The sequence below is a fragment of the Lynx canadensis genome, chromosome A2, assembly GCF_007474595.2.
Source record: "Lynx canadensis isolate LIC74 chromosome A2, mLynCan4.pri.v2, whole genome shotgun sequence".
Taxonomy (NCBI): domain Eukaryota; kingdom Metazoa; phylum Chordata; class Mammalia; order Carnivora; family Felidae; genus Lynx; species Lynx canadensis.
In genome coordinates, this window is record NC_044304.2 from 95047204 (window position 1) to 95249418 (window position 202215).

Below are 202215 nucleotides of genomic sequence, written 5' to 3' on the forward strand. Positions count from 1 at the left end.
GCTCATAAGAAATTTGACAAGATTTGATAAGTGGAATGTCGAGGGTAATAAAGGGGAGAGAAGTTGAAGACCACTCCAAGATTTCCAGGATAAGCAACCGGCTGCAATTTGATGGTGCCACTAACCAAACAGAATACAAGTGGAAGGATAGAATTGAGCAAGTAAACAAATTTGGTTTCCAGCTGTGATGAAATAGACGTTCTTTTTGTAGGCCATTTAGGTGGAGCTAGAACAGCAAGAAATCGGAAATTAAGATCCAGAGTTCAGAAGAGAATCTGAGGCTGAAATATTAGGTTTGGGAGTCAACAGTTGAGGCCACTGGAAGGTATGAAACTGAACAGAGCACTGTCTATGTAGAATCAAAAGTATTTAGCATAGAATTAGAGATAAAGCAGGCTTTCTCATTCAATTTACTTAATCATATATAATTTTAATAAGGCTCAGACAGAGCACCATTAGAAATAAACAGAAATTAATGTGAAGGTTAAATTCTGATATATAAAACTTATCTGCAATCTTTAGGACAGCTTCAAATATGACTATTGTATCTCTGAACTTACCTACAACATATCAGTCTAGGGGCGCCTGGGTGGCCCATCAGTTGAGTGTCTGACTTCAGCTCAGGTCATGATCTCATGGTTCAGTTCATATGTTCAAGCCCTGCATTGGGCCCTGTGCAGACATCTCAGAGCCTGGAGCCTGCTTCGAATTCTGTCTCTCTCTCTCTCTGCCCCTCCCCTGCTTGCACTTTGTCTCTCTCTCAAAAATGAACATTAAAAAATTTAAAAAAAAATTTAAGAACATATCCATCTACTGGCTCGGAAAGACCAGTTTCTAAGGTTATTAAATAGCATCATAATTCAGTTAGCTCCTCATCTATGATATCAGTACTCCCCTAAATGAAACAGATACTTGGTGATCTACTTTGACAAAGGCAATATAATTCATCAGGCTAAATCATAAAAATACAACATGTACATAATAAATGCAACTACTGATATCCAGAGACTGTCACTTACTCTGTGTGTCTCTGTATGAGTGTACTTATGTGCCAGACACTTTTGTGTAATTTACTTTAATAATCCAAATTCATTACTGCATCTGGAATCATTTCAACAGAAAAAAACCCCAAAACTTAAGATTCCTAGGCCCTGTTACTTCTAGAGAGTGAATGAACTTGTATATACTGAGTCCCAGCAATCTTTGTTTAAAGAAGCATCAGGTTAATTTTGATGCAGGGGATTCAAGAACTATACTTTGAGAAATACTAGCTTATACTAGTTACACATTTTAACTAAGAATTTTAAAAATATACTGAGAGATGTTCATAGATTACAGAAAAATGTTTGAAATAACAGTGTTATGTGGTTTAAGTAGAAAATATATTTTCTTTATTCAAATATGTTGAGTTTCAGTATATTCTGAAATGACACACAAAGTTATACCAAAGCTATATTTTAATTTCATTACATCCCACTCCAAATTCTTTACCATTTACCAAAAATAACTTTTTATAAAGCTTACTATTTTGTCCATTATTATACAGATGATCAATCTACATATTTTTATGTGTTTCTCTCAAAAATTAGAATAGCTTATGAGGATATTATACAAAACTAATTGGTATATTACACACCAAACGTAAGTACAGATTCTGTACAATGTAGTAGTATACATTCATATATTACAAGAGACTAAGTGCCTTGTTAAAAGTGATAGTTTAAGAAATCTTTCATGGAAAAAAATCTGCATTACAAAATGTGGTAGTTTAAGTATCAGCTGCTTTCCTCTCATGAATTTCTTTCGGTGGGCATTAACTGTCCATTTAGCTTCATTAATAGTTTTACCACAAGGCCAGCCTATAAAGTAAAATATATGTCAACAGTAAATGTGAAACATGTAAGGATGTGTAAATGACATACATGGCAGCGAGCAGTTCCCTATCTATCTGAAAAGAAACTTTCTTATTAGAGGAAGTTTATCAAGAATAGAGGGGGTACTAAGGCTTTGAAGGGATGCAACTAGTGGCTCAGATAGAATACTTATCAAAAGGGAAGGATTACCTGACAGACACCTGGATAAAAGAGATAGGGAATACTAACTAGAATTAAAAGAAATGCCAGAAAACAGAGTTTCATTGTTATAAAACTAAATAAATTATTCAGATAAGTTTCTGGCTTATTTGCTTAGGAAAGGCCTGCCTTTTATCCTTGGTCTTAAATATCTTAATTTCACATAATATCAAAGGTTTTCCTTGAAGTAAAATGGATTGTCACTTAAAAAAAAGAATCTTTACTAATACAATAGTTCATTATTAGAAGTCCAGAGCAACTGATAAGTACTTACCTGTTTTGTGTGTACTATAAAGCTCATTTTATTTTCCATACTATGGATCTGAAAACATGCATCAGCATCTCCCAATTGCCACATAAAACAACCATACTTAAGACTGATAAGTAAGGCCTGCAATATAATTAGAAATTGTTATATTGAAATGTATGTTAAAAACAACACCTATCTTCTCTTACTATCTACAGTGATCTAGTCATGTCCAAACATAATGGTTTTGAATGTTACAATAAATTGTTTTCAAAGTTCCCTCAATAACCTTACAGAGCCTCAAGTACAGAACCACATAGATGGTAGACTCTTAGGAGACTGCCTTCAGCAATGGTATCTTTTGTATCACACTGACAAACATTTTAAAGATGCCCATTCTGTGGTATGTATACCCATACATATAAACACACACACACACACACACACACACACACACACACACACACACAAGAATAATATTCAGCCATCAGAAAGAAGAAAATAATGCCATTTTTAACAACATGGATAGACCTTGAGGGCATTATGTTAAGTGAAATAAGTCAGAAAAAGACTAAACAGGATATTGCTTACGTGTGGAGTCTAAAGAAGCTGAACTCGTAGAAACAGAGAGAAACAGAATGGTGGCTACCAGAGGCTGGGGGACAGGCAACATGAGATGTCGGCCATGAAGTACAAACTTTCAGGTATAAGATGAGTAATTTCTGGGGATCTAATGTACACCATGGTGACTATAGTTAATAATACTATATTATATAGTTCATGTTACTGAGAGAGTAGATCTTAAGTGTTCTCATCACAAAAAGAAAATGGTAATTATGTAACATGGTGGAGGTATTAGCTAATGCTATGGTACTAATCATTTTGCAATACATATCAAATCAACCCATTGTACACCTTAAACTTACACAATGTTATGTCAATTATGTCTCAGTAAAGTTGAGAAGATGCCTATTCTCTCAGTGACTTTCAAGAAAATTAAATGTACAAGTTTTTACTTTCCACACATTAAAAAAAAATCCCTTTCACTTTATTCAGTACCTTTTGAATATTCACATAGTACTTTCAGATCTGAAATTTATGTAATGAGGTAACAGGTTGACTTAAGCAATTCCATCTCACTGAAAATAAGTATAGTGATATATTTATGGTAAAAATAAGCATAATTTTAATAATTAATATAGCCTTCATAAATTCATCAAATTATTTAAAACCAGTATTAGAACAACCTATTTCTGGGGTGCCTGGGTGGCTCAGTCAGTTAAGTATCCAGCTCTTGGTTTTGGCTCCGGTCATGATCTCAGAGTTTGTGGCTTCAAGCCCCAGTGGGGCTCGCACTGACAGTGTGGAGCCTGCCTGAAATTCTGTCTCTCTCTGCCCCCCACTCAAAATAAATAAATAAATTTTCAAAAAAAAAAAAACTATTAAAAAAAAACCTATTCCTACACTTTCCTAACAAAAAACTTAAATTTAAATAAGCATTCAATATACTTTTTTGATTATTTTAAAATGAATCTCTCCTAGCAACTTGCATTTTCTTGCCCTAAAAATATATTATTTATATACACATATACAAAGAAAGTGTTTGTGCATCCTTTAAAATACACGTTTAAAAACATTTGCTTTCAGGAGCACTTGGGTGGCTCAGTTGGATAAGCGTCAGACTTGAGCTCAGGTTTGTGAGTTTGAACCCTGGCATCAGGTTTGATGCTGTCAGCGCAGAACCTGCTTTGATCTTCTGTCCCCATCTCTCTCTGCCCCTCCCTCCCTCTCTCTCTCTCTGCTCCTTCCCTGCTCACATTCTTTCTCTCAAAAATAAATAAAGCATAAAAAAATTGCTTTCTATGACTAGCAGTTCTTAAAATGTTGATAAAATGTTTATTTTTATTTATTCTGAGAGAGAGAGAAAGTGTATGCACAAGCAGGGGAGGGGCAGAGAGTGAGAGAGAGAAAGACTCCCAAGCTGGTTGGGTGCTCAGCACAGAGCCTGAGGTGGGGCTTGATCTTACAACCATAAGATCATGACCTGAACTGAAACCCAGAGTAAGATGCTCAAATGACTGAGCCACCCTGGCCCCCTTATTACAGGTAATTAATGTTATGTGAAAAGGATATGGTTTTAGGGCATTTTAAAAAATAATTTTCATACTTCTTGAAGTTTATTTATTAATTATGAGAGAGAGAGAGACAGAGAGCAAATGTGGGGTGGGGGGCAGAGAAAGGGAGAAGCATAATCCCAAGCAGGCTCTGTGCTGTCAGCGCCGAGCTTGACATGGGGCTTGGACTCACAAACCATGAGATCAGGACCTGAGCCAAAATCAAGAATCTGGTGCTGGGATGCCTAGGTGGCTTGGTCGGTTGAGCATCCAACTTCAGCTCAGGTCATGATCTCGCAGTTCACAAGTCTGAGCTCCTCACGGGGCTCTGTGCTAACAGCTCAGAGCTTGGAACCTGCTTCAGATCCTGTGTCTCCCTCTTTCTCTGCCCTCCCCCCTACCCCACCTTGCTCGTGCTGTCTCTCTAAAATAAACATTAACAAAAACTAAAAAAAAAAAAAAAAAAAAAAAAGAGTCCAGTGCTTAACAGACTGAGCTACCCAGGCACACCAAGAACCTCACTTTAAAAATGCCCTAAACTGGGGCACTGGGTGGCTCAGTTGGTTAAGTGTCTGACTCCTGGTTTTGACTAGGATCATGATCTCCCATGCGTGGGTTTGAGCCCCCGCCCCACATAGGGGTCTGTGCCGATAGTGCAGAGCCTGCTTGGGATTCTCTCTCTCCCCCTCTCTCTGCCCCTCCCCTGCTTGTGTTCTCTCTTTCTCTCTCTCTCAAAATAAATAAATAAGCTTAAAAAAAAAGTGAGGTTCTTAAATGAAACAGTACAATTAATTTACATGAGTGTATATTATGTATAATGGGAAACTAAGAACATCTTCTTTAAAATTAGCCACCTGTATTTATATTGTAAAATATAACTTTATGGATATGATATGCTAAAATAGCTATTTACCAAGGAACACGTTGAAACATTTGAGTCAAGATATCGTAATACCTTACATTGTCTATTTTTTAGATCAGATGCTTGAAATTTGTTTAATCAAGAAGCAAAAAATAGTCCATTAATATGGTCTCAAAACAGTTTAATATATAGAAAAAAATACATCTGTAGTATAAGTCCTCAATTATACGGGGGGCTAAATTACAAAAATACTGGGGTTGTAAATTAAAAATAAAGGTTTTGTTGCTATGCACAAAGGAAGAGATTGAGAAACCCACAATAATGAAAGCAGCTCAATGGAACTGAAAAGTCAGAGTCCATATGGTAGCTTTGAGAGATACAGTGTATTCTAGAAGGAAAAAGTAGTTCTCTTTACGAGATAAAACCTACAAAGGGTCAAGTTGTTTAGTGAGGGAAATCAAAAGGCACAAGAGAAAATGTCAGGAATAGTTGAGAGCAGAAAAGGGAAAACCACAGAAGTGACAAGTAGCAAATAGCCAGCCAGTGGACAGGAGAAACAGTGATGTTGATAACTGATCAGGAAGAATGACACTATGTGGATATCTAAATAACCAGTTTTATTTCAGAAGGGCATTCATTATGGCCAACATAAACTGACATCAGCAAAGGGTATCTATTGCTTGGGTGTGGCAATAGTACTATTATGGTTAAAGATATATCAACAAGCACAGTTAGTTATGAAACAGAAATACATTCACTATAGTAAAACAATGATTCACAACACAGTGCGTTATATACTCAATAGTGTCTACATTTTATGTAAGTATGCTCTGATGAGCATATGAAATTGGCTGAGTTATACTCCCTAATGGGAAACTCTCTTATTTCAAAGAGAAACAAGATATAGAAGGTAGAAGTAATTGATATAAAAAACACAGCTGTATTCTATGGGTTTTCATGAGAATTAATCTCTGAAGCTACTGTATCCCAAGCAGAGTTTTAATGTAAATGAAGGTATTTTTGCAAATGAAGTTGTTTATTCTAAATTTGTCAAATTCAACCCTAGCATATCCTGATGACTCTAACACAACTAAGGACAAGCTGCCTGTTCCCACCTTTGATGATTAGAAAATATAATCATCTTAAAGCTTTCATAGGTGCAGTAAATTTATCAGTGGTTTACAGAACACAAGGTAATGATCAGGTGGACAGAAAACATCATTACTCTTTGGGTTAATCACCCAAGGACAGCATTTTAATTTATATTTCTAGAAATCGAACATCTTATCCTAAAAAAAGCAGACTATTCACTAATAACATTGTTATCATCCTCTGCCTGCAATTGCTATTTCACTTACTCAATTCCTGGACCATAGTATTATTCATGTGAAATGTTATAATGCTGAACCATCATTTAGGAACTAAATAAAACATTTTATTGTTGCCTAAACCTGGAATGCTGCCAAGGCAAATATAAACTATAGCTTAGAGAAAAGGCTCAGCATCACACCCACCATTCAGTTTGGTAAAGGATTTGTAAATGTTGTATAAAATGCTCTGAAATAGCAGAGGAGAAATTTATTGAAATGGTGAGGGGAGTTTCTCCTTTGATTTCCTTTAATAAACTTAGTACAAAAGAAATAGAAAACTGGTTACAAACTAATTAGAAGCAGCCTATTTTTTGTGAGTAAAGTAGCTTAAAAAGAAAATGATAATAAGCAAATGATCCAAAAGCAAGCTGACATCAGAGGCTTCAAAAAAAATCAAGTTCTAGATAAACTACTGAATTCAGTCCCTATTCAGCCCTATGTCTGTACATATTCTCTACCTCCATTCACGGGCATATCTAACAGCATGGTAAAAATAGCTGTTGCCCATAAGGATGATCCTGAGTTATCATGAAGTGACTAAACTACTTTCAGAAGTTATGTGATTACAAAGTAAGGGTTATAAAAATGATGAAAATAAAAATTAGGTTTATGATAAAATTTCCTAATCTAAAATGATTTTTCTAATTTTTTTTAAAATGTATGTTTATTTTTGAGAGAGAGAAAGAGAGAGAGACCAAGTGCAAGCAGGGGAGAAAGGGAGGCAGAGAGAGAGGGAGACACAGAATCCGAAGCAGGATCTGGGCTCCGAGCTCCCAGCTATCAGCTCAGAGCCCAATGTGGGGCTCAAATTCATGAACCGTGAGATCATGACTTGAGCTGAAGTCGGACGCTTACCCAACTGAACCACCCAGGTACCCCTAAAATACCTTTTCTAATGTATAAGCTTAGTTATTACTTTAACAGACCTGAAATGGTCTATTCTTAAACAAATCTGAATGAACAAAATAAATTTGATTTTTATTAGCTATTAAAGCTAGAAAGCTGTTCATCCAGATAAATGTGTGAAATATGCTAAAAATGATTGATAATTCCATATTTTATATATAATGACTTTGATTAGAAAAAGGAATATAATAGAGTAACAAGCCTCTGATGGGAAAGGTCTGAATCCCTTCCATACTTCACCTTGCCTATTCCCCAAAAGGCTCTTATAACTAATTCTGCTTTTCAAAGTGAATCCCTTGTGACAGGCATTACATTTTTCTTTTTTCTAATGTTTATTTATTTATTTTGAGAGACAAAGAGCGTGTGCAAACACAGGGGAGGGGCAGAGAGAGAGGGAGACAGGAAATCCGAAGCAGGTTCCGTGCTGTCAGTGCAGAGTCCAACACCAGCCCAATTTCACAAAACATGAGATCATGACCTGAGCCAAAATCAAGAGTCATATGCTTAACCGACTGAGCACCCCAATATATTTTTCTTTTTTTAACCTGTATTTTTTCATTTAAACTTAATTGATTTTTAAAATAGGTAATATAATCACAGTTAAAAAATTTTTAAGTTGCAAAATGGTACTTAGTAAAGTTTCCCTCCTACTCTTGTTTCCAGTTACCTGGTTGCCTTCTCTAAAGGCTTCATGAAACTTTTTATTCATACACAAGCAATATGTATTCATGTAAATATGGTCTTGACTTCCCCTCATTTTTACACAAATAATAGCATATTACATATGGTCCACCACTGTACTTTTTCACTAAATATATCTTGGAAATCATTCTCTACATTCTTCATTCTTTTATATGGCTGCACAGTATTTCAATGTAGAAATGTACTATGATTAATACATTACATAATTATAGAATACAATTAATGTTAATAATTAACACTTTGTTGACAATCATTTACTTTTCATCCCTCTTCCTTTGCTATTATAAATAAAATTGCAATGAATACTTTTATATATATGTCATTTCTAGATTTTTCAGGTATGCTGGTACAATTTTTTTAAGACATTGGTCAAAAACAGCTGTAAAGCTGAAAATCTACCTTAGTTTCCATGTTGAGAAGATGAAGTCCTTTTATATTCACTCCTACATACACAGGGATGACTTTATGATTGCTGGGGCTTGCCTTTGTAAATATCTGTCCTGTGAAAAAAGCTGCTCCATATGTAGGAATTTCCCAACAATTCTGTAAGAACATGCGCTGAAGGTGATGCATTTCTTTACTGACACCCTCACTTGTACTAAGATTCTAAAAACAAATAAGGTAAAATAAAAGAGATGTGAAAACAGAACACACTTTTGATAATCCAAGTAGGTCAACTAAGCAGTTTCTAAAATCGTGGCTGCCCCCAGAGAAGAATAAAATTGTGTGAACTATCCCAAGAGCAGTTCTTAATACTTCAAAAAAGAAAGAAATATCAAAGTATAAAAATAGTGCTTGTCTATTCTATTAGGTTTTAAGTGTCTCATGGACAAGGATAGTGTATAATTTCATGGTGTGTGAGGTGTGTGTTTAATCTCTAGTTCTTACCACAGTATCCAGCATATAGAACATGGTGTGTGAGGTGTGTGTGTGTGTGTGTGTGTGTGTGTGTGTATGTGTGTGTGTGTGTGTTTAATCTCTATTCCTTACCACAGTATCCAGCATATAGAAGGTATTCAGTAAAAGATTCCATTATAATAATAAAAGATTTTATTATTAAAAATAAAAATATGCTACTTTCAGTTTCATGTGAACTAGAAGATGAATTTTTAATTTCAGTACTATAAATTTAATGTACCTACATTTAAAACATATTACACGATTTAATTTACAAAATTTCAACTAGGGTATAAAATGTCTTTTTATTTCTGTTAAACAGCTTACCTTATATTCATGAAGTATTCGGTTTGTCCAGTGAGGTGCCTTACTTTTCAATTTGGTAATAGGTACAATGGATTTTAGGTTTTCTTCACTGTAAGCAAACAGGCCAACATGCTTTAAATAAATCATCTTTAGTAGCTAAAGTACATAAATCACTCAGAAACAAATTGCTTTAAATAACATGATTTTTTTTAAGTAACATGATTTTTGAGCTGAAAAATATATATTGTAAAATATTAGAGAACTCTAAAGATTTTAAGCAAAAGCCACAATCCTAACATTCTCATTTAAGAGAATGTTTCTTCTTTCAATAACCACAAAATACTTTTGAAAACTGAAAACTACAATAAACAAACTTCAGTGTTTAAAACCTCAGTGTTTTTTCTCAAAAACTGAAATCTGCCTTATGACATTTTCTACTACTTATCAAGTCAGGTTTTAATGAACTTATATTTAAACATATAATAAAGATAAAGAAAAAATATAAGGTATATCAAGGGGTGCCCGTCAGTAGAGCATGTGACTCTTGATGTCAGAGTTGTGGGTTTGAGCCCCATGTTGGGTGTAGAGATTACTTAAAAAAAATAAATCTTAAAAAAAAAAAAAAGGTGTATCAAACCAGAGTCAAATGTAAGAAAAATAATTTTGGAGAGAATATAACTTTAAGAATGCTTTACCGTTTTTTCCCTTCATTTCATGCCTCCTCATATCCTCTAGTTCCAAACCAAAGTATAAATATTTCTTAACAACATTTTTAAACTTTCTTGGTTAAATAGAATCTTGAACATAGCACAAGACCACATACTGTATTAAATACTTACTTTAGGAAACCTTGCTTGTGTTTCTTACTCTCATAATTTCCATAAACTATTTGCAACAGTAGACTTGCCAATGTTATCAGTTTAGTGTCAGGAGCTGTATAAAAGCCCTTTAATAAATTATATCTGGCTTCATCAAAGAGGATAAGAATAGCTAGTGGGTCTTCAATCTTAAAAGAAAAAGCAGAATTTGGTTATTGGGCTACAATTTCCTGTTAGAAATATACAACTTGTCACTGTCTAATATGGAAAAGCAAACGCTACATATTTGTATATAAATGAGCTGTTATTTAGAACAGGGGTTGACAAATTTTTCCTGTTAAGGGCCAGAGAGTAATATTTGAAGCTTTATGAGTCACATAGTCTCTCTGAGCACAAAAGCATCCATAGACAATACAGTAACAAACAGGTCTGTGATGGTGTTCTAATAACACTTTACATATGGGTACCAAAATTTGGTACCCATAAAATTTTCACATGACATGATATATTATCCTTTTGAATTTTTTCAAACTTTAATAGCTTACCGAGTATATAAAAATAAACAGCAGGTCAGATACAGCAATAGGCTATAGTTTGTTAACCTCTGATTTACAGTCTAATAAAAGATTATTATTAGTTTATGGATATGGATAATTTCTACCACAATTTTACCTAAATCAATTATATTCCTCAAACATTATTCTACATGTTTCATATGATATAGTAGTGAACGTCAAGGAAAATACAAGAAAGTGTATTAATTCCTAGAAGTGTACATGTAGTTTTAAAAAATTTTATTTTAAAACATTTTTTATTTCATTTGACTAAAACTACTTGGTACTTCAAATAACACTAAAGGGGAGCAGAAGATTTTTCCCTAAATTTCAAAAACGTTATGAAGTTTCACTTTATCAAGTAGGATTAACAAAGATTGAAAAAAGCTAGCCTACAGAATATACCTATGCTTAGAAATAGTCACCAATTATAGTTTCTGAATGAATACTTAAAGGATTTCCAAATATAATTCAAAGTGATCTCAATTCTCTGTGGTAAAAGTTACTTTTGTCTTACTAACTAAAATAATATCCTATAATGCTCTATATAATATTAAAAACCTAAAAGAGAATTTCACGGGGAAAAAAGGTGGGAGGAGTGTTCTAGATTAAAAGTGACTAAAGAGATAACAACCAAATAGAAATTATGAACCTTGACTAGATCCTACATATGGGGGCTATAAAAAAAAGACTTTTAAACAATTGGGGAAATCTGAATATGGATCACATATCAGACATTATTATGGAAATATTAATTTTTCTAGGCTGAAAATGGTTGAAAAAGGTTCATATGTCCTTTTTCTTAGGAGATATATGTAAAATATGTAGGGATTAAGTGCTATGATGTCTGCAACACACTTTTAAATGGTTCATAAAGAAAAAATAGAGAAGATGAAGGAAATAAAGCAAAATATTAGCCATTAGTGAATTTAATGAATTTTATTACCTTCTCAACTTTCCTATGGGCTTTAATTTCTCAAAATTAACAGTGAATTTAAAGAGTTTGAGTAGTTAAGCGTTATAATTCCTAATATATTTAGTGAGCATTAGTCAACAATTATTCTTTACTAATGAAATCAGGCCATTCTCATCCTAAAGGAATAATGCAACCAATAAATGTAATTCTTCCATTTTTCAGACGGTACAAATTGGAATTTCTTAATTACATAATGAAAGAACACAACTATCTTATCAGATGATCATTATATTCTGATTTGTCTTAAGGTACTTACTAAACTTTGCTTCTTTTTCACCTGAGTTCACTTTATATTCTTTATAATAATGCAATTAATTTATCATCCAAGTTTTATCGTTATTGCTCTTTTTCTCCACCAATCAACTTTTAAAATATTACTTAGGTGGAGAAGGAAGATAGACTGAGTATACTTAAATTACTTGCAGACTTTATGGACCTAATATTTTTTTTAACTGTGCTAAAATACACATAACAAAAAATATTTTAACCATTTTAAGTGTATAATTCAGTGACATTAATTACATTCACAATGTTGTACAAATATCACTATTTACACAACTTTTTCATCATTCAGAAACTTACCACTAAGCAGTAACTCCACACTCTCTAACACCTGTAGTGACCACTAATTTACTTCATGAATTTTCCTATTCTAGATACTTAGTGTAAGTAGAATCATACAATATTTGTGCTCTTCTTGCATCTGGTTTGGCTTATTTCACTTAGCATAATGTTCTCAAGGTTTATCCATGTCATGGCATGTATCAGAACTTCATTTCTTTTTGTGGCTGAATAATATTCCATTTTATGTGTATACCACGTTTTGTTTATCCATTCATCTCTTGATGGAAACTTAGTTTGTTTCCACCATTTCGGTTATTGTGACTAATGCTGCTTTGAACACTGGCATATAGATATGTTTAAGTTCCTATTTTTAATTCTTCAGGTATATATCAAAGAGTGGAACTACTGGATCATATGGTAATCGTGTTTAGTTTTTCTGAGAACCGCTATTGTTTTCCACAGCAGCTATACCATTTTACATTCCTACCTGCAATGTATAAGGATGACATTCTTTGTAACTTTACCAACATTCATTATTTTTTTTTTTTAATTAAAATAGCCATCCTAGGAGGTGTGAAGTAGATTCTCATTGTGTTTTGATGTACATTTCCCTAATGACCATTGATGTTGAGCATCTTTTCACAAGTTTCTTGGTCATTTGTGTATCTTCACTGGAGAAATCAAGTCTTTTGCCCATTTTAACTGGGTTGTCTTTTTGTTGTTGGGTTGTAGCTCCCATTCTGTAAATCGTCTTTTCACTTTCTTGATAATATCCTTTGATGCACAAATGTTTTTAATTTTGAAGTCCAATTTATGTATACTTTCTTTTGTTGCTCACAGTTTTGGTGTCCTATTTAAAACTCCATTGCCAGGGGCACCTGAGTAGCTCAGTCAGTTGAGTGTCCAACCCTTGGTTTCGACTGAGGTCATGATCTCACAATTTTTGAGTTCAAGCCCCATATCAGGCCCACACCGTGGAGCTTGCTTGGGATTCTCTCTCCCTCTCTCTGTCACCCTCCCCCTGCACATTCTCTCTCACTCTCAAAATAAATGAGTAAGCTTAAAAAAAAAATCCATTGCCAAATCTAAGGTCATGAAGATTTATCTGTTGGTTTGCTTCTAAGAGCTTTATGGTTTTTAGCTCTTATATTTAAGTTGTTGATCCAGTGAGTTAATTTTTATATATGGTGTGATTCAGGGTCCAATTTCATACTTTTGCACCATCTGTTGAAAAGACCACTCTTTTTTCATTGGCACCCTTGTCAAAAATCAGCTGACTATAGATTTTGGTTATAGATGTATTGGGTTTATTTCTGTACTCTCATTTCTAATCCATTGGTCTATATAATTGTCCTTAATTACTGTGGCTTTTGTAGTAAGTTTTGAAATTGGAAGTGTGAATCCCTCGACTCTATTCTTTTTTCAAGGTTGCTTTAGCTATTCAAGGCCCTGTGTAATTACATATGAATTTAAGGATTGCCTTTTCCACTTCTACAAAAAGGCTTTTGGAATTTTTTTTAGATAATGTGGTAAATCAGTACATGCTTGGCTAGTGTGGACATCTTAACAATATTAAATCTTCCTACCCTTAACACAGATGTCTTTCCAGTTACACAGATCTTTAGTTTTTTTCAGTAATGTTTTATAGTTCTGAGTGTACAAGTCTTGCACCTCTTTTGTTAAATTTATTCCTAGCATTTTCTTTAAGATGCTATTTTGATTAATTTCTTAATTTCCTTTTTTGGTTGTTCATTGATGTATGTAGAAACCACTGATTCTTGTGTGTTAAGCTTGTAACTTGCACATTGTTGAATCTATTTATTACCCCTAATAGCTTTTTTGTGGATCCTCTATATAGGATCATGTCATTTGTGAATAGAGTTTTATTTTTTCCTTTCCAGTATGGATGCTTTTTATTTTTTTCCTCCTTCCTTCCTTCCTTCCTTCCTTCCTTCCTTCCTTCCTTCCTTCCTTCCTTCATCTAATTGCTCTGGTTAGTGTTAAATAGCATTGGTGAAAGCTGCATCCTTGTCTTTTTCATGATCTTAGCTTTCAGCCTTTCATCGAGTATGCTAGCTGTAGGTTTTTCATAAATGCCATTTATCATGTTGAGGAAGTTCCCATCTATTCCTATTATAAGAGTTTTATCATGAAATTGGATTTTGTCAACTATCTTTTCTGTGTCAATTGAGATGATAAATTGTTTTTTTTCCCCTTTGTTCTACTTATGAAAATCTAACACATTTTTTAATGAATAATTAAGATCTTTGTTTTTGGTAAGTTTCATACACTCTTTATGTAACTGCCGGTATATTTCAGGGAGAGGATCAAGTTTATCTTTGGTTTGATAATATAAAAGGGACAATATGAATAGTTAGATACAAAACATTTATCAAGTTTGTACATGGCCACTGAACTTTTCATATAACTTTGCTTAACCTTGTCTGTTTAATATTCCCTTGGATAACAATCAGGAAATGCACTGTATATTTTTTCTTCACCAAAGTTATGAGACCTTGAAACTTTTTTTCTTCAATTTCAAAGCTACTCTTGTAATTAGCCTTCACACTTAGTTTAACTTGTGATATCTACCTTAAATTTCTTTGTTGTCCATTCATCTTTCAGATAGCATTATCCCACATCCTCTAAAATTTACAGAAATTCAAATCCAAGTGTACTTGTATGGAACAGATCTTTTTATCAAATGTAAATTCTATTCTCATTTTTTACTATCTATATAATTTCTGCTTGATTTGAAAATAGCCACTTACTGACTTTTGAGAATAACTTTTTTATATCCCCTTTGCAAATATAATCTTCTCCATTCAGAATATATTTTCTGTTCTCCTCCCACATCAACATATCTCTTTGCTCGTCTGAAATTTACCACTGATTAGCCCTTTATTAAATTTATCTTTGATACTGTACTTCCTAACTATACTAAAAACATTTTTTTTGTATAATCCATCTTCCATCTGGTTGCTAATTCTCTTTACAATAGTTCAATAATTCTCTTTACAATAGATTCTCTATTTCTTTTGTTTCTACAACAATGAAGGTAGAAATAGGAAAACCAACCAGGGGCTTTGTAAGTAGACTAACTCAAACTCTACCACTTACCCCAGGGATGTGAGGATTGAACAGAAAAACAGAAAATCTCCTCGTCCTCATACAGGAAAAGCACAATTTTTATTTCTAGTGCCTACCACAGGAACTCAATAGATTCTGTGTATTTAAATGACTAAAATAAGATTTCCACACAAACCTTTTTTTCAACTTCCAAAGGAAGTCTCACATCTCTTCTTAGGAAAAGCTGTGGTGTTTCTCTTTGGGGATCCAAATTAGTTAATTCAGCAAGTATTTCTGGCCAGTCACGAACATGTTGCAATGGTTTATGATAAGGCTTGAGTTGAAGGCCTGAAAAACATCTTTCCTTTTATAAATGATAATGTAAAAATAAATTATATCAACACATGGAAAATTTGTATTAAATTATCTGTACTTAAGTGCTGAATACACACAAAGTAAAGGTCTAAATTCTAATCAACGCTGACTTTAACCAATAATGTTACTACCCAATTTTAGGTGAAGAGCTTTTGTTTTTAAGAATATAAGAATTATCGGGGCGCCTGGGTGGCACAGTCGGTTAAGCGTCCGACTTCAGCCAGGTCACAATCTCGCGGTCCGTGAATTCGAGCCCCGCGTCAGGCTCTGGGCTGATGGCTCAGAGCCTGGAGCCTGTTTCCGATTCTGTGTCTCCCTCTCTCTCTGCCCCTCCCCCGTTCATGCTCTGTCTCTCTCTGTCCCAAAAATAAATAAACGTTTAAAAAAAAAAATATAAGAATTATGGAGGTGCCCGGGTGGCTCAGTTGATTGGGCACCCAACTCTTGATTTCAGCTCAGGTCATGGTCTCATGGATCCTGGGATAGGCCCCACGCAAGGCTCTGTGCTAACAGGGCAGAGCACACTTGGGATGGGATTCTCTGGTTCTCTCCTCTCTCCCTACCTCCTCCCCAGCCCCCTGACTCCTGCACACACATGCACTCACTCACTCTCAAAATAAATAAATAAACATTAAAAAAAAAAGAATTTAAGAATTATGAGGGGTGCCTAGGTGGCCCAGTTTCTAGAGAATATGACTCTTGATCTTAGGGTTTTAAGTTTGAGCCCCATGTCGGGTATAGAAATTACTTAGAAATAAAATTTTTTTTCTTTTTTAATTAGAGCATGCGTGGGGCAAAGGGGAGAGAGGCAGAGGGAGAAGAGGAAGAATCTTAAGCAGGCCCCATGCTCAGCATGGAGCCCAACATGGGGCTTGATCCCACAATCCTGGGATCATGACATGAACTGACATCAAGAGTCAGACACTAAACCGACATAGCCACTCAGGCCATTCGACTTAGCCACCCAGGTGCCCCTTAAAAATAAAATCTTAAAAGGGTGCCTGAGTAATTCAGTCAGTTAAGCCTCCAACTCTTGCTTTCAGCTCAAGTCTTGATCTCAGGGTCATGAGTTCAAGCCTGGCATTGGGCTCTGTGCTGAGCAAGGAGCCTACTTATAAAGAAAGAAAGAAACAAACAAAATCTGTAAAAAATTAAAGAATATAAGAATTATGATAATTCCTAAAACAAAATGTATCAAATGTATATAAGATCTTTAATTCCATGATAGCCTATTTATGATACAATCAGTAGAATCTAGAGTTAAAAAAAAAAGACAAATCATTAAATAACCAATCATAATAACCTCAATTAATTCCTTTATGTATTTGCAATATTTGCTTGAAAGACAATTCTATAGTGACATCAGGATAATTTTAAATGAAAATATTTGATAGAGGGGCGCCTGATGGCTCAGTCGTGGTTAAGCATCTGACTTCAGCTCAGGTCATGATCTCACGGTCTGAGTTTGAGTCCCACGTTGGGCACTGGGATGACAGCTCAGAGCCTGGAGCCTGCTTCAGATTCTATATCTCCCTCTCTCTCTGCTCCTTTCCCACTCATGCTCTGTCTCTCCCTGTGTCTCAAAAATGAATAAATGTTAAAAAAAAATTAAAAAAAAAGATTTGATAGAAAACTTATACAAAAAAAATTTGCATTATTTCAGGTGAAATGAGCACTGACAATAAAGGCAAGTTGGATGAGCAATACATTTAATGGCATTCAAGTTAAATTCCATGGTTAAAGAAGAAGTTTTAAAATGATTAAAAATTGCTTTGAATGAAGCAAGGGATGCAGGGCCCAGAGGCTTACCTATTTCAGCAGTTGGAATGCTAGTAATTTATATAAAAGAGAAGATCACTGTATCATTTGAAAATGTGAAAGTCATTAAAAAACTGACGCTATACTTAAGTTTGCCAACCTACTCTCAAAAATAGTGAGGTTTACACAACAGAATAACAACTTTCTTACTGAGGTTTTCTGAACAGATCCAAATAGTGAAATATTGCTGTGTTTCTTGAGAGAGACGCATTCCTTCCATTATCTGCTGCACTGTGGTATTATTTCCATGCTTCAGTTCAACAGAACGGTATGATCCATCCATTCTGTATATCCGAACTTTTTCATACTAGGATAAAAGACAATAACAAATTATGCAATCTAGTTAAAAATTATATATCCCAACCTAACAAAATGCTTCAGTTTCAACTTCATGTGCTTTATTATAGATTTCTAAAATGGAAAATAACAGGAAACTACTTCAAGTGAGTATCTGTTGGCATTATTTAAAAAAGTTTTATTTCCATTATGTATATTTTCCATTTTTTTTTCCTCTGGATGATTCATGATCATGTAAGCTTGAGAGACTAAGGTGAATGATTCCTAAAAAATATTCAACTTTGGATTCTTCTAGGAAATGTTTTAAAGCTCTTCATGTACAAAGTAGGTATCCTATGGGGGATATACAGACTTGGTTACTAAATCTAGTGTTAGTCAACTATCTTGTGAGTCTAGTGGGCTAAAGATTATATGGTAGAAATGTGTACTAGCAGTAATTTGTCCTAAGAGGAATCTGTGATGGAAGACCGTACACATGAAAGTTATGGAACAACGGACCTTGAGCCATTTTCTTTCCTCCTCTTCAGAAAAATCTCAGAGAGTAATAATATTTTCAATACATTAAAAAAAAAAATTCCTGTCACCTATTTTGCCCTTCTCTCACCCACCTCCCCTCTAGCAACCACCACTCTGTTCTCTATATTTAAGAGTCTGTTTTTTTGTTTTTGTTTTGTTGATTCCACATATATGTGAAGTCATACAGCATTTGTCTTTCTGTCTGACTTATTGCACTTAGCGTAATACCCTCTAGGTCCATCCATGTTGGTGCAAATGGTGAGATTTCATTCTTTTTTATGGTTAATATTCTACTGTATATATGTACTACATCTTGTTTATCCATTCATCTATTGATGTACACTTAGTTTGCTTCCATAACTTGGCTACTATAAATAATGTTGTGATAAACATAGGAGTACCTGTATCTTTTTATATTTGATTTTAGCCAAAAGGTCGAGAAGCGATTTCATGTATCTTTTTAATTTAGTGTTTTCATTTTCTTTGTGTAAATACTCAGTAGTGGAATTACCAGATCATATGGTATCTCTATTTTTAATTTCTTAAGGAACCTCCATACTGTTTTCCACAGTGACTGCACCAATTTACATTCTAAGACTGCACAAGGGTTCCACCATTTTCTCCAAATCCTCACCAACACTTCTTATTTCTTATCTTTTTGAAACTAGCCATTCTGATTGGTGTGAGGTAATAGCTAATTGTGGTTTCTCAATATATCCTCAATACGTTTTTATTGTCACTGGAAGTAACTCAATATGTTCTCAACACATTTTACTATATTGGAAGCCCCCAAATAACTTCCAGGCCAGTTCATTTTAGATAAAAGTACCTAATTCCTCTTATCGTGTTCATTTAGAATATAAAAATTATGCCAGGAATAATAATGTTTTCTATATAATTAGAAAATAAATTGAGGGCACCTGGGTGGCTCAGTCGGTTAAGAGTCTGACTTCGGCTCAGGTCATGATCTTGTGGTTCATGAGTTCGAGCCCCACATCAGGCTCTGTGCTGACAGCTCAGAGCCTGGAGCCTGCTTCAGATTCTGTGTCTGCCTCTCTCTCTACCCCTCGCCTGCACACACACACTCTCTCTCTCTCAAAAATATATAAACATTAAAAAAATTTCAAAAAAATTGTAATGAAGTATAATAGAAGGGTGCCTGTACTGTTACCTACTTCCTTGACTTTGTCTTGTGCTCATGGAACAGTATTTTGACAAAATCTGTTGTGTGGTGAGTTTGTGTGTTTATATTCTTAAAGGCAGAGATCATATGTTTACTCTTTATCATTTGTCACTTTCAGCATTTCAAGGTGTTAAATTCACAGAAATACTCCACAAATACTTATTGCCTAACTGATGGAAAGGTCTGGAAAGGCTCAGAGATTATATTTGTTGAGATCAAACTTTTACACTTTATCTGTTGATATAAATCCTTTTATCTGGTTTGCAAGTTTTCACAGTTTTTAAATTAATCATAATTTTATCATAACTGTAACTATTAGGCAAACTGAGTTTTTCTAATTCTTAATTCTTCTCTATCTTAATGTTATTGCTAATTATTTCAGACATTATCAAGTATTGAGATTATACTGGAAATTAGGTTAATTTTAAGTGCTTGAAAGATTTATCATGCAATTTTATTTTGTTATTCAAGAATAAATGTCTTAATGTTAGGGATGATAACAAATTTAATACTTAAGAGATCTAACTATGAGGTTTTCTAAAAGCAATAAAGAAACCATCCATCCATTCCACTCTTGCCACAGATCCTCAAATTACTTATTAATTTAAACAGTTGGTGTGGCTCTATTTCTGAAAGTAATTCTTACTGGTTTGTTAATGGCTTCCTTCAACAGTTTTGCAGCTTCTTCCCAGTTATTTTGTTTGTTTTCTTCACAAATATTTAAGGGGGATCTTCCTTGTTGGTCCGTTATGTGCTAGAAACATTGGAAAAAATAAAAATATAAAGAAAAAAGTATTACAGATAAATGGTATTGTAAGTGAAAATGTCAGTTTCACAAAAAACAGACTTTTGTCAAGTATTAAATATTAACCACACTTAGCACATACAATACTTAAAATAAACATGAATTGATAAAGATGAAAGACTCAAAGCACTAATCAATGTGATTATTGTTTTTTTAAAGTTCTGATTATAAGATCCAACAAAGGTTTTGTTTAAAGCGATTATTTTCCCCTTTAAAATACTTATTAACACAAATTCTGAAAAATGGGTGGAAATTCTTTTTCTTTCTTATTTTTTTGAGGAAATACCACGTAACACAAAAAGAGGTTAAATTTTATGTATATGCAGGAGATTGATGGTGGTGACGATTGCACCACAATATGAATGTAATTAAAAAAAAGAGGTTAGAGTGGAAGAGAGCCAAAGCATAAGAGACTCTTAAAAACTGAGAACAAACTGAGGGTTGATGGGGGTGGGAGGGAGGGGAGGGTGGGTGATGGGTATTGAGGAGGGCACCTTTTGGGATGAGCACTGGGTATTGTATGGAAACCAATTTGACAATAAACTTCATATATTGAAAAAAGAAAAAAATAAAGAAAAAAATAATAAAATAAATAAATTTAAAAAAAAGAATGTAATTAATGCCACTGAACTATACATCTAAAAATGGCTATAATGGTAAATTTTATGTGGGGCATATTTTATCACAATAAAAACATGTATAAAATCAAAGCTTATACATAGATATTATGTATACTACATACTAAGTAAAATTTATTTTTTTCAGTTGGTTTCTCAAGTATACAATTGAACATTTTAGTGTCATTACTGGTTATTCATTGCTTAGACATTTAAAAAAACCCTGGAAAATAACTTACTCTGTCAATTTCTGGATGGTTTAGGAGAATCTGTACTATTTCAGCATGTCCTCCTCCAGCAGCAAAATGAAGAGGAGAACTAAGCTGTCCATTTAAAAGGTTTGGGTTGCACTTTCCTTTCTCTAACAATATGCGAGTGGCCTCAACTTTTCCATACCTGTAAAAAAAAAAAAAAAATGAAACTTACCCCCCAAAATAATCTGAAACATTAAAAAAAATTATTATTATCTTTAATATTTATTTACTTATTTTGAGAGAGAGAGAGAGAATGTGCGTGTGAGCAGGAGAAGGGCAGAGACAGGAGAGAGAGAATCCCAAGCAGGCTCCACACTGTCAGCACAGAGCTCAACACAGGGCTTGATCTGATCAACTGCAAGATCATGACCTAGAGCTGAAAACAAGGGTTGGATGCTTAAACTACTGAGCCATCCAGATGCCCCCAAGATGTTTTAAAAAGTTAAATCTCAGACACTATCTCAAAGAAATTTAAGATCTTTTTTTAGTAAGATACTGACATAAATGTTTTTCAGTGTCTAAGCATTTCTTATGAATTCTTCTGGTTCAATTCAACTGTTTCTGTTTCTGATCAACTAGGAGGGACTATAATCTCAAATACAAGATGAGAAAGAACTACCACATGCAAGGTACAAAAATTATAAATTAAGGAAATAAAATTTTTAGTCAAAAATAGGTTCAGAATCAGAATGTAACTCATAAATAAACTTCATAATGCTTTTCACTTAGGTCTGATTGTGATTTGTAAAATAAGCCCAAAGATATAATTTGATATGTAGCTGTTGTATTAGGCAATGTGGGAGACATAAAGATGGAGAAGATACATGGTCTCTGCTTGGATAAAGGCTTACCGTGTAATCACAGAGGTAAAACAAAAACATTGGATAAGTTACATTATGCTGTAAAACTTAAGAAACAGCTTAGAATAACAACAAAATAAGCATTGTTTATTTCTCAAGTCAAAATGATATATAACTAACACTTTAAAAAAATGTCAGAAAAGGCAAGACTTCAGTCTAAGACTTCCTGAAATGTTTTGATAGAAGAATTAGAACTGGACTTTAAATAGGAAGGAACTGAAGAGATGCTGAAGAGAGGTAAAAATATTTTAGGTAGGGGGAAAAAGAGTAAGTAAACAAAGACCCAGAGGAGTACAAAGCATGGTGGGTGTCTGGATTGCTTAGTTGGTTAAGCACCCAGCTATTGATCTCAGCTCAGGTCTTGATCTCATGACCGTGAGTTCAAGCCCTGCAATGGGCTCTGCACTGGATGTGAAGCCTACTTTAAAAACAAAAACAAAAACAAAAACAAAAACAAAAGAGTACAAAGGCTTGTGTCAGACACAGTTGAGTCCACAATTTGGTCAGAGCCAAAGACTTCTATAAGGCTACAATCTGAAGCAATATTGGAAAAGTATATTCATTGTTTGTAAATAAATGGGTGGGAGGGGGAAGGGGAAAGGGAAAGGAAATTTGGTACATTTGAGGGAAAATTACACATCTTTAAAAGTGATTTGATTTGCCATCCACTTTCCTTTCTTCTCCTTTCACATATCCTTCTTATACCCTAAACCTGCCACTTGTATGCTACTCTTTTTTATTCATTTCACTTTTTGCTTATGTTCTTTGCTATTCTTGAGATGTCCTTTCCCTCCTCCTCATTTTGTTTAGGTTAAATTCTGTTATTTCTCAGAAACAGTTTAAAATCTTCCCCTTCTATAATCTCACTACCTGCAGCATTTCATTTTTCATTCTTTTGTGGGACTTATTTTATGTACTTTCCCCCTTATTATTCTGGAACAATGGGTAGAAAACCTTTTTCCTTCTTAAATATATTTTTTGAGGAAATACAATATAACACACAAAGAGGTAGCCTAGAAATTCCTGGAGGGTAGGTACACTGGCTCTGCATTCTATAAACTGCCTTACACACAAAAAATGAGTGAACTGTTCAGTAGGCATTTGAAAATGCATGCTTAGTACTCAGGAGGAAGGCAAAGGCTTGGCATATCTATCTGAGAATAGGCAAATTCATCTAACTGAAAAGAATTACCATTAAGGCTGGGAGAATGGATGAAATCCTTCTGAGAGAGAATTTAGAGAAAAATTATCTTAGACCAATGAAATGCATCTTGAAAAACAATCTTTCAGGACAGGAAAAGACACGTCTAAGACAGCAATTCAAGAAGTAATACAAATAATTAATATAAACATACATTCTGTATGATGCTTTAAAGTTTTCAAGGTACTTTCATATATAATTACTTAATATAATCTTCAAAACAACTTATGAGGCAGGCAGAAGTATTTTTATTGCTCAGTTAAGAAAAATGAAACTCGAACCAGGTAAGTAGCTTTCTGAAGGTCCCATGGTTACTAGCCAGTGTTAGAATCCAGTTTTCTGAATCTTAGTATAGCAGTTTCCATACGATAACACACGCTTAGGTCACAGAATGGAAGCGAGTATTTCAAGAATACTAATAATGTAACAATAATAATTTGCATTTGTATTGACCTTCATTATAGCTCCATTATGCCCCTTCAACTCCAATTTGTTCTTAGAATGAAGGGATGGTCAACAGTATTTAATGCTGGAGAGCAGGGAAAGAGACTAAAATCTCAGAAAAGTTTAAGAAGGTTCATGAACAGTAAAAAAAGAGACAACAGTGAGTGTGACCCACTCACCTTTGAGATGTAGCAGTGAAAGGAAGGACAGAAACGGGATAGTGGCCAGAAAAGGCAGCAGGGCCAAATTAATGTTCTTTTCAACGTTATTTATTTATTTTTGGGACAGAGAGAGACAGAGCATGAACGGGGGGGGGGGGGCAGAGAGAGAGGGAGACACAGAATCGGAAACAGGCTCCAGGCTCTGAGCCATCAGCCCAGAGCCCGACGCGGGGCTCGAACTCCCGGACCGCGAGATCGTGACCTGGCTGAAGTCGGACGCTTAACCGACTGCGCCACCCAGGCGCCCCTTAATGTTCTTTTCAAGAGGGAGAGACCACACATGTTTGAAGGCAATAAAAAAGAAAATGCAGAAAAGGAGAGAGTGAATTTAATGGCAAACAAGGACTTTTACTTGCATACTGAATGACACAGGAGAGAGATGAGAACAAAAACTATACAGAAGGACATTTCTGATGGCTTCAATTTTCTTTGAAAATAGGGGGGTAAAACTACCTGATAAGAGGAGAGAAAGGAAGTAGTGGGAGTTTAAGTGCTTATGACTACAAAGGTTTAGAACAGCTCATAAGGGAGGACTAAATGGCTGACAGGATAAATGAGACCAAAAGGATAGACAGCTAAGCTACTGTGAAGATGGGGTAATTTGAAGGGAATAAAATACTCATAGTTCAAAAATACTCTCTAGCAATAACATGAAACCTAAAAATAGGATCAGAGAAAAAAGACATTGATTTGAGAAAGGTCATAGATTATGTGATGTCGGTGAAACATTTACTGAGTGGTTGATAAGTTACCCATATGGGAAGAAAGGCAACTTAAACAGTTTTGGAAAATAGTACAGAATAGTTTTCAGGTAGATGGTCACCAATATGAGAATTTTAAAAGCTTGGAGTAATCTTAGGGGTGGTCCTTAAAGAGTGATCTGGGAACCCCTGAGAATCCCTGAAATCTTTTCAAGGTATCCTCTAGGTCAAACATACGTTAATAATAATACTAAAATGCTACTGATCCTTTAAACTTTCACTTTCTCTTAAGTGTACAGTGGGATTTTCAGGAAGCCATGTGACATATAATACTGCAACAAATGTAGAACAATTCTACTCTTCTCATTAATTTTTTTTAATTTTGAAAAATATGGCATATTTCATAAACATTTTTAAATGAATTAATAAATACTTAAAATATTTTTCAGGTTTAACTTCTAATATGATAAGCAACACTAGATATAATTTACATAAACAAAAGCTCTTTGGGATTCTGTAACTTTTTTTTTAATAATTTTTAAAAAGTTTCTGTTTATTTATTTTGAAACAGAGACAGTGCAAGTGTGGAGGGGCAGAGAGAGGAAGAGAAAATCCCAACCAGGCTCTGCACTGCCAGCACAGAGCCCAAGTGGGGGTCCAACCCACAAACCACGAGATCATGACCTGAGCTAAAACCAATGAGCCAGCCAGGCATCCCGGGATCCTGTAACTTCTGAGAGTGAAAAGGGAGTCCTGCCACCAAAATGTTTGAGAACCATCAATCTAATAAAAACCCTCACTTTAAGATGAGAAAATAGACCAAGAGGGGTAAAACATCTTGTCTAAGCTTATAAAGTTAGGCCTCAAATCCAACTTTTAATGAGATAACCTAGTATTCCCCTCCTCGATCCTTATACTAATTAGGGAATAAAAGTACATTTCCAAGATAAAGTAATTTAAGTTCTTACTAAATGGTCGAATCTACCTTCATTCAAATTCACATTAATTAAATGATTCATCTGATGAAAGTATTGCAAGGTGGCCCATACTACTCCTGATATATTAAATATGGTTATTATTTCTAACTGACAGAAAATGTTATCTAAGGATAAAACTCTTTTCCTTGGTATACTGTAGTAGTAAGATTTTCCAATTAAAAATACTATGGGTTAGGGGCGCCTGACTGGCTCAGTTGGTTAAGACTCTTGATTTTGGCTCAGGTCATGATCCCAGAGTCATGGGATTGAGCCCCATGTCAGGCTCCACACTGAGCATGGAGCCTGCTTGAGATTCCCTCCCTCCCTCCCTTTCTCCTTCCCTCCCTCCCTGTCTCTCTCTCTCAACCTCTGCCCCTTTCCCCAGCTGGCAAGCACACACTCTCTCTCTCTCTAAAAAAAAATAAATAAACAAAATAAATAAACTACAGATTTATAAATTTCAGATTTAGATATTAAAATCTTTAAATTTTTACAATATTTTAATAACAGCCAACATTTATTGAATACTTATTATGTGCAAGGTACCCTCAAAGCATTTATTTGCATTTTCTCCTTTAATCTTAAGAAATATATTAAGTTCATCTTGTAGATAAAGACACAGGTCCTTAGAGACATTAAGTAACTTCCCAAAGGTCATACTTTTAGGAAATAAGAATTATTACAACTAAAACCTAAGTACATTCCAAAGAACATTAAATACTATACCATACTTCTGTTTTTATGTAATACTTAAAAATATTACCATTCTTTTATTAGAAAATAACCCATGCCACAAAAAAGGACAATATTAACCAAATATAAATTTGGGATTTCTCAACTAAAATTCTCTGCCTCCATCCTTCCCAATTCCACAGTGTACTTTCTTGTGATTTGAAGTATATTCTCTACCTCTTTTCGTTTAGTTCCATATAAGGCACGTGATTTCTTTTTGTACTGCTGCTGCTACCAATATTTATTAGTAATCTGAAGAAACAAACAGAAGTTCAGTTAAAAAATATTTAGGGTAGGGATGCCTGGGTGGCTCAGTCGGTTGAGCGTCTGACTTCTGATTTCTACTCAGGTCATGATCCTAGGGTATTGGGATTGAGCCCTACTTTGGGCTCCGTGCTGAGTGTGGAACCTGCTTAAGGTTTTCTGTCTCTCTCCCTTTGCCCCTCTCCTCAGCTCAAGCTCTCTAATAAAAAAATTAAAATATATACGTGTGTGTGTGTGTATAGATATATATACACATATACATACATATGTATACAAATATACGTATATGTACATATATATATTTAAGGTAACTCCAAATATGAATAGAAGATTCCCTGTAATGGGAAAACAATTAAGAACACACAGAATAAAGAAGCCTAGTTTTGAGGAAATAGAAAAAAAATTAAGAGCATATTTCTTGAATAAACTAGCATAGTTTTAGGGAAACAGCATATTTTTTAAGAGAGAAAAGATGTATATTAAAAGCAACTATATTTAGCTACTGGATCACAAATTTTGGAATCAGTGAAATCAAAATAAGTTTGAGCAATGATCGAATTAATGCCTTTACATATAGATAAACAGACACGGAGAGGTGAAATATCTTGTTAAATGTGGCTCAGATAAGACGTAGTGCACATTTGGGGCGCCTGGGTGGTTCAGCTGGTTAAGTGTCTGACTCCTGATTTTGGCTCAGGTCATGATCTCACAGTTCATGAGTTCCAGCTCCACGTTGGGCTCTATACCAACAGCTCGGAGCCTACTTGTGATTTTCTCTCTCTCTCTCTCTCTCCCTCTACCCCTCTCAAAATAAAGAAATAAACCTTCAAAAAGAAAAAGTGGACATTTAACAGGCAGTGAATAATGTAGGCACTTCTTAAACTAGCCAAGGAAGTTCACTTTCAACAGTAACTCAAAAGCAGCTTACCCATAAGAAATAATGGTAAATCACTTCATTACATCCTTTTTAGAGAATAAACTATAGCTAACGCTTAAATACTGTAATGAACACAAGTTCACAGTGAGTAGAAAGAGTTAATAACCCCAATCTTGTGAGTTAATTCCACTTAAAAAAAAATAAAGAATGGAAGGCTTTGATTCTAATGAAGGCTTTTGGGAGTTTCTCGATGCCACAGTTTTCCAAAGTACTAAATGGATACTTATCTAATATGATCAACATCAAAACATAAGTAGTTACCTCATGTAAGTTTTATAGCAAGAGAAGAGTAAAACAAACATTTATCTAATACAAAACAATAGAAATTACAAGGGTGAATAAAGGACCTACTGCTATATAATGACACTTGCTAGTGATTAGCTATTACACAGGATGACCTGGTAATGCATAAGAACACCAATGATACTTTTCTCATGGGGCAGACCTTGTAATTCTGAACAGTGGTATGTATATATAGTAATCAGATATCTAAATAGAAAGCTCATAAGGCAAACGTGGTAGAGAAAAAGGAGCTGGAATGAGAATAGTTCTGAAAAGAAGCACTAACGTTTATAACTAAAGATTCATTCCTTCTAAGAAAAAAAAAAAAGTAATCCATTTACCAGCATGCATAATGAATGGGCGCCCAGTGGTCACTATCTAATTGGTTGACTGAAAATCTTTCATTGAGAAGACGGTTTAGTAATTCTGAATCTCCTTCACAGGCACTTCGATGGAGAGGAAAGTCATCTACCCACTGTCGTTCCCTAATTATTAAAAACAAATAATTTTTTTTTTAAAAGCACTTTTGAAATTCAAACTGTTTCAAAACAAACATGATATATATATGAAAGCTTTGGTCACTTAGCAGCTGCAAACTAAATCATCTATGCAATGATTACATTGCATACTAATTGCATATATCATTTTAAACAATATTTTAACATTAGAATATAAGTTTTAAAAAAGCAATGTGGAGTAAAACCAAAACAGTACTTGTCTTCTGTGACACTGCTCATGCTTCTCTGCCATTTTTCTTGTTTGGGAATTTGGATTTTTGAGTAGTCTGGAGCTCCTAGACCAAAGTATGGATTTATTACCACTTTATCTACCTAAAACGGGAAAATAGAAAAAACAAAAACCCCTTAAGAGCTTCAGATACTTGGCTTTAATAGACATATATACAACTAACTGTATATGTCATCTTATGGTTACAATTAGTAACAGGTATATTTACCTTAGGAAAAAATTACATTTGACATAAAATGTCTTTTGAAATCAGAGCCAAAATTCATTCAACTCTTACCCGGTTCGTATATTGAAGATCTGATCCAAACAAAGGGTTGTAAATACAGGTATCTGCTTTCTCTAGGGCTAACATTTTACTCTTTATTTCTAGTGCACTGTAGCCCATATGTAATGAGTTTTCCATTTGACCTGATTCAGTAGCATATGCAGGGTTTATGACATTAGTTTTTATCCGCTCAAGAGGAGAAGGCCGGAATAAAGCTGGAATAAAGTGAGATTGTGCATGGCGTTCATCTAACCACCTGGCAAAATAAAGAAGAGGTAGTAGAAGTATTTGTTCAAAAGTGAAGATGAAGAAAGTAGACCATCCAACTCTGATGTGTGATACATTCTTTTTTTTTTTTTAATTTATTTATTTTTGAGAGATAAAAACAGAGCATGAGCAGGGGAGGGACAGAGAGAAAGAGACACAGCGTATGAAACAGGCTCCAGGCTCTGAACTGTCAGCACAGAGCCCAAAGTGGGGCTTGAACCCACAAACTGTGAGATCATGACCTGAGCCAAAGTTCAGTAACTAACTGAACCACCCAGGTGCCCCTTTAAAAAAATTTTTTCTTGTATTTATTTTTGAGACAGAGAGAAAGCACAAGTTAGGGAGGGGCAGAGTGAGGAGACAGTATCTGAAACGGGCTCCACACTGACAGGAGAGAGCCCAATGTGGGGCTTGAAATCACAAACTGTAAGATCGTGGCCTGAGTCGAACTCAGATGCTTAGCTGAGCCACCCAGGTGCCCCCTATTGTGTGATACATTCTAATATCACATTCAGATTTTTATATTTTTAGCTAGTGTTAAATACTTCATTTAGTATTAATCAAAGTTTTTGTTAATAGACACAGCAAACTATTTTTAAAGATGTTTATACCAGGGTACCTGGGTGATTCAGTTGGTTGAGCATCTGACTCTTGATTTCAGTTCAGGTCATGATCTCACAGTTCGTAGGTTCAGTCCCCGCATGGGGCTCTGCGCTGATAGCATGGAGCCTACTTGGGATTCTCCCTCTCTCTCTGCCCTTCCCCCACTTGTGCTCTGTCTCTCTCAAAATAAATTTTAAAAAATGCATATACCATTATAATAAAACGCCTTTCAAAAAACATGAAGTACTTTTAAGATCTGAACCATTGAGATGTAGGTGACATTTGCTCTGTTGTTACAGAAAGACAAAGGCATGATAGGTTTAAACAACTTGTCTAACTTACTCTTGTCTACTCTCACTCAGAGTAACTCAATACTAAATCTGTCAGAACAACTAGAGGAGCCATTTGGCCCAGCATTAGGGAAAACAGAAAGAGAACTTCAGTCTATTGCTTATTTAACTGTTTAAAAAAACAACTTTTTTTTAATGTTTATTTTTGAGAGAGACACAGAGCACGAGCAAGGGAGAGACAGAGAGAGGGAGACACGGACTCCAAAGCTGGCTCCAGGTTCCCAGCTGTCAGCACAGAGCCTGACACGGGGCTCGAACCCATGAACTGTGAAATTATGATTTGAGCTGAAGTCAGATACTTAACCAACTGAGCCACCCAGGCACTCCTAATTATTTTTAAAGACATAATTAGTTCTATTGAACTACTGCAGTGGAGGAAAGATGGAAATAAGAGATCTCGTATAAAAGTAGGAGGGAAAACAAAGGCAGTGGTTAACTCAACTTGAAGATTAAAACAAAAAAACAAACAAAAAAATCCCCCAAATCTAGTTTTATATCAAGGAATCTTAATCCTTCATCCAGGGCAGTCTTTGTCATTTTTGAAAAAAAAATTAGCCCATTGTAAGCAAACCAGGAAAATCCTGTCTTTGGAGCTTTTCATTTTTATATTTTACTTCAAAAACTTACCATTGTGTTACATACATATTATTTGCTTCTGTTCTAACAGAGCTAATTTCTACTATGAAGCTGTATTTGGCTTATTAAAAAATATTTTTAGTGGTATTTCTTACTTATCCAAGGCTATTAACATCCTTGCTGTAAGTGTAGCAAAGTGACTGCTGGATTCACTACAGACTCGCATAATATCTTGTAAGCAGTAAAAAATTGGGCATCCTGGAGTATATGTATATTTAGTATTATCTGAAAAAGAAAAATGAATAATGTCATCACGTATAAGGTTTACAATAACATATTTTTCATTAAAAAAACAGTTAAGTGTAACATGAATTGTTTTAGATTTGGATTTAGAAGACCTTGATTAAACTGATGACCAGTTCTGTGACCTTATCCACTTGGAATTAGAAGACCTATATTCTTAGAGGATTACAGAAGTTGTTTCCTTGTTTTCTTCCTTAACAATGTAGCAAAATTCTGATTAATAACATTTCCAACACCATTTAAAATACTGCACTTCTTAGTCTAAGTATGACTGGGAAAAAAATATATATAATTGGAATGCCAGAGCTGGCTAATAAAATATGTGTAAGTACTATGTTAGCAGCAGGCTGATGGCATATCCCCACTGGGTCATTAATTTATCGTCAGTATTATTACTGCCTTATAGGAGAGTAGTACTCTAAAGTTTCCAAAGTGATCTTCACACCTAATACCTTAATTAATTCTTCCAGCACAATGAACTTGGGTAGGAGCAGATACCCATCTTACAAACAGAGCTGAGGCTTAAAGAGGTGATTTGCCCAAGAGCACAAAATTAGTAGGCTACATGTTCTGCACTGAAATTTAGTAATTTTTCAATTATTCCAGGATGTCAAGGGCTCAAATTTTTACATTTGATCTAAAGTCTTTAAATAATACCGATACTGTTTGTTGGGCAGAGTATTTTAGAACTGTTATTAACACCTTCTTATACCAGATAGGTCCTGATGATAGTCTGTTAATTTTCCAAAATAATGAAATATCTATTTCTAGTCATATCCTTTGAAAAATCCCTTATAACCTGAAAACTTTTTATTTCAATTATGGCTTCCTTCCTCACTTCTGTATTCTATTTTTAAAACTAGAAACAAAAACATTACTGTTTAGTCCAGAAGGCTGAATATTACTTTGAAATCAAAACATCTTTTTTTAAGTAACAAATTTCCCCACCTTCTACTAATTTAAAAATACGTATTTTACAACAATATTAGAATAGTAACTATGAATATAAATTCCTAAATTCCTCAGGAGATTTTAACTTAGTGTCTAAAATATATAAAGATCCATAAGGTAAATCTTAGACTTTACCTTTGACAACTGATGGAACAATAAATAATGCCGCTTCTCTGCCGATCTTCTCTCCATCCAGAGGAAATTTCTTCATTAGGACCACTCGTTTTCCTAACCATTTGATTAAAAAAAAAAAAAAAAAAAAAAAAAAGGTCTTTTAAATTTTATAAATTACCTTGAGAATTAGAAAAAAATACTTTAATTCCAATGTAGTTAACATCTAGTGTTGTAGTAGTTTCAGGTATATAATATAGGAATTCAACAATATCATATATTACTTAATGCTCATCAGGATAAGTGCTCTTAATCCCCTTCACCTATTTCACCCATACCCCCTAGCTACCTCCCCTCTGGTAACAACTAATTTGTTCTCTATATGTTAAGATTTGTTTTTTTTAGTTTATCCCATTTTTTATTTTTTTTAATTTTTTTTAACGTTTTTTATTTATTTTTGAGACAGAGAGAGACAGAGCATGAACGGGGGAGGGGCAGAGAGAGAGGGAGACACAGAATCGGAAGCAGGCTCCCAGCTCTGAGCCATCAGCCCAGAGCCCGACGCGGGGCTCGAACTCACGGACCGTGAGATCGTGACCTGAGCCGAAGTCGGACGCTTAACAGACTGAGCCACCCAGGCGCTCCCCCATTTTTTATTTTTTGAGAACTAGAAAATTTTTTAAAAGGCAGCATTAAGAGGAGTTAAAATAGGGGCGCCTGGGTGGCGCAGTCGGTTAAGCGTCCGACTTCAGCCAGGTCACGATCTCGCGGTCCGTGAGTTCGAGCCCCGCGTCGGGCTCTGGGCTGATGGCTCAGAGCCTGGAGCCTGTTTCTGATTCTGTGTCTCCCTCTCTTTCTGCCCCTCCCCCGTTCATGCTCTGTCTCTCTCTGTCCCAAAAATAAATAAACGTTGAAAAAAAAAATTAAAAAAAAAATAAATAAATAAATAAAAGAGGAGTTAAAATATAAAAACAGCCAATTTTATTATATGCCCTAATGAAAACTCTTAATCCTGATAATAATGCAAATTATTCTGTGCACAATCAACCAAGTAGATTCATGGTCCTGGTCTTGACTAAAAGAGAAGCTTCCTATGTATAGCAAAGAAAACTGTCCTGCTAAAGACTGACAGAGCAGCTGAATAGCAAGGCACCCTGCAGTCAAGAGCCATATACAGTACTTCCTCATTCAGCTGAGATACAGATGGGAAGAATTTTACTATGATCTCAGGTAGATAAGGAGGGTGGTATATGTAAGTTGCAAAGTCTTAAAGTTAACACTCAACCTCCACCCTCAATGTCAGTGTTTATTAAAATCTGATTGGGCTACAAACTACTACTGTATTCTGAATTGTAACCTCCATTCTTAGTGTTTTTCCAGATTTGGCCACAAGGGGGCTACAAATAATAACCTACAAATCGTGCCCTCTAAAACCTCTCATCTGGACACCTTTGCCATGATTTTTGTCAACTCTTCCAGTTTCCCCACTCCAAGATACAGAAACTTGTTCCTGACCCAAGTAGGAAGACTGACTGGATACCTTCTATGGACAGGTAGATAATCTAAGAGTTCAAGCAGCTTCATTTATTCACAAAATACTGGAGTCAATATATGTGATTATTATAGCCCCCAATTATTTTACAAATTGGACATGTGTACAAAATATAAGTGTTACATAGAGGATAACATCTAATAAATTTCAGAGGCAATTTCTTTTGTCTAGCTTGAGGTCCTGTCCCACTTTATCTTTCCTGTTTTGCTGCATCCCTAAACCCAGTTCTGATCCATTGTTTAATTGCGTACTTTGCAAATGACAGATGTAATGAGATCTGTTGTGGGGAAAAAATAAAAGCACTGACTACAAGTTGGGAAATGAAGGTTCTAGTCCTAACTCCTCCACTAATGGGAGTATGACCTTAACGAGTAATATCCTGTCTGCATTTCCATTTTACAGATGTGAAGATGACCATATACCAACTCACAGGACCAATTTAAGAATTTCATTAAAGGCCACCTGGGTGGCCCAGTGAGTTAGGCATCCAGCTTCAGCTCAGGTCATGATCTCTCCATTCCCGAATTTGAGCCCTGCATCGGGCTCTGTGCTGATAGCTCAGAGCCTGGAGCCTGTTTCAGATTCTGTGTCTCCCTCTCTGTCTCTGCCCCGACCTTGCTCATGCTCTGTCTCTTTCTGTCTCAAAAATAAATAAACGTTAAAAAAAATTTTTTTTAAGAATTTCATTAATAAGTAGGGGTGATAGTGCTTTTATAAACAATATATAGCACTGCACAAAAAATTAAGGTATAACCACTGCTATTATAAAGTCTTTGTGATTTACATGTGATGCTTGTATAAGGAATCCTCTTACTCTACAAAAATATTTCATATATTTAGAAAACTCAATACAAAAAGTATAGTCAGGATGTGGTATGGCTTATTATAACTAATATAACTAGTTAGGTTAAAGTTCGCCATTTTAATTTCTCTTATTAAAAGCTCCTAGAGGTGCCTGGGTGGTTCAGTTGGTTAAGCGTCCAACTTCAGCTCAGGTCATGATTTCACAGCTTGTGGGTTCAAACCCCGCATCGGGCTCTGTGCTGACAGCTCAGAGCCTGGAATCTGCTTTGGATTCAGTCTCCCTCTCTCTCTGCCCCTCCCCCGCTCATGCTCTGTTTCTCTCTCTCCATTTCTCTCTCAAAAAATAAACATTAAAAAAATTTTTTACATCTCCTGGAAAATCTTCTAAAAGCACTACCCATTTCTCTGGGCCAGAGGACATCTTTGTTAACAATGACATCACTCCATCCCCCTTCTGGGTGAATGGACTGAGTGGCAGAGTATGGCTAATTCACATAACAAATTATGACTCGTCTGTCTTAGCTCAAATATGTGATCTGGATATATGTCTCAGGAATTTGATCTCAGGATCAATCCTGATAACTACAACAATTTGGCAACAGTAGAACAAGTCTAGATGAAAATTTATCAGAGAAGTTCAAGACTAAGGTAGAAAAGACTGACAAATTTGTGGTGTCCAAAAAGAGCCTTTTATGTGCCTTGATCACCAACAAGGATAGTCCCCTTTTTAGCTAAGATCAATTTCTAGATCATTTTATTAAAAAATCAATCTGATGATTAGGGAAAGGAGATCTCTTTAAGGGACTTAGAATATGTATCAGAGATCTATAAATTTATGCAGTAACTTATTATAACTGAGTTGTAAGGCCTTAGAGCCTCTACCCTTCAGGCCCTCTTAGGGAGATTACCTATTAGAAAGGTAAAAAAAATATGGGAGCACCTGGGTGGCTCAGTTGGTTGAGTGCCTAACTTTGGCTCAGGTCACAACCTCATGGTTCACAAGTTCAAGCCCTCTGTCGGGCTCTGTGGAGACAGCTCAAAGCCTAGAGCTTGCTTCAAATTCTGTGTCTCCCTCTCTGCACCTCTCCCACTCATGCTCTGTCTCTGTCTCTCAAAAATAAACATTAAAAAAAAGGTAAAATATGGTGAATGATACTCTAAAAATTATGAATCAGAGGCTTACAGTTCAACTGTCTCTAGACAACAAATACCCAAAATAACTAATAACTGAAACCACAGGATTCAACCCTATCTCTGCAACATAAATAGTCTCTTTACTGAAAACAGATGAATTAGACAATTTCTAGACAGAGTAACAGAAAAAAAAAAACACCGCATAAGCTTTAAAAAAAAAAAAGTAGGCACAGACAGGTATGCCTTACCTCATCAACAACTGTTTTCAGCAGCTATTTGACTGAAATTGGCTTTAGCTTCTTAATAATAATGCCTGAATCTTGGACATAGTTTATAATTTTTGTAACTTTTTTTTTTTTAAACATTTATTCATTTTTGAGAGACAGACAGAAACAGAGCGTGAGTGAAGGAGAGGCAGAGAGAGACACACACACAGAATCTGAAGCAGGCTCCAGGTTCTAACCTGTCAGCACAGAGCCCAACACGGGGTTCCAATTCACTAACCACGAGATCATGACCTGTGCTGAAGTTGGACACTTAACCGAATGAGCCACCCAGATACCCCAATTGGTTAATTTTTAAACAGCTTCCTTATAAATAAAAATTGTAGTTCAAAGACACTTAAATTGAAAACTATATTTCTCGTAAAAGTGATTTGAATTTTCTCTTAGTTTTCAAGACACCCCTTAGTTTCCTATCTCTACTGAACAAATCATTAACACTGCAACTTATTTAAATATTTTTCAACTTAAAAGAACATTACAGTCAAGTTATTTCTTGAAGGGCTTTGCTACACCTTAAAAAAAAGTTTTCTGAGTCTTTTTCAAGCTTTTTTCTTTTTTTTAATGGAAAGGAACATAAAAAGAAATTGATTTTTTTTTTTTTAAAGATTTTATTTTTGGGCGCTTGGGTAGCTCAGTCAGTTAAGTGTCCAACTTCAGCTAAGGTCATGATCTCACAGTTCACGGGTTCAAGCCCCACATCAGGCTCTGTGCTGACAGCTCATAGCCTGGAGCCTGCTTCAAATTCGGTTGTCTACCTCTCTCTCTGCCCTTCCCCCGCTCCTACCCTGTCTCTCTGTCTTTCAAAAATAATAAACATTTTTTTAAAAAATAAAAAATTTATTTTTAAGTAATCTTTAAACCCAATGTGGGACTCGAACTTACAACCCTGAGATTAAGAGTCACACACTCTAAAACTGAGCTATCCAGGCTACCCAAAGAAATTGATCTTAATATATTTTTAAAAATATCTTTCTCCACAATCAGTTGAAGGAAACTGTATTAAAAAAAAAAAAAAAAGAAAAAGAAAAGAAAAAGTTTCCTACCTCTGATACCCTGGTTTGCAGGAGAAATTGGTTTGGTAGTTTCTACTACATAATCCAATATGCCTTGTGTTACTTCACTGTTGCCTTGAAGTTTAGTTTCCAATAAAACTTTCTTTCTCTTTTTTTTCTGTCCTTCAATGGGAACTTCATGCAACAAAATCTTAGATGAGAAAAATATTAAAATTTAAAATAAAATTTACTTGCCCTAGATTATAATAAGCCAGCAGTCTTTCTTAACCCTAGCTTCATATTAGAATATCCTGGGAAGCTTTTAAAACAATAGCAATGCCTAGCTTCATCCCAGACCTGTTAAATCAGCATGTGTGGGGAGTGGGGCCCTGGTAGTGAAAGTTTTAAAGTTCCCCAGGTGATTCAACAGTACATTCAGGATTGAGAACTGGTAAGCCAGAGCATTACTGAAGCAGCAACCTCCTGAGAACCTCTGCAATATCCTTTAATAGGTTTCAGATAACTAACCTTAAGAAAGCAATTTAAGCTAGAGAAATTAGCTGGAGTTAGAAGTATTTTGTGATGCCTAGAATCTGTCGCATAGAAGAGATAATTCTGTTTTAGGTTTTGTTGTTGTTGGGTTTTTTTTGGCCTCAATCACGTTTATTAGTATATGTAATACAATTCCGGACTACAGAGAAGTAACTTAATTGCTTAAAACTTTAACTAAAGTTAAAAAGATATTTTAAAATGAACTGTTAAAAAAGAGTTCTTTGGGGAAATAACCAAGAACAATATTTACATTGGAACTTGGAATAAGCTGACTTTTGCAATGTTTTTTTTTAATTTTTGAGAGTCATTTCATAAATTGTACTTTTTAAAAATTAAATTTATACATTATAAAGAAAACACAAATGACTGCCTTTAATATCCAATAATTTACACCTATCAATTAAATAATGGTCACAAGGCATGCAACAGATAAGCAGACGGTGAGGAGCAGAGATTTTAGAAGCATCAGTTCTACTTTTCCAAGATCTAGGTTGTCAACCAAAATTCACAGGATATGAGAAGACTATATATGTAAATGAAAATAACCAAAAATGACATTCAATGGTAGCAAATCAAATGTTAGTAAATTGTTCTCACTTCATAGGACTTAGCTCTGTATTCCCGAGAATTGAGACTGGCAGTATTCTTTGGACGAATAACAGCAACATATGCATCTTCTATGTTTTCTGGATTTCCCATTGCTTTATAAAACAAACAAACAGAAATCCTCTGAAATACTAAAAAACACATAATCAACATAATCAGTTTGAAAAACAATTTCAAAAATAACATGTTTATTTTTCTATCTTAGAATATATATACTACCTAAAAGGCAAGCCAGAGATGACGATCTTACCACTGAACTATTCAAAATCTTAGCTTATAATTTTAAGATTTTTCTCATGTTCCTTTTTTCCTTTTCTGTGAAAAAATTTAATGGAGATAATAATTTTGTATGTCTAAACTGTGTAAGAATCTGCCTTTTGGACCTAAAAAAAAAAAAAAAAGATTATAAAATGTCTTATAAATACTAAGCAAATAATGACCTGAGATAATAATTCAGAATTCTACACACTTATTTTCCATAAATTACACCAGTAAATGCCATATTGTTAAAAGCTTGGAAGCTGGAAATAGGCAGCTGCCATTGACATTCTCTCCAAAATCTTTAGAAAGAACTTCGATATTTGACATTTGGATTAGCTAAAATATACCTTACAAATTTTCTTTGGAGATGCCTATTGCAGAATCAAAAACACTTGGTCAGTTGATAAAATCTTTCTGATGATGATTTAAGAATCTTTTCCACTTCCATTATCAATTCCCTAGATAACTCCAACTTTTTCTTCCAAATATGTATTTTACACATGCACATGCACACGCTTGTGTGCACACACACACCTTTTCCCCAGACTAATTTAAGTATCCACTGGTGAATTTCCAAAAAGTATTTGAATTTCAAGCACTTTCTTGGTTGTTTAAAAAAAAAAAAAAAGACACTGTGTTGTGAATACATTGTATAACATATGTAGCATAATTACACAAACCTTTTTTTCTGTTAAGCACCTAAAAGAGAAATCAAGTAATCCTTTATCTTCTAGACACAATATAAAATAATCAATTCCTGTGCTGATAAACTTCCATTAAAAAAAATGGGGAGGGGTGCACCTGGGTGGCTCAGTCGGTTAAGCATCTGACTTTGGCTCAGGTCATGATCTCAAGTTCGTGGGTTCAAGCCCCACGTTGGGCTCTGTGCTGACAGCTCAGAGCCTGAAGCCTGTTTCGGATTCTGTGTCTCCCTCTCTCTCTGCCCCTCCCTCATGCATACTCTATGTCTGTCTCTCTCTCTCTCTCTCTCCCTCAAAAATAAATAAACATTTTTAAAAATCTAGGAAAATACTTTATTAATACTCATAATTTCTCTGGAATATATAGTACTACACAGTCCACTCACCTTTTAAAACATAAACAAATGTGATGTAATAGAAAAAAGGCACAACCATGAGGGTTACGGTATTTTGTTTTTATATCATTTAATGTTAACATATCCTCCAAAGATTCTAAAAATTGATTTTCAAGAAATATTCATACTTGAATATTTTAAATACACACATTTTCAGTGACATGAAACAAGAAAACAAAGGCTTAATTAAGTTAGGAAAAGAACAAAAGTTGTTAACATATCAAGGCAGAAACACATGCAGAGGGATTGGAAAAGAATAACTTGAGCTAAAAAATAATAGAGAAAGGTATAACTACAGTTAGCAATATGTTTAGACTGAGTTTTAGATAAAAGTTCAAGTGACTAAGTATAGGAAATAGGTGACATTTTGTTATGGCTCATTCTATTCTGAAAAATGCTTAGGTATAACTGGTAATGTTCCAAGCGATAAGGTCCTACAAATATATAGAAGTGGTTCTCAACTAAGGGTGGTACCCTACCTGGGATCATTTGAAAGCATTTCTGGGTTTCACTTTGGAAAAGTAGGGGCATTTCTGGTTTTCACTTTGGAAAAGGGGAGGTGTACAAATGCCATTTAGTCCCCATGGGCAGGCTTGTTACATTTCTTTGCTATTCCAGAAAGTTTAACAAAACATCAAAAATACTTTTTTTTTCCCCAAAGGAATGATTTTCTTTTAGGTTTATTTATGGGAGAGAGAGAGAGAGAGAGAGAGAGAGAGAGAGAGAGAGAGAGAGAGAGAGAGAGAGAGAGGTTTATTTATGAGTGAGAGAGAGAGAGAGAGAGAGAGAACAAGCTGGAGAGGGGCAGAGAGAGAAAGGGGACAGACGATCCAAAGCACAAAGCCTGCTTGGGATTCTGTCTCTCCCTCTCTCTGCCCCTCCCCGACTCTCTCTCTCAAAATAAATAAACTTAAAAAAAAAAAAATTTGCTATATTGAGTACAGATGAACAAACTAGAGCCTTTTACACAGGAGAAGAAGAGAAGATTCAGTATGTGAATATGGGTATTGCAAATTTAGTAAGCAGAAGTCAAAGTTGACAAGATGACTTACCAGTTTACAAAGTACACGCTAGTAGAAATTACCAGCAGTGGAAAGAAAAGCAAAAATGAACTGCTGGGACCTCATCAACATAAAAAGCTTCTGCAGAGTGAAGGAAACAATCAGCAAAACTAAAAGGCAACCGACAGAATGGGAGAAGATATTTGCAAATGACATATCAGATAAAGGGTTAGTATCCAAAATCTATAAAGAACTTTGCAAACTCAACACCCAAATAACAAATAATCCAGTGAAGAAATGGGCAAAAGACATGAACTTTTCCAAAGAAGACATCCAGATGGCCAAATGGCACATGAAAAAATGCTCAACATCACTCATCATCAGGGAAATACAAATCAAAACCACAATGAGATACCACCTGACACCTGTCAGAATGGCTAACATTAACAACTCAGGCAACAACAGGTGTTGGTGAGGATGCGGAGAAAGAGGATCTCTTTTGCATTGCTGGTAAGAATGCAAACTGGTGCAGCCACTCTGGAAAACAGTATGGAGGTTCCTCAAAAAATTAAAAATAGAACTACCCTACAAACCAGCAATAGTACTACTAGGTATTTATCCAAGGGATACAGGTATGCTGTTTCAAAGGGGCACATGCACCCCAATGTTTATAGCAACACTATCAACAATAGCCAAAGTATGGAAAGAACCCAAATGTCCATCAATGGATGAATAGATAAAAAAGATGTGGTATATAGATACAATGGGGTATTACTCAGTAATCAAAAAGAATGAAATCTTGCCATTTGCAACTATGTGGATGGAACTGGAGGGTATTATGCTAAGTGAAATTAGTCAGAGAAAGACAAAAATCATATGACTTCACTCATATGCGAACTTTAAGAGACAAAACAGATGAACATAAGGGAAGGGAAGCAAAAATAATATAAAAAACAGGGAGGGAGACAAAACATAAGAGACTTCAAAATATGAACAAACAGAGGGTTACTGGAGGAGTTATGGGAGGGGGGGATGGGCTAAATGCATAAGGGGCATTAAGGAATCTACTCCTGAAATCATTGTTGCACTATATGCTAACTAACTTGGATGTAAATTTAAAAAGAAAATTAAATTAAAATAAGTAAATAAATAAAATATTTCACTTATAAAAAAAAAAAAGGAAATTACCAGCAGTGATCAGAAAGTATATCTTCGTAAGTAAAAACCAAAAATTGGGATGTTATGTTAGGTCTCTGTAAAATGTTCCTGAGACAGAAAATGATCCCCTTTCTTCATCCTTAAACAATGTTTCTCAATCTTTTGTTTAACTCCCGTCAACTTGAAATAACCAAACCAAGCCAAACCCACAAAATGTTTCTATTCACATAGTTGAAAATCACTGAGAAAGCATATTTTTTATCCCCACCAGCCAAAGTGATTTTATCAAGTTGTCCTTGGGTTTTGTTGCTTTCATTTTCTCAATATAACACTTAATATGTTTTAAAAATAATGTGAATAACGCTTACAATGCTTACTATGTACTAGACACTATGTTAAGTGCTTTACATACATTAATTCATTGTTCCCCCCTAAACCTGATGAAATAGGTATTATTACTGTTATCCCCATGTTACAGGAAAAAAGCTGAGGTAGAGTAGCTAAGTTATTTGACCCTTCCCTATTCCCTTGGAACAATTCACTATTTTATAGCATTAAAACGTTAAAGAGAAGAGATGGCAACTAAATTATCAGTAAGAATTCCTCCATAGGGATTTATTGACCATAGAAATCTCATCCTTTTGCTAAAAAGAGAGGAATTATTAATAAAGTAGAACAGAAAATAGCCATTGGTGCTACTTCTAAGTAAGCTTGCTTCCTCCTTGTCCCTCCCACCAATTCTAATCATCACTTATCATCAAGGTCAACAAGTGTCACTGATAATTTTCAAAGGCTTTCTTTCTGTTAAGTGACATTCCGTTCTGTAACTTAAGATATTTAATAATCTTCAAATTGCTTTTGAAGGCAATTACACTAAATATGGCTAATACAGAAGGAACTAAGTAATACTGACATCGGGAATCAAATGAAATCCTACAGTGAACACCAATGTTACTTAAGGTTATTTGGGGGAGCATAATTTCATACATAGTGTACTAAATATGCTGTGTATCAGCTGCCACTATAGTTCTGCAACCCAATATTTAGGTGAACCAACTAACAGTAAAGCATGGTGTGAGGGCTGGAGAAGATCATGGAATGAATCGTTTTTATACTTTTTTGAAAACATATTTGAATTTTTGTCATTTCCCCCAAATAAGATGAGGCCACCAAGGCAGTTAAGAGACTATAGATTCAAAGAGAAAGAAGCATTTGCAAACAAATTGTGAAGGCGCACAAGTTCTCTAAGCGAGTCAGAAGGGAATGGGAGTGAGATCCTGAGTTAGGCCATCTAGATCAATGATTTCTTTTGAAGATAAATACACCATAAATAAAAAGCAGAGAAACCCCAAAGCCTCAAAAGATAGAAGTGTTAAGAGGTTAGATGAGCTGGAATGACAAGTTGTGAATCGCCTTCGCCGAAATGACAAAAACAAAAACAACAAAAAAATCTCCAACATTCTGCCAGATTTTTCCTCCGCCACCACCCAACGTCCACTACCGGGAAAGGACGTGCACGTCTCTTTGCTCAAAGAGCTGCCACCCCAGAAGTGGCTCTGGCCTCTGTTACTACTTTTAAGAAATAAATTCCTTGCCTGGAGAAACTAGATGTGGAGGTAGTTCAGCCTCCCACCTCTGTTTTCCCTCGCGGGAATCTGGTTCTCGCTCCTCCTCGTCTCACCCGTGCGGGCGGCCGAGCACTTCCAGGACCGCTACATTCAACTCACTGGGTGGGACAGTCACCTGCGGGGCGGGGTGCTGTCACCGCTTTCTCATTCCTCCTTCCTTCTCTTTCCCAGCAGCCAGGCCTAACTTCCTGTGACAGGAAAACCCTCCGTAGCCACCAGAAGCCTCCTGGAGTGTTCGGCCGCTCTTCCCAAAATGCGCCTCAAGCGCTCGAGTCTCTGGACTCGGAGAAACTCTTGCCGCCTAGTTCTTTATTGGCCTTCCCTCTACTCGCACCTCAGCACCATATCACACTCTCCCGAAAGTAAGGGTTTCCAGGTCTTCAAAAACCTTTGATTTCCATATCGCCGCTACCGGGGCGAGGAAATCACTTCCGGGTTTATGCGCCTTGCAGCGTCGCGGTTGGCGACGGAAAAGCTTCCGGGTCGACGGGTTAGCTGCTGCCGTTCCTGCTGCTTCCCGCTGGGGCTGCGGGCTGTCTGGTGCTGGTGGTGCCGGCGGCTCGAGGACGGGGGTGGCAGCGGCCGGCACGCTAGCGGCTGAGCCGGAGGCGGGGGTGGGGAGGAGGGCGGCCCAGGCTGCGTGCGCGCGTGCAAGGCTGGAGCATGAGCCGGACTTGACCGCGAGGCGGAGGCAAAAGCCACCGCCCCCTCTTCCCCTCTCTTGAGTGAGGCGGCGCGGCGGCCAGAGAGGGATGGGGGGCGCCCGCCCAGTCTGAGCCTCGTCGCGGGTGCCTCCGTCTCACGCAGCGTTCCTCGCGGGCCTCTAGTGCGCACCCTCGGCCCCAGCAGCCTCTGCCCGGCGCACTCCGGCCGGCGAGGAGGGGGCACCCGCCTGGGTGGGTGGGGCGGGAGGGTACCTGAGGTCACCTGCTCGGCGCGAGAGGCTGAGGCGGCCACGGCGTTGGCAGAACTGCAGAGCTTCGGGGTCCACCTGACCCTTATCCTCAGCCCGGGAAGTAACCGTAAGTCTCAGCTTCACCATACGAATGTGTTTGAGATTATCTCAACCCTTTTTGGGCTCTGAGTTCGGCGCTGCCTAGTCCACGCCCTCCCGGGTCTCTTACAAATGTGTCTCCTTCCTCTTGTGGAGGATTGTACCTCTGCCTGTCCCCATCCTTGAATAGGCAACAGCCTCTGTTGGTCCCATGGGGCTTTTCTCCCAGTGAATTTCCAAGTCTCCGTGGCACGTCCCATCCTCGTCCAGATGCAGTTCCTTGTCCCTCTGTCCTCAAAGATCTGTGTTCTCCCCCTTTTTTATCTGTATCCCAGACCTCGCAGCCTCTCCCGCCCATCCTTTAAGACGTGGAAAGCCACGGGTTGGGCAGATCTCGTGAACTAGAGGGTCTTGAGTGGATGGGTGAAAGTGCTCTGTAGGGTTGTGATGGGTGGGGATAGGTGCAGATAGCTCTACTGGACCTTTATTTTTGCAGCGTCTGCCACCAAAACAAAAGGATGGGTCTCTCCTGGACCTTCATTCCTCACCGTAACTGTGTATAGGCTCTTTTCTGTGCATTGCTGTTTGAGTCGCAGGAGATTGGAACTACAGCTGTAATTAAGCATCTCCTAAGGAGGTTTTAAGAATTAGTCTCAAAAGCTCTATTCACACGGAATTTGCATATTAAACAATCTTGTATTGGAATGAAGACCCTTTCCAGAAGAGCTTTGCTAGTAGATCTAAGAAATGAACGTAAAAACAAAAGTCTGATGTTTCAAATATGTTTTTTCATGTCTTTAAGTAATTTTTAGTGTTTTGGATTTACATTTAGTTCTTAATTTATGAAGTATGTGTTTGTGTTTGTTGAAATAAATTTTGTATTGGAAAGTTTTGCATTGTCAGTGATTAAAAAAAGTGATTTTTAAAGATCATGTCAGATTGTATTGGTAAGATATTATTTTAAGTCCTTAATTCTAGAGAGACCCATTTTTACTGATTTGGATCAGCCACCTACAGATATTACACATTTTGGCCCCTATGACCTTACTGCTTCTTAGTTAAAAAATAAACGAAATGTTTATTTCCAGATTTCCGGCTAAGCATTTTTTCTCTTCAAAATTTAGTTTGCTTTCTAAACTGCCACTGCAGAACTTTCCAGAAATTAGATTAAAAAATAATTGTAATATTGTCAGTGGCCTTCATGCTTTTGACACTTTACAGGGCACTGCAGGAAGCAAATAATAATTTAAGAATAATTTTTCTCTGCATATTGCAGGTTCCTTGTTACTATTCTGTAAACTGTTCTGTAATGTAAACTGGTAGCTTTGTCATTTTTTTTTTCCTGAAGACATAGTAATTTTGTTAGGAAAGGTAGATGTGTTTAATGATGATTTTTATTGTTGTTTTCAAAACCTTCTTCCAGCAATTGATTTTGGATTATTATTTGATTTGTAACTTCACATTGTTCACAGATTTTAGTTTGAAGTAGGCTCAGGAGATGTAGCTCCAGCTGTCTGTCTAGAAGTGTACTTTACTGGCTTGTTTCAGAATCAAGCACTGAGTGTATTATTAAAGACGTGATTTGCTTTGCATAAAATTGATCAGTTTCCAATAAAAGTGAGGTGATGGGCCATAACTTAGAAAAGCCTTTTTTTTTTTTTAAAGTCTATTGATCCCTATTATCTTTGGAAATAGAGTGGGGAAGATAGGACTGTATTTTCGTATTATACTTTTCTCCTTGCCAGCTGCACTGAGAATTTAGAGTTTTCAGTATGAAAATGTTGCAAAACCTTGCAGATTGTGCCATAAGGATGAGCTCTAACAGGTGGCTGCTGAGACAAGGGAGAAAAGTTCGTTAGCTACTCTTTTGTATTCCGGTAGCACTGCTCACTTTTGAGAGTTGATTTTCAAGATGAACTTGTGAAAGTGAAATATGTATATTTACAATGTACTTGTAAGTAAAAGTTCCGAGGTAATTTTTCTGTATAAATAGATGGAAAAACTTGAATTAAGCGTATCTGATTCTCCTTGAATGGAATTTAGAAAATATTCCTCAGTGCCTTGGGTGCTTTTTCACTCTTTGAGGATGGATACAACAGTTATTTAGATGAAATTTAAAAATACTTTTCTTTTTTTATTTATTTTTATTAAAAAAATTTTTTTTAATGTTTACTATTTTTGTGAGGGAGACAGAGACAGAGAGCAAGCAGGGAAGGGGCAGAGAGAGAGGGAGACACAGAATTGGAAGCAGGCTCCAGGCTCTGAGCTCATGGCATAGAGCCCAATGCGGGGCTCAAACTCACAGACGGTGAGTTCATGACCTGAGCTGTAGTCGGCTGCCCAACTGACTGAGCAAACTAGGCGCCCCTAAAAGTACTTTTCTATAATATTAGACTTCATATGTGACACATTTGCCAAAACAGACTTGAGAGTGACTCTGTTATTATTTAAAAAGCCAGTCAGAGGAGTTTCTATGCATGGTTCTAAAAATGTTTCTGTATTTTCTTTACTTTCTCAAAGTGACTTGCTTAGGGAATAGTAATTCTTGGACTGTAAGCTTATTTTTCAGACAATCTCAGGCTACCTCTTTTTTTCTTTTACAGATAACTTCCTTTCATATTCACTTCATGTCAGTAAACCTTTATTGAATGCCTACTTTGTGTGCCAGGCACTATGTTAGATTCTGGGACTACAAGTTTAAGTAAGAATTCCTTTCCTTATCGAATTTGTCAGTCTAGATTCTATCCATCTGCCTTTATAGACATCTCTAATAGGTTTTGAAGTCACTTCACCATATTTCAGGGTTGTTTCACATCATTTCTATGAGAATAAACACATTTAATGCCATTTACTGAGTGCTTGACTCACACTAGCCACCATGCTAAATGCTCTATATACATAATTTCATTCAATTCGTATAATAGTCATAAGAAGTGTTTTATCTCCATTTAAAAACCATACAGATTCTGATTTATAGTAATACTGAATGTTGTTTTACTTGTAATACGCTAGATTCCTCCATCAGGGAAAGAAGTTGTAATATAGATATAGCAATTTTTAATTCTCTAATGCTTTGAATAGAAAAATTCTCATTTCATAAAGTATTAATATCTTTTATTTTCTAAAGCAGATGAGTTATGGACTATAAATATAATTTTCAGTAGTTATTGAAACCGTCAAAAAGATAATTTGGAAGTTCATTATGGTTAATTGTATTATAGATTTTCAGGTACATAACTTCTTTTTTCTTCTAGTTTAGCAATGGGATCAATAGCTTATAAAATGTACCAAAAAAATTCTCCAGGAAAGATAGGATGTTGAGCTATATGAAATCTATTCAGCTTTTTAAGTTTTGAGTTTAACTTTGACAACTGTCTGATGTCTTGAAGGTTTGAATACATTTCAGTGAAAATGTATTCCTTCAGGTTTAAAAATCTTTAAATATATATGGTTTATCCTAATGATTTAATATAGTTCTATCTAATCATTTTCCAAAGTCTCACTTTTTTTTAATGTTTATTTATTTATTTTGAGAAAGGAGAAATGGGCCAGAGAGAGAGGGAGAAAGAGAATACCAAGCAAGTTCTGCATGGTCAGTGCAGAACCCAACACGGTACACGGGGCTCAGTCTCTTGAATTGTGAGACCGTGTGACCTGAGCTGAAATCAAGAATCTGATGCTTAACATACTGAGCCACCAAGACTCTCCTAACATTTAAAAAAAAAGGGTTTGTTTTAATGTTTTTATTTTTGTGAGAGAAAGAGTGTGCACACAAGCAGGGAGGGGCAGAGAGAGAGAGAGAGATGTAGAGGATCTGAAGCAGCTTCTGTGCTGGCAGCACAGAGCCTGATACAGGGCTCAAACTCATCAACCATGAGATCATGACCTGAGCTGAAGTCAGATGCTTAATCAGCTGAGCCACCCACACGTCCCACCCTCACATTTTTTTTTTTTTTAAAGATGATCTTCCACTGTCCATTGTTTTCTCCAAAAACCTCACTTCTATTCTAAACATTTTATTCTGATTTTGTTTGCATGTTTGGTTTGGTTTGTTTTTACCATAAACTCCCAACAGTTTGCCATTCTTTAAGTTAAGGCCTTTGCTACTGGTTACACATTCTTCTGTTTTTAGGACTATAGAGCAGATAATCCTCCTTCAAGTTCCTAAGAAAGATAATCCTTGCTGTTTTCCTGTTCTCAGACGTATTTTCACTTGACATAGACAGTTTTTCCCTTTCAGTGTAGCAGAATTCTTGTTACTCAGGTCACTGTTTTCTGATTAGAACAATGTTGAGAATTCCTGTCCCAGTATATAATAGTGACTAAATTATAAATGCATTAGGTGTTAGGACCATAAAGATGAGTAAGTCAAGATTCCTTTCCTCATTGAACTGTAAAATGCCTGTTGAAAATCCACAAAGAGAGGAAACTTCATTTAAAAACTCAATGATGCTCTTTTCCAAATAAGCCTAAAAACATTGTCCTCCTTCTTAACCTATCCCCTCAGAGTATTATAAAGGAAAGTATGTAAATAAACATATTAGGCCAGGGTTTTTATTCTGTTTTCTGGCCTCTGGCAGAAAAAAGTGATTTACAGAAAAGGTAACTTTCTCTGACTTGCAGAAAGATGCCAGAAGATAGCAAAGAACTCCTATATTCCCTTCCCTCAGATTTCACCATTGTTATTATTTTACTGCATTTCTTTTATTGCCGGTCCTCTGTTTCCATACATAATGCTACATACGTGTGTATATATGTGTGTAAATATATATATATATATGTATATATATATATATGTATATTTATCCTGTATAGTCTTTTTCTAAACATTTTGGAGCAAGCAGCAGATATGGTGTCCCAGCACCTGTAAACACTATAGTGTCTATTTTCCAAAAACAAGTTACTCTGTTATATAACCAACATATAACCCTCTAAATCAGAAAATAAGCATTGGTACAACACTACCATCTAGTGCAAAGAACCAATTTATATTTCATTGACAATCCGAGCAATAGCTCATTCTTTTCTGGTCCAGGATTCTGTTCAGGAATACATTTTACATTTAGTTGTCATGTTTCTTCAGACTTCTTCAGCCTCATTTTTCCCTGTCTTTCCTGTCCTTGACAGTTTTAGGAAGCACAGGCCCTACATTCTGTATGACCCTCAGCTTAGGTTCATGTAATATTTCCTCATGACTCCAATCAGTTCATGCATTCCTGGCCAGGAATACCACAGAAATAGGTCTGTCCCCTTCTTAGTGCATTGCATCCAGAGGCATATGATGTCAAACCTTGCCACTGTTGGTGATTAAAACCTTGATCATATTGAAATCCTTTTGCATTTGATCAGTATTTGTGGAGAGGTATTCCAAAATTATGCCAGCATCTTGTTTCTCATCAGACATCTGTACTACTAGCCTTAATGTGGGTATCAGTGAAGGCTCTCACCTTAATTAACCACTTACATGATGATTGCCAAATGATATTCCTCTATTATTCCTTCTACTTGTATTAGTTGGTATTTTTTTGTAAGGTGGAACATTCCTTTCTCCCCCAGTTGTGTATTAAATCAGTAAGGACTCATGGATTTCAATTTTATTTAATTTGTTGTGATTTGTTACTATTATTACTTACTTTGCTGTTTAAATTGTTCCTGACTTAACCCATGGGAGCCCCTTCAAGCTGGCTTATTTGCCTATTTATCATTCTCCCATCTCATTCATTCTGCATTTCTGGCAGAACATGCTGTTCCTTGTTCATTCTGTACTTTGCCTGGTCTAGCCCTGGAATCAGCCATATCTCCAAGGAGCCCTGTTTGGTCTTTGTCATTGTTGTTTGTTTTTGTAAAAGACGGTATTTAAAAAAATTTTTTTTTTCAACGTTTATTTATTTTTGGGACAGAGAGAGACAGAGCATGAACGGGGGAGGGGCAGAGAGAGAGGGAGACACAGAATCGGAAACAGGCTCCAGGCTCTGAGCCATCAGCCCAGAGCCCGATGCGGGGCTCGAACTCACGGACCGCGAGATCGTGACCTGGCTGAAGTCGGACTCTTAACCGACTGCGCCACCCAGGCGCCCCGTAAAAGACGGTATTTAAAAACAAAGATTTAGGGGCTTAGGGGCACGTGGGTGGCTCAGTCGGTTAAGCGTCCGACTTCAGCTCAGGTCATGATCTCACAGTCCGTGAGTTCGAGCCCTGTTTCAGGCTATGTGCTGACAGCTCAGAGCCTGGAGCCTGCTTCGAATTCTGTGTCTCCCTCTCTCTCTGCCCCTCCCCTGCTCATACTCTGTCTCTCTCTGTCTCAAAAATAAATAAAAACATTAAAGAAAATTAAAAAAAAAAGATTTAGGGGCTTAGTGTGCTCTTGCTTTCTGGGGTGTCATTACTTATAGGGACTAGGAAATGTGTGACTACGCAAGTATGGTTTGCATACATGCACACATATGTAATACATACATACATATCCATAATTTTTTCTGTATCTAGGTGTATATTTTATAAAACCATAAGTTCGTCCCTGTACTTCCAATTCCAGTCTAATACTCCAGGATTTTTTCTCACCTTCTTTCTTTCCATGTTTATAAATGCCTTCTCGGGGCGCCTGGGTGGCTCAGTCGGTTAAGCGGCTGACTTCGGCTCAGGTCATGATCTCATGGTCCGTGAGTTCGAGCCCCGCGTTGGGCTCTGTGCTGGCAGCTCAGAGCCTGAAGCCTGCTTCTGTTTCTGTGTCTCCCTCTCTCTCTGCCCCTCCCCCATTTGCGCTCTCTCTCTGCCTTTCAAAAATGAATAAATGTTAAAAAAAAAAAAGTAAATAAATAAATGCCTTCTCCGGCAGTAAGAAACTTGGCTTTACATTAGCTTCAATATAGTTATCATTTGCCCAGTTGTTTGACTTGCTCAGTGTGTTACCATTCTCCCTGCCATGTAGATCATCTTCTACCACCCTCCATCATTGACCACTGGGCCTGCTGGCCTGTGCTTTTTTTGTGGATCTGCAACCACTAACTGGGCCCACAATTCTGTGCAGCTCCGTGTCTCCATACAACACCCATTTTATCCTTGCCTCCAGCCTGTTGACTCACACCTCTGCTGGCCTTCCTAACATGCCCTCAGTGCCCTTTATCTTCAGGCAGCATGCAGACTACTTTGCATGGCCCAGTTTTTCATTTGTTAATTTTTAAGTATATTTCCAGGATATCTGAACATACATATATATCATGAAATATATATATATATAGTTTTCCCACATAGAAATGATAACATACTATATTAAATGTTCTATGCTTTGTTTTTAACGATTATATGGTATTCCATTGTGTGTGTGTGTGTGTGTACATCCAGACACACATGCGCACATACGCACACGCGCGCACACACACACACACACACACACACACACACCCCTACCTACCTATGGCAGAATGATTAATGACCATAAATTCCTTCCATCCTGGCATGCATTCCCCTTTGCATGTGGCTTTGCTGCTTCTCCTGTCTGGAAGCAGAATCTGTTTCTCCATCTCTTGAGTCTTGCTGACCTTGTGATTTGCTTTGAACGATGAATATGGTGGAAGTGATGTGTAAGAGCTGGAGCTTAGTCCTTAGGAGGCCTTCAAGAGATGATTTCCTGCAACTGCCATATAAGGAAGCTGGGCTAGCCTACTGGAGGATGAGAGGTCTCTTGGAAGAGAACCTAGACTCCCTAGTGGACAGCATTACCAGCAAACATGAAAGTGGACTCTCTTGGATCTGCTTGCTCAGCTGACATTTTAGCTGAATGCACTCAGAGAAGAACCCACAGAAGACCCAGAGGTGAAACCAGCAAAAAAAACAAAAAACAAAAAACAACAAAAAACTGCCCAGCCAAACTACATAATTGTGAGATAAAACATAATTGTTTTGAGGCATTAAGTTTAAGGTGTAGTAATAGATGTCTGAAACCATATCTGTGTTCATTTTGGACATCTAGGTTGTCTCTAGTCTTCTATTATGAACAGTATTGCAGTGAGTATCTTATACCTAGTACGTGTCATTTTAATTTTAACAAATAATGCCAAGGGTGCCTGACTGGCTTAGTCAGTAGAGCATGTAGCTCTTGATCTTGGGATTGTAAGTTCAAGCCCCATGTTGGGTGTAGAGATTGCTTAAATAAATAAACAAGAAAGAAAGAAAGAAAGGAAGGAACAGGAAGGGAGGGAAAGAGACAGAGAGAGAAAGAAAAGGAAAGTCAGATTATTTTTCAGTAATATTGATGCAGTTCTTATTGCCATCATTAATGACAGAATATTTCCCCTACAAACTAAACATTGCTGATTTTTGTTTTTGGCAATAAAATTAGTAAAAAAAAAAAAGTTTCTTGTGGTACTTAATTCTGTATTTGATTAACTATTTGTGAAGCTGACCATCCTTTGTTCTATTTGTCGGTCCTTCTGATTTTTCAGTTCTATGAATTCCTTATTCATATCTTTACTCATTTTTTCCTATTGGATTTTTTTCTTACCATTTTTTTTTTGTTTTCTTTGATATGTTATGAATGTAATCCTTTAGCTTTGTTTGCAAATATGTTTTGTCAGTCTGTCTTTTGTTTTTAGTCTTAGTTTATGGCATCATTTGCCATACATTTGTTTTTTTGTATTTCATATAATCATTGATGTCTGTCTTTTTCCTCTATGGCTTCTGCTGTTCCTGTCTTGAGACTATCTCTCTCCTATCCTAAGTAATTTAAGCTTTTTCCTAAATTAAATTTTCTCCTAACTTTATATTGTCTTTCCTATCAATTAAGAATCATGTTCAATTGCTCTAAAAATCTTATAAAAAGAGTGGTATAAATAAATTAGGGGTATCATTTTCCTTAAGTAATGAGAAATTAGAAACAGGCTGTCCAGAGCTGTTATGGTGGTTCCATAATGCTATCAGGAATTCAGGCTCATTTGTCTTTCTGGTTCAGTCATCTGTAGCAGGTGCATGTCAACTTTTGGTCCCAAGATGGCATTCCAGGCTGAGAAGCAACTTTTTTGTGTTTCTTCTCTTATCATTCATTGCTCTGCTTATTTTTACCTAGGATGAAATCCAGTTTGGTGACTATAATTTCTGGGGATGAGGCCAGCACAAAGCAGGTCCCCTGATAATAACAAGTTCTTGTGAAATATTTTCTCTGTTCTTTGAAAGTAATAATGCTCATTTTGTCTTCTTTGTCATAATAAATGTATGTACAGAATAAGGCACCAGAATCTTTTTCTTTAACCTACTAGACAGCTATGGTTTTTTCCCCCCAAAATTATTTATAGACAGACAGGGAAATAAACATGATTATATTATCAAATTGGAAACTAATGATTTTGAGAACATTGGACTTTATCATTATGTTCAATAAATAATATTAATTAAAGGTGTTTTATGTGTCAGTAACTATGATAAACAGTACATATAAAACTCAGTACAGTGTGACCCTTGTCCCCAAAAAGTTTACAGATAATTGGAGAAGCAGAATAAACATTTCTAGTATTAGTAGATACTAGATAGTAGATAGTAGATACATTTCTAGTACATATTCAGTATTAGATGGTAAGTTGGGTGTATTATCAAGTTAGGGAGGCAGGACATCTAACTATGTTAGTTAAGAGTTGAGGAACTGTGGCTTTTGAGACCTGAATGACTGGTAGAAGTTAGCCTATTAAAGAGGAGCATGTTAGGGTCATGGGAAGAACATTCCAGGAGCTTCAGTAATTCAGAAGTGGGCCTGAGTTATAAGAGATAGGGTAGAATGAGATAAATTCTGGTTTGGGCAGAGACTTTCCCTTAATTCCTTAAAGGCTATGAGCCTTGGGAAAGTTTTAAAATGGAATTGGACAAGATCAGATTTGTCTTTTGATAGAGGTAAGCTAGTTGTAGTTGAGGGGGAGGGTGCTTTAGGGAGTGGAATCTGGAAGCAAGGGCACTTATTAGGAGTTTTATCTGATATATTAAAATCTATTCCATATTAGGGCTATCTGGCTGGCTCCGTCAGTAGAACATGTAACTCTCAGCGTCGTGAGTTTGAGCCCCATGTTGGGCAGGGAGCTTACTATAAAAAATAATAATAAAATCTATTCCATATTAGTTAAATATCTGTTGAACACCTATGTGGATATGATGTGAGTGATACAGAGATATATAAAATGTACTTCCTGTTCTCAAGATGTTTATATTTTAAAATAACTAAAAACTTGGGGCTCCTGGGTCGCGCAGTCGGTTAAGTGTCCGACTTCAGCCAGGTCACGATCTCGCGGTCCGTGAGTTCGAGCCCCGTCTCAGGCTCTGGGCTGATGGCTCAGAGCCTGGAGCCTGTTTCCGATTCTGTGTCTCCCTCTCTCTCTGCCCCTCCCCCGTTCATGCTCTGTCTCTCTCTGTCCCAAAAATAAATAAACGTTGGGAAAAAAAAATTAAAATAACTAAAAACTTAAATATATCAACAATGTAAGGCAGAATACTAATATTATGGCTTCTGTCCTTTTTTTTTTTTTAATTTTTTTTTAACGTTTTATTTATTTTTGAGACAGAGAGAGACAGAGCATGAACGGGGGAGGGGCAGAGAGAGGGGGAGACACAGAATGGAAGCAGGCTCCAGGCTCTGAGCCATCAGCCCAGAGCCTGACGCGGGGCTCGAACTCACGGACCGCGAGATCGTGACCTGGCTGAAGTCGTACGCTTAACCGACTGCGCCACCCAGGCGCCCCGGCTTCTGTCCTTTAAAATGAGGGCAACTAAGGACTAGAAATAAAACGTGAACCCAGTAGATCTTCATGGCTCCAAAGCTCATATTCTTTCCACATGGAAGGCTGTGCTACCTTCCACAACACTTATTTCCCCTTAACTTATTTATCAGAATGTTGCTTGTAAGTTACTGCAGAACCCTTGTGAAATAAGATTAGAGTACAATTAAAATGGTTTTCAGCTTGGGGCGCCTGGGTGGCCCAGTTGGTTAAGTGTCCATCTATTGATTTCAGCTCAGGTCATGATCTCGTAGTTTGTGAGTTACAGCCCCACCGTCAGGCTCCTCGATGGCAGTGCAGAGCCTGTTTAGGATTCTCTCTCTCCCTCTCTCTGCCCTTCCCCAGTTCATGCACTCTCTGTGTATCTCAAAATAAATAAATAAAACTTTAAACAAATTTTTTTCAATTTTATTTTTTTTAAATCTACATCCAAATTAGCGTATAGTGCAACAATGATTTCAGGAGTAGATTCCTTAGTGCCCCTTACCCATTTAGCCCATCCCCCCTCCCACAACCCCTCCAGTAACCCTCTGTTTGTTCTCCATATTAAGAGTCTCTTATGTTTTGTCCCCTTTCTTGTTTTTATATTATTTTTGTTTCTCTTCCCTTATGTTCATCTGTTTCGTCTCTTAAACAAAATTTTTAAAATAAATTTAAAAAATGGTTTTCAGCTTGGGGCACAGAATATCAAAGGAGCTACACTCTAGTTTTCTCCAGGCAGTCTCTGTGTTGAATGGGGTATAACCAGGAAGGTAAGTGTTGGTCAGAAAAATTGCCACATTACCTGAATAAAATAGTGTAAACAGTCTTGAGATTCATTTCTGGGAAATTTAGTATTGAACTGATAGGACAGTGGAGGACAAGATTCTGGTGCGTGCGGCATGCCACCTCACTAGATAGCTGCAGAGTGTTCCTGTTAATGTTAAGGGTCCTTTTCTCCAGTTAGTATATAGAGCACAAAATGAGAAAAAGGCATCACTATTGCAAGGAAATAAAGCAGTGATGGGTTTCTTTGTTTCAAGTTTATTTATTTATTTTGAGAGAGAGAGCAATGTGCGCAAGCGGGGAGGGGCAAAGAGGGAAGGGGAGTTGAAAAATCCCAAGCAGGCCCTTGCTGTCGCTGTCAGCATGGAGCCCGGTTCAGGGCTGGAATTCACAAACCTTGAGATCATGACCTGAGCCAAAACCCAAGAGTTGGATGCTTAACCAGCTTAATCAGCCAGGTGCCCCATCAATGATGGTTTTTGATGATGTATTTATTTGTATTTCCAGAAAACAGTTGGAAAAGTAAAGATTATCTTGTATTTTCTTTCAGTCTTTCTAATGCCTTACTTTATTTAAATCTGTTAGAGGAGCTATTTTGACTCAGTCCAGGTAGAGATGACTGGAGACGATAATTTTATCCTTTGGTGTCTGTCCACCTCTGTTAGGATGTACTTGCCATGTAATGTCTGTAGGCCCCAATTTTCTTACTTGTAAGTTGATACACTTGGATAAATACAGTTGATACTTGAATAACATGGATCTGAACACAGGCCCACTTATATGTGGATTTTTTGGGATAAATACAGTAAAGTTCTATAAATGTGTTTTTCTTATGATTTTCTTAATAGCATTCTCTTTTCTCTAGCTTACTGTATGGCAAGAATACAGTATATAATACACATAACGTATGAAATATGTGTTAATCAGGGTGCCTGGGTGGCTCAGTCTGTTAAGCTTTGGACTTCAGCTCAGGTCATGATCTCACGGTTCATGAGTTCAAGCCTCGCTTTTGGGCTCTCTGCTGTCAGCGCAGAGCCTGCTTCAGATCCTGTGTCCCCCCCGTCTCTCTTTGCCCCTCCCCTGCTCTCTCTCAAAAAAAAAATAAACATTTAAAAAATACATTATTTTTAAAAATATGTGTTAATCAACTTTATATTGAGGCTTTCAGTCAACAGAAGGTTATTAGTAATGTTTTGGGAGAATCAAAAGTTATATGTAGATTTTTGACTGTAGGGTCAGCACCCCAACTTCCATGTTGCTTAAGGGTCAACTGTAATCTTAGAGTATTTCTTGCTCTGAAATGTGACTTGACATGACATCTACAGAATTACTTTAAAAGTTAGTGTATGATATTCTGATTGAAAAAAAATTACCTTTTCTATAGAGTAAGGAGGACTAGGAAGGAAAGATAGAAGTTGTACTGAGAACTTGGTATCCTAGGATGGAGAAAAACAAATTCAGAGGGAGGTGTTACTTCTGATTTTTTAACTATTCACAATCTTTGAATGTGGCTTAAATGCCAGATTCATGCAGTGAAAGTGCAAAGTAGTAAGATTCTTATGCTCAAGGATTATAGCATAGCAGGCTTTTCAGTTGATATTCATTGAGAGAATTGATCCCTAATGTTCTGAGCTAGAAGTTCACAAAGTTTAAAATGTTTTGGAATCACTGGGAGGGCTTGTTAATGCACAGATCGCTGGCCCCACCCCCAAAGTTTCTGATTCAGTCAATTTGGGGTGGAACCTGAGAGTTTTCACTTCCAGTAATGTCTCAGGTGCTGCTGATGTTCCTGGCATCTATTGTATGAAATTAATTTATGTCTCTCTTAGGCCCTTAAAATAGTACTAGTTGTATAGAAGCAGTGGAAGAATTTTAAAAACTGTTCCTCAAATCATTTTTCTGTGTCCAGAGCTCCTTATTTTTTTAATGTTTATTTATTTTTGAGAGAGAAAGAGAGAGCAGGGAGGGGCAGGGAGAGAGGAAGACACAGACTCCCGAGCAGGCACAAAGCCCAACATGGGGCTCGAACTCAATGAACCATGAACATGACCTGAGTCAAAATCAGGAGTCGGACGCTTAACCAACAAAACCACACAGGCGCCCTGTCTCCAAAGTTCTTTAGATGAGGAACTCTGATGGGAGAGATAAAATGAAGGAAATTTACTATAATTCCAAATCTTATCTTAGAAGGTAAACACATAGCTGTATGAACATAAGATTAAGAGGTGCAGGAAGGATCGGAGTGGGGAAAAAGCAGGTTTCAAGTCCATTTACTTAGGAACTTCTCTTATCCACCTGCTATTTAGAATATGATTTAAAGAGACCTCTCTTCATTTGGAGTTTTGTGCCCTTAAACCTAGGTCATATCAACTACATGTCAAGGACCAGTTTTAAATAGAGTATGTACCATAATGTCAGTGTGCCAATGCATAACCTAAAAGTCATATAGCCTAAAGGTCTGAATGATTCCTTTCACTACCTTCCTTTTTCATACCCTTTACTTCTTGATGTTGTTTGTTTTCTCCCTAATTGGATTTCTGGCTTCTATTTTTGAATCATTTTTAACATGTATATGCTAAATAACTTATAAGTCATTAGTTTCTATTAGATTGGCAGGAGAAAAATCTCAGTATTTTAAAGTTGGGAAAATATGTATAGAAAATGTCAGTGGGTTTATATTTAATATTAAATTACTTACACAAATAGTATACAATCTATACATTGTTAACTTCCAAACTGTATCTTTAGCCCAGACCTCTCTCCTGAGGTTCACATTTGTATATCCTCTTGCCTACCTGACATCTTGTAGGCCTCTCAAATGTAGTATGCTCAATTTTAAGCAGATTCCCCACCTTCCCACTCACATTTTCACCTCCTGCAATCATCCCTTCTCACTAATGGTAATTCCAGCCTTCTAGGTGTTCAGGCCAAGAACCGTGGAGTCATTCTTATCTTCCTCTTCTCCCTCACTCCTACTTCCCATCTGTCAGCAAATTCCATCCTTACCTTCAGAGTACATCCAAAATCTGATCAAATATTCACACCACCTCCACTGCTACCTCCCAGGTCCAAGCTACCATCAACTTTTACATGGATTACTGCAGCTACTTCCTAAGTAGTCTCCCTGCTTCTAGCATTGCTGCCTCTCCCCTTAGTCTTGTAGATAGCCAGCCAGGGTGATCCTGTTAAATCTAAGTCAAATCTTTCATTCCTCTCCTAAAAACCCTCTAGTGGTTTTTCTTTTCTTTTTTCTTTTTACCTAGCAATTTACGATGACCCTTTAAGACCCTCAAAAGTCTGTCTGCCCTATTACTTTTCTTGACTTCATATCCTACTCCTTTCTTCCTCAGTGTACACTACAATAATACTGGCCTCTTTTCTGTTCCTTGAATGTATTGAGCACGCTCCTTTCACTGCCTATTTCCTCTGCCTGGAATATTATAATTGGAATTAATAAAATATTACCTATTTTACTCAAATGTTACATTCCCTAATCGTCCTTTGAATAATTACAGCATCCCAAAACCCCATCCCCTTCTTGGCTTTGTTGTTGTTGTTGTTGTTGTTGTTATTAAAATAACATCTTACATGAATATGTTATAAACTCCATGGGGACAGGGATTTTAGTTTATTTTGTTTTGTTGTATTTCCCTACTTGTCTGGCAAATGGTAGGTGCTCAGTAAATATCTGTGGCATGAATTATGATTTTATCTGCCTGAGGAGTGTGCCTTTCCTTTGAAAAATGCACCTGATAATCATGTGCTTCTAGCATAGACTACGAATCATTGACTTCCAATACTTATTATTCGGCTTGTCCCATTTCTAAAAATGACATATCCTATGCTTCTCTTGTTCAATTTGAAATTACTGTTTGTTTTTTATTGCAACATACAATTTGCATAAATTGTAGTTCCTAAATTCATGTATTATCTTGGGGAATAATTAAGTATTCTTTAATCCTTTGTAAAGTATATGAATTATTCATTGTTCTTGGATATGGTGTTTCTTAACAGTCATAGTGGTATTTTGGTATGCATCTTGCTTTTACATGACTATCATGATTTATAACTGTATACCATAGCTTCTTTCGTATTATTTAAGAAAGGTCAATACCTGTTCCCTTGTAAATCTGGATTGAGAGTACTTGGTCCTTTTTTGATTTTTGAGAGAGTTTTGTAGGTCTTAATGTTGTTTGTGTAGCCAGTGCTTAATAACTATTGGATCAGTTAGGTCCCACAGACATACTTCGTTCTCTTACTCATTTTCTCGTGGCTCAAAAAGACTTGAATTTTATGTACCTGCTATGGAGGTCATACATGTTAGATTTTTCATTTCAGGTATTGTGCCTTATTATCAGGTCATGTTTTGAATCATGTCCTCTAACTTTTCAGTCTGAAAGGATCATTGAAGCACTTATGTTCATTCAGTTTTCCATTTCTTCAGGATGCAGGAAAGCATGGCTCAAATCTCAATTCTTCATGTCTTTTTTAGGTGTTAAATTCTTTTAGGTGTTAAAGACTTATATTCTTATGTCCTTCATTATTTCATTAAGATATGTGGAATATAAAATGAATTAGAAAACATTAAGTCAAATACATAGGACTCAGTTTCTTATTTTCTGATGTTGGAGAGTTTCCAGTCTCAGGCTGGGGCTGTGATTTGGACAGCAGGAACAAACATGAGGAAGCCCTTAGCCTTAATTATATTTCATTGCTATGGCAATAGAATGTGATAGAATCTTAATGCTAAGATTCACTATCAGTAGTAAAAATATATAAAGTATAAATGAATTCTTTCAGATGCAAACCAATACTTGAAGGTTAACGTGTAGTCGCTGGAGCTTTGCTAAAAACAGAGATATTGCTAGTTGGCTTAAGACATTCTTTGGGGGAGAGGGGCGCCTGGGTGGCGCAGTCGGTTAAGTGTCCGACTTCAGCCAGGTCACGATCTCGCGGTCTGCGAGTTCGAGCCCCGCGTCGGGCTCTGGGCTGATGGCTCAGAGCCTGAGCCTGTTTCCGATGCTGTGTCTCCCTCTCTCTCTGCCCCTCCCCCGTTCATGCTCTGTCTCTCTCTGTCCCAAAAATAAATAAACGTTGGAAAAAAAAAAAAAATTAAAAAAAAAAAAAAAAGACATTCTTTGGGGGAAAAAAAGCATAGGTTCAAAGATACACATAAGTTTACTTATTATAGTGGATACATTAGAACCTGCTTAATGTAAAGTTATAGAGAGGAGACTAATGATAAAACCTAAATATAAAAGAAAAAAATTGCAACTTAATTATACAGCACAATCCAGTTCTTCACTTAAAAGAAGGCTCTCTCACTGGGTGTTGTATGGAAACCAATTTGACAATAAATTTCATATATTAAAAAAAAAAAAAGAAGGCTCTCTCTATATAAAAGACATGCCAATGTGTTAATAGTCATTATTATAGGGTTTGAGGATTATAGTGATCTTTTTATTTTATTCTTTATATTTTTCTATATACGTTCCAATTTTATACTCTGTATTACCTTATTAAGTGTTCTTATTTTATTTTATTTTTAAACATGACTTTTAGAGAGCATGTGAGCAGCAGGGGAGGGAGAAAGAGAGAATCTCAAGCAGGCTACGTGCTCAACATGAAGCCCTGCGTGGAGCTTGATACCATGACCCTGGGATCATGACCTGAGCCGAATTCAAAAATCAAATGCGTAAACACTGAGCTACCCAGGCACCCTTTTTATTAAGTATTTTTAAAAGAAGGAAAAAGGTTTTTGGAACTAGATACAGCTATGTGATTCTAGGCAAGTTACTAATAACAGTGACGATGACTACATTATATTGATTACCTACTATTTGGCAAATATTGAATGTATTTTATATATTTCGTTACCCTATTTTATAATTGCCCAGCAACAGAGGCTTAATTATTTACTTTTACATATTAGGAAAAAGTCTCAAAACTTTTAAGTGGCTTGTACGCTAGTAAATGTTGCAGCCAGGATTAATACTACAGTTTGCAGAATTTTCTGTATATACCATAAGGCCATTCCAAACTAATTTAACTCCCAAAGTTTGTGTTTCTTTACTGTAAAATGTTGGTGGTGGAATTGTTGTGCATATTAAATGGCACAAGGAACATAAAGCATAGGACAAGTTTTTTTCCCATGAGATTTTTTTTTTTAGATTTATTTTTAATGTTTTTTATTTATTTTTGAGAAAGAATGTGCAAGCAGGTGGGGGCAGAGAGGGAGTGACAGAATCAGAAGCAGGCCTCTACACTTACAGCAGCAAGCTCAATGTGGGCCTTGAACTCATGAACCGTGAGATCATGACCTGAGCCAAAGTCGGTGCTCAACCAACTGAGCCATCCAGGCGCCCCTTCATGAGATCTTGTTATAGTTACAGCCTTCTGGCTTTTTTTTTTTTCCAGTCTAATTCTGCACATATATATATATATATATATATATATATATATATATTTTTTTTTTTTTTTTTTTTAATGTTTATTCTTGAGACAGAGAGCATGAACAGGGGAGGGGCAGAGAGAGGGAGACACAGAATCCGAAACAGGCTCCACACAGAGCCTGGGCTCGAACTCACAAACTGTGAGATCGTGACCTGAGCCGAAGTTGGACACCCAACCAACTGAGCCACCCAGGCGCCCCAGATTCTGCACATGTATTATTCAAACTGTTGTTGAATATTTCCATTGACAACATTATCTGAAATTTACTATAATAGTAAACCTGTAAATTGCATTTCTTTAAAGAACAAAATCAATTGATTGGCATTTCGCTTTTTATAGTTTTTATGTTTATATAGTGCATTTTTGCAGTCATTTTTGGAAGTTTCATTTTCATGAGAATCAATGATACTTTGTTAAAAGGAGCAAAGCTTATGTTTCTCAGCTTCCTTAAAAGATGTTTTAAGAAACTTAGTATTTTGTTAAATTTGCAAGGGCTTCTATTCCTCCCCTGAGCTCTGAACTAGTTGAGAGGTCAAAACAGTAAGCATATCCAGTTTTTTTTTTCCTCTCCAGATATGCTAAAATCCCTGAGGTAGATAAGGGTCAAGAATATTACACCATTTGGGCTCCTTGCAAATGGAGGAAATCATTAGGAATGGGGGAAAGTGTTACTGTCAACATCTTTTTCAAGTTTTGTACTTTTGTTTAGAAGTTAGTGTAAAAGGCTGCTGAAACACCTAAGTATGGTGAATTGAGTCTAGCTGATGATAACTATTATAGGCAATATAATGTGTAGGTAGGTAGGTAGGTAAATATACATTGCTTACTTTGATGTTCAGAGTACACTGTTGCTTATGGGTACATGAAACACCACCTTCCAGAAAGTCCAGGACAACTATGATATCAATTATTACATTTGGGCTGTATATTTTTCTATTCAAGTGTCTTAATTTTGGATTTGGAAAATATGGACACTCTTCTCTATGGGAAATAGAAATAGGAAACTATATTTAACTATAAGTTTACATTTTGACTGGTTAAAAAACATTCCATTAGACAGTGATCATGTAGACTTTTTGGTATATTTGAGCTATTACATAGTTTTCTATTACATGATTAACCACCATTTGTTTTTCTGTTCTCCTACTGATAAATAACAAGATTATTCCAGTTTTAAAAAACCAAGTTCAAAGTGATTGTTCTTTTTCTTTTTTTAATGTGTATTTATTTTTGAGAGAGAGGGGGCGATAGAGGATCCAAAGTGGGCTGTGCACTGACAGAAGCGGGCCCAGTGTGGGGCTCAAACCCATGAACTGGAAACCATGACCTGAGCCAAAGTCGGACACTCAACCGACTGAGCCACCTAGGTGCCCCTCAAGTAGTTTTTCTGAGAGAGAGGAAGGGAAAGAATTGTGGCAGAAGGAAAATCTAATTATATGTTATATCTTTGAAAAATAAAGAGATTTGAAACAATTACAGAGGAAAAGACAGTGACATTCTGAACATGAAATAAATTAACATTAACAATGTCTTTTTTTTTTTTTTTCAACGTTTGTTTTTTATTTTTGGGACAGAGAGAGACAGAGCATGAACGGGGGAGGGGCAGAGAGAGAGGGAGACACAGAATCGGAAACAGGCTCCAGGCTCTGAGCCATCAGCCCAGAGCCTGACGCGGGGCTCGAACTCACGGACCGCGAGATCGTGACCTGGCTGAAGTCGGACGCTTAACCGACTGCGCCACCCAGGCGCCCCAACAATGTCTTAAGATATCTTTGTTTACCCTGCAGCTATGAAGATGCCCCTCCATATTTTCTTTTGAAAGCATTATTATGGGATGCCTGGGTGGCTCAGTCAGTTGAGCGTCCTACTCTTGATTTTAGCTCAGGTCATGATCCCAGGGTAATGGGATCAAGTCCTGCGTTGGGCTCTGCGCTGGGCATGGAGCCTGCTTAAGATTCTCTCTCTCTCCCTCTCTCTCTCTCTCTTTCTCTCTCTCTCTCTCTCTCTCTTCCTCCCTCCCTTCCTCTCTCCCTTCCCCCCTCCCCCCCGCCCCTTTTTCCCCTGAGCATGCTTGTGCGCATGCTCTCTCTCTCTCTAAGAAAAGAGAAGAAAGAAAAAGCATTATTGGTTTTACCTTCCCCAGTTTAGATCTGCAATTCATATAGAATTTTACTTTTGTGTGGAGCTGTAGGTAGGGTTCAAGATTCTTTTTTTTCCATGTGGATACAGATGACCAAGCGTTTGTTGAGAAGAACATTCTTTAAAGAAGGAGATTTTTTAATGATGGAAAATAATAGAACATGTTTGCTTGTTGAAAGGTCATCTAGGCCTAGATCATTTTCTATATTCTAGGGAACTGATAGCATAGGAATGGGATAAGGTAAATGAAAGGACATAGTTTCTGAAGAGGAAAGAAACATTTTTGCGAAGGAAGGGATCCATAGCATATTTGTCTTTGCTTTGAAAGGGATGCACTTTAATTCTAAGAAGAGAAAAATGAATGCAAATGCAAGTTGGTTTATAAGCTTGGCTATGAGAAGACAAATGGAATTCTCTGTGTGGTCTGCTCTGTTCATGAAATAAGGGTGGGTCTTGAGAAGGTAGGTATAGGAGGGAAGGGCTGTGGAGGATTGAGGAGAAATGATAAAGCGTGAATGCCCAGTTCATTCATGTTCTTTCTTCCTCATACCTTCAGATTCTCTGAGAGAGAATTTGATTGGTTAAGTCAGTCACTATCCAGTATAGAGCCCCTTTTTTGGGGTAAAACCCTGAATTAAACCTTGTAATAGGTGACTAACTTGCCTGAAACGTTCATTTTGGATCAGATGTCCATCCTTAGTCCAAGTAGCTATGGGCCAGTGGTAATGCAGGGAACACATGGTATAAAACATGGCAACTTACACATGTCTGTCTTTTGTTTAAAAGGAAACACTTCTTTCTTGGTTCCTCCAACAAAAGTCGTAGAATTAAGTCAGTGGTCCAGTTTGGATGACATGAACCAATTGCTGTGGTTAGGTGAATAGAAAACCGATTAGCCAAATTTGTGCCTTAACCCCTACCCCCTGGAGGAGCCAGCCCCATCAAAACCATTTCTTGACTGTGATGGAAGGGGGTTTCTCCAGAAAAATTGGATTGCTTTTACCAGAAAAGGAAGGAGCAGCTGTTAAGGAGATGAAAATATGTTGGAATATAATGGAGAAAAGCATTCCTTGACCCTTTATCTTCAAAGGAGTATGATAGTCTCTTTTATAAAATCAGTGAATTAAAAACTGAAGCAATTATGTTTTAAAAGGTTTTAATCTTATTTTAGAATTTGTCTTTACTGTTAGTGTCTTTTGACTTAAAAACAAAACAAAACAAAAAAACAATGGACTATAGGTATTTCCTTTCAGCTTGCATTTCTTTCTTTACCAGTTTGCAGTAAGGTATTTGGGAGAGGGTATTACTCCAAAGTATAAATTATTCATCACAAGAAGATAACTTTTGCAGACCTGGCAATGGACCACACAGTGTTTGCCAGACTTTTCTTAAAATGTTTGACTTTAAACACAAAGAACATTGGAAATGGTTATCTTTCATCTTAAAATTGAAATACAATACCATTGCCTGTAAGATAGCTTCACTTTCTTCTGAAATCTCTTTCAGAATAGCATGTTTTTCAGATTGAATCAGTAGGATAGCTTTGAAGGACAGGAAAATAATAAAATGTCCCCAGATTCTAAACTAGTTTTCTTAGGTTGAGGGCTATAGCTGTTTAGCAATAGAAGAGTTTGGCTTTCATCAGGTAAATCTGTGATCCTGGAATGATTTTTCATATAAAAAAGGGAAGTAGAACCAGATAGAAAAACAAATGTTTTTGTATTTTGATAACCACATAGAAAAGTTCTTTTGTTATTTTATGCTTTGCTCAACACATAGTGATTGCTCAGTAACAGCATCTGAATTTGTGAAGAATGGCTGAATATGTGATTTTTTTTTTTTTGAAAATTCTTTTCCTATCAAGATTTTATTTGGTGGGATCCTGTAGTCCTAGTATGGACAAGAATATTTCTAACTTTACATAAACCTAAGGCAACTAGATTCATTGGTACTTCCAAGGAGTTAGCCAGCATCGCCCAAAATATATTGGTTAATCAGCATCGTATTCTCTTCCTTTCCCACAACTGAAAGCATTCCACTATCTTTCTTGCCTAACTATAATTTCCACTCTTAACTGTGAATAGTGAGCTAAAAAGACATTTGAGGAACATGTGTACCATGATAGAGGCTGAAACAAACAAATAAAAAGAGTAGAGAAGTCCATATGACTTTTCCATAATTTGGAGAACAGAAGAAATCTTTTACATTTAATTTTAAATTTTATAGTAATACTGACTTTTTTGGGTATACAGTTCTAACGTTATATAGATTGGTGTGACCACCATCATAATCAGGATACAGAACAGTTCTGTCACCCCCAAAAAACTCCTTTGTCCTGTCCCTTTATAGTCTTACCCTCTTTCACCCATAGCCCCTGGCTGTTACTGATCTGTTGCCCATAACTATAGTTTGGTCTTTTCGAGAGTGTTGTATAAATGGAATCATACTGTACGTAATCCTTTTAGCTTGGCTTCTTAAACTCAGCAGAATGCCTTTGAGAGTTATGCACTTTGGCATTTTGTTTGTCGGATAGGTGATTTGTGAATATTTTTTCCCATTCTGCAGTTTGTCTTTTCAGTCTCTTAACAGCTGTCTTTGTATATCAAAGGTTTTTAATTTTAATAAAGTCTTAATTTATCTTTTTATTTTCTTTTTGGGTTAAGCTTTTGGTATCATGTTAAGAACTCTACTTAATACAGGGTGCCTGGGTAGCTCGGTTGAGTGTCCAACTTCAGCTCAGGTCATGATCTCACAGTTTGAGCCCCACATCAGGCTTTGCGCTGAAAGCGTGGAGCCTGCTTCAAATTCTCTGTCTCCCTCTCTTTCTGCCCCACTCCTACTCATATGCATGCTCTCTCTCAAAAATGAGTAAACATTTAAAAATTGTTTAAATAAGAACTGTACATAATCTCAGGTCATGAAGACTTTCTCCTATGTTTTCTTCTTAAAGTTTTATAGTTTTACATTTAAATCTATGAACTGTTTTTAGATAATTTTGTGTAAGCTGTTCTTACTCTTTAGGTTATGGTTCTGTTCTTTTTTTTTTTTTTTTTTTTTGCATGTGGATATCTAGTTGTTTGAACAACATTATTTAAATAAAAACCTCTTTTCTCTATCGAACTGCTTTTGCACTCTTGTCAAAAATGATTTGACCATATTTATATGGGTGTATCTCTGGACTCTTGTTTTCTGTTTCACGAATCTTTAGTTTAGTTTGTTTGTTTTTAATGTTTCTTTATTTTTGAGAGAGAGAGCCCGCATGTGCATGCACAAGTGGAGGAGGGGCAGAGAGAGAGAGAGGGAGACAGAATCTGAAGCAGGCTCCAGGTGCTGAGCTGTCAGCGCAGAGCCCCATGCGAGGCTCAGACTCAGGAATGGTGAGACGCTTGAACTCAGGATCAGGTGAGACCTGAGCCAAAGTCAGACACTCAACAAATTGAGCCACTCAGGAGCCCTGTGTTTTTGTTTTTTTGTTTGTTTGGTTTGTTTTGTTTTTTTATGTTTATTTATTTTGAGAGAGAGTGAGAGTATGTGTACATGTGAGCAGGGGGAGGGGCAGAGAGGAGAGAGGGAATCCCAAGCAGGCTCTGTTCTGTCAGCACAGAGCACAACATAGAAAGAAAAGCAATCCCTAGATGTAGGTACACTTTTGGAGTTTTTTTGTTTGTTTTTTTTAACATGTATTCATTTTTGAGAGACAGAGCACAAGAGGGAGGGAGGCACAGAAGCTGAAGCAGGTTCCAGGCTCTGAGCTGTCAGCACAGAACCTGATGTGGGGCTCGAACCCACAAACTGTGAGATCATGACCTGAGCTGAAGTCGGACACTCAACTGACTGAGCCACCCAGGTGCCCCTGGAGGTTTTTTTTTTTTTTTTAAATGTTTGTTTATTTTGAGAGAGAGAAAGCAAATGCACGCACACATGTGGGGGAGGAGCAAAGAGAGAGGGAGAAAGAGAGAGAATCCCAAGCAGGTTCCACCCTGCCAGCGCAGAGCCTGATGTGGGGCTCAATCTCACAGTTTGTGAGATCATGACCTGAGCCAGAATTGAGAGTCAGACACTTAACCCATTGAGCCATCCAGGCGCCCCTGTTCCATGAGTCTTTGTGTATATATCTCTGCCAGTAGCACACTGTCTTAATTATTTTAGTGTTAGGGTAAGTTTTGAATTAGTATTTTTTCCTACAGCTTTATTCTTCTTTTAAGAACTGTTTTTAATCTAGTTCCTTTGCCCTTCCATATAAATTTTAGGATTAGCTTGTTTATATCTATAAAAAGTCCTACTGTGATTTTGATTGTAATTTCATTAACTCTGTAGGTCAGTTTATGGAGAATTGATATCTCTAACTCTGTCAAGTCTACAAACCTTTTTAAAAAGATTACTATCTTCATAGAGATGAGATATTATTACCTCAATGACCCCAAAATAGAATACTATAGGAAAAGGAACAACCAAATGACAAGAAAGAACTATGGAGTTTAAAACATGATACAGCTGGAAGTTAATTCCGTAGGATAGCTAGAAAATAAAGTTAAGGAAATCTCCCTGAAAGTAGAACAAAAAGGCAGAGGTAAAGAAGAAGAGAAAGATTAAAAAATTAGACAATATAGCTAGGAAATCCATTATCCAAATAATAGTTGTTCCAGAAAGGGAGAATACAAATGGAGAGGCAGAGATGATCAAAGAATTTGTCCTAGAACTGAATTAAGGAAATAGAGCTCCGTTTTGGAAAAGTGAATTTAAAAAAGAACCACACAACTTTATAGAAACAGAAAATAGAACGGTGGAAACTGGGAAGAGTTATCATTTAATGGGAACAGACTTTCAGTTTGAAGTGAAAAAGTTCTGGAGATTCGTGTTGGTGATGGTTACACACCAATGTGAATGTACGTAATGCCTCTGAACAGTACACCTACAAATAGTTAAAATGGTAAATTTTATGTTAACGTCAAAAAGAACAAGAGAGGAAATAGTAGCCGAAGAAAGACTTCAAAAAAGTTTTGAAAGCCTGACAGCAGTTGCACAAAAGACAACTGATTTATTTAGCAAAACTAAACTGATGAATCAGAGGTCAAATCAACAATTGTGAAAGAAAAAAAGGCAGGAATTGAAGGCACAGGTCTCTCTAAATGAAGAAGGGACATGGCTAAAAACAGAGATTTAAAAATCTTGATGAGAAGTAAAAGATCAGCCAGATCACCTGTATCCATTCTGTGCAGCTGAGCTATTGCTCCATTTCTGTGCTGGAAGAAGACAGGAGATAATATCATGTGCACAAAGTTTGACAGAAGCACAAGGACAGACAGCAGAGAGTGATGCACCATTCTGGAAATGACTTTAGGTGGAAATATACATACTATGTAGTGAGACCTACCCCAGCTGCTTCTTTCCTCCATTTAGCCTGAGGGAATAGGTGTAAACATTCTGCAGCTGGTCTGCCCAGCCAGTTTCATGCTACAGTGCAACCTGCTTGTTGCCAAGCTTTGTTATTATAAATAATGACAAAATAAGCATTAGTATACAGGTCTCTTTGTGTACCTGTCAGGGGTTACCTAGGACAATATCTGCTAATTTTTTGTAACCATAACCCACCGTAAGAAGTAATTTTATTTATCATAACCTGGGTATACACATATACATACATGCTATATGTATCTTTGTGTGTGTGTGTGTATTTATTTATTTGAAACAAAAGTTTCACAGAACTACCCTTACTACACAAATATGCTCTGATATTTTTAGCTTATTAAAAGAAATAGTTTGGCCCCAATGTACCTCATTTAAATATATAAGCAAATTGTGTGTGTGTGTGTGTGTGTGTGTGTGTGTGACACGTATAAGAACATATACACATGAACTGTCTATAGAAGTAGAATTCCTAGGCCTACTATATATTCATCTTCAACATGAACACATATTAGAAAATTACAAAATCATTGCTCCAAATTATACTTCACCAGCAGTGTTTAAGCATGTCAACTAGTGTTTCCAGACTCTTCTACTAATCCCACATTCCCAGTGTGACAGACACTGTATGTATGCTGACCAATCTTTATTTTTAAATCTTTTCATTCTTCCTCTGTAAACTATGGAAACCTTAAAAGGTCAAAACTCTATTCCCTAGCTCTCCTTGCAGTTAGAAGTAGCCATATGGTCCAATTCTGACTAATGTAGCACACAAAGCTTGTAGTCTGGAGCTGTAGCAGCCATTTTATGACCACATGGGTGAAAACAGCATGCTAAGAATAATAGAGTATGACAACAGGGGGGTGCTCAGGACCTTGATGACATTGTGTAGCTTATATAAGAACTCTGGGTTATTTCCTTCTGGATTTATAGTTACATGAAAAGAATAAACCCTTCTGTTTAAGCCACACTTACAGGATTTTGAGTATTCACTCTAATGTCAATTGCTTGTTAGTTCCTGTAGTAATTAGCTTAAACTAAATTATGCCATAGAGACAAATAACCACAAAATTTAAGTGGCTTATAATAAGAAGCATTTCTTGGGGCGCCTGGGTGGCTCAGTCGGTTAAGCATCTGACTTCGGCTCAGGTCATGATCTCGCAGTTTGTGAGTTCAAGCCCCGCGTCGGGCTCTGTGCTGACAGCTCAGAGCCTGGAGCCTGTTTCAGATTCTGTGTCTCCCTCTCTCTCTCTCTCTGACCCTCTCCCATTTATGCTCTGTCTCTCTCTCTGTCTCAAAAATAAATACAAACGTTTAAAAAAAAAAAGCATTTCTTTTTTCATTCACTTAAACATGTCAGCTGCAGATCTGCTTGAGGTATGCTCCTATGTCTTCATTCTGGGACCCAAGGTGAAGGATAGATTGCTGCCAGGGTCTTGTTGACAATGAGAAAAAGAGTGATGGTAGAACCACATGAGGGCTTTTAAAACTTTGGTTCAGAAATGTCATTTTTCATTTCTATATACATTTCATTGGCCAAAGCAAGACAAATGGCCAGAAGTGGCATAAATGGGTAGGGAAGTATAATCTTTTTTTTTTAACATATTTTTTAAAACTTTTTTTTTAATGTTTATTATTTATTTTTGAGATAGGGAGAGAGAGAGAGACTGACAGAACATGAGCAGGGAAGGGGCAGAGAGTGAGGGAGACACAGAATTCAAAGCAGACTCCAGGCTCTGAGCTGTCAACACAGAGCCAACATGAGGCTTGAACTCACAAACTGTGAGATCATGACCTGAGCTGAAGTCGGGTGCTTAACTGAGTGAGCTACCCAGGTGCCCCAGAAGTACAATCTTTCTATAAAGGAGGGGAGTGAATAATTGGAAACAATAATACTACTGTCACTGTATCCTTTTGCATTTTTGTTCTTACTAGTTTATTAAAGCTCTTTATACGTTCCAGATACTAAACTTGTGAGTTTAGCTTTTACACTTAGGTCTGAGATCCAGTCTTTTTTTTTTTTTTTTTAATGTTTATTTATTTTGAGAGAGACAGGCAGAGAGAGGATCCGAAGCGGGCTCTGTGCTGACAGCAGACAGCCTGATGCAGGTCTTGAACTCAGAAACCATGAGACCATGACCTGAGCTGAAGTGGATGCTTAACCGACTGAGCTACCCAGACACCCCTGGGATCTAAGTTTTCCATATGACTAAACATTTATTCCAGCATCATTTGATAAAAGGACTTAATTTCCTCCCATTGGATTGCCTTGGCACCTTTGTTGAAAGTCATAGTGCTATTTAAGTTTAAGTCTATTTGTGAGCACTTTATTTTTTGACATTAATCTATCTATTGAAACTTATGACAGTACCACACCATCTTAATATTGAAATCAGGTGATAAAATTTTCTGATCTGTCCCCTTTTTCAAGATTGCTTAGGATTTTCTGGGATTTTGCAATTCTATATTTAGTCTTCCAATCTATGAATAAGGTTTATCTCTCCATATTTTTAGGTCTTTAATCCCAACAATACTTGTTTAAGCACAGAAGTCTTTCACTTCTTGTGTTAAATTTATTTTTAAATATGTTTTTGATGCTAAATAGAAATTGAATTTAAAATTCTCATTTTCCAATTGCATGCTGCTACATTTGGTTTTATTTTTTTTTTTTTTTCAAATTTAATATTGGTGATTTTTATTGTGTGAAGTAAATTCCTAAGATTGTATCAAGGGAAAAATGTGACTATCATATTTACCAAATAACTACCTCAATTTGGTACATTTCTCTTCTTTTTCTCCCTCTACCCATGGCATTTATTTATTTATTTATTTATTTATGAATAAATTTGATACATTAACATTATATATGTTTAAGAGTTTAAGATGTACAACATGTTATTTTTTTTTTTTAATTTTTTTTTTCAACGTTTATTTATTTTTGGGACAGAGAGAGACAGAGCATGAACGGGGGAGGGGCAGAGAGAGAGGGAGACACAGAATCGGAAACAGGCTCCAGGCTCTGAGCCATCAGCCCAGAGCCTGACGCGGGGCTCGAACTCACGGACCGCGAGATCGTGACCTGGCTGAAGTCGGATGCTTAACCGACTGCGCCACCCAGGCGCCCCCACAACATGTTATTTTGATACATGTATATGCTGTAATGTGATTGCCAATATGGCGATATTTATCACCTTACATGATTACAATATAATCATTATTGTCTGTATTCATTATACTGTGCCTTAGATCTCTGTGTCTTATTTATTTCTCATTACAGGTTTATACCCTTAAACACCATTACTCTTATCTCTCACCCTCGTAACCACTATTTTACTCTCTGGTTTTTTTGTTTTTGTTTTTGTTTTTTAAGACAGTGCACGAGCAGGGAAGAGGGGCAGAGGGAGAGAGAGAATCTTTTTTAAAATTATTTTTTTTTAGTGTTTATTTGTTTTTGAGACAGAGACAGAGCATGAGCTGGGAGGAAGAGAGAGAGAGGGAGACACAGAATCTGAAGCAGGCTCCTGGCTCTGAGCTGTCAGCACAGAGCCTGACGTGGGGCTCGAACTCCCAGACTGTGAGATCATGACCAGAGCCGAAGTTGGTCGCTCAAGCGACTGAGCCACCCAGGTGCCCCGCGCGAGAGAGAATCTTAAGTAAGCTTCATGCTCAGCATGAGTCGTGTCCATATCTTGACTATTGTGAATAATGCTGTGGTAAAAATGGAAGTACATATACCTAGTAAAAATCCTGTTTTCATTTCCTTTAAATACATACTCACAAGTAGAATTGCTGGATTGTATAGTTCCACGGATCGATTTTTAATTTTTTGAGCAACCTCCATGTTGTTTTCCTTACTGGCTGGACTAATTTACATTCCCACTAGCTGTGTATAAGGGTTCCCTTTTCACCACATCCTTGCCAGCACCAGTTGTCTTTTGTCTTCTTGGTTGATGGTAGCCATTCTTAACAGGTGTGAGATATCTCATTGTGGTTTTGATTTGTATCTCCCTGATGATTAGTGATATTTGAGCATCTTTCAAGTGTCTGTTGGCCATTTTGATGTCCTCTTTGGAGAAGTGTCTATTTAGTTCCTCTGCCCATATTTTTAATTGGATTGTTTAGCTTTTTGTTATTGAGTTGACTGAGTTCTTTGTGTATTCTAGATATTAACCACTAATCCAATCTATAGGTTGCAAAAATGTTCTCCCATTCTGTAGGTTGTCTTTTCGTTTTGGTAATTGCGTCTGTTTTTGTGCAGAAACTTTGAGTTTGACATAGTTCTATTGGCTAATTTCTCCTTTGGTTGTTTCTGCCTTCAGCATCATAACAAAAAATTATTGCCAAGACCAATACCAGTGAGCTTTTTTCCTACATTTTTTTCTAGGAGTTTTATGGTCTCAGGTCTTTTTTTTTTTTTTTTTTTGGTTTTTTTTTTTGTTTTTTTTTTCAACGTTTATTTATTTTTGGGACAGAGAGAGACAGAGGTTGAACGGGGGAGGGGCAGAGAGAGAGGGAGACACAGAATCGGAAACAAGCTCCAGGCTCTGAGCCATCAGCCCAGAGCCTGACGCGGGGCTCGAACTCACGGACCGCGAGATCGTGACCTGGCTGAAGTCAGACGCTTAACCGACTGCGCCACCCAGGCGCCCCATCAGGTCTTATGTTTTAAGTCATTGATCTATTTCAAATTAATTTTTCTGAATGGTGTGAGATAGGGGTCCAATTTCATTATTCTGCATGTTTCTCCAGTTTTCCCTGCACTATTTGTTGAAGAGCCTGTCCTTTCTCCATTCCCATTGAGTATTCCTTGATTCCTTGTTAAATATTAATTAACCATATATGTCAGGGTTTAATTCTGGGCTCTTTATTTTGTTCTTTTGGTCAGTGTGTCTATTTTTGTGCCGGTACCATACTGTAGTTATTACTGTGGCTTTGTAGAGTAGTTTGAAATCTGGAAGTCCTTGATACCTGTGCTTCTAAGATGTTCAGCGTTTAGGGGGAGCCTCGGTGGCTTGGTCATTTAAGCCACTGATTCTTGGTTTCAGCTCAGGTCATGATCTCATGGTTCGTGAGTTCAAGTCCCATGTCGGTCTCTGCAGCTGGCAGCATGTAGCCTGCTTGGGGTTCTCTCTCTCTTCCTCTGTGTCCCTCTCCTGCTCATGCTGTCTCTGTCTCTCTCAAAATAAATAAATAAACTTAAAAAAGATGTTCAGAGTTTAGGCTGAACCTCTAAATGGTTAAATTTAATTAATCATAAAGGTCTATCTTAGAAAGCCAGGTGGCTTCTCTTTAAGTTTTTGTATTTAAGTTTCTTTTTTTATCTAGCCAAAGGCATCAATTAAGACACAGCACAAATCTGACTGATAAGTTGAAAGTGACCTAAATGCCTTTTAGGGCTGAAGCAGTGTCCTCAAGAGTCAGCATACACACAAAGAAGTATAGTTCTAAAGGCCATATGTAATACCCCTGGAAACAAAGAATTCACAATTGTTAGGAAACCCCCAGCAGGACATATATTAGGCAGTACAGGTAACAGGGCCCCTAATGTGACCACCTACTGTGCGGTGTTCCACCCTAAGGTTCCCCATCCAGTCCCAAATAATTCAGTCCATTATTTGGCCTCAGGACTGCCTGAAGGCAGACAGTTCCAAACAGATTTGCTTGACCATGATTTTCTTGATAAGTATGGACCACATCTAGAGATGTTCTGCATGGAGAGTACAAGAAGTAGGACACACTTTGTTGTCTTGTAGTCAGGACTGTCAGGTGTGATCATAGCTCAGCAGTCAGTATGAACTTGGAATGCTCATAGCCTCTTGGAAAGGCAGCCTCCTTCAGGAAGAAAAGAACACCTCCAAGAATAGTTCTTTGTTTCTGGGAGAAACAAAGATCATTATTAATACTCTTTCACATGCCTCCCCAATTGCCAGATTTTTTATTTGGTCTATGTTGTTACAAAATCATTGTGTCTCATTTAACAATCTTAACTTTACATTTTTTCAATCATTCCCTGTTCTTACCCAGACCTTTTATCCACAAGGATTGACTACAAGAAGGACAAAAGCATTTTCATAGAAAAGCATTTTTATGTAATTTGACCAGAAAGACATATTATGTTAAGGAATTGGTCAGGATTAAATACTGACAATTCAAAATTTTTCAAAATCAGTTAACATAACTTCTCTCTTTTGTCCTGGTTAATTAATTATCTAGTGAGCAGCCTAGAAAAGATCAGTTCCTTTTTAGGGACAGCTGTATTAAATAATCAGAGTGCCTCACTGAGGCATATCTACCAGGAGAAAGGTGATGGAATTAGAGTAAGGCTATTAGTCCATTGTTGTAAATTGTAACTAATCTGGAAACCTGAACACAAGTCAACAGGAGTGGGCCATCCCCGGGAGGAAGTCCAGAATCCATTCTGCCAGTACTGAGTGGTGGGGTCACACTCCTTATGATGTGCCCTCTTCCAACTTGCACCTTTTGGTAAGAATCACAAGTTAGGAATGCAATTGGCCTCTGCATCAGAAATATAGAGCCTATTAGTAGCCTAATTTTAGATGGTCCCATCAGAGAATAAGATATTTATTGTGGGCATGTGGATGTGACCCAGACAATCCAGCTAGCATCCATTGATGTTTTCATAGTTTAGGGCCCCACAGGGAGTGTCCTAAATATACAACGCTTCCAGAGTCTGAGTTCTGTTCACTGAGCCTCTGCTTACTTTCAGTTCAGTGGAGCTTGTGCTGGGACTAAAACAGCCAATATCAGACAGCTGCAGGTTTTAGCTTAGAGTCAGGATCAAGCAACTAGGCCCCATGAATTCAGAATTCCAAAAAAGCTAGTCTTTTGCAAAGCTGAGACTCTACAAGGCCCAACAACTGTGTTCCAAATCCAAGTAATAAGCAAAGCTTTGTTATTAGCCTTTGTGTCTTATCCATCATAGAGTCCAAATCGACCCACTCAAAAATATATACATTGGGCTGAAAAATCATCAGCCTCTAAGGATCAGAAATTTCATTTCACACAAGCTCATTAGCGAGTAAAAACTGCTTATTAAAACTCCAGAAGTGGGGGCACCTGGGTGGCTCAGTCAGTTGAGCATGTAGCTCTTAGTTTTTGGCTCAGGTCATGATCCCAGGGTTGTGGGATCAAGCTCTGCATCAGGCTCTGCACTAAGTGTGGAGCCTGCTTAAGATTCTCTCTATCCCTCTGCCTTTCTCCCCCACTAGCACTCTCTGTCTCTCTATATATATAATAAAAAAATAAAAATATATGTTAAAAAAAACCCAAACCTCCAGGGGTGCCTAGTTGGCTCAGTCTGCTAAGCCAGTCAGTTAAGATTCTTGATTACAGCTCAGTTCATGATCTCACAGTTTGTGAGTTTGAGCCCTGTGTTGGGCTCTGCACTGACAGCAGAGAGCCTGCTTGGGATTCTCTTCTCCCTCTATTAAAAAAAAAAAAGCCCAAATGTAAAAAAAAAAAAAAAAAAAAGAGAGAGAGAGATCACCTGGGATATACTCTTCTTCCTCCCTTTCCATGTCCCCACCCCCCACCCCCTGCCCTCTTTAGCCAGTATAGCCAGAAGCACCAAGAGGATCTGTGAGCCAGCTTTCATGGGGATGGGTCTATCATTTTCAAATTTCCTAGGCAACCTTCATCTCTTATACTGCTCAATAGTCAGAGATGCCAAAGTTGTTGAAATTAAGCTATTTACCGACAGCAATTAGAGACCAAAATGTTAAATTTTCAGCACCAAATGAAATTCTGAATTCAAAGTATGAAAAGTAGTTGTGAAGGGCAAGTTAGAGTATAATACATTAACATTTTGAGTAGTTGGAAAGTCAAATATATGAAAGCTGAATATTGCCTAAGAAAAATTGCAGCTATCTAAAAAATACAGAGAACAAACTGAGGGTTGATGGGGGGGAGCAGGGGAGAGGGGAAAATGAGTGATGGGCATTGAGGACGGCACTTGTTGGGATGAGCACTGGGTGTTGTATGTGAGCAATGAATCACAGGAATCTACCCCCAAAACCAAGAGCACACTGTATACACTGTATGTTAACCAACTTGACAGTAAATTATATTCAAAAAAAAAAAAAAAAAAGAAAGAAAAATAAGTAAATATTTGTGTGGTGAGTTCTGAGGTCTGTGATCATTCCAAATACTTATGTTTTAGTAGGAAACAGAAAAGTAAGAGTGGTGTTTTATATAGTGGTTGTATCCCCAGTTTGGACAGTTTTCTACTTGTGGACCTCATGCTAGCTATTTTCAGTGTTCATTTGCTGGTTTGGCTAAAAGAGACAGCTGCTGCCCTTTGCAGCTGTTTATTTTTTTTCTTTTCTAACTGCAGCATCCTTTTCTACACTGAAAGCTGTGTAAATATAAAAGACAGCCAAGAACAGCCAGAATATGTTGGATTATCTCCTTTACCTTGGTTGCTGAGAAACCTCAGGCAGCCAAACTGCCAGAGTTTTTTAGTACTATCATGATAATGCTTTTGTGTTTGTGTAGTTGTATTTTGAATACTATCATATTAAGATACTGTTATAACAGCAAAGTAATTTTTAAATCAGGAATGCCTATGACTGAGAAGTTGCATTCTTTGTTAAAAGATTTTTCTGAGCTCAGGTCATTTTCATAAAGTTTTCCTGTAAACTGGAGATATTCGTGAACTTCTGGGAAGCCACCAAAGGTAAAGCCACATTTGACTTTAACTTAATATGCAATTAGGCAAGCTAAACCCAAAGCTCTTAAACCATACTTCATTTTTAGCAACATTTTAAGACTAAGACCTCTTGCTTCCTGCCAAAGGTGGGTATTTTTGTGTGTATATGTGTTTGCATTTATTTCCAGTGTGAGATTCTGTCTCCTTACTTTGTATTCAATTCTATATCCATTTTACTTGGAATTTTAAGTGCAGTTACATAGGAGAGACCTTTATGAATATTGGCAGTGACCTAGAAATAAAGTGAAAATGGAGTTAACCTTGGTTCAGAAGACAGTGGAAAAAACTATGTTTTTTAACTTGCCAACAGCCAGACACCTGATAAATGATAAAGTCTAGACTACCAGTTATATATCATTCCTGATATAGAACATAGAGTTGGTGACATTTTTCTTAAGGTTTCACTGTCTTTTAAAAAGAATGAGTATTGAGTTCTTTAAAGGCAACAACTGAATCTTTACCAGTTGCTTTACAGATCCTGAAAGAGGAAGGGAGATAAAATTTATTGAGTAACTAGTATCTGATAGGCACCATATTACATACTTTACCTAGATAATCATGACAGTCCTGCAAGATAGGTGGTCTTAACCTTATTTTACAGATGAGGAAATTAAGGTACAGAGAGGTTAAGGAATTTGTGCTAGAACTAGGAAATAGTAAATATGGGATTCCAACCCAAATTGTTCTATGCTATACTCCTTCCATCAAATCAGGAGTTGACAAACTACAATCCATGGGCCCAACCTCCCTGCCTATTTTTGTAAGTGAAGTTTTATTGGAACACAGCCACACCCATTCTGTTACATATTGCCTGTGGCTTTCAAGCTACAGCAGTGGAATTGACTAGTTGCAACAGAGATCAGTATGATTCACAGAGCCTAAAATATCTATTTGGCCTTTTATAGAAGAAGTTTGCTGTGGGTAGAAATATTAAGGGAACCAACTTTTAACAGTATGAAGGAGAAACTACCTGATGAAGACTGCCGGTAAACGTTAGAAAGCGTTCTTAGTTGTGATTCTATGTTAACATCCAATCTGATAAACATTTGTGCCAGGCACACATAGGTCCTTAGCAATAAGGAGAAGGCAGACACATGGTCGAGGCCTTTGAAGCCCATAGGTGATTGAAGAGGACAAGCAAGTAAGTAGACTGCAATGATGATCACTATGATGGAAGCATATGGAGTGGACACTAATTCCCTGAGAGATGAAGGAAGCTCCACAGAAGAGGTGATATTTGAGTTGGACTTCAAAGATGTAAGAGACATTGACAGTTGTAAAAGATGAGGGGTTTGGCAATTGTGAAGGGAATCTGTACCTTCCAGCAAACAGGCCAGTGAGAACTAAGGCATAGAAGCTTACATGTGTGTCTCAGAGAAGGATAAATAGTCCACTATAGCCAAGGTATAGAATTTCTGGAAAGGAGTTTGGTTAGAATTGAAGCTATTAAAGCAATAGTATTAAACTTTATGAGGACTAATATTCCAGGCTAAGGAAATATTGTATGTGTATTGTGTTTCACACAGCATACAATAATGATTCCTAAATTAAGGGATATTTATCTTTGTACATGTGTGTAGCTCTGTGTTAGCATGTGTGTGTTATATTTGGAGATGGTTTTTAAAGATCCACTAAGGCAAAGCAGTTGTCAAAAATTGGAGCCAAAAGGGACACCTCGCTGGCTAATTTGGTGGAGTATGTGTCTCTTAGTCTCAGTAATGAATTTGAGCCTCAAGTTGAGCATAGAAATTCTTTTTAAAAAGTTGGAGCCAGGGGCGCCTGGGTGGCGCAGTCGGTTAAGCGTCCGACTTCAGCCAGGTCATGATCTCGCGGTCCGTGAGTTCGAGCCCCGCGTCAGGCTCTGGGCTGATGGCTCAGACCTGGAGCCTGTTTCCAATTCTGTGTCTCCCTCTCTCTCTGCCCCTCCCCCGTTCATGCTCTGTCTCTCTCTGTCCCCAAAAAAATAAATAAACGTTGGAAAAAAAAAAGTTGGAGCCAAAAGGACAGTTTAGATCTAAGGCTCAGGCTTGAACTTCTGAGATGTTCTCCAATTTCACAAGCCCATGAGTTAATCATAGCATACCAGAATTGGAAAGAGACCTTAGGCACCACATATACATACATACATACACTTCAGTTATCCATTCAACGAATGTCTGATATATACTCTTGGGACTGGGATATGGTAGTAAAGCAAACAAAGACTGCCTTCATGGAACTTGCTTTAGTGGAGAAGACACAAAACAAGTTAAATCACTAGTTATATGATTTCATATGTGTTCTGAAGAAAAGATGAGCAGGGATAAAGTGTTAAAAAGTATCCAGGGAAGGCTTCTCTGAGGAAGATCATTCCAAACTGGGAGAAGAGCAGGTGAGAAGGTGTCAAGAGCATATATGTAGAAAAACTAGAAGGCAGACAGTGCGACTAGAGCAACACCGTAAGGGGAAAAGCAGGAGATAAGGTAAGAGAGGGGATAGCTAAGGCCAGAACATACCAGGGCCCTAAGATCCATTTGGTCAGTGAGAAAATGAGGCTGACTGATAGCCAGGGGCGCATAGCCAGTTAATAGCAAGGCCAGGATTGGTACCATCCTGATTCACCCTCCCTTTTCTTCCCTGCTTGTTAAGGTCGTTGGAAAGATCACCTAAGCTTGGTATGTATACACGTCAAGCATTCTGTAGAGAGGCTCTTCCTTCCTCAAAGGCCCATCCTGAATGCCTTCTTCCTTTTTTCTAATTATCTAATAGCTAACATTTCCTGGGAGAGTTTCTGTGTGCCAGGTACTGTGCTAATAAGCGCTTTTCAAAAGTACTTATTATTGCATGTGAATGTACAATTATCTCTAAATAAAAGGTTAAGAAAACGAAAAGGAAAGTTTGCTGACACCTGCACCACCCCATACATTGCTTAGAGGTGAATTTGAACTGAGTGTGCATTCAGTAATATACATTTCAATCTTACTGAAACATTAGACTGAGACAAGAACAATAAAGTAGTTTCCCCATAATCTAATGAGGAAGACAGATAAACTGTTGGCTGTCCTTTCTATATCTATGATTCTATGTATTATAATTCATTAAAAATCAACACTTGTAAACATTTAAGTTTTCTTGTGATGGCAAGCCTAAATTGCTTTCCTTATTTTTTGTTTTATTTTTGGTGAATATGAGTTAACATTTCAGTAGTATATTTATGAATTTAAGCTGTACCTTCAGTTGTGTTAATTAATGATTGCACTCAAATACAGGTTTTTTTGTAATAAAGTATAATATACCTTAAATTTTTTGAATCTGTGATAGTAATAGAATTAAGATCAAGGGATATATGTTGGGGGGTGAAAGGTGCATAGACACCAGCTGCTACAGTATGTAACCTTACAGGAGGTTTTAAGATTTCTCAGTAGAGTTTCACTGGCTTGACATCATATTGCTGAAGGCGTTCTTTATTGCCCTTTGGTCTATCAGACTCAGACTTTTTATCTCAAGTCATTTTCATAAGGAACTATGCCAGTTTCATTTTACTGCAGTACTTTCTATTGTTATTGTTACTAGTTGCTAAATCTGCATGGGACTTTAAAAAAAAAATGGCAGTTCTCTAATCTTTGACATTCCACTTCTTAAAAGAATACAAGGTGGGGGGAAAGTGAACCTTAAGTCGTGTTAATTTTTAATCATGTTTTCTTGGCATTATCTTTTGGGGCAACTTGTATCTCACTAAATGCCCATGGTTTTCTAAAATCTATATGAAGTATTAAAGAGTACCAAATACATTTCATACAAGATTTCAGTGATCATCTTATGGTCAATTTCAGGATACACTTTTTCGATTGTCTAATGTGGAAAGCAGTTAGTTACTTACAAGCCATTAAAGCTTTTATGGGTAAGTCTTGGGAATATACGCTGATAGCATTTAAATGTAGCCCTTTCTATTTCTGTGATTTTGTGAGTTTAATTAGTAAAAATTCAATACTACAAATTTTCTTCATACAGGAAAATAAAAGGTATTTATTGTATCGGTGTACATTATAGTCTTTAGGGGAATACAAGATATGTTGTATCAGTTATTATAAGCTGTGGAATGTTATGTATATTATTACATTTAATATTTACAGGGGCCCTCAGAAATAAGTATTACTTTCTTCATGAGAAAATGGATGTTGTCATTAAGAGACTTGCCAGGATTCTAGGTCTACCTAGCTTAAAAGCTCTTTCCAGGGGCACATGGGTGGCTCAGTCAGTTGGGCATCCGGGTTTGGCTCAGGTCATGATCTCATGGTTCGTGAGTTTGAGCCCTGCATCAGGCTTGCAGCTCTCAGAGCAGAGTCTGCTTCGGTCTTCCGTCTCCCTCTCTTTGTCCCTCCCCTGCTCACATGCTCTCAAAAATAAATAAAACATTAAAAAAAATTTTTTAAAACAGCTCTTTCAACTCATTACACCCCATTTCATTAATTAATCTGTCAGAGCAAACAGTATATACATAACACCAAATTACACTGGCCAAGTTTAAAGTCAAAATAATTATATAAATATCATAATAATCCTATCGTTTCAGAAATAGGAAATATCATTAAGAACTGTGATGATCTGAAATTAAGTTGAAAGCTGAAGCCAAACTTAGGACAGGAATCTAAGGGTCCAGTCCTACCTAACTATTCAGCCTTACCTCTGCTTAGTCCTCTATGCAAATCCCCAACTCATTTAAAAACACTTTTATGGTACAGTCTTAGTTATGCATTTCCTAAGAATTTGACTATAATCTGTCATCGTAAGCCATTGAATATTTTATAGAAAGTAAATCCAAAAGACTACCACTACCCCCTCACCTGCACACTTCTGTGAACACATCCTAAACCCTTTGTCACTGAAGCTAACTCTACACCTTAGGCTCTAGAAGAGGGCAAGATATGACTTTTTCCTTATTCCACTCTAAAGGAAATGTTTTAACATCATGAATCTTTAGGTATATGGTCAGACCTGACTACTAGGGTTTGTACCTTTTGTTACAAGAAGCAGGAATGTAGATGGATTCAGGCAGCTAGTCTTAACCTTTCCCCCTGTCTTTCTTTGTCTCTTCTCACCATCAGAGAAACCTAGGCTAGAAGGGCCAGTGGACCTTGTGACTTACACATGGCACAGCTAAATACTCTGGGTTAAGAGATTGTGTAGGGGTTAGAAGTTTGGTACCAAAATTAGTAATAAATAGCATTGATTTTTCTTGGAGTGTCCATTCTACTCAATTCTCAGTGGGAACAGTTCTTCAAAGATTTGGGAACTTAAGACATTGTTCCCATTTTATTCCTTTTGTTATTCTATCAGATAACGCAGACTGCTCCTTTTCTACACTCTTTAGGTTTCTTTCAGGAGATACTATTCAAAATATATCTACAATGCAAATATTTTTCATCACCTCAATTTGTACCATCCTGATCTATAAAACTGTCATCTGTTGACTGGGTTACCCTAGTATCCTCCAGATAGTCTCCCTGTTTCTGTCTGTGCCTTCCTATGGTCTTTTCTTAACACAGAAGCTAGCAATTTTTTTTCCACCTTTTTATTTTGAAGGAATTTTAGACATACAGAAAAGTTGCAAAAATAGGACAGAGAAGACAGAGAAGACCTACCTTTCACTCAGCTTGCCCTAATGTAAACATCATACGTAATTATAGTACAGTTATCAAAACTAAGAAATTAACATGGGTACAACATTAACTAAACAATATGCTTTATTTGAATTTCATCAGTTTTCTATTAATGACTTTTTTTCTGTTCTAGAATTTAATCTAGGATTCCACATGACATTAGTTCTCACATGGCCTTAGTCTCCCCTAATCTGTGAACAGTTGTAGTCTTTTCTTGTCTTTAATGGCTTTGACACTTTTTTGAAGAGTACTGGCCAGTTATTTTGTAGAATGTCACTCAATTTGAGTTTATGTAATGTTTTTGTATATTCAGATTGATGTTATGCATTTTTCACAAGAATATTACAGAAGTAATGTGCTTTTTTTTTTTTAGCGTATTAATTCAGGGAACATGTTACTGGTGGTGTTACTGGTGTCAATATGTTACTAGTGGTATTAACTTAATCCCTTGGTTAAAGTGATATTTCCCATATTTCTTCATTGTAAAATTGCCATTTTTCACTTTGTGATTATTAAATATCTGAGGGGAGATACTTTAACTCTATACAGATAATCCTATTTTTCCTCAAACTTTTGCTGACTAATTAAAAAATCAGTCTAGGGGCACCTGGGTGGCTCAGTCGGTTGTGCGTCTGACTTCAGCTCAGGTCATGATCTCACAGCTCGTGAGTTCGAGCCCTGCGTTGGGCTCTGTGCCAACAACTCAGAGCCTGGAGCCTGCTTCAGATTCTGTGTCTCCCTCTCTCTCTGCCCCTCCCCTGCTCATGCTCTGTCTCTCTCTGTCTCAAAAATAAATAAAAACATAAAAAAAAAAAATCAGTCTAGCCAGTGTAATAAAGCAAGAAAAAGAAAAGGCATGTAGATTTTAAAGGAAGAAATAAAATTGCTTCTTTTCATAGAAGACATGAGCTTTCTTTAGACAATCCCAAAATATCTACCAAAAACTCCTAGAATAAGTGAATTTAACAAACTTCTAGATTGCAAGGTCTAATATATGAATTCAGTTGTATTACTGTATACTGGAAATGAACAATGAGAACTTAAAATTTTTTATAGTACCATTTATAATGGCACCCCAAAAATAAATACTTAGGTATAAATCTAACAGGATATGTATACCATTTGTATGATGCAACTTATAAATCACTCACTGAAAAATCAAAGTAGACATAAATAAATTGACAGAAATACCATGTGCATGGCTTGGGCCACTCAATATCGTTAAGATGTCAGTTCTCACAGTAATCAAGACAAGGTAGTATTGCTGAAAGAATAGACACACAGAAAAATGGAACAGAATAGAGTCCAGATTTGGATGCATACAAATATAGTCAATTGCTTTTTAATTTAATTTTTTTAATGTTTATTTATTTTTGAGAGAGAGAGAGAGAGAGCGCACGGGCATGAATGGGGGAGGGGCAGATAGAGGGAAACACAGAATCTGAAGCAGGCTGCAGGTTCCGAGCTGTCAGCACAGAGCCCAACACGGAGCTCAAACCCACAAACTGTGAGATTATGACCTGAGCCGAAGTTAGACACTTAACCAACTGAGCCACCCAGGTGCCCCTAGTTAATTGTTTTTTTTTAATTGAGGTATTATTGATATACAATTTTAAGTTAGTTTCAGGTGTACTACATAATGAATAAGTAATTGTATGTATTGTGAAATGATCACCACAGTAAGTCTAGTTAACATCCATCAGCACATATATAAAATTTCTTGTGATGAGAACTTTTAAGGTCTACTCTCATATCAAGTTTCAGTACAGTATTGTTAACTTAGTGACCATGCGGTACATTACATCCCCATGACTTACTTATTTTAAAACTGGAAGTTTGTGCCTTTTGACTCCCTGTCTATGTCTGTGAGCTTGCTGTTTTTGTTTGGTTGGTTGATTTTTAAGATTTCAAATATAAATGAGATCATAACACTGTCTTTCTCTGTGTGACTTGTTAAACTTACCAGAATGTCCTCAAGGTCCAACCATTTGTCACAAATGGCAAGATTTCATTTTTTAAATGACTGAATAATATTCCATTATATATATATATATTTTTTTTTCTTTATGTATTTATCCATTGAAGGACATTTAGTTTGTCTCCATATTTTGGCTATTGTAAGTAGTGCTGCATGAGGGTGCGTGTATCTTTTCAGGTTAGTGTTTTTGTTTTCTTTGGATAAACACCCAGAATTATTGAATCCATATGGTAGTTCTGTTTTTAATTTTTTGAGAAGCCACCACAGTGATTTCCATAGTGGATGCATCAATTTACATTCCTACCAACAGTGTACAAGGGCTCCCTTTTCTTCACATCCTTGCCAACATTTATTATTTCCTGTATTTTTGATAATAGCCATTCTAACAGATACGAGTTGATGTCTCTATGGCTTTTACTTGCACTTCCCTGATGATTAATGGTGTTGACCATCTTATATACCTGTTGGCCATATATCTATAGGTCTTCTTTGGAAAAATGTCTATCCAGATTCTCTGTCCAAATTTGATTGGATGTTTTTGTTATTAAGTTAACTGAATTCTTCATGTGTTTCGATATTAGCCCCTTTACCAGATAAATGATTTGCAAATATTTTCTTCCGTTATGTAGCTTGCCTTTTCATTTTGTTGATGGTTTCCTTTGCTGTGCAGAAGCTATTTAGTTTGATATGGTCCCACTTGTTTATTTTTGCTTTTGTTGCCTTTCCTTTTGGTATCAGTGCCAAAAAATCATAAAGAGTGATGTCAAGGAGCTTACCACCTGTTTTCTTCTAGGAGTTTTACGGTTTTCAGTTTTACATTCACGTCTTTAATCCATTTTGAGTTAACTTTTATGTAGAGTGTAAGATAGTGTTCCAATTTCATTCTTTTGCATGTGGCTGTCCAGTGTTCCCAACACCATTTAGTAAAGAGACTGTTTTCCCCATGGTTTATTCTTGGATCTTTTGTCATAAATTCATTGACCATATTTGCATGGGTTCATTTCTGGGCTCTATATTCTGTTCCATTGAACCATGTGTCTATTTTTTGTTTTTGTTTTTAAGTTTATTTATTTTTTTTGAGAGAGAGAGAGAGAGAGAGCAAGGGAGGGCCAGAGAGAGAATCCCAACCAGGCTCCACACCGTCAGCACAGAGCCTGATGCAGGGCTTAAACTCACAAATTGTGGGATCATGACCTGAGCCGAAATGAAGAGTCAGATGCTTAACCAACTGAGCCACCCAGGTGCCCCAGTCTATGTGTCTGTTTTTAATACCAATACTATACTGTTTTGATTACTGTAGCTTTGTAATATTGTTTGAAATCAAGGCATGTGATGCCTCCAGTTTTGCTGTTTTTTCTCAAGATGGTTTTATCTATTTGGGGTCTTTTCTTGTTCTGTACAATGTCTAGGATGTTCTATTTCTGTGAAAAATGCCATTGGAATTTTGATAGAGATTGCATTGAATCTATAGATTATTGCTTTGGGTAGAATGGACATTTTAACAATTTTAATTCTTATCCATGACCATAGAATATCTTTGCATTTATTTGTGTCATCTTCAGTTTCTTTCGACGGTGTCTTGTAAGTTTTGCTGAATAGGTCTTTTACCTCCTTGGTTAAACTTATTCCTAAGGTATTTTTTTTTGATGCAGTCATGAATGGAATTATTCTTAGTTTTTCCTTCTGATAGTTCATTTATTAGCATATAGAAACAGAATATATTTTTGTGTATTGATTTTGTATCCTGCTATTTTACTGAATTCATTTATTCTAAATGTTTTGGGCAGAATCTTTAGGGTTTTCTATATATAGTATCAACATATGCAAGTAGTGACAATTTTACTCTTTTCTTTTTAATTTGGATGCCTTTTATTTCTTTATCGTCCCTAATTTTTTTGGCTAGGACTTCCAATACAATGTTGAGTAAAAGTGGCCAAGAGTATACATCCTTGTCTTGTTCCTGAATCTAGAGGAAAAGCTTTCAGCTTTTCATCACTGAGTATGATTTAGCTGTGGGTGTTTCATATATGGCCTTAGGTTGAGGTATGTTCCTTCTTTACCTACTTTGTTGAAGGTTTTTTATCATGAACTGATGTTGAATTTTATCAGATACTTTTTCTTTTTTTTTCCCCATATATGAAGTTTCTTGTCAAATTGGTTTCCATACAACACCCAGTGCTCATCCCAAAAGGTGCCCTCCTCAATACACATCACCCACCCTCTCCTCCCTCCCACCCCCCCATCAACCCTCAGTTTGTTCTCAGTTTTTAAGAGTCTCTTATGCTTTGGCTCTCTCCCACTCTAACCTCTTTTTTTTTTTTTCCTTCCCCTCCCCCATGGGTTTCTGTTAAGTTTCGCAGGATCCACATAAGAGTGAAACCATATGGCATCTGTCTTTCTCTGTATGGCTTATTTCACTTTGCATCACACTCTCCAGTTCCATCCACGTTGCTGCAAAGGGCCATATTTCATTCTTTCTCATTGCCACGTAGTACTCCATTGTGTATATAAACCACAATTTCTTTATCCATTCATCAGTTGATGGACATTTAGGCTCTTTCCATAATTTGGCTATTGAGAGTGCTGCTATAAACATTGGGGTACAAGTGCCCCTATGCATCAGTACTCCTGTATCCCTTGGGTAAATTCCTAGCAGTGCTACTGCTCGGTCATAGGGTAGGTCTTTTTTTAATTTTCTGAGGAACCTCCACACTGTTTTCCAGAGAGGCTGCACCAATTTGCATTCCCACCAACAGTGCAAGAGGGTTCCCGTTTCTCCACATCCTCTCCAGCATCTATAGTCTCCTGATTTGTTCATTTTGGCCAGTCTGACTGGCGTGAGGTGATATCTGAGTGTGGTTTTGATTTGTATTTCCCTGATGAGGAGCGACGTTGAGCATCTTTTCATGTGCCTGTTGGCCATCTGGATGTCTTCTTTAGAGAAGTGTCTATTCATGTTTTCTGCCCATTTCTTCACTGGGTTATTTGTTTTTCGGGTATGGAGTTTGGTGAGCTCTTTATAGATTTTGGATACTAGCCCTTTGTCCGATATGTCATTTGCAAATATCTTTTCCCATTCCGTTGGTTGCCTTTTCATTTTCTTGGTGGTTTCCTTTGCTGTGCAGAAGCTTTTTATCTTCATAAGGTCCCAGTAGTTCATTTTTGCTTTTAATTCCCTTGCCTTTGGGGATGTGTCAAGTAAGAAATTGCTACGGCTGAGGTCAGAGAGGTCTTTTCCTGCTTTCTCCTCTAGGGCTTTGATGGTTTCCTGTCTCACATTCAGGTCCTTTATCCATTTTGAGTTTATTTTTGTGAATGGTTTGAGAAAGTGGTCTAGTTTCAATCTTCTGCATGTTGCTGTCCAGTTCTCCCAGCACCATTTGTTAAAGAGACTGTCTTTTTTCCATTGGATGTTCTTTCCTGCTTTGTCAAAGTTGAGTTGGCCATACGTTTGTGGGTCTAGTTCTGGGGTTTCTATTCTATTCCATTGGTCTATGTGTCTGTTTTTGTGCCAATACCATGCTGTCTTGATGGTTACAGCTTTGTAGTAGAGGCTAAAGTCTGGGATCGTGATGCCTTCTGCTTTGGTCTTCTTCTTCAAAATTCCTTTGGCTATTCGGGGCCTTTTGTGGTTCCATATGAATTTTAGGATTGCTTGTTCTAGTTTCGAGAAGAATGCTGGTGCAATTTTGATTGGGATTGCATTGAATGTGTAGATAGCTTTGGGTAGTATTGACATTTTGACAATATTTATTCTTCCAATCCATGAGCACAGAATGTTTTTCCATTTCTTTATATCTTCTTCAATTTCCTTCATAAGCTTTCTATAGTTTTCAGCATACAGATCTGTGACATCTTTGGTTAGCTTTATTCCTAGGTATTTTATGCTTCTTGGTGCAGTTGTGAATGGGATCAGTTTCTTTATTTGTCTTTCTGTTGCTTCATTGTTAGTGTATAAGAATGCAACTGATTTCTGTACATTGATTTTGTATCCTGCAACTTTGCTAAATTCATGTACCAGTTCTAGCAGACTTCTGGTGGAGTCTATCGGATTTTCCATGTATAATATCATGTCATCTGCAAAAAGTGAAAGCTTAACTTCATCTTTGCCAATTTTCATGCCTTTGATTTCCTTTTGTTGTCTGATTGCTGATGCTAGAACTTCCAACACTATGTTGAACAACAGCAGTGAGAGTGGGCATCCCTGTCGTATTCCTGATCTCAGGGAAAAAGCTCTCAATTTTTCCCCATTGAGGATGATGTTAGCTGTGGGCTTTTCATAAATGGCTTTTATGATGTTTAAGTATGTTCCTTCTATCCCGACTTTCTCGAGGGTTTTTATTAAGAAAGGATGCTGAATTTTGTCAAAGGCCTTTTCTGCCTCGATTGACAGGATCATATGGTTCTTATCTTTTCTTTTATTAATTTGATGTATCACATTGATTGATTTGCAAATGTTGAACTAGCCCTGCATCCCAGGAATGAATCCCACTTGATCATGGTGAATAGTTCTTTTTATATGCCGTTGAATTCCATTTGCTAGTATCTTATTGAGAATTTTTGCATCCATATTCATCAGGGATATTGGCCTGTAGTTCTCTTTTTTTACTGGGTCCCTGTCTGGTTTAGGAATCAAAGTAATACTGGCTTCATAGAATGAGTCTGGAAGTCTTCCTTCCCTTTCTATTTTTTGGAATAGCTTGAGAAGGATGGGTATTATCTCTGCTTTAAACGTCTGGTAGAACTCCCCTGGGAAACCATCTGGTCCTGGACTCTTATTTGTTGGGAGATTTTTGATGACTGATTCAATTTCTTTGCTGGTTCTGGGTCTGTTCAAGCTTTCTGTTTCCTCCTGATTGAGTTTTGGAAGCATGTCGGTGTTAGGAATTTGTCCATATCTTCCAGGTTGTCCAGTTTGTTGGCATATAATTTTTCATAATATTCCCTGATAATTGTTTGTATCTCTGAGGGATTGGTTGTAATAATTCCATTTTCATTCATGATTTTATCTATTTGGGTCATCTCCCTTTTCTTTTTGAGAAGCCTGGCTAGAGGTTTGTCAATTTTATTTTTTCAAAAAACCAACTCTTGGTTTCGTTGATCTGCTCTACAGTTTTTTTAGATTCTATATTGTTTACTTCTGCTCTGATCTTTATTATTTCTCTTCTTCTGCTGGATTTAGGCTGTCTTTGCTGTTCTTCCATTTCCTTTAGTTGTGCTGTTAGATTTTGTATTTGGGGTTTTTCTCGTTTCTTGAGATAGGCCTGGATTGCAATGTATTTTCCTCTCAGGACTGTCTTCGCTGCATCCCAAAGCGTTTGGATTGTTGAATTTTCATTTTCATTTGTTTCCATATATTTTTAAATTTCTTCTCGAATTGCCTGGTTGACCCATTCATTCTTTAGTAGGGTGTTCTTTAACCTCCATGCTTTTGGAGGTTTTCCAGACTTTTTCCTGTGGTTGATTTCAAGCTTCATAGCACTGTGGTCTGAAAGTATGCATGGTATGATCTCAATTCTTTTGTACTTACGAAGGGCTGTTTTGTGACCCAGTATATGATCTATCTTGGAGAATGTTCCATGTGCACTCGAGAAGAAAGTATATTCTGTTGCTTTGGGATGCAGAGTTCTAAATATATCTGTCAAGTCCATCTGATCCAATGTCTCATTCAGGGCCCTTGTTTCTTTATTGACCATGTGTCTAGATGATCTATCCATTTCTGTAAGTGGAGTGTTAAAGTTCCCTGCAATTACCATATTCTTATCAATAAGGTTGCTTATGTTTGTGAGGGGGGCTCCTTGTATTCGGCGCATAGACATTTATAATTGTTAGCTCTTCCTGATGGATAGACCCTGTGATTATTATATAATGCCCTTCTTCATCTCTTGTTACAGCCTTTAATTTAAAGTGTAGTTTGTCTGATAAAGTGTGGCTACTCCAGCTTTCTTTTGACTTCCAGTGGCATGATAAATAGTTCTCCATCCCCTCACTCTCAATCTGAAGGTGTCCTCAGGTCTAAAATGAGTCTCTTGTAGACAGCAAATAGATGGGTCTTGTTTTTTTATCCATTCTGATACCCTATGTCTTTTGGTTGGCGCATTTAGTCCATTTACAGTCAGTGTTATTATAGAAAGATATGGGTCTAGAGTCATTGTGATGTCCATAGGTTTCATGCTTGTAGCGATGTCTCTGGTACTTTGTCTCACAGGATCCCCCTTAGGATCTCTTGTAGGGCTGGTTTAGTGGTGACGAATTCCTTCAGTTTTTGTTTGTTTGGGAAGACCTTTATCTCTCCTTCTAATCTAAATGACAGACCTGCTGGATAAAGGATTCTCAGCTGCATATTTTTTTTCTGTTCATCACATTGAAGATCTCCTGCCATTCCTTTCTGGCCTGCCAAGTTTCAGTAGAGAGATTGGTCACGAGTCTTATAGGTCTCCCTTTATATGTAAGAGCACGTTTATCTCTAGCTGCTTTCAGAATTTTCTCTTTATCCTTGTATTTTGCCAGTTTCACTATGATATGTCCTGCAGAAGATCGATTCAAGTTATGTCTGAAGGGAGTTCTCTGTGTCTCTTGGATTTCAGTGCCTTTTTCCTTCCCCAGATCCAGGAAGTTCTCAGCTATTATTTCTTCAAGTACCCCTTCAGCACCTTTCCCTCTCTCTTTCTCCTCTGGAATACCAATTATGCATAGATTATTTCTCTTTAGTGCATCACTTAGTTCTCTAATTTTCCCCTCATACTCTGGATTTTTTTATCTCTCTTTTTCTCAGCTTCTTCTTTTTCCATAATTTTATCTTCTAGTTCACCTATTCTCTCCTCTGCCTCTTCAGTCCGAGCCGTAGTTGTCTCCATTTTATTTTGCAGCTCATTGATAGCATTTTTTAGCTCCTCTTGGCTATTCCTTAGTCCCTTGATCTCTGTAGCAAGAGATTCTCTGCTGTCCTTTATACTGTTTTCAAGCCCATCAATTAATTTTATGACTATTATTCTAAATTCACTTTCCGTTATATTGTTTAAATCATTTTTGATCAGTTCGTTAGCTGTTGTTATTTCTTGGACATTTTTCTGAGGGGAATTCTTCCGTTTGGTCATTTTGGATAGTCCCTGGATTGGTGCGGGACTGCGGGGCACTTCCCCTGTGCTGTCTTGAATAACTTGCGTTGGTGGGCGTGGCCTCAGTCAGACCTGCTGTCTGCCCCCAGCCCACCGCTGGGGCCACAGTCAGACTGATGTGTGCCTTCTCTTCCCCTCTCCTAGGGGCGGGATTCACTGTGGGGTGGTGTGGCCTGTCTGGGCTACTTGCACACTGCCAGTCTTGTGGTGCTGGGGATTTGGCGTATTAGCTGGGGTGGATCAGCAAGGTGCACAGGGGCGGGAGGGGTGGGAGGGGCAGGCTCAGCTGGCTTTTCCTTAGGAGATCCTCTTTGGGAGGGGCCCTGTGACACCGGGAGGGGGTCAGACCCGCCAGAGGGATGGATCCGCAGAAGCACAGCGTTGGGCGTTTGCGCGGTGCAAGAAAGTTCCCTGGCAGGAACCGTTTCCCTTTGGGATTTTGGCTGGGGGATGGGCGAGGAAGATGGCGCTGGCGAGCGCCTTTGTTCCCTGCCAAGCTGCGCTCTGTCATCCAGGGCTCAATAACTCTCCCTCCCGTTGTTGTCCTCCAGCCCTCCCGTTCTCCTAGCAGAGCTGTTAGCTTATAACCTTCCAGATGTCAAGTCCCGCTTGCTGTCGGAACACATTCCATCCGGCCCCTCCACTTTTGCCAGCCAGACTTGGGGGCTCTGCTTGACCGGCAGGCTGCCCCTCCACCCCGGCTCCCTCCCGCCAGTCCGTGGAGCGCACACCGCCTCTCAGCCCTTCCTACCCTCTTCAGTGGGCCTCTTGTCTGCGCTTGGCTGCGGAGACTCCATTCTGCTAGTCTTCTGGCGGTTTTCTGGGTTATTTAGGCAGGTGTAGGTGGAATCTAAGTGATCAGCAGGACGCGCGGTGAGCCCAGCATCCTCCTACGCCGCCATCTTCCCAGGGTCCTATCAGATACTTTTTCTACATCTATTGAGTAATCATACGATTTTTTAATCTTTCATTTTGTTAATGTGGTGTATCACATTGATTGATTGGCAGGTGTTGAACCATTGCAGTTACTACAGAACCACCATTGCATCTCTGGAGTAAATCCCATTGGATCGTGGTGGTATATGAGCCTTTTAATGTATTGTTGAATTCACTTTGCTGGTCATTTGGTTTTTGGTAGAGGTAAAAAGGCAATTAATTCAGTGGAGGAAGGATACTCTTTTCAATAAAGAAAGCTGTCCATACATAAAACATAATGAATCTCAATCCACACCTCAACCTTATATAGAAATGATTTCACAATGATCATGGACTTAAATATAAACGTAAAATTAAAGAACTCCTAAAAGAAAATATCGGAGAAATTGGGCCTAACTCTGTGACCTCAGTTAGGCAAGTTTTATATATGACTTCAAAAGCACAGTCCAAAGGAAAAAAAATTATAAATTTGATTTCTTCAAAATTTAAAACTTGTGGCCTATGGACACCGTTAAGAGACTTTTCAGAGAAGCTGCTGACAAGAAGAAATATTTGCAAATCACATTTCTAATGGAGGACTTATTTTTTTACAGACTGTATAAGGAACTCAAATTCAACAGTAATCCGCCTTAAAAATTGTCAAAATATCTAAACAGACATTTTAGGTATACAGTCAAGATATAGTTGTGGCAGTAAGCATATCAAAGCATGTTCTATATCATTAATCATTAGGAAAATAGAAATTAAAACCATTGTGAGGTACCACAATACATCCTTTAGAATGGCTATCAAAAACAAAAACAAACAAACAAAAAAAAAAACAACAGTAACAACAACAGCAACAACAAAAGCTTACCAAAAAACTGATAATTCAAAATGCTGACTGAGATACAGAGCCAACTGTACCTCTCATACATGGCTGATAGGAATGAATTGGCCGGAACTCCAATTAAACAGTTTAATGGTTTCTTATGAAGTTAAACAAATGACTTAGCACATGTCCCAGCAATTCCATTCCTGGATATTTGCCCAAGAGACATTAAAGTATACATTCACACAAAACTTGTATGTGAATGTTATGATAGCTTTATTAACAATTGCCCAAAACTGGAAACAATCAACATGTCCTTTAATATGTGAATATTAGTGGTACATCCTTGCAATTGAATACTACTCAGCAATAATAATGATTGAACTATTGATTAATTTGTCAACGTGGATAAACCATGATTGCATTTTTCTAAAAATGCTAAACCCTGAGAAAGATGTAGCTCAAAACCTGTAATGGCTTCCTGTTGGACACAGAATAAAATCAAAGCCTTACAATGTTTATCTCCTCTACTCCCACTAGAATATAAATTCCATAGGTACAATGATGCTTATGTTTGGTCATTTATTTTAGTTGGCTGAAGAAAGTAGATGTTAATACTACTGGTTTATGGATGAAGAAACAACTCAAAAGTTAAGTTAGTTGGTAGTATAAAAATAGAATTTGAACACAAGTCTTTCTAACTCCTACACTTTCCATGCCATCACACTGCTTTCTAGTACCTATGGTTTGGCATGATTTCAGAATGAGTCCATGGTCCTCAGCTCTGACCTGCAGGGTTTGATCAACTAGGAAGCTTTTAAAATTCTGTTCTGGCCTTGTGCTCCCTAGACCACTTGAAATCACTTCTTGAGGTGATTCTGATGCATAGTGACAAATGAAAATAACTACAGTTTAATAGTGCTTGTTGAATGGTGAATGAACAGAGTTGATAGCTTAATATATTATTTGTCCACGTGGTTTTTGTCTGCTGTAGTATATTGACTTTTCCTGGCTTTTTTTCTCCTATCCTTATTTCTTTTTTCTTTTTCTTTTTTACCTTGTCCTTTGAAAGTTCTCTTAGGAGTCAGTTCTTAAACCATCCTCTCCTTCTCTGTAAGTATTATTGCAATGACAATCCATTTCTCTGGGTGTAGAGCTTTCTCGAATCTTCTTTGAGGTACATCTCTCAACCTAGAGTGGAATGAGGTTGGGACTTACTGTTTGAATAAACTTTCTATTTGTTTCTATTCTGGCTAAAGAGACATTTAGTTGTAGATTTACAATTGTTATTCTTATCAATATGGCAGACAGTTGAAGAAAGATGAATTGGGGGTAGATGGTGAATGAGTGTGTTTGTGTGTGTATGTATGTAATGGGTTTTCTTCTAGGTAAGTGAAGAATGGAAGCCAATTACTTCATTTAGGTCAACAATTTTAATCTGTAATTATGACTTTAAAAATAATTTACTTGTGTGGAAACAGATAAGAGAAAGTTATTTCTGAAGAACTTCATATTCTATAAAAGACTTCTGGTAATAGTTTATTAATTTAAGTGCCCTTGAATTTTTGTTGCAGATTATTAACCTATGAAAACAGAAGTTGAGAGGCAAAGATTTAAAGCAAGAGTTATAGAGCTCCTCACGGTTAAATTAATCAGGAATTGGAGAAAGCTTTCTAGAGTCCATTGATAGTCTATATTTTTCTTACTTTTTTCATTAAATACTTATCAGATGCTGTATTCTACCACTGACAGTTGAAACTTTGTATAGATTTTCCTGTAAAACTTAAAACCCCCAAATAAGGAATTATTTTCACCTCTTTGGTAATCTATCACCTGCTTCATGAAACTCTATACATAAATTTATCTTGGAGTTGGGAACATTTATTTAAGAGTTTGATTCAGAGGAAACAGTCACTTCAGGTTATACTAGCTGTGGCTATGAAAAAGTTAAAGGACACATCTGGTAAATTTCTAGGTAAGACATGAGAATAATCTGAGCTAATGGAGCTATGAATTTTAAGTGACGCATTTCCTGCTGACTTTCAGGTTTATTGAACTCAAATTAAAAAAATGAAACAGACCTTAAAATAACTGAGAACCACAAAAAGATTTAGAGATGCCATTATGCTTTTCACCATGAGTGACAGTAATGTTCAGTGCACATTTAGAGAATTATTGTTTTTTTTTAAGTATCCTGTTATTTCAAATAATTACTCCAAGATAATATTGCTTTCTTAGATATTTCTTTTTTTCACATCTTGGATAGAAGTTACTTTTCTTATAGAATATTAGCTAAAGTATAATGTAAATCAAAGAAAATATGTTGTTTATTAATCTAATCCAAACTCCAAAAATGTTTATAATTTGAGCTACATTCTAACAGGGAAGAAAGGTAAGACTAAACAACTGTATGTTTTCAAATCCTTTAGGTAAGACGCTTAGAATCTACATAATATATTTTATATTTGGTTATAGATTGAAATATACAGTAAACTGAATGGTGTTCTCATTAAAAATAATAAATCCTTAAAGTGCTTGAAGCAATACAACAAAACACAAATTATTTCACTGAGAATAAACACATGGCTCCTAGATTTTATGAAAAACAAGAGAAAAAAATACTAGGTGTCCCTGAAAAATCTCCAAAGTGTCTATAGTATATTACGATAAGTAGAAGACTGTCTTTGGGAGGGATTTTCTTTATTCTAGATGAAATGATAAAAGAGTAGTACGTTAGTCTAAAGTTAGTTCATCAACCCTCTGGAAAATTAAATGAAAATTTTTTAATTATGTAGTGTGATCCAGTTTATGTATATAAATATTTATAGTGTATATGTTATGCATAAGACACATTTGCATACATTATAAATAGGGTAGTTATATATCAAAATGCTAATTGTGGTTATCTTCCAGTTATCTTTTGGTTTTCTTTATTCATCCTACTATGCGTATGTATTTGCATATTTAAAGTAAAAATGTCAATAACAAAGAGCCCTTAAAAGACTCAAATGGTGACTTCATTAAGTACAGATGTGTGCCAATGCTGCTATAGTCAGTAGTCAACACCTGTCTCTAAAATAGGTTTAGTACATGTCTTATCCTGCCTGTTCACCTTCATCTACATTCTCAGATGTAACCATTTGCCTAGACGGAGTTAGGAGTTTTTTTTTTTTTTTTAAATTTTTTTTTTTTTTTTCAACGTTTTTATTTATTTTTGGGACAGACAGAGACAGAGCATGAACGGGGGAGGGGCAGAGAGAGAGGGAGACACAGAATGGGAAACAGGCTCCAGGCTCCGAGCCATCAGCCCAGAGCCTGACGCGGGGCTCGAACTCACGGACCGTGAGATCGTGACCTGGCTGAAGTCGGACGCTTAACCGACTGCGCCACCCAGGCGCCCCAGGAGTTTTTTTTACAGTAGTGTGTGCACATTGAAGTCACCCAAGGAAGCTGAAATACCAGTGCCTGTGTGCCACCCCCTAGAAACTGATTTAATTAGTCTGGAGTGTAGCTTGGCTGTTGGGACCCTGAGGTTCTCCATGTTATTCAATGTATAGCCAAGGTGGAGAGCCTCTGTTTTGTAGCAAGCTTTTAAAATAACTCATTTGTTTTTTAGTCTGTTAATTTGTATTATGTTGAAACTGTTACTACCCTATATAAAACTTGTATTGAACAAGTACATATTGTTTTCAAATTTTTTTAAAAGCTATGTTTTAATGTCCAGCCTACCGCTCACTGAGTTAATGGGTAACATGATGGACTCTGTATTCTGCCTCTAATTTTTCTCCTTCCAGTCTATCTTCTATGCTGTCCCAATGGTTAATTTTCTAAAGCATAAAATAATTGTATCACTGCCATGCATAAAAGCCTTTAATTACCCATTATTTACAGATTAAAGTATGAGTTTCTTAGTTGGCCCCAACCTATTTTCATTTTTTATCTTCTGTGAATTCAATACTAGATACCCTCAACTCCATCTATACTGATCGTTCTTTGAAGAGTCCTTTTATTTCATACCTGCCTTCACATAGCTATTTCCTTTATCACTAATTTTGATCATAGTTCAAGAATAGATTCAGAAACATTTGTTGGAGGAGCTCCTGGTTGGCTCAGTCCGTTAAGCATCCAACTCTTGATTTTAGGTCAGGTTATGATCTCTCACACATTGTGTGTTTGCACCAGTCTCTGTCCTGATAGCACGGAGCCTGCTTGGGATTTTCTCTCCTCTCTTCTCTCCTCCTCTCCTCTCCTCTCCTCTCCTCTCCTCTCCTCTCCTCCTCCCCTCCCCTCCCCTCCCCTCCCCTCCCCTCCCCTCCTTTCCCCTCCTCTTCTCTCTCTCTCTCAAAATAAATAACTGAAAGAAAGGAAGGATGGAAGGAAGGAAGATTTATTGGAATGGAGCAAAACTAGCATTTATTGAGCATGCTAGCCAAGTACTGTGTGCTTTTTTATTATAACTTAACACCTATTCTGAAGTTCATGTATGAGCAAAATTTCCTACATTTTTTTACTCTCCCAAAAATTGGCCGAGTCATCTTATACATAATTTATACAGAGATTTAAGTGTATGCAATCATAAAATTCAGTCAAGTTATTTCCTGCCTATGTGAAGAGGAAAATTGAAAGTCTCATATATGTAGATAACCTTCATAGTACAATAACCTTCATAGTACAAAGTGCAGCCTTAAAGTTTTTGTGCGGGTAAATGGTACAGTTTAACAAGAAGTTAATTTGAGCAATGTTAAAAATTTGAGTTTTTTTGGCCGTTAAGATGAATTTGGCAAAATGTAATTTATTTTGTTCTCTTGTATATGCTTCCTATGTTTTATTAGTGTTCCTAATTGTGTTATTGTTTCTTTAGGGTACTGCTTCACAATCTAATTTGATAATTTTTTCTTCCATTAGAATGTGAAACATGTTGCAGAAACATTTAAGAAGTGGCTGAACGGGGAAGGAAAAAAGTGCCACTGCCTCTCAAAAAAAAAAACAAAAGAAAACATGGGAAATACAACCACCAAATTCCGTAAAGCACTTATCAATGGTGATGAAAACCTGGCCTGCCAAATATATGAAAACAACCCTCAGCTAAAAGAATCTCTTGATCCAAATATATCTTATGGAGAGCCCTACCAGCACAATACTCCGTTACACTATGCTGCTAGACATGGAATGAATAGAATACTAGGGTAAGTAATACTGTAAACCAATTAATAATAAATTAGTGAAAGGGAAAAAAAATCCTTGATCTTTGAAAATATATATGTGCATATGTGCATGTTTTATGGTATTCTAATAAACTTTTAAAACTGATAATGCTAAAGTTATTATGATTTTTTTATCATGCCTAAATTAGACCAGAAGTTCTAATAGTGAGGTTGGTTCACATATTCTTGTGGCTGTAAATTTATTTAGATCCTCCGTATGTTTCATGGCATCATATCTTGGTAATAATTTAGTGTTTAATTTATAGCATTTCAATTCTAGAAAAGTACTTACCAGCTGTCAAAAAATGGTGCCTACGGCAAAGTTACAAGCTCTGATTAGCTAGTTTAAGGTGACAGAACAGATGCATTTGCCTCATCCAGTCATGATCGTATTTGAGTACGATCGTATTTTATATGTGGTAGCTTATAAAATGAAAGACGCAGAGGATGGTAGTTTAAAACAAATTTAGTGTTTTTAGAAGTAGATATGTAGCTAGAGAAGTCTGATGCTAGAAAACTAAAGAGACGCTTCTTTGCTTACATAGTGAAATACAGTCCATAAAGCAGTATTCAAAGCTCTTGAGAACTTGATAAAAAAAACTTTCAACCTTTTTAATGTATCTTTTAATGCAAATTGTTGTTCACATTAAGCTGCTCCTTTTGGTTTCTCTGAAACATGTCATGTGAGCTGTTTGCCCTGTGCATGCTGCTCTCCTGACAGATCTCCTTCCTTACTCTTCTCAGCTTTCTCTTTCTTATCTAAGTCTTATCCTTCCTCCAAGGTCCTGTGCAGGCTTTATCTATCTTAGCCTGTCAAGCGAACCGCAATCTTTTTTTTTTTTTTTTTTTTTTAACTTCTGGGGCTTTTTTTGTTTGTATGTATTGCTTATTTGGTATATAGTGTATCATTGTACTTTATAATTTGTCTATCTTCTCTCTACCTAAATTACCCTTTTATCTACCTTCCTTCTTTGTACTTTTAGCATCTAGCATAGTATCTTATACAAAGTAAACAACAGTTTTATAAAATCACACAAGAAAATATTTTTATGGGGCTCCAGGGTGGCTCTGACTTCAGCTCAGGTCATGATCTCATGGTTTCTGAGTTTGAGTCCTGCATAGGGTGAGCTCGAGCCCCGCATGGGGTGAATTCAAGCCCTGCTTCAGGCTCCACACTGATAGTGCATAGGATTCTCTCTCTCTCTCTCCCTCTGTCTCTGCCCCTTGCTCACTTGCACCCCCTCTCTCAAAAAAAAAAAAAAAAAAAAAAAGAAAAGAAAAGAAAAGAAAATATTAACTTTAAAGAAGCCACCTCCAACTCATCTTGTTTGGAATTTTATGTTTTTCCTTCCCAAACTGGGTTTTCTCTCTGTTAATGACACTAGTATATTGTGCTGATATGATAATAGCAAATGTATTGAGTGCTTACTATTTTCTAGGCACTATTAACAGTGTCTCCATGCATTATCTCATTTAATCTTTATTACACCTCTGTGAAGTAGTTTGCTGTCTGTATTTTAGAGGTGAGAAAACAGGAACAGAAAGATTAAGAAACTTGTCAGGTCTCTAGCAGCTTGTAAGTGACAAAGCTAATTGCCTAGGCAAATGACTTGTAGGCTTCAGGCTGTTTAACCATTGTGATAGCCTTTTATCTCTCCAGTTAGATAAACCTATGTGTCAGGGCTACCTAAGCCACTTATTAGCAAGGCAAGTTACTTCATCACTCTGGGCTTTAGTTCCCTTATCTGTAAAATAGATTGCTATTACATACAGCTGTGGGACAATTTAATTAATGTGTTATACGTCTATCATGCTGCCTAGGATACAATATGTATTCAGTAATGTTATTACTTCTCATCTCTGTAACCCTAAATATCTTCAAATCATCCTTGACTTACTCTTCTCCTTTACCTAACCTGCTGCTGATATGAAGTTCACAAAGTCTTATCTCTGGAATTCATTTCTTTCTATTCCCATTGCCCCAAACTTAGCTCACTCTTATCAACTAGTGCTCCCAATATTGAAATTACCTGATTCCTAAATGTTCTTTTTGCAAATCTTTTCTTGTCGTAAACTCGTGGCCAGATTAATCTTGCTCAATTGTATCCTTTTTAATATTTTTCTGTCATGACAAAACTGTAACAATACCCTATTGTCTGCATTATTCTCTTTAGCTTCCAAAGCTCTTTTGACTCTGCCCTCATTCTACCCAATCTCATTACTCTCTAGCATGCTCTCATCATTGGGACTAGTTGATTGACTTCCTTTGTACTCTCTCTCCCCACCTTTAGAAATGCTACCCCCTTCACTTTATTCCTGTCGTTCCTTGATTCTCCAATGTTTTCTTTCTTCTCTAATTCCCTCTCCTTTAAGTCCTAACTTGGTTTCTGCCTTTTTCATTAATTTATCTACAACTACTCTGACCTGCAGTATTTTTTGTTTTCTGAAATTCCTACAACTTAGATTTTAAACCATCTTATTATTAAACTCATTTTCTCCACTTCATTTTAAAGATTGTAAATACAGTGCTAGACACTTGGTAATGTTCTCAGTAGATTAGCTATTGAATGCTTAATCTATTAAAGCTTTCTTTTTTTGAAGTTAAATATTTATATTGAGATTACAGAACTGTTGTATTGCATTAGCTTCCTAACATTGAACACTACAATAATATTTAGTATCAAGTCTTGTTACATGATTAATTAAAACTTGCTTGGAATACTAAGCTAAAATATATTTACATATTATTACTAAAATAATGTGTATATTTTAACATAAAAAACAAGTAGCAAAATGTTTTTTAACCGTTTATAGTGTAATTTACAAATATACGTTCTAAAATTGGAAAACACTATTAAGAAAATTATCTAATGTAGTAATTCTTAAGTGTGTTCTGAGGACTCCTGGATCTTGAGACTCTTAGGAGGTACATGTGGTCAAATCTATTTTTGTACTAATGCTAAAGTGTTATTTGCCCTTTTCACCGTGTTGACGTTTGCAGTGAAAGCGCAAAAACTAGAGGCTAAAACTGCTGATGCCTGTAGATGAATTAAAACAGTGGCACCCAACCTTAACTAGCAATCATTGTATTCATTACTGCTAGCCACTTGCTGTTTTTAGAAAAGAAAGGCCAAGCATTTCCCTTAGAAGTGTCCTTGATGAAGCAGTAAAAATTATTATTTTTAATTAATCTCCATCCTTCAGTACACATCTTAATATTCCATGTGGCAGATGGGAAGAGTGCCTGAAGCAGCTCTGCGTACTGAAGTATCATGATAGCTTTGAATAAGAACACTTGTACTGTTGTTTGAGTTGCAAGCTGCAACCACAGCTTTTTTCATGAAACGCTATTTTAAACTAACCACAACAAAAATGATGGTTATTCAGACTGAGATACTTGGTTCACATTTTCTTGAAAATGAATTATGTGAGCCTATCAGTTCAAAGAGAAGCTGACAGTATTTGTTGAAAATTATAAAATTTGAGCTTTCAGGTGAATATTCAAATTTAAAAAACTTGTATCACTGTCTTTAGCTTGGCAGCTTCCCAGTACTTAAAGACTTTTATTATAAGATTGGCAGTGTGATAATGTGATTTTCCTTAGTATTGTATGGTGAAAAGTGACAATATCTAGAAGATCTGTATAACTCAGTGAATCAGTATTTTTCAAAAGATAGTATATGATTTTTTTAAATTATGCATGGGTAAAAGATTTATTCAAAGTGCAAGGTAGACCAATAACTTTTAATGTAACAGAGTACAAAAAGTCATTGATATGATTTCAGGTTTTACATTACAAATAACCTAAGAAGTGGCCACTTGTTAAATTTCTGGTATTGTATCAAATATGAAGATTCACGTTATCTGAAAAGGCATTTAGAATACTACTTTTCTAACTATATAAAGGCTAGATTTTCTTCATATGCTTTGAACCAAAGTAACGTATCACAACAGATAGAATACTATGAGTTTGTCTTCTGTTAGCTAGACATTAAAAAAAATTTATAAACATGTAAAACAATGCCATTCCTCTTGCTTAATTTTTTAAATATTTTTTTTTCATTTTAGGATGTTAAGAATGTTTACTGTGTAATGGTTTTTTATGAATAAATATTTTTAAATATCTTTCTTTTTTTTTTTAATTTTTAAATATTTATTTATTTTGAGAGAGAGAGCGAGAGAGAGAATCCCAAACAGGCTTAGCGCTGTCAGCGTGGAGCCAAATGCATGGCTTGATCCCATGAACTGTGAGATTGTGACCTGAGCTGAAATTAAGAGTCCAGCGCTTGACACTTGGGCATCTGGGTGGCTCAGTCATTAAGCATCTGACCTCATTTCAGGTCATGGTATCACAGTTCGTGAGTTCCAGTCCCACATCAGGTGAGCACAAGCCCTACTTCGGGTAAAGCACAAGCCCTGCTTCTCTCTCTGTCTCTGTCTCTTTCTTTCTCTACCACTCTCTGCCCTTTGTGGGACTGCCCCTCATGGGATTCTGTCTCTCTGCCCCTTGCTCACTTGTGCCCTCTCTCTCTCTCTCTCTCAAAAAAAAAGAAAAAAAGTTAGACACTCAACCAACTGAGCCACCCAGGTGCCCCAAGAAATTATTCTTCTTAGCACTGTCATATAGAATAAAGATAAATAGCATTTACTCATCAATATTAAATAAAATAGCAAGTCTGTTTCAATTATTTGTGGTTAAAAAGCTTCAAATATTTCACTGTATTTAACCTTGTAGACTTTCTGACAAATTGATGGCCATTATTTTCTCATGATGCCTCATTTAATCTGGAGTACCTGTCTGCTGGCTTCAGTATATACCCTAGGCTCAGCTTGGCTAGATTCCTAACCCATAAAATATATATGGATAGACAAAGGTAGATATATTTAGTCAAGGACCTAGCAGCCAGAAAGTAAATAAAGCCTCTATGTGGAATAAGACTTTGGTTTTATCACCATTTCCTTTAGTTTTATGGTACCTGCAACAGCAGGCATAAATTTCCTCTCTTCTTAGGCAGAATAATAAGGTTAAAGAAGGGTAGTTTACAGTTTAGGAGCTCCATATCTCTCTGAACCCAAATTCTCTGTATTTACCTTATACCATACCACATTGCCTTCTTCATGAGAAACTAAATCCATATTCATAAATAGCTACTACTTAATATAGCAAAAAGACTGTTAGACTTTGCAGTCAGTGTGTCAGTGTGTCCTAGTTGGGATATATAACTTTTTAGTTCTATCTTCTGGAAAGTCATGTATAAAATGGGAATTATGCTGTTCCTTAGATTTTAGAGAGTAGCCTCTTTTGCTTCTTTGGAAATAAAAGGGGACTATCTTATGGTGTAAATAAAATCTAAGACCTTTATTAGAACATACAATATCAAGCTTTGAGAATGAAAATAGTTTCTAATTGTTGATTTCTATTTTTTGACTCCTGTATTTTAGGAGTCAAGTTCTTTTAATGAATTAAATGGATTGAAGTTCTCCTCTCCTACCCCTCCTTGCCTGCAAACCCCATAAGGACAGGGACTTAATTTGTGTTCTTCACAATATGCCTAAGTTTTAGAATAATACCTGCCAAGTTACAACTGCTCAATAAATACTTGTTGCATGAAAGAGAAGGTTTAAAAGGAACTGAAGGGAATATATACATGTTAGCGACTGGAAGAATAAGAATGTTAATGGCAAGAAATTGAGGCCCTGGCAGGGCTGACTATTATTTTGGAGGGAGATCAGTTGAATATGAGATGATAGTGGAATATGCAGAAGAAAGGAGCCTATAAAGAGTTAGAATATGGTCTAGAGGTCAGACAAGAAATCAGACAGGATGATAGAGCATTAACAAATATCACAAAAGTAATAATAGAAGCCCTTTAAGAGAACCATGATTCCAGGGCACCTGGGTGGCTCAGTTGGTTAAGCGTTCAGCTCTTGATTTCGGCTCCAGTCATGATCTCACGGTTCCTGAGATCAAGCCCAGTATTGGGCTCCATGGAGCCTGCTTGGGATTCTCTCCTTCTCTCTCTGTCTCCCCTCCTTGCACTATGTCTGTCTCAAAATAAATAAATTAATTAAAAAAAAAAAAAACTGTGATTCCACCACCATTGTCTATCATTTGGGTTCTGATAATACTTTACCATTTCAAAACACATTCACAGAAACCATTGAAAAATAGATGGCTTTGAGAACAGATTTGCTCTCTGAAGGAAGGAGGTTATATGAAGAAGAAAATGGATTCAAGAACTGAATTTGCTTCCAATAAGGGGTTAGGAAGTAGAGCTATCATCATGGGTAAAGAGAAGTGCTAAAAAAATGTTTAAGAAAAATTTGATAAAAATAGAGAGGGAAGCAAAGCATAAGAGACTCTTAAAGACAGAGAACAAAATGAGGGTTACTGGAAGAGAGTTGAGTTGGGATGGGCATTAAGGAAAACACTTGTTGGGATGAGCACTGAGTGTTATATGTAAGTGATGAATTCCTGGGTTCTACTCCTGAAACCAGTATTACACTGTATGATAACTAACTTGAGTTTAAATAAATAAATTTAAAAGAAAAAAGAAAAAAGAGATATTTGAGAAGGACAATGATGATGAATTTAGTTCTTAGGAAATTCCTGGTGATGTGACGAGGGCCATTTCAACGCATTGATAAGATTACAGTCATATTGAAGTGGGGATTCTAAGGCAGGGTCTATATCCTGTTCTTCCTGAAATCCTCAGTACAGTGTCACAGCAGTTTCTTGCTATAATTTTGACAGATGAATTGAATATATATTACTCTTACGATCTAGACTGGTGACACAGCATTGGGGATCTCTCAAGACAGCACCGTAGATCTCTCAAGCCAGCAGTGTAATAGACTGGTCAAGAACATGACATGTAATATAGACTGCCAGGCTCTAATCCCAATTCTGTCATTTTTAAGCTATGTGATCTTGGGCAAGTTACATAATAAATAGCTCATTAACAACTAATACATGGTTCATATCTTCTGACTAGGTAAATCTACTTCTGAAAATTTATCCTAAAGGAAATTACTTATAAGAAATAAATATCTATAGGAACAATGACATTCAACACAGTGTTACTTTAAATAGAAAAACTTTGGCATCACTTAAATGTCTGGTTATAGGAGAAATGGGAAACATAAATCTTAGTATTCTATACAATAAAAAATTATGAAGTCTAGCTATGAATGTTTATACCTCAAACTAGTGCTCGCTTTGGCAGCACATATACTATACCTCAAACTAGAAGAGAATACAGAATTCTTTAAAAAAATCTTTTTTTAGGTTTATTTTTGAGAGAGACAGAGCACAAGTGGGGGAAGGGTAGAGACAGAGGGAGACACAGAGTCTGAAGCAGGCTCCAGGCTGTAAGCTGTCGGCACAGAGCCTGATGAGGGGCTTGAACCCACAAACTGTGAGATAATGACCTGAGCCAAAGTCGGATGCCACCAACTGAGCCACCCAGGTGCCCCAAGTATACAGAATAATTCTAACAGTTGTTTTAGGGAGGCAGGAACATGGGTAGTTTTGTTTGTATATATGACCATAATATTGCTTATAAGTTTAAAAAAAAAAAAGGAAAACATAACAATATTTTCCCCATGTCAACAATTGATGATAATATGTATTTATAATGGTTGAATTATATAGTGTGATTCTAGTGGATAACTAAAATTAAAATGATATTCTAAAAGTATATTCAAAATTAAAACCTTTTCTAAGAAGCATTTAATTCACAACAAAAAATTCATTTCTTAAAAATTTATTTAGAAAATAAAATTCAGATTCTGTAGGTTCTGTGTAAGCCACATTTTATCTAGCCTTTCCTATCCCCATTTATAGTTTTAGCACAGAATGTTTATAGAGGTGTGGTACTATGTCTAATAAATTTAAGAACCTTTCCTGAGTAAATACGTATAAAGAAGCTATTTTAATATTTTAACTTCAGAATAATAAACTTTTTTGTTTGATTAATCAGAGTCTGGCAGATTGGATATGAGAACATTTACAAAATGGTCTGTCTCTTCTCTATATTGGGGAGGACCTAGAGATTTTTAATAAGAGAAAGAGATCTCTCTGTATCAACTGACCTCCTTCCAACCTGCATTAAATTTTCCGTGTTGATGAGGACCTGAGGTCTCCTGAATAAACTGAAAGAGAGACTAAATGATATATAGGACCTCTTCTTACTCAGCCTTTTTCTCATAAGAGCTTCCCAGCTTGGCTAACTCATTCAAATTGAAGAGTCCATCCTAGTTCCTTCATGGTCAGTTTTTTCTATCAGACCCATATGTCTAAGCTGAAACTAACCTAAAAGCAACCCAACTGTAACTAGGGGTTAGAGTTTGGCTCTGCTACCCTCCCATTGCTATTCTAGACTTGGGCATAGAAATGCAAATGATATCAGCCCTCCACAGTAAATGTAGGCATTCATCATCAGTTATGGGACTTATATGCCCATTTCATAATGTATTTGTGTGTTTTCTCTTATAGGCTGACTATATTGCAGCTGTTTTTCCCACCCTATTTTCCAATATCCTATTATAGCCACTAAATTGGCTCAATTATTAATCCTATGATCCTAGTACAAAGATGTATCAGGGAAATAGGCATAACTGTCAGGTCTAGGTTTGGCATTAGTTAAGGGAGCTCACCTAGACCTGTCATTGGTAAAGGCTATCACTGTGGAATTAGATCTTGGTCTTCTAGGACTAACCACAACTTATTCTCCTCAAACAGTATTACACTGCACAAATATATATCTTATTCTTTCAAAGGCTAGCCAATGACTATCAAGTAGAAAAATTTTTCCTAGGTCTAAAAATTAGACTTATGCACTACTCGCTGTACTTATATTCATTGCCACCATCCTTACTAAGTAAAGATGTACCTGAGAGAAATAGGGAAGAATAATAAAGAAAAAAAAGTTGCTGTGAAATGTGTAAGAATGTACCCTAAAGCATCTATGTAATTGACATATTAGTCTATACATGGCCCTTTCTGTTGCTTTCTTTCCTCCTGCCCTTCCTTTTTTCTTGTCTTCCCTTTTTTCTTCACTTCTTCATTTTTCGTTCCTTTTCCTCTTCCTATCCCTCTTCTTTTATTAGCCAATACCATAAAGATATTCAGCTTGCTTTCTTTTAGTATTTTGTTCTAGAATGGAGTTTTTATAACTGTAAGAATTAGTCATTTAGCTTATTGTAAAACAGTACTTCAATAGACATTTTATTAACATCTTAGGAATAGAGTTTATCTTTTAAATTTATCTTCTGTGTGTTCTTATTTCAAGATAGAAAGAAACTGGTTTTCATTTTTTCTTTACCATTTTAGGACTTTTCTTTTTGGTAGAGATGGAAATCCAAATAAACGGAATGTGCACAATGAAACATCTATGCATTTGTTGTGTATGGGACCTCAAATTATGATATCTGAAGGAGCCCTTCATCCTCGCTTAGCACGCCCGGCAGAAGATGATTTCAGAAGAGCAGATTGTCTGCAGATGATCTTAAGATGGAAAGGAGCAAAACTTGACCAAGGCGAATATGAGAGAGCAGCTATTGATGCTGTTGATAACAAAAAAAACACACCCCTACACTATGCTGCTGCCTCAGGGATGAAAACCTGTGTAGAGGTAAAACTTTGTTTTCTAATACTCTAAAAGTTGTGTATTTGGTAATACGTAATAATCAGAGCTTGTTTTGCTTAACAGTTACTTTAACTAGTCCTTTTTGTCTGCTTTGTGGTTCTACAAGAATCTGGACCCATTTTAAATAAACTCATTCCCTTATTTTAGGGAAAGATTAAAAACAAATCCATAAACAAGTCTACCTTGGGAATAAAATGGAATCAAGAGCAGTTAAAAATTGGCTAACATCCCAAAAGATAACAGTCATCAATTAAACCCTGTCACTGAGAGCAACGGCTTTAGTAGAGATATGTTCTACTTTTGCGTTGATTTTTAGAAACCAGTTTATACATATTAGATGTGGCACATCTTAGCAAGTGTCACTTACAGCTGTATTATCTAGAATTGATCAGTTCCCTAAGCAAGGGATAAATATTAATGAATATATTTATTTCAGTCTTTTAAAAAAACATTTGTAATTTATTTTTTTATTTTTTAAATGTTTATTTTGGGGGGTGTGCAGTATGTAAGCTGGGGAGGAGCAGAGAGAATCCCCCTCTCTCAAGCAGGCTCTGTGCCCCAAAACATTTGTAATTTAGAATGTGCTGATTTTCTGTTTAATCTTCATTAATGTTAATGTGCTCCTGAAGACTATGTTGCATTTGAATTTTTCCATATATATATTTCATATATAACAACAGGCTTAGGTAAAATCAGCCATATAATACAGAATCTTAGCTAAGAAATCATTACTCTTTACAGTATCATCACTACTATACATACAACAGAATGGGTTTTTCTCAGCTACATTCATGTCAATCTGTACATAACTCATAAAAGTTCTTTTGTAGATATATTCAAGTGTGAGTGGGGATCATTATAGATTGGATCACAGAATATCTATGTTACCAAAAATGTAGATCTTTGATGGAAAAGCAATGATCCTAATCAGACTGAAATACATATCTGGGGGGCGCCTGGGTGGCGCAGTCAGTTAAGCGTCCGACTTCAGCCAGGTCACGATCTCGCGGTCCGTGAGTTCGAGCACTGCATCAGGCTCTGGGCTGATGGCTCAGAGCCTGGAGCCTGTTTCCGATTCTGTATCTCCCTCTCTCTCTGCCTCTCCCCCGTTCATGCTCTGTCTCTCTCTGTCCCAAAAATAAATAAACGTTGGAAAAAAAAAAAAAAAAGAAATACATATCAAAATTTAGTGTTTCTTTAAATATATATATATATTTGTATATATATAAGTATGTAAGTATATACTTACATATATAAATATATATATTTAAATAGATATAAATATAAATATATAAAATATAAATATATATAAATTTGTATATTTAAATATATATTCGTATCTATTTAAATATGTATTTTTATATACACTTTATATACTTCTGATCTTGTGTTTTATTTATTGGTATTATTTGTGATACCGGTTAATTTTTTAGAATCTTTGGGGCGCCTTGGTTTAGTTGGTTAAGCATCTGACTCTTTTTTTTTTTTTTTTTAATTTTTTTCAACGTTTTTTTTTATTTATTTTTGGGACAGAGAGAGAGCATGAACAGGGGAGGGGCAGAGAGAGAGGGAGACACAGAATCGGAAACAGGCTCCAAGCTCCGAGCCATCAGCCCAGAGCCCGACGCGGGGCTCGAACTCACGGACCGCGAGATCGTGACCTGGCTGAAGTCGGACGCCCAACCGACCGCGCCACCCAGGCGCCCCTAGCATCTGACTCTTGATTTCAGCTCAGGTCATCATCTCACGGTTCATGAGGTTGAGCCCAGCACTGGGCTCCATGCTGACAGCACAGAGGCTGCTTGGGGTTCTCTCTTTCCCTCTTTCTCTCTGCCCCTTCCCCACTCACACTCTCTCTCAAAACAAACAAACAAACAAACTTAAAAAAAATCTTTTAGTTAGGAGTGCTGGGTGGCTCAGTCGGTTAAGCATCTGACTTTGGCTCAGGTCATGATCTCCCAGCTTGTGGGTTTGAGCCCCACATCGGATTCTATGGTGACAGCTTGGAGCTTGGAGCCTTCTTTGAATTCTGTATGTGTGTGTGTGTGTGTGTGTGTGTGTGTGTGTGTGTGTGTGTCTCTCTCTGAAAAATAAAACATTTAAAAACATCAAAAATAAATATAAATAAATAAATCAATAAATCTTTTAGAATCTTTGCTATTTTGTCTCTTAAGATTGTGTCACCTTTGCCCACTAGCAAGTTAGTGACAGTCATTTAACCTGAGACTATTTTTTTAAGCAGTGCTTTCTAACACTGATTTATAGCGTGGTGGAAGGATGTCCTAGGATTTGGGGATGGTGGTGCTATCAGTAGAATTCCTGAGACTTGACTTTTTTTTAGTTTATTTAATTTATTTTGAGACAGAGAGCAGAGAGAGAAGAGATAGAGAATCCCAAGCAGCTCCACACTTTCCACGCAGAGCGCAACATGGGACTCAAACCCACGAACTGTGAGATCATGGCCTGAGCCAAAACCAAGAGTGTGATGCTTAACTAACTGAGCCATGCAGGTGCCCTGAATTCCTTTTTATACAAACCTTTTTGACTTTTTATACAAACCTTTTTGTGTATTGTTCTGTGCCCACCTCCTATGAAAGAATCTCTGCTATAGTGACTCATCATTATTGATGAGATTGCATATTTCTCAAGTGGGTTAGAGTAGATAATAGCATATTCTTGATAGTAGTAATAATTCTCTTATTTTGCTGCTTTAATATCTTGCCTCCAAAAATTCCCTAGAAGCATTGCTTTAGTACTTGTTGATTTTGAAGTATGTTTACAATGACATGCTTATTAAATTGTTCTCCAAAATTGAGTACAGTGTTTTTACCAGTTTTATTTTTTGCTCAGTGAAGGAGATTAGTGCTAGGTTTATTCTGGATTAACAGGCCTGATGATTTGCTTTGTGTGAATGAATGTGTGTGTATGTTTCAACTGTTTGATCTGTCAGCAAATCACATTCATAAACCACACCGTTTGGGGACTATTTTCATTTTTCTGTATTCAGAGGAACTCTTTGCCCAAATGTAAAAATCCAAAAAGAGTCCTATAAATACCTTGGTTGTATTTATTCTTGTTTTCCTCAACATCCAGCGTATCATTTTACCTATATAAAGTTATCTTTAATCTTGTATATATACATGAGTGTACACTTGTCCGGCCTTAGGCCTTGAATGACTTTTGGTAATGCTTACTACTAATTAAACTAGAAGAGTTTCCATGGGAAGTGTAATTAATTTCCAGATGTCTTACTGTGTTTTCTAATAATACTAGTACATAAAACAAATACATTGAAATAAAGAACCTAATAACAATACTTCTTACAGTATTAGTCTATAGTTATCTTCATGTAGTATCATACTCCTTGAGTTAAAAGAGTGTTATCAGGTATTAATTTTTTTGTAAAGCTAAAGGACTTAGTCTTCACAGTGATTATCTGTAGTACCTTGAGTGGGTCACTAAATCTCTTTGAGGTTATCAGTTCCAACCATCCAGGAGCAAATTATCACCATTACCTCAAAAGACCCCTTTTAGCACTAATTTTCTGTTGATCTTTGATTGCTATAAAATAGACCCCATTTTCAGTGTATAGCCTTTAAGGCTAAATTGATTATTTGATTGCGTAGTTAAGGCCAAGCTTTTTTTTTTTTTTTTTTTTTACTCATTTCTATGAAAATATACCTTCTCTAATTCTTTAAAATGTTTTTCTATGTTTATTTAAAGACAGAGTTGATGAACTCATCAGGTGATAATTTCTTATGTACATTTAATAATTAAAAAGGTTCGTTTTTCTTTATGTTTTTTTTGGCTCATTATTTCAAACCATAAAAATGAAAGATTAACTTTAAAACTTACCCTTCTCCTTGTAATAATTGTGTTGCATAGTAAGCTAAAGGTACAAAACACACACACACGCAACATAACATAAGAAAAAACTCTTAATCATAGAGTTCTTCTGGGAACTTCCAAGTGTGGCGGTATCAGTGGCTCTATATAAGATACCGCAACCGACGGGGCGCCTGGGTGGCGCAGTCGGTTAAGCGTCCGACTTCAGCCAGGTCACGATCTCGCGGTCCGTGAGTTCGAGCCCCGCGTCGGGCTCTGGGTTGATGGCTCAGAGCCTGGAGCCTGTTTCTGATTCTGTGTCTCCCTCTCTCTCTGCCTCTCCCCCGTTCATGCTCTGTCTCTTTCTGTCCCAAAAATAAATAAACGTTGAAAAAAAAAAAAAAATTAAAAAAAAAAAAAAAAAGATACCGCAACCGAGTGTGTAGTTCTCCTGCTATACTGCTGCTGAGTTGACTTCCTTATATTGACATTCCAAGAGTCTGTCAAATTCAACATTTCAAAAACTGTACTTAGTCGTTTCTACCCTCTAGCTCCTCCTCATGACTGCCTTCTATTAGTGATGCCATCATTATCCCTATATCTAATCTTGATACCTGAATTTACCTTGGACTGGTTTTTGGTTTTGTTTTTGTTTTTTTGCATCAAACTCATGCCACTCATTTGCAGAATAGAGCTCTTCCTTTACTCTTTTGGCCAGCCTCCTTTTTAATCTCTGTTGACTACTCTGTAACCAGGTGCTTATATTGAATCCTCACTTTGGTGTATTTATCAAAACTTCGTTAAGTAGGAAAATCTGGAGTTTCACAAATGATTCAAACTCATTTAGGAGATAAAAGTAACACAAAGAGGAGTGGGCTGCAATTGTTTGAAAGTTGAAAATGCTTGTATGTTAAACATATATAAGGACAAATGATAAATGAAGCCCCTCTAATTCTAATTTTTTTATATTTCAAAGAATTTTTCCAGGGGTCAGCAAACTTTTTTTCTGTGAAAGCCAAATAGTAAATATTTTAGGCAACTGCTCAACTCAGCCATTGTAGCCTGAAAGCAGCCATAGACAATATGTAAACAAATGAGCATGGCAGTGTTCGGTAAAACTTTGTTTATGGACACTCCCACTTTCTTATGATTTCCACATATAATGAAATATTCTTTTGATTTTTCATTCAACCATTTAAAAATGTAAGAACAGTTTCTAGTTCATGAACTGTATAGGAACAGACAACAGGCTGAATTTGGCTCACAGACGGTTTTGCCTTTGACCCCTGTATTCACAGATTTGGAAAAGGGAAGCAAAGATGACTCCACACTTCACAAGCTTATTTTAAATATATAAAATAACACACTTTCAATGTGTAGCAAGTCCTATATGCTTTAATTATACAAATAATTTTTAAAATACTATGTAATGGATACCCAGTACCCAAAAATGGAACTCCAATAAAATATAAATCTTAAAAGAATTTATTTAATACAGTGAATAATGCATTTTTTCTTAGTTGCTGAGTTTTTGTTTTTCTATTTCTTTAGAATAGAGATGGGCTTTGGAGATGAATGATGGGTTAGTTCTATTAGCATGCCCCAATTAAAAGCCCAGTGATCTTTCTCCTCTTGGCAGACTTCCCTAAGAGTCAGCCTAGTCATTAAGCCTCATTTTATTTGTATTAGTGCTTTTCCTGTCATAGTCATTCAATAAATGGTTGATGTGCAGAGGTTATTGGTTTTGATAGTGCTCCATTCTTTGTGAAAAGTGTGTTTTTAAATGAGCATTATCTTGGGTATTTCCTGTGCACCCCTGTCCTACTTGCTTATTCAAAGCTTTAAGTATGGATGCTTATTGTTAGATCAAATAGAGGTCACTAGAAAACCAAAGGTGGTAAATCACTTTTCTCTTTACAGCCATAAGGCCTATTTGACACTTTGGCAGCTATCAGAGCATTTCACACTTCATTGGAAAGCCATAAAAACCATTCACAGGTCAGACTGAAGAGTTTTATTTAATTATATTGTGTTTTTTAGCCCCTGGAGTGTTAAAACTCAAAAGAATACAGAAATTGTCGTCCCAGCTCAGCAACTGAGTAACTGCCTATCTGAGCCTCAGTTTTCTAATATTAATCAAGAAAATTGTGATCTCATTTCTACCTCCAAAATGTTTCTATGCTAAGGGCTATATTAATTATTTGGGCAGTAAATATTAAAGGCATTGAAGAGAAAGACCATTTTAATTTTACTTATCCTGGAAGAATTCATGGGTAGTAGTATAATTTGAGTGGGTAAGATATTAGTATTTGGAGGATACTTAAAAGTGTGCCCCTTGGACCTGTAGCATCAGCTATTACTGGGAGCTTGTTATAAATACAAAATCTTGGCCCCACCAGGCCTCCACATTTCCAAATCAGAATCTCTCGGGGTAAACTCCAAGAATATTTTAAGCAAGTTCTGCTGGTTATTTGTTTACATGTCAGAGTTTGAGAAGCACTGTTCCAGGTCTCAGACATATGCAGATTAAAGCATTTTGCAGAAGAATGATAAGACAGATGACTTAAAATAAAGATAGAGGCCATACCAAGTAGAAAATACTAAATGCCAAGGCCAAGAATTTGAGATTTCTAGAAAGTTGAGCCACTGAAAATTTTTTATCAGAGAAGTGCTATTATGAAAAGCAAATATGGTTAAGATTAGCCTAATGGTTGTTGTGTAGAATAGATTTGAATGGGATACTTGTAAAGCAGTGTTTCTTGATGCCTTGCCACACAAACAGTGGTCCTCAGACTGGCACTGGCGTTAATTATTTGGAAACCTGTTGGAAATGCAGAATCTTAGGCCTCATTCCAGACCAAATAAATCTGAATCTGTAGTTTAACCAGATACCAAGGTGATTCGTATTCACATTAAGGTTTCAGAAGTCCTGGCATAGAGGATAGTCAGTGAGACACCTATAGTGGAATTATAACGCTTCTTGTAAAAAGTGCGTATATCTAGTCCCCATCCCACCCCACCCCATTTCCCCCTAATACGACTATCAGGCTACCCAGATGATTCTTAAACAGTTTGAAAGCCTTTGTGCTGGAACAGTAGTTGTAAACATGGCTGCATGCAAAAAAATCCCATAGTGTAGACCCTATCTCTGATCAATAAAATTGTAATTTCTGAGGTGGGGGCCTAGACACTAGTATTTGAACTTCTCCAGATGGTTCCAGTGGGCAGCCAAGGTTGAAAACCAGTGTACTAAAGAGAATAATAGGAGCTAAATTACTGCACTAATTCTGGTATGAACTGAAAAAAAGCCTGGATTTGTGTGGTCGTATTGGAAATGAAAGAATGAGGCAGATGCAAGGGACATTGTGAAGACCTGGTAGCATTTGGTGACTTGGTCAATTGATACAAGAAAGTGTGGGAGACTAAGGGTTAAATATGATGGAAGCTTTAGGGGCACCTGCCTGATTCTTGATCTCAGGATTGGGAGTTCAAGTCCCACATTGGGCCTAGAGCTTACTTAAAAAAGTAAAATCTGTGCCTTAAAAAAAAGATGGAGACTTTAAAATGTTAATGTTAAGCTCTCTTTGAATGATTTGATTTTCCACATTTTCTATAACAATCTGCTATCATACTTATAATTAGAGTAAAGCAAATTATTTTTAAGTAGAATGTGTATGGTTTTGAGCCTGGGTTACTTTGAAGCCTGCTATCAATTAACAGACATTAAAAAAGTAAGATGAGGTAAAGGAATTTGTTCAAATACCGAATTGAGTTTTCATTTAGAAGGATGGATATTGAGGTCCTGGATTAGCTACATGAAATGGTATTCAGGTTATTGAAAATTAGGACTAGTTGTTTGGGAGTAAAGAATATACATTTAGAATTAAGTGTCATCTGTATTCAGTCAAAAACTAAAAACAAGGTATAGATGAGTAGCCTAAGGAAAAGACTTTAACTTATAGACAAAATTACAGGGTTAAAGTCACAGCATCAATTTGGAGAATACCTGTATTTAAAGGGAGTGAAAAAAAGAGGTGGCCTATGAAGCAAAAAGAAAAAGCAGAGAAAAGAACTGAGATAACAGTGTCAAGGGTGCCAAGAGAATTTCAAGGGTAGAAGATAATCAGTCATGTGACATGCCGCAAAGAGGTAAAGCTATTAGAAAAACAAGAATGGCTGTTGAATTTGAGAGTACTTACGATTTTCAGAAATACTGTTTTAGTGAAATGATCAGGGTAAAAGTCATTGCTGGGAGTAATTGAGTCATTTGCTGGGGAAGTGGAGAGACAATGGGTGTCAGTCACTAATTTGAGAAATGTGGCCGGGAAAGAAGGGAAAAAATTGGGAAAGTAACTAGAAGGATAACGAAACTAAGATAAAGAACGTGTGTACCAGGAGCCAATAAAAAGTTGTAGAGGGAAGATAGAGGGGTAATGGACTGCTCAAGGTCATACAGGAAATAGAGATGATGAAATGGTAATTTTCAACCAGAACAGACTTTAACAATTACCTTTTTTTTAACATCTTTTCTCAAGATTGTATAAACCTCATTTTACCCATGGATTTGTGTATACTGAGACTTAAGTCAATTGACTTGTCCTGAGTTACCAGCCACTTAGATTATGGGTCAAAGGGTTGGGGAGGGATTTGTCTTGAATACTAGGGGCTGCCCTACCCCTCTCCCTTTGAGGTTATAAACAGAAAGGAAGGCAAAATAGATGAACAGATGTGTTGAGATAGTAATAATCAGATGTTTCTTTTAAGGTAGAACATTTCATGTACTACCAAGTGTATAAAATAGACTAAAAATCACGTTTGAATAAAGTATTCAGTCCTCCTTGCTTTGAGAGTAAGGAAGGTGATTAAAAACTACCTGTTCAAAAAAAAATAAAAAATAATAATTAAAAAAAAAAAACAACTACCTGTTCAGAACCCCAAGTAACTTCCTTACTGTATAAAAGCAGAACATCTGACTTTTTGCAGCATCGATTTCATGGATATCCCTACCTAAAACATCTTTCACTTATTGATGTTCCGAACCTGATGCCCCAAATTTCAGCAAGCTGAAATAACTTTTTAAAAAAATTTTTTTAATGTTTGTTTATTTTTGAGAGAGAGCGTATGCGCATGAGTGGGGGAGGGGCTCAGAGAGAAGGAGACACAGAATCTGAAGTACGCTCCAGCTCTGAGCTGTCAGCACAGAGCCTAACGTGGGGCTTGAACTCACAAACCGCAAGATCATGACCTGAGTTGAAGTTGGACGCTTAACCAACTGGGCCACCCAGGCACCCCAAGCTGGAATACTGTTTAAGTACTGCTCCAGTGTCAAGCAGTACTGCTGTTAGCTAGCTTCTATACCAAAGGTACATACATGCTGACTTAACTTGCCAAAACAAATGGCTACAAAAATGGACCCTACATTTTATCACCGATTATGAATTTCTCTACAGGTGCCAATTGCAGCAATGAGATATAGTTCTTTGTAGTCCCCTTGCCTCCACTCCAGTCATTTGGGAACCCCTTTTGAAGATAGATTACCAATGAAGGCAAGAAATCTTATCCAAGTTCTAAATATGTTCAGCAGTGATTCTCAATGATGGCTTCTCACACATTCCCTCTTCACACACCCATTTTTTTTAATTAAAAAAAATTTTTTTAATATTTATTTTTTGAGAGAGACAGTGAGAGCAGGTGAGGGGCAGAGAGAGGGAGACACAGAATCGAAAGCAGGCTCCATGTTCTGAGCTGTCAGCACAGAGCCTGACACAGGACTTAAACCCAAGAACCTTGACATCGTGACCTGAGCCGAAGTTGAACGCTTAACTAACTGAGCCACCCAGGTGCCACCCCCCCCATTTTTTTTTTAACCCCAAGGAATGCAGTCTACACTCCAGTATATCCTCTTAAGAAGGTTCCCCACAGCAGTATTCTGGAATGGCATAACCTCTTAAATTTTGTTGTCTTTGCTTTTGTTAAGGACTGGGGCATTAAGTTAAAGGTGATTTATCTTGTTGGCTAATACTTAAATCTCTTCTGTGGTAATATCTGTTGTGAAAGTAAATCACATACATCATGGCTTTGAAAGCTTTCCCAGTGTTCATTTTAGAAATCATTTTCCGACTACTCTGAATAAAAAACCAGAAAATAAAGTCGGCTCTCTTAGTGCAATAGCAATCAGAAGCAAATAGTTAATTGTCTGTTAGGATTGGGTACCCTGTGAAGCAGAAAGGCTAAAAAATAGTAATAGACTGTACTATAGGTATGATAAGTCTCTGGACTTACTACAAGTCCCCAGTATTGAGTATATTATAAAATGTAAATATATCCATTTCCACAGACACGTAGGTGATAGTCTAGGGTCACTGCTTATCAGACTTTTATGTGCTTAAGAATCTCTTGGACATCAGAATCAGATTCTGATTCAGAGGACTGGAGTGGAAGGGATTTGGGTAGTTAAGGCTGAGATTCAGCATTTGTAACAAACTCCCAGTTGATACTTTGACTAGGAAGGTTCTAGGTGGTAAATAGCAGGCTCTAGAAGGTAGCTACAGCAGTGACTGCTTAGAGATATGCTTAACAATTTTTTTTGAAGGGCCAGATGTAAAGAGTAAATACTTTAAGCTTTGTGGCCATAAGCTGTATTCTTCCTGATTTATTTCTATGCTTGTTTTTAACAATTAAAACCAATTTTTTTAAACCATTTTAGCTCTGAGGTATACCTTCAGCCTAGAGCAAGAAACTGAAGGTCATATCCATTGGGCTTGTCAAGTTAGCCCATGGCTTTCAGGCCCGGCATTGATATAAGTCCTTTATGTTGTCAGGCCTCTTGGGATAGCTATAGAGGAATCATAAGGATTCCAGTTCCAAAAGCAATAAAGAAACTTTATAGGAAGATCTGAATGTTTGTTGTAGGGAGAGAAGATAAAATTATATGGAAGAAAATGGGAAGAAGCTACCTTTTTTATTAAATGCCATAAAAAATAAAAACTAAAAACTATTCACTTTTAGATCATAAGTAAGATCTAGGTAGAACTTTATGGTGGACCCAGGATGTATTTGACTTCTTTTAATTTATGTGATCAGCCTGTTCTGTGTGTCTGTACAATATCCAATTATGGTTATAAGAAATTGGTCAAACTTTTGTCTGAATCCCAGTTCTCTTGCTTGCCAGGTGGGTAACTTTGGTCAAGTTACCTAACTTTTCTGAGACATTATAATATCCCTGGGGTTGTTAATATTAAATAAGAACGTGTACTTGAATTACTTAACATCAGGCTTGGAACTTAGAAGACACTCAATAAATGGTAGCCGTTACTATGTTATTATGATCATGACTGAATTCTATAAAAGAATCAGCTCCATGACTAATTGTCAGGCTGTCCTTTAGGGTAGATTGCGTCCTAGATTATGGTCCTCATGGTATAATGTCCTTCCTAATGTTTCTGTAGACATAATGGGGAAATTTGAACCTATAGCCTCTAGTAACAACATAGTTAACTTCTGCAAAACTGTCAGAAACCTCAATAGTAATAAATAAGTCACTATTACATGTATTTTTTTAATGTTTGTTTGTTTGTTTATTTATTTATTTATTTATTTTTAACGTTTATTTATTTTTGAGACAGAGAGAGACAGAGCATGAACAGGGGAGGGGCAGAGAGAGAGGGAGACACAGAATCGGAAACAGGCTCCAGGCTCTGAGCGGTCAGCACAGAGCCCGACGCGGGGCTCGAACTCACGGACCATGAGATCATGACCTGAGCCGAAGTCGGACGCTTAACCGACTGAGCCACCCAGGTGCCCCAATGTGTATTTATTTTTGAGAGAGAGCAAGCTAGGGAGGGGTGAGAGGGGGCAGAGGATCTGAAACAGGTTCTGCGCTGACAACAGTGAGTCTGATGTAGGGCTCAGACTCACAAACTGTGAGATCATGACCTGAGCCAAAGTTGGATAGTCAACTGACTGAGCCACCCAGGTGCCCTTTTCCATGTATTTTTAAGGTGATATTTCTTGGAATGAAATCCCACCTTTAAAAATTGAAAGATTGTAGGGGTACCTGGGTGGCTCAGTTGGTTGAGCATCTGACTTTGGCTCAGGTCATGATCTCACAGCTTGTGGGTTCGGGCCCCGTTCTGGGCTCTGTGCTGACGGCTCAGAGCCTGGAGCTGCTTTGGATTCTGTGTCTCCCCTCTCTCTGCCTCACCCCTACTCGCACTGTCTCTCTTAAAAATAATAAAATAATAAAATATTTTTAAAAAATTGAAAGATTGTTTGGGTCTCCTAGGTAGCTTAGTCAGTTAAGGGTCTGACTCTTGGTTTCAGTTCAGGTCATGATTTCATGGTTTATGGGTTCGAGCCCTGCATCAAGCTCTTAGGCTGACAGCAGAGCCTGCTTTGGATTTTCTGCCTGCTTCAGATTCTGTCTCCCTCTCTCTCTCTTTCTCTCTCTCTCTCTCTCTCTCTCTCTCTCTCTCTCTGCCCCTTCCCCACCCAGTCTCTGTCTCCTCTCTTTCTGTCTTTCTCTCACACACACAAAAATAAACATTTTTTTTAAATGCTAATAAACAAGAATTACCATCTTAAAATCGAAGTCACTGGTATTGGGACACCTGGGTGGCTCTGTGGGTTGAGTGTCCAACTTCAGCTCAGGTAATGAGCTCGTGGTCTGTAAGTTTGAGCCCCACATCGGGCTCTGTGCTGACAGCTTGGAGCCTGGAGCCTGCTTCTGATTCTGCGTCTCTCTCTCTCTCTCTCTCTCTCTCTCTCTCTGCCCCTCTCCTGCTCACACTCTGTTTCTCTATCAAAAATAACTAAACATTAAAAATATTTTTTTAAAAAGTCACTGGTATCTAAATTTTTATTGTTATTTCAAGTACATACTGTTGTATTTTTGTTGCACTTCATTATATTGTTAATTTTTTCAAATACATAGCATGAAGTAACCTGTTTAAATCTGTGGTTGCAAGTTTTTGAAAAATCTTTTTTAGCTTTTAGTAAAACACGGAGGAGACTTGTTTGCTGAGAATGAGAATAAAGATACTCCTTGTGATTGTGCTGAAAAGCAGCACCACAAAGATTTGGCCCTCAATCTGGAATCACAAATGGTATTCTCACGAGATCCTGAAGCTGAAGAAATAGAAGCTGAATATGCTGCGTTAGACAAACGAGAGGTAAGGTGTTTTTTTTTTTTTAATAAATGATATGGGTTTTATATTAAATTTTATTTTTCTACTTTAAAATCCAGTTTGTGTGGTCTTCTCTGCAATATGCTTAACACCATTTCATCTGTATAGCCATAAGTAGGGACACCTGGGTGGCTCAGTCGGTTGAGTGTCCGACTTCAGCTCAGGTCATAATCTCGAGATCTGTGGGTTCGAGCCCCGTGTCAGGCTCTGTGCTGACAGCTCAGAGCCTGGAGCCTGCTTTGCATTCTGTATCTCCCTCTCTCTTTGCCCCTCCCCCGCTCATGCTCTGTCTCTCTCTCTCCCTGTCAAAAATAAATAAACATTAAAAAAAAATGTTATATAGCCATAAGTATAAAAATACATCTAGAAAATCTGGAGGTGGTAACTGTCCTCTAAAATATGTATATGTTTACTTATATTTAAGTAGAGATGCTAATGTGTAATATGAACTCCTAACCATTTCTACTGTTCTAAAACTGCAGTCCTCCTGTTCCTCAGTCCTCCCTGTCTTCTAGGTTGCTCTTATCAACAAACATGCTTTGCTAACTTTTATCTTAAAAACAAAACAAAACAAAAACAGCAAAAGTCACTCCATTGACCACTTTTCTTCCTTTCCCTCTTCAGTTGTAGCCCCATATCTCTGAGCCTCTTGCAGCGTGACTTTCCTCCTTTCTATTTTGTTGGAAGTGCATTTGTCATGGATATCAAGAGTTGCCATTTTGCCAAATCCAGTGGGTACTGTTCTCTCCCACTCTTACTTGAATTCCTCTGCAGCACTTGACACAATTGACCACTCCCTTCTTAGTGAAGCATTCTTCCCTTAGCTTCAGGGACATTGTTCTTTGGTTTTCCTTTAAGTCTTTCTTGTTTCAATAAACATTACCTCCCTCCACTGAATTGCTTAAGCATAAATGGGCAAGCGTTTCAGTTCCTTGTTTGTCCTTATATCCAAACAATCTGAGAATGTTGTCAATTTTACCTCCAAGAGTATAACCTAGATCCATTTACTCCTCCTAGTCTCTACTCCTACCTCCCCAGGCCCTCTCCACCCGAACCTCTCATCTGAGGTACTGTAACAGTTTCCTAACTGACCTCCTTCCTTCTGTTTTGGTCCCCCTAGAATCCATTTTGTACACATAAGCTGGAAAGACATTTTAAAACTTAAATTAGATCATATAAATCTCTTAAATTACTTAGTGACTTTTCATTGTACTTGGAATAAAATCCAAACTATTCTCTCAGATATAAAACCTTATATGGTCTCACTACTACCTCTCCCAACATCATCTCAAACCTTTCTTCCCAGCATATTTTGCTCTAATTATAATACCTAGACTACAGTAAGGTTTTTGCATTTGCTCTTTTCTGTATCAGAAATCTTCTCCCAGTTTTTCTTTTGGCTGGCTCAGTAGTTCTTCAGAGAGGCAATCTTGGACTATTCTTTCCCAAATAGGTCCCTCTCCTTCCATTATTCTTTACCATAACACCCTACTTTTTATAACACTCATCACATGCTGTAATGATTTTGTTTATGTATTTATTCTTTTTTTTGCCCTTCTTTCCTATTAGATGGTCAACTCCATGAGGGCCAGAATCATAACTGCCTTATTCAACAGAGTATTTTCAGTGTCAGACACACTGCTTACACAGTGAAAACATCCATAGATGGTATTTCTTAAGTATTTTGAGCTTCAGTATTCCAGATTACCAAAAGAACTGAGTTTCTTGGAATTAAGAAATTTATATTTTTTTACCCTTTGTGTTTCTTAAATTAGGTTATTTTATCGGAATGCTTTTTCAGGTTAAGTCACACATAGAAAGAGAGGCCAATGTCCTAAACACTTTCACATGGTTGTTAAATTCACACAGTAAGCTTAAGTAACTGTTATGCCCCCTTCTTTTTTTAAATGAGGAAGATAAACCGGAAAATAGTTGAATAACCTACCAGGATCAAAGTGAGCTAAACCGATTCTTCGGACTTCAAGCCAAAGCATCTCTATTTGCTATACTGTCTGTCTTTTCATAATCTATCGTCTTGAGTCATACATACATATATACATACTATTACTGTAATAATTAATGTAATTTAGTCAGAAGAAAATATTTAAACAGTAATATTCTAAAAATAATGTGATTAAACTGAAAAACATTTAATGACTATATTTAGGCTTTTTATCAAAGATACTATCTTAACTTATAATTAAATCAGAAAAATAATAGTATTCATTATCAATAGACTTAAGATCTAAATGAATTTAATGTAACTATAATAAACTATTAAGTTAACAAAAAGTTACATAACAATTTGGTACTCGTTATATAGAAAAGACTAGTATATATTGAGATTGAAGTATGCCAAAATGCTAATTATGGAATGGATAAGTTTTTTTACTATTATTATTTTTCTTTTTTCATGCATTTCTTAAAATTTATAATGAGTATTTATTGCTAAAAAATGTAAAAAATTTCCTCCTTCCTGACTCTACCCCACAGTGGTAACAATTTCTTGTGTGTATGTCTTGTTTAAGAAACATACATATGATATAAACAAATGTATAACATAGAATTTTTATTGCAAAAGGAAGGTCATTGAGTTCTGCTACAATATTTTTTTTCTGTAAAAAATTTTTTTTAATTTAAGTATAGTTGGCACATAGTGTTACATTCGTTTCAGTTGTACAAAATTCAACAAGTTTGTATGGTATGCAGTGGTCACCACAAATATATAGCTACCATATATCACCATACAATGCTATTACAATACCATTAATTTTATTCCCTAATAAATTAATGTGTACCTTTTATTCCCATGACTTATTTATTCCATAATTGGAAGCCCGTTTCTCACACTCCCCTTCACCCATTTTGCCCACCCCTTCACCATCCCTCCCTCTAGCAACCATTAGTTCTCTGTACGTATGTGTCTGTTTCTGCTTTTTTTTTTTTTTATTCGTTTTTTTTTTTTAGGTTCCATGTTTAAGTAAAATCACATGATATTTGTTTGTCTCTATCTGACTTATTTCACTTAGCCATAATACCCTGTATGTCCATCCAGTTGTTGCACATGTCAAGATCTCATCCTTTTTTGTACAGCTTAGTGATATTCCATCAGGTATGTGTGTATACACCACATCTTTACCCATTCATCTATCAGTGGATGCTTAGATTGCTTCCATATCTTGACTATTGTAAATAATGCTGTAATAAACATAGGGGTGCATATATCTTTTCAAATTAGTGTTCTTGAGTTCTTTAGTAGTGGAACTACTCAGTAATATGGTATTTCTATTTTTAATTTTTTGAGGAACATCCATGCTATTTTCCACAGTAGCTATACCAATTTACATTCCCACAAACAGTGCATGAGAGTTTCTTTTCTCCACATCCTCCACAACTCTAAAATATTTTTTCAACTTAACAATATATCGTGACCATTTTCCTATTAAATATTGATGAATATTTAAATAATTTAGATATTATTGATATTAAAAACAGGCTAAAGTGAATATTTATCTATTTATTTCATATATATTTTTATCTAGTTGTGTCATTATTTTGGTTTGAAACATGGATCTGAAGCCATGCTGACTGGATTCATATTTTAGTCCCATGAGTGACATACTATGTGGCCTTAAGTAGTTATTCCTCTGCTTCAGTTTCTTCTTCCTTAAAATGGAGATAATAATGGTCCCTACTTCAGAGAATTGTAGTGATGCTTAAATGAGTTAATATATGTAAATACTTAGAACAGTGCCTGAATCATTATATGTTTTATCTAAATGTATGCTGTTATAATCATGGTCATCATATATAATTGTTACTTCATTTATATACATATTTTAAAAGTATATTCCCTATAAATTTGTAGAAATTGGTTTGATGGATCATGAGATGTACATATTTTATAGTTTAATAGATATTGTTAGGCTGTCCTAAAAGATTATATCAGTTTATTTTCTTCTAGTAGCATGTTAGAGAATTCTTTTCCACATATTTCTGCTAGCATTACATATTATCAGTGTTTTTATTTTTGCTAGTTTAAAGAATTTTTTTTTTCAACGTTTATTTATTTTTGGGACAGAGAGAGACAGAGCATGAACGGGGGAGGGGCAGAGAGAGAGAGGGCGACACAGAATCGGAAACAGGCTCCAGGCTCTGAGCCATCAGCCCAGAGCCTGACGCGGGGCTCGAACTCACGGACCACGAGATGGTGACCTGGCTGAAGTCGGACGCTTAACCAACTGCGCCACCCAGGCGCCCTTATTTTTGCTAGTTTAGACAAGTGGTACCTGTTTGAATTTTTTTACTTGACTATTCTGTAAATTGATTGTTCATTTGAGTTTTTTTCTTTGGATGGTTTGTGTGTTCTTAATGCTTTCCAAGAAAAGTTTGTGTATTTTTCTGTTTTCACTTAGGATATTCAGAGATGTAAATTTTTCTTACTCCGTGGCTTCTGAATTTTTTTAATGTTAATATTGTAATCATATGCCCCAGTTTTTTTCTAGTTTTCTAGTTTTGTTTTTAATCCTTATTAGGATCGTTTTGTCTGATATTTTATAATGTTTAAAAACAATACTTTCACAAACAAATACCTACACACAAATGTTTATAGCAGCACTATTCACAATAACCAAACGTTGAAGACCAAATCTCTATCAACAGATGAATGGATAAATAAAACGTGAGGTATACATACATATACAATGGGATATTACTCAGTCACAAAAAGGAAAGAAGTACTAATACATTCTACAATATGGATCAATCTCAGAAACATTATGCTATGTGAAAGGAGGCAGACACAAAAGGTCACATATTAAATAACTCCACTTATATGAAATATACAGAATAGGTAAATCCATAGAGACAGAAAGCACACTAGTGTTTGCCAGGGCCGAAGAGGAGGAAGGACTAGGGAGTGACTACTTTAATGGGTATGAGGTTTTCTTTTGGGGTGATGAGAATTTTGGGAATTAGATGTATGTGGTAGTTGTACAACATTATTGAATGTATTAAGGCCACTGAAATATACATTTTAAAATTGTTAACTTTAAGTAATGTATGTTTCATAACAATTTTAAAAATAAAACCAGGATGCTTTGGTGGTTCAGTCGGTTAAGTGTCCAAGTCTTGGTTTCAGCTCAGGTCATCTTCTCACAGTTAGTAAGATCGAGCCCTGCATGATCAAACCCCACATCAGGCTCCGTGCTGACAGCGAGGAGCCTGCTTGGGATTCTCTCTCTTCCTCTCTCTCTCTGTCCCTCCCTCGTGCCTACATGCACACGCTCTCTCTCTCTGTCTCTCTCAAAATAAATAAACTTAAAAAAAAAAAAAAGGTAACAGTAAAACCAAACAAAATTGCTTTCTTTAAAATTCATTTTTATACTTTCTACTTTGACCCTGACCAATGTTTGGATTATTCTGCCTATGCTAATAGGTTTATACAACCCACTATGTGATTGTATTAAACTATATAATTAGGTAGTTTAAAAGATTCCTGTTCCCAAGGTGAAGTGTTTTTTCTAGCTAAGTTTCTTGATTCAATTAATGATCTGGACAGTGTATAATATTATATCTCTATAATTTCTTCTTGACACATTTTAATTAAGTTCTTTCCTTCAGATTAGTTTACAAATGAACAAAATCTACTTCTTCATCCCATCATTCAACAAAACTGTTGAGGAACATTCAACAAAACTGGCAGAGGGACTACTCTGCCAGACACTGTTTTAGGAGCTTGGAGATACAGTGAGGAACAAAGATAAGCCCCTGCCCTCTAGGTGCTTATATTCCAGCATCAATAGAGATGCACACAAATAAGCTTAAAAAGTAAATGAACACAGTTTGTGAGAGTGCTAATTGCTATAGGGGCATAAAAACAAGGTGTTGTGTTGGAGTGATGGCTGGGAAGACTGTATTTAATTTATATAAATCTGGAAAGGCAGAACAAAGAAACTAGTGGGTATTGGGCCTGGTAGGGGTCAGGCTCTGTAGGAGTAGATTGTGTGGCTACATGTAGTAAATGAAGGGAAAACTGAACAATATGTTGCTATGAAAGCCATCTGAAGAATCCCCTCTCCCAATTCCTCTCTAGGTCTTATAACCCAGGAAGGCTCAGGCTGTTTTTCTGGCAGGGAACCCATATGATGGACGTTGCCTTAGCTGGTTTAACCTACTGTGCAAGAGCAGCTGCCTTCCTCTTAGGTCAAAGTACAGATCAGGGTAGACCTTGTCTTAATCCCAGGGGAGAACAGCTGAGTAAGGAGCAAGGAAACTAAAACAAAGGGAAGGGTCCTAGAATTCTAAAGACTTTCTTTAGCTATTCTTTACCCTTTCTCCTCCAGGCTAGGCTCATGGATCAGGTAATGAGAGATTGATATTAAGAGAAATTGGAAATACTCTTTTTTCCCTGAGTGCCTTTCACATCTTCTAAAATTTTAAAAATTACCAATATAATTGAGTAAATAAGTACCCCCCCCTTTTTTTTTTTTCATTTTTAACAAGCATGTTTTACCTATATAGTCAGGGGGAAGCTGTTTTCATTGTGGAAAAACATAAAAACAAATTTGTTCTTTCATAAATCCTTTGTCATAGTTTTTTTCTGAATCAGTTTTTGAAGATAACTGTCACTTTATACTTGATATCAAAGGGGTACAGTTTGTATGTTGGTCTGTTTCGCATTTCTTCAGTGGTATTTTGGTAGCAGAGTATGCATTGATGCAAAAGAGATACTTTTATTCACTGTCTTCCTTTTTAAATTAGTTTCCGTTTTCTTTCTATGTATCAGTACTGACTGCTTTGAAGGTTATTGCTAGATTGTGTTTAATCTGAAAATAGAAGCAGTTTATCTTTGCAACAAGAAAGAGAAAGGCACCTTCATTTTCATTCTTCTTGCAGAAGAGATGGCTTGTGCCCACTTGGGACTGAGCAATGTATTGAAATGCTTCACATGACCTAATTATAGTTCTGTTGCAGAGATTCAGAGTGAATATGTCACATGCCCATGAAGACAGTATATCTTTCTCCTTCAAGAACTATTTTTCTTCCAATGTAACATTTTTAAGTTTAAAACTATGCATTTTTTAAACTTAATATATGCAGATTGCTTTATAGTCTCTCTTTTTTAATATATGTGTACTCAAAATTTATTTGGATTACATAAATGAAAGCAGAATGATACCTAATCTCGGGGTGCCTGGGTGGCTCAATCAGTTGAGCATCCAATGGTTTCTGCTCAGGTCATGATCCCAGGGTCATGCTCAGGTCATGATCCCAGGGTCATGGGATTGAGCCCCACATCGGGCTCCACACTGAGCGTGGAACCTGCTTGGAATTTCTCTCTCTCTCTCTCTCTCTCTCTCTCTCTCTCTCTCTCTGCCCCTCCTCTGATCATGCACACTCTCTTTTTCTAAAAAAACAAAAGAGAGAGAGAGAGAGAGAGAGAGAGAGAGAAATATCCATTCTCATTGCTGAGGCAGGAAAGGTACCTGGAATCCCAAGTATAAACTTGGAATATATTTTTTAGAAGTAATATTCTACATAGTGTGTAACTTCTGTACTGGAGTGAATACTATAAATTTAACCATAAAAGGATTTCTTAAGTTTTTGCAGGGGAAAATGTGGTTCATAAATTAGTTTAAAAGCAAACTATACATGATAGTTGGGATTGTAAGGATCAGGAAAGTTTATCATGTCAACTGAGAAAAATTATCCCTATTGAATCGCAGTCATAGGAGGTTAAGTAAGACTTGGTAAAATGGTTTCCATGATACCAAAAAAATGAAGCAAGAAATAAAGATAATATTCTAAAATATCTGTAAATCAGCTAAAATGGATGAGGTTTGCTAATTACCCAGAATTCTCTAGAGACTGTGATACATGCTGCCAAAATACATTCTCAGTTCTTTGGAATTTCTACTGCTTTTTAAGCTATGGCCTTTAGTCTATGTTTACTGTAGTAATCTGGTTACAACTGTTTAAAGAATTGAAATACATGGGGGCGCCTGGGTGGCTCAGTCAGTAAAGTGTCCAACTTCGGCTCAGGTCATGATCTCAGGGTTTGTGAGTTTGAGCCCCACATCAGGCTCTTTGCTGACAGCTCAGAGCCTGGAGCCTGCTTTGGTTTCTGTGTCTCCCTCTCTCTCTCTGCCCCTCCCCTGCTTGTGTTCTGTCTCTCTCTCTCAAAAATAAATAAACATTAAAAAAAATTTTATAATAAAAAAAGATTTGAATACATGTGTATCCATATTAATAATAATAACAATATTGAGTGAAAATAAAAGGAAATTGCCTAGTGATATAATGTTATGCCATAATGTTATGACAACCATATGTCAAATTCATGATAGTGATTTCCATAGGCAAGGATGGGGAGAGTTAGGGAAATGTAATGGGGAAAACATGTCACAGATTATTTTACTTTTATATAATCCCTCACCCCTTGTCTCTGAGGTTTCATTTACCTGCAGTCAACTACAATCCAGAGCAAATGATCTTCCTTCTGACATATCCTCAGAAGGTCAGTAGTAGCCTAACACTGTATCATAATGCTTATGTTATTTACCTCGCTTGATCTCATCACGCAGGCATTTAACTATCTCACACCATCACAAGAAGTATGAGCACAGTCCATTAACATATTTTGAGAGAGAAACCACATTCTTACCACTATTACAGTGTACTACAATTGTTCTTTTTTATTGATGTTAATCTCTTATTATGTCTACTTTATAAATTAAACTTTATCATAGGTATGTATATATAGGAAAAAAAAAACAGTATACGTAGGGTTCGGTACTATCCATGTTTTCACAGATCAATGGTGGGGGGTCTTGGAACCCACATTCCCCCACCAATGAGGCTTTGCAGGGGAGACTACTATATAAAGTTTTGCTTCTTTTGTTTCATTGTGTTTTAAAAAGGACTTGAGGGACGCTCAGTTAAGTGTCAGGCTTTGACTCAGGTCATGACCTCACAGTTCGTGGGTTCAAGCCCTGCATAGGGCTCTGTGCTGACGGCTTGGAGCCTGGAGCCTGCTTCGGTTTCTGTGTCTCCCCTCTCTGCTCCTCCCCCGGGCATGCTCTCTCACCAAAAAAAATAAACATTAAAAAAAATTTTTAAAGGACTTGAAACAAGTATAGCAAAAACAGTAATTGTTTTTGAATAGTGAAACACTTGTGATTTTTATTCTTTGTTTTCTGTTAAAAGAAAAGATAAAGGATAACAAAAAAATTAAAAATCTGATATGATATAGTACCTATGTAATGAAAACTAAGGAGCATTAACGAATACTTGAATAAACAGAGGTAATTCGTTTGTGACTAAGAGCTCTGAATAGTATGGCATAGTCACTTCTCCCCAAATTAATTAATAAGTATCATGTAAACCACTAATAATCCAAGTTGGATCTTAATAAGTATAAATGTTTTGTGGTTCAGTGGATAAACTCATTGAACACATATATTTACACATAATTGATTTGCTAAAAGCAAAGACTGGATAAAAACACTTAGAACTTTAATAATGATTATTGCTCAGTGGTGGTATTATAAGGTTTTCATTTCTAATTTTTGTATTATCCAAACTTTCAAAGGTATAAAGTAAGTTTGTCTTGTCATTATAGTATGATACCTTTATTTTAGATAAGGTGCATGAACCTTGGCATTCATTCCACTTTCTAGCTTTTATAATAAGACCTGTGAAAGAGTAGTTTGAAGTCCATAGTTGTAGAACATATAGAACCGTTTTAACTTCAGTTATCAAACTGAAATAGGAAGACTGAATAAATGATAATCATATAATTTTGTTTCTAGGCATTTAGAATTTCCTAAGAGTATAACAGCCAATTTAACTTGATTTTCTTGTTTTCAAAGCCATATGAAGGATTAAGGCCTCAAGATCTTCGTAGATTGAAAGATATGCTTATTGTGGAAACTGCAGACATGCTTCAGGCTCCACTGTTTACTGCTGAAGCTTTACTTCGAGCTCATGGTAATGAAAAATGTCTTATGCTTCTGAGAACATGAGTGCCTTTTGAAACTTTTCAGAGTTAAAATATAGCCATTTTACTATTTCAGTATAAAACAAAATAGTTTGTTAAACAAGCCTAAGTTGTTTTTTGTGCAGTGGTTACTGCAGTATCCACCATCTTCAGAACATTCTATATTTTGAAGTATAAACTGCCTGTAAATCCTAGAGGGGAAATGGGAAATTTGTTTTTAAAAATCATGCTTTTAGGGGCACCTGGATGGCTCAGCTGGTTAAGCATCTGACTTCGGCTCAGGTCATGATCTCACAGTACATAAGTTCGACCTCCACGTTAGGCTCTGTGTTGACAGCTCAGAACCTGGAGCCTGCTTTGGATTCTATGTCTCCCTCTCGCTCTCTGCCACTCCCCTGCTTGTGTTCTGTTCTGTCTCTCTCTCTCTCTCAAAAATTAAAAAAAAAAAAAAATTTTTTTTCTTAATTAAAAAAAAAATAAAAATCATGGCTACTAAATCAGCTTAAAGATTGTCTAATTTTAGAAATGTGTCTGATTTAAGCAGGATTGAAAGTTGGAATCTGTAGTCCTAGTACTAGTTTTGACATTAATTTTTACTAAAGTCAATGAAATATTTAACAATTGTGTTATTAGTACTGTCAGTTATATTTATTTTATATAAAGGGTGTTTCTTTAAAAATTTTTTTTTTTCAACGTTTATTTATTTTTGGGACAGAGAGAGACAGAGCATGAACGGGGGAGGGGCAGAGAGAGAGGGAGACACAGAATCGGAAACAGGCTCCAGGCTCTGAGCAGTCAGCACAGAGCCCGACGCGGGGCTCGAACTCACGGACCGTGAGATCGTGACCTGGCTGAAGTCGGATGCTTAACCGACTGCGCCACCCAGGCGCCCCTATAAAGGGTGTTTCTTGCCATGAAATGCACAAAGTGAAATTGTAGAGTCAATGCAGGAATATACTATTCCTTTTAAGGTTTGTTTTATTTTGTTTTGTTTTGTTTTGTTTTTAAGAACATTACCAACTTAGGAAAAGTACTCAGCTTATTTTAAATTTTCTGTGATATACTTAAGGCAGCCATTTTGGGAGTTGTCACATGGTGAGCTGGACCCTCTCATTGCACAGTTCATATTTGATATTTTGTCTAGTTTCAAAGTTAAGTTTTTTCCGATTTAAGAATTATTTTTAGGGCACCTGGGTGGTTCAGTTGGTTGGGCATCCAGCTCTTGATTTCAGCTCAGGTCATGATCCCAGAGATGTGGGATCAAGCCCTGAACTGGGCTCTGCACTGAGCATGGAGCCTGATTAAGACTTTCTCTCTCAGGGCACCTGGGTGGCTCAGTCAGTTGAGCCTCCGACTTCGGCTCAGGTCATGATCTCACAGCTTGTGAGTTCAAGCCCCACATCGGGCTCTGTGCTGACAGATTGGAGCCTGGAGCCTGCTTTGGATTCTGTGCCTCCCTTTCTCTCTGCCCCTAACCCACTTGTATTCTGTCTCTATCTCTCTCAAAAATAAATAAACATAAAAAAAAAAAAAAAAGATGTTCTCTCTCTCTCTCTGTCTCCCTTTGCCCCTCTCTCTGCTCACACTCTCCCTCTAAAATAAAATAAGATGATAATAAAAAAATAAAATAAAAATTAGTTTTAAAAAGAGAGAGGTAAATAACTATTCTAGTCATTACTTGGCTTACCTATTTTAACTATAAATCTGTATCATCTATACTAAAATAGAATGTCAACTTCAAAAATATATGATCTTTTGATCAGAAGAAAATTTAAAATTCCATATTTCATCATCCCTTGATCATCACTGTGAATAATTTGGAATATAACTCTCTAGAATCCTTGCCTTCAGTATTGAAATTTCCCACGGTTCTGTACTTGAGACTCTTTTCCACTTTATATGCCAGTGATTCTTAAATTTTTGTATAAATAAGGATTATTTCCTGGGAACTAACCAGAGATTCCTGGACTTTCCACAGAGTCCAAGTCATTAGGTGAGGGATGAGGCTTAAAGTAAGTGTTGTAGAGATGCCTACAAGTGGGCCACTCTCTGAGAAACATTGCTGCACACATTTATCTAATGAAACCCAAGATTTCAAAAACCACCCAAAGAATAAAGAGTGTATCTACAACCTGACTTTAATAAAGTATTTGAGAGGCACCTGGATGGCTCATTCGGTAAGCATCTGACTCTTGATTTCAGCTCTGGTCATGATCTCACTGTTCCTGAGAACAAGCCCTGCGTCAGGCTCAATACTGACAGCACAAAGCCTGCTTGAGATTCTCTCTCTCTGCCCCTCTCCTGCTCACATCTCTCTCTCTCTCTCTCTCTCTCAAAATAAATAAACATAAAAAAAAAAGAAATACAACCTCAAATACTTCATTTTGTTAAGTTTGTTTATTTTGAGACAGAGTACATGCATGTGCACATGAGAGTGGGGGGAGGGGCAGAGAGAGAGAATTCCAAGCAGACTCCAGCACAGAGCCTGTCTCAGGGCTTGATCTCATGAATTGTGAGATCATGACCTGAGCAGAAATCAAGAGTCAAAAGAGTCGGACACTAAACCAGCTGAACCACTCAGGTGCCCCAAGGTTTGCATTTCTAAATGTTTAACAATTTTCTCCCCAATCTAAGGATGTTCACACCTGAACTTCTCTTTTCTCCCATTGTCTTGATACATGAGTATCAACATTCATTAAATTATCCTGCCGGAAACTTGAAAGTCTACTTTACTCCTCCATCTCTGTTAAACTTGGCCACAATCTTACCATTTCTCTTTTTAAGTGTCTCTCATCCTTCCAGCATACCCACCCCCACCCTCTCTAGCTCTTTCCATTCCCACTGTCACTGACTTAAATTCAGGCTGTCATTAGTTTCCATCTAAATTGTATTCTCCTGAGTCCTGGTCTCCCATGTTGCCATTCTCCTTTCACCCTATTAATTTTTCATATTGCCATTAGACTGTTCTTTTAAAATTCACATCTGAGCATGTCACTGCCTTGCTGAAAAATCCTTCACTAGCGTTCCACAGACTTAAAACCATCCAGACTCTTTAGTAGACCTTTATGACCCAAATTTCTTTACCTGAACTGTCAGTCACCCCATTCCTTTACTTACGCCTTCTTAATTAACCATGTCTTTCAGGAAGCCTTTTCTGCTTATGTGTTCCCAAGTGTGCACTGAGACCCTTCCTGTCTATTCCTACTACATCTTCTGTCATACACTTAGAATACAATGTTATGATAATCTCTTTTTTTGCTTTTCCTGGAGCTTAACCTGGGAAATACAATATTATGATAATCTCTTTTTTGCTTAACCTGAGATCTCTTAGAGGATAGCTTTTATTATTTTTTGTTTCCAAAATATCTGACATATATTAAGCCCTCAGAAAATGTTTACAGAAAGAATAATACATAATAAGTACTATACCTGAAACGTTATTTATATATACATTATTCCTGCGCATATTGCATTGGCTAGAATTCGGTCACTTGACCACACTTAACTGCAAACAACAGTTCTGCACTGCAGTATTTTTTGTGTATTTATACCATTTTTGCCTTAGGAATCTACAATCACCTAGATAATACAATGTATCATAGCTCCAAGTCACAATATAGACAGAATCCAAGGCTAACTTTACCAATAATTTTTTAAAAGAACATTTTCATCTGTATCTGTTTACCGTATATCAAGTATTATTAAATAATCAACTCCATTTTTACTCCATTGATATTTTCCTGTTACTTCTTTTACATAATAGGGGTCGGTTCTAATAAGGTGATATCTAATTGAATTTTCCTATTTGGCATTTATCTATTCTGTGATAACTTTCTTGATAACTTACTTACATATTCTATATTTTACTTCCCTATTAAGGAATAAAATAGAGGCTAGCGGGTTTTCAAATGGACATCTCTTCTAATTGTTTGGGTAGTATTGGTGACAATGACATTTGACAATCAAATAATATTTACAGATATAAATGATGTTAGAGAATAAAATAGTGCACAGAACCACAATTTATACTAATTGCTCTCAAAACCTGAATAGGCTTTGTTTCAGAACTATTAAACTGAACTATTTGGAAGATTTATAGATTATATCCTTGGTCACATTCACTCAGCTTTACACAGGAAAATAGATTTGAGCACTATATTATCTGTTGTCAAATTTAGTCCCAAAGTAATGAAGTTGATTTAGATTAAGCAGAAGACCGAAATGTTGAGCAGTATTTGCTGAGCAGTAATTGAATTTTAAGGAGGACTCTGTTAGGAATACAGAGGTCATTGTCTAAGTATTGCCTCATTAATACAAGTAATACATAATTGAATGCTACCTAATAAGAAAATAAGTAAAATTTACAAAATATGAGACCAAGGCTAATTTTGTGCTTAGAGTTCATTTACATTGAAGTATTTTTTTAAGCTCCTTTGGAGATTCGTCATGTTCTATAGGCAATTAAATGTCAGTGGCCTATATCTTCTCAGTCTGCTCTCTTCCTAGGAAATTATATCTTCTCTCAAGGTTTATATAGGTATAGATTTTTCCCTTTGGACTAGACTTCTTAGCTCCACAAGCATCTCTAGGATATCTCAGAAGCTCCTTAAACCTCAGTATGTCTAAAACTAAGATCATTCTCTGGTAGTCCCTATTTACATAGATGGTATCAACCGGCCAACTGGATAAACCTGGGACACCAACTTTGGCATATCTTGTCCTTCAGACCCTATGTGCTGTCATCACCAAATTGTCACTTTCACCTTCCATGTCTTAAACTTCTCTCTTTCTCTTTATCTCCACTGCAGCCACCTGGCCCTAGCTTCATCTCTCACTTATACTACCCATTACCATCCTATTTGGACTATCTTCCCTCTACTTCTGCCCTATCCAGTTTCTTTGTTTGTTGTAGTCACAATGATCTTTTCAAATCTGATTGTGATAACCTGTCCTTCTTAACCCCAAGCTCTACTTTTCAGTGACTTTCTATCACTCCTAAGCTGATAATAGAAGTGTTATTAAAAAGTCTTGCATGATCTAGGCCTAGCCTATTTTTTCAGCCTTATCTCATACGATGCCTCCCCTCTGATCTCCATGCTACAGCTACATTGACCTTTTTCTCTTTTAAGAGACTCTTTTTTTTTTTTTTAAGTTTATTTCTTTATTTTTAGAGAGAGGCAGACAACAGGGGCGGGGAGGGGGCAGAGAGACAGGGAGAAAGAGAGAATCCCAAGCAGGCCCCGCACTGTCAGTACAGAGCCTTGATGCGGGGCTCAGACTCATGAACTGTGAGATCATGACCTGACCCAAAATCAAGAGTTGGATGCTTAACTGACTAAGCCACCCAGACACCCCTACACTGACCTTTATAATTTCACAAGAATGCCACCTTCCCTCCTACCACAGGGTCTTTGAACATGCTGTGTACAGCCTGTCTAGAATGTCTTCCCCCCCTCTTTTATTAGTTAACTCCCACTCATCCTTCATTTGTCCACTCCAAACTGTTTCTCCAGCGTCACCTTCTCTGACTCAGATTCTCTCCCTCTCCTCCATGGCACTCTGACGGTGATGATTCTTTTGTGATTGTATTGATTTTTTACTTCGTGTCTTTCTCCTTACTAGACTATAAGTTTCATGAAGGCAGGAATCATGCCTGATTATTCCTCCCATTGTATCCCTACTGCCTGACAGTGCATATAAAAGACATTTAGTAAATATTTGCTAAGTGAATGTTATAGAATCCAAGCAGAATTTGTGCTGAAAAATATTTCTAGTAGATAAAACTAAAATTTAGCATACTTAATATCTGTTTATAAAAATTATAGTAGTTCTCTCTTTTTCCTTTATTAAAAAGTGACATAATGGATACTTTGGAAAATAATCCTACTGTTCGAAGAAAAGTAATTTTAACTTTTTAAGTAAGTAATGACCTATCAAAACACTGATGTCCATGTAGCAACATTTCCTAGAATGCACTCATACAGTTTTTTTTCAGTTGTTAGATTTTTCTTCCTCTTTGTAATCTGATTCCTTTTCCAATCTTGTTTTCCATCTTTTCAAACCACAGTATGATATGCTATAACTTTACAGAATTGCTCATGTCTCTTCATTATACTTCTGTGCCTTTTCACATATGGTTTACACAGCCAGAAACACACCCAGTCTATCTGTATTGCACCTGTAAGTTATAATAATTATGCTGTTAAACCACCAAATACACTGATTTAATATGGTCAGAAAAAGTCTTGCATGGGAAATTCCTATAGTTCTTTGTGTTAGAGCTATAAAATTGTATAGAATGGGCCTACGTTGAATAATTGACTCTAGGATGACTCTTGACCCTGTACTTCACTGTGCTACAGTGGAAAGAAAACAGGTTTTGGAATTACAGAAATTGATTTCAAATTCCTCACTATCTGTGTGAGCCAGGGCAAGTTATATAACTTTCCTGAGTCCTGGTTTCTTCACCTAAATAATGATTGAAAGGTTTGTTGGGAGGAATAAATTAAGTAATGTCTATAAAACAGCTAACAAAATTGGATGTACTTATTTATTATTTTTAATGGGTTATTTTTATGGCTGTGGACTTTATAACACACTTCACTTGGCTATTTTAAAAGTGTTCATAGTAGGGGAGGCGCCTGGGTGGCTCAGTTGGTTGGGCGTCTGACTTCAGCTCAGGTCATGATCTCACCGTTCGTGAGTTCGAGTCCCACGTCAAGCTCTGTGTTGATAGCTCAGAGCCTGGAGCCTGCTTTGGGTTCTGTGTCTCCCTCTCTCTCTGCCCCTCCCCACTCACGCTCTGTCTCTATCTCTCTCAAAACTAAATAGACATTTAAAAAAAAAGTTTTCATAGTAGGAAGATCATCTTTAGTTCAGTCAGATGTGAACTCAATACAGAATTTATACCTAATTCACTAAAACTTTATAACCATAATCCCTTCAGAAGTTTCTTCTGCTTTCAAGCTGTATATCAAATGATTTTTGGACTTATTGTTGACATTTTGACATGTTTATAGTAAGCTGTCCAATCATTTTACCACTTGACACTGGTGAAACCAGTTGGAAAATTTACATATTTTTCTTGAAAAGAGTAAAATGGCTAAATGAAACCTATGCCAAAAAAAAATTTAGTAACTTCCAAAAGTGATGAGGCATTTCTTTTGATTATTAGAAATGACTGGGAGTTTTGATGATATTGGTAGATATTGACATATTTGTAAACCACAGTAGATTATAAAAGTTTAAATTCTTGTTTAAAAATATTAGTGCATATAACATACCTGAATACTCATTTGCAGTTACTACTTTCATATAGAAGAGATAGCCTATATCACTTTAATTTATCCTCTTTTGTTATTATGAAACTCTTAAAACATCACCATATTTTCTGTTTTTTGAGAGCTATCTATTCCATTTTTCTTAAAGACTGGGACAGGGAGAAATTACTTGAGGCTTGGATGTCCAACCCAGAGAACTGCTGCCAACGATCAGGTGTTCAAATGCCAACTCCACCACCGAGCGGGTATAACGCCTGGGATACGCTCCCTTCTCCAAGAACTCCAAGGACTACACGTTCTTCTGTCACCTCTCCAGATGAAATAAGTTTATCTCCTGGGGATTTGGACACCAGTTTGGTATGGTTCGATATTCAGTATATTTCCCCTAATTTTGTGTTTAGTCTTTTAACTTTTAACTTATTTAATGTTTCATGGAACCTTTTAGCTAAATTCCTATAATTGAATCCTATACCCTTCTTAAAGGGTTCAGTTATTTCACCCTTTGGTAAGTATTTATTATCATAGAATATTTTGGTGATCTCTGAATTACAGATTGAAAAACAAAAGCTCTTCTTTTCTCATTTCAAAACAGAAAACAGAAAAGAGTTTGAGAAAGCCATCTACTGTATTTTTACTTAAAATCTCCAGGTGTTTAAAGTTTTAAACACACCATGCTGAAATATTAAAAGTTGAGTTTATGTAGGCACTTTAAATAAAAAATATGAAAACGCTTACAATAAAATATTGATAATTATGTATTTGTTTCAGTAAAGCTTCTTGAGTGTATCATCTAGATTTCCATAGTAAATGTTTTTTTTTTTTTATTGAGAAACAATACTGCCATTGTCTGCATTTTTAAATGGCATACCATTGTTATGCTGTTATACTCAAATATGTGATGAAAATGAAAGTATTCTGGGTTTTATCTTGGCTTTCTCAGAAAACAGGATTCTACTTCTATAGTTTGCATCTGTAACATTGGAATGTTTGCTCCTGATAAGTCATTGTTTAGAAGATACATAGCCTTGCAGCAGGGTTCCCTGGGTAGAAATCCTTAAATTGCTACTCTAAATATCCTGAGTTTTTATGTTGAAAACACAAAGTTACTCTGTTTTTGTAGATTTTCTGGGATGAGTATGGGCTAAAGAACATGATATTGAAATGGTTATTTTGCAGTGGACAATTTGATCTTGACCTGAGTAGATTTTTTTTATTTTTTTTGGACCTGAATAGACTCTAATGGTTTGCTTCTTATACTTTTCTTCCCAAATGGATAGTTGCATTTGGGAAATTTGGAATTTAAGAGTTTGACTTGTACATTAAAATATTTAAATCCCTTAATAGTTTATAATGAAGTAGGCATGGTATTTGGTATTCAGTCAAAAATAAGCGTACTAACTGTAACTTCCCTTATAACTATGAAACACTTAACTTCATAATTACTACAGTAGCATTTTTGTATTAAACTAACAAATGAATGAATATATTGTTCTCTCTACAAAGTATAACTTCATTTAAATCATTGCTTTTCTTCATCTCCAGTGTGACATTTGTATGTGCAGTATTTCTGTATTTGAAGACCCAGTGGATATGCCCTGTGGACATGACTTTTGTAGAGGATGTTGGGAGTCGTGAGTATATGTGCAGCTTATTAGTATTTCTTACTGCATGACAGCGCTCTGATTTGGTAATGAAATTGCTTGCTTTTGATATTTAATGATATGGATTATTAATATTGGTTTCAGAGTTACACTGAAATATACTTTACTACTAAGGAAGAATTTTTTTTCCTTATTTTTACATCTTCCCATTTATTAATACAGTAAAATCATTTAATTTAGTAATAAATGTTATTTCACTTAATGTAAGGTACTTCTGGTAACAAAGCAGGTATGCATAAATAAGTTTCCTTAGTATTTTCATTTATATTACATCTAATGTAAGTTTCAAGCCTACACCTAAATATCAAGAATAACTTTTTTTATATTCCAGTAATTTGTAAACATTTGTTTTATGCTTTCTCTAAATTTTTTGTGACAAGCAAATAGCCTTGAAAATTTGTAACAGGATGGATGTTTAAAATCCCTTCTTAGGGGCTCCTGGGTGGCTTAGTTGGTTAAGCATCCAACTTTGGCTCAGGTCATGATCTCGCAGTTCATTGGTTCAAGCCCCTCATCAGGCTCTGTGCTGACAGCTCAGCGCCTGGAGCCTGCTTTGCATTCTGTGTCTCCCTCTCTCTCTGCCCCTCCCTTGCTCTCTCTCCCTCTCTCTCTCTCTCTCTCTCAAAAATAAACATTAAAAATTGTTTTAAATCCCCTTTTAACCTATTCAGAGTTCAGTGTCTCTTCTAGACACGGGTATATTTTAAAAATGGGAAATTTATTTTGTTTCTCATGTTTATTTTTGTTCTCCTTCCCATTATCTTGCCAAGAGTTATACTTTCTTTCCATCCATTAACTTTGCTCTAATGTCGCACTTTTCAAGAGAGGTTTATAAACAAAATGAAAGAGAAGATCAATGTAATTAGTGAGCAATACAATAACCATGTTATCTCTGGAGCACATAAACCTACTGATTAATGACCTAGGCAAAGCATGTCATTAGTATTTAAGGAATCTTAAAAATCAGAAGTTTTCAAAGTATTATTTTTCATGGAGTACCAGGTACCAAGTATAGGGACCTGGGGAATACCGTGTTGGGTGAGAGAGCAAGAACCTGAGCAAATTTTTTGTTGTTCTTATAAACAGATTTTTTTTAACAAATTTTGTTGGAGTATAATTGACATATGATAAACCACATATTTAAAATAAATAATTTGATAAGCTTTGACAAATGTACACACCCATGAAACCATTACCAACATCAAAATAATAAAAATATCCATCATCCCGCAAAACTTCATTTCTCCTTGAAATCCCTCCAGTCCTCCTTTCTCTGTCTCCCTCATCCTCTGCACACCCTCCTGCCTCCAATTTGTAGACAACCACTCATCTTTCTGTCATTCTGGTTTTGAGTACATTTTGTTTTTTAAGTCAGGGTATAGCACAAGATTTCATTTGGAGGGGGAAATACTGCTTCTTAAAAAGTCAATAAATGAGACTACATGATCGGTTTTTTTTTTTTTCTTTAAACAGACTAGACTCTAATTAAATAAGATCAAATTAGTACAGCTAATACAAGCAACCTAATTGGTAAGGGTCAGGGTTTACAATCCAAAGCTAACTTTGACCTAGTTCTGGATGCAGAAAATCTTCCACACGTACAATACTTTGTTTAGCTTAATTGTTAACTCTGTTGCATTAGGGAGTATTTTCTGGGTTCTACCAAGTTTGCTACTTTGGACCTTGGTTTCTGTGTGAAAACTCAGCCTCCCCAAGGGATTTACTTGAATTTTTTTGAACTTCCTTTACCTCCTTCGCCACACTTCTGTCACAGGAACCATCTCCCATACTCATCAGACTAGCCATGGGAAGTTTATGGTAAGATTTAAATTTGAAAGATCTAATTATTATTTTCTGTGGTACTTTATCAACCTACCTAGGATTCCCCTTCCATCAGCCTGCCAGTAGTTCTTGTCAAATCAAGCAGCAGTAAAACAGGTTCTAGGTTGGGTGACTTACATGTTGATAAAATCATTTTTAAATTAAATGTAGCCCTTTCTAGGCATATAGAAAAGAAACTTCTTTGTTTAATAAGATTGGAAGAATTTTAAAAGATCCTTAGATAGTTGAAAAACCTTTCAATTTATTTCACTCTTCCCTACCCCATGATGTCATCAATCCAACCAGGTGCTTGGAAGCATCTACTCCAAGGGCTTAAATGAAAAAAAATTAATATTTTCTACCCAGCCTAGAATATCTTCCTGCTACTTATTAGTTGTTAATTTAGCTAAGTGGTAACCTCCTTGTGCCTCCATTTCCTTATCTATAAAATGGTGATAATAGTACTTCATAAGATTGTTGTCAGTTTACTGTCAAATGACTTAATGTATGTAAAATACTGAGAATGAACAGGGCCTGGCACATAGTTACCACTTGATAAATGGTAGTTATTGTTATCTTCCTAAGGGTGGGTAACCAACAAGATAAAAATGCAAGTAAAGTTTGCCCCAGATTTCTCCCTTTTATTAACGTTCATCAACTCCATGTTCCGCTCATAAATTTAGTGGGAAATTGTAGTTTGATGAAGATTAATAGCATGGCTCACAGGGAAATGATCTTGCTTTCAGTTGAGATCTTCTCAGTTCTGTCATTTAAACTCCCAGAGATAGTTAAACCTGCTCTGATTAGAGTACATAAAATTCAAAACATCATCATATAGGAACTGTAAGCAAACAGTGCACTTTCACAGGAGACTATTAAGATATATTCAGCTTTTCAGGGAACTTATTCATAGCTAAAAGGAATAATAATAAACCCATTATTTATGTGTTAACATAAATAACATTTACTGTGAATAATTAACTATTTTCAATTAAAAAATTAGAAGAGTCGTGTTGTTTTGCAAATCCCTTTAATGTCTAGCTTAATAACAGACAGCTATACTCCCATACATTCAGTCTATAATAATATATTGTTTTGGTTGACATATATAAAGAATATTTGGCTTCACAAAGATGTGTAGATGGAAAAAAGAGAAGTATATTAATAAGTTTAGATACTCTAATATACATCATACTGGTAGTTTCTTAATGGTTAGCTGCAGTATAAAATCTGAAACCTTATCAATAGATTTTTTTTTTTTTGGTACCTCTACATTAAAATCTGTTGGTTTATCTTGCACTGCATCATTTTGGAAAACATTTATTCACTGGGTTATGTAGATCTTCCAGTGTTAACATATTTCACTACACATAAATATAGTAAAAAAAAAAAAAAAAAAGCACATTAATTACTATCATCACCAAACTCATCAGAAAAGTCTCATATGTGGAATTTAAAAAACACAACAGATGAATATAGGGGAAGGGAAGGAAAAATAGAGAGGGAGGCGTTTATAAGAGGCTCTTAAATACGGAGAACAAACTGAGGGTTGCTGGAGGAGAGGTGGGCAGGGGGATGGGCTAAATGAGTGGTGGGCATTAGGGAGGGCACTTGTTGGGATGAGTACTGGGTATCATATGTAAGTGATGAATCACTGGGTTCTACTCCTGAAACCAATACTACATTGTATGTTAACTAACTTGAATTTAAATAAATAAGTTTTTAAAAGAAAAAAAGAAAAGTCTATAAATATTGGGAAGCTGTCAAGTTCAAAGTAGCATTAAGAATTTTTCAAAATTCTAATTTTTATGTAAAGTCTTGAACTTTATCATTGGCAACAAATACTGTCAGCTTTTTTCCTTGACATGACAGGCTCACATAATTAATTTTCTAAATAAATAGTGTTCAAATAAAAATAGCATTCCATGATAAAAGTAGGTAGGTCCACTTCTAAATTGAACATTTTCCTAAGTACTTTTCCCCGAGACAACTAGCATGGTTTGGTATGCAGCAGAAGTTCATTATGCTTACTTCCCATTTCTTTGCACAGCATACCCAAAAGATGTGTACTTGTGGGCTAAGACTTACTATAATAAAATAAATAATAAAATTTATTAATAACCAGTAATTCATAATTATTCCATCAAGGCTATTCTTAAATGAAACTGGCTTTTTAACTACAAGTGTGAAGCAGTGAAGAATATAAAGTCTACCAGTACGGTTTTAGCCCCACTGCCATGATTCTTGCTACAGCATCAGCAGTTTTAACTGAAAAACAAAGTTTTAATACCATTATGAAAGTAGTTTGGACCTCATAAACCCCCTGAAAAGTCTCAGGTCCACAGATCACACTTTGGGAACTGCTGCTCCATAGCATTTCCCCTAAACACTTCATCCATCTTTATTTCTGTGAAATTGTTTTTCTTGACACAGAGTATATACAGGTAATTTTTAACTAGTAACTAAGGTACAGAGTGGCCTTCTGTTGACATATGTCAGTTTTGTGGAGTGTGTGTGGCTTTTAAATTATACTGAGAAGTAGAAGGGAAGATTTTAAACATGTTGAATTTTAAATGCATATGAGGCATTTAAACAAATATTGTGTGTAGTAAAATCTATAGCTAAGGAGAGATATCTGGGCTTTAAATTTCGGAGTCATTAGCATATAGGTGGTAGTTTAAGTTAGGAGTATTTTAAAAAGTTTTTTAATGTTTATTTTTGAGACAGTGCAAGTGGGGGAGGGGCAGAGAGAGAGGGAGACACAGAATCTAAAGCAGGCTCCAGGAACTTGAGCTGTCAGCACAGAGCCCGACACGGGTCTCGAACCCCCAAACCATGAGATCATGACCTGAGTTAAAGTCAGACACTTAACCAACTGAGCCACCCAGGCACCCCAAGTTAATATTCAGATCACCCAGGAAGATTGAATGGAATGGGAAGAAAAGAGTTTTGGTGTGAAAACCCTAGAGAACGTAAAAATCAGTGATCAGAGGAGTAAAAGTCACTAGTGGAAAAGATGGATAAGGAGCAACCAGAAGTAAGAAGATAATGCCAGCAGAAAAAAAATAAGTCCTAGAAGCCAGAGAAAAGAGAGAATCTAAAAGAAGGAACTGTTCAGCGGTGTCTGATGCTCCAGAGAAGTCAATGCAGATAAAAATTGAGAAGTCTTGAATCCTTGGGCTAATGGGTAGTCTTATGGCCTTGTTGAGAGCTGGCCATTCAGTGAAGAGGTGACAAAAACTAGAGTGTTGCAGGTTGAATGGGATGGACTTGAGGAAGTAATGACAAATCATCGAACTATTTTGTCAAGAAAATTTGATATGAAAGGAAAGTAGAGCTAAAAAGGATCATTTGGTTGAGAAATGTTTCAGGGTGGGAAAAAACTTGAGCATATGTATTATGCCAAAGAAAAGAGCCATTAGGGAGACAGACAGAAACAGAGACAAAGAGGGGATAGGTTTCTGGATTGTGCAAGTTCCAGAGCTGGCCAGAATATTTAAGGATTAGCTTGGGGGTGAAGAAGAAAGCCCTCTTTCACTGAAGTGAGAAGGCAGAGACAGCTAAAGATATGGCTAGGTCTGGGGTATGTTAGAAAGGGTATTAGGAGAGGGTTCTGGGGGCACCTGGGTGTTCAGTAGGTTAAGCATCAATTCTTGATTTCAGCTCAGGTCATGATCTCATGGTTCGTGGGTTCAAGCCCCATTGGGCTGTGCTGACTGCAGAGCCTGCTTGGAATTCTCTCTTCTTCCTCTCTGTCCCTTCCGGCACATGTTCTCTTGCTCTCTTAAAATAGGTAAATTAAAAAAAAACAGAAGAGAGGGCTCTGTTTTCCTTAAAGTGCCAGGATGAAATTGTGGAAGAAGGAAATGGAGCAGAGGGGGTAGATCTGATGACAGTAAGTTTGATTTTTTTTTTTTTTTAAGTGCAGTAGAATTAAGAGCCTGAGAGAACCTGAAGGAAAAATACTGCAGGCAGAAGAGTCAAGCAGTTGATAGTGATCACTAGAGAATGGTGACTTAATTGCCTGGCTTTCCATTTATTTTCTCTAGGTTTAAGTGTTAAATCACACTTTAAAAGCTCATTTCTTCTTGTTTGTCCAAATATTAATAATAAAAATAAAACCCTTGCTAAAATTTATGAATTCTTATCTATGCCAGGCACCATGGAGATGTTCATACATTATATCATATAATCTGTGTAACAACCCCAAGAAATGCTTATTATTACCTCCATTCTACAGATAGTGAAACTGAGGGGCAGACAGGTAAACAAATTGCTAAAGATCATATGACTTGTTAGTGGCAGACCTGGAATTGTCTAACTCAAAATCCTGCTCTTAAGCACTTAATTCACCTAGGGCTACATTCCTGTCACTCTCCAGGATGCCTTTTCCCTGGGCAACTAGGGAACTAGTTTGACTAGGTCAACTAGTGTGCCTGGAGTAGGACATGCAACTTAATACTCGTCTGAATGAAATATAAGCAGAAAGTCTTTTCTTCAAAAAGGTATGCTATTTTGCAATGCCACTCCCAAATCTCTTGGATTATCCAGGATTTTAATTCTGTACAATTGCTTCCTTTTCTTTAAAAGTACGAAATATTGAGAATTGAATGTGACCTTTCCAAATCACTCATTTCTTAAATTTTAATGTTATGTATATTGTTTCAGATTTTTAGAATAAAGCAAAAGAGGAACATGTATAAAATATATATATAACATAAATATGAGTATATATATATTCATATATGTGTGTATGTATGAATAAATGAATGAATGGTTGGGCAAATAATATTTAATAATATTTGTGAATTATGTGAATTATATATATTTTATTAAATCAACTGTATTATAATTGATATTCCACACTTTGTTCATTGGTGTTATTTTAATTACACTCTAAAAGAAAATTGAGCATAAAGAAGAAATTCTTAGAATGTGAAAATAAGTTATATTTTTCCTTTTTTTTATCAATTGATAATTTTAATAGATTTTTGAATCTGAAAATTCAAGAAGGTGAAGCTCACAACATTTTCTGCCCTGCATATGATTGCTTCCAACTTGTGCCTGTGGATATCATAGAAAGTGTAGTTTCCAAGGAGATGGACAAACGATACCTACAGTTTGATATTAAGGTATGCTGCCAATTATCTGATTTCCATCATTTTAATTTTATTAAAACTGTGTAAGAGATTTTATTTAACTTTTTTTTTTATTTTTGAAAACACGTGAAATAATGGACTCTGACTTTTGTCTCCCAGAAAAACTACATGAAGGAGTGGTGGCATTAATTACAGTTTTAAGCTAAAGCATTATTTTGTAGTCATGATAGAAGTAAAAGTAGGGGCACTTGGGTGGCTCAGTAGGTTGAGTGTCCAACTCTTGATTTTGGCTTGTCACGATCCCAGGTTTGTGGGATCAAGCCCCCCCACCAGGCTCCATGCTGAACATGCAGCCTACTTAAGATTCTCTCTCTCTCCCCACTTTTGCCCCTCTCCCCCACTCGCTCTCTCGCTCCCTAAAATAATTTTTTTTTTAATTTTAAAAAACAAGTAAAAATTAAAAGCCGAAGTAGTAATTTACAGAAAATAAAAAATGTTGGTCAGAACTGTATGCTGATTTGCCTGTTGGCACTTTTATAACTGATTGATGAGAATAGTATTCAAAGTAGGTAGTACCTATTTGAAGTTTTCTAAAAGACATATTTTACATTACTACATGTAAATATTCAGAAATAAAGATTATCAATTTAGAATGGGTTTTTTGAAAGAATAGTTTCATATAATGAATTATGTTTCTTTTTTCTGCATTCTTTATTTTTGTTTAAGAGTTGTGCAGAACCATAGGTAAGTTACTTTCTTGTGTGATTTAAAAATTACACTTTGCTTTATGCAGATTTTTTTGTAGTCTAACCCCTATAACATATGGACTTTTAAAAAGACATTCTGCTGTTTCATAACGTAGAAAGCATCATAATATTGACTTCTGTATTATTAGGGCACCATTTAGAAATTTGCAGTTCTAATGTAACTAATAATCACATACAAGATTCTATTCTATAATTATTTGCCATCAGAAAAGCAGCATATTGTATGAGAAAACATGTTTAAATTACACATTTTCTTTGTGAATAGTTATGTTTTACTTCATCATCATCTACCTGGCTTTTGTGTTTTTTATATATTTTTTAATTTATTTTGAGAGAGAGCAACTGTGGAGGTGGGGCAGAGAGAGAAAGAGGGAGAGAGAATCCCAAGCATGCTCCACACCACCAGTGCAGAGCCTGATGTTGGGCTCAAACTCACGAACCATGAGATCATGACCTGAGCCAAAATTGGAGGCTTAACCAACTGAGCCTCCCAGGCACCCCTACCTGGTTTTTAGATTAAAGAAAATATAAATTTAAAAAGTCATGTTGTTACTAAAGTAATTACCTCTTTTTTCCTTCTTACTTTTAAGTTTCATACTTTCTGGTACTATTTTAAGTATCTCTTTAGACTGATTACTCTTTGTTTTTTATTTCACGCCTTTTTTTCCCCCTCTAAATTAAATTGACATGGGATATACTCTGAGAATTTAGTATTAAAATATTTTCTGTCATGTTTTGTTATTGCTGTTCCAACAGGCCTTTGTTGAAAATAATCCTGCCATTAAATGGTGTCCTACTCCAGGCTGTGAAAGAGCAGTCAGACTTACAAAACAAGGGTCAAATACATCTGGGTCTGATACACTCAGCTTTCCCTTGCTCAGAGCTCCTGCTGTGGACTGTGGAAAAGGACACCTCTTCTGCTGGTCAGTACAAGACAAGTTGGAATAGCCTATTCACTTAACAGACTATGCACCTTGAATTAGGCCTTTAAAATGTAGTATATTTTGATATCATTGTTAGTAATTGAAAAAATGTGTGATAAGTAGTAATAGTTTATATTTATTGTGTGACTGATGTGTGCCAGGTGTTATGCCAGATATTTTCACCTATTGAATTCTCCCAACAATGCTATGAGTTGAATGCTGTTATTATATCCAATTTACAGATAAAGAAACTCAGCATATAGAAATTGCCCAGGTTATACAGCTAGGAAATGGCAAAAATGGGTTTAGAGCCCAGCTCTGACTCCAGAGCTCATGCACTTAAACAATATTACCAAATTGCTGACCACAGATTAGAACATGTTTAGAGCTTAACTTTTTTTCTTAAAATTGAAGACTCCAGAATTCTTCTGGAATCTTCTGAAGAATAACCAGAATTAACTAAGACAGTTTTCCCAAATTTTCATCTAGACACCAACAAGTAAGATTTTGATAATAGATTTTGGAGTAGGGCCCCAAGAAAGAAGCTCCTAGGTGGTTCTTAATGCACAGTCCTACTTAGGAATCACTTTGTGTGTCTTGTGTTTTGTTTAATAAAGAAAGTACTTAATAAGTATGAACTGGTGATAAATCAGTAATGGATAGGCTGACTATATATCTGACATCAGCATTCTGCTTTGTTCTGAGTCAATTCAGTCATAATTAACTGTTTTGTTTTAGTTAATTAAATGATCACAATAAGAAATAGTATTCTCCTTTTTTCTCATTTCCAAATTTATCACATATGCAAGGATATACTTTAGGTGGGTATAAAACTCTTATCTACTTATCAGAAACCAAAGTCAAATTCTAGCACTGCTAAGTAGTAAGAAGGCGTAGTTATGGAAATATTCATACCCTGAAAGGTCTATTTCTTACCCTCATCATCATTATCATTAGCTAAAAATATCTCTTGAACTGTCAGTCTATATGTACCACTGAACTTTGGGTCAGGTGTCAGAAAACTACTGTCTCCACCAATTTTTTATTTGAACACAGCCATACCCATTCATGCCAGTTTGTTTACCTATTGTGTATAGCTGCTTTCAGGCCATGACAGTATTGCCTGGTTGTAACAGAGACCATATGGCCTACAAAACCCACAATATGTATCATTTGGTTCTTTACAGAAAAAGTTTGCTAGACTTCTGTACTAGGTGCTTGAATGAAGGGACTAATGAAAGGAAAACCATATTGACTACTTTCATGGCTAAATCAGACTCAGAAAGTAAAACAGCAACAAATTACTGAGTAATAGATTATATCCACATATAATAGTAATTTATTATATTTTAAGAACTATAGTAATTTCTCAAAACATTTAAAAGACAAATTCCTAATTTTTAGTTTTACATGTTTTACTATTTGCGGATTGGTTCTTAACCCCACCTTACTACCTCACCAGAGGAGTTCAGGATCCAGCTCAGAAGGGACAAGTGGGTTAATGAATACACAAGAGTTTAATTGTTCATGAATAAATAGTCCTTAGATGAATATGAACCCACTTTACTACAATATAAGAAAATTAAAGTAAGAAAAATAAAGGAGCTCCCTGTTCTGACTTAGTGTGGAGTTCCTTCAGAAATTTAAGCACATGTGCCATCAGGCACCCCATCGTGTGCACCCTGTGCATCTAAAATGGTACTAATTATGTATTATCCTTGGGAACGTTGAGGCAAGTTACCACATAAATCAGTTTCTGAGTTCTCTGGTTCATGTAAGCATCGTGGTTGAACAAGGCTAATTCAGAGGATTGGTGGAGAAGCTACAAAAATAGAAAAGGTAAATTAATAAAACATTTAGAAAATAAGAAGATAGTATTTGCTAAGATCAGAGAATAAAAAGTTTTGAAGGGGAGAGAAGAACCTATGATTGGCATTGTCTTCTTAAGCTCTATGGTTTCTGTGGTCTAGCTTTTACTAGTTTTTATTGCAGATTAGCTAATTTTTTTTATGTTCTTCCCCACCTTTCTTTGTATGCTACAAGTAGTAGATTTGGTTTGACTGAACATGATGAAACTAATGGAAAAACCTACCAATGACAGATTCTAAAAGCTGTATCAATGTTTCTATAAACATATATGATGCTACAAATTGTACATTTCTAGACCAGTGTTTGGAGAATTATATTAGCTTGCTTTTTGTCACACCCCAGTCAAGCTAGGTGGTACTGTATGCCAAGATCACAGGCCCTCTTTTGAATTTTATCCCAGTTCAGAGGATCTGTGAATGGCCGCATGGATTCAAAGTCACATTTGGTAATCATTTCTCTTGCTCTTATTCATAAGGGTAGTAGAGGGCTTAGCAAAAAGAACCATCATTTTCTGGACATAGCAATTCTAGTTCTAAATCCTATTCTAGGATTTTTACATTGCCTGTTTCACCTCTCTAGGCATTAATTTGCAGTCTCTGTTTTTACATTCTTAGCTTCCTAATCTTATTCATGTAATAAAAGAGCTTTGTCTGTAATCAGAAATTCTAAAAATTGAAACAATTCTAAGTAGAATTCTACTGCCCTTATCTAGTATTTCAAAAAGAGGCAAAATCAGCTCTATGCAAATGAAAGCTTTGTAAGCGAAATCTTTATAAAATAAAGGTATATGATTCTCGGTTTCTTTCTTTCCCCAGAAACCTCAGAAATATTCTCTAAAGATGATTACAAAAACCATGAGAAAAGACAATAATTGTTCCTCCTCCTCCTCCTCCTCCTTCTTCTTCTTCTTCTTTTAAGTTTATTTATTTTGAGAGAGAGTGCGTGAGCAGAGGAGAGGGAGAGAGAGAATTCCAAGTAGGCTCTGCGCTGTCAGCACACAGCCTGACACAGGGCTTTATCTCACAAACTGTAAGGTCATGACCTGAGCCAAAATCAAGAGTCAGATGCTTAACCGACTGAGCCACCCATGTGCCCCTAATAGTTCCTTCTTTTTAAGAGCTGCTGTGACAGAATGAGTTGAGAGCCATCCCCAAGAGGGATGTGGGCCTGGGTATAACTGAACATATTTATTGATAGGAGGGAAGGTAGGAGTATACATTTCCTTTCCCACCACAAAGTAGTCCTTTCTTTTGTAACTTTTTCACCCACCAGTTCTGTGCCCTTAATAACTGAACCTAGAATGCTTTCTTCCCTTAGCCTGTATAATTGTATTTTGTCTGATGTTGACAATATTGTCCATAGACCGAGTTCATAACTTGAGCCAATGAGCATTTCCCTTCTGTTTTCCTCTTTATGAAGTAGAATATGCTACTATGTAACTTCTATGCCCTCTGAACTAATGCAAAGTCTTTCTTTTCCGAGGCAACTTTTTAAAGATTTATTGTCAAAAATACTTCTTAATACCACCCAAATTCTTATCTGTGAGGAGAAGAACTCAAATTTAACCTTATGTATAATGGTCATATCTCTCCTATATTACTGTCCCCAGTCCCTTTAATCACCATTGTTGCCATTGGAAATGGAGAACTTAAATAGAATTCATCTCTTCTAAATCCATAGACTGGCAAACATATTTTTGAGTTATTGAATAAAATTGAATGGCATGAATATTCTAAACAGTAATGTTATGTGGTTTTTAATATATCACCCAGCTGTGGAGCATTTATTTTCTGAAACTATGCAAAGAACCCTTTAAAGTAGTGTCACCATCACCATGAAACAAATTGAACCCAAGAAGAAGATTTGGATTATAGTGATGCAACTGATGAGAAACAACAGTGTCAGGTTTCTAGTCCACTGAAGTTTCCAGTGAATCAAAGTACAATGTGCAGACTTGTCAGGTATTTCAGGAAACTTCACAAGTAAATGCATTAATATTGTCAGCTCATTCTGTTTTCCTCCAATACCCACAATAAGGATTTTGATAAAACCTACTCTCCTGTTAGGATCATGAATCTTGATTGAGTTAAAGCAGTAGTTTCATGCTTCATCTCCTCCACAGACTTCACAGGCAACAGACTCTTTAAGAGTCCTCTGGGAAAAATACATGATGTTGTTCTTGTTTGTGGACCCTAATAGTTGAGTCTCATCTTCTCTTGCAAAATTAGTCTCAAATCCTTACTTAGCTTAATAAACTCTGGCTCTGGAAAAAAAATTTTCCAGATTGGCAGTATTTAGCTATTTTAGTATCAGAGTCCTGCTAACTAGCAGAATATATTCACCAACTTGTCCTAGGCCCAGAAATGAAACATGATATTTATTTGATAGAAATCGATCATAAGACCCTGTTTAAATATCGTGTCTACTCTATACAAAGTGTCATACCCATCTAAATTAATACTGTTGAAAGTTCAATTTATCAGATTTCAGTGGAGCACATGATTGACATGGGAAACATAGGACCTGCATTTGAGACTTAACTGCCATTAACTAGCTGTGTGACTTGATGATAAACAAGCATCTTCTCTTATAATACAGTGATACAATTGAAGCCTTTGTAACTGATGCAGTCAGCATAAAATGTACTAGTTCCAAAGTCAAACAATTTGGCTTCAAATATCAGCTCATCTGCTTGCGCCTTGTGTGACCTTTGGCAGAGTATTGAGCCTCTCTGTGCATTTTAGATAGGATGATACGGGGGCACCTGGCTGGCTCAGTCGGTTAAGTGTCCGACTTCAGCTCAGGTCATGATCTCATGGTTCTTGAGTTCGAGCCACACATCAGTCTCTATGCGGACAGCTCAGAGCCTGGAACCTGCTTCAGATTCTGTGTCTCACTCTCTGCCCTCCCCCACTCACGCCTCTCTCTCTCTCTCTCAAAAATAAATAAATATTAAATAGGGATAATAGGGGCACCTAGGTGGCTCAGTTAGTTGAACATCTGACTTCGACTCAGGTCATGATCACTGAGTTTGTGAGTTCAAGCCCCATGTCGGGCTTTGCACCGATAGTGCAGAGCCTGCTTCAGATTCTCTCTCTCTCTCTCTCTCTCTCTCTCTCTCACTCACTCTCTCACTCTCACTCTCTGCCCCACCTCCACTTATGTGCATGTTTGGTCTCTCTCTCAAAAATATATATTAAAAAATTATAAAAAAAGAAGAAGAAGAAGAAAAGAAAGAAATTTTTAAAAATGGGTATAATAGTACCAATTTGAAAGAGTTGTTATGTGGATTAAATGAGTCAGTATATGTAAGGTATTACAACATTGCCTGGTAAACTCAAAACTACTAGCTTTCTTTTTTTTTCCTCAAGAGGATGGGGGAGGGGCAAAGAAAGAGGGAGAGAGAGAATCCCAAGCAGGCTCCGTGCTTTCGGCACAAAGCCCAGCTTGGGGCTCAAATTCCTCAACTGTGAGATCATGATCTGAGCTGAAACCAAGAGTTAGATGCTTAACCAACTGAGCCACCCAGGTGCCCCCCAAATTCTAGTTTTTTTGAATTATTATTTTTAGTTGATTTGTTAATTAAGGGAGAAAGTTAACTAAAGGAAGAAAATCATAAAATGAGGATTTCTACTTAATCAGGATTCGTCATTAATAATAGTTCTAAAATGGCAGTGAACTGAAATTGTCAACTTCTTGATAGAAATTTCTTCCATCAGGTGATGAAACTTTAGTAGAAGGTCTTTACTTTTCCAGAATCCTTTGGAGTCACTGTATATTTCTGCCAATGGTTGTGCATATTGACAAATTTTCAAGGAAAGAACCATTCCTTGATCTCTTGATATTAGTTAACTATCATATTTGAACAGGGTTAAGGATTTTATATTAGATAACCTCTTTTTCCTTTATAACGAAGCAGTTTTTCCCCTTAGTGAACTCACTCTATTGGTGTGTCTACATTTCATTTAACTATATAACAAAATTCCTCTTCCAATTCACTTGTTTTTAGTGACATTTTGAGGTACAGTCTCAACAGCAGGTGCTAGGTCTGTCAGAAAACTTGTCACCAGTTATTGGTGTCTTGGTTGAAACTTTCTTCAGATATTTAACTTTCCAGTGTTTGCAGAATATTCCAGTCTCTTTATTACTTCTCTCAGAATAACCCTTTCCCTACACATGGCATAATTCAGATTTTCAACCATGTAATGTCTGGTAACATTGTTATTACCATACTTTAAAGTAGTTTGGGCTTATTTTCGCAAATGCCTTAGTTTTAAAATAACTCCCTTTTTAATTTACAGTCCTTGCTCTAACTTATTTATTATTTATAAGCCTCTCCTATTTATATACCCACTCTTAGCATTGCTCTGGAAACTGTGCCGCCTAGTTATAACATTCAGAGTGATCCTGCTGATTGAGCTAGCACCTGAGGAAGCAGCAGGTCTATATCCTCCAGTGAGGTTCTGGAAAAGAACATTTGTATTGCTGTCTAATGCAGCACCTTAGAGAACCAAGCACACCGATAAGCAATTATGGCCTTTTGAAGAAATAGCATTTATTTTTTCAGATTCCATTTGTAAACATTGGGTTTTCCCCTCACAACCCTCATGATTATTTTCCTGGTTCTGTCAGAAAATGTTCTGACACCAGAGCCAGTCATACTGGTATTGATTCTAGTAGGGAAAAAATATTCAATGTGTTGTTTAATCTTCATGGGGAAAAAACTTTAAAGTTAACAGAAATAATTTATTTCATTGGCTTCATTTAGATACTGCAGATATAGAAGTCTATTTTACACCTAAATTGTTTTTTAATAAGTCATGACAAATCTAGACACTCTATTCCTGCATGTATTCCTAAGCACCATATGGAAACACTGTTCCTAGATCTGTGGCATATTTTTTACTCTAGTGTATGCTAGTATATGTGCCAAATTAAAATTAACAGTTATCACAGATATCCCTTATATTTCTGGAAAGCAGAGTCGATTTTAATGTGTACTAAAGTGAATGTAATATATAATACGTCTACTTGCATTTTTTTTACTTCCATTTTTAATCAACCCAATATTTTTTGAATGACTGTTAAGTCACCACTAAATTCCTAAGAAACTTTATAAAACCACAGTTATGGAAAAGATTTCCCAAATGCCAGATTCAGTAATGTCAGGAATTTTTTTTAACACTTTTTTTTTGTTAATTTAAAGAGAGCACACAAGTGGGGCAGAGGGCCAGGGGGGGCAGGGTGGGGGGAGAGAGAGAGAGAGAAAGAGAAAGAGAAAGAGAAAAGAGAAAGAGAAAGAGAAAGAGAAAGAGAAGGAAGGAAGGAGGAAGGAAGGAAGGAAGGAAGGAAGGAAGGAAGGAAGGAAAGAAAGAAAGAAGAAAGAAAGAAAGAAAGAAAGAAAGAAAGAAAGAAAGAAAGAAAGAAAGAAAAGAAAGAGAGTGAGGGAGGGAGGAAGGAAGGAAGAAAGAGAAAGGAAGAAAGAAAAAGAAAGAAAATAAATCTTTAGCAGTCTCCATGTTCAGCTCGGAGTCCGACTCAAGACTCAATCCCAGGACCTTGAGATCATAACCTCAGCTGAAATCCAGAATCAGATGCTCCACCAACTGAGTGACCCAGGCACCCCAGTAATATCAGGAACTTAAGCAAACTAAATTACTCTTTCAAGATAATTGATGCTTTTTTTTTTCCCTTCAAAGCATTTTTAAGTATATAATTCAGAGGTTTTAAGTACATTCCTAATGTTGTGCAACCGTTTCCTATCCATTTATAGAACTTTTTACCTCATACCAAACAGAAACTCTAACCATTAAACAATAACTCCCCATCTTCCCTTGCCCCATAGCCACTGTTAACCACCATTCTACTGTCTGTGAATTCCTTTTTCTGAATATTTAATGTAAGTGGTATCATACGATATTTATCTTTTTGTGTGTGACTTATTTCACTTAGCATAATGTCTCAAGTTTCATCCATGTTGTAGTGTGTATCAGAACTTCATTCCTTTTTATGGCCAACTAATAATTCCATTGTGTGTATACACACCACATTTTGTTTATCTGTTCATCTGTTAATGGATATATGGGTTGTAAACCATATTCTGGCTTTTGTGAGTAATGCTGTTATAAACATTGGTGAGAAAATTTTAGTCATTGCGAAACTTTCAATTCTTTTAGGTATATATCTAGGAGTGTAATTGATAGATCATGTAATAATTCTGTGTTTTAAATTTTGAGGAACCATCAAACTGTTTTCCATAGCAACTGCATCATTTTAGATTCTTACCAGCACTGCATAAGGGTTCCAGTTTCTCCACATCCTTCCCAACACTAGTTAGCATCTATTTTTTTAATAGTAGTTAAGGAGAATTGAAACATTCATTCATTCATTCAATTCATTTGTTTGTTTATTTACGTGGTTGTTTATTTATTTTGAGATGGAGTGAGCAGGGGAGGAGCAGAGGGAGAGGGAGATACTGAAATTTAGCAGAGCTGTCAGCACAGAACCCTGTGCATGGTTCAAACCCACAAACTGTGAGATCATGACCTGAGCTGAAGTCAGACGCTTAACCGAGTCACCCAAGTGCCCCAAAACATTCTTAATATAGTAAAATGTTCTTCAGAGTTGGTAAGACTCTACCTGCATCAACAGGTGTGTCTTCTTAAGACTTAAACTTTGCAAATAAGATCTTTGTTTAAAATAACACATCATGATGATGATGATGATGATGATGATGATGATGGCACCTACAGATTGGGTTTTTCTCCTTTCAAAATGATATTTTGTTATTTACTGTAAAATTTCCTTTGTACTACAGAATATACCATTGTATTGAATTAAAATAAGTAATTTTTAAAGGCCTTAAGCCTTTTTTTTTTTATGTTTATTTATTTATTGTGAGAGGAGGTGAGGGAGAGGCAGAGAGAGGAAGAGAGAGTCTGCCAAGCAGGCTCCGAGCCATCAGCACAGGGCTCAATCCCATGACTGTTGAGATCATAACAGTCAGACACTCAACCGATTGAGCCACCCAGGCTCCCCCTTAAGCCTGTTGGATTTTCTATATAGCTATAGAAAGAATGTAAAATCAAGTTACAAATGATAAATTGATATGGTTTTAATTATTTAAATCAAAATTTGCCAAATTCCAGTTAAACAGAAAATTGGGATTCAGCAAACTCAATGGTAAATTAAATTGCCCTAGCTGTTACTTGGGGATTCCAAGGTCAAAGTAACAAAAATGTAATGTAAAACAGTACTTTTCAAACTTTAAAATGCAGACAGGTCACATGGTAATTTGATAAAATGTAGATTTAAATCAGTAGGTCTTATGGGCTTGCTCTTCTGCATGTTTAACAAGCTCCTGAGCAGTGGCAATGCTGCTATCCCGGGGAACAAACTTTGAGTAGTATTAGTGAGGACAGAACCTAACTGATAAAAATATTTTATAGCTCATAACTTATAGCATGCAAAACTAAATTATAAATGTTAGGTAATCTATTTGGAACTTTTAAAAATGTGTAAATGAATGTGCTGCTTTAAAAAAAAATTGACCTGGCAGTATCAAGCTCTAGAATCATATTTTCACTTCCTCTATTGAAATACTTCATTTCTCACTAGTCACTGTGCTTCAGTTTTCTCAGCTTTAAAATTGGAAGAGCACTGGGGCACCTGAGTGGCTCAGTCAGTTAAGTATCCAACTCTTGGTTTCAGCTCAGATCATGATTTCATGGTTCATGAGATTGAGCCTGGCATTGGGCTCTGTGATGCCACTGCAGACAAGAGCCTGCTTGGGATTATCTCTCTCTCTCTCTCTCTGCCCCTCCTTCATTCACTGTCCGTCTCTCTCAAAAATAAATAAACTTAAAAAAAATGTTTTTTTAATTGGAAGAACACTTTTCACCTGTTCTTTTGCCTTGATGTTGATAAAGAATATTTAATTGCCTTTTCTATGTTTTCCTCTTCAGGGAGTGCCTTGGTGAAGCACATGAGCCTTGTGACTGCCAAACATGGAAAAATTGGCTACAAAAAATAACTGAAATGAAACCAGAAGAACGTAAGAGGAATCTTAGAAAGCTATACTATATGTTCTAATAGCATTCAAAAGATAATATGGTCGTATTACTTAGAGTCTTCATTAAGTAAGTTTTCAATGCTATAGCTCTCCTGTTTAACATTACACCTCTAACCAACACACTTTTGGACATCACAAGGTTTTTGCAATGGTGAATCAGAGGTTCCATATTTCTGACAGACTGTTTTAAGTTAAGATAAACAGGGTAAACAGGGGTCACATTTAAGTCCTTCTCCTACAGCCATTCCCCTTTATCCTGGGGTGGACCAACTAGCTTTTCTGTACTTTAAGGGAAGAAATGTATAAACTGTAGTGAGAGGAAGTTTCTTACTTCCCTGGAATCTTCCATTGGATGATAAGGCAAGTTAATTTCTTGGTATTATGTGGCTCTGTAGATTTACTTATATTAAATGCCATGTCTATAACTATTTTAACTGAGATTTTTATAAATATTAATCCTACAGAAATGCTATGAAATTGGTGTTAGTAATTCCATTTTGCAGATGAGGAAATTAACCCTTAGATTGGATTGAGTGACATCAGGAACAGGGTATGTGCCTAGAAACAGAATGGGTTTGAATTAGCCTTCCTAACAGCAATTCCTGCATTTAACAAGTAAATATATCTGCTTTGCAATAATTTCTCATCCCCTAAAGTGTTTTATGACAACTGTTTATTTTCAAATTAATATAAAAGTTAATTTTTTTAACTTTTTATATAATGGAATTAGTTGCAGGTATTACAAATCAGGATTAAGAATTAACTGGGGCACGTGGGTGGCTCAGTCAGTTGATCATCCGACCCTTGATTTCGACTCAGGTCATGTTCTCATGGTCATGAGATCAAGGCCTTCACTGAGCTTCGTCTGGACATTGAGCCTGCTTAAGATTCTCTCTCTCTTTCCCTCTGTGCCCGTCCCCCCGCCCCGCTCATGCACAACTGCACATGTGCTGTAGCTCTCAAAATTAAGAATAAATAAAAATTTTAAAAAAAGAACTCACTCAGGGGCGCCTGGGTGGCCCAGTAGGGTAAGCGTCCAACTTCAGCTCAGGTCATGATCTCTCAGTTTGTGAGTTTGAGCCCCTGTTGGGCCCTGTACTGACAGCTCAGAGCCTGGAGCCTGCTTCGGATTCTGTGTCTCCCTCTCTCTCTGCCCTTCTGCTCACACTCTGTCCCTCTCTCTCTCAAAAAAAAATAAACATTAAAAAAAATTAAAAAAAAAAATTCACTCAGTGAACCTATACTTATTATGAGCAAAGCACATGATGATGATGCCAGCCTTCAAAAAGTAATAGGCTAGAAGGGAAGCAGTCAGATCATTACAGTATCACATGATAACTACTATAGTTGGATAAAGATGAAAGTAAATCAGGCTGGGCAGGTGGGTGTCATAGAATCTTCCTGAAGGTGGGCACCTGGGTGGCTCAGTCGGTTAAGCATCTGACTTCAGCTCAGGTCATGATCTCACGGCTCGTGAGTTCAGCCCCATGTCAGGCTCTGTGCTGACAGCTCAGACCCTGGAGCCTGCTTCAGATTCTGTGTGTGTGTCTCTCTCTCTGCACCTCCCCTACTCGTGCTCTCTCTAAAATGAATAAATGTTAAAAAAAATAATTTTTTTTTTTTTTAAAGAATCCTCCTGAAGACAGTGAGAGAGGAATTGGGTTTTAGCATATCTGCAGAGGCAGAGATCTGGCAGTTATTCCTGTCAGCAGCTGAAGTGACGCTGGCAGAGTCTGGCTGACAGCTATGAAACCCTACAGTTTTGTATTCTATCAGGCAATATACCATTGCCCAAGAGCTTGTCCTTGGCGTTTTAGATTCACAAGATTCATTTTATGCATTGATTCAGGGTCATTCAAATCCATGAAGAACAGACTACTGTGTAAACCAGAATATCAGTTTATTAATTGATAATGAGGGAGATACCTTTCACATGATGAGAAGGCTTATGTCCCTTATCCAGGAGAAAAAGAAATGGATAATCTTAGGATATTTCATGGTGAGATCCAATTAAATATTTCTACCCTGTACGTTCTATCATTCAATCAACAATTCTTTTTAATATTTCCAATTCTTTTTTTTTTAATTTTGCTTATGCTTATTTATTTTTTTTTTTATTTTTTTTTTCAACGTTTATTTATTTTTGGGACAGAGAGAGACAGAGCATGAACGGGGGAGGGGCAGAGAGAGAGGGAGACACAGAATCTGAAGCAGGCTTCTGGCTCTGAGCTTTCAGCACAGCCTGAAGCGGGTATCAAACTCACAAATCATGACCTGAAGTAGGACTCATAACTGACTGAGCCACCCAGACCCTCCTCAGCAAATATTTTTTTGAGTACCTGGTACATGCTAGGAACTTCCCAAATCAAAAACACCTGTATAGATTGTTTTTATTCCCCAGGTACGTTGTGTGTCTTTCTTGAATCCCAGATAATAGCTTGCCATTGCTCCCTTGACACCCATCCATTTTCCCTATTCTCCTGATATGTATGGGTCTGTGTACATGTGTGAGTTCCATAGATTAATACTAATATCCTGCAACACCTTTAAACGTGACAAGACAATTGGGTTTTGCTTTCTCTTTTTGCTTCGGGAACCAAGAAACATATTTATTAGACATGGTTTGCTATTGCCCACCTACTTACATTTCTTTATACATTTATATGAAGCCTAACATTAATGTCCATGGGAGAATTTGTAAGAGATGAGGCTGGAAAGATAGGTGTTGCCAGATTGTGAAGTTTTGCCAAATTGTCTGAAGTTATTTTATTAACAGAATAAGCCATAGAATGCATTTTTTAAGTAGGGAAGTGGCATCTGGGATATTTTTATAAAGATAAGTGATGACTAGGAAGGTTAGACTGAAGGAGAGATCAAAGTAGGGAGGGGAATTTTTAATTTGAATAAGAGGGTAGATCATTGGTCAGCCTAGGAAATTCAGTTATGGGTAACTTTTGGGGCTCCTGGGTGGCTCAGTCAGTTAAGCGTTCGACTCTTCATCTCAGTTCAGGTCCTGATCTCACAGGTCATGAATTCAAGCCCCACATCAAGCTGTGTACGGACAGCGTGGAGTCTGCTTGGGATTCTCTGTCCCTCTGTCTCTGTCCCTCCTCCCACCCCCACACGAATAAATAAATAAATAAATATTTTTTACAAAACAGTAACTTTCAGGGAATAATAGTGAGTTTTGTTACAGACATTGTTAACTTGAGGTACTTGTAGGACATATATGTGGAGATGTCCAGTGGGATTTTACAAGTGCCTATCTGCAGCTTAGAAGAGATGCTGAGAAAACTTAGAAATAACTTGTTGCTTTTAAGTGATATCTTTGGGGCGCCTGGGTGGCGCAGTCGGTTAGGCGTCCGACTTCAGCCAGGTCACGATCTCGCAGTCCGTGAGTTCGAGCCCCGCGTCGGGTTCTGGGCTGATGGCTCAGAGCCTGGAGCCTGTTTCCGATTCTGTGTCTCCCCCTCTCTCTGCCCCTCCCCCGTTCATGCTCTGTCTCTCTCTGTCCCAAAAATAAATTAAAAAAAGTTAAAAAAAAATTTAAGTGATATCTTTATTATTTAACATTTATTAAGTGGTATTTTATATTAGAATATGGAAATAAGGTGACCGCTACTTGAAATTTACATTTTAGAGATGAAGACAGCTATATACAAAACTAAGAAAAAGAAATATTATTAATGCTGTGAAAGAACAGCATACCTGTGGCACATTGTGAGGGAGGGAAGAGAGCAAGAGAAGACCAGTTCTCTACGAGAGTGTGAGGAAAAGCATTATAAAAGAATTGGTGCTTGAGCTGCTTCTTGAGAACTGGTAGATGTACTTCACGCACACAGGAAGGGTACTGGAGCTTTGGGTGAAGCCGAGCTGTGAGATAGCATGGTGTATTCAAGGGCTGCAGATACTGAGTACAAACCAGTGCAAAGGAAGGTGCTGCACCAGAGATGAGACTGCACAGGCAGAAGTCCAAATCAGGTGTCACGGGTGCGGCGAGGTAGAGGTTATGTGCAATGCTGGGAGGTCTGACTTCATCCTGAGACACTGAAAAGGAGTTTTGAGTCGGAGAGTGATAATCAAAGATGCTTACTGAGAAAGAACACTCAGGTGGAAGTGTGGATGGTGAATGAGGACCATTGAGACAGTAGGTAAGAACACTATTTCTGAGAAAACGTCAGAATGTCCAGGTAAGAGGATATGAGGGCTGGAACAAGACAGAGGCAATGCAGGTAGGAGAGGAGAGTTAAGAAGATGTAATTTTATTAAGTTGTGAATCTAGTGTACTTACCAGTTGCCTAGAAGACTTAATGCACAACAGGAAGTAATTAGTACAATATATTATTTAATTCTTGAGTAGAAAATGGCCATGTCTGATTTAAGATATAAAACAAGCATTTTGAAATGGGTGATTATTTTTAGTTATCTTTTAACATTGTAAAATTGGTCAATCATTCCATACCCACAAATAAGTTTTTACTAGGGAGAGAGAAAGAGAACAACCTAGCTAGTAAGTGCAGATTATTGGTGGAACTGTGACAAAATATCTTTACATACGATAATGATTCTGATAATGAAAAGAGAAGAGAAATAGAAGCACTAGAAAATGGTATATATAGTCTATACATAGTTACTTTGGTGGCCAGAGACAGGGAGACCTCAAATTAAAAACCGAAGATTCATTTAAAGAGTTCCAAATAGGGTTTTAATTCAGAAAAATGGAGGAACTTTAGAAAATTGGATAGAAGACAAAAGACTGAGGATACCTAAAAAGTTGTCTACCAGAGAAGGACCAAAGCCAAGACTGCAGAAAAGTTCCCAGTTGCTGAGAAAAACCTAGGAATTTTCTCATTGTCCTCCATACTGAAATGTGATGACCTGTTGACCACTATTAATGGCCACTGAAGTTTATGAAATTTAGGATAAGGCTTAATGCAAACAATAGTGGACCAACTGAAATGTTTAAGCAGAACATCATCATTAAATATAAAAATAATATTCCAGGAAAGAAAAGTATGATTTAATGCTGTATGGTTTACATATTAATTTGGATCATGGTCACATATCTTTGGCATAAGCATTTTCAACTGAACTTGTCAATTCCTGAGATCATTTTCTCCTTTATGCCCAGTTTTCCAAAGTCTTTGAATTATGAGACTCAAAAGGAGTGACAAAATCTAATGAGAAGAAAGTATTAGAAGATATACTAAGATTAGTTCAAAGAATTCAATATAAGGATTCAAATACTATTTTTCAGCACTGAAACCGCCTCTATTATGTCTAATGAGAGCAAGAAGGAGAATGATTATATATTCTGTGAAAAGATAGCTAATTTATAAAAATTTTCAGGCCAGTTTTTCCATACTACATAATAAATGGCTATTGAATAGAATTCAAATAGTCTTTTTAAGAAGTCAGTCTTTAAAATCAACATTTTTTTCACTTACATACATGTTGATTCTACTAGTAGATCTTAGATTGTTATGCTCTAATACTTGATTAAATGAAGTTAATATTTCTTACAAAGAGACCTAAGCACACTAGATTATTGAGGAAGGAAGATCAAGATACAATAGTCATGTAATTGAAGAGAAGAGTCTGGAACTCAGGGTGAAGAAAACTTACCAGGTAGACTGAAGGGAGATAGATATTGCAGGTATGAAGAAGAGTATATACAAAAGGCACATGTATGAAATGAGCATGTTCAGAGAACTAGAAGTAAAGGCCTTTTTCCCACTACAAGTTTCTGTTTTAATAATAGTTATTTCTTGAACACAATTTACTTCATACAATCCTCTAGAACACAGGAACTAGCATTCTCTCCGAGGGTGGTAGAAAAAAACTGTTATGTTGCAGGCCACACAAGCTGCTTTGTTTTAATGGCTTTGTGCTTTATTTATTATAACAATGGACAATAAAGGCCATAAGAATATGTTAGAGCCTCTGAGCTAAAAATAATGTTGATGCTGAAAGGAGGAGAAAGGCCACTCCTTTAAAAAAAAAAAAAAAAAAAAAAAAAAAAAAAAACTAGACATTGTACTTAGTGATTAGGTTTTAAAGCAGTACCCTTTGTAAATGGCATTACCTCCACAGCTTGAGCTGATTAACTATAAGTATAGTAAGTTCTTTCTGAAACTCCTGTTCTCCACTAAATTAACTTGAGAGTTCTCTGTAGCAACACCCTAATCAAACCATCTTCTACCAAGTGGGTTTAGTACTGGAGTGGAGTCTGGTCCGTTCATTGCTGTTATTGTCTCACTTTGCTATGTGGTGAAATTGAAAAACAGTGCTTCATAGTCCAGCAGTAGCTGCTGTTCTGTTGTTGAACAAACGTAAGTAGGTAGGCACTTGGGGTTCCTTGCAGCAAGACAGCCCCACTCCTCCACTGCTAAGCTCCATCGAAGGGCTAATCATAGTGCTCAGCTCTTCCAGTTCATATACTGAGTCACGTCCCAGAGGTCAGCCAGCCCAAACCTTTGTCTCCCTTCCCTCTCTAGGGTTGGGTAATTTTTCCTTTTAAACTTCAAAACTCAAAGAGTCTGATTTCTCACCTGCTTTTAACAGTAACTAACTACCCCACCCTTTTGAGAGTGGCTGCATGTACTCAGGGCCTTGATTGGATGGGCCATGTGCATTGATGTCAGAGTGAGTTTTGGACATCTTTTTCAGGAAAGAAAAGGTAGAGCTTCCCTGTGCACTTAGAGCTAGAAAACAAAACAAACTTAATACTGACAGGGAGGGAAAAAAATGATTTTTTAATTGTGATCTGCAACTCTCTCTAGCTCCTAACTCTCCTCTTGGGGTGCTGGGAGGGGTGTTGGTTATAAAACATAAAATGTAAGATTTAGAATCTTTAAAAACCATGACATTCCGTAAGACTGCAGATCTCAAAGTAGAATAAATTGAGTTTCAGATGAAGAATAGAAGATTAGTGTGGGGTTAGAGGGTAGGAGAAGCTTGCCAGGTAGACAGCAGCCAAATCATGAAGGACTTTGCATTTTTTGCTAAAGCAGTTTTATTTTATCTTGGCAGTCAGTGGGGAGCATCTTAAAGATTTAAAGGAGACTTGTTTTTTTATTTTTTTTTCTCTTATTTATTTTGAGAGCACACACACAAGTGGGAGAGGGGCAGAGAGAGAGAGAGAGAGAGAGAGAGAGAGAGAGAGAGAGAGAGAGAATCCCAAGCAGGCTCCACGCTATCAACACAGAGCCCAATGTAGGGCTTTATCTCAGGAACTGTGAGATCATGACTTGAGCCAAAAATCAAGAGTTGGACGCTTAACCAATTGAGCCACCCAGGTACCCCAAAAAGCAATTTGTATTTTTAAAAGACCACTGTGTAGGCAGTATAGTAGAAGTTGGGGGCAGAAGAAGGAGCCAGGGAAATAGATTGTTTTTTTGTGTGTTTTAATTGTCTAGGCAAGAGGTGTGGAGTACCTTAGTTAAAGCAGTAAGCAGTGAGTGGGAATTGAGAGGAGACATAAACAAAGAGAAAGAGGTAGAAACAATGGAATGTGGCAGGTGAGGGAAAGGAGGGTGTCCAAAATCATGGTCTTCCTGGATTGACTCTGAGTTGATGATGATATCATTTACTAGGACAGGGAATAGAGAAAGAGGCAGGTTTAGGGGAAATGATAAGTTTAGTTTTAGACATGTCACATGGGATTCATTTTTAGTTTATCTGAAGTTTTCATGGATAAAAATATTGATATTTCAATATAACTTTCATGTTTTTTACTATGGTGAAAAGTATCTGGTCATTATGTTTACAACTGACCCACAAGAAATTATGGTCTAGGGGCCATTCTTTCTACAATAGTTAATTTAAACAGACAGTAATATATTGCTTTTTTAAAATGGGTTTTTTCTTCCCCAATTTATTTGAACACAACTTTAGAAAGAAATCTTTAAATCATATTTCATATATCAAGCTTTTGGAATACACCTCCTTATCCTATAATCCTGCTATTCAGAATAAAGCAGTTTTAAAACTTTGCCATAGATCCTAATAAGAAAGTAAATACATGGTTTGGGGCGCCTGGGTGGCTTAGTGAGCTAAACGTCCAACTTCAGCTCAGGTCATGATCTCATGGTTCTTGAGTTCAACCCCCTCATCGGGCTCTGTTTTGACAGCTTGGAGCCTGGAGCCTGCTTCAGATTCTGTGTCTCCCTCTCTCTCTGCCCCTCCCCTACTTGTGCTCTGTCTCTCTTTCTCTCAAAAATAAATAAACATTAAAAAAAAAAGAAAAGAAAAATACGTGGTTAAAACTTAGATACAGCCTACAAAGAACACTTTCACAGGGGGTAGGGGGAGGTTCCCTCTGAAGTTATACACTAAATCATGTATATTGTGTTTGTGCTTAATATCCCAAAGTTGTAGGAGTTAGTGAAGCTTATGAGGATGCTGCCAATTGTCTCTGGTTGTTAACGAACTCCAAGCCTTGTGCTAACTGTAAGTCTCCGATACAGAAGAATGAGGGATGCAATCACATGCAGTGTGCCAAGGTAAGAAGTTGAAGAGGATTTTGCATGCTTTGCTGTTAGAATCTTAATCTGTTAATCCAAAGAAGAAACAAGCATAAAAATGTTGCTGGGTTTCAGTTGGATTCTAGCAGATTAAATTCTATATTCTTTGTTGAATGACATAAGTATTGCTTTATACTACTAAATTTTATACTCATGATGAATGTTAAAAATAGGTTAAGGATTCAGTGATATTTGGCCAGAAGATCAAAAATGCCTGAATCTTTCCCTGCTAATCATCTCTCCTAGTGATTATTTTGAGAGTTTTGCCTGTATATAAATAATAATATTAAATTATAAAGTGCTACTTTATATAGAGATCTCTTACAAAGCTGGCTTTTGAGCACACAGCTTAGTTTCAAAGCCCAAGTCAGGACCCAGGCAATTCCGCTAGGTCCAAATCTAAATCTTGGTGTCTATGTGTAAGTGGCTATATAATAAAGGTACCTAAGATTGTAGGCAGACTTTAAGTCTGCTAATGAAATCATCAATCGAACAAGTAATTATTTCCTGTATTGAAAATGCTGCAGCATCTGGGTGGCTCAGTCAGTTCAGTGTCTGACTCTTGATTTCGGTTCAGGTCATGATCTCATGTTCATGGGATTGAGCCCCACATCAGGCTCACACAATCAGCATAGAGCCTGTTTGGGATTCTCTCTCTCCCCTCCCTTATCTCTGCCCCTCCCCTGCTCATGCTCTCACTTTCTGTCTCAAAAATAAATAAATAAACTTAAAAATAATGGAAATGAAAATGCCAACAAAGATCTTGACCAAAAAATAACTAATATAAATAATGACTTTTGGAAGACTACCCTCCTGACATAGTTGCATAGAAAGAAACTGCCATATTTAAAATAAATTCTCTGGATTAGGTTAATAAATATTTTATTAATCCATGCCAAATTTATAAACATTTTTGTTTTAAAATTATAATGATATCCAATTTTTTTCTTTTCATTGGAAGCTCCATGTATATAAAAAATAATTACTTAAAATTGAGAGGATAATGTAACTTTTCTAATTTACATTGTGAAAGAAACCCAAATAGTTCAGAAGATTCCAATATTAAATACATCAATATCTTCTAAGTATTACTTGATTTTTTTAATATATATTTTTAAGTTTATTGATTTATTTTTGAGAGAGAGAGAGCACAAGCAGCAGAGGAGCAGAGAGAGGAGGGGAAATAGAATCCCAAGCAGGTTCTGCACTGTCAGCTCAGAGCCCAACGCAACAAGGCCTCAATTCCATAAACCATGAGATCATGACCTGAGCTGAAATCAAGAGTCCAGCGCTTAACCAACTGAGTCACCCAAGAGCCCCAGTATGACTTGAGCTTTAATATTAAAGCTAATGATCATTATCATTATTACATAAAAAATGATAGCAGTTACCAGATCATTTTTATAAGCTAATTAGTACTATAAAATTAATATAAATTAGTTGTCTTAGTGAGACAGTAATGATTTCCTAAGAAGGAAGAAGAAAAAAATGTAGTACAGTGTTCTGAGCAAAATGCTCAGAGGTGCTTATTATTAGTTCAGCTGGTCAGGCCAAAAGTATTTTATTTGTGGTCTTCTCTCCAATATCCATTATTAGTTTTTTCTTAGAAAATCTGATACAAAAAAAAAAAAAAAGAAAATCTGATACAGACTATATAGATGTGTAAAGAAATACAGGTTGACCATAAAAAATCAGCAGTTGGGCTACTAATAGTCAGTAAAGAGGCAAGATCCGATAATTACCTTTATTTCCTTCAAACACCTACCAGTAGTAAGTAGTTGATAAATACGTATTGAGTGAATATTTTCATGAATTCATCAGGCTAATGATTTAAGATTTTTTATCTTAAACAGCTTTTTGCTTAAGCTTCTGTTGCATTTAAAAGAAACATTTACTTGCACACTATGTAAATGTAATAGTCTTGTCTGATATACCATCGGAAGTATTTGCATTGAACAAAAGAAACTAACAAATAATTCTTAGGACACAGAAGAAGAAAGACATCTAGAAAGTAATAACCTTGCTACAGAAAAATTTTATACTTTTAGAATTTTCTTTTTAAATGTGAAGGTGGAACAACAGATCATGTGTAATTGAATCCATGCTGTAATATAATGACTAAGTCATAATCTACTTTTATTAATGTCACAGTGTTGTGACACAATACACAGTTTTTACTTTCTGGAATCAAACTGTTAAACATCTTAGAAGAATAGTGGGGCGCCTGGGTGGCTCAGTCAGTTAAGCATCCGACTTCGGCTCAGGTCATGATCTCACCATTTGTGGGTTCGAGACCCACATCGGGCTCTGTGCTGACAACACAGAGCCTGAAGCCTGCTTCATATTTTGTTTCTCCTCTCTATGCCCCTCCCCACTCACACTCTGCCTCTATCTCAAAAATAAACATTAAAAAAATTTTTTAAAAAAACAGAAGAATAACAAATTTAGCCTTATAAAAATAGTTTTGTATATTTCAGGAAAAAACCCACTTTTATTCATTTCCTTTTAGATAATGTTTAGGAGACTATTTAAGTTTTGCATTCTCACACATTTTAAATCACTTACAGTAATTTTCTTCAACTGAGTCTGTAAAACTATATGCTGCAACTAAAAAATAAAAGTTATTTAAGTTCTGTATTCTTTTTCTAATAGAATATGAAATTTGGCTATTTTGTAGAAAGTTTTGCCACTAATTTGGAGATATCAGTAAAGCTGTACTAAAGGGTACTTGTATCAAATTAGGCACAGAGTTTGCTAATAGCAAACAACAAAACCTGCATACTCTCAGAACCTTGATATCCACAATTTATTGTGTAAATGCATGTTAGTGAAGAGCTAGATGAATACAGAGACTTTAATTCATTTCTGTGTTCATGACCTATCAGGTAAAGAAAAAATTAGTAAAGATACAGAAGATTTAACATAATTACTAAGGTATATCTGATTGCTGTATATTCAAACTCTATATCCTGAAAATATGGATTACACCATCTTTGCAAGTATCCATAGAGCATTAGCAAAAACATTGACCATTGTTCATCAAAGAAAATCTCAGTAATACTGCAGAAAATAGAAATAGTAATAGCAGCATTCTCTTATCATAATGGAATGAAATAGAAATTAGTAATAAAGGTGGGAATGCAAGTTGGTGCAGCCACTCTGGAAAACAGTATGGAGGTTCCTCAAAAAACTGAAAGTAGAACTACTCTACGACCCAGCAATTGCACTACTAGGCATTTATCCAAGGGATACAGGTATGCTGTTTGAAGGGGCCCATGCACCCCAATGTTTATAACAGCACTGTCAACAATAGCCACAGTATGGGAAGAGCCCAAATGTGCATTGATGGATGAATGGATAAAGAAGATGTGGTATATATATATCTCTACAATGGAGTATTACTCAGCAATCAAAAAGAATGAAATCTTGCCATTTGCAACTATGTGGATGGAACTGGAGGGTATTATGCTGAGTGAAATTAGTCACAGAAAGACAAAAATCATATGACTTCACTTATATGAGGACTTTAAGAGACAAAACAGATGAACATAAGGGAAGGGAAACAAAAATCATATAAAAACAGGGAGGGAGACAAAACAGAAGAGACTCAGAAATATGGAGAACAAACTGAGGGTTACTGGAGAGGTTGTGGGAGGGGGATGGGCTAAATGGGTAAGGGGCACTAGAGAATCTAGTCCTGAAATCATTGTTGTACTATATGCTAATTTGGATGTAAATTTAAAAAAATATTTTTTAAAAGTTAATTTAAAAAAGGAAAAAAAAAGAAATTAGTAATAAAGGTACAAAAGGCCTTTCCAGGGGCGCCTGGGTGGCGCAGTCGGTTAAGCGTCCGACTTCAGCCAGGTCACGATCTCGCGGTCCGTGAGTTCGAGCCCCGCGTCGGGCTCTGGGCTGATGGCTCAGAGCCTGGAGCCTGTTTCCGATTCTGTGTCTCCCTCTCTCTCTGCCCCTCGCCCGTTCATGCTCTGTCTCTCTCTGTCCCAAAAATAAATAAACGTTGAAAAAAAAAAAATTTAAAAAAAAAACAAAAAACAAAAGGCCTTTCCATTTGGAAAATTTAAATCTCTCAACTCCTGAGTAAAAAAAAAAAAAGGATGTAAAAGTGGGAATTAAAGCATATATAGAAAACTAGGATAATGAAAATATTACTTTATCAGAACCTGAGTACCAATATCTAAAGCACTGCTCAGAAATGTCCCCTAGCCTTATTAAAGCAATACAAAATAAGGAATGATTTAAGCATATGACTTTAAAAATTAGAAAAACAATAAACTTGGAGACTACCAGGAGGAAGGATTTTTTTTAAGCAGAAATCAGTGACTTAAAAACTGAAAAACAATACAACTAATAAATCCAAAAAATATTTTGTTTTTTTTTAAGATAAGATAAACCAGGGGCGCCTGGGTGGCGCAGTTGGTTAAGCGTCCGACTTCAGCCAGGTCACGATCTCATGGTCCGTGAGTTCGAGCCCCGCGTCGGGCTCTGGGCTGATGGCTCAGAGCCTGGAGCCTGTTTCCGACTCTGTGTCTCCCTCTCTCTCTGCCCCTCGCCCGTTCATGCTCTGTCTCTCTCTGTCCCAAAAATAGATAAACGTTGAAAAAAAAAAAATTAAAAAAAAAAAAAGATAAGATAAACCATTAAGCTTACATAAGAAAAAAATGAAGATAAGGGAGTTCAAAAACATGGTATAAGAATTAAAGGGACTAATCAATAAATAAAGCAAACTTGAATTTGGATGGATTGTTTTGTTGTTTTTTTTTTTAATGTTTATTTTTACTTTTGAAAGACAGCGTGAGCAGAGCAGGGACATAGAGAGAGGGAGACACAGAATCGGAAGCAGGCTTCAGGGTATGAGCTGTCAGCACAGAGCCCAATGTGGGCCTTGACCTCACAAACTGCAAGATCATGACCTGAGCCAAAGTCGGACACTTAACCAACTGAGCCATCCAGGCGCCCTGGAGTGGAATGGATTGATTTTCTAAGAAAGTATAATTTATTAAAACTGATCCTAGAAGAAATACCCAAACAAACTTATTTCCATAGAAGACAGAAAGTTTTTCAGCAATCTCCCCCCTTTAAAGCAATAGGCCCTAACAGTTTCACAATAGAATTTTATCAAACCTTTAAAGAACAGGCAATTCTATTGTGACTTAAACTATTTCTGGGAGTTGTTTAAAAAAAAAAAAAATGAGGGGCGCCTGGGTGGCTCAGTTAAGCATCTGACTTTGGCTCAGGTCGCACAGGATCTCACTGTTAGTGGGTTCCAGCCCTGTGTCGTGCTCTGTGCTTACAGCTGAAGCCTGGAGCCTGCTTCAGATTCTGTGGCTCCCTCTCTCTCTCTGCCCCTTCCCCACTCACACACTGTCTCTCTCTTTCTCAAAAATAAACATTTTTAAAAAATGAAAACTTTCAAATTACTATAAAGTGAGAACCTTGATATCAACACTTGACAAGATTATAAATATTAAAAGAAAGTTATAGATCAGTCTTACTTATGAACAATAATGCATAAATCCTAAATAAGATATTAGAGGGGGGGAATCTTAGCAAATATAATCCAGCAGAAAACATTAATATAATTGTTAACTATATCTCAATTAGAAAATTTTGTTTTATAAAAAAAGAAGTAATTGACCACATGGGGTTTATTTCTGGAATACAAGAATGGTTCGGTATTTAAAAAGCTATTTCTGGGGGTGCCTGGGTGGCCCAGTTAGTTAAGCGTCTGACCTTGGCTCGGGTCATGATCTCACGGTGGGTGAGTTCCAGCCCCGTGTCAGGCTCTGTGCTGACAGCTCAGAGCCTGGAGCCTGCTTCAATTCTGTGTCTCCCTCTCTCTGCCCCTCCCCCACTCGTACTTTGTTTCTCTCTCTCAAAAATAAACAAACATTAAAAAATAAAATGATGGGCACCTGGGTGGCTCAGTCGGTTGTGCCTCCAACTTCGGCTCAGGTCATGGTTTACGGGTTTGAGACCCACCTCGGGCTCTGTACTGACAGCTTGGAGCCTGGAGCCTGCTTCTGATTCTGTGTCTCCCTCTCTCTCTGCCCCTCCCCTCAAGCTCTGTCTTTCTCTCCTTCAAAAATAAATAAACATCCAAAAAAAATTTTTCTAAGCTATTGCTTTTTAAGAGCAATTGCTATACCTTGTCTTATTAGTAGATCCAAAGAGAAAAACCATATATATGTTCTATAGGTACCAAAAGGGCATTTGACAAAAAAATCAACAACCATTCTTTATTAAGACACTCAAAGAAATAGGTATAGATGGACTCTTCCTTAATGTGATAAAAATAAATCTACTTCAGTCCAAAAGTTAGCATGATATTTAATGGGAAATACTAGAGGTACTCTAACTAAAATCAAGAACAAGATAAGGAGCTGTTCAAATAGTATTAACTTGGACTGGTGATACCAGTCAACATATTTAGACAATAGGAAGAAATCAGAGATGTAAAAATTAGAAATGAAGTGATAAAAAAAATTTTTTTTGCAGATTGCAGAAAACCCACAAGAATCAATTTAAAAACTACTAACAAAATTCAGTAAATTAGAGTAGAAAATTAATATGCAGAAAGCAATAACCTTCATGTGTACCAAAAACATCCAAATAGAATATAAACTAAAAAGGAAAACCTCATTTATCTAGAAAGAAACTTAAGAAATACACAAAACTTATATGAAGAAAACCTTAAGACCCCCTTTTGTGTAGGACACAAAAGATAATTGGAAAGGTTGTTGGATAGAAAAATTCCAAACAAAAATACCAGCAGGTTTTGTTTCTGTATCTAGATAAGCTAATTCAAAAGTTCACATGGAGAAACAAAGCAAGAACAGCTAGGAGAACTCTGAAAAATAACATTAAGGAGGAACTAGCCTTGTCAGATACTAAGCCTGTTGTAAAAGCTCAATAATTAAAACATCATGGTGGTGGAACATGAATCTAGAGATTAATCTAGAAACATAATAGAAAGCCCAGAAAATAGACACAGATATGTGGGAATTTAGTATATATTACATAAAGGAGGATCTCCAATCAGTGGAGAAACATGAACTGTTCAGTAAATAGAATTGAAATAACTGGGTAGCTGTGTGGAAAAGAAAGTTGAATCCATACTGTATACAGTATACCCAGATAAATTCTGAACAGCTCCAATATTTAACTGTTTAAAAAAAAAAAAAGTGCCAGAAGAAAACAGACTTCAAATGAGAAGATCTTTCTGACCCCCAATCTGTAAGCATTTAAAAAGGATGTATTTTCATACTGGGATTCTCATATTTTTGGCATTATCTGCTAATTTTGGTAATTAAGAAAGTGAAATTTTCTTAAAAATGAGAAACAGGTTTTATATCAGTCCTCCTACTTAGAAACCTTTCAAACTTGTTTCTGGTTTCAAAACCAATTTGTCAAAGTCATCAGAACAACTTCTGATGAAGACTGGTGAAGCTTCAGAGACCAAAGTAAGACTACCATGCACTGGAAAAATCAAATATTAAACATTGTATCTGTCTTTATCACTGGGAAAGAATATCCTATTGATATATTTTTTTAATTTTTTAAAATCTTTATTTTTGAGAGAGAGAGCACGCACAAGCAGGGGAGGGTCAGACAGAGAAGGAGACACAGAATCCGAAGCAGGCTCCAGGCTCTGATCTGTCAGCACAGAACCCGACGTGGGGCTCGAACTCATGAAAGCGAGTTCATGACCTGAGCCAAAGTCAGACACTTAACCTACTGACCCATCCAGGCACCCCTCCTATTGTTATTTTTAAAGATTCCTTGATACTACATAATATTATGATTTACTTTTTCATTTATCCTCATCAGCAGTAATTTTGAACTACCCCCACATCTTTCATAGTGCAGATGAGGTTCCCAGAGGACACATTGAAAAAGATGGCATGTCTTTATGAATTATTCCTGGTCACAGAGGCAGAATTGTTTAATCTCTACAAAGTGGTTGACTAGAAATCAGAAAACAATTTGCATCTTAACACAGGTTGATGTTTGCATATATGTTTTCTTTTGAAGTGCAAGTATGACTTTTGCTGGATTTGCCTAGAAGAATGGAAAAAACATAGTTCTTCCACAGGAGGTTATTACAGATGTACTCGCTATGAAGTCATTCAACATGTGGAGGAGCAATCCAAGGAAATGACTGTGGAGGTAAACAACTGTTTAAATTAAGGCCTCTGGCTAAGCCACTTAATACCATTGCAAGTATTTTGCATTTCTTCTTTTCCTATCTTTGTTATAATGAGGCCTTTATAGTAGCCTTTAATTTAAACACAATAGGTCTATCAACTTGAGAGCTTTTTTTTTTTAATATTCCTTTTTTTTACATATTGGTAGAGATAAGTCTCAGATATCCCTGTCTCTGTAATGACTTAACAGTTTTAGCATAATGTCAACAATACAGTATTATGTTATAGCATATAATAAATCTCTTTGCTTGGCTGCCATAACAAAATACCATAAAGTGAGTGGCTTAAATAACAGAAAGGTATTTCTCACAGTTCTGGAGCCTAGATCAAGATTCCTGCCAATTCGATTTCTGGTAGTTGACTCTCTTCCTGGCTTGCAGAGGGCTGGCTCTCTTTCTGCTATGTCCTCACGTGGTATGGAGAGAGAGAAACCTCTGGTGTCTCTTTCTTTTCTTATTAGAGCACTAATTCTACTGGATTAAAGCCCCACCCTAATGATCACCTCATACATAGGCCCTGTCTTCAAATCCAGTCAGTCACATTGGGGGTTAAGGCTTCAACATGAATTTTGGGGGAGACAATTCAGCCCATAGCAACAAGCAACGTAGTAAAACATCGAAGATCTGATAAATGAAGGTCTCGAGAGGCATCTTTGCCTTACATTCTGGGATCATAGATTCAATGGCTTATCACAGAGAATACAAATGCAAGACTTTGTTCTGGTAGCCTTAAAAATGTACTGTTTTTTTTTTTTTCTCTCAAAATAATCAGCAGATCGGTATGCACAATTACCTATTACTAATAAAAATTTTAAGTGACAAAAGTCCCCCATCTTAATAGCTAGTATTTTATTTATAAAAGTCATTTATGGACTTTTGTTTCCTAGGCTGAGAAAAAACACAAACGATTTCAGGAACTTGACAGATTTATGCACTATTATACAAGATTTAAAAACCATGAGCATAGCTATCAGGTATGTCCCAAATCATTTCAAATGCTCTGAATTATACTGTTGTAAATAAATAAAATTATATAAATTATGTATTTCTATTCCTTTAGTTAGAACAACGCCTTCTTAAAACAGCCAAAGAAAAGATGGAGCAATTGAGTAGAGCTCTCAAAGAAAGTAAGTTATAAGTGGTATGTGTGATAATTAATATAAAATAGCCTTTTCCATGCTTAAGTCACTTAATTGGTAGGAGGTTAAGGCCCTTCAAGGAAAACATGATCTCCATTAGCTCATTCTGGTACTGCTTAAAGTTCTCTGAAGCCCAGAGTGCATCTCAGCAGCTGAGTCCCCTGTAATTAGATTTTCTACCCAGACTACCTCATATGCTCCTCTTAATGTAGTCTGTGCTATTAGCAGATAAACATACATCATAGTTTTGCTTCCTCTGCACCACTGCTAATGTTCTACAATATCAGAAACAGTGGATGGGCCCTAAAAGGGCCTAAAAAGCATCCCTGATATAGTCAAAAGAGCAAGAGTCACATGCCCCCCCCCCAACTGTAGTGTGACTGAAGTCCCAAAGTTTCTTGAGAAAATTTAGCAGAGTGCCTAATGGGATGGAAGTCAAGTACAATTTTGAGAGAAATCATCTCACTGATAAATAATGCACATTGAGTCTAAAAGCAAAGATGTGATAGGACTGACTTACAGATCCTAAGATGGAAATCCAAAAAAATTCCTAAATTGGATTAAGAATTGTTTGCATCATTAAAATATAATATCTCACAATGAGCACACAGAGCGTAAGTTCTACCATATTTGTTTTAAAAAGTCACATTTTTAAAATAATCATAACATATATAAAAGGTTTTCAGCCTAAAAATGCAATTGTAATTGTATTTGCTCTAGTTTATAAAAAGCCCCTTTTTATGAGGGTAATTCCCTAATTAAGATAGTAAGCATAAATTAAATAAATTAGAGTAGGAGAAAAAGTATCAATAGCAGCTTTGTCTCCTTGTTAATTACTAGTTTTTAGACTTTGGTAATGATGTAACTATATTGCCATTATCAAACTCTTGAGGTACTGTCCACAGTGAAAATTGAAAGGACAAAACCCTCACACATTTTACATTTCTTCAAACAAGGATTTTTGTCTCTTTCAGGCTGTCCCTAATACTTACAACAATGCCTGACACATAGCAAACATTTAGTAAATATCTGTAGGTGTGAATTACTGCTTATATTGAACCTTCTGGTGGTTCTAGACAACATAATAAGATACATTAAATGATGTAAGAATTGGAAAGGTTTAAGAAACAAACCTTCACATACTTCTCACACATGTCATAGTGGGGGATGGTGTTTGTTTTGTTTTGTTTTTCCTTTTTTACATCTTAGTTCAGATCCCTCTTATAGGGTAGGTATTTTGGAATAGTCTGTATATATCAGTGTGTGTACGTACACATGTAATTTCTTTCCACGAGCATGCAGAATAATCTTATTTTCAAAAGTACTTATGAATCTAGATTCTACTGCTTAGTTTCCCTTTATTTGCAGTTAAAGGAGAAAGCTAGAATGTTATAATGATACTTGGAAAAGGAATAGTCTCAGTATTAAGGCAGTTTCATCTCCTATTTTCCTCAGTCTTCCTCCCTTTCTTTCTCTCCTTGATATATTTTATTTACTAGCATTAGTTTTCTAGTTGTCCCTCCATAATATCTTTTTCTTACAATGTTTTTTTTGCAGAAGCATAATCATAATTAGGCTATTTTTTTTTTCCTAGCAAACAACTTACCAGGGCATTTAATTCCTTTTTTTTTTTTTAGTTTATTTCTATTAGTAATCTGTACACCTAATGTGGGGTTCAAACTCATGACCCCAAGATCAAGAGTCTTATGCTGTTTGGATTGAGCCAGCCAGACACCACCCGCCTTTGTTTTTAACTCTTTTTTAATTTTTTAATGTTTTATTTATTTCTGAGAGAGAGAGAGACAGAGACAGAGTATGAGCGGGAGAGGGGCAAAGAGAGAGAGAGACACAGAACCCAAATCAGGTTCCAGGCTCTGAGTTGTCTGCACAGAGCCCAACACAGGGCTCGAACTCGTGAACTGTGAGATCATGACCTGAACAGAAGTCAGACGCTGAACTGACTGAACCACCCAGGTGCCCCTATCTCTTAATCAGCAAAGTTTCAGTAAAGATAACCTGAAAAACATAGTGAAGAGGAGTTGACCTAAAGCTAGATTTGTTTAACCAACAGGGTAAGAACAGAATCCAGACTTGGTGTACACATTCCTTCATGATTGCCATTAGTGCTCCTAGGTAGCTGCAGTGTGTGCTTCATTTATAAATGTATACAAGCCACACATGAATGTTTTGTGTAGGTTTTTAGTCATCCAAATTATTACTATCATACAGCTACTTCAGTTTCTTCCCAGAGATCCTTTGTTGTGAGTGTTTTTTTAAGAAAACTCAGTCATTTAATAGTATAACAGCATATTTGCAAAACAGTTTTTTTTCACTGTGCCTGATTTACTTTATAGCTGAAGGAGGCTGTCCAGATACCACTTTCATTGAAGATGCAGTTCATGTGCTCTTAAAAACTCGACGCATTCTCAAGTGTTCTTATCCATATGGATTTTTCTTAGAACCTAAAAGCACAAAGAAAGAAATTTTTGAACTCATGCAAGTAAGATATCTTTTTAAAATTAAATTTAAATGCAGTTATTATAAAAAAAACAGATTTTGTCCTTTTTCAACCACATAACTAAGTTTTATCTTATTTGGGTGTGACCAGTTAACAATTTTGTTTTCATTTTTAGAATGGTTTTTAAATAAAGGAAAAGTTAACCAGTAATAAACTGAAATTTTTTTATATTTAAATTTGCCACTGTAAGATCTGAGTCAATTCTGAGCTATTGACTGAGCAAACATTTCCTGCCACATTTATTTGTTTGTTTTACACTGGCTGATGTTGAAATATGGCCTAATTCTGATTATGTAATTAGAAATTTTATCTTCAAAGATGAAACCATATTACATACTAGATGGGAAAGTTGCTATTTACCAGTTTATATTAAAAGTCCAATTGAAAAAGTTACAGCATTTAAAAACAAAAACACCTAAGCCAAGTGACATCACTGTGGCTAACCAACTTCATTGTACATTCTTTTTTTTTAATCCACCAAACTTTCTTCTCTTGCTACAATTTTCATGTCACCCCTTTGAACTGCTCTCTACTAACGTATATCCTACATTTCTTTTAAAAACTTAATATTAATTTTCTCCATGAAGCCTTTCAGACCTAACCCCAGATCACAGGGGTCTTGCCTTGCCTCAGATTCCTTCAGCATTTACATTTGGTCTGCATCTACACTACGCAGTCATGTGTTTGCATGTGTAGTGCCTTGAAATTTACTCTTTTTTTTTCACATAGACAAATGATAAATTTCCTGTAGACAGCTGGTATACTATGTCTTTGTAATCCATACCATTTCTACATTGTTATAAATGTCTATCAAATGAGTGCTATTTTTGTGAAATTTGTAAAAAAGAAGTATGTGTCAAATAGGAAGTTATTTTATAATTTGGATTAATTTCTGACTTCAAAAGACTTAGATTTAACTGAGAAACCAGATAGACCATGGATTTGCAATTGACTAACGTACTCGGCCTATAATCCTTCTTTTTTCTCTCTTAACCATAGACAGACCTAGAAATGGTCACTGAAGACCTTGCCCAAAAAGTCAATAGGCCTTACCTTCGTACACCCCGCCACAAGATCATCAAGGCAGCATGCCTTGTACAGCAGAAGAGACAAGAATTCCTGGCATCTGTGGCTCGGGGAGTTGCTCCTGCAGACTCACCAGAAGCTCCAAGGCGCAGGTAAAAAAGATGCACACTGTGGAAATTATCCTAGCCCCAGCCACAAATGCCACCAGGTTTATTTTTTATCTAACTAGGGTTTATATTCCTGGAAGTTACTTATACTTAAATATGGATAGCTGATAAAAGCATGTTAACTTCTTTTTGGTGATTTTCACCCACAGAACTATTTCTGTTTTTTTTCATTTTTTGTCATTGTGTAGTTTCTTGGAATAAATTAGGTTAATTTTACACTTCATTGAACTCATAATTCAGAGTATTCTAATGCATCACTTCAAATATGTAATGTATGTAGTGATATGATAGTCATAAACACCTTACAGTGTCAAAGGTGAAAGCCTTGCCAACTTGTTATATTTATATTTTTATGTAAGAGCTTATAAAGAAATTAGAAATCTCATATTAATAATTTAAGTGATTCATATTCATCCAATAAAGAACAGCTGAGTTTTGGTTGTTTCAGATACTTACACTATTTCTGCCACTATAAATTAAAGCATGTTTTCTTATTCATAACAATTATACTCATTAGAAATCCCTTTGACCCTATTTTTACATAAACACATAAAAATAGAAGCAATCATAAAATACTGTTATAACATGATGATTTTTATTTTTATACTATTTTACACAATTAGAATTTGAAAGAAATAATTGAAAGATCATTTTAATTATATTCAGTAGTTGGTGTACTTTGGTTAAGCAAGTTGCAAGCAGAGGAATTAAAAATAATGTTCAATGGGCAAGGGTCTGATTGTTCATACTTTGTAGTGCTGATAATAAATCAAATGGTATGTCCAATTTCTTTGTAGCTTTGCTGGTGGAACATGGGATTGGGAATATTTAGGATTTGCATCACCTGAGGTAATTGTTTTGCGGGGGGTTTTGTTTCGTTTTTTAATTATATTTTTCCTTAGTGATATCTTGCTTGCATTTCCACCCTTATCTATTCTAAATCCTACTGAGATCGTTGGCAATGTTTTCTCTTTCTTATATAATAAAAATGCCTCAGCAGAGCCTGCATTTAGCCATTTGTGGTATTGGATTATCATCACATTGTGAAATGCATCCCCCTTTTTATTATTTGTAATTACTGAACAGTCACAATTAAGGCTAACATATAGCATATATTTTGGAGTGTATTTTCAAATTGGTTAATGAGTATAAATTTTATTTATTAGAAATGCATTTTTTGTCATAATCTTGTTTCAGTCTGAATCTATGAAAAACCTACACAGTCTATTTTTTTAAGTTACTGCAGCAACCTGATTGAATTGATTTATAAATCAGTTTCGAAGGTGGAAACTTGACATTAATAATGTTTATGCAGAAAAAATGCTTTGCTTAATTGCTTTCTGCTCTTTAAGATTTTCACCCTCTTCTTGGTTTTTTTTTGTCTTGATTTTTTTTTTTTTTTTTTTTTTTAGTTGTTATTGATAAATTTTAAGATACAAATAGTCTAGGGGGTGCCTGACTGGCTCAGTCACCAAGAACTTTATTAGTTCTTGGTCTCGGGGTCATGAGTTCAAGCCCTGCGTTGAGTGTAGATATTGCCTAAAAATAAAATCTTTAAAAGTAAATAAATAAAATGCAGTCTAAAATACTAACACTACAAGTAGCAATTCCCACAAATAAGATAGAGTGAAAATCTTAATCACATTGCTATTTTCTGAGATTTAAATTGCCACTGTTCCTGTTGAGTCTGATTTTAAATGGTTTTAGCAGTTATCTCTACTTCTGTCTCTCCTTCCTTATTCTCTAAAACAGTATACTGTCTGGTGTTTATGTTACAATAACCTTTTAACTTAGTTCTTAGAAGGGAGCAGGACAAACAGTGAAACTTTATAATTTATAGCCCATTTGTTGTCTTCAACTGAAGGAGAATGAAATTATCTAGAAATGACTGTGGATTATTTAAAACAGATACTTTGTCTTTTCAGCTACTGAGGATACTTGCAATCACCTTGTGGCCTGTTGTATTGGTAGATATATCTAAGAAAATACTGACTTGAGAAAACAATTTGTGCTTTGAGCTCTGATGTGGAAAATTTTTAATTCACTTAAATTGCATAAAGACTTTAATATATTACTGAAACTGTTATAAAATAAATTATGAACCTTTTTCTATGCTATGCTTATTATTCTATTACACCTTTGAGGATGTTATGGAAAATTTCTACCTAAAAGCATGAAAAACAAGCTTCAGTTATGAAAAAAAGAGTACTAAAGATTTCAGTATTTCAAGGTAGAAAACAACTTAGCTTTATTTGAGCAAAAATAAAACCTTTACCAGTGTACTCATAGTCATGTACACATCTCTTGTAGCTTCTAGCTCTGACAGTAACTTTAGGAATCCTAAATATTTGTCCTTGAATATTGACACCTACTAATGTGACTGACACAGATTCATTTTGTAAAAAACAGGAAAGCTTGCTACCTCACATGTGAATATTTATGAATAAAATTATCGAGCTCTTGTTCTCCAGAGATTGAGAATTATGAAAGTATAAGTAATATTTCCTTCTTAAATTTATTTTTATGTGTTCATAAGTATTATAAGAATTTTTTAACTACTTTTATTTTTCTTTAAAGTCTTTGACACATTGAAACACCAACCTTTTATGTAAACCTTATTGCAAGTCTAAAGAATTACTCTACAGTGTGAAACTCTAAAATTCTGACTATCAAGTAACTGCCAAAATAATATCTTTAAAAATTAACTCTTTGCCTTCATATATACTTTGGAAAAAAAAAATTAGTGTTACCAAACTTCAATAGACTTTTAGGTTGAATTTATATTTTTTCAGTCAAGTTAATTCCATCTTTCTCCTTTTTTAATTAAATTGAGTCAGTGACAATCATAAGTATTTTGTACCACTTTAAAGGCAGTGGAGCCCAGAGGAAAGAGCATAGTGTCAAAGTCTGAGGGACACCTGAATTCAAGGTCTAGCTCTGGAACTTATTACACTTTAGGCTCCCCATTCTTCCTTAATTTCTCATCTGTAAAATATGGATGACAGCATCTACCCCATGGAAGTTCTAGAAGGATTAAAGCATCTCTTTAAGTCACTGATAAATTTGGTGCTCAATAAATTAGTGCTCAACAAAAAGCTCCTAGCAGCTTTTTCTCCTATAAATCTTAAAATTTCTCAGTCTTGTCTGTAACCTTAACACTCTTCAACCTTTTGGAGTACCACAACTAAAGCTTTTTCATATGCTTACATAAAAATCTAGGAATTCTTAGAAATTTTCAGATAGGTTTAATTTTATGAGATCAGTTTTTTTAAGCCTATTGCATCATGAGAGAATGCTATTGGGTTTACCATCAGAGTAATTATAACAATTTTCTTTTATGGTTGTTTTTAAAAAATTTTTTTTCATGTTTTATTTATTTTTGAGAGAGAGGGACACACAGAATCTGAAGCAGGCTCCGGGCTCTGAGCTGACAGCACAGAGCCTGACACGGGGCTCCAACCCACGAACTGTGAGATCATGACCTGAGCCGAAGTCGATGCTTAACCGACTGAGCCACCCAGGCACCCCTCTTTTATGGTTGTTTTTAACCCAAATTTTAGTTTTCTTAAATTGGAAATATGTGTATTATGTGGTTAGTAATAGTTTACTATTACTAACTAATAGTAATAGTAATAGTAACCAAACTAATAGTTTACTATTAATTCAGAATAACTTTTTGTACTGTATTCAAGTGTACAAAGGAAGCAAATTGTCCTTAAATATAAACCTTGAACTGAAATAAAATTTTCATGCCATCTTTGGCTAAGAAATGCAGTGTTCCTCAGTGGTCTAGTGAACCATGATGACACATAATAGTTATCCAGTTTGGGATCATGGGCCTCCAGCAAAGGAAGAACTCATACCACAGCTCAGCAGTAAATTTTAAAGAACCTAAATAATCCCTCTGAGAACCTGTAGGATCTTTCTTGGTTTCTAACCTGGTAGGATGCCTCCCATTTCATATTGGACTCCAACTGCTTGTTTACATAAATGGAGTTTAAATAAATTTAACCAGAGTAGTGTGATGTGAAAGTATTATTTATGATGTAAAAACTTGTCTTTGTTTTTATTCTAGTACTTTCACAACATAAACATATTGAATATCCTAGGGTAACCAGGGTGATCATAAACCTGAGTATATTTGTGTTTATCACTGAAAGATTCTATAATGATTCTCAAAATCAGCCTATCTGTGCTAGTGTCATGCACACTGACTGGCCTCTCTTCTAATCTCTTCCGTCACTAAAACCTGGAAAAGTATGTGTATACCCAGGTAATAGCAGGTGGTCCCAGGTTCTGCCTCCACCCATACCTTCATCCTTCCCATATGCCCTCTGCCTGTGTTGTAGATAGCCCCACATATTAACTAATATAGGAAGGAAGCCAAGTAACATCTTATTTTAAAGCTAATTTCACATTTTTCTTTTAATCATTTAACTTGTATGATATGTTGTAGTCCCAAGGAATACAAAATCTCATAGTCTGATAAGCAATTGGTAGTGTACACTCTTTTTTTTCCCTTTCTGTTGCATATATCACAGTCACTTTTTAAAAACCAGACCTCCAAGAGCCTAGCTTATATTAATAAAAGCCTAACGTATATTAGCAAAATCGTTATGGTGTTAAACATTATGTAACAAGACCCAGGCATATGAAAAAGGCTCAGTTCTGCCCTGGCATTGGAGCTTGCAAGTATTCCCAATTTATCCAGGCAGTTGTAATGACTATTTAAAATTTTTCTTTTTCCATTTTACCTTTTCTGTTTCCTTGGCATGGCAAAACCTGAAGTTTCTTTCGTTAATGCCAAGTGACTTTATATGTATATAAAATCACACATTTTTTTTTCCTGGAAAAAAAGTGTGTGTTTTATTTGCATTAAAAAAATTGCATGCTCTTCTGTATTTTATAACCTTTGGTTTATGCAGGAATATGCTGAATTTCAGTATCGGAGGAGGCACAGACAACAACGCCGTCGAGGAGATGTGCACAGTCTGCTCAGTAACCCTCCAGACCCTGATGAGCCGAGTGAAAGCACTTTAGGTAAGCTCTTAAGTTGGCTCGGTTTTAGTCTTTTTAGTTCTCTTGAATTTATTCTTAAAACTGGCAAATTTAAATGTTTGTGAAATAGTTTGTAGTGTAGATATATAATCAATATGCAGATGCTTTGAATGTCACAGGATACATAAAACCAGAGAGGTTAAGAACATGGGCGGTGGAGTGGCGTCTGGGTGGCTCAGTTGGTTAAGCATCCGACTTTGGCTCAGATCATGATCTTACAACTCGTGGGTTTGTGCACCGCATTGGGCTCTGTACTGACAGCTCAGAGCCTGAAGCCTGTTTCAGATTCTGTGTCTCCCTCTCTCTTTGCCTCTCTCCCACTTGCACTTGCTCGCTCACTGTCTCTTTCAAAATTAAATAAACATTAAAGAAAAAAAAAAAAAGAACATGGGCTGTGGAGTCAGCTGGAACCTGCATTCATGACCCCATCTCTATGTATCAGTGTAAGACTTCAGTCAAGTTGACTTAACCTCTCTAAGATTTAGTCTCCTCATTCTAAAAAGCAATAAAAACAGTGCCACATTGTGGGCTCATTGTGAGCATTAAATGAGATAATGTGTATAAAACCCTTAATTAAGCACTAGTAACACCTAGAGAGCACTCAATAAATTGTAGCTGTTGATCACTGTTACTGTGTTCATGGAATATTTTCCTCTTAGCTTCACTTCTCCAGTTAACATTCTTTAAAAGAAAATTTCTGAAATAAATCATTTAAAATTTATTTTTTAATGTTTATTTTTGAGAGAGAGAGAGAAGGAGTGTGTGCGCAGGGGCAGGGCAGGGAGAGAGAGGGAGACACAGAATCCGAGGCAGGCTCCAGACTCTGAGCTGTCAGCACAGAGCCCTATGCAGGGCTTGAACTCATAAACTGTGAGATCATGACCTGAACCAAAGTCAGATACTTAACCGACTGAGCCACCCAGGCGCCTCTAGAAATCAATTATTTTGATTATCAACTTTTAAATGTTAAATTCTTAATGGAAAATCTTCAAATTCTTATGTCAGCAGATCATATTTAATAAATCAGGATCAATGAACCTAAAGATTTGTTCTTCAGGCTATTGTAATTCCAAAATTCTTTAGTTTTAAGAACTTTGAAAACTAAAATACCTTTATTTGTTATTGCTTAAGAAAGAAAAAAAGAGTGGTGGTAGCACTTGCATTTATGAATAGAACCATATGTAATGCAAACAAAAACGTAAAGAGCAATCGTGTTTGAAGTGGTAATATTAGATGTATTTTGATGAGACATATAGGGAGGAGAATCTCTGAAAGATTAAGTGAACATGTGAACACAGGTTTTCACCAGCACTGAAAGAGAAATTATTGAGTAAAATAAAAAGATGTGTCGGGGTGCCAGGATGGCTTAGTCCACTGAGCATCTGACTTTTTTTTTTTTTTTTTAAAGCTTATTTATATATTTTGAGAGAGACAGCACATGGGCATGCACCTGGTAGGGGCAGAGAGGGGAAGACACAGAATCTGAAGCAGGCTGCACCCTGTCAGCACAGAGCCCACCACCATGGGGCTCAAACCCACAAATTGTGAGATCATGATCTGAGTAGAGATCAAGAGTTGGACATTGAATCTACTGAGCCACCCAGGTGCCCCAAGCTTCCGACTCTTGATTTTGGCTCATGATCCCATGGTTGTGGGATTGAGCCCCGCATTGGGCTCTGCGCTGAGTGTGGAGTCTGCTTAAGATTCTCCCTCTCTGTCCCTCTGCCCCTCTCCCCTGCTTGCTAACATAAAAATTAAAAAAATAAGTGCAAAAAACATGTGTGAAGTCTTGTATGACTGGATTGTCTCTGGTTCCACTTGCTTTGAAACAGACATCCCAGATGGTGGCAGTGGCCGCAGGCCGGGTACCTCTGTGGTAAGTTCCGCATCTATGAGCGTGCTGCACAGCTCTTCCCTGCGTGACTACACCCCTGCCAGTCGCTCTGAAAACCAGGACTCTCTTCAGGTAGCCTTTGTGGGCAGCCTCATTGTTCCTGTTTTTGCTCTTTCTCTGTTTAGCCTGACTTCCTATTTTTACTTTATTGCTCTTTTTCTTCCTTTCATTAAAAATCTTTGTTTCAGAGATGTACTACACGAAAAGATTCCTAAATGTCAGAGTTATCTTAAGGAATTTTTTTTCTCTTTAGCATGGACAAGGAAAAAATTAAGATTTGAGTAGATAAAGCAATAATTCTGTATAAATAGAGGTAGTATTATTTATCTGGTGAAAGAATAGTTGGTAAACTTCATTAGGTTAAATAATTTTTCCTTTTAAATTTTAAAGTGATTTAACTTTCTGTTGCCTCAGGCTCTGAGTTCCTTGGATGAAGATGATCCCAATATACTTCTTGCAATACAATTGTCATTGCAAGAATCCGGGCTGGCCATTGATGAGGAAAATAGAGACTTCCTCAATAATGAAGCATCCTTAGGAGCGATAGGCACCTCTTTACCTTCCAGACTAGACTCAGTCCCCAGGAACACAGATAGCCCTCGGGCTGCACTGAGCAGCTCTGAGCTGTTGGAACTTGGTGACAGCCTCATGAGATTAGGAGCAGAAAGTGACCCATTTTCAACTGACACTCTGAGTTCACACCCTCTCAGTGAGGCGAGAAGTGAATTCTATCCCTCATCCAGTGACCCTGACTCAGCTGGCCAGGATGCCAACATCAATGACAATCTTCTTGGCAACATCATGGCTTGGTTTCATGACATGAATCCTCAGAGTATCGCCCTGATTCCTCCAGCAGTTACAGAAATCAGTGCAGATCCCCAGCTCCCCTGTGTCAAAGATGAATCAGAAGGTAAGAGGGATGTGGAGCTGGTGCCACCAGAAGATTCAGTGTTTGAAGATGCCGTGGTCAGTGAAGGTAGAGGAACCCAAATAGAAGAAGAAAATCCTTTAGAAGAAAATACTCTGGCTGGGGAAGCAGCATCTCAAGCTGCCATTAGTAGTAATGAGGCAGCCAACAATGGGGATGGTTCAGATGCTTCAAGCCAAACACCTCAGACCTCAAGTGACTGGCTTGAACAAGTACATTTAGTGTGAACTGCACACCTCTGGGCTCTAAACGAATCACAGGTACAGATGGTATTCTAGTGGAGTATGCTTTGTAGAGACTTGATCCACTTAATTCCAACTCAATTATAAACCACTGACATTAGTATTGAATACGAAGGAGTTCCCTTGAATGGTAGCTTCATTTCTGATTATTACCTTAGAGGGAATTTCTTTTGTATTTAATTGGATAGCTTTTCCCCTTTGTGCTGACAAAAAAGAAGAGTAAGAGAAACACAAATGGAATAAATAGGCTAGATTCCACATTGTGAGAAAATGCAGTCCCTGTTTAGCCTAAAGTCAGCGATACTTAAATTGAATGTTTAAATTAAAGGCTTACTCCCTAATCCTTGGGTGGTTTTTTCCTCTTTTAAAGAAAAAAGTTTTCTTCATTTTAGAAGTTATTTTGGAGATATATAATAACATGTTGTTCCTCAATCTCTTTGTGCTCTTCTATAACTTTATTCCTTTTTGTCTGAGCGGTGTGAATTGAGGTATCCAAGGCATCTCTTTAGTGCTACGTCTACCACAGTGTAGTTTTAATATTCACATGAATCAAAGATTTCTTTTCATGTCTATTTCCAGTCCACTTGTGCCAAACTGACTCGTGCACTAACAAGGCGTTTAGGTGTGCAGTGTCCTAGAGGGCTCCAGAGTAGTCTCAGCCTTCTCGGGAGTTAAAGGTGCCACTTGGTACCAGAATATAATGGGCTTTTGTTGCCATGGAGACTGCATTTAAATAAATGTAGCCTGTAGCTTAAGTTAACTAAACCTAATGCTGCTGTTAAAAACAGTTTATTTTAATATTAAAATACAGTTGATTAGCAACAGCGGTGCTGTATTTTAAGAGACACTTTATTGGAAGTGCAATCATAGTTCTTTGTTTTCACACTTTTACAGTGCATTCTAATTACTAATGGGTGCAATTACTTTTAATGGTGTTTTATAAAATAGAAAAAAAGTGGAGTTTTCATGAGTTATAGTAAATCCCACAATTATTAAAAAATTTCAATAAAACATCCTGCGCAACATGTTACCGTGCCTTTGCCTAACTAAATGGATAGTTGCCAGTTAAATAAGTGAGTAATTGAAATTTCAGTGTCTCTTCTGAAGTAACTATGCTATGAATTGCAAAGACCTCCATAAAACCACCCATGGCCTTGCCTTTACAGTAAATATAACTACTAAATGTTCAATCGGTTTGTTTGCCTAAATAGCAAATGCTGACATGTGTTTGTTCTATTGCACAATACTCATTTGCTGTGTGATTACTGTTTAGTGTTGAAAAAAAATCAACTTCCTAGTTATCAGTGTCTTACTGTGAAGAAAATACTGGTCTTAGTTGTAATTAAGATACAGTGATACAGTGTGTAATTAAAACTAGAGTAAACTGTTGGAATGGCTGTTTTACTTACATATTATCAAAACTAGCGTAACATAAACAAAATAGATATGCAACACTCCATTTAATGTTTTGCCAGATTCTTACCAGAAATCTACAGATACCAAAATTTCAGTACTGAGTTTGTACAGGCAAGTCCTGGGCTGGGTAAAAGGTTACATTAGTATGGATATCCATGTGAGTTGTGATTACGGTTTTTATTTTTATTTTTTCCTCCAAAACCTGTTTCTGAAACTCTTGTACTTGGAATTCATATGGCTAGGACACTCTATTAGAGTACTTAATATTCCCTGGGTTCCCTTAGAATAAACTGTGTGTGAATCGCTCCTAGGCCATGGATATCAAAGGTCCACATTAGCTTTTATTTCCCCGGTCTTCAGAAACAGTGATATCAATCCCCAGTAAATTAGTTGGGGAAAATATTGACTTTGTCTACAGTGTATTACTGTATATTCAAGGGAAACAGTCCATTAAAGGATTTTTTTACAAATTTATTTTGGATTAAAAATATCAACACCAATCAGTTTTTAGACCGAGTTGTAACTTTTCAATAGAAAGAGTCTTTGTATCACATTGAGGCGTCTTGCGAAGCTGCAATAAGGTGAGAAAGAGTGCTCTGTGTGAAGACAGTGTATGTGATGGGTTCTGGTTCCTTGCGCCTTGTGCAGTACCCTTTGTTTCTGTGCTATCTCCTGAGCATGAAAAATGATCATTATTCAATTTGTATTTCCTTGGTACATATTTTAAAAACAACACAGTCATTGACTTTACAGTTCAGAAATAAAGTTTGGCAAAGCCTATTTTGTAAACAAGTTAATTTTATAATGTAAAAAAAAAATTACTCTAACCTTGACTTGTTATTTGCACTTTCATAGTCTATACTTGATACATTCCCACTTTATATACAGTAGGATTCTACAAACGTGTAGATGTTTGGCCAAATGAATGCTGTTAATATGTAAAATTCTTTGATTAAACATTTATTACTTAAACTACTTCACTTTTGTCTCATTACATTATAGACTTTGTTTTAACCAAGTCAGGAAGCTGATTTTCTTCAAATTAAATTCTCTCCAAAAAAATGGGATTAATTTGGTTCTTACATGTAACTAATTAGTGCATAATATTTTTTACACTAGCCCACTATTTTATACCCCAAAGATACACTCTGAAACACTGCATGACAATGTGTTAAAACATTGTGACTTCAGTGCTTTTATTTTCATCACTCTCAGGAGAAGAGTGTTGGGATTTTTCCTTGAAATCTCTAATAGAAACACACAGGAAAAGATAGAATTTTAAGGTGTTTTGTGAAACTGCTTAGGACAGGAAAAAGAGTTTATGCCAAATGAATAGAAACACCATCATTGTATTATTCTATCTCCTCTAAGTTACCAAAACAGCCCTTTGCATCTGAACTTCAGGCTTTGTGGGGTCTGCCAGGGATAACTACTTAGTCATGTATTTATGTTTTTCATCGTGTGACTCTGAAGCTTAATCACTAATGTCCATCTACTGAATGATTCTTCAGATGTTGTTTATTGCAGCCACCGATCTCATTTTTGTTCTCCTTTTAGTTCTCAAATGTTGTTGCTTATTACCTGTCATGAATTAAAAGCTGAGACTTAACTGAAGTTCGCTTTGTAATTTTAAAACAGTTACAGTTAGTATATCTCTGAAGAGTAAAATCTTGGAATCTAAATAACAAATTTTGGAAGTCTTTTTAAGGCTGAAATAAAAACTCTGTAAGAAAAAAAATTGTCACATGCTCTACACTTGGGCTGAGTTATATTATGTCAGCCTTGGACCATCAGCATAATTATTGGGTCTTCTCCTTAGCAACAGTATATTACTGCCTTGTCAGTCATCACCCTCTCACCAGAATAGATTTCTTTCTAGAAAAATGCAAGTGTCCGTTTCCAGACTATTATGTGACTGTCCTTATTTTAGAAACTGGCAGTAGTCCTAATTCTTAAAGAGAGATGGACCAGAAAAGTTTTCTTTAGCTCCCTGTCCCACTTAGGACTGACAGGTGGCTGACATACTGAGTGGTGGGCACACTTTTAAAGGACTTATCCTTCTTCAGTTTTTGAAACTATAATTTGAAAACATTCTTGATTAGGCTACACATCATTTTGTAGCCAGCTATTGCCCAAGGGCCTAGCCTGCACAGGGTGTCCACTTACAGAGAGGATGAAAGAGAAATACATGAAAGAACAAACAAAACACAATATTGGAAAAGCTGTCAGACAAGACTGTCCAGTTCTGTTGCACCTCTTCTGCACCTACACACTTTGCTGGGTGGGCCAAGACCACAGGGCTGACAACAGTTTTGCCTGGGTATTTCTCAGGATGTATGTAGTTAGTAACCTTGAGGACAGGGAGCAGGCCTGCTGTAAAAGTGGATTCCTCACCCTGTGTTTCTCAATTGCATGCTTGACATCTCTCCGGGCCCAGTGCATTGCCTGTGTGGATCTAGGGACAATGGGAACTGCAACAAACATGCTAATGTTCATTCTGCAGGCTGTGTTAAGAATGCTAAATAAAATCCTTGACCTCTGACCCAGGAGTCTTGTGTCTTCTGTCAGCAGCCATGATACTGTGACTGGTCAACTTACTGATTCTTACTGATAGGGTAAAATCAAATCCCAGACCTGGCAATTTTGGCTATGGGGATGGAATGCTGACAGAAACATGATTTTTCTGGAAGAGGAACCATGGGCCAGATTTGGGAATCTAAGACTCACCAGAATCTACCTCGTAGTGAATGCTCTCACCCAGGTGACAGGTGGGGGGGTGAGGGAGAAAGGCTTCCCTCTGTCCTACTTACTACTGAACAGAAGTTAACCTAATGTTTAAAGGCTTAACCATAAAAGCTAGGATTAAACAAGCTGCCCAAATGGTACCTTGATGGCTGGTGATTCCTACAGGCAGGCAGAGGAAGGAATATTTTCATGACAAGCAATCAGCAATTCCTGTGACCCTATCTGAAAGGTTATATTGCTGTAGTTCCTGAGTCAAGGAGCCCCCAAACATAAAATAAATGCTGTCAGCAATAAGAAACTTGCTTTTTGATTGAGAGCTTTAGGTAGACCAAAAACTTTAAAGGTTCGTTTGGTTGGGCTGCAAGCAGTCGTGACACTGTTCAACTGCAAAAGTGTATGCAAAGCCTTGCCTCAGAGTGTAGAGCAGGCGGCCCTCACAATGTGGGTAAAACACATTGTGGCACATGGAGAAGAAAGGAGCCTCTGGGCCCTGGTTCTCTCTGGATGCTGATAGGCATCACCACTGCCATGGGAGAGCTAGTTGAAGCACTGACCCTGGAGTGAGGGGCTAAAGGAGAAAAAAGCCAACAGTTCAGTTTCTTCCCCACAGGTTAGCCTCTCCCACCTCCTCAGGTTTCCCTTGGTAGGGGGATAGCAGGATCCTGCACCCATATGCCACCTGCTATAGCTCCCAACTCACACATATTTTACACTGTTTGCACAAGCTCCACAGCAGAGAAGGGAGGCCTTCCCTTATGAGTGGGGCCTTATGGGTGATTCAGTGTAATGTTGCAGGTTCCAAATCCAAATGTGGAATTGATGGGTTAATGCTTACGATTACCTGTCTCATAATTGTCACTGGGATTTCTCCCATTCGAGGACTGCCATACCCAGAGAAGTAACAGTGGGGCATGTAAATTGCTCCCCGGTTAGCCCAGCTGTCTCCTCTCCAGTGGTCCAACAGAAACAATAAAAGAAACCCCAGCAGGAGAAAGGAAGATCACTCCTGTGAAAGTATGCAGACCATTTCCCAGCACAACATTGCCACCTGCCTGATGCAGCCACTAAGTACAACCATTTTAAAGAAATTCACCTATCAACCTGCTGCTAGGCCCTTGTTGAAACTGAATGCCTGACCCATGGAGGCCTTGTGACTCATTGGGATGACCTCTCCAATTTGAAGTGAGTTAGCTGGAATTAGAAAATTAACACAGGCCAAACAGGCCCTGCAAGTCAAATAGAAATTATGTTAGAAGAGGTATAATTGAGAGTACACCTAGCTTGGAAGTAAGGAAGTAACCAAGTAACCAAGGAAGTAAATATCTCAATTTTACATGAATAAATTAGTAGGTACCTCTTCAGGAAATACTTTGATATATTACTTCAACCTGAAAAAAAGGCAATGGCTTAGTGGGGGGTCTCAGTACACAGTAAGGCCTGCACTTGGTTCAACTGCTTGGCAGAAACTCCTACCAAATCCCAGGAAATAGTGCTTTAAGCTATAGATGATATATTCGAAAACTCATATACAAAGTCAAAAATAGCTAAAAACTATTATTTAGAAGTGGCACGCATCCCTTCCAACATCAAAACTATAATACTCAGGGACAGGAGCAAAGATGGTGGAACAGCATGGAAGTTTTCTTTGCATCTCACATCCATGAAATACAGCCAGATCAACACTAAACCATCCTGCACACCTAGAAAACTGATCTGAGGATTAACACAACAATCTGCACAACCTGAACCACAGAACTCAGCAGGTACGTGGTGCAGAGAGGTGAACTGGGGGAGGGAGAAGCCGCAGAGGGCAGGGAGCTGTTTTTGCATGTGGAGACAGGACAGAGACAGGAGTAGGGGGATGTGTGTGTGGGCGGGGGGGAGCACAGGAAAACTACTCTCCCCCCCCCCCCAAAAGCAGCTGGAGAGAAAGTGGTAAAGTGGAGAAGCCAGAGACAAAGGACGGGTACACGATTGCGGATCAGGGAGAGCAGAGAGTTCCAATTCTAGAGACTGGGTACCTGTGTGAGGCCATTGTCACCCCTCCTGTGCATGCGCATACACACCTACAAGCGCCACAACAATACACCCCAGCAAGCTAAGCAGTGCCATCTAGTGGGGAACGGAGCTGTTGCACTAAGCCCCACCCAACTGGGCCAACTGCACTCTTCAGGAACACCACAAATCTCTCTGCCTGCTTACTTTACGGACTATGAAGTGCTTCACAGTTTGACTTCTAGGGGAAAACGATGTAATGTCAATCGTATTTCAGTCTGTTTGCTGGTCCATCTATTCAATTTTCTTTATTTTCTTTTCTGTTTCTTTTCTTTTTCTTCAATACAGAAAGGGAAAAAAATTATTTTCATTTTCAATCCTTATTAAAATATTTTTTCTACTATATTTTTTGGGTTTTTGTACATTTTTCAAATTTTATTTTACTTCCATCATTTCATTTTATTTCATTGTATTCATTTTCTCAAAATTTCAAACGTTTTCCTCCCTCCCCCCTCCTTTTCTCTAATCTTCCAACCTCCTTTCAATAACCAGACCAAAACACACCGATGATCTAGCATCATTTATTTGATATGTGTGTGCATGTGCATGTGTGTCATTTCTAATTTTTTAATTTCAATTTTTTTTTACCTTATTAATTCCTTTTCTTCCTTCAAAATGACAAAACAAAGGAATTCACCCCAAAAGCAGGAGCAGGAAGAAACAACAGCCAGGGACTTACTAAACACAGATACAAGCAAGAAGTCTGAACCAGAATTTACAATCACAATAATAAGAATACCAGCTGGGGTCCAAAATAGATTAGAATCCCTTTCCGTGGAGATAAAAGAAGGAAAAGCTAGTCAGGATGAAATAAAAAATGCCATAACTGAGCTGAAATCTCGAGTGGATGCCACGGCAGCAAGGATGGATGAGGCAGAACAGCGCATCAGTGATACAGAGGACAAACTTATGGAGAATAATGAAGCAGAAAAAAAGAGGGAGACTAAGGCAAAAGAGCACGATTAAGTATTAGAGAAATCAGTGACTTATTAAAAAGGAACAACATTAGAATCATGGTGGTCCCAGAAGATGAAGAGAGGGGAAAAAGGGGTAGAAGCATTATGTGAGCAAATCACAGCAGAAAACTTTCCTTAGCTGGGGGAAGACACAGACATCAAAATCCAGGAAGCACAGAGGACTCCCGTAAGATTCAACAAAAACTGACCATCGGCAAGGTGTATTATAGTCAAATTCCCAAAATACTCAGGCAAGGAAAGGATCATGAAAGTAGCAAGGGGAAAAAAAATCCTTAACCTACAAGGGAAGACAGATCAGGTAGGTTTACAGCAGACCTAGCCACAGAAACTTGGCAGGCCAGAAAGGAGTGGCAGGATATATTCAATGTGCTGAATCTGAAAAATATGCAGCCAAGAATTCTTTATCCAGCAAGGCTGTCATTCAAAATGGAGGGAGAGATTAAAAGTTTCCCACACAAACAAATATTAAAGGAGCTTGGGACCACTAAATCAGCCCTGCAAGAAATTTTTAGGGGGAGTTTCTGAGGGGATAAAAGTCGAAGAGAAAAGAGAGAGAGAGAGAGAGAGAGAGACCAAAAACTACAAAGGTCCTAGAAAGGACCAGAGAACACCACCAGACACTCCAACTCTACAAGAAACATAATGGCAATAAATTCATATCTTTCAGTACTCACTCTAAACGTCAGAGGACTAAATGCTCCAATCAAAAGACATAGGGTAACAGAATGGATAAGAAAACGAGATCCGTCTATATGTGCTGTTTACAAGAGACCCACTTTAGACCTAACGACACCTTCAGACTGAAAGTAAGGGGATGGAGAACCCTCTATCATGCTAACGGTCACCAAAAGAAAGCCAGAGTAGCCATACTTATATCAGACAATCTAGACTTTAAAATAAAGACTGTAACAAGAGATGAAGAAGGGCATTATATCATAATTAAGGGGTCTACCCACCAAGAAGACCTGACAATTGTAAACATGTATGCTCCAAATGTGAGAGCACCCAAATAGATAAATCAATTAGCCACAAACATAAAGAAACTCATTGATAACAATACCATAATAGTAGGGGACTTCAACACCCCACTGACAACAATGGACAGATCATCTAAACACAAAATCAACAAGGAAGCAATGGCTTTGAAATGACACACTGGACCCGATGCACTTAACAGAGATAGTCAAAACATTTCGTCCTAAAGCAGTGGAATATACATTCTTCTTCAGTGCACATGGAACGTTCTCCAGAATACATCACATACTGGGACACAAATCAGCCCTCAACAAGTACAAAAAAGTCGAGATCATACCATGCATATTTTCAGACCACAACACCATGAAACCCGTAATCAACAACAAGAAAAAACTTGGAAAGATAACAAATACTTGGAGACGAAAGAACATCCTACTGAAGAATGAGTGGGCTAAGCAAGAAGTTAAAGGGGAAATTAAAAAGTACATGGAAGCCAATGATAATGATAACACCACAGCCCACAATCTCCAGGACACAGCAAAGGGGGTCATAGGAGGGAAGTATATAGCAATCCAGGCCTTCCTAAAGAGGTAAGGAAGGTCTCTGATACACAGCCTAACCTTACACCTTAAGAAGCTGGAAAAAGAACAGCAAGATAAAACCCCAAACCAGCAGAAGACAGGAAATAGTAAAGATTAGGGCAGAAATCCATGCTATCGAACCCTAATAAACCCAGTAGAACAGATCAATGAAACCAGAAGCTGGTTCTTTGACAGAATTAACAAAATTGATAAACCCCTGGCCGGTCTGATCAAACGGAAAAAGGAAAGGACCCAAACAAATAAAATCAAGAGTGAAAGATGAGAGATCACCTCCAACACAGCAGAAATAAAAACAATAATAAGAGAATATTATGAGCAATTATATGCCAATAAAATGGGCAACCTGGAAGAAATGGACAAATTCCTAGAAACATATAAACTACCAAAACTGAAACAGGAAGAAGTAGAAAATTTGAACAGTCCCATAACCAGTAAAGAAACTGAATTAGTAATCAAAAATCTCCCAGAAACAAAAACAAACAAACAAACAACAAACAAACAAAAAACCCAAGAGTCCAGGGCCAGATGGCTCTCCGGGGGAATTCTACCAAACATTTAAGCAAGAGTTAACACCTATTCTCTTGAAGGTGTTCCCAAAAATAGAAATGGAAGGAAAACTTCCAAACTCTTTCTATGAAGCCAGCATTACCTTGATTCCAAAACCAGACAAAAACCCCACTAAGAAGAACTCTAGGCCGATTTCCCTGACGAACATGGAGGCAAAATATCCTCAACAAGGTATTAGCGAACCGGATCCAACAATACATTAAAAAAATTATTCACCACGACCAAGTGGGATTTATACCCGGGATGCAGGGCTGGTTCAATATCCGCAAAAACAATCAATGTAATTCTTCACGTCAATAAAACAAAGGACAAGAACCACATGATCCTCTCCATAGATGCAGAGAAAGCATTTGACAAAATACAGCATCCTTTCTTGATAAAAACCCTCAAGAAAGTAGGGATAGAAGGAGCATACCTCGAGATCAGAAAAGCCATATATGAAAGAACCGCCGCTGATATCATCCTCAATGGGAGAAACTGAGAGCTTTCCCCCTAAGGTCAGAAACAATACAGGGCTGTCCACTGTCACCACTGTTATTCAACACAGTATTGGAAGTCTTAGCCTCAGCAATCAGACAGCACAAAGCAATAAAAGGCATCCAAATCAGCCAGGAGGAGGTCAAACTTTCACTCTTCGCAGATGACATGACACTCTATGTGGAAAACCCAAAAGATTCCACCAAAATAAACAAACGAACAAACAAACAAACAAGCTGCTAGAACTGATCCATGAATTCAGTAACATGACCAGGATATAAAATCAATGCACAGAAATTGGTCGCATTCCTATACAACAATAATGAAGCAACAGAAAGAGAAATCAAGGAATCGATCCCATTTACAGTTGCACCAAAACCCATAAAATACCTAGGAATAAATCTAACCAAAGAGGTGAAAAATTTATACACTGGAAACTATAGAAAGCTTATGAAAGAAATAGAAGACACACAAAAAAAGGAAAAATATGCCATGATCCTGGATAGGAAGAACAAATATGTTTAAAATGTCAATACTACCCAAAGCAGTCTACATATTCCATGCAATCCCTATCAAAATAACACCAGCATTCTTCACAGAGCTAGAACAAACAAACCTAAAATTTGTATGGAACCAGAAAAGACCCCAAATAGCCAAAGCAATCTTGAAAAAAAAAAAAACCAAAGCAGGAAGCATCAACAATCCCGGACTTCAAGCTGTATTACAAAGCTGTAATCATCCAGACAGTATGGTACTGGCACAAAAACAGACACTCGGATCAGTGGAACAGAATAGAGAACCCAGAAATGGACCCCAAATGTATGGCCAACTAATCTTTGGCAAAGCAGGAAACAATATCCAATGGAATAAAGACAGTCTCTTCAGCAAGTGATGCTGGGAAAACCGGACGGCAACATGGAGAAAAATGGACCTGGATCACTTTCTTACACCATACACAAAAATCAACTCAAAATGGATGAAAGACCTAAACCTAAGACAGGAAGCCATCAAAATCCTTGAGGAGAAAGCAGGCCAAAACCTCTTTGACCTTGGCCACAGCAACTTCTTACTCAACACGTCTCTGGAGGCAAGAGAAACAAAAGCAAAAATGGAACTATTGGGACGTCATCAAAAGAAAACTTCTGCACAGCGAAGCAAACAATCAGCAAAACTAAAAGGCAACCGACAGAATGGGAGAAGTTATTTGCAAATGACATATCAGATAAGGCGTTAGTATCCAAAATCTATAAAGAACTTATCAAACTCAACACCCAAAAAACAAATAATCCAGGGAAGAAATGGGCAAAAGACATGAATAGACACTTCTCCAAAGAAGACATCCAGATGGCCAACCGACACATGAAAAAATGCTCAACGTCACTCATCATCAGGGAAATACAAATTAAAACCACAAGGAGATACCACCTCACACCTGTCAGAATGGCTAACATGAACAACTCAGGCAACAACAGATGTTGGCAAGGAAACAGAGAAAGAGGGTCTCTTTTGCACTGCTGGTGGGAATGCAAACTCGTACAGCCACTCTGGAAAACAGTATGGAAGTTCCTCAGACAATTAAAAATAGAACTACCTTACGACCCAGCAGTTGCAGTACTAGGTATTTATCCAAGGTATACAGGTGTGCTATTTCGAAGGGACACATGCACCCCAATGTTTATAGCAGCACTATCAACAATAGCCAAAGTATGGAAAGAGCCCAAATGTCCATCGATGGATGAATGGATAAAGAAGATGTGGGATGTGTGTGTGTGTGTGTATCTGTCGGCAGTCAAAAACAATGAAATCTTGCTGTTTGCAACTACGTGGATGGAACTAGAGGGTATTATGCTAAGTGAAATTAGTCAGAGAAAGGCAAATATCATATGATTTCACTCATATGAGGGCTTTAAGATACAAAACAGATGAACATAAGGGAAGGGAAGCAAAAATAATAGAAAAACAGGGAAGGGGACAAACCATAAGAGACTCTTAAATATGGAGAACAAACAGAGGGTTACTGGCGGGGTTGTGGGAGGAGGGATGGGCTAAATGGGTAAGGGGCATTAAGGAATCTAATCTTGAAATCATTGTTGCACTATATGCTAACTCACTGGATGTAAATTAGAAAATTAAATAAAAATAAAACTAGAATCACTCATGTTCAAAATGGTATTTTAACATTTTTAAATATGAGAAAGATAATAAATATTTACCACAGACGAAAAAAGATACATGGCTAATATATAAGCATATGAAAAGTTCCACATTACTCCATCAGGAAATGCAAATTGAAATCACAATAGGACACACTACATACCTATAAAAGTGGCTAAAATAAATAGCATCAACGCCAAATGCTTGCAAGGAGGAAGAGAAATGGGTCACTCATGCACCGCTGGTTGGAATAGATGATGGCACAGCCACG

The 202215-nt window shown here is 36.7% G+C and overlaps 2 protein-coding genes across 8 annotated transcripts; one reads left to right on the plus strand and one right to left on the minus strand.

The window, feature by feature from the left end:
- Positions 1–1184: 1184 nt before the first annotated feature.
- KRIT1 (KRIT1 ankyrin repeat containing) lies at positions 1185–43640 on the minus strand. Of its 4 annotated transcripts, none has more exons than XM_030307937.2 (17): positions 43150–43640; positions 38030–38133; positions 36932–37091; positions 32139–32231; positions 30905–31034; positions 28966–29209; positions 28656–28771; positions 28283–28426; positions 21308–21464; positions 20293–20400; positions 17801–17957; positions 15654–15805; positions 10316–10482; positions 9498–9585; positions 8673–8879; positions 2347–2463; positions 1185–1859 (listed from the first exon to the last, which is right to left on the minus strand). In XM_030307937.2, the coding sequence occupies exons 2-17, from the start codon at positions 38129–38131 to the stop codon at positions 1791–1793; spliced, it is 2211 nt and encodes a 736-aa protein (XP_030163797.1). In that variant the 5' UTR covers positions 38132–38133; positions 43150–43640; the 3' UTR covers positions 1185–1790. The 4 variants fall into 4 exon arrangements, with proteins under 4 accessions (XP_030163797.1, XP_030163801.1, XP_030163799.1 ...); XM_030307941.1 differs by having other exon boundaries at positions 43298–43613; XM_030307939.1 differs by having other exon boundaries at positions 43188–43613.
- Positions 43641–43695: 55 nt separating this feature from the next.
- ANKIB1 (ankyrin repeat and IBR domain containing 1) lies at positions 43696–192367 on the plus strand. Of its 4 annotated transcripts, none has more exons than XM_030307944.1 (20): positions 43696–44204; positions 99806–100086; positions 109439–109739; positions 122567–122749; positions 132637–132754; positions 140193–140401; positions 141587–141675; positions 148514–148658; positions 150149–150315; positions 160149–160237; positions 168629–168759; positions 176833–176967; positions 177892–177978; positions 178065–178131; positions 180498–180643; positions 181661–181839; positions 182652–182703; positions 186798–186894; positions 188745–188878; positions 189221–192367. In XM_030307944.1, the coding sequence occupies exons 2-20, from the start codon at positions 99899–99901 to the stop codon at positions 189959–189961; spliced, it is 3258 nt and encodes a 1085-aa protein (XP_030163804.1). In that variant the 5' UTR covers positions 43696–44204; positions 99806–99898; the 3' UTR covers positions 189962–192367. The 4 variants fall into 4 exon arrangements, with proteins under 4 accessions (XP_030163804.1, XP_030163805.1, XP_030163802.1 ...); XM_030307942.1 differs by having other exon boundaries at positions 43697–44204; positions 186780–186894; XM_032592399.1 differs by lacking the exon at positions 43696–44204 and adding an exon at positions 82225–82298 and having other exon boundaries at positions 186780–186894.
- The last annotated feature ends 9848 nt before the right edge of the window (positions 192368–202215 follow it).

What these genes read in the sequence shown, in the direction of transcription:
- KRIT1 (XM_030307937.2), bottom strand. Translation starts at nt 38,131, where the DNA reads ATGGGAAATCCAGAAAACATAGAAGATGCATATGTTGCTGTTATTCGT. An exon ending in CCCATTCATTATGCATGCTG is followed by an intron (nt 21,465 to 28,282) that starts GTAAATGGATTA and finishes TTTTTTTTACAG; the next exon opens with GTATGGAAAAGTTGAGGCCA. An exon ending in GATCTGTTCAGAAAACCTCA is followed by an intron (nt 15,806 to 17,800) that starts GTAAGAAAGTTG and finishes GATGTTTTTCAG; the next exon opens with GCCTTCAACTCAAGCCTTAT.
- ANKIB1 (XM_030307942.1), top strand. Translation starts at nt 99,899, where the DNA reads ATGGGAAATACAACCACCAAATTCCGTAAAGCACTTATCAATGGTGAT. An exon ending in ACCTACAGTTTGATATTAAG is followed by an intron (nt 148,659 to 150,148) that starts GTATGCTGCCAA and finishes CTGTTCCAACAG; the next exon opens with GCCTTTGTTGAAAATAATCC. An exon ending in TGAAATGAAACCAGAAGAAC is followed by an intron (nt 160,238 to 168,628) that starts GTAAGAGGAATC and finishes AATATCCCAAAG; the next exon opens with TTGTAGGAGTTAGTGAAGCT.